The sequence below is a fragment of the Cryptomeria japonica genome, chromosome 11 (assembly GCF_030272615.1).
Source record: "Cryptomeria japonica chromosome 11, Sugi_1.0, whole genome shotgun sequence".
Taxonomy (NCBI): Eukaryota; Viridiplantae; Streptophyta; class Pinopsida; order Cupressales; family Cupressaceae; genus Cryptomeria; species Cryptomeria japonica.
In genome coordinates, this window is record NC_081415.1 from 527,228,055 (window position 1) to 527,516,412 (window position 288,358).

The 288,358-nt window shown below is 36.3% G+C and overlaps 1 protein-coding gene across 1 annotated transcript; it reads right to left on the reverse strand.

The window, feature by feature from the left end:
• Positions 1-95,666: 95,666 nt before the first annotated feature.
• On the reverse strand, positions 95,667-227,010 carry LOC131050885 (exocyst complex component SEC5B). The gene is made up of 21 exons (XM_057985178.2): positions 226,075-227,010; positions 223,349-223,506; positions 222,448-222,608; positions 202,690-202,884; positions 202,362-202,489; positions 202,090-202,248; positions 186,186-186,290; positions 181,330-181,404; positions 180,981-181,118; positions 180,625-180,816; positions 179,353-179,508; positions 160,908-161,034; positions 160,580-160,790; positions 126,906-127,021; positions 126,510-126,747; positions 105,853-105,967; positions 104,640-104,717; positions 104,478-104,534; positions 101,376-101,525; positions 96,543-96,749; positions 95,667-96,414 (listed from the first exon to the last, which is right to left on the reverse strand). Exons 1-21 carry the CDS (start codon positions 226,495-226,497, stop codon positions 95,965-95,967), a joined length of 3,639 nt encoding a protein of 1,212 aa, XP_057841161.2. The 5' UTR covers positions 226,498-227,010; the 3' UTR covers positions 95,667-95,964.
• Positions 227,011-288,358: the final 61,348 nt, after the last annotated feature.

Consider the following 288,358-nt stretch of genomic DNA (forward strand, 5'->3'; position numbering starts at 1 on the left):
ATCAAAATGAATTGCTAATTGCCAAATCTCCCAATGATGTCGACCTCCTATAGTGGTATCCTATTGTAAGTCATGTCAACCTTTGATGTTGGTACCCATAGAATCCTTCCTATCGGTGAAGATATCTGTCGGTGTTGGTGCCAGTGAAGTGTCTACCGGTGAACAACCAAACCAAAAAATGAAGCTGGAACATGTTGTCATCAATAACAACATATGAAACCAATAAAATGAGTGTCAATTGCCAACAAAATTACTAGTTGTTGTTGAAGGAATAGTATGAATCACCATACCAAGAGTCTTAGATGCATATAAAATGGTAGAACCAAAAGGAATGGGATTATAAACTAGCATTGAAGGAGGAATTATACTTGGAGCATCATGAGATTTAGGGGGTGTAATCTCTTGTGTCCCTTCAGAATAGGAAGTACTAGGAATTTCTAGTAACCCTTCCTCATCATACTCTTCTTCTTGTTCCTTTTCTAACTCTTCTCCTTCTTCTTGTTCAATCTCTTCCTCAAGCAACTCTTCTTCAACTTCATTTTGTTTTTTTAGTGTCTTGGGCTAAAGATCCCTCTTGACTCTTATCTTTAACTTTTCCAATTGTGAATTTGAAATTAGGAGCCTTTGGAGTTGTCAGATCTTGTCTATTTTTAGTTCTGAACTCAAAAGTTTTCCCAATAGGCCCTGCAGTGTCATTTTCAGATCCAGTTTGGAAAGGTTTTAAGTGAATCCCTTTCCGAGTTAACCAAACATTGGTATTTGAAAGAATGCTTTGAAACCTAGCGATTATTGAAGTATTTTCCTTTTGGGACCATTGAATAAGAGGCAAAGGTATATTTGCAACCTTATTCTTTTCATATGGAGAATCTAGGATAACTCCATCATCCTCAAGATCCTCAAGAATATTAGCAAGGTTCAAATTCTCAATTTTCTCTAGAGTAAGGTGACAATAGTCAAGTCTTCTGATATCCTCTTTTGTTCTACAATCAATCCAAACATCTTCTACCCGGTGAACATGAGTATAATTTTTATTTAGTTTTTTCTTCATACCTCTATAGTCAAAGTGTTTTATAGCCTTGAAGAACCTCATTGTCACTCTCATCATCTCTTCTTTAATGGCTCGGGCCTTGTAGATGGAATTAATTGAATATCTCCCAATGGTGAGAGAGAATTTGAAACTAGTCTTGTGCAATCTTGATTGGCGTTCATGTACCACCACTATCTGATGAGCTAGCTCCATGAGCATAATTTTGTCTATTACGTACCTAGGAATCATGAAAAGATCACCATCAAAACATCCTATCCTAAGATATGCAAAAGTAAGTAATTTTAAGAAAATGCACCTATATTGATTTACCATATTCCAAGCTTCATTTGATACTCTCTTCTTTTGAAGATCTTTATCAAACATACACATATAATGATAGAAGAAAGTTTCATTGAACCTCTTGAAATGATACACACTATTCTTGAGAGTTAACTGTGTCTCCTGTGGTAGACAACTTGAGAAAATGTTTCATTAAGGTTGTTTCATATACTAGGTATGAAGTCATATAGAACTTTAGAGTGGTAGGAACTTTAGTTAGTTGTTCACACAAAGCATTAGCTATCTGTTTACCCCAATAGATCTTCTTATTTTTTCAGATAATGTGAATGTATTGATACATCCACTTATGATAAGTATTTGAAATAGGAAGTCCCTTTACTCTACTAAGGAGAGTAATCAAATCATTAACTTTGTCAATGAAGTCACTCCAATGAATAGTCTGAGGCCATCTAGCAATAGTGGGCCTTGGAGTCTTCAACTAGTTGTCATTGATGTTCCTTTTACACTTATCTGAGTTGTTGTCATAGTATGTTAATGCTGACTGCATGTCAATATTGGCATATTGATCTATATGTGGACACTTGAAAATAGTGTCAAAGAAATCCTCATCCAATTTGATGAGTCTTCTTTCCCTCTGCATCTTTGACTGACTTTCTCACTAGATCATATCTATTATCTAATGCTAACACAAAATTAGGGTTCTTTGCTAACATGGGGAAAGAAACAACCAAATGAATGTCACTATTGATGGTTGCCTCCATTTTGTAGTATTATAGTGGCTCTTTGACTCTCTTCAATAAATCTTAAATATCTACATGTCCTATCTTTGTTTCCCTTATCTTGTTAATGTTAGATGACACAGATGAGGATGGGAAGACCGGATGAGGGTCTTGTTTCTTGAATTTCATTGCTTTCTTGCTTGGTGATGGCTTCGTCATCTGAGTGTGATTGCAACTGTAAAATTTGAAAAAGATCATCACCATACTTAAGCTCATTAGGATTCCAAAAGTCCCAATTGATAGAACAAAATGCCTTACTGAGTACAAAACTAGATTTGTGACTCTAATTTGCAAGCATGTTATCTAGTGTAAATCAGGCTTATAAGTTCGATTTACAACAAAAATTGGTGAAAAAGCTAATAAAGTGCATATTAGACTTATAAGTCTAATTTGCACTTGGGAAGGTTAAAATCATCAAATGTTGTATATTGGGCTTATAAGTCCGATATACACTATTAAAAAGAACAAAGGAAAGCAAATACTATGTTTGGTACAGGTTGGGGTTATACCCCCGACATGCACCATGGGAAGGAATCATGGTGTATGTTAGACCTATAACCCCGACATACACCATATACAAGCACTTGGGAAAAAATTTGCATAATATTAATGTTGGCAACGGTGTAAGGTCGAGCCACAACCTCCTCATTCACTGTAGGGAAGGGCTTGATGTATGGTAGAGCCATGACTCTGCCCTGCACCGTAGGGAACAAATTCAACAAAATGATGTATGTTGTGGTAATAATCATGATATTCACCGTAAACCTATGGTGTATGCCATGGTTATGACCACAACATCCACCATATACAACATGAAATGAAACTTGGTAATGTGAGTTAAAAACAATGTATGCTTGGGCTTATACCCCACCATACACTCTCTTAACTAGAAAAATAGTGTATGACGAGCTATAAGCCCGATTATACACGAAGAGCAAGAAAAATAAAATAAAATGTAGATTGAAATGAAAGGAAACAAGGGTACTTACCTAGAAAATGAGCTTCAACTCTAAATGCTTCCAATGCTACCACAACCCTTGAATTCAAACACAAAAGAGAGAAACCAAAAGAAATATAAAAAAGGAAAAGAAAGACAAATTGGTTTAAAAAACATTGTAATAAATATTCCAAGACATGCAAAATAAATGTTCATTTGGGACTCATAAGTCCGATTTGCACCATTAACTCAAAATAAATGTAATTCAAACTTATGAGTTTGAAACACACCATGCCTAACTAATAAGTGCAATGTTAGATGCTAACTCTTACTTAGCACTTAAGAAACCTAAAGATGGTGTAAAGTTAGACTTTAAGTCCAATTTTGCACCAAAATACCAAACCTTATTCTAAGTTAAATTCTCAAATTTAACTACAAGAATTTGAAAATAGGTACAAGGTATCCAAAGACTAATGAGGCAACCAAAATGCCTTGAAAAATGAACCCTTAGAGAAATGAGAATGAATTCAAACGAAAATTCATAAAAATTCATAAGGGGGCTATCTTGTTTTTACTTGAAGCAAAAACAAGGATAACACTAACAATTGGGGGTCGGGGATGGGAAAATCCTTGATCCCAAGCTTTATTTAAAGGCTTCAAACCTATCGAGGATTGGGTATCTTTACATATCTGATCTCTAATTCCTACATAATAGGAGGCACAAGGGTTGTGAATTTTTACTTCCCCAATCCCTGAAGGAACATGCACTAGGCAAGGTTGGGGATCGGACCATCCCCAATCCTAAACATGGGAATCGGGGATGGATAACCCCCAATCTTTGAAAACGACCGACAAAAGAAAAAGGGGGGTTGGGGATCATGTTATCCTCAATCCCTAAAAATAGGAATCAGGGATGGAAGATACCCTATCCACAAAGGACCAAGAGAACATAAAGTATAAGGAAAGGGAAGATGAGAAGCGAGGAAACAAGTGAGTTAGGGTTTGCACATCCCCGATCCCCAAAACGAGACCTAGAAGAATCCGAGACAAAAAAAAGAGGGAAAAAAGAGGAAATCGATAAGAAAAGAGAGAAACACAAAAGAAGACCAAAGTTCAACCCTAGGCCAAAACCCTAACAAAACAAAGAACAAAACAAAAGCCGTAGTTGAAAAACAAGCAACCAAAATGAAAAACCAACAAAGAGAACAACAAAGGAAAAACAAAAAATAGAAACAACAGAAGAAAAAAAGACCAAAAGCAAGGGCATACCTTGAAAATGACAACACAAACAAAGTGAATATTCTCAACACTACAAATCACTTAGAAAAGATAGCAAAATTTTTGCTCAAAAACTCCGAATTCTTAATTGTAAGGGAGCAAAAAGAACTGGAAACCCTAACATATAGACCCTCACTAAGGGAATTTATTGTAGATTGATGTGGGACCTAGAGGCTGTCGTCGGGAATTAGGGATCCTTGAGATAATAAATAGAGGTCTTGGGGATGAGACCATCCCCGATCCTTGAAATACCAAAAAGGGGATCGAAGCCCGAACGGGAAAGGGAAAGGGGTTCAAGCCCAAACACCAACCCCCCAAAAATAAAAAGACAAATGAGAGAAAGAAAGAAAGAAAAGACAAACAAAAAAAGGGAAGAAAAGGAAGGGGGCCACATCTCTCAAAGAGAAAGATGGGGTGTGAGTTGTGAAGGCACAACAAATAGCCTCGAACAAACACAAGATGTATTAAGCATGCTCTAAATAAATATAATTCAGACCATCATCCTTCAAAAAATGAGAACATGACACCAATCTTGGGTTACCATCTGCTATGAAAACTTGAAACTAGTTTGGATCATATTGAAACCAAGTGTGTGCATAGTGTGTTCATCTAGCCCAGGATCTTCGAAAGACAACCTAAAGAGGGCTTAAATTAGAATAACAATTTAATAGTTGATGTGAAATTTGTGGGCATAGCTCTGTTGCTAGTTGAACATCTATAGCCCCAACAAAGATACCTCTAATTCACTCATAACATTGCTCCACTGTTAGCCAACTATAGCCTTGGTGGAGATGCCAGAATCACTCCATTATATTATTTCAAGAACTTTTATTTTCTTCTTCTTCTTCTTCTTTTTTCTTTTTTCATTTTTCCCTTTTTATTTTTATTTTACAATATCAAGTTACTTTTTCTCTAAAAGTTGTAGAACTCATATCAAGTTCGCCATGGGGTTGGACTCTCAATTTGGAATTTCAACACATTTAGATAGCATTATTATGATAGGAGCCCTCCTCAAGAACATCTCTGAGAATCTGGTAGTTAAATGCATCCAATATAAGCTCAATATTGTGGAAAGGAAGACCGATCACTCATAACTAGATATCCAATTAAGTGTAAGGTAGTCAACTACTCATTCTCTGAAGGGGAAAATGATCTAGAATATTATTAAGAAGGAACAAACTTAATGCATGATATGGTTAGGAAATTTGAGGGCCTACATCGCTTGGAAGATAACCCTGAATAAACTCTCATTCCCACAAAACACACAAGACAAAAGAAGAACACACAAAATAAAGCAAAAGAAAAGGGAAAGAAAAAAACCAAAAACTATTATAGTACGAAGGGAGAATACTCCCCTAGTGAAATCAAGACCCAAATTAATGCTTAAGGAACTACCCATTGATAGGCAACATGATCATGTCCCCTTCCAAAGTACTAATCTAAAAGGAATTATCCCCTAAGATTTACCCTATTTGATATGGGCCAACCCACAAATGTTTAATCTTCATATGACACCCAGGATTTTCTTTGGACTTATCCCACATTAGAATCAAATCTGAGATTCAAAATGCTTTCACTTTATCTCTCTTATCAAACCAACACTTGACCACAACTTGGTGTTTTGCAACATGCTCTAAGGCACCGACCTTGTATTCTTTAAAGTACAATAAATTCACTAACCTAGTGCAGATGGGATCATCTCATTCAATAAACCCTTCCATAAACTTAATGATTGGTGTTTTAAGATTCATAAGAAAAATCGGTTCCAAACCACAGACTAATTTGAAAGAGGAAGTTACTAGTGAATTCTTGACTCTGACACGATCAATCCACAATGCGAATTTCAATTGAGTATATCAATCTCTAGGATTATTTTACAATAATTTCTTAATTACAAAGATCAAATTATTATTTGTGGATTTTTCCAAACCATTCCCTTGTGGGTAATAATTATAAGCAAAATTTAAATTTATCACATTTTCGAAAGCTCACTGAAGCAATTGTGTGGAGGAAAAGGAAGGTCCATTATCACATACCAGAAAAAGGGCATTCCAAACCTAGTGATAATGTATTCCTTCAATAACTTGATTACCACTTCAAAATCACAATTCTTACAAGCCAATGCTTCACTCCATCGGATACAATAATCAGTGATAGTAAGAATATACTTATGAGATACATAAGAAAGTGGGTTAATCATTCCTATGAAGTCTATCCCCCATTGGGCGAAAGGATTTACCTCATAAACTGGTTGTAGAGACATGCTTGCATTGCATTCTCTAGTGGCGCTGGTTTGGCACATGTGGCATGATCACACATGTTGATGTGTATCTTTAAAGAGTGTTGACCAATAATAGTCTGATCTTGAAATCTGGTGAGCGGTTTCTTTAGCAGAACCATGCCCAGTGACATATTTGTCATGAAAATCTTTCAAAATTTCAGCAGCTTCGTGCTTATCCAAACACCTCAAAAATAGACCCTTGTGGTTTTGTTTATAAAGCTTGGCATCTTTGATCATATAAAAACTACTTTTGATTTTTAGATCTCTTTGCTAAGGTCCTATCATCCCATCTAGATAATGATTTTGCAGGAGATAGTAAACCACATACTTATATATACCAATCATCTGTAGTAATGTCTTGGATCTTATAGTGTTGGCATACAAGTTGTTCTTCGGCTGGTTAAAGTCTTGGAAAGACCTTGTCTGTGGACCAATCCCATAGGCTGAATTTCATTGTCAAATTCTTGTAATATTGCCATAATCCACTTGCCTCTCCTCTCACTCAACTCATTTTGCATTAGCACAAACTTCACAGTTGGGTCCACTAGTACATTTGGGGCTCAATTTCGATGGCAGTTCGTCGGAATTCCGACTGCAATTCGTCGGACTACCGATGAGAAACACCATCAAAAAACTTGTAGTCAGACATTCTGATGGTGCTCAAGATCATCAGAATTCTGACATCATCAAAGACTCTTCTGACAATGACCATGACTGTGCGTAGCCGTCGGTAAAATTCGATAAGTCATCGGAATTTCGACGACTTCCTGGTAATGTTCTGATGGTGAACACAACCATCCATCTGGCGAGAATACCGTCGGATATACAACATCCTCATCATATGTTTTGTGGGGGTCTGTTGCACTTTTGACAACGTCCAATGACAACTAGGGCATATGGACCGACGAGGATGCTGTATGTGCAACGGTTCGGGCGTTAGAATAATGGGTGGGCGTTGGAATTCTGACAACCCCCACACTTCTTATTCGACGAGGATGCTGTCGGACATGCAAAATCCTCATCGGATGCTTGGTGGATGGAAATATTTGCACTTATTGACCAATACGATAATACTAAAGATTTATTATTCTGTATCAACCAACCAAACGAAAATAAAAATAACTTGACAATCTAAGCATGCGACGGTTCAGGCGTCAAATGCTTGGTGGATGGAAAGATTTGAACTGATTGACCAATATGATAATGCTAAAGATTGATTATTCTGTATCAACCAACCAAATAACAATAAAAACAATTTGAATATCTAATCTTTCCACTTGAAGACCAGCCTCAAAAAACCATGTATGATTGAAGAATTGTGTCCCATGTTAAGTTCTTCAATCCCATCAATAGCCACCCATAGGTGGCATACCATAAGCTGGCATGGGAGACATTCCCATTCCACTGATGCCTGGCTGAAAGCAACCTCCCATGTACACTCCCATGCCAGGCATTGGAGGTGCTGGCCAAGCAAGGGGAAGAAGTTGAGCATACATATTCTATAAACAAAATAGGCACATATTTATTTCTGCAGAAGATTTAAAATGTTTATTAAACAGAAACTTAAAATATTCACAAAATCATCAGAGTATATCAAGAACCTAAAGTAGGTATGGAAACACAAAGTCAATCATATTGTTCATCTAGACAAGTTCCAAAGCCACATCTGGTCTGATCAAGTCATAGCACATGAACAAGCATGAAGCAAAGCATTCTTTCTTGCCTCGCAGTTCCAAATGCAAAAGTAAGCCCCATTTCAATGCCCCAATCCAAAATGAAAATTCAAAATATACTTTAGCCTGTGAGAGAGAACAACCAACTATATGTTTTACCAAATGTATACCTATTCCACAAAATACACCAGCAATTTCTCTGCAAGTTCATGATCACCCGATTGAGAACTAGTTTCCATTGCATCCTTGTAAAGATTATCCTTTTTAGACAGTGCAACATGTTAGCACATAATTTTTCTATAATTTCCTTAAAAATGCTATTTTTCTATAATTTCCTTATTTATGCTCTTAAAAATGCTATTTTTTAATAATTTCCTTAATTATGCTCTTAAAATGCTATTTTTCAAATTAACTATGCTCTTAAAAATGCCATTTTTCTATAATTTCCTTAATTATGCTCTCAAAAATGCTATTTTTCTATAGTTTCCTTAATTGTGCTCTTAAAAATGCTATTGAAGGTGCTGGCAAAGCAAGGGGAATAAGTTGAGCATACATATTCTATAAACAAAATAGGCACATATTTATTTGAAATTTTAAAGACCTTCAGTAGAGTAGAACAAGTGCTCCTTGAGGCTCAACTAAGCAAAATGCATACCTGTTGAGCAACAAGATATTTCTCTTCTTTCCCTTGGATTTATCTTCTTGGACAACCTCTAACTTGTCTTTAACAAGCTCATCAACTTTTGTCGTGTATTCTCGAATGAACTTTGAAAAATATTTTTTTAAAATATTAGCTATTTAATTCTGCAGAAGATTTAAAATGTTTATTAAAGAGAAACTTAAAATATTTACAGAATCATCAAAGTATATCAAGAACATGAAGTAGGTATGGAAACACAAAGTCAATCATATTATTCATCCAGGCAAGTTCCAAAGCCACATCTAGTCTGATCAAGTCATATCATATGAACAAGCATGAAGCAAAGCATTCTTTCTTGCCTTGCAGTTCCAAATGCAAAAGTAAGCCCCATTTCAATGCCCCTATCCAAAATGAAAATTCAAATATACTTTAGCCTGTGAGAGAGAACAAACAACTATATGTTTTACCAATTGTATACCTATTCTAAAAAATACACCAGCAATTCCTCTGCAAGTTCACGATCACCCGATTGAGAACTAGTTTCCATTGCATCTTTGTAAAGATTGCCCTTTTTAGATAGTGCAACATGTTAGCACATAATTTTTCAAATTAATTATGCTCTTAAAAATGCTATTTTTTTTATAATTTCCTTTTATATATTGAGCACTTTTTCCATAAGAATAGTTACTGCTGGGTTTTATGTGTAGGTGCAATCTTGTAGTGACAATCTCCATCCATTTGTGACTTCTCTCCAAAGATTCAACCATCAGGTGGGCATATTGAGGGTGGCATTAAGACAAGATCAAGCACTCTGGGTTTCCTTTTGAGGTGAGGAGGCCTAACAAACGGGTTCTTGGGATTGATCAAAGTGCACAAGTAATTATCAGAAAGGGTAAAGCTCCCATGCAGAACAAAGTTTTTGTTCAGATTGTATTAAATCCATTATAAATTTTTGTATCTTAAAGGAGTTGAAAATGATTGAAATTTAACATTATCGGTATAAGTTATACTGATGAGGGAACTTAAACTAACAAAGACCAATTTTGCATCGGGATACCATATACCGATGAGAGAGCGTAGCAAGCCGGAGTTGTACTCATTAGCATAAGTTATACCGATCAAGGAGCAAAGTTGAGGAGAATTGATGCATCGACAAAAACTATACCGATATGACCCATCAACATAGTAAACACTAGCGACAATAGTGGATAATTGTCTTGCCGATAGCTGATGAGGGTATCGGTAAGACTTATACCGATAAGAGTGGTGAAAATAAGAGTCCATCGGTATAACCAAAGTGATCAGTATGTGTTACTTTGAGCCACCCCGACGCCCAAAGAAATCATCGGTGAAACATATACCGATGGAACATACTCTATTAGGAAAACTTTGATTATCGGTATGTTCATTTTAGATTACCCCGATACCCTATGAAAGAGCAGATTGATTGAGCGGAGCGAAGAAACTATCGGGAAGACTCATGGTGATGAAGCCGATTGCATCGGTATAACCAAAGCGATCAATATGTGTTACTTTGAGCCACCCCGACGCCTGAAGAAATCATCGACGAAACATATACCGATGGAACATACTTTATCAGGAAGACTTTTCTTATCAGTATGTTTCATTTTAGATTACCCCAATATCCGATGAAGGAGCAGACTTATTGAGCAGAGCGAAGACATTATCAGGAAGACTCATGGCGATGAAGCCGGTTGCATCGGTATAACCAAAGTGATAGGTATGTATTACTTTAAGCCACCCCGACGCCTGAAGAAATCATCGGTGAAACATATACCGATGGAACATACTCTATCGGGAAGACTTTAACTTAAATGAAAGAACCAATAGAGAATTTCCTCTCACCCTCTGAGAAAGCCCTATTTGATCAAAGTTATCATGCATATCTATAGATTCTCAATTCCTATCATAATCTTCCTCTTCTACATAAATTTCATTCAAAGCCTCATTAACAACAACTACATTATTGCTCTGTACTACAACCATGTATGGCTTCACAAGGCAGAGATGTCCAACGTGGATAACAAATACAACATAACAAAAGGTACTCATGAAATTTTTCCAAACCAAATAGCTGCTAAAGAGAACATCTAGAAAAACTTAATACCCAAGTGAAAGACATCTCGGTAATCCTAAAAATAGTAACATAATAAAAGAGTTGAGAGCCATACCTTACATATGATGTCAACCACTCATGTGTGGTCTACCCTAAGGGCAAGGACATTCAAGAGGTCATTAATAAGATCTGGGTGTTCTTGCAAATAAAAGTGTACAACTTTATAGTATAATTCAACATTGGCCACTTTAACTACGTCTTTAGATTGGATATGATCCCATGCCTCTGGAGAATGGTTCATGATAGTAGTGGCAACATTATCATATTCATCATCTTGAATATATAAATATGTAAGTTCCTTCCAGTGCTGCTACTCATCACAAACATGGATATGAGTTCATCAAAGCGACCCCTATTTTGATAGTAATCACTGACCTCTTCCAAGTCATCCACCTGGAACAAAGAATAAATGTTAGAACACAAAAAATATAAATTTCTCACCTTTACAGTTACACATAACATTGCAGATGAACCTTCCTAGATTATCATGAAAAAAAAACTTAAAAAACAAACCACTTACTTGTGGTGTTGTTCGTATTGGCTCTGTTGGACCCTACAATTAAGATTCAATATACATTTTTCAATAAGATTAACTGTGCAACATAATGAAATATTGAAAATTATGTTATCTTATTGAGCTTCACTTTTTTTCAAGAATAGTTTAACATTCTCTACTTAAGAGGGCCAACCACGTGAAGGTGGAAGCACATTTGGCCCCTCCCCCCCTAACATCACTCTAAATTCCCCGTTAACATCTAACATTCATTCATTCTTTCTACCATTAATAAAATATAACATTCATTCATTAATATCACACAACGTTCATTAACACATAACATTGATTAACATTGATTAACATGCAACATTCATCAATATTCATTAAAACATATCATTCATAACCATTCATTAGCACATAATTACATTCATTAACACATAAAAATCAATCATTATCAAACAAGGTAGATTACAATCATTTCTTTTTTTGTTTTTTCTTTGAAGCTATGTAAAGAATAAGTGGGGCATCGTTTTCTTCATCATTTCCCCCCTCTTTAGTTGTTCTACCCTTTGCTCGTGATCTTGATGTATGCCTAGTCCTATACTGAAGACGAGGACACTGAAGCGAAGGGGGGTCCTCTACAATAAAAAAAATGGGTTAAATTCAAAACATTTTTTATTATTGTTACAAGTATTTCATTAATTTAGAGAACATAAACGTGGTTCTCTTTACCTGATGGGGCCACATCATCTTCCACATCATTTTGTCTAGCCTCAACCTCAACATGCTAAACACCCTCTAGATCCTCTGGAGTTGAAATACTAAAGGTTACATTAATGCTGAACATCAATTGAAATTAAATTTGTTTAAAGGAATAATAGTGGTCCTCTTTACCTAATTAGGGAACATCACATTCCTGATAATGTGTACCTGGATCATGCTCCACTTGGTCACCACCGACTACATGCTCTAAAATATTAACAAAAAAGGTTACTTTAATTACTACACTAATTACAATTTAAGATGTTTAATTGTATTAATAATTACATAAATAAATTTGAATAGCAAATGAATACCTCCAATACTGGGATGCACATCTAGACTTTCATGTGCAGGTTGTGTTTCATGATTAGTAGGATGCATTCCAATGTCATGCACATTGTTATCATTGCTTGCTTATTTAAAACAAATATAGTCACTTTATGTTGGAACTCAACATCAATTAGATTATTGGTAAAGTATTCAATTTGAAATAATTTTCATTTAGCTTATTTACCTGTGTGACAGATGCACTAGAATCTTGTATTTTCCCACTCAATTCTCGTAGCCGTTCAGCCACGACTGTATAGCTTTGCTGGTAGGCAATTCTCTTGTCATCTTCTATGGGTGCTCTATTGAATTCAGAGCCTTGCATTTTTGCTTGGTATCATAAATTTTGTTTTTATTATTTGATAAAAAAAAAATGTTTGCAATTTATAAATATTTTGATGCGATATTTCATTTACTGATACTTACAATTCGTGCAACAAGTTTCATATAACCACCTGAGTCGAGTTTGTGTTGTCCATGCTTTTCTTGTCTTGCCTTGGTTGCCTTTGATGTGTCACCCAGTCTATGAAAAGTTTGAAATATGTTAGATTATATAAATATAAAGAGTAATTAGTACATAATTATATTCTTAATAGTATCCCATACCTTCTTTTGGCATTTGTTGGTGTATTTCCTTTTTTCCTTTCAATTCTCTCCTTGGCATCCAAAATCAGGTCCTTCCACTCCCTCTCTGGAATCATGGGGGGACACTCGTACTTTACGTTCTTCTCTAAATGTGTCCTGTATTAGTCCCTCACATAATTTAGATATGTGCCAACTTTTTCAAGGAGCTTGGTTTTGTCGAATGTATCATTTTCGAACAACTCAACCATACGGTTTGTGAGTTCATCTTTGAAGCTGTTTTCTTTGTCATTCCACCTTTTAAGAAAAAACAAACCTATTAGATTCATAAATAAATTAAAGCTACCTTTAATATAGTTCAAGAAATGGATAAAAGGAAAAATATTCTAGAAATGATGTGAAATAAAAATAGTGGATTAGGGTTAGTTCACCTACGATGTTCCACCTTTTACGTATGGTGGGCCCAAACATCTGCAATGCAATGTCATTAAGATTTTTATAAAAATAATCATTTCCTGCAAAAAAATCATGGGATAATTAGTCCAAAACAAGTGATTAGTAAGTAAATTACAATTACACTATATATAATAATAATTTTAAAGTACCTAAAACCTTCTGTATCTTCAAGGGAATCAATTCTTCATTGCTCATCACCAATGTGGTTTACAACGTTCCCGTACTAGCAATACGAGAAGATCCAGGAAATGATGGTATGTTATCACTAGTATTCGCCTCTGGTGCATCCTCATGTGCATCTCCTACTACAAAAAATGAATCCACTATCAAATTCCCCCAAGAAAGAACACTTCAAGAGAAATAAACACATAACAAAAGAGAGCGAAAAAGAGGGATCTACCAACAGTGGGCGGGTCAACATGACGTGCAGTAGAGGACGTCTGCATGCTGCCTGTTGCCGACATTGCAGTCAGCAATACAGATGGGGATAACTCAAATGAGGCGGCCTTTCCACAGGAACATTAACAACACCTACAGAATAATACATTAAATATATGAAAACTGCAAGAATTGTAAACAAGGATGAACCTTTATTAAGAGTTGTAAAGAAATATGAACCTTTATTAAGTGTCTGATGCTAATATTAATGATACAACAATATGAAGGAGAATAAGGAAGGTAGGTTTTGATGTAGGACAAATGTATGGAAATTTTTGACAAGAGGGCAGTGTAAGTGATAAACTAGTATAGTCCTTACAAAAGATAATCCATGAAATCTATTTATTTAGATTGCTTCAATGTGCTATCTCATGTTGTCAAACTTCACGCTATCTAATTGGTCTTTGTAATGTCCCTACTTTGAAATATAATTTAATAATAGCAAATTAAAATACAAGAGATCAGATTAGATCAAATGAGAACTTCTAATTGTTCAACTAAATACTTTATTAACAGTTTAATAAACTATTATTACAATCATATATACACACAAAACTTATTATTATTCATTCTAAAGAGAGAGCAATAGTATAGATAGGGAAAGGCCTGTGTAAATAACACTAGCATTAAAAAAGAAAGTTCACAAGTCCAAAGAAGGAGTAGTTTTAATGTATATAACATGGTCATCACCTGCACTACCTGCAATACCCTGATCATGTCCACCAGGTTGATGATGACACATGAAATTCTGTAAAAACAACATGTACATATTTTAGTTAGTGACATAAAAGAGTATAAAATATAAACCATTATTGAACTTTTGTTATAATTAAAGCTTTCATTACTTCTTACTCGCATGTTTTCTGCTGCTTGCATCAATTGATTCAACATATCTTTTATCTCATCAATCTGAGGGGTCGTGCATACCAAAGTAACAATCTCTTTATTAATTTTTGTGATAGACATTTTTATCACTTCTATAGGGTTTGTGGAAATTGCGTAGTTCTCATCGCTTAATACCGTGCTGAGGTGCTGATGTAAGGGAGGTTCCTTTCCCTTTCCTTGAACATCCATCCATGACAAGAATATTATTAAAACTATCAAAATTACTCCAAAACACTCAAGAAAATAACATAAGAATGTAACAGTTTGTTTCTATCTAATTTGTACAATTACAATGAGGTTTATCTACTTGGTAAAAGTGTCGGGACCTACATCCTTGTTTATACTATGTGACGGATCCAGGCTGCCTGTGACAAAGAAAAAATATAAACACGTTAGTGAAATGAAACCAATAGACTTATCAAAAAAACTTAATAATAAGATGGTATATTGGCTCGTCATTAATTGGAGGTTGGTTTAAATGGTATATAGTACGTACCACCCTCATGTTAGTAACTTTGTATCTATATGATTCAAATTGTAATCGATTACCAGCTCTTCCCATGCACTTATTGATTTTATCGCACATATGAATACACAATTTCCCTCGTGCGCCTCAAATATGCAATTGGGTTGCTTATTAGTTGACCCAAGTCGCATACTATTTATAAAACCTGCAATATTCCCTGTTGCTTTTGGCCTTCCATCAATGTATACAGCCACTCGTTTACTTTGATCATTATCTTTCTGTTGTATATAATTTGCTGACAGTGCATACCTACGCATATTTTTTTTATATCGCACAATCTGCATCCAATTTTTGTAATTGTAACAAGGTCCGATATACTCCATCAATTTAGCAACTTTGTTGTAACAAACCTTTATGCCGTCCATGGAAAATAGGCCCAAACCATGTAACAATGAAGGTTCTATGCGATATATCCTCTCCTTAACACAAAAATCGGTGTTTATTGGAGGAAGTTCCTTGGGTACCCATTGTTTCTGTAGATGTTTGTACCTCAAGGGCATCTCGATGTCGCCTTTGGTATCATCATCATAAGAACATGACCCCCCTTGAGCAATGAAAAATTCCATGCATTTATTGAATTTTCTTCTAATCTTTTGACCTCTAGTTGATCTCCCTAGTTTAGACCTACTACATGTCTCACTTTTGTTGACTATTCCTACATTTCCCTCACTCGAGGAAGACACATCTGACAAATACCTATTTGGTGGTACTTGCACTCCATCAAATGAGAGAGTTAGTTGGTAATGAGAGAGATATTTTGCAAATGAGGGTAATGTTGATGAAGAAGACGACCCTAAAGTTGACGTTGAGATTAAAAATTGAATAAGTCCAATTGGGGCCTCAAGTGTTGATAACTGTATTAGATTTGCTGCTAATGTCGAGGTTTGAAGAACTGAGGAAGTTTGTTTTCTTAGTAATTTTTTAAAAATAAACTATTTCTATAGGGTGTATTTACTTATACTTGTCGATCCATGAGACTCTGGAGGATCCTCGTCAAAGGGGTTCAGGTTCCTGCATATGTAATTCAATTATCTTATGTTAGATAAAAATTACATGATACATATACCAAAAATTACATAGTACACAACATGAACAATATGCAATCATCATAATCATTGTAAATTTTTTTATTCCTTATCTTTACTTTATGTAGACTGTGCATGATCCTCAACTAAAGGGTTGACGATGTCTATAGTCAATTACCTATTTACACCAAGGGTGACATCATGACACAAAATATATACATGAAATCAACACCAACAATTGAGCATCATAAGCATTACATTTGTAATTTGATAAATAATAAATACATATGTATCATGAGCATCATAAGCATCACATATGTATCATCATATATGTAACTAAGCATCATAGGCATCACATATATATCATCATAAACATGTAATCTATCACATATGTATCATAAATCACCATCCATCACATAGCTAATAGACAATACACATTCCATAAATAAACAAAAATTTCAAAAAATGTCAAATGTATCATCATAAACATGTAAACCATCACATATGTATTTTAAATCACCATCCATCACATAGCTAATAAACAATCCAAATTCCATAAATAAACACAAAGTTCAAAAAATGTCATACATTTCATTCATGTCATTGATCTTATTCTTCATCCAAATCATCATCATCATCATCATCATCATCATCATCATCATCATCATCATCATCATCATCATCATCATCGTCATCATCATCGCCATCGCCATCGCCATCGCCATCACCATCACCATCACCATCACCATCATCATCATCATCATCATCATCATCTTCTACTTCTTCGGTGTCTTCTTTTTCCATCTCATTATACTTTATCGACCTTCCTCTTAGATCATGTCTAACAACAAATGACCAACCTGGTTTATGTGGAACCTTTGAGTAAAATACCTACTCACATTGACCTGGAAGAACATAGGGCTCATCCCCAACTGGCTCAAACGACCTTGTATTAACCATTGTAAATCTATTATCATATTCAATAATAGTTATATCAGGATCATTTTTATTCAGTTGTAGCCTATACCATTTGATGACGAACAAAACTAATTTGAAGGAATTAAAGTCACACTCAAGTATATCATCCAAAATGCCATAGTATCAATTTTGAGACTCTTGAGGATGTATGTCATTTCTAGATGAAATATTGGTCACCTCAAAGACTGCAGTTATCCCAGAATCAAAAGTTTTCTTCGTGTCATCCAACTTTTTGATGCGAAATTTATGACCATTGTAACACATAGCCTTGTGGTGTTTGACCTACAATATGTCTAACATGTTAAAATTACTATATCGTGAGTTGATAAACATACGGGTGATTAATAAAATTATACGTACCTATTTATCTCTTAAACCATATGCTAAATCAATTTCCCTTTGCGTAACATTGGAATCTCCATTATGATGAGCTTCTTTAACCAATGAAGCCACACCTTCCCACGTTAATGTGCGACCAAAATGTTGACATCGTTCAATCCACACCATCATCCAATCAAGATTGTTTGCAATATACAAATGTAGCGCATCCCACTCCCAACCAACTGTACAAATAATTAATAGACGATTTACAACCGATTTATTTAGAAGATTAAGAATTAATTAACTACAATAACATCTTATAATTACCTCTCACTTTCCTCAATCTACCTTTCGCCATCAAGTACTCTCCTTCAAATTTGTTAATGGGGTTGGGATCCCAAATGCGATCTATGTGGATCTCTGCTACAAACTTAGGAAGATACTCAACAATGTACACCATAGTCTGGTATACCATATATCCCTCCGCCATACAACCCTCAGGATGTGCTCTTTGTCAAACCAAAGCCCTCCAAAATTTCAAGTGCCTCTCAACCATCCACATTGACCTAGTGTGTATAGGTCCACACAATTCAATCTCCTCAACTTGGTGTATGAGGTAGTGTTCTTGTGCATTGAAAAAAGTTGAAGGTAGACACTTTTGCATTTCACACATTAAATGAAGAATTTTTCTCTTCCAATATTTAATATCTTCTTTATGGATTTCTTTAGATGACAACCACCTAGAAGAGATTCAAGACACAAAAATATATAAACGAGACTTTACAAAATAATATACAATATATTACATAACAAGTAAAACAAATCGCAATATATTATCTATACAACAAATTGAACAAAGATCACTACTTACCTCATGTATTTTCCAAGATCATATATGACTTGCTTGACATTATTGTCAAAGTTGTCTAGGAGAGATAGAGGTAGAATGTACTGCAACAATTATCAAATGATCTTTTCATTGTTTTCTAACATAATACAATGAAAAGTACATGCGTAGTAAATGAATATTTAGTAACTACACAAAAAACATGAATTACCTTAATGAAGGTATGTCAATCATGTGTTTTCATCCCTGGCCCAAATTCACTTTTTTTTGATATGAGATTGTTTATGTTCGCAACAAATCCTGTGGGAAATCAAATTTTTTGTATGACTTCTTTTATAGCACTGCTTTGCTAGTCCGTTAATAACCAAGGAAGGGCACTTAGATTAATCTGGTCTCCATTGCTATTTGATTGAATGACATTTTTCATTGCATGATTGGATTCCTGACTACAATTTTGACAAATTTTTCTTTGTCATGCCTTCCCTCCAATATTTTCCATAATGTCTCTGTTATATTCTTTCCAATATGCATAGTATCAAACAAATGCATAATTTGTAGCTGCTCGTAGTAGGGAAACCTACTAAATTGTCTCGGATAACTTTTTATTCCCTTTGGAAGGTGGTCATTAATGCCTTGATGACCTTCATGATCATCAATTACATTATTAGTAAACAAAACACAATAGCAAAATACAAATTTCAAACATAAACCATTAGATAGAATGACATTACATTGACGATTAATTCTATTATATTCCAACTTCCATAGGCAAGGTGTCATTGTTTGTGGCTTTGATGTAGTCTCTTCTTTCCCATTGAAAAAATGTTTTTTAGTATTTCAATACTTATGATTTCTATGGAGGAAGTGCCTATACTCATCAAACACCTGCTTTCCTAAACTTTTTGAATGACAAGATTTCATCTTTGGACCACAAACTGGACATGCAAATTTTCCCTTTGTTTGAAGACCTACAAGACAATGTATAATTGGATTAAATGTGTTAATTTTTATAATTATAATTACAATGCGCAACTTGAACACTGTAACATACCACAAAAATGTGTTATCCCTAGGGCATCATCTATTGTCCATACAAGCATTGCATTGCATGGAATTGAAATTGTCTTTGTCCCATTGGTCTAGAGACATCATACATAGTGACACCATTCTATAACTCCAACAACTCATCGATAAGAGGCTTGTTGGAGTAAATAAATATTTATTATGGATATTATTACACTTTACTTAAGTTAACTTAGGATAATGCATCTCTTCTTAGTTTGGATTTGAGACACTTAGGGAAGTGTGCTCATAGGGATATAGCTTGTAGGAGAAATTCCACCTTTTGTGGTCTTATTTTGCTGTTACATTCCACATTCGGTGGGTCATCCACCTCTTGTGGAATATTATATTATTTCTCCTACCTACCCCTAGTATTTCTTACCTACCCTTGTTTTTCATTGAGCTACATGTCATGATTGTGTGCTCGTACATCCATATGGCCTTGTCTATATAAGCAGGCCTATATTCATTGTATTGGTTAATCCAGTTGATCATTTGCATATTGATGAGAATACAGTTTGTTCTTGTCATTCTTTTGTCTCTCTTTTATACTTTTCATTGTGCCCTTGATCTTGGCAAAATCTCACATGGTATCAGAGCCATTGGGGCTTCATTGATTGGTTTTTGAAGACATTTTGGAGGCTTCAATTTTTGGATTTAGGGATCTTCATTTTGTGGGAGTGTCATACAACGATTTGGACATCATGATTGAGTCCGGGAGGCCGTTTCCATAAATTTTGACTATAAAGTCGTCTATATTTGGTGAGAAATTTTATTTTGCCTATAGTTGTACGGATTTCAAAAAAAAAAATTCTGCAAAAAAAGTTAAATTTCCGTAGGAAAAATTCAAAATTTTTTTGAAAATAAAAAATTCGAAAAAGCGAAAGGGAATTTTTTGAAAAAAAGTAAAATAAAAAGAAATTCAATTTTTTGGGGGGTCCGCAGACCCCCCCGTGACCGCCATACTCTGCATGTCTCCCGACTGTATCTTCCCCGACCGCTGTGCTGTCCTCCACCACCGACACAGACCTGTAGCTACCCTCGACAGCCATGCAGTGTGACAACCACCCTCAACCATCGCGACCCACAACAACACCAACAACTTCCCTCCCGCCAGCTCCAGACACGCTCTCGCTGCTTCGGCCCCCAGCGACAGCACTGCCATTGACCCCTGCAACTGTTTCGGCCACCGATGACCCAACCACCGGCAATCGGACCCTGGCGACCACACCACCGTCGGCTGTAACCTGATCCTCCGCTCCAGCAACCATGGTCGGCCCTCCGGTCGACCTTCGGCAGCCATTTTCCGATCACCGCCTACTTGATCTTTGGCGACCACCAACAGGTCCAGTAACCTGCCATGTCAACAGATCTGCCCATTCAACACCTGACATTTTTTGCACAGTCAGTGCCCAGTCAACATTTTTTGGAAATTTTGACCCCTCTCTGTTGAGCAGTTTGGATTTTTGGGTCAACTTTGGAGGCCCATAACTTGCTCAATTTTTCTCCTTTTTGGGTGCATTTTTTTTTAATTTGGGTGCAATTTTTTTTAATTTGGGCTAATTTTTCATGCTCTTTGCATTGGTGTGGTTATTTTCTGATTTTGGTGCACAGGTTTTTCAAAAATTTTGGATTCTCTCAGCTGTACTTGTCCAATCCTCAATTTTGCAACTTCAAAGGCTTTGTTTGAGCTCATACGACCTCCTTTTCAGGTGCCATTTTTTTTGAAAGTGTATTTTTTTCATTTACTTTCATAATCTATGATCAGATTTCAGAGATTTTGAGTGGAAATTGTACTTTCGGATATTGGTCTTATTTGGCCTATTTGGTACTTGTAAATTTCTTGGATCTTAGTTTAGATCTCTTGCATTATTAGTTTGAGTCTCTTTTGGCCTTAATGAGGCAGTTGTAAAGTTGAAATCAAAAGTCCACTTCGCCATTTTTTACAAGTGGCCCATTGTACACACATTAAGTATAAAGTGCCAAATCATCATTTTATTTTTTTTGGGGGGGGGGGGTTCTTTGATTGAGTGAATTTGGGGGGGTGTCTTGTGTAATTGTGCCTCTCTTTCCTTGTGCTCTTTCATTTTTGTTGCAATGAGTCCTCATAAATTTCCACCTTTAACTCCACATAATTATGCACATGGAAAATTAAAGTATAGATCAAATTAATGGAAAAGGGTCTCACACATTACATAGATGGAATGATAGCAACACCACCTGATCCTAAGGCTGGTCATAATGCTCAGTTAGAATGACTCACTAATAATTGCATGGCTCTTGGAACTTTGCGTAAGTATGTATCAGATGACCTCATTTTTCACATTGAGAATTGTACTACAATCAAAGAGGCTTGGGATATGTTTTAGAAATTGTGTGGTCAAGTTGATGAAATCAGAGGTTATAAGATTGACAATGAGCTCACCAACTTGGATCCCAAGAGTTTTGATACAATCCAAGATTATGTCACCAAAGCAAATGAGCTAAGAGCAAAGCCTAAGGATAGCGGAATTGAAAAAAATGATGCTCATTTGATATTCAACTTGTTGGACAACCTTGCACAGGAATATGCGGCATTTGTGTCTAGCGTCCAAACTCATCGTTTGATAGTGGGGAGTTCCTATATTATGCCTTCCTTTGATGCTTTCACAGAAATGTTGATATTGGAACAATCTAAGCTGTTGAACATGGGGCTTCTCAAGTCTTCAAAGTCCAAGGCTTTGGTGGCTAATCAAGGGAGTCAAGGAAAATATTCCAACAACAAGAAGAAGCAATCTAAGTCAAAGCCACAACAAGAAAAAGGGCAATCATCCTCTCCATCACAAGGCGATTTTTCATCCTCTTCCAAGAAGGGGACTCCACCTAAGAAGGATAAACCAACTTATGCATATTGCAAGAAGTATGGTCATGATGAGCATCGATTCCACACCAAGCAAGTTGATGAGTTGACAAATCTTCTTAAGAAAAACAACATCAACTTGCCATCCGCCTACACAAAGAAGGATTCATCTCCTTCCTCTTCCTCACAGTCTAAGGGAAAAGGGCAAGCATTTGTGGCTACAACAGGTTCTTCACAGTAGTGGATACTTGACTTGGGTGCCTCTTATCACATGACTTCTACAAAGGAGCAATTTTCTTCATTGGAGCCATCTAAGGTACCTCACATTTACATAGGTGATGATACACCAGTTGAGGTTGAAGGGAAAGGTTCAGTTGACATGGATGATGGAACATTTGAGAACATTCTTTATGTTCCTAACTTGTCTACCAACCTTCTCTCTATCTACCAAATCACACACTATGGGCATGGGAAAAAGGTTGAGTTTACACCTAATTCAATTGTGGTAAAGGAACTTGATGATGATGCCTTGGTAGCAGTGGGACAAGTTAATGACAAGTCAAGGCTTTATTCATTCTCCCACTTTGTGCCAAGTTCTCCTTCTAGGGGTTTGCTTACTCATTCAAATTCAGAAAGTAAGCTATGGCATGAGCGGTTCGGTCACCTCACTACCACTATATTCAACAACTCAACACTAAAGACATGGTCACAGGTATACCTCGAGTTAGTTTTTCAGAGGGTGTATGTTCAAGTTGTTCCATGGGCAAGCATCTCGAGGAGAAGTTTGATAAGGGGAAAGCTTGGAGAGCTTTGGAAGTTCTTCAACTTGTTCACAACCATGTAGCAGGTCTATTTCTAGCACCTTCATTTAGTAAGGCCCGCTATGTACTCACCTTCATTGATGACTACTCCGGCTTCACTTGGGTCTACTTTCTTATTCATAAGAGTGAAGTATTTGATAGATTTTAGGATTTCAAGACTCATGTGGAGAAGCAATCCGGGAAAGTGGTCAAGATTCTTCACACAAATAATGGTAGGGAATATGTGAACAAAAGACTTGAGGATTTTTGTACATTTGAAGGGATTGATCTTCAACGTTCTGTTGCATACACTCTACAGTAGAACGGAGTTGCAGAGTGCAAGAATAGAACTCTCAAAGAAATGGCTAGCTGTATGATTCATGCACGTTCTCTTGATATCACCTTTTGGGCAGAGGCTATCAGTTGTGCCACACACATCTAGAATCAGGTTCCTCACAAAGATTTGCAAGGCATTACTCCTTTTGAAGCTTGGGTTGGTAGGAAGCTGATTGTGAGACATTTTAGAGTCTTTGGGTGTCCAACATGGGCTCGCATACCTCTGCAGAAATGTAAGGCATTGGAACCTCAGAGTAGGCCTTGCATATTTGCTGGATATCTAGATGGTGTTAAGGCATACAGATTGATGGATCTTGAGACACATGAGGTTTTTATTGAGAGGAGTGTTCACTTTGAGGAAATCTCTCCTAGCTTAGCCTCTCTACCTCCTCCACCTTCCTCCATTGTAGATAGTGATGCTAGTGATTTAGATGATGAGACTCCTTCAACTCCAACTTGCAGAGTTACACCTCCATAGGGTCCACTTGCAATTGAGAAGCCTCATTCTCCACCTCCACCTAGACCTCATTGGGCTCGATAGACACTTGAGTCTGCGGGTTCTCTTGTTGGGGATCCTACAGATACACGGAGGACTCGATCATAGCATTAAGACCTTCCACTTGCATTCATTGCTACTGCTTCCGATCCATAAACATTTTGGGAAGCATCAGGGGTTCCTAAGTGGGACCACACTATGGAGGAAGAGTATAGTTCCTTGATGAGGAACAACACATGGGATTTAGTCCATCTCCCTAAGGGGAGAAAGATGGTTCGATGTAAGTGGATCAATCGAACCAAGTTTGCAATGGATTGTAGTGTGGATAAGTATAAGGCTCGGTTTGTTGTGAAAGGTTTCTCTCAGGTTTCAGGTGTTGACTATACTGAGACCTTTGCGCCCATAGCCAAGATGAACTCCATTCGCTTGACACTTGCTACTGATGCAACTTATGGTTGGGCTGTACATCAGATGGATGTGAAGAGTGCTTTTCTTCATGGTGATCTTGATGAGGAGATATATATGGAGCAGCCACAAGGTTTAATCCAGGATACTTTCTTGGTTTGCAGACTAAGGAAATCTCTCTATGGCCTCAAGCAGGTCCCCAGGGCTTGGTACGCCAAGATGGATTCCTTTCTTCTCTCAGCAGGGTTCACCAGGTGTCATTCTGATCCGAATGTCTACATTTTGCGACAAGATGACTCTCACTTGATACTTTTGCTCTATGTTGATGATTTGATCATTACAGGGAGCACCACATCCATCATTAGTAGGGTCAAATCTTCTTTACATGACAGATTTGCTATGACTGACTTGGGTCTTTTGCACTACTTTCTTGGGATAGAGATTTTATAGTCACCTTCTGGGATTATACTATCATAGCCCAAGTATGATCTTGATCTACTTGCACACTTTCATATAACTGATTGTAAGCCTACATTGACTCCCTTTCTTTCAAGAGTCAAGCTTGCGGCTCAGTGTTCTTCTCCACCAGTTGATGCCACATTGTATCGTCAGCTTGTGGGTAGTCTCATCTACTTGAATCACACATGCCTTGATATTTCATTTGTGGTTGCAATGGTTTCCTGCTTCATGTAGGAACCACATGAGCTTCATTCTAAAGTCATCAAACGCATCCTTCATTACATCCAGGGTACACATCACTATGGGATTCACTATGCAATAGGAACATGACTTTGCTTGGTTGGTTACACAGACTTCGATTGGGCTGGCAATCTTGATGATCGTAAGTCTACTTCAGGTTATAGTTTTCACCTTGGTTCAGGCCCCATTTGTTGGCAGAGCAAGAAGAAGCATGCTATTTCTCTCTCTTCGATTGAGGTTGAGTATCGAGGAGTTGTTAACATAGCAACTGAGACCATTTGGCTTCAGTAGATTCTCACAGAGTTTGGGTTCACCACTCCATGACCCACAGTTCTACATTGCGACAATCAGAGTGCTATTGCAATCTCAAAGAACTTGGTCTAGCACTAACGGACCAAACACATCGAGATCCATATGCACTATATCCGAGAGCTGATTCAGGAGCAGGTCATTGATTTGCAGTATTGTCCTACAACAGAGCAGGTTGTAGACATATTCACCAAACCTTTCACCGAGAGTAAGTTCCAGCAGTTGCGAGCTCTCTTGGGGGTGAAGGATGTCTCATTAGGGGGGGTCAGCTGACTTCTCCTTCCTCTCTTATGGGGGGGACTTTTTCCTCTTTGAGATTTTGTCCTTCCTCTTTGAGAGTCTTTTGTACATTCATCTCTCTTTTGGGGGGGAGTTTTTTGCCATTTGGTTTTCTCCCTTTCTTCGTTTGTGAGAGATTGCATTGCATAGTTTTGCTTGCATTTGCATATTGTACATGGGTACCTATCATGACCTAGTAGCCGAGACCCATCTTGCATTGTTGACTTGAGTCTTCATTCCCCTAAGTTGCACTTAAGGGGGGGTGTTGGTGTAAATAAATATTCATTATGGATATTGTATGCAGGAAAAGCGGGTCGATAGAACTTGAAATGTGAAAAATGTTCCAAAAGACTTGTCCACACACACACATAGGACTTCTTGGTGCAAGCTATGGAGTAATGAAGTATTACTCAGCTTCCCAAGGTGGGTCCCATGGTTCTCTATCTCACAATTCCCTCAAACCAATGTTTTTGCTCTCAGATCACTGAGCAAAATGATTTAGGGATGGCAAATGCAAGAATGAGGGATGCTTTGATAGATTTTAGTATGAGATGCATCCTAAGCTATGCATGATCTTAAAATGCAATAAACTAGATTATAAGATGACAAGATTAGTATAAATACTATCCTAGCATACTATATTTAGTCTATGATTGAGCTAAATGATAAAGAAAATATTCTAAACATGCATATTTAGACTAATTTCTATCTAAAAGAAAGGCTAAATGATGAGCATAAAAATGATATATGAAAGCTTGAGTGTATTTGAGCATAAGTATGATACTACAAATTTGAAGGATGATTTAAAATGGAGGAATGAGAGCTTATTTATAGGAAAAACAGGGCAATGGATGGTCAGGATTGAAAGAGTTGATCAAGGGTTGAGTTTGAAAGTTGGGGGTCCATGTTTGCAATTTGCACCAATGAAATGGTGACAAGTGTCAACATAGGGTTGGGTAGAGAGAAGGGGTTGGAGGCATTAAATGCCTGAGAAGACCTTATGGTTATCTAGAGATAAGGGTTAAGCTTAAGTTAGGCTTACCCTAATGGATTAAGAGTTAATCTAAGGATAAACCCTTGTGCAAATGATTAAGAGATAATCATGGTCAAAGCATTAAAGGCTTGATGAGACCCTTGGGTTGGATGAAGGTTAAGTTAGGTAAAAAGTCTTTAACCATGTAAGAGGGTTGAATTAACCATTAATGGTTTTGGAGACTTTGGGGATATTAAGTGGTTGAAGACTTGAAGCCTTTAATGGTTATCAAAGACTTTAAGGTTTTGAGAAGTGACCTCCCCTTGCTTAGGGATGTGACAAAGTTTAGAAGATGGGTTAAGCTAATTAGAAACGATTAGAAGAGTCTAGAAGAAATTAGGAAGGGGTTTAGGAAGCAAGTGGGAAATGTAGGAGAATGCAAGTGGATGGAGGGATAATAGGATTTAATTGATTTAAATGATTTAATTCAATTTGGTTGCAATTTGGGGAAATTAAATAAATTAGATTTATTTAATTTAGGATAAACTATTTAATTAAATTTGAATTTAATTAAAAGTGGATAGGGGGGATTTAATTGAATAAAATGATTTATTCATTAAATGGTATAGTGAATTTAATTTAAATAAATTGAGTAATTTACTTAATTAAATAGAGGAATGCGGGTATTTTAATTAAATTGGATTTAATTAAATAGAGAAATGAACATAAAATATTCATTTAGGAATATGGTCATTTTTATATGTCTACAGATATTATTACACTTTACTTAAGTTAACTTAGGATAATGCATCTCTTCATAGTTTGGATTTGAGACACTTAGGGAAGTGTGCACATAGGGATATAGCTTGTAGGAATTCCACCTTTTGTGGTCTTATTTTGCTGTTACACTCCACATTCGATGGGTCATCCACCTCTCGTGAAATATTATATTATTTCTTCTACCTACCCCTAGTATTTCTTACCTACCCTTGTTTCTCATTTAGCCACATGTCATGATTGTGTGCTTGTACATCCATATGGCTTTGTCTATATAAGTAGGCCTATATTCATTGTATTGGTTAATCCAGTTGATCATTTGCATATTGACAAGAATACAATTTGTTCTTGTCATTCTTTTGTCTCTCTTTTATACTTTTCATTGTGCTCTTGATCTTGGCAAAATCTCACAAGGCTCAATATATACATTCATATCTTTAACTTGGTACTTACCTAGTTGAATGAACAAAAACATTACATAATTATTATGGCCATTTTACTGAAATATTTATAATTCAATGTAGATGACTATTAAATGATAAAATACCTAGAACAATCATCAACAAGATTATGTGCTCCCTCTTTATTGACATCCATGGAGGAATTTTATTTTTGATAACAAAAATTGGCCACACCGAGTAAACATATCTCCTCTCCAAATGGATTGACACCGTCCGCTGCAAATAAAAGCTTGAGATTACGAGGTTCTTCTTTAAAGTGTGGCCACTTTTCCTCTATGTCCATAAATGTTGAACCATCCATAGGCATTCAAATAATCTCAACTTCTATTGTGTGCATGGTAATCCATAAATTGTGCCAAGCTAATGCACCTGAATAATCGTTGCATATGTGGAATAATGGGAATATAATGAAGAACCTTGCGAGGCACCTTTTTTGTTATTTGATCTGTTCAATATCTACTAATATGACATTCAAGGCATTCTGTTGTAAATTCATGTTGTTTATGATATATAATATGATCATTGGGACAAACATCTATTGCTTGATACTTGTTAGTCAATAGATTTGCCCCTTTATTTAAATTATATTTAAATTACAATATAACTCTTGGACACCCCTTTATGAAAGGAAAAGAAATGAACCAACGATTGGGTGAACTGATTTAAGGTTCATCCTCTGCATTATAGGGTAGCTCCTCTTGAGATTTACAATGAATTTTTATGCAAAAAATTTAGAAATGAATACACTTTTCACCAGAAAGTGCAAAAGGCTTTCACATTCATTCATCAACACAAAAGAATTCTATGAAGATTGAAAAGAATATTATTGAATACCTATTTCAAATGTAGAGCTCACAGACTTCTACTTCCACACATGTTCATTCCATAAACCAAAAACAAAGTAAACTCAAAGAAGTATAAATGCTAGTCGATTCTCACTCATGCCTCACAGGACAAGGGGGATCAATACCACTTAAACAACAATGAATTTCCTTATAAGCAATGAAATCAATGAATTCAGAAACACATAAATAACTGGTAATGAAATGATACTTTTGCACATCAGCAAATATCCCAACTGAAGTTGCCAATTCTTCAAATACACAAATTTTAAGATCGCATACCATAACATTTCAGTCAAACACCAGAAATATTAGTTTTGAGAATTTCAAAGAAAAAAACCAATATGTTTCTCCAAATCACAGTTTTTCGGACCCTCACTTAAACTAACTTACTTACATAAATAGCCCCTAGGACAATAGTTTGTTACATCATAACTAAAACTTTTAACTCTAACCTAGAGTTAAAGAAAACGTTTACTTAAAAACAAATGAAACTAAATAAACAACAACCACAGATTGGCTGACATCTCATCCATTAGCTGATAAGGACTCCATCATGGCAGAGGAGGCCACTGATTTATTCTGCTTTGTCATGGAACTGTGCATGTTACGCCACTCCAGATGTGTTGCTGAGAAATTCAAGATGACTTGAAAATACGGGAGTCCAATATGTAAGATGTGTTGCTTCCAGACCTCCTTATCCATGTTTACCTGCAACACCCTAGCTTTATGTGCCTCCAAATGATGAAAAGAAACTGTGAGCATTGACTCTATTCTAGCCACCTTTGAGAAATCATCTGTAGTCAAGGACTTTGTTTCCCTGATGAATTGTATTCTTTCCTTAAAGATCTTTTCCATGTCTACAACAACTTCAATTGTTTGAGCATCTTCCTGCATGAGTTGAATGTCAATACACTTAAGAACTTTTTGCATTATGTCAATCGGATCTATCAACCCTTTAAGCAACCTTGTAGATTCCTCATGGCCTTGTTTGATGATTGAATTTTGCCACTCAACATTTTTCCATGACACATAAAGCACATTGTCATCCAAACTTTCCATGGGTTTCTCAGTTAAGAACTTCATTACGTCAAATTTCTACACATCGTTCATTTGCGCAAGTATTGCCACCCATTTAGTCCTTTCCTTTTCCTAGACGACAACTTCTAATTCTAACTCCTTACTTACGGTTACAACATCTTCATACACTTTTACCAAATTGACAATATAATCTGAACCCCAATGTATTATAAGATCAAGCCATTCATCGAACATCTTTGCCACCATTATGTTCCTCTTCTTGATCTAACATCTTTTGGTTCACTGGAGATTTGGGATAAAAGGATAGTGTCATTTGTGAGAGGGGTTGAGGACTTGGATGGTGTATGGCATTAATGTATTTAGCCATTTGGGTGATGATCTGTTTCAACTCCTTTTTATCCTTTTCATCTTTCCAAGATCTTGAAATCATCCTCTTTGTGGAGGATTCGAAGTGCTTGACATCAACCGCCCGTGAAGCAACTCCCAAATCGATTTTCTCCATAGTGAAGTCATCTTCAGTAACTTTCTCTGAATCTCTTCCTAGGATAGGTTTAGCTATTTCAGCCGTCCAATGACCTGTAGCCTTGTCTACCTCCACCATTGTTTGTGTTTTGAGTTTCTTTGACTTAGACACTTTTTTGAGGCACTTGCACACCATATCTTCCATGGGGATTGTGATTGGGACAATGTTGCGTTTCTTCCCAATGGAAGCCCCTAACCATCACGGAGTGCTTGAAGTTTCTTTGGATGGAGAAGTTGTCTGAGCACTTGAGGAATCAAAAATAGTTAGGGTGTTCATTAGATTCAGCTCACCTTCTGGTTCTTTACCTGTATCCACATCTTGTACTGGAGGTTTATTCAATTCCTGCTCATCCATTGCCACTTCAACTTCCTCACTCGGATCCAAGTCTACAACAATTTGGCTCAATGCTAGCTCTCTTCTCTTCCTTTTTCTTCTTGAACAAGTCACTTGGTCTACTCAAGAACTCAACAGGGACCTTTTTGATCTTCTGGGTTGAATTTCTTCAACAACTGGCTTTGTATCACCTGCAAAATCGACAATCTTGTTAGAGGTAGAAATAGGAAGATAAGTCACAACATGCGAACCAACTGTTAGTTCATGGGATGGCATGAATGATCCTTTTCTAAATTTCTGGTCTCTTAACCATTTTTTAGTTCTCCTTATAACATTGAAGGTACTGGCCTGAATGTTTTCATCTTCCTTTTTGTCCCAGTCAATCTCAAGAATCAGCTGTCCTTGAACGTTCTTATTAAATTCAGGATCTAAAACATCTTCCCCTGTTTCTTCCTGTACCCTAGACACATTGATGGAAATTCTCATGGTAATTACTTGTTGTAGAGTAAATCTCAACCATAACCTCTTCCTTACTTCGTACTCATCACTACAATTTTCCCAGTAATCTTCCAACTGGGGTTCATGATAGAAATGATCATCTACATTTAGATTCTCCTCAAAATATCCCCTGTTGTGAAACTTCCATCTAGCAACATAAGGCTGCAAATTCATCTTCTTAAATTCTAACTCCAAGTCCAAAGCATTAGACACAGACTTACAGTTGTAATAGCCAAGTTCAATTGGAAAAGTAACCCGAGATTCACCCTTTGTTCCTAACTTTTTATCAATATGAGCTAATTGTCTGCTCACTTAAATGAGTACATAGCTATCAAAGGCGTATCTGGGTAGCTTGAATGGTTTACCCTCAAAACCACCTACTTAAAGATAGGTAAACCTGGGAAATTGAATGAAAAAGCTGCCATATATACTAATCAATTTCATGGCTTCAACTGACATCCTTTTATTAACATCACCCTGTAATTCAAATGCAAGTCTTTCTGCAAAGACACCATTCCATCTAGTGATATGCTCTACATGTCTCTATTGTTGTAGTAAAGGATAGTAATCTTAGAATTTCATACCATCCACCCATGGTTCACTATGCAGTCCATGCCAATCTCTGGTATAGGCTAATATGTAGAATAAATAAGAAGACATGCAAAAGCTAGACATACCCACAAAATTACTTAATCCCTCATGAAGCCTTTCTGCAATCACTTGCACCTAGTCAAGATATTTTTCACCTGATAGAAGCACCTGAATATAAAAATACATCCAATCCTCCCAATAAAAGGAGTGTGAATTCCCCTTCAGCCTATTCAACAATATCACAATATCTCACACTTCTGTAATGAAGTGCTCCTTGGTAAGGGGCTTCGACAGCTATGACCCACCCTTTTGAACTTTCAAAAGCCAATTTCTTGCAGTAATGCTTATGTATATGCTTTTCTTCTTAGAGAAGAATGCGTATGAGGTCCCAATTGACCAGTCCTCATATGGCTCCTTGTGCGGGATTCGCATCGAAACCATTACTGTTTCTCTGTTAATATCAACTAACAACTCGCCACTATTGGTTCTTATGCACTCATTTTCAACATCATATCTATTCATACATGCTATTACCAAATCTGGGCATGGGGCAACAATTGGAAATGTGACAGCTTCAACCAGACCACTTCTTACTATTCTCTCCATTATTGAACCAACTTCAGGGTTTCTAGCCCTTTCTAATAAATTCCCTAGGTCAGCTTGAGATAAAGAAGTATCATCTAATTCTGGAAGTATGCTCACCAAGCATGATGTCCAACCAAGTTTCATAAGTATTGGCCTCATAATGTCTACTTATACTTTTACCAAACAATCTTAAAGCAGGATAGAATTCTATTCCAACAAACCAAAGATTTCTTCTACATTGACAAACCTTTTGAACTAAAGAAATATAGTATAGGGAAATTGTCTGAACTCACCTCTTACCACCATGAATCTGTGAAACTCTCTCAAGAAAGTGGAGCGTAAATTACCTTCGGCATCTCCAGTTTGTTCAATTATAATAACTATGAATTTTACAATTTTATTTATGAATTCACATGTCTTTTTGAGCAAACGGAAAAAAACCAAAAAAATCTACACACGCTTCATATTGATTCATTCAAACATGTGAAGTTACAGTGATATGACTGAAAACTTGACACTTTCTTAATTGCCCATCACATCTACACAAATAGTTAATGTCCTCATGATTTCTTTCCAAATTAAGAATTTTAAACTATTAGATGTTGGGAATATTCCTTTTTGCCGTGTTGCCTCCAGTATTATTACAATCTTTAGAGTCAACTTGGAGTGAAGTTTTTGAACCTTGAACCAACTCACAAGGAGTTCAATAGTTCAAGTTCATTTAGAGAGAACGACAAAAAAAATTTCAAACTAGCGGCTCGAAACAATACCGGGAACGAGCAATAACCACAACAAACAAGTGAAAGGACTTTGAACTTTGAACCGTTGAACCAAAATACAAATGGTTCAAATTTCAAGTTCAATACCGACTTAAACACATTTACGCTTGCTCGTTAAATAACATTACACGACTGCGACTCAAGCAAAAGAAACTTTTGAACCTTGAACCAAAAAGGCTCACGGGTTCAAAGTTCAAAATGCATTACAACAATGCGCTTGTTTTTAATTAAGACAAAGCCACTAAGGACATTACCTAAAGTGCGCTTTGAACCTTGAACCTTTGAACTATTTAAAGTTTCAATGACTTAGGTTCAAAATGAAGAGATACAAAGATCGAAAAGGAAGAAACACCAAAGGGAAACCCGCAAACTTGAAATTTTAATGGAAAATTGAGGGGACACTAACATCGGCTCTGAGTGGGGACTAGGACTGTAAGGGAACTAGACATGAACTTGAGGATCTCTAGTTTCGCAAACAAGCTTTTTTTCAAAAAGGACCAAAACAAAACAAAAAGAGAACATAAACAACAAACTAAACAAACCAAAACTTATGTACAAGGCTCATGAGGTACTCTCGCTTACAATTGGTATAACTTCAAATCCTACCCATTATAGGTTAGGGGAAGAACAAAACCATATTGATATGCTACTTTGAAATATTTAGGGCCTTCTACCTCCTGAATTACAAATGGTCCTTTCCATAAAGATTCAAACTTTGTTTGCGCCCCCCCTTTTGGTTCCCTTCTTTTTTCCTAAAGAAAAACCTGATCACCTAGCATGAATTTTCATGGCCTGGCTTGCCTGTCAAATATTTTCTTGACCCTCATTTGATGTTCTGTGATCCGATCAACTACCTTGTCCCTTTCTTCATCAATCCTCATCAAATGCATAATCCTTTTCTCTAGAGAATCCTGAAAAATACTCATCCTCAATGACAGTTTGTAACTTGGAAGCCGCAAGTTCTAAGGGAAGTGCCACGTGGGCACCCATGCCATAAACCAATTCAAAAGGTGACATCCCAATAGCTCTTTTTGGAGACGTACGATCTGCCCAAAGAGCTTCATATAATTTCTTATGCCAGTCTTTGAAATTTTCACTCACCAACTTCTTCATAATATTTATGAGATTTTTGTTGCTCGACTTCGCCTGACCGTTACCCTGGGGGTAATAATATGAAGAATGAGCGAGGGATATCCCATGATAATAGCAAAATAATGAAATCTCAGCAAAAGAGAAATTAGTTGCATTATCAACCACAATTTTTAGAGGAACTCCAAATCAAACTAGAATATTTTCTTTAAGAAAATTACAAACAATCTCAAAAGTCGTCTTCCGCACTGGAATGGCTTCAACCCATTTGGTGAAATAATATGTGGTTGTTAGTATGTGTGTATGTCCCACACTTGAGGTAGGTGACAAGGGACCTATAAAATCTAAACCCCACTATTTGAATGGTTCATCCACAATCATCGACTGAAGTGGTAATGCTGCAAGTTGCAGTTTACCTATGAATAATTTTCACTTTTCACATTTGGCTACCCATGCATATGCATCCTTGAACATGCCTGGCCAATAATAACAATTTCTCAAAATTTTGTAAGTAGTTACTATTGATGAAAAATGACCACCACAGGCTTCATCATGAAAGTTCTTCAATAATGACTCTTGAAGTGACTTATCTACACAACACAAAAAAGTTCCATCCAACCCCTTTTTGTACAACACATCATTAAAAATGACATATTTGGCAACCTTTAGTCTCAAGTTCCATTTTTCTCTTGGAGAAAGATGTGCAGGACAGTCCCCATAAGTTAAGTAATATACAACATCTGCAAACCAGGAATCTTGAAGCCCAACAAATAAGACCAAGGGCAACTCCTTAGTCACTTCAATCTTACTTTCAGCAATCAACTTACACAGGCCCTGTCCCCTTACTAATTTTGTTGGTTTAATATCCAAGTTAAACTCCTGAATCTTAGATACCCATGAGGCTCTATTATTCATTCCTATATCCCGTTGTGTTAAAATGCTCTTAACTACAGAGTGCAGCACATAAACAACTGCATGAGAATAAAGAATATAATATCTGAATTGTTTTACGACTTTTAGAACTATATATGCTTGTTTTTCCATTAGGGAATATTTTAATTCATGTTTCTTTAGGGGAACACTCATGAAAGATATTGGGACTTATTCATTGTCTTCATTCTTTTGCAACAAGATTCTTGACATAGTATGTTCTGAAGCATAGCAATAGATAATAAAATCCTTCTTAAAGTCTGGATTGAGCAGAACAGGTGCATGAGCAATGACCTCATTTATTGATTCAAATGATTTCTTTCCTTCTTCATTCCATTTAAATGCTTTCTTTTCACTCATCAGGTTTACAATATACCTAGTGGTTTCTGCAAAATCCAGAATGAATCTCCTCAAAAAATTTACTTGTCTAAAGAAAGATCTAATTGCATTTTTGTTTGATGGTAGACTTAACTGTTGAATTGCCTTTACCCTTTTAGGATCCACTCTTACTCCTTCTTTAGAGACAATTTGACCAAGCAATTTACCTTCTATCACCCCGAATACTGACTTCTTTAGATTTAAGGACACTCCATGTTCACGAAACCTTTGTAACACTTGCCTCAAGTCTCTTAGGTGATGCTTTCTTCTCTTTGAAAAGATGGTTAAATCATCAAGATATACAACAATTATTTTATCTTTCAAATGACCAAAGGATAGATCCATAGCCCGCTGAAAGGTTGCCCCTACATTAATCAGACCAAATGGGATTCTGTTATAAGCAAAAGTACCCTAGGGAGTGATGAAAGCAGTTTTATGTTGATCACTTTCCAAAACACTGATTTGATTATAACTAGAAAAGCCATCAAGCATAGACATCATTTCTGAACTTGAAACTATTTGCAAAATATGATCCATAGCAGGTAATGGGTAGTTATCTTTTAGACTGGCTTGATTCAGGTTTCTAAAATCTACACAAATTCTTATTTCTCCATTTTTGTTTTGGAAAGGAACAATGTTGGCTATCCATGTAGAATGGTGAATGGGGTATATAATCTTGGCCTTCAACATTTTGTCTACTTCCTGAAATATGGCTTCAGCTACTTTAGGATTCAAATTTCTAAGCTTTTGTCGAAAAGGACTTACTCCAGGCTTCAGAGGAATGTGATGTTGAAATTTTCCGTCCCTGAAGTTCTTTAAGTCATCAGAACACCAAGCAAAAACATCTTTGAATTTCAGCAGGAGATTAGTGAACCTCTCCTTCTCCACAGGCGTGCAACATTATCCTAGTTTATATATTTGGGATCATCCTCAATGCCAATGTTAATTCTTTCATATACTCCAACATCTTGATTTGTAGGAATCTGTTCATCTTTTCTTTTATTGTAAGCATCATGGCAATCAAAGAGACGTTCTAAAGAAACCAACCCTTTAGGAATCTTATTCCCTTTTAATTGCATAACCCCATCACTCAACTCCTTGGGCCATTCTGGTGAAAACTCTTTACATTTTGCATCCAACCCTTGAAAATATGTAGTAGCGAATGTTTCAACACACTGCATGAAATTGTTAATTTGTTTGTCATTTTCAAACACTTGCCAAAACTCTGAGTTATCAGGGACACTAGGCTGATATATGAATTGCACTTGATAAATATCATCAACAAAATCAGGATGAGGAATCAATAAGGAAGCTAATACGGCTAGAGAGTTTGCTTTAGAGTTTTGTTTTCTGGGAATAGCTTCAATAGAAAATGCATCAAAATCTTCAATTTCATCCCAAACTCTATTACGGTAGTGTTTTAATCTTTCATTTTTTACATTGAACAATCCTCTAACCTATTTTACAATCACTCCGCATCTCCCTTAACTCGAAGAAGCTTTACTCCCAATTTCTTTACTTCGGCTAAACCCAATAACAAGGCTTCATACTCGGTCGTATTGTTTGTGTTCTTGAATTCCAATTTAAAAGAAATAGGAATGTGAGTACCAGAAGGAGGAATAAGTACCACCCCTACACCAAAACTTGACGCCGCACAACTCCCATCAAACTCCATCAGCCATAATTTTTCTTCTGCCTTAGATTGTGACACACTTCTTGCTACTTCATTATCATATAAAATCATGTAATTTTTGAATTGGCACTCATGATACAAAATTTGAGCCTTTGGGTCATTAGAGGGAAACACGGTGAACTTAGATTTAGGTTTGGGCTCCAAAATAACTCACTGTTTTCCTATAGGAATAGTGGCTTGAGACCAATCCATCTTTATCTCACCTCCTAAGTCTTTGTATGACTTAACAACATGCCATAGCTGGAAGGAATATTAGCCATTAGAATAGTAATCTTGATTCTTTTATTCAGGTGAGAAGCAAGGGCTACTTGAGCATCTTTGATCTGTCCTAATAGAGGTATTTTTTTGGAGTCCATTGAATAACATGTGCCAAAGGTTTTTGTCAAGGATAACCCCAACGCTTTGGCTACTACAGATGGCATGATATTATCTGATGCACCTGAGTCTATAATACAGTTGTTTAACTTATGACCATTTATGAACAATGATATGTCAAAAGGATCAGGTTTTGACTTGAGGACAGACAAAGTATCATCTATTTGGAGGGTTGTTATTTCAGGGGTCATTTCATGAGCAACAGGGTAAGCTGACACATCACTTTGGGAAGACAATGTAGCATTTACTGACTGTTGTATTCCATTAGCTTGTAATACATTATTTCCCTTTACAAACTTAACAAGTCTATCCAATTATTTGGGATTTAATTTATGATACTCAGCCGGTGTAATTTGGATTCGGGAGGATTTACAAAACTCGACAATATCAAATGAACTTTCTTTTTCTACAGATTTTTCCAACTGAGGTTCTTGAGGCTTATGATCATTGTTATGAAATCTGGAAACAATTTCCTTACCTTTAAAATTCATAGCAAAGGATGAAGAGGCGCCCTGAGATTTTACGTTATGTTTATTTCTTGTGAGCACAACACATGAAGGATCCTCTAAAGTAACCAACATGTCACCTCCTCTTTCTGAATCTGTCTCATACTCTAGGAAGTGGATTTTAGAGTCACCAGGTTGCTTAAGAGATTATTCTTCACTCATTTCATTTGAAATCTCTTTTGAATTAATCAGCTGTGCATAACACACCATTTCAGGACAAGAATTTGATTGGACTTGAAAAGCACTGAGAGGGGAGGGGGTGAATCAGTGACACCAAAAATAAAACTACTTCAAACACTAACCGGTAGATGAACTTAACACAAATTTTAAATACAATGCATGTAATCCAAAATGATATACATCCACAATAAGTAAAACATCCACCATAACACAAGTGTTTGTATGTGGAAAACCCAAATAGGTAAGAACCACAGTGAGATGGAACTCACAAGTTAACTATCTACAGTAATAGATAACTGACTGGTTAAGGTTTACAAAGTGCTCTACTAGGAGCGAATCTTGTTAGAGATCCCAAAGCTTGATTAAAAGATTATACCCTGTAAAAGGTCGTACCCCCCAAAAGCAAAAGTTGTCGACCCTAGGAATTCTTGAAGTTCTAATTCTTGAGTAACCTTGGTGGAAGATTTATGAATCCAAACTAATGGATCACCTTGTTAGAGGATTTGAACAATGAAGCTTGTTAGAGCTTACCTAGTTAGGGGATTTAATTAATTCTGGCCGTAATTGTTAGAAGACAACAAGATTTGTTTGATTTGTCTGTGTAGCACAATACTTGCTTGATCAGATCCTTCTAAGCATAATCAACACTGCTTTTCAACATACTCTGCATCTTAACACTTTTTCCTTTCTTACACAACATATCACTTTCACTCATATAAAATAATTCATTGTGATGTCAATATATAGACATTTAGATTTCATGTCGGCCTCAAGAAATCATAACACAATTATCTAGGTGCAGTGTATCTGGTCAAGTGATCATAACTCATCACAAAAATACTGCCAAAAATTTTCGGTGGTGATAACTCATCATACAATCTATGATTACTGGTTGGAACACTAAATACCAGTTAGAGTTAAACCACTTGACTTTGACACTTCTGAGATAGTCTCTGCTAGATCTTCTTGTTGATGTTGAGACGTGTATAATCAGGTGGTTATCTCCATGCATACACTGGTTGTCTTTAAGTACTGGTTAGAAATAAACCTTTAGTTATCTAGTTGTAGTGTAAATAACTTTGAAGTTATACCGGTAGACAATATAAACATATGTGTGTGTATGCGTTTCATCAATGAAAACATATGATGAATTCATTACAATCATCATCAAGCCAATAATCTCCCCCTTTGGCATTGGTGGCAACACTTAGAAAATTTTACAACAATATTGCTAAGTGTGCATACAAAATAAATTTACACATACACACATGCTCCCCCTTAATAAATACATTATGCAAAATTTTCAAAAACACACATACATATTTCTACTCCCCCTTTGACAACAATGCCAAATTGAAAAAGTAATATATATATATATATATTTGTATCAAAATGTTCAACATATACAACAACAACTTTAAAATACTGAATCAAGATTCATGCATAGGCTAGTCTCATGAAAATAACTTTAAAGTTCTTCTTCAACTATGATATGGCATTTATCCATATCTCTAGCATGTTCTCAGTGTACTCAAGTGTAGACATAATCTGTGAATTGAACTCTTCCATGGAATCCAGTGAGCAGGTTTCTAGGGTAGCTAAAATAGCTTCAATATTAGTGTAGGCTCTCTGTAGGATGTCCACTTGTGTTGTAATTTGACCCTTCAATTCTTTTAGTGACCAGATTTGATTTGCTTTCTCATGATCATAATTATCCAACCTATTGTGCAAATCATCTATAGATTTGCTAAAAGAAAATATAGAGTCCTGAAGTGGGACATATGCATTGCATATCTTTTCTAGCTCTTGCTCTGTTTCTGTTCACCTTTTTGTGATATCAGAATAAAAGAATGAAACATGAGAGGTAGAAGCAAGATATTTTCTTCCTGTTTCAATAGCTTTTCCCAATAAAGCTTTATTATATGATAGAGTCAGTTTGCTGGTATCAATTTCCTTCATGATCTTCTCTCCACGCTTTTTCCTATAACTCTTTTCTACATAAGCATGGGCTAACTCTTCAAGTGATGTGAGCTAGTCAGATGCATCAGTGACTAATTTACTAAGCTTTCTAATAGGTGAAGACAATTGTCCAGTAGAAGTTTCCGGTAGCAGATTTGTCAAAATGTCTACTGCTTTCTGAATAGTTTCTTCTTCAATCTTTTTCTCCTTAAGTCTCTTTTTGTGCACTCTAGATTGCATAACATTTGCAATCTTCATCATTTTAGATGCGCTCATGTTGTCAACATTGATAGGCCCTGAGATCCCTAATGAATCATCATCATCTTCATCAGTGTGTTGAGTGACTAATGTTTTTGCTGGTTCAGAAGATGTTACCTTAACGATTGCTTTCTCTTGGTTTTTCTCCGTTTCTTGCTTAGATGACTGGGTACCAATGTTTGCATCAGGTTCCTTTTGAATATCCTATGAAATCGGTGGGGATTGGGGTTTCTTAGGTTGATCTTTTGTTGGTGGAATATCCACTCCTTGTTGAGTTGCCAATCCCTCAACTGTAGTAACCTGCAAGACAGTGATTTCAGGTGGCTCCATATTTAGTGTAGTGATGTCTCCAGATAGATCAACAGTATCCTAAACATTATCAACAACATGAATAATGGTGTCATCCTTCTTCTTGACAAGATAGACCTCATCAGCTTGTACAATCTCTTCTTCATCCATTTCAGGTTGATTAGCAATATCTTCCTCATCTTTAGAGGATTGTAGGAGCTCTTCCATCTATTTGATTTCACAGGCTATTTGATTAGTCCTAGTCTCAATAATTACCCTCTTTCCACTAAGTAGCTTCAATCTCCTTGCTTTGAAAGAAAATTGAATTTTGTACTGATCAACTAAAGCACTTATTTCATCCTTAGACAAATTGGAAAAATATTGTACAAATATCTCATCAATAATTTCTTTTTCCAATTTTATAGCTTCCTCCCATTTATTCAAAAGAATAGTATACAAATAATTTGAGATATCCTTTTCAAGATCATGTGGAAATATACTATAATGACACAAATGAGTGATTACTCGTTGAATGATTTTCTCCTTCTCATCTTTAGTGAAGGAATCATAATGTTCTTTGACATTGTCAAATCTATTCCTCCCTAATGTCTTCATTATTCTTTCAAAGTGGGTATCAGGATTGAAAGTTGAGATGTCAATAGGCACAGTTGCCTTTAGCACATTTTTCACTAACTTTTCTACTCTATCAGTAGCTTTCATATTCTTAGGTTCTTCTTCAGTGTCAGTTCCCTCAAATTCTTCTTGAAGAATTAACTTCCGATCTCTTTTCTTTGTCTCCTTTTTCATGTACACCTTAGGTTCTAGTTCCTTTTTGTTTTGGACACTCCGTGTTGTTTTAGTACTTTTCATCACCAGAGGTGCATCCTCACCTTTCTTTTTCTTACCTTTCCCACTTGTGGTAGGAGCAATACTGGTTTCAGTTTGAGTATCCTGAACTACAACAATATCCATTTTTGCCCTCTTTTTATCTTTTGGAGATGCTAGTAGGTTATTAGCATAACCAATCAGTAAGCCATAGTTCACCTTATAACTCATATCTTCCATTTCTTCTTCTCTTGGCTCAATTGCCTGCATTAAACAAAAATTAGTGGTAATTGTGAAATAATGTCCTTGGAAAATTGTTTTACCACATCCTCAGGCAATCTCATTCTCATGCTCATATTTTTTTGAAACTCATTGAAATATTTGTTCATAGTAGCAGAAAAATTATTCTTCACAACCTTGATGTTGTTCTTGATCTGAGCGGATACCGGTAGATCCTTAGACCATTCAAGATCTCTGATTCCTGGTAGGAAATTTTGAAAATAAAAAAATAGCCCGAGCAATAGCTGTCCATACTTAAACTTTAGATTGTTGTCCTTCTTGATAGATTGAAGATTTAACATTAATTGGCTCCTTATGGCCTCACATAGGTCATAATTAGCATTTTTCAGTTATCATCTTGTAAGCAGTATGCACTGCTGCTGATAGAACACTATTCAGTCTACTAGAATATGATACCTGGTAGCCTATAACCATAGCTGCCAATTTCACCGTTGGGTCCCTAATATTGTTGATAGAAAAATCTCGTTTATCAGATGTTGATCTGGTTAGAGAGTATACTGTCTCTTTTGAGATACGCCTCAGCACAGGTACTTCACCGGTTGAGTAAAAACCAGTTACAACCTGAATGGCTTCCTTGGTTATTGTGTGAGTTCTCTCTAAGTACAGGTTCTCACCATGAACCCTACTCAAGATAATTCTGATATGCTCTTCTTCAAAATATTCAAGGAAGTAAGCGACATTGTGAAAACCTTTCTCGAAAACCCTAATATACTCTGTTTGACTTTTCCCATTCTCATCACAAAGTGATTTCAACTGAGTATATATAGACAATGATCCTAGATCCTCAATTTTGCAATCAATATAACTGGACAAATCTCCCTTGATGATGACACCACTAGGAACTTGTGATAATGCATTATAAGACACAATCGTATCTTCTTTTACAGCTTCCATAGGTTCAGATGTGATAATTAATTTCCCTACTGATTTTAAAGATGATGCCATTTTAGATAAACTAGATTTCATAGCAAGAATTTCAAGAAATACCTTATTTCGCACACACTGCCTCGTTTACCAATTGAATGCCCCAAGTGCACACTAGTTCAGTCTTTTGCAACCTTCAAATCAACTCAAACACATAAATCTTAATGCAACTTCAACTAAAATCAACTAACAAACTCTTCTAGGCTCTGCAAGCACTCAAAAGTATTTTCTTGAATGCATAAGAGTAAAAATAACAAAGTAAAAAATTGCTTTTATCCTTTTTACCAACTACATTAAATGCTCACCTGTTAGGGTTACAAACCCTAATTACACTGCTCAAGGAAAAACCCATTGATAACTAAATGACAAAAAGTTATCAAAATTTCATGCTTTCAAATTCTGTTACCACATATTCACTTCAAGGAGTCCAGAGGTGGATTTACCGTTAAGCTCCCTTTATCCATATGAAAAGGCTTAATTCACCGGTGTAGGATTCTCTTCACTGGGTGAAAGAATAATTTGTTCTCCAGAAGAATCATCACTTTTCTTCTTCCAAGTTCGATTCATTTCTTCTCTTGTTTCTTCAACATTATCTTTCTGCTTTCCTTTCTCATCTTTAGAAGGGTTGACTGGTTGGTTCTTTCTGGATCTGCAAAATTTTTCCAAGTGCCTCGGTTTGTTATAGTGATAACGTGCCATACCAGATGATTTCCAAGGTCCTGCATTTCCTCTCCCGGTTCTTCTTCTGCAGTTCATAGCCACATGACCAAAGTTATTACAGATGGTGCAAATGACATTTGTTACCTTTTCCATCTCAAATGAACTAAACCGGTTGCCGTAGGGTCTTTCCCAGTTCATGTTGACCCAGTTGTCAAAATTCCTCATCCGGTTACCATTTGGTCTTGGATGCATATGCGGTACAAGATTATTTGCTCCATATTTTCACTCAACTAATCTATGTCTATACATTCCACATGTGAAGCAATGACCTTCAAATTTCTTAGACACATACCTAGCATTAGTATTGTAGCTTGAATTTCTGTTAGGTTTGTCTTAGCAAACATTTGTAGTATGACCAGGTTTATGGCAGACAAAGCAAACATGTTTAAAGACCTTCTTATTGGTAGGTTTTTTGATCTTAGGAGAAGATTTGTTCTTGAGAGTGTTGCTCTTTGTACCAGATGATTCTCCTTTCTCAGATGTGTTAAAACCAACTCCAGAGGTATCACCTTTCATCCTTTGTGATTGAATTTGTTCTTCAAGAAAGGTAGAACTCTTGTTGAACTTTTCCAGTTTCTCATTAGCTTTGGTGAGCTTCCTAGTGAGATCTTCATTATGTTTTGACAGGTTCTCTTTCAGAGATGATGCTACTTCAAGATCTAGCTATAGATTCCCTTTTTATTCTCTTTATGTAACCAAATGCTCATGCATAGTGACATTTTCCCGCTCGATCTTGGCAATCTCTTGATCTCTTTCCTTGATAAGATCTTCAACTATTCTTCTGGCTTCCAGTTCGTGTAAGACCTTCTAGCTCTCTCCTAGAATTTAGTTTCTCATCGTTTAAATTTTCAACCTCCTCGGCTAAACCATCAATATTGGCCTCATCTGAAGAACTATTATTAGATATCTCCAACAGTTGTTTAGTTAGCTCTCTCCTTTTGACTTGTGAAGCTTTCAGTTTGACCCTAAGGCTTTCAATCTCATTTCTACTAGCTTCAAGCTCTCTGGCCATCTCAAAGTAGCTCATGTCCCCCATGGTGGTTTCAGGGCTTCCTTCTAAGTGATTAGGCTTTAAAGAAGTTTGGCTCTGATACCAATTGATGGACTTGAAAAGCACTGAGAGGGGGGGTGAATCAGTGACACCAAAAATAAACTACTTCAAACACTAACCGGTAGATGAACTTAACAAAACTTTTAAACACAATGCATGTAATCCAAAATGATATATCAACATCCACAATAAGTAAAACATCCACCATAACACAAGTGTTTGTGCGTGGAAAACCCAAATAGGTAAAAACCACGACGAGATGGAACTCACAAGTTAACTATCTAGAATAATAGATAACTAACCGGTCAAGGTCTACAAAGTGCTCTGCTAGGAGTGAATCTTGTTAGAGATCCCAAATATTGATTAAAAGCTTATACCCTGTGAAAGGTAGTACCCTATTAGGAGTAACCTCGATGGAGGATTTCTGAATCCAAACTAATGGATCACCCTGTTAGAGGATTTGAACAATGAATCTTGTTAGAGATTACCCGGTTAGAGGATTTTAATTCTGTTGTAATTGTTAGAAGACAACACGATTTGTTTGATCTGTCTATGTAGTACAATACTTGCTTGATCATATCCTTCTAAACATAATCAACACTACTTTTCAACATACTCTGCATCTTAACACTTTTGCCTTTCACACACAACATATCACTTTCACTCATATAAAATAATTCATTGTGATGTCAATATATAGACATTTAGATTTCATGTCGGCCTCGAGAAATCATAACACAATTACCTAGGTGCAGTGTATCTGGTCAAGTGATCATAACTCATCACAAAAATACCGCCAAAAATTGTCGGTGATGATAACTCATCACACAATCTACAATTACCGGTTGAAACACTAAATACCGGTTAGAGTTAAATCACTTGACTTTGATGCTTCTGAGATAGTCTCCGCTCGATCTTCTTGTTGATGTTGAGATATGTATAACCAAGTGGTTATCTCCATGCATACACTAATTGTCTTCAAGTATTGGTTAGAAATAAACCTTTAGTATACCGGTTGTAGTGTAAACAACTTTGAAGTTCTACCGGTAGACAATATAAACATATGTGTGTGTATGTGTTTCATCAATGGCAACATATGATGAATTCATTACAATCATCATCAAGCCAATAGAATTGCCATCATGTTCATCTATAAGATGAAAAACACACATACTCCCTTTTGGTGGTGGAGCTTCAATCACCAATCTTTGTTGGAAAGGGGGTAATTGTAGAGATTTGTTTTCGATCCCCAAAGACTGATTTGTATTCCTTCTAGGTATATCTTGATAAGGGGATGAGTAAGATGTACTAGCTTTAGATAATTGTCTTATAAGAGTTATTACATCATTCATCAGACTCTGGATTATAGGGTCTGAAGAAGTAGAAGGTTGAGCATTGGGTATTTGTACTTCCCTCTTCCATTTCCCTGTAGTGATCAAATCATCCTCCAACTCAACCCCAAGTGTTTTGACATCACTTAGGGTTGCAACTCTTTTCCTTCGGATCAAGAAACCTATCTATGAAGGCATGAAATTTATAAAAAAAACATTTCAGATTGTCATCCAAGGGTTTCTGATTGACAGAAATTTTATGTACAATCTTATCAAATTTTGCTACAAAGTCCCTCATGGATTCCATAATCTCTTTTTTTAACTGGACTAATTGAGCCAAAAGAGAGTGTTCGTCCGCTACTACTTTGAACCTTGCCTCAGACCTTGTTTTCAAGCCCTGTCAATCTGTTATTGCACTGTTTGGTAGGTGATAGAACCAATCTGTAGTTGTTCCAATTAGTGTTTGTACAAATAGCCTCACTGCAACATCTTCATGTTGAACAACTATTATACTGCAAGCAACATTGAACACATTCAAGTGTTCATCAACCGTGGTCTTCCCATCACCACTAAATTTTGGCAAGTGAACTCTCGCTCCTTTGGGTAGGGGATTCAGATTTAAACCCAAGTTTAGTGGACCTACTGTAGCTCCCCAAGGATTGTTTGATACCATTCGAAGGATGATATTGAGAGGAGTCGGGTTGATTATATTGGGTAAAGCAATACCATCCAACGTCAGAGCTTGACAAACCGAGGATACAGGAAGTGAAGGAGATGGAGAAGTAGGTCACTTCTTGCTTGTCTCTGAGGTGAATAGGTGGCCTAAGAATCTAGGTTCCACAATTCTTGAAAAATAGAGTCAACTATCCCCTCCCACCTTTGAGACCTAGTATATCTTCTCGACTTTAGTCTGTTTATAATGAAAAACTTTGGTGGCACCCAAAAAGATTCTTAAAAATTGGCAATCCAATTCTTGATACCTTATAACTAGGCAACCAATCTTGTGATTCAACTCCCCAGTAGAGTTGCCAAAAATCTGTTGGTTAACAGATTTGCCCGTTTCTTTAAATTATATTTAAATTACAATATGAATCTTGCACACCCCTTTATGAAAGGAAAACAAATGAACCAACAGTTGGGTGAACCGATTTAAGGTTCATCCTCTGCATTAGAGAGCAACTCCTCGTGAGATTTACAATGAGTTTTTATGCTGAAAATTTAGAAATGAATACACTTTTCACCAGAAAGCGCAAAAGTCTTTCGCATTCATTCATCAACACAAAAGAATGCTACGAAGATTAAAAAGAATATTATTGAAGATCTATTTCAAATGTAGAGCTCACAGACTTCTACTTCCACACATGTTCATTCCATAAACCCAAAACAAAGTAAACTCAAAGCAGTATAAATGTTGATTGATTCTCACTCATGCCTCACAGGACAAGGGGGATCAGTACCACATAAACAAAAATGAATTTCCTTATAAGCAACGAAATCAATGAATTCAAAAAAACAAAAATAACTGGTAATGAAATGATACTTTTGCACATCAAAAAATATCCCAACTGAAGTTGCCAATTCTTCAAATACACAGATTTTAAGATTGCATACCATAACATTTCATTCAAACACCAAAAATATTAGTTTTGAGAATTTCAAAGAAAAAAACCAATCTGTTCCTCCAAAACATAGTTTTTCGGACCCTCACTTAAACTTACATAAATATCCCCCAGGCCAATAGTTTGTTACATCATAACTAAAACTTTTAACTCTAACCTAGAGTTAAAGAAACTGTTTACTAGAAAACAAATGAAACTAAATAAACAACAACTGCAAATTGGTTGACAGCTCACCCATTAGCTAATCAGGACTCCATCATGGTAGAGGAGGCTGCTAATTTATCCTACTTTGTCATGGAACTGCGCATGTTACGCCACTCCAGATGTGCTGTTGAGAAATTCAAGTAGACTTGAAAATATGAGAGTCCAATATGTAAGATGCGTTGCTTCCAAACCTCCTTATCCATGTTTACCTGCAACACCCTAGCTTTATGCGCCTCCAAATGATCAGAGAAAATTGTGAGCATTGACTCTATTCTAGCCACCTTTGAGAAATCATATGTAGTCAAGGACTTTGTTTCCCTGATGAATTGTATTCTTTCCTTAAAGATCTTCGTCATGTCTACAACAACTTCAATTGTTTGAGCATCTTCCTTCATGAGTTGAATGTCAATACACTTAAGATATTTTTGCATTGTGTCAATCAGATCTATCAACCCTTTAGGCAACCTTGTAGATTCCTCATGGCCTTGTTTGATGATTGAATTTTGCCACTCTACATTTTTCCTCGACACATAAAGCACATTGTCATCCAAACTTTCCACGGGTTTCTCAATTAAGAACTTCATTAAGCCGAATTTCTGCACATCATTCATTTGCGCAAGTACTGCCACCCATTTAGTCCTTTCCTTTTCCCAGGTGACAACTTCTAATTCTAACTCCTTACTTACGGTTACAACATCTTCATACACTTTTACCAAACTGACAATATAATTTGATCCCTGTTGTATTATGAGATCAAGCCATTCATCGAACATCTTTGCCACCATTATGTTCCTTTGGACCTGATCTAACATCTTTTTCGTTCACCGGAGATTTGGCATCAAAGGACAGTGTCATTTATGACAGGGGTTGAGGACTTGGATGGTGTATGGCATTAATGTATTCAACCATTTGGATGATGATCTATTTCAACTCCTTTTTATCCTTTTCATCTTTCCAAGATCTTGAAATCATCCTCTTTGTGGAGGATTCCAAGTGCTTGACATCAACTGCTTGTGAAGAAACTCCCAAATCAATTTTCTCCATGATGGTATGATGAAAGAGTAAGTATCTGGTAGAATACTGAGAGGGGGAGGGGGTGAATCGGCATATTGAAAAACTGAAACAGAGTTCCCAAACTCAAACTCAGTTAAACAAAGTAAACATATCTTAGTCAAGATCAATATTCATAAGAATACTTGACATCAACCGGTTTAATTGTTATGACAACTTTAACAGTAAACAACTTCAATCTTGTAAACATAAAAAATGCTTAATCATAACTCAACATATTCAACTCTCAATGCTTCTACATAACATGCCTTATCATAAATTAACCACATCAACAAATAAGATCACAGTCACAAAAGCATTCACCACTTGACGTAAATGTTTATATGTGGAAAACCCAAATAGGTAAAAACCACGGTGAGATGAGACTCACAAGGATAGTTATCTGAACTATTCTGAAGTTCATCCTGTTAGGAGCCAAGACTGTTAAAGCTTTACAATAAGTCCTGTTAAGAACTAATTCCAGTTAGGAATCACTTGGTTAAGGGATTTACAAATATGCCTTGATGAAAAGCACAATACCCTGTTAGGAGTAACCTTGCTGGAGAATTTAAGAATCCAAGCTAATGGACCACCTTGTTAGAGGATTCAATGAGTAACCAAGCTTGTTAGAGCTTACCCGGTTAAGGGATTTCACTTTTGTTGTAATTGTTAGAAAACAACAGGTTTTCTTGATCTGTCTGAGTAGCACTACATTTGCTTGATCAGATCCTTCTAAGCTTCAATCTTCCTTCACTCAAAGTGCAGATCCATTCACTAGTTAGGCAACTACACTCTCAATGGGTTTTCATCAATCTTGTCAATAACCTTTACAAACAACTTCATTGACCTTAAATAGAAATCAATTAGGTCGATAACACACCAAAAACCTAATTCTCATCATCGAGATTACAAACAAGTCGGTACAATCTTGACCGTTAGAAATCATGACAATCTCTTCTCATTCTTCAAGAAAATTCCAACCGCTCCATGATCACCGCTTCATCGAACTTTGTAACTCATCACGCATTGTGCATTAGATGCAATCCACTTTGCTCCTTCCCTAAACAAAAAACAAATGTGCCAAAACAATTTGAACATATTGTCATTCAATGATCACATGTGTCTCCATAATAACCGCTTATCAGATAATAAACCATCAAACTTGATCAGTTAGGGTTTAACAACTGATAGGGTTTACCGGTTACATTACATAGAAAGGTTTAACCCTTTACACCAGTTCAACTCACAAACTTTACATACCGCTTTACAACATCTTCCACAAATCTCTTTTTACCAGTTACTAGCCAATATCAAAAACAACAATATCAGAAATAACTGCATGAATACAATTACCGGTTCAATTGACATCAATGACAATATATCATTAATGCAATCTCTATGCAAAATACCAACAAACTCAAAATGCCAACAATCTCCCCCTTTGGCATTGATGGCAATACAAATATCAACGCCTCTGATTGCTATTGATATTGGTGAATAGGAATCCTGGTTTACATTACTAGGTATTCACCTTGCTCTGGCTGCTGGTTCACCTAATCATACACATAATTCTTCTCCTCAATCACATAATTCTTCTCCCTCTTTGACAATAATGACAGAGTGAAAGTAAAACATGTAATTCTGCTCTCACTATGCATCAACATCATTCTGCAACTTGATGCTCCCCCTGTGGAATACACCCACTTCATCAATCCATGTAAAATTATGCAAGTGGTTCAGGGACTGATGCAATCATCATCATGCTCAACTAACTTCATGAAAAGGGACAACCCCCAATTCACTTCTAAGATACTCAAAAGTGGTCTTAGGCAGAGGTTTGGTAAAGATATCTGCAAGCTGCTCCTTGGTAGAAACATGCTCCAAGATAACATCTTTACTTTCATCTTTTTCCCTCAAGAAGTGATATTTCAATTCAATGTGCTTAGTCCTTGCATGCAAAACATGATTTTAGAAATGTTTATTGCACTTGTATTATCACATAAAATCTTTATTGGTTCTGAGATTTCCATCTTCAAACCTTCCAAAATGTGCCTCATCCACATAGCTTGTGTGCAATTCATATAAGTTGCTACATACTCAACTTCAGCACTAGATTGTGAAGTGCAACTCTGCTTTTTACTACATGAAACTAGCCTCCCTTCTATAAAGAATGCTCCACTGGTAGTACTCTTCCGGTCATCAATATTTCCTTCCCAATCAACATTTGTGTATGCTTTCAAATCAAAATTTTCACCATATGGATACCATAACCCATAGTCAACAATACCTTTCAGATATAAAAAAAAATCTCTTGGTTGCCATCAGATGTGCCTCCTTTGGATTCTTCTGTGAACAACATAGTGTAATTTGCCAATCATTGACCTGTATTCCTTTTCATCTACAAAGTTAGATGCATCTTCCTTGGACAATTTACAACCTGTAACCATTGGGGTTCCAACTGGTTTACAGTCACTCATACCGATAGTCTTCAAAACCTCTTTCACATACTTTGATTGAGTAATGAAAATACCATTCTTCATCTGTTGTATCTGTAAGCCTATGAAATTTTTTCTTTCCCCTACTAATGACATCTCAAATTCATTCTTCATTTCATCTACAAAACAATTACTCATGTCATCATTACCTCCAAATACAATGTCATCTACAAATACTTCACTAACAAGTATTTCATCTCCTTCAAACTTGAGATAAATGTTGTTGTCATCACTGGTTCTAGCAAAGCCTATCTTCATCAGATGAGTATGAAGCTATTCATACCATGCTCTGGGTACCTGCTTTAATTCATACAAGGCTTTATGTAATTTGCATACCATGTCTTCCTTATCTGTCAATGCATAACCACCAGGCTACTCTATATAAACCTATTCTTCTCGTATCACATTCAATAATGCAGACTTAACATCCATCTGGTATACCTTGAACTTCTCATGAGTTGCAAATGCAAGCAATGTTCCGATACCTTCCAGTCTTGCTACTAGTGCAAAAGTTTCTCCATAATCCTCTCCTTCTTCTTGCACATATCCTTTGCATACTAATCTTGCCTTATTGCGAACTACAACACCATCTTCATTTAATTTGTTTCTTAACACCCATTTAGTACCTATAACATTCTTGTTTACCGATCGAGGTACTAGGGTCCAAGTGTTGTTCTTCTCAATTTGATCCAACTCCTCCTCCATAGCTTTCACCCAATGATCATCACCAAATGCCTCCTTAACACTTCTAGGTTCAAAGGTGGAGATCATGCAAGAGTTGTCTCTTATTCTCCTTCTGGTTAGTACACCAACATCTTTATCCCCAATTATCTATTCAGGATTGTGATTCAGTCTCACATACCTAGGAATAACATGATCATTCTCTCCAGGTTCAACTTCTTCATTATTGTCTTGTTGAACAAGTACATCGAGATTTGCTTTACCGGTTTCTGATTTAACAGTTTCAGGTTCCAAAAGCAAAATGCAAGGATCTTCATCCTTCTTCTCAGAACTAGTTCCTTCTGAAATTTCACGACATTCATCTATACAAACATCAACACTTTCAACAATTTTCTATGTCCAGTTGTTGAAGCATTTGTAGGCCTTACTCTTGGTGGAATAGCCAATAAATATGCCTTCATCACTCTTAGCTTCAAACTTGCTTATGTAATCACCTCTTTTAATAAAACATTTTCTTCCAAATATCTTAAAATAGCTAACATCAGGTGATCTCCCATACCAGTACTCATATGGGGTCTTGTCCTTACCTCTTTTCACCAGAACTCGATTCATTGTGTACATAGTTGTACTTACAACTTATTTCCAAAATGTTTTTGATAAATCTCCTTGTATCAACATAGTCCTAGCAACTTCAACCACTAACCGATTGTTTCTCTCTGCTATACCATTCTACTGTGGTGTCCTTGGTGTAGAAAGCTACCACTTGATACCATTATCATCACAATATTTAGTGAACTCTACAGAAGTGAATTCACCGCCTTGATCTGTTCTTAGACATTTTATCTTTTTGCCACTCTCTTTCTCAGCTAAGGCTCTGAATGACTTGAATTTACCGAAAGCTTCATTCTTATCCTTCAAGAATGTGACCCACATCATCCTTGAACAATCATCAGTGAAGATCATGAAGTACTTGTCACCTTGAATGCTTCTTGTTCTTATTGGTCCACATAGGTCTGTATGAACCAAATCTAACAAGTGCTCTGCTGAGAAGGACTTGCTCTTAAAAGTTTAAGAGGTCATCTTTCCTGCTTGACATTCTTTACAAAAAGCATTAACTGGTTTGTCTAGCTGAGGCAGACCTCTCACTATCTTAGACTTGCTTACTTTGACAATATTGTCAAAATTTATATGACAAATCTTTAATGCCAAAGCCAACTACCATCTATTTTTGTAATTCAACAGTTGCTAACTTTAGGATTGAGATGAAATAGATTGCCTCTAGTCTATTTCTTGGTTGCAATCAATTCACCTTTGTTGTCAAAGATTTTTCACATTCCATTTCTAAACTCCAGTGGGTATCCTCTGCCATTAAGTTGTGCCACACTTGAAAGATTGTGCTTTAGGCCTTCAACCCAATAAACATCGTCAGCACTGCTCTTCCCATTAAGAGAAATAACTCCCTTACCTTTAACCATACAGGGTGAGTCATTGCCAAATCTGACAACACCGCCATCAAATCCCTTCAGGGAAAGAAATTTTCTCCGATCACCGGTCATGTGATGTGAACAACCACTATCAATGATCCAATCATCAGAGTTATCCATTCTAGATACTAGTGCCTTCTGATATGATATTTCTTCCTTAATAGCTACAAACACAATATCTTCACTAGCATTATCAGTAATACCACCGTCAATAGCTACAAGACAATCTCTCTTGCCTTTACCGTTGTATTTCTTAAATTTGTCTCTCTTGTATTCATTTTCACCATTAGGGCAATCTGCTGCTATATGACCAATCTTGTTGCATGCAAAACATTTTAAAGGTAGCTTACCTCTATATTTACCTGTGCCTCTAGGCAGTCATTTTGACAACAATGCTTCAAGTTCCACCAAGCTGTCTTCATCTTCAGCATCTCTGCTGGATCTAGATTCATAGTTATGTCTGGTATCTCTACTTCTTCTAAAAGATGGGTTAGAGATAGAAGCTCTAAATGCAGATTCTAATTTTTATACACTACCATCATAGCCATTTAGTTCAAAAGCAGTAAGTTTTCCAATAATAGAGTCAAGAGTTACCTTTGTCTTGTCAATAGATTTCAGCTCCTGAATAGCTACAACTTGGATAGCATAGATCAGTAGCAGGGTTCTCATTACCTTACTGATTACTGTGGCATCTTCCACTTTCCCTCCTACACTCTTTATCTCACCAACTATCTCTTTAATCCTTTGTCCGTACGGCTGGATATTCACACCTTCAAACATTCTCATGTCGTCAAACTTTCCTCTTAAACTCTCCTCTTTGGCAATCTTAACATGTTCATCACCGCTATAAGTCTCTTCTAATTTCTTCCATACTTCATATGCAGTTTCAAGACCATGAACATCTACATATTCAACATCAGACAAGGAATTGATAATAGCTTCTAATGCCTGGTGATTTTCTTGTTGTTCTTTCTTCTGATCACCAGTCGGGGGTACAATAGGTGTAGTATACTTATTTTCTATATGATCCCAATACTGACTACCAAGGCTCTTAATGTAAATCTTCATTCTGTCACTCCATATTCTATAGTTATCTTTGTTGAACTTCAAACCTTCTTTCTTCATCATGATCTACACGATATTTTCCTCAAGCAGTTAGGCTTTTAGATTAAGAGGACCTGAGATGCTTTGATACCAATTGATGGTATGATGAAAGAGTAAGTATTTGGTAGAATACTGAGAGGGGGGGGGGTTGTGAATCAGTATATTGAAAAACTGAGACAAAGTTCCCAAACTCAAACTTAGTCAAACAAAGTAAACATATCTCAGTCAAGATCAATATTCATAAGAATACTTGACATCAACTGGTTTAACTGTTATGACAAATTTAACAGTTAACAACTTCAATTTGTAAACATCAACAATGCTTAATCATAACTCAACATATTCAACTCTTAATGCTTCTACATAACATGCCTTATCAGAAATTAACCACATCAACAAATAAGATCACAATCACAAAAACATTCACCACTTGACACAAATGTTTATACGTGGAAAACCCAAATAGGTAAAAACCACGATGAGATGAGAGTCACAAGGATATCTATCTAAACTCTTCTGAAGTTCACCCTGTTAGGAGCCAAGACTGTTAAAGCTTTACAATAAGTCCTGTTAAGAACTAATTCTGGTTAGGAATCACCCGGTTAAGGGATTTACAAATATGCCTTGATGAAAAGCACACTACCCTGTTAGGAGTAACCTCGCTGGAGGATTTAAGAATCCAAGCTAATGGACCACCTTGTTAGAGGATTTAATGAGTAACCAAGCTTGTTAGAGCTTACCCTGTTAAGGGATTTCACTTCTATTGTAATTGTTAGAAACCAACAGGTTTTCTTGATCTGTCTGAGCAGCACTACATTTTCTTGATCAGATCCTTCTAAGCTTCAATTTTCCTTCACTCAAAGTGCAGATCCATTCACTATTCAAGCAACTACACACTCAACGGGTTTTCATCAATCTTGCCAACAACCTTTACAAACAACTTCATCAACCTTAAATAGAAATCAATTAGGTTGATAGCACACCCAAAACCTAATTCTCATCATCGAGATTACAAACAAGTCGGTACAATCTTGACCGTTAGAAATCATGACAACCTCTTCTCATTCTTCAAAAAAATTCCAACTGCTCGATGATCACCGCTTCATTAGACTTTGTAAATCATCACACGCTGTGGATTAGATGCAATCCACTTTGCTCCTTCCCTAGACAAAAAAAAACATGTCAAAACAATTTGAACATATCCTTATTCAATTATCACACGTGTCTCCATCATTACTGCTTATCAGATAATAAACCATCAAACTTGATCAGTTAGGGTTTAACAACTGATAGGGTTTACCAGTTACATTACATAGAAAGGTTTAACCCTTTACAAAAGTTCACCGGTTCAACTCACAAACTTTACATACCAGTTTACAACATCTTCCACAAATTTCTTCTTACCAGTTACTAGCCAATATCAAAAACAACAATATCAACAATAACATGAATACCATTACCCATTCAATTGACATCAATGACAATATATCATTAATGCAATCTCTATGCAAAATACCAACAAACTCAAAATGCCACCACTCCATAGTGAAGTCATCTTCAGTAGCTTTCTCTGAATCTCTACCTGGGATAGGTTTAGCTATTTCATCCATCCAATGACTTGTAGCCTCGTTTACCTCCACCATTGTCTGTGTTTTGAGTTTATTTGACTTAGATAGTTTTTCGAGGCACTTGCTCACCATATCTTCCATGGGGATTGTGATTGGGACAACACTGCATTTCTTCCCAATGGAAGCCCCTAACCATCACGAAGTACTTGAAGTTTCTTTGGATGGAGAAGTTGTTTGAGTACTCAGAGAATCAACAATAGTTATGGTGTTCATTAGATTCAACTCACCTTCTGGTTCTTTACCTGTATCCACATCTTGTACTAGAGGGTTATTCAATTCCTGCTGATCCATTATCACTTCAACTTCCTCACTCGGATCCAGGTCTACAACAATTTGGCTCAATGCTAGCTCTCTGCTCTTCTTTTTGCTTCTTGAATGATTCACTCAGGCTACTGAAGAACTCAACAAGGACCTTTTTGATCTTCTAGGTTGAATTTCTTCAACAACTGGCTTTGTATCACTCGCAACATCAACAATCTTGTTAGAGGTAGAAATAGGAAGTTGAGTTGCAGCATGCAAACCAACTATTAGTTCATGGGAAGGCATGAATGACCATTTTCTAAATTTCTGGTCTCTTAACCATTTTTTTCAGTTCTCCTTATAATATTGAAGGTCCTGGCCTGAATATTTTCATCTTCCTTTTTGTCCCTGTCAATCTCAAGAATCGGCTGTCCTTGAACCTTCTTATTAAATTCAGGATCTAAAACATCCTCCCCTATTTCTTCCTGTACCCCAGACACATTGATGGGAATTCTCATGGTAATTACTAGTTGTAGAGTAAATCTCTACCACAACCTCTTCCTTACTTTGTACTCATCACTATAATTTTCCCAGTAATCTTCCAACTGGGGTTCATGACAGAAATGATCATCTACATTTGGATTCTCCATAGAATATCCCCTGCTGTCAAACTTCCATCGAGCAACATAAGGCTGCAAGTTCATCTTCTTAAATTCTAACTCCAAGTTCAAAGCATCAGACACTGGCTTAGAGCTATAATAGCCAAGTTCAATTGGAAAAAAGTAACCCCAGATTCACCCTTTGTTCCTAACTTTTTATCAATATGAGCCAATTGTCTGCTCACTTCAATGAGTACATAGCTATCAAAGGCATATCTGGGTTGCTTGAATGGTTCACCCTCAAAACCACCTACTCAAAGATAGGTAAACCTGGGAAATTGAATGGAAAAGCTGCCATATATACTAATTAATTCCATGGCTTCAACTAACATCCCTTTATTAACATCACCCTATAATTCAAATGCAAGTCTTCCTACAAAGTCACCATTCCATCTGGTGATATTCTCTACATATCTCTGTTGTTGTAGTAAAGGATAGTAATCATAGACTTTCATACCATCCACCCATGGTTCACTATGTAGTCTGTACCAATCTCTGGTACAGAATAATATTTAGAATAAATAAGAAGACATGTAAAAGCTAGACATACCCACAAAATTACTTAATCCCTCATGAAGCCTTTCTGCAATCACTTGCGCCTAGTCAAGATATTTTTCACCTGATAGAAGCACTTGAATATAAAAATACATCCAGTCCTCCCAATAAAAGGAGTGCAAATTCCCCTTCAACCAGTTAAACAATATCACAATATCTCGCACTTCTGTAATGAAGTTCTCCCTGGTAAGGGGCTTCGACAGCTATGAACCACCCTTTTGAACTTTCATAAGCCAATTTATTGCAATAACACTTTTGTATACACTTTTCTTCTAATAGAAGAATGCTTATGAGGTCCCAATTGACCAGTCCTCATATGACTCCTTGTGCGGGATTCCCATCGCAGCCATTACTGTTTCTCTGTTAATATCAACTAAGAACTCGCCACTATTGGTTCTTATGCACTTGTTTTCAGCATCATATCTATTCATACATGCTATTACCAAATATGGGCATGGGGAAACAATTGGAAATGTGAAAGCTTTAACCAGACCACTTCTTACTATTCTCTCCATCATTGAACCAACTTTAGGGTTTCTGGCTCTTTCTAAGAAATTCTCTAGGTCGGCTTGAGCTAAAGAAGTATCATCTAATTCTGGAAGTATGCTCACCAAGCATGATGTCTGACCAAGTTTCAGAAGTATTGGCCTTAGAATATCTACTTATACTTTTACCAAACAATCTTAAAGAAGGATAGAATTCTATTCCAACAAACCAAATATTTCTTCTACATTCAGAAACCTTCTGAACTAAAGAAATATAGTATAGGGAAATTTTCTGAACTCACCTGTCACCACCATGAATATGTGAAACCCTCTCAAGAAAGTGGAGCTGAAATTACCTTCAGCGTCTCTAATTTGTTCAGTTATAACAGCTACGACTTTTACAATTTTGTTTATGAATTCACATGTCTTTTTGAGAAAATGGGAAAAACCGAGAAAAATCTACACACACTTCATAATGATTCATTCAAACGTGTGAATTAACAGTGATATGACTGAAAACCTAAAACTTTCTTAATTGCCCATCACCTCCGCTCAAATAGTTAACGTCCTCATGATTTGTTTCCAAATTAAGAATTTTAAACTATTAGATGCTGGGAATATTCCTTTTTGTTGCGCTTCCTCCAGTATTATTAAAATCTTTAGAGTCAATTTGGAGTGAACCTTTTGAACCTTGAACCAATTCACCAAGAGTTCAATAGTTCAAGTTCATTCAGAGAGAACAAGAAAAAATTATCAAACTAGTGGCTCGAAACAATACCGGGAACGAGCAATAACCACAACAAACAAGTGAAAGGACTTTGAACTTTGAACCGTTGCACCAAAATACAAATGGTTCAAATTTCAAGTTCAATACTGACTTAAAAACATTTACGCTTTCTCGTTAAATAACATTACACAACCGCGACTCACGCAAAAGAAACTTTTGAACGTTGAACCAAAAAGGTTCACGGGTTCAAAGTTCAAAACACATTACAACAATGCACTTGCGTTTAATTAAGACAAAGCTGCTAAGGACATTACCTAAAGTGCGCTTTGAACCTTGAACCTTTGAACTGTTTAAAGGTTCAACGACTTAGGTTCAAAGCGAAGAGATACAAAGACTGAAAAGGAAGAAATACCAAAAGGCAACCCGCAAACTTGAAATTTTAATGGAAAATTGAGGGGATGCTAACAATACTCCATTCCAATATCTTTTGAAATGGAAGATAATTCTTGGTATGAGTGAGGTAGAATATTTGATGGCGGTAAAAAAAACTCACCTATCAATCTACAGACTATTAATTTGTTAATATAAAGAATATTAATGGTAAATGATTCACCCTTTATTAACTATAATGACATATACGACATACCTTAACATACGTGAGATTGTTATGTTGGATAAACCATTCATAACCTTTAAGTTCACCAACAACAATACAACGGAGAGAAGAGTTGTTTGGGAGCCTTCATAAAGGGGCTCGTATGCCTTCTCAAGTATAGGTATATCATGAACAACATCAAAGTCATCTTGATCATCATGATCAGCTACGTTAGTATGAAATGTGTCATGGATCAATGTATTTGTACCATCATCTTAAATTTTTTTTTCTGGCACATGATTTTCATCTTCCATGGGATCATTATCTTCATCTTTGATATTCACACCTTCACGTTCCTCGACTTCGAAAAACATATTCTTCGGGTTGTGTTGGTCCATATCATGTGTCCTGGGGAGCTTGACCTATATAAAAATGATCAACATAAATAAACCATGATCATTATCTCATCATGAAGTGATTTCTTATGTATATAAATTGTTAAAACGATATAATGAACAACTTACCAATGGATGATAATCATGTGCCCCTTCAATGTGACCATTCTGCCTACAATGTTTCTTAGCTATTTTGATTAGAAGTCTTCTAGTCTTTAAGCCCTTACAGATTTTGCAGGGACAATAATATTTTCCATCACCTTTTCTTTTCAAGTTTGACCACAATCTAGCAATTGTCTCCTTATTTTGTTCTTCGCTGATATTTTCTGACATGGTCTTTCTTCACACGCAAAAAAATCGGGCTATCGAAACTTCGGCGCATAACCTAACCTTCACAAACTATGCAAAAGGATATCGCAAGTACGGAAGTCTTCTTAGAACTAGTTATATAGAAGTTGAAATGCTACTTAAACTTAGACTCTCTTCAATTATGAAGACTATTTTATTTAGATAGTTTTCTTGGCTAAAAAAGAAGCTTGATTTTGGCAAGTTGATGAAAAATATTTGAGTTTTACAAAAAGAGAAACCTTTTTATTGTGTCATCTAATAGAATCCACTTAGGAATGATGAATTTATGAAGAATTCAATCAAGTCATTCATAATGTATGAAGGTTTTAATTTGAGAATTTTAAGGTTTTATCATTCATAATGTGGTTTTGAGTCAATGGCATTTAGGCTCATTCCATATTTAGCTTGCTAGGGCATAAGATTTCTTATAATTTATACAACCAATCAACATGAAACTAACTTCATATGAAAGAGAATTGAATTTACTATTAGAATCCAAAATATGAAGAAACTTGAGCAGTTACATTAAGAGTTATAATCAATTATTTTGTTGCAACCTTGTCAACAAGGGTTTTATGACAATTTTGATAAAAAACTATCAGAACTTTCTTTATAATCCATGGATGAACTTAAAACCTGTCTTGAATTAAAGATAAATATTCATTATACAACCTCAAATAGGTTATTAGGGGTCGGATTTATTCCAAATCTTATTAGGAAAAACATCTAAAGCAACAAATAATCATGACTGTAAAAAACAACAGTTAAAAGTATTGAACAAAATATCAATTTTCTCATTGAATCTTCATAAAAAATATTTTCCAATGCATACTTTATAGCAATAAACTTCCTTCCTATTTATCCAATAAAAAATTACATGGAAGTTTTACTTTCAAACTGATATACAACCCTATAACTGTCACAACCCTGCAGAATTAAGTGATAGTCAAAGGCTTTATTTGATCTAGACTTACAAGACTTTCCCCCAACTCTGTCACACACACTTAATCTGAATAAATGATGGATTTTATAGCCTCTCATGGTTCTATAACTATTCCAACTTCCCCTAAGGCCGAAACGTACAATTTGACAACATTTTATGCATTGTTGCATTACAACTTTTTAGTGACACCTTGACAACTTTTGCCTTTTGACATGAATGACCACTAAACATTACTTAGATAATTTTAAAACCTTAGAGTGGACTCAAAACAACATATTAAACCTTTATTACCCTTCCATGGGTACATTTACATTATTTGAACAATCAGGACCTGAATAGGACTATTTGACAACTTTTGACAAAATGGTTTAGTTAGCCTTACACATTGATTTCAAGCTTGACAAGCTTGTTTATTTATCATTACTCATGATGAGTATGTAGCTTATTAATATTAGTACCATTTAGTTCTCCATTTATTTAAGCAACAAGAGAGTATGGATGTCTTTAAGTATGGATGTCTAGAAGTGGAAGAGAAATGGAAGAAGTCCATTAGAACTCCACAAGTCTGCAAAGTAGAAGTTATTGAAGATTGCGAGGTTGCAGAGAAGGATGGGAGGTTGCAAGATAGACAAGGATGGGAAGAAGTTTGGATGACCTCTGAAAGTCCACAAAAGGGAAAATGGAAGAGGAGCAAAGGCTTGCAAAAATTGGGAGCAAAGAAAGACCAAAGGTTGGGATGAGAAAGGGAAGGATGAACCCTGAAAGTCTGGAACTATGCAAAATGGATGAAACGGTAACAAAAGAAAGTAAAGTTATATAATGCAAGAAAAGTTTGGAGTACTTAAAAATGCAATGATGTAGAAGAGAATGGAATATTGGGACAAAGAGACAAAAGTCTAGCTATTTGTTAAAAACCCACAAAAGGAGGAAATAAAAGCAGATGAAGAGAAGAAAAACCCAATATACTTAGCAGAGCTTTTGTTAGCACATAATTTTTCAAATTATTTATGCTATTGAGATACTATTTGCTTATTGTTTTAAACAAGTATTTTTATCATGAGAATAGTACCTGCTGAAATTTTATGTGCAGGAGTAATCCTACAACATCAATTCCCATCCATATGTGATCTGTCTCTAGTAAGTCAACCATCAGTCAAGCAATTGGGGGGTGGCACTGAGTAAAGATAAGGCTTTCACTTTGACAAATTTAGCCAAAGAGGAAAGATCTATGTGATATCTCAGAGGTTGAGCTTGTGTGAGGTTTTGTTCAGTTTATATGTAAAAAATCATAAACATGTGTATTTCATTAAGGGGACCACATTTTATAAGAAAATCAAACCATCAGTGTAGCTAAAAGGGGATAGGAGTTATCCCGATACCCGATAGACACATTGAGAGGATATACACCGACCGAGTCATTACTAAAGTATCATCAGTGTGGCTTTTGCTATCGGAACATGTGAATTGTTGTCTTGCTGATAGCCGATAAGGCTATCGGTAAAACTTACATCGATAGGAAGAGAAGCCTTAGTCATCGGTACAATTTAAAGAAATTGGGGTGTAACATTTCAAGCTATCCCGACACCTGATGGAAACAATAGAGTAGGAGATTCATTGAGGAAAAAGTAACTATTGATAGAGGTTGTTCAAGGTTATACCGATACTCGATGGAGGGCTCGGGAAGACACACACCGATAAAAAACAAAGCGACTTAAGGAATGAAATATTACCGATGGTGCCAAGGGAGTAATTTGTCAGAAAAGCATATACCAATGAGTCGTTACAGATACAATTCAAAACTGAAACCAAAGCATCCTGTATTTAATGCATGCAATTGAGTAGATTGATGGCTCACACAAGGCAAATTAAGAACCAAATGCAGGTTGCGTCTTAGTAAAAAACACACAAGGTAGGAATTATTGCTCACAATTCATCACGCATCATGGAGGCTGCAAGTTCATCAGGAAGAAAGAGGAGTGCTAAGGGCTCTGAATCCACGTCTAAAAAATCCAAAACAACGAAAGTCCCTCCTGCATGGAAACTGAATCGAGATATCATTGTGCGATTACAGTCCCCAGGCCCAAAATCAAGGAGGTCGAAACAACATTTGCCCAGAAAAGACCAGCTTGAGGACATGTTTAAAGGGGTTGGAGATGTGTGGACAAAGGTGAGAGGTTATGAACTCTTCCTATTTCATTTTTTGAAAAAGGACAAAGAAGTGCCAATTTGTAACCCGTGGATAACCAACTTAGGTAAACTAGTTGTTCAAAATGTTTTCGTAAATATCAGATTGATGGAAGTCTTGGTCAAAAATTACAATTCTGTGAAGAGATGCATTTAGTCTCCAAATGGCGAAGTGTTTATCAGATTTAGCCGTGGTACCATAGATGAATTTTTTAGCTTAGACCCTAACCCTGATGTACCCTTGTCGTTTGAAGAACTAGAGGAGGAATTTGTTAAAATGGATACTACTTATAAAGGGTGGAACTTAGCTTTCCACAAGGTTGACAAGGGTATTCTAACTGAAGAGGATGGCCCCCCATTCAATATGGACATTTTCAAATACTACTTACAGTACACCTATATGTCATGTGTACAGGTTGGAGGTATAGAGGTCCCCGATGTAGCTAATATTGGGCCACTGGTGTTAGCAGCAAATGTGCAGATGTATGAGCCAAGACCCTTTGATTATGCTACTTATCTTGTAAAAACACTACATGAAGGTTTCTTGAAACTCAGAGATAACAGGGAGCCCACTTTCAATTTTTACTCATTGTTAATACATTTGATTTGATTTTATGGAAGATTTAGGGGTATTTGGCCAATGAATTTAAAATTGAACACAGTGGACATAGTAGGTAAATAACAACCAGTACATATGTGGACATCAGTTTGGGATTCACAATATGTGAAATTAAACTACATCAAGTTTGAAGAGCTAATAGTAAAGCCATTATACCAGACGTATGGTGTCCCATGTGAAGGATCTATTTCCACTAAAGTTAAGAGATTTCTTAGACTTGTTGTTTTTGATGAAAGAGGTATTGTCAATCACAACTGGGGCGATTGGTTTGTTCACAAGGATTTTACTTGCTTCAGGATTTATGGTTTCGAAGGAACCCCATATCTATTTCCAAAACTTGTACCAGACAAAATTGCTTATCTGGAGATAGTGAGACAGTTAAGTGTTTCGAATAACAAACATTTTGAAGATATGTATAAGCAGACTTTCCTGCCTGGGACTCTTAATTTTGGGGATTTTACCATTGTATCAACAAAGGCTTATGAAGCCATTGATAGGAAACTGATTAAAGAATACAATTTGTTCAAATATGTTGCTAGGGTCAATTATGACCTTGAGGGATATATTCACAATTGCAAGAAAAGTCAAAATTTTGGAGATTATCTTCATGTTTACTTGGAAGAAGAGGACATGTTTAGAAACATGAAGGAGGAAGAGGCCCAAACGACCATTGATGAATTAAACAAGAAATTGGAAGAAAAGAAAAAGAGATTGCAATAAATGGAAACTGAAGAACAAAAGAGTGAAGGCGAGTCCGAAGAAGTTGAGGTGGTATCTAGGCATCAAATACCAGACACAATAGAAGAGCCAGACTTGCAAGAGAAAATTGTTGCCAGGATGAACATCCATAGTGATGCAAGATACGATGAGTATTCTGCCTTTGTGTTTGATGATGTTTTTATTAAGTCAAAAGAATTTAAATCCTTTTTATATAATTTCAAAGGGAGAAAACTGAGAGACTCTATCCCAAATGTAACCCCTGAAAAAGAATCAGAATTGTTGGGGAAACTAAAGGAATAAATCAGTTTAGAATTAACCACTATAACCCCTCAAAGGGGAAGACAACTTCTTAGTGAAGCGAGCATCATCATCTTTCCAAGATGGGACATGAGTGCATCATTTATTTTTGATAGCATGTTACATTCTGAGAATAAGGATTTTAAATTGGATATTCGGGGGGTAAATGATGTGTATGTCGGCTCTAGATTTGACCAGAATGAAGAGGCTTTTCTTTTATCATCTCTTTACCCTCCAAATAAGAGGCCAAAAATCATTGATGTGGATAAAGCCTTTGGTCACATGATGAAATTGAAAGTTGGTGAAGTAGATCTCATTGTTACTGTATATGGTGAAAATGGATAACAATAATAACGATATTGAAAGGCTAAATGAATTCAACCACAAAACCCTAGCCTAACAACAACAATGATCCACCATAACATATGAAGATTACCTAAGACAATGCAAATCAAATGAAATCACAAAGATTATCCCATTACATGTCCAATAGGGTTTGGATCTCCATTCTTCCTATCTCCATTGATCTTGCTTGATATATTTGCTCTCAGATTTTATATGCACAAGAGCTCAACAAAGAACGGAATGTGGTTGCAAGTAGGATCATAGTGTAGTCCAGTGAATGATTAGCCTGAGTGATTAGGTTTGATAATGAAGGAAGCATCTCCTTATATAGAAGACACTATATGAAATGGAGGGATAAGATTGAGAGGTGTAAAAGGAGGTCGACTATGATTAGAGGGTAGGTAAAAGAAATAATAAAATAATGAAAGGGGTAGGTAGTGTATGAATTAAGAGATGAATGACATGTGTCATAGGTAGAAAAGGTTAATGAATTAATTAAATAAATAAAGATTTATTTAATTAATAGAAGAAGTGGGATAATTAAATAAATAAAATATTTATTTAATTTAGGAAAAGGATAATTTAAATAAATAAATGTATTTATTTAAATGAGAAATAAGGCTAGAAGAGGATAAATGAATTAATTAAATAAATAAAGATTTATTTAATTAATAGAAGATTTAAGCTTAGATAATTAAATAAATAAAATATTTATTTAATTAGACATGACAATTTTGGGTGTCTACATTTTGCCCCTCTTTGAGACAATGCGGCTTGTCGCGTTGTTTCAAAGAAGATAATATGAACTGATACAGAGTTGCCCCAGAATGGGAATGATATGCCCCCTCGAGAGATTGGATGAAAATGTTTGCAAAGATTGCAGACAATCTCTCGATAAGAAAGAAAGGCTAGAATGGACTGATTGGATAAAGTGACAAAGTCACGGGATAAAGAAGATTGACTCGGGAAACGAAGGCTAGGGGTAGTCTATAAGATAGACCATGGGGGAAAATACATCCTCATTGTCATCTACACATCCACAAGAGCATATTGCAGAGCGAGAATAAAGCAGGAGCAGTCAGCAGCGATGGCTTTTACTCACAGATTCGACCGCGTTCGCCGATTCCAGAGGCCAGTAGAGGCAGAGAGCCAGTAAGTACCACCAAACCTCCTTGTACTTTGACGCATTTAATTTTTGTCATTAATGCATGCTAGATAGGGTCATAAATGTGCTTAGACTAGGGTCCAAAAAGTGTCAAAAAATGTCCAGGCACGTCTGCGTTGGTGCCAGGCGTGTCTACATTCGCTAGGCGCGACTGTGTTTGTGCCAGGCGCGTCTACGTCTGGACCCGCGTCTGTGTCAATTGCGGCTACGTCTGTGATATGCAGGCGTATTTGTGCCAAGAAGGCACGTCTGTGCGGCCCAGGCGCGTCTATGCAGAGCATAGGCATGTCTGTGTCAAGAAGGCGCGTCTATGAAGTCTTTGAGCGCGTTTATGTCATGTAAGCACGTTTGCATTAGAAAAGTATGAATTTGCATCTTCTAGGTCAAATCAGCAGTTCTATGATGAACATACGCTGTCGATCGGATAAGCTGCTGAGAGGATACACTCAAGCAGGTCCTTTAGGAAGACTAGGATAGATCAAGGCACTTTGTGATGAACAGTGAGTACCAAGATAGAGTACTTTGTGATGAATAAGGAGTACTAAAATATGAGCAGCACTTTGTGATGAACAGGGAGTGCAAATGTGAGCAACACTTTGTGATGAATAGTGAGTGTCACACACATAGTACTTTGTGATGAATAGGGAGTACCACTAGGATAAATAGCAACAATTTGTGATGAACAATGAGTGTCACTAGAGTAGATAGCCAGATGCATTTAAATAAAGAGTAGCATTTTGTGACAAACAGGGAATGCCACGATGACTGACATGATTGATTTGCTTGACTGCAGGAGTATTTGCCGATGCTGGAGTCACGGGAGAGATTCCCGTCAACGTAGAGGTTGCGACCTTAGTTGTCGCTCGAGGATAGAGCTGCCATCGAGGAGATGGGTTTGAGACATGTTCTGTATGTGCCTGAGTTTCGGGCAAACATGGGTTTGCTGACTGTGCTGGCTGAGAGATGGCACTCTAAGACGTGCACATTTCATTTGCCGATGGGTGAGATGACAGTCACCCTAGAGGATGTATACAGGATATTGCGGATATCGATCGATGGGGAGTTGATCCCATACGATCGAGATGGAGACCGAGAGGCCCTGAGATGGGTTGAATGCTAGATGAAAACCCTAGAGAAATGACCTAGGAAGCTCAAGAATTCTGAAACTGACTGTGTTTGTTTGCTGGACTATAACAGTTTTTTCAATTCTGGACACAGACGTGCCTGTATACTTCACAGACGCAGTTTCCTGACATAGACGCTGCTCTGTTTAACGCAGACGCGCTTCTGAGATTTTTTTGTTTGCCAAATGTAATGTTGACTGTTGGAACACAGACGCGATTCTGCCCTTTACAGACGCGGCTAGACAACACAGACACTATTATGCCCAACACAGACGCGTTTCTGCAAATTTTGTGCAATTTTTCCAATCTGTGAAGTTGTTGTGTTGTGACCAAATCTGACTGTTTGACTGTTTTTCATGACAAGAGGACACAGTGTTGATGAGGACTCAATGTTTGCAAGTGTTTAGACTCAAAATGACTCCAAGAAAAGTGTGTTGTTTGATGTAAAAATGTTTTGCATACACTTGAAGACACAAAAGACACAATGTTTTGCTGTTTGGTCTTGAATGTTTTGAATGTTTAACAGAAGTCAAGCACAATTCTTATGGCTGGCCAAGACAATAGTTGTTGATCCCACATGGGGTTTTACCCCCGAGGCTACGCTATTCAGAGCAGATACTTGGATTCTTGACCTCACTGGCTCCACCCTCGGCACTCACTTCTCGGGTCAGCCAAGCATCAGTCCCCTCGAAAACTCCCCGTGGCGAACTTTGTATCTCTACTAAGAACCGTATGTGTGTGGGCCGCTACCAGAGGTTCGACCTCCTGCCCCAACAACTAGAAGGATTTGGGCTTCTAAAACAAAAAGGTGCTAGTAAGGGCATCCGCTCGTGTGGCCATACATGCGGCACTTTCAACTCTGTAAATACAGAAGGCTCCTAGTCGGTAGGGGTTACGCCCTACAACTGATCAAATAAATTTGATCAAACGGGTTTATGGGGAGACATAGTGTCGGTATGAACTAATCAGCACACGTTATTCATAGTTTTCACCATGAATACATTTGTTTATAGTGGTTCGGATGAGGTGGGTTTTCCTCGATACCACTTGGGTCGTTCTCTTCTCACTAGTAGTCCTAATGACCACACGGGAAGACAGGCCCTCTAAAGATTAAACAAAAAGAGCCTATTGCTCAAGACACAAAAGATAATGATTCAACTTTAGTGCACCAATTGAAGTGTTTGCTATTCTATGAAAATAAGGCACACAATAAAAATCCAAAAACCCTTGCCAAGGACCTGCAACAAAGAGTTGTTAGTAGTTTGGATTGTTTCAAATGATTACCCCTTCCTGCAAGCACACAAGTTAGGTAAATTTTAAACCCAAAAAGACTTTGTGAAAATAGGGGCCTTCAACCAAACGATTTAGCCTTCAAGACAAGCTGCACCACTTTTGTTAGCTAGATCTGAAAATGTTAGCTCAAAATAAACCAGATCTGAAACCCTAAATTGCAAAATCCGAAAATTGAATCAATAAAAATCCAAAATTTTAAAACTGGTAAACACAGATGCGGTTACCCTCAACACAGACGCGCCTGGGTGACATAGACGTGGTTCTGTGGAGCACAGACGCGCCTACAGAACACAGACGTGCTTCCTGGACACAGACGTGGATAAAAACAACGCAGACGCGACTTTACAACACAGACGCGCTTTCCTGGAACCTGCAAAATAAAATATTGCCAATGTCGCAGACGCGATCCCAGATGTCGTAGACGCGCCAGAAAATCAAAAATGCGATCCGAAAGTTCGCAGACGCGCAAAATGTCGAAATGTTGCCGAAAACGTCAGATCTGCAACTTCAAACACAAAATCTACAACAAAATGTTAAATGCAAAAGGGACAAGAGTCCCACCGGGCATGCCAAAATGTATATGGTGAAAATGGATAACAATAATAACGATATTGAAAGGCTAAATGAATTCAACCACAAAACCCTAGCCTAACAACAACAATGATCCACCATAACATATGAAGATTACCTAAGACAATGCAAATCAAATGAAATCACAAAGATAATACCATCACATGTCCAATAGGGCTTGGATCTCCATTCTTCCTATCTCCATTGATCTTGCTTGATATATTTGCTCTCAGATTTTATATGCACAAGAGCTCAACAAAGAATGGAATGTGGTTGCAAGTAGGATCGTAGTGTAGTCTAGTGAATGATTAGCTTGAGTGATTAGGGTTTGATAATGAAGGAAGCATCTCCTTATATAGAAGACACTATATGAAATGGAGGGATAAGATTGAGAGGTGTAAAAGGAGGTCGGCTATGATTAGAGGGTAGGTAAAAGAAATAATAAAATAATGAAAGAGGTAGGTAGTGTATGAATTAAGAGATGAATGACATGTGTCATAGGTAGAAAAGGTTAATGAATTAATTAAATAAATAAAGATTTATTTAATTAATAGAAGAAGTGGGATAATTAAATAAATAAAATATTTATTTAATTTAGGAAAAGGATAATTTAAATAAATAAATGTATTTATTTAAATGAGAAATAAGGCTAGAAGAGGATAAATGAATTAATTAAATAAATAAAGATTTATTTAATTAATAGAAGAATTAAGCTTAGATAATTAAATAAATAAAATATTTATTTAATTAGACATGACAATTTTGGGTGTCTACAGTTACTGTTGATATGTGTATTGATATTTCAAAATTTAATAAAGCACAATTGGTCAAAGTGATCAAAGAAAGAGATTAGTACAAGGTATTATATGAAGAATTGCTAAAAAAGAGGAGGACAACCTATGCCACATTACCATGATGGGTCTCGATGGAAAAAGAAATATGAGGAAGTGCAACTGGAAAATAAAAAAATGAAAAGGCAAATGCAGAGTGTGAGGGCTGACACAACCTCTGTTTTATTTGTTAAGAGATTTGAAAAATTGTAGGGTTTCCTTGAATATTTCTGGGTTGTTTATCAAAAGAATATGGATAATGCAATATCTCACAATTGGATTTATAACAGACTAGGAACTTTGTTTTATGATAAGACAATGGCCAATATAGATGCTAAAGTCATTGAAGGAATACAAAAGCTATTGAAAAGAATGAAGACTTTGACACAGAATTGTAAAATGAATTTAATGAATGTAAGGAAATAGTACAACATGGTTTTCCATAAATTGAAGATCAGAATGGACAGATTAAGGATAAGGATAAATGGATTGTGGAGTGCCAAAGTCTTCTCAGTGCTTCCCTTAACATTGTATGGTCTGATGTACTTGACATGATAGAGACAATTGAGCAGATGGAAAACTTCATCACTTTGGAGATTGTGGTCAGAGAGATTATCTACGATGCAGATGCCTATAAATCAAAGGGATATTTGAAGCACATTCAGAAGTACGATCAGATGCTTGGAGACCAGCCATAGATATCAAAAGATGTTTAAAGATGTGACTTTGTATTTTATAGTTTTAGTTTGCTAGGGCATGTTTTAGGTAGTTAGTTTCTAGTTAGTTTTTTGTTAATTTTAGTTTAATGAAAGGGTATGCCCTTTCATTTTTCAAACCGAACCCTCATCTATATGTGGAGGATCTTTTAGGAGAGATAGATATCACAAGTTTATAGTTTTTTTTATCAAGACAATCTCTATGCATTTTCTTATGAACTCATTTTCTGGAAGTACCAAGTTGATGGAGGATATGCACTGTAATCAACTGGTTTAAGTATTTTATTTTCAATATAAAGATTCAAGTGTTTCTCATTCATGATGGTATCTATCTTTTCAATGGATTGATCAGTTCCTTGGATAAATCTATTTACATAGGTTGTTTCATTGTGCAATCTTATGTTGTTGTAATTACGATTAATTTTTAGTTTGAATATCAATTTGAAGGATTAGTTGGCAAACTTTGAATTGTCTTATTGGTCTTTCAAAGTAAAGTTAAATTTAGTAAGACTAATTGGATGCCACATTTTAATTTCAATTCATGTGGAAGCCTTTGAGATGATGGTCTTGTTTCATTAACAAGTTATCAAAACTGTCTCTAAGGTTAAACGTAGGATTTTTCATTTGAAATGATATGAAACCAATAAGGAATCAAGGCACTGGTCTTTTATTGATTTTATATATTTGAATCAAGTATTTCCAAAGAAAGTTTCATTAAGGAATCATATTTCTAATTCATACAATCACTACATTATAAACATTCAGTTACAAGCAAGTAGTTACACTTTTCAGATAATAAGATTGGGTTCAGGAACAATTGCCATCTTGAAGTCACCTAATTTCTTAAATTTACTATAGAAAAGTCTTTAACCTACAGTTTTAGGTTTTAGATATAGATTCACTTGCCTTGGTTTAGCGAAGCCTGAAGTGCAGGGGAATTTGATCTATCGATCATTCTCATCAAGAGAAGTGGCAAAACTCTTTGATTTCCAATCTGTGGTTTTGGGAACCAACAAATTCCGCGTGGGACTAACAGTTGAAACTGTATATTAGACAATTAGAATAAGTCTAGTAGTCAACAAAAAGTTAGCAACTACACAAAAAGTGAGAAAAATGACCAAAACCTTCCTGGACAGAGAAATTTTTTGGTTTTTTGCAACTTTCAACATATGATAATAGCAGGTGGAATGAAGAGGAACGACACCAAGACAGATTTGACCAAGGGAGATCTATTTAAAGATTTCTCAAATCTGTTATATATGATGGGTAAAATAAGGCTATATGCACAAGGGGGCATTCAAGCAAAATTTCCAACTGTTAGATTGAATCCCAACACACTCTACAACTGGTGCCAAATTGAACTATGGAATATTCAAATTCTTATCACCTTATTTGCTTTTAAAATATTTTTCCGTGGATTTGACAAAACTTGGAAGTTGAAGTCTATTTTGTAACACCACTTAGATAAATATGTGGACATCACTACTGCTTATGTCCTGATTCTGGTATAGTAAATAGGGTTTACTTGTTTTTAAAATTTTATACAATACTTTTAGCCTTTATCTAACATAATCGATAATTGGAAGACTTTTCAATAACTAGGAACTATAGCATTAGGAAAGTAAAGAAAAACAGATAAATGAGAACATATTGGTAGGATGACAAGCTCAAATTTATGAGACACACACTTTGAAATGAACTTCTATGCAACCAACTTTACATAATTCAAACACACAACTTGCAAGTCCACAGGAATTTACAGGCATGCGAAAATCTACAGGAATTTCACCATCTCCAATAGTTCGATAGCCTCCAAACTAGCTACTCAATCCTTCGATATCACCTGTTAGACAACCCAATTTTAAACCAAGAAAAGATAATTCATATATATGCCCTTGAAGTGATAGTCTTGTTCAAGAGCAAGTTAAAACTGAATCCTTCGATATCCTTGTTAGGCTTTAAAGATAACAAAACACTCAATTATAAATATGTTGTTGTTAATTAGGTAGTCGAGAGTTAAAGGGAGAAGGACATGTCAAACCCGATTTGCAGAGGCAGAGGCAGAGGAAGTCGAGATTTAATTTAATCCATCGCACGTGGTTTTCAAATGAACCCGCCTGTTTTTTTAAATAATTCCCGTGGTTGTCGGAATTCTGACTAACACGGGCTTTGCTGGAAAACGTCATCAACATTTCAACGTTATCGGGCATTTTTTATAAAAAAATTAAATTTGATCATAAAATGCCTTGTCCGTTGGAAACCTCCGTCGGAATTTGAGGTCAAACGTATTAGTGGTCGAGGACAATAACAAATGATTTACTTGTTAAGATATAATGTCAAAACTTCTTTATAGCCTTTGCAAGGGAAAACGACTGTTTATCAAGTTTAGGATATCTTAATTTGGCATCCTTGAAAGGAGTACTCATGAATGCAATTTGTTTTTCTCCTACATCATCACTTTTCTGGGTTAGGACTGCAGTGCAAGAGTGTTCAGAAGAAAATAAACAAATCTTAAAAAGATTAGCATAATCTGGACTTGCAAGCACATGGACACTAACTATGGCAGATTTTATCTCATCAAATGCCTTTATAGCATCCAAAGTCCATTCACTCCTTTCATCCTTCTTCAACATATCATTTAGTGGACGTACAATTTCAGCAAAACCACTTATGAACTTACACACAAAATTGATCTTCCTGAAGAAGATTTCAACTCCCTTTTTCTATTTGGAAGTATAAGATTATGAATAGCCTCAATCCATTCTAGGACAATTGCAATCCCCCTTTTGGATATGACATGACCCAGAAATTTCCCTTCAGTTACTCGAAAAATGCACTTCTTGGGGTTGAGAGATATACCAAAGTTGCGACAATGCTACAAAACCTTTCTCAGATAACTCACATGGTTAGCTCTCACCTTTGAAAATATTGTTATATCATCCATATAAATAATATTGTACTTTCCCACCAAACCAACAAAAACTATATCCATTACGCGTTGTAAGGTCGCCCCAGCATTTATAAGCCTAAACAACATCCTATGGTATGCAAAAGTTACCCATTTTATTGTGAATGTAGTTTTAAACGAACTTCTTCCTAAACCATCACCTGATTATACCTTGAGTACCTATCAAGTAAAGACATCATTTGGGACCCATTAACAATTTGCAAGACTTCATCAAATGAGAGTAGAGGATAGTGATATTTTTCTGAAGACTTATTGAGATTACGAAAGTCAACACACAACTTGATTTCTCCATTTTTCTTGCGTACAGGGACAAGATTTGCAACCTAGGTGGAGTGTCACACTGGAAAAATGATTTTGGCATTCGGGAGTTTTTGGACTTCTTTGAGAATCAGTGGTTTTATGAGGGCATTAACTAGATGTTGTCTTTGTTTGAAGGGCTTAGCCCCTAGTTTCAATGGAATAGTGTGCACTATCACTGAGGTGTCATATGTCTTAAGATCTTCATATCCCCAGGCTATCACTTCTTTGCAATATTTTAAATAATCGAGGATTCCTTGCCTCTCCTTAGTGGTGCACACTTTCTTGATCATGACCTCTTTCTTATCATGATTGGTACCTATATTATAAAAATCAACCTTGTCTCCATCAGACTGTACAGACACCTATTTCTTGTGAGATGATTCATCTTGATCAAAAATTATTTCCAAAGCAACCATCCCTTTAGGAATGAAATTAGTCTTAAGGTTGATAATACCTTCATCTGTAACGTCATATACTTCATATTCACCTTCATCAATCACTTGATTTTCAAAAACTCCATCTGACATGATAAATTGGAGTATGTGATGATCATCTTCGAATAACTAGAAATTTGTCACATTATCTGGGCTACAACGGTGGCAACTAATTCTACTAAAAACCTTTTTAACTTGGAACTACCAATTGGCCCAAGGGAGCTATTCAATATTGCTAAGGAATCAGTTGTATTATTCTTACAGTGTAGAATAGACTTAATACCAAAGGCATCGAAGTCTTATATCAACTCCCAATATCTATTCCTATATGCAACGAGGTGTTTGTCATGGAAAGTGTATTGGCTTCTAATTTGCTTGATGACTAGTTGTGAATCTCCTTCAACCACTAGGATCTTGGTCTTCTTTTGATGTGCCATCAACAAGCCATGGATGAGAGCTTCATATTCAGCCATATTGTTGGTACAAGTAAATTGCAATTTGAGGGCAACAAAGAAATATTTTCCTCTTGGGTCAATTAACTCTACTCTAGCTCCACTCCCTTGCTTGCTCTTTGAACCATAAATTTAGAGTGTCTAGATGCCTATCTCCTTATTATTTTGGGGTTTGATCTTCTTTCTGGAGCTACGTTTTGAAGCTTGACTAGCTGATTGAAAATAAGCTTCACCTGGTTGCTGCATTTCCATGTTCTCAGAATCTTTATCATCTCCAAGATCCTCAGACATAACTTCAAGTACCAATGGAAGGGTTCTCTTTCATGATCATTATCTTGGAATTCAAACTATCTCTGGCCTTGGTCAATTTGATCTTCTTTAGTCGCATTTGTCGGGGCTGACTGTTCTGGGGATCTATCTTATCCTTATAAGAAGTTGTGCTTGATTGAATATTTTCAAAAAGTGGTATGAAGGTTTCATCATCTGAAGAGGCACCATTTGTATGTAGGGGAGTGAGTTCTTGATCTGACCCAAACATATCTGAGATATATCTATATGGATCGTCATCCGATTGACCATACCAAGAACCCGATTTAGAAGATGATGAAGAGGTGAAATTGTTGGCCTCTTGGAGGATCTGGATCTAAACTCGAGCCATATAATCTTGACAAGTTGGACAAGTAAATTATGAGTGCTCATTCTTGTGAATGCGACACCTACTAGGGATCAGTAAGACAAATGGCTCTAGATCTCCCCCCAAATGTTTAATGTTTGTGACCATCTTATTGACAAACTTTGCAAAGCATTCATCATCTCGAGTGATTTCTTGTAAACCCAAAATAGAATTGCCATCTGATTCATCTTCTTGCTAGCACGTATGAATGCAAATATTTGATCCATCTTGTATACTCCTAGATCAACTTCCACAAAGTTCACTACCTCGTTTGGGGCATTATATTCAATTATCATTTCCTTTAGTTTGGGTACACCATTGATAATCTGATTATTAACGCCTCTCCATGGAACCCACAACTATTTGAAATCAGTCCAGAACCAACCTTTTAAGCTTTTAGTCTAGTCTCGACTGAGAAAAATACCATATAGTTCTGGAATATCTTCATCATGGATATCGATATAAACCTGCGTGCGAGGATCTGCCACTAACTGTACGTGAACATTCTTCAGGACACCAATCACCTTTACTTCTGACTTGTCCAAATGGATGACTACTCGATTAGCTAGGGTTGGGGTCATGCCTAATTTATGACAAATGGAATATGGCATAACATTGCAAGAGGCACCCGAATCAACCAAACAATTATGCGAATTCTTACCAAAAATCCGGACGCTTAGTAGAAATGGGGGTGTTTTTGCCACATCTTTTATCATTAACATTTGTTGTTGATTTTGTGGGTGTCAAATTAGCCACATCCTTTCATGTAGGGTTCAAAGATTGGATTAGAGAGCCTCTATGTGTTGGGATATTTTGCAACACTTCATACATCGACATATTGGATTTCACTATTTTCAACTCCTCAACTGCACTATATTTCTCAATGTTTACTGCAACGAGTCTGGTAGCAAGAGTATATGTTGACTTGGATGATAGATTCTCAGGTCCTCTAGGTGTTGCTGGGATATTACTTACATGTGGATCTACCGAAGTTGGTTGGGACCCAGGAGGAATGCCATCAGTCAATGATTTTTTCTAGCTTTTAAGATTATAATTGGTTCGATTTTGAAAAGCTTGCACCTTCGAGTACTCCAGTTCACTATCCTTTTGGAAAGGGAAGATGAAACCTTCTTCTGTTACTGTCTGCGATGGAAACATCTCACTCATATAGACATATGAGTTGAGCATCATAACATTCATGGGTTCAGAAGGTGGCTGGGATTTAGACTGCATGATTAACAAAGCTTTTTGCATTTCCCCACAGTGAGTTTCCAAATGGTCAAATGTCTCATGCAACTTGCATCTATTATTACTCAGATTAGCCTCAATAAATGCACACATATTTTTTCGTTTCTACCTGATTTGGAAGCGTCCCATTGTTTGGCCTAGTACTCCATTATCTATTTTGTCTAGGCTATCCAAAAGTTTTGTTTGTGAAGTTTTGGTTATTTTGTTTGTAACTTTGGGGGGTAAAACTTGTGGCTACACTTTGTGGAGTTGGTGGATGGTATGAGTAGGAATTTAATTTCAACTTGGTTAGCTCACTAGTGACCATTATTTGCTTTGTTTAGCTTGTTGCTGAAAGAAGGTTGTGCATGGGGGCTCATGGTTTGGATATATCAACAATGGAGTTTGGTGAACCATGGAAGATACATGCACAAGATTAAGTAATGGAGTATGATTAACAATGGCATAATTATTGGTTGGAAATGAGTTAATATGTCCTAGACCAATTAGAGATGGGATGGCACCAAATTTTCCTGCTCCTTTAGGTTTTATTTGCCGAGTGATCACCACAACCAAATCATATACTTTTTGCAAGGTATCAGTGTTAGCCTTAGGGAGCCTTCTGGTAAACAGAACAGTAAGTAGATCCAACAAATTTAAATAAACACGCATAGCTCAATCTTGCGGAATTTTGTAAGGGGACTCAAGCTATTGAAAAAGTTTGTGGAATTTATGGTTGTATACAACTATAGGCTCAGTAGGTTCTCTCTTGGCTGTGACAAATTGATGGTAAAGAACAATAGGGTTTACATAGATCTTAAATTGTCCTAAAAACTTGTTTTCTAAGTCTGGCCAAGTAGTGATAGTGGTTTGAGGCAAATTGACATACTGATTATAAGAAAACTCACCAAGAGTGTAGGGAAAGAGCCTGCATACAACATCTTGATGTTGAATTTTCTTGTGATTGCAAGCCTCTTTAAACATTTTAATATGCTCTTAAGTAGTACGCGACTCTCCATATATGTACTTCGTGTATAATTTCTTGGGATTCTTTGGCAAAACATGTAGTGGCGCATACTAGGTCAAATTGAGAGGTGAACTCTCATTGTTAGTAAATAACGCCATAGGAGGAGGTGTTGGAACAACCTTGGCTATCACAGGAAATAGAGCTAGAGGGGTTACCACTGCTAGATTGCTAACATCCTGAGAAGGATTTGGCAAGGAGGAACTCACATCTTTGGACTTCTTTATAAGAATGAACCTTTCTATGCGAACTCTCCCTTTTCGGGGGTGGATCTAAGCACTCACCAATACCTTTGTGGAGAGAGACAATATATGTTCCTAGGTTTATGTTCTATGGCTCTCCTTCTAGCGCCAGTTCCATTGACGGTGAAGTTAGCATAACCAATGACGGGAAATCCACAATGAGACTCCTCTCTTGAAAAGCACACAGAGAGTGCTCCAGGGTTCCAGAAGGCTAGGTCTTAGCCACACAGGATAGGTCAGTGGGAGCCAATATGGTGTGAACAAGGGGGCCTGCTAGTTTTATGCCTGGAAAATGCAACTATCTTTTCCCTAACATGCACAATTTTTTTTTTTTTTTGAAATTATATAAATGAAATGCATATCTAAATCAATAGTTTATGCTAACCATTCTATACTAATTGAGATTACAGAAAAACACAAAAGATGCAGAGTTTAGAAATGATTGCTTTAGCAAAATAATGAAACCTTAACGAACAATGTCATAAAATGAATACTCTAAGCATGGAAGGTAAAGCCACAAAAATAAACCATATACACATAAATCAGATCAACACAATTTATATGAACATGGTGCAATCATAAAAGGAATACACAATACCATAATAATTTTTCAGAACCCATTAAATTGCACAACTAAATTGAATGCACACATGCAATACATAATTCTTAATATGATCCCAAGAAATGTGTTGTAGCTAATTTATCCATTACTTCAATTCATTCAACGATCAACAATTCCAGCCATATAACCTGTTTGAATCCTTAAGCACAAAACCGAGATACCAAAATATGAATAAACTTCATCCACATTCAGCAAAATTTCAACAGAAAGATCATACCAAAATTGCATTAATATTTCAATAAATGTCTATGCCAAATATCCAACCCCTATTACAAACATTGAAGGGGTTTATATAGAGCTTAGAACTAAAAATATCCAAAGCCCAAACTAGGGTTTTTGGGTGAAATTAATACCTAAAATTTAATAAACCTGACTGAAAAATCATAGAAAAATAATTCTAAAATGAAGCTTAAGCTTCCTAAACTCCATCTAACACCTAAATAACTAATTTAGGGGGCCGAGTCGATGCAAAAGATGTGCCAAATCCACCATTTTGAACTGCCAAAAGGTAGCTACATTTCTACCTGCGAGAATGCACAAAGCAGTTCTACTACTGATAAATCGCCTTCCTGTGCTTTACTGGGAGTTAATTGGAGGATTCTAGGCATGGAAAAGAATGAATGAATGTCACCTTGCTTTTCAAATCTGACCCCACCAAGCTGGGAGTTTTGAGTTAGAAAACTAGAGTATGAAATTTAGCTATTTTTAGAAACTTTATTATACAAGATGAATTCAAATTTTCGAGGGAAAATGTTATTCAAAATTCTGCAAGATTGCCTGCAAATCTTCCACATTCGGGGTCTTTGTATACTTCAACTTTATTATCAGGTTCTTAACAAAAGACTAGGACCTTTTGCTGGCGTCAGCTAACTGAGGTAGCTCCGCTTGTATTGTCTCCATGCGCTTCTTTGTTGACATCATCTCTTCAATCACCTGTGGAGAATAATTGTTATACATTTTATCTTTAAAAGCTTGAATGACCTTTGTAGTAGGCTCTTGGCTCAGTTTTTCATTTGGGACTGTCCCATGCAGGTCTTCGATGAACTCTTCAATGCAAGAGAGTAAAGAATGAATGAAGCTAATATGATCAATAATTATGTCTCGAGCCTTTACATATTCTTTTATCACCATTTTTGTGGCTCTTATCCATTCTACCAATATTTCCCTATCAACATCTTCCTCCAAAATTGCCTTGTCATGTAGCAGCTTCAAGTCAATATTCTTTATTTTTTCTTAAAATTGGGAGATAATCCTCCCATTAATGAATTGAATCCTACATATTAATATCCTCCTTTCCGATCCCTTGTAATAAATCATTTGAAACTACTATTTGAGATTTGCAATTGAATGTAATCTGACAAAGCTTGGTCGATCACCCCCTCTCCTAATTTCTCAGTCTCAACTCTCCAACTAATTGTCGTAGGAATGAAAGAATAATTGATTACACATACGCCTGATAGAACTTATGTAAGGGTAGCCTGGATCCTCAAGGATGGACTAGCTAAATCAATTGGGCCAAGGAGTTGGCTGATGTACTTCTTCAATCAAGCTTTTTGTGCCTTGAACTCTTCCTCAGTTTGCTTGTCCTTATCCATCCAATGAAAAATCGTGTCTACAACTTGCCTCAAAGAATGCCTCTCCCCCTCTTTATTTAACTGGCCGAGATCTACCTCCTGGATTTGGTAGTCTTGCTCTATCATTTTCCGACTTAGGCTTGTCAGCTTTTGGCATGACAAATTGGGCCTTTTGATGCCCAGATTCATCTATTGATAGAAAGACCAATTCACATGCTCACTTCTTACTTTTAGGAGTCTTAAAATCTTTCTCCAATATGGAGAAATTTGTTTCAGTCACCTCCTTATATGTCCTCCTTTTCTGAGCCATGAAATGTGCAAGCCAAGGAGGGATGAACTAGCAGAAGCATCTGTTACCTGTAAATCATTCCCTCAATAGAAGGTACTGTGATGAGCTAGTGTCTCAATAGAGGGTACTAAGAGCATATCATATGGATTCCCCATCCATTTATTTGCCAAAATAGTATATCTTTAGCTCTTAACTCCATATTTTCCCGCTCAACCAAATGGGGATCAACATTATGGATAGGAATATCAAAAAATTATTGGCAATTGACACTCTATTGGTTGGTTTCACTATGTTGTCATTAATGGCAACATGATTTTGTGTTTCGGCTTCATGTTTTGATTCTATGGTGTACTGGCACCGACAGGACAGAGGATTTCTTTGGTCATCGACAATGCAGGCCGACATGGTATAGTAAAGGTTATCGGTATTGGAGGCTGACATCTCTTGGATCTGACATCGGAAATTTCTTTTAATGTTTATACATTCATGTTATCAGACCAAAATGTAATCTGATATTGTATATATATCTTTGTAAGCCGACATAAGGCATAAAAGTTATATAGGGTATATAGGTTAGTTTGATATATCATTGTGTTAGAGACTTAGAATGGACATGATGATGCGAATGTAATATGATGTGAAATATATCAGAGAGATCATGTATGTGAGGAAGTTATTGTAAGGGTTATTTTGATAAGAGGGTTTAGGGTTTCAAATTGGAACAGATAGAGCTTAAACCAAAACTGTATTCTTGCATAGAAGATGTTATCTTAGTAGTTCACACTTCTTTGGATTGTTGTCGGGAATTTTATGTAGTCAGTGAGGCTCCTATTGTGATTGAGTAGTGTGCTCTAGGCTGTAAGCCTTCTCGCAAGTGCAAGCCCCTCATATTTTGTAATATCTCTTCATATGGCCAGTGGATTGATATTGTGGGTCACAAATCCCACCATGGTTTTTATTCTTTGAGGTTTTCCACATATAAATCTGTGTGCTATGATTCTCATTTATGTGTTTGGCTTATTGGTTACTTTACTTCTTTCAATTCTATTTATACCTGTATACCGGTTGGTGTATGAATGTTTTAACAAGGATAAATTATACTATTTCGATATAACACTGATTCACCCCCCCTCTCAATGTTATTGGTTTCCAACAATTGGTATCAGAGCCTTGTGCCTCATAGGAAGTTTAACAACTTGAGGAAGATCTTGAAGCCAGAATCAATAAATATGGCTTTGGAGAAGCAACTTGAGATGGCACTTGAAGATTATGATGCTGAAAGGTTGAAGAACTTAAAGCTACAAGATGAATTGAATTTTGCTAAGGAATTTATTCTTGTCCTACAAGAGAGGCTATCATCTGTTCAAGCTAGGAGGAAGAAACTTTTGCAAAATCAGGATGATGAAGAGAAAAATGCACTTAAGGAGCAATGTTAGAAATTGAGTTAGGATAACGTGGTTATGAAGAATGAAATGCAAGTTATAACTATGAGGATGTCTAAGGAGATTGAGGACATAGAGAAAAATGAAGAAAATCTTGTTGTATCCCTGAAGAACAAATTTGAAGAATGTGGTAGGTTGGTTCATGAATGATATTTTGAGAACTGATTTGGTACAATCCTAGAGTAATGAGAAAGAGATTGAGAGACAAATGATAATACTAAGAGAAGATTTGACTGCTACAAATGAGTACAAAGAAAAATTCAAGATTAGCTTAGCACAACTTGATGAGTTATTGAAGAGATAGAGGCAGATTGGAGATTCCAGTGGACTTAGATTTGAGCAAGGATAGAGTTCCAGTACTGCTAATGAAGATAAAAATGATAAGGCACCGCTAAGACAATTCAATGCTTATAAATTCAATGGTAGATGTTTTGTTTGCAATAGATTTGGTCACATGGCTAGGCAATGTAGAAATAGAGCAAATTAGAACCCTAATTCTGCTCCCGGTAAATGTTCTAAATGCAATAAGTTTGGTCATAAGACAAAACATTGCAGAATGAATGTTAAATGTTATGCTTGTGGAAAATTTGGACATATGGCTAATCAGTGCAGGTCAAGCAATTTCATCGGTTTTAGCAAAGCAATTTAGAAGAACAATGTTACATGTTATGCATGTAATGAAGTTGGACATATTGCTAAGTTCTGTAGAAGCATAAATCCATCGGTTAGTAATGGAGGATCAATTAAAAAAGGAAAAGAGAAGGTTAGTGAAATCCAACAAGATCATACTCAGAGATGGGTTAGGAAGACTAAAGAACAATCATCAAATGGGAATGTCTCGGTTACTTATCCAACAGAAGAGGTCGCTCATGCACCGAAAGTGAGCTCATTTGGTAACTAAGGCAGATGCCTTAGGGGTAGGCAAAATTCATGAAGATGGTGCATATGCCCCAGGAAGAGGTTCTGGAAGATGTTCTAGATATTGGAGAGGATTATCCAGCATGGATATGTTCTAAGCGAGATCCAGTATCTTTCACCGGCAGTCATTTATGTCAATGGAAGATTAGGGTTTTTCTCGAAGGATAAAAGGTCGAATACAATTTATTGTTAATCACCTTGCATTCAGAACGATTTCAGAGTGATTCAGAGCGACTGAGTGTGATCAAAGGCAATTCAAGGCAATCAGATTTCTTCTTAAGCGATTTCCCCGATGCCTGGAAGAATTTGTTGAAGGTTTTCACTGAGAGCAATCGAAAGGTATTTATCTTTAAACAAGGAAGCGGGATCATCTTCTATTCCCGTGTTTGTTGCAAACCCAACAGTCGTAGAAGTCAAGGACTGCCCCAAGCCAATTTTCAAGCGGTATCCACATGTGGCTACCCTGGAAGACTCGGTTGGAGCATTTTCTCGCATTCCAGAGGGAGCTGTGTATGTAGAGGATATTAGGGCATATATTCATTGTCATATCAAGGACTTGGGAATTTCATAAATCAAGGGAATGTATATGAGTGAGCTAAAGGGAGAATCTGGAAAGATCAAACCGACATATAAACATATTGAAGAACTAGGGTTTATAGACATTCTGGATATTCCGGAGTTTGGGGATGAGATAATCAGATATGTACTAAGCAGAGTACATGGGGAATTCATATGGTTGAAAAGACCTTATAAAATCACCAAGGAAGCCATCTAGGCAATCACTGGTTTGCCATCGGTAGGGAAACATCCAGACAAGAAAGTTTCAAACAACTTCGTGAGGAAGATCACCGACGCTACATCTAAAAAAGGATCCATGAAAGTGAGCACTATCACTGACACAAACATCAAATTTGGTAGCATGATTATTGGATATAAGGTAACTCAGTCAAACTAACTGAATTATGTTTCGAGTTCATGCATTTTGGTTGCATACAAAATGATGAGAGATAATGTAAAGTTAGATCTATGCGATTGGATGCTTGATGAGTTGTTAATCAACTAAGGAAAGATTAAGGGTGAGAAGAAGGGTACTTTCCGGTATGGGAACTTGTTAGTCTGCTTGATGTTATATTTTCTGAATGATACACCCGGTTTTGGTAAGAGGCAATGGGCTTTTGACATTCTGGTAGGAAGACAATTGAAGCAGTCAATTGTTGCATTAGGAAGCCCGAGAGATGATAAGATATTATTTTAAGGCATTTCAAAAATCTATGAGGTCTAGGGTAAGGGTACCTGAACATATAGTAGAAAAATATTCTACTGACATATGCTTCATGGTAAAGAAGGATGAGACTCTCATGGAAGCAGTTAAGCCCCAGAAGATTTGGATTGAAGAAATGGGCTATGAGTTAGATGCACAGATTCTTGATGCATATGCAAAAATGCTAATTGATGCACCAATAGATGAGGCAAAGAAGCCCTGTGGTACTCCACAACATAAGACTCAAGAGGTTGAAATAGAGTTCAACCGGAAGAAAAGAGAGAAGCAGGAAGGAAAAGCAAGCAAATTTGTACATAAGGTCTCAAAGGACATAAAGACACTAATTGATGTTGTCCCAGAGAAAGATAGAAAGAGGAAGGATCCAGAAGTTCATATTGAACCTGTTACTGCAGAATCTGAATCAGAGGATGACACACCATTAACATTTAAGAGGGTTGTTCGGAAGAAACCGGAGGAAACAAAGGTGGAAGCAAAGAAGCAACCGGTTAGGAAGGTCACAATCAACCTACCGGCATAGAAGAAAGCACCTAAAGCTACACCTGCAACTACATCCAGTACTGCCAAGAGGAAGAAGAAGAGTGACATTGACTTAGCACTTGAAATTGGTAATGTAACTATCATACCACCTAAAACTTGTGCATAAATTGTAGATGAAATCACTAAAGATGGCATGTTGAAGAATGTTAAATTTTATTATGAAAACTTAGAGGATGATGAACAAAGAGAGGTAGACGAAGCAGTCCTATTATACTTGGATATCTATAAGAAAGCCTTAATAGAGATAGAAAATCAAATACCAGCTGAGTTATATAACATGCTAGATGCTAGAAGATTATCTGCTATGCAAGAAGATAAACACATTAAAATTCAAGAACTATTATCTATCTGTGTTACTATAGCTCCAAATGAAATGGAAAAGACACTTGAGGTGACAGACAAAAAACTTTTCAATAGCAAACATAGGATAACTAGTCTGATGCTAGGGAGAGTGAATGAAATAATAAAGGAAACTCAAAAAGCATGGATTAAATTTTTAGGAGAAAACAGAGGATTCTTTACTTCACCGGAAACCAAGACAAATACTGTAGATACCTCGGTTGAAGGAAAAGCAAAGGGGATTATGAGCACTTCACCATCAGTTCTAAAAAATATTAAGATAGTGGAAATTGAGCCACCGATAAATGCAGTTGTACAGACAAATACTGAGATACCGGTTAATACTAAGAATGAACAAGCTAACATTATACAAGATACTAATATTGAGGACAATTGTCCTCCAGATACAAATGTACAGGTTGAGGATACTGCTCCTACAGAGGAACCGACAGTTACACAGACTGCACCAAGTGGCGAAGCCATCGGTGCAAGTGAGGAAGTTATAAAGGATAAAACATCAAAGGAGAAAATAGGGGAATCCAACAGGGAACCAATTGTTGGCCCATCATTATTGTCAATTGACACTTCTTAGGTAGAAAAGAAAACCATCACAGAGATGAGTCCCACTGAATTGATGATGATGGCTACTCAAAAACTGATGAAAGAGGGATCCACAGACAAGGGGATTATAGATCAATTAATCACTATTCTACACAGATTGGTCCCAGAATGTAAGATGTAAAATGAAGCAAGCCCTTCCGACAAGCACTAGAAAGGTTTACTCAGGCTAAGAGAGATGCTTTTGATCAGGTAATTGAAACAGAGAAGGAAAAGATTGAGGAGAAGCTAATCCTAATAGAAAATTCTTTGAAACAATGTACAAATATATATAGGGTATGTTGTAATACTGAAATACTTACAACAAATGTAAATAAAACAAATTCAAGAGAAAATTGCAAGTATTGCTAACTCTTTTGATGGATTAATTTCATTGACTACATCAATTGATGGTCAAATTTTGATTTTGGAGAACCAAATTTCTGCTCTTGAAAAGGAAAGAGACAAAATAATTCGAAGAGCCAGAAGTCTGAGAGGCTTAGTGAGTCCACGATTGGATTCACTCTTTGTACACAAGAAAGAATGCATGGATATGGTGGGAAAGCCCACATTGACAGAGGTAAATGAGAAAGAGTCTTTTGCACATTTATTGAGTGGACTTGTATCTATTTCCGACACATTCAAAACTGGCTGAGATACTTATGTGGAGTTACTGGAGAAAGCTTATCCGTAAATTTTGAAGTTGGTTAAGCTCCGACAAGACATTTTTGGGGATATTCATTGTACAGTTCTTATTCTTTGACATTCTTTTTTTTGGGCATTGATGTTAAAGGGGGAGTAGTATAGATGTGAAAAAGAATAAAAGAGTTGCATACATTAGGGGGAGTTATGGACTTTTGAAGTTTGTGGAGATATGGAGTATTTTGCATATTCAGCTCAAGGGGAGCAAGGCAAGATGAAACTGGCAGATGAAACCTTGACCATTTTTTCACATGAGTGTTGCCATCAATGCCAAAGGGGGATATTGTTGGCAATTGACACTTTATTGGTTGGTTTCACTATGTTGTCATTGATGGCAACATGATTTTGTGTTGCGGCTTCATGTTTTGATTCTATGGTGTACTGGCACCGACATGATAGAGGATTTCTTTGGTCACCGACAATGCAGGCCGACATGGTATAGTAAAGGTTATCGGTATTGGAGGCCGACATATCTTGGATCCGGCATTGACAATTTGTTTTAATGTTTATAAATTCATGTTATCTGGCCGACATGTAATCTGATATTGTATATATCTTTGTAAGCTGACATAAGGCATAAAAGTTATATAGGGTATATAGGTCAGTTTGATAGATCATTTTGTTAGAGACTTAGAATGGACATGATGATGTGAATGTAATATGATGCAAAATATATCAGAGAGATCATGTATGTGAGGAAGTTATTGTAAGGGTTATTCCAGTAAAGGGGTTTAGGGTTTCAAACTAGAACAGACAGAGCTTAAATTGGAATTATATTCTGGCATAGAAGATGCTATCTTAGCAGTTCACACTTCTCCAGATTGTTGTTTGGAATTTTACATAGTTAGTGAGGCTCCTATTGTGATTGAGTAGTGTGCTCCAGGCTGTAAGCCTTCCTGCAAGTGCAGGCCCCTCATATTTTGTAATATCCCTTCATATGGCCAGTGGATTGATATTGTGGGCCACAAATCCCATCGTGGTTTTTCCTCTTTAAGGTTTTTCACGTATAAATCCGTGTGTTATGATTCGGATTTATGTGTTTGGCTTATTGGTTTCTTTACTTATTTCAATTCTGTTTATACTAGTATACCGGTTGGTGTATGAATGTTTTAATAAGGTTAAAATCTACTATTCTGGTATAACACTAATTCACCCCCCCACCTCTCAGTGTTATTGGTTTCCAAGAAAAAAATCTTCTTTTCATACAAGGGGTGCAACACATTTTCACTCCCATGAGCCTTATGTTGGTCTAAAACCCATAGATTGGCAACATCTAATGTGAGGCTCAGACTCAACCTGCAGTAATCTTTCAATTGAACCTCATGATCATCAATACAATTTGCCCAGTGATCTTCGAGACTTGGCACATGCATGAAGTGAGAACCCATTACTTTGTTGAATGTGCCAATGGGATCAAATTTATCCTTATCAATGCATAGTGGGTTCAGTGAGAACTAGAGCAACTCGGCTTCAATATTCTTTTCTACCTTCATATTTGATTAGGAGTGGGCCCCTGCTACAATTGGGAGTTGAAAACAATGCTTATGTTTACTTTTTATCAAATTATGTGCATTTTCTACCTGTCTGCATAGCTATAGAACAATTAAGCAATCACAAGGATATCTAGGCAATTTGTACGGAAGCATTGTGCACCTTGCAACCCTTATATAAGTAAATGTTTTGAATTGAGTAAAATAATTGTCAAACCATCTATTTTCTTTATTTGCCTCTGAGGATATCCTCTTGCTAAAATCTCCTTCAATAGATCTTATTACTACAAAAATGAAGAAATCTTTGACCACCCAGTGATCCTGCCTATTGCTATCCAACTGCAACTGGGGTTAATGCTGATATATAGGAGTGTTGGGAAGGGATTCCTCTCCTTAGTCCAGGATAGGTAACTTGAGCTGCTAGCAAATAGACCATGTATGAACTCATGTAGAATCGGGGATTTGTCTTCACTCACTGGAACTGCTCATCTAAGTTGTCACTGGTCATCTTTCCGTAGTCAATGCATTCCTTCCTAGCCAAAATTGTTTTGATGAAGAGCAACATCCATGGACGAAACTCTTTTTCATCAAATAATCCTCTCACTCTACAAAGGAAAGTGACGTAGTCTTTAACATTCATATGAAAATAGATTCAGTGTAATATTTTGTTCTACTCCATTTGACTAGGCTTCTTAGTTTTCTCCATCAAATTTTCATTTATTTATGTCATGAGGTCTCCTTCCTCTTGAAAGTATCGCTCCCCTCGAGTTACTGTAACATGAGCATAGGAGTCATATTTAGGGATATGGAACACATCTTCTATAACATCCAGAAAAAATATCAAGGATAACATTGTTGAGAGGGCCATAGACTCTCCTTTCATTAGGCTTATAATTGTATGCATAGACCATTATCAGGTCTAGAGATTGTACTACAACTGGAAACCCTATTGCCAGAACAAGCCCCAAACGAACCAACGAGGTAGCCCAAGTAGTTCTTCTATTTGGCTTGGCCATCCTTTGTAGGAACTCATTCAGGTCCACATGACCAATATCAGTATCTGTAATGTCCTTGTTTGATGAGTGTAATTTAGTGGATAGGAGGTAAGAATCAAACTTGTACTTCATGGCTACTACTCTTGATCCAAACATTGACAATTTTGCACCCGAAAGAGTCATATTAGAAACCCTATTGAAAACAAAACAAACATCTAAACAATTACACTAATTGATGATATGCACCTTATTAAGAAACAAAGCAAACTATGCTAAGAACATGAAAAATAATCTGCTAACAATCGTGGGTCAGGTATGGGAAAATCCCCAATCCCAAGCTTTATTTAAAGGCTTCAAACCTATTGGGGGTTGGGAAAAATCTCACTCTACAACACTACCTCTAATAACAACAATTAAATTATCTCAAAATTCAAGCAAAGAAAAAAGCATTGGGATACACTCATCTTCTTCTTCAAGTTGGGCATCTACTATAGCTAACTCAAAATCAAGTTAATACAATTAAACAATTTGAAATAAAATCACCTTCCTTTATTTTAGAAGAATATAAGCATCTTTTCATATTAATTTATTTGTTAAAATTATAGTTTGGTAAATATAACCTATGCTCATCCACATAGCAAATGCAATGGCATCCTTTGAGACATTCAAGATGAAAAAATCTTCATAGCATAATCAAATGTTTCCTTGTGCCTCCTTGTCCATCTTTTTATATTTTTTATTATAGGTTCATTTAGGATTTCTTTCCTTTACTGCAACTTTCCCCTAATCAGTCATTTCCAAGTGATCCTCAATCCTCAACTTCCCTTACTCTTACCCAGACCATTGACACTTGTCAATCTTTGAACAAGTAGTAGATGACATACTTATAACCACAATAAGATCTAAAAAACCCACTAAATTTAATACTCCCAATAAAATAGAATATTTACATAACACATCCTTCTTTGATCGCAATTGCAACTTTGATAACAAATATTAAGGAAAAATAGTGAGCAATTACAATGTAATATAATATAAAGTGTACAAAATTCAACTATCCTAAAGTAATTAGCCATCATATCCAAAAGGTAATAATGATAAACTCTTGCAACAATAAATTACAATTAGCAAACACATATGGCACTTGATGTATGTAGAGAAACCTTTCTAGAAAAAACTCAACCACTAAAGTGATATCAATCTTGTATTGATCAATAATAAATCACTATAATAATATAATCCACTTTATCTTCTTTAGTTTGATAGCATTTAGACAACATAAAATTACCTATAAATAACCCGCACAATACCTCTGCCTCATGCCTCTGACACATATACGTAGGCCTACCAAACCACCAAACAAGGTATCAAAATACCATGTTATGAATTCTCATATCCCTCTATTCATGGAGAAAATCTTTTGAGAATTGAAAACAACTCTAAGTGCCTCCTTAAGCAACTATTTACAAGGCACAAACCTTTGTATTCTAAAGTGACCTTTCATCTTCTTTTTCCTCTTTCCATGTATTCTTGTCGTAATAGTCCCAAATAATCAAAGAATAATGATTAATATTTTTGCCATTGATACACATGCACGCCCAAGATTGCCTGTTCCATTCACTAAGGATAAAATTAATTAATTTTTTGTCTCTAGATAAAATTTAAAGACAATAGACATAGGGATTTGCAAGGTAGATATCACCTAGTCTTAATAGAAGCACCTATGATGGGATGCATAAGGGGCCATTCTTTGTTGTGGCTTCAAGGAAAATTCAAATTCCTCATTCCACAAAGATGATATCTTCAATCCAAAGCAATGAGAGATGCTTTTATTTAAACTAGGCATTCAAAAAATAATTTGTGGAATCAATCACTAAGGCAACAAAGATATTTAGGGAATGCAAAAGTTTTCTTAGTTATGACACAAAATGAAGGTTTGAAACTAGTTTTATGGCTTATAAGGTTTGAATAAAATAAAAAGAGAGTATCTTGCATTTGTGAAAAAATTCTCATACAGTTAGTTTAGAAGAAATGCACCTTTGTATAGATTATATATGGTTATGTGAAAAATCTAGTAATTAATATGTAAAACTTGTGGCTAGAATTGCTAGAGCTTCCATTAGCTATAGGTCACTTGGTTATAACCTATCTAAAGCTTGCACATACATTCTTGAGGGCAAAAACTATGAAACTAATATTTGCAAGAATTTTTTGGTCATATGTCTAAGTCCATAGAAGAATTTTTTATCGAATTTACTACAAAGTAGAGCATATCAAGTTTAGGTTGATATTTGTAGGGTCTATGGGCAATATGAAGGTGCAAATGTGATTGAAGAAAATATATGGACACAAATAGACCTTTTTGTGTAAATTTATAGGGTTCTTGATTCAAATACTTCAAAATATCTCAATTATGGTGCAACGACAAGTGAGACCAAGGTTGACCTCCTTTTAGGAGCAACCACAATATGCTAAACAAATACCACTTATGACAATGAAAGAACGCTTAATCCTATTGTGGACCTTGGATACATCAAAGGTACTTTTATGCAAGGAGATAGGTACTTCATGATAGATGAACATGTTTACAATAATAGAAAGCTTGTATTATTCTCATATATCATTATTGATACATGAGTGTAGAGAATGAAGACCAAGATTGTCACAAAGTACTTGGTCCATCAAGTGAGCTTGCCCATAGGGGATTTTACTTAGGAGGGGCTAGATATACATGAAATTCAATGTAGCATTGCTTATGGGCAAGAAATTTTAGAAAGGGTGGACATGTAATATACCCTTTCATAGGGTCAACATGGGTGGGACCCATGAGCTTGTTGTATGTTTCTTTGAGGGGTAATCAATAGAGAAGTATATACTAGCAAAGAGTAGATATGTTCATTTGTCCCTTGTGTTTTGATTAGTTTTGAACTATGTCTTATATTTCAAGGGCATTTTCTAAACACAGAAGGTTGATCAGAGGTAGGAACCTCACCATTAATAGTCTTCTAATGTGAGATTTTCCATAAGGGGACGTCTTTATTGTTCACATAGTTCATGCCCTTAGAGATTTTTGATATAAATGTTCACTAGAAGTGCCTTGGGAAAAAAACTTATTCCTTTTTCTTAGGAGATTTTAGGGGATTATGGAAATAGGATCATGTCAAGCAACTTACCAATGGATTTGGGTGTGTCATCTGTTCATAATTATTTAACTTAGGTATTTCTAGTAAGTGGTTCTCAAGTTATGATTGATTTATTGATGAGATCAAGATTATTGACTATTCGGACAATTTAATGTTGTTACAATAATGTCATGTTATATGGTACTTGATTATTAAGTGATATTAGTGCCATATCAAATAAAAACACTTTATTATTTATCACTAAGGCTAGGTGCATAGGGTTTGGAGCATGCTAATAAATAAATAAAGGCAAACTGAATTTAAGGGAATCGTTCTATAATTATTTTACAATTTTTAAACTTAGAGGGGGCAACCGCATAAGTAGCACTCATCTAGTGATTCAAGACTGAAAACCAAAATCCAAAGATCAAAGGACTAAACTTTGTTTTCTTGTGGTCAATCTCATAAAAGAAAATGAAAAAAATATTAAGAACTCACAATCTATAATGTTAGGTACATTTTTCTTGACTAAGAATGCTCCAAGTTAGTTAGGAACTCATTTATTTTCACACGAGTGCCTTTTAAATATTTGGTAGCACTCTGTGCATGAGATGTTCTTTGTTAGGATCTAAAGACTCTTGGTTTGGATGCTTGTGTTCGTATCATCTCTTTCTAATTTATTTGGGTAACTTATAACCCTCCATCTTAAAATGGTATGATAAATGTATTGAGCAATGGCATCATTCGCCACTTTATACCCTAATACCTCTTTCTTTTTTAATAATAGTAAATAGTGTTAAAGAGACATAAGGAATTTGTTTGCATTAACATAAACAATAACACTTCAACATAAACTTGGTTAGATAAGTAGGTAAAAGTTTATTTTCTCTCTTTTTTTTTTTTGGAAATTTACAAAAATTCAAGAGCGATGTTTGGTAAAAAATTTAAAATTTTTTAATTTCAAAACAAAATAGTTGGATCTCTACTTTCTTCTTTTTCCATTCAAAATGATTAAGTCAATGCTTGAAATAAAATGTTCCAAATTATTATTAGAGTATATATAAAAAAACACCAAACTTATTACTACTTTCCGTAGGCAACACTATTGGATTCACTGAAGCACTTTTATTCAATTAGTTTGCACCAATCAAACTTGATTATTATTTTTGCTTTCAAAATAAACTTAGTTTTTGTAAAGTTTTTAGGAGCAAATATTTAGGAATGATTTTTTTGGGTTTTTTTTAAATTTCTATTTAAAAAAAAAGAAACATTCAGTTTAAATAGTTTATTATTATTATTTATAATATCATAAATAATATGATTTTTCTAAATAGATACATAAATTTTAATAATTCTTTTTTATCTCAAAAATAGATAATAAAACCAATTATAGGGATTTGATTCAATTTAAATTAAATAAAATGAAAAAATTAAATACAACTATTCTATTAAAACAAAAATCTAATTATTATGTGTTCTTTATAATTGTATTTTATATATCTTTTTGAAATCGTTATATTTTAATACTTTTTGAAAATCATAAATTTTTCAATTATTTTAAAATATATAAAATAATATAATAACTTTTAATCATAAATTTAAATATTTTTCGTCAAGTTATTCAAAATGTCTATTTTCACTTTGATAATTATTAATAGTCATTTAATTAAAACCAATTATAATTAATATTACATTAATATAAAAAATAAATAAATATTACATTACAAATTAATAATTAAATTTGAGATTAATTTCATTATAATTATAATTATATAAATTTTTTAAATTAAATTAGGATTATAATTTTAAGAAAAATATAAATTCACTATAAAATTTGTATTATATTATAATTATTTTATTAAAATAAGAATTATATTTAATATTACATACATATATTTAAAAAATATAATTTTAAAATAACAATGATTCAAAATTATGATAATTAAAAATTAGAACACATTTTTATTACAATTTAAAATTATAATAATTTAAAATTAGAACAAATATTTTTATTACAATACACTCACCACTACGTGGCACTTCTACAAATTTGCATTTTATGCTACCACATCATTCATCATCGTCAAATTACATATGGATTACTTTCTATTTTCTCGGTAAATTTAGTCCCATGGTTATTGTTTACTAATAGTCGAGTTAATTGTGATTCCACATGTTCAGAATAAATATTATATGTGACACATAATTTTTTTTGTTTCTTGGACCAGTTTTTGGTCTTGTAAGAGAGCTTCATTGGTTTCTTTTTCGTTTAAAAAGAGAGGATTTTCTCTTTACATGCCTCGCATCTTAGACAAGGGGTCATTCTAGCATATTAAGCTATGGTTAACAAATATTCCGTACCATTGCCACGGACAATTTACCAAGCCCATAGACTTCAAAGCAAAATTCTACTTTTTGTTTACTATACCACTGATTCTTTGATAAGAATTGCAACAATTAGTCTTATGTTGCAATGAAACCTGCTGTGAGAAACCTGCCATGCGAGAAATAAAAAATGAGTAAACAAATATCCTTCTCTACTATATTTTATTTGTTTCCATGAATTTAAGGTCATGGATAGATTGTAGTCTGAGAGTCACATCTTCCATATCATTCTGCCTACTTGATCAACTCATCACACCTTTTTACAGTACATAGTTTAAATGTAATTTTAAGTTGTTATTGGTGGACATAATATATCTTCATACAAGATAAACTTTCTTTTTGAAAGCTCACACACTGCACATCATAATTTGTAAACAGATGCACTCAGCGTACAACGTTCTAATACAGATTCTAAAGACGCATTTGAATTCCTATAGTTATGTAATACATTTGCCATCTTCCATCGAACTGATTACGTTTCCTTATATAACAAAAGCTAGTGGCATATTGAGTTTCAGATGCTATATACTCTATAATATTAACAAATGTTTTATCGGGTCAAAGGGGCCTCATTGAACGTTACAACTTTATTGATTCCTAAAAATTCAAAGTTTGATCATGATTTTGTTCCAAAAAGTTAAAAATGTTAATATACTTCTATGCTCACAGAAGTAAGTGTATCAATTTTAATACCCAAATCAGGCTTTACGGCCAAAAGGAGATCCCAACAATAGAGATAAAAGAGTAGTCTACTTCCTTCAACAAAATATGCATTACAATATACACAATTTGAAGCCATACGTTCTTGGGCTGCTCAACATTTAGGAATTAATGGGCGTTGGGAAAATTTTCAAAGAATACTAAGTCTTGGCTTTTATATGCTTTATTGTGGGGAAACACCCCTTTGGGAGTCGTCATCAGGAATCAAAATATTCATCAACTGTCAACGCATTTACATCAAATGATATATAAGGTTGAAAAGCATTTTAGAAAATGAGAGTAACAATAACTCATTGGGATCACTGATAAACTAAAATAGGAAGGGATTACAAACAGACATTTACAAACCATGGTATATGGACTCGTTTAGATAAGAAGGGAAACATACTGCTCAATGATACAAATCTTAAACCAATATACACATCTCATCTCAAATCATCGTCAATTACTCTCGCAGTTCGTCTTGAATTCCATTTCATCTCTGACTTATTTCTTGAATACCTCTCATTTAAGGGACCACGTCCTTTCACATCTAAGCTTCCAGTTTCACTCCCAACATCTGAACTAGAATATCCAGGTTGATTAAAGGTGGCACTGGGATGAATCGCTGCCAAAGGCTTACTTGACTCTGAGTCTGATAAACTAGATCCTGATAACTTCCGTCTATGACGAGAATAGCCAGAAGCTCCCATAGACTCTGCACCTTTGCTATGTGCACCAGGTGCTGCCAAAGTTTGGAATGCTTGATATGCATTCCTCCCTTTATTTGGGTATGGTTCCAACTGAACAGACACCTCTCTGAAACAAACAGTATTCATTTGAGTCCTCCTCAGTTCCAGTTGAAGGTAGTCTGCACTAATTTGGTGTGCCATTGTCTGCAGTCAATCCAAAAAATATGTATCTTAAAAAGTTTCATCATCCTTCAGAAAGACATCATTGATTATCTCCAGATACATTTATTTAGTAAATTAATCAGATTTAGCACATGCAAATAATATCTTACAATCAAATCATCTGGTGACACTTGTTGTCTTTCATCTCCTGTAATGCCATCTTCACTTCCACCACCACGTGTTGCTCGCCTATTATGACCAACATTGTCTGAAGATTCAATTACAGTTTCAGAAGCCTTTTCCAATAAGAGATCGCGCAGCGATTTCAGAGCAGCTGGTGTTAGGTAAGTGTGCAGTATGGTTTCAAAATAGTCCAACTGCAAACAACAGACATCTTAAAAAGTCAGCTTCAAACTTTGAAACTTCTGCAAATCTACCATAAGTTCATTGAAGTGGACCTTCAACACCTAGGAGTTGTTATAAAGAGCATGATAGATATGAATCAATCTAGAAAGAGGTCCTGAAAGCATTAGAGAAATCCGTAGAGTTAAAGAATAGTATCTCAAACTTTGCCAAATGCTGAACTTTCGATGCCTGTGAAAGTTTAATATGCCATACAACATGCATCTTTCAAATTATTTCCATAATACTGTATCATGAATATTTATCTATTCAGGAATGAATACCCTGACTGATCAGATCTAGTGATTTATATAGACACTAGCCACAGCAGTATATACGACCATACTGTCTCAACTCTCAACATAGCAAAGTGATTGCATATGAAAGTACTAAATTGGACAATATCGAAAAAGGATACTCCATATTTTACCAAGAATTGTTAGTAGTGGTAAGTGGAATCAAACTTCGAAACACTGCCTTAGATATGACAAATTTGAACTCCATATTGACAATAAACATTACTACATTTACCACACAAATTTGGGAAAACAAGCAACAACCAATATAAGATTGATTTTATAACTCAAAAGCAATTCATGTATAAATCAAGAAAAAGAATGTAGTACTTGATTCACAATCACAAATACTCCAAATCTTTGACCCACCACTAAGACCAAATCAAAGTCCCAAATAGAAATACAATTAAAAGAAATTGTTGGTTTCATGGGACAAGCACCGCCACTAAGCCCAAATTAAAGCCTTTGAAACCACACAGATCTTCATGTGGCAAACTATTTTTCACAATTTTATAAACCAAGCTCTTTCAAAAAATGCTTGACTTCCATACTTCTAGATTTGACTGTTGTCAAATTCTTGTTCATTTTTTTAAATTAATAATTATCTAATATTAATATAATAAAATCATTATGGCTTTCAATTATAAGATTAGTAACAGATAAGATTCTAAATCTTTAAAATTTAACCTACAGTTATAACATTTAAAGTAAACGAAAACCTAAGTAAATTTAAATCCCACAATTATTCTTCACATTAAAAAAATATTCATTAGCAAAGAGCCTAAACTCCATGTAGCTAAAATTTAACCTCTATCCCTATTTTTACATACATATTTAAGATACCTATAGTATTTTTATAAGGTTTAATTTGTATATATTTCAATAATTAAAAAAAAAATATTACAAATATATTCAAATTAGAAATAAAGATATCTAAAATTCCTAAACTTTGAATATGAAAATGATTATGATGTATACAATAGAATAAATAAAAAGCTTAAATTTGTCAATAATTTCATTTTCTTGTCATTTAAAAGCATTTTGTAAAGGAGACTCATTCATATTAATGTACAAAGAAAGAAAAATTAATATTTCGATAAATCAAGTAATTTAATAATTTAACTCATGTTTTCCCCTCACCAATACATCTTGGAACTTTACACCTAGCCGTTCATCTGTGATGGGCTTATAACTGAAATGAAAGTCTCAGTTGTAATTTAATTTGATGATTTGTCTCCGTAGAAATGAGAGTAGCAGCTTTGTATGCTCATGAATTTCAAAGGATCTCTTTGACTGTCTTCTCATCCATTGTTGATTTCAGAAGGGTTTTACACTGTGTTCCACAGCATTTTGGAGATGGGGGGCAGCAGTCCAAGGGCCATTTTTTGAGGACAGCGGGGAGCAGCAAAATATATATATATATATATATATATATGAATTTCATTCCCTCACATGCCGGAAGTTATATTTTTTTTTCAATGATTGAAAAGATGAAGCAGACATGAAAAAAAAAAGCATTTATAGGGCAAAATTTTGCTGTTATACTACTGCTGTGGGGAACGCCCGGCTGTCCCGGGGACAGCTAGGCGTCCCTGTGTGGTCGGCAGACGTTTCGGCCATTTCCTGGCAATTTTCAGACAGATTGACATCCCGCAGTCCCCGAAACGGCAGTGGGAATGGGGACACGAGTTCCAAGGGTGGGGACACATCCCCATGTAAGCCTGGTTTTACATAGTGGGGTTCTTTCAATGAGATAACTTTGAAAAATCTAGAGGATATATGGGATTTTGCACTGTGAGCCTTAATTTGCAGTAGTGTAGAGTATTTTTTGTTTGCCTAAAGATAATCATAAAATGAAAACCCTATTTGTTGCTCAAATTGGCTGGTTAAATCAATTTAAAAAGGGTAAAAAATGCACACAAAAATCTAACTCCTGTGGAAAATTTAATCTCGTTTAAATCTGATTCAAACATGTTTCAACAGGAAAAAGTTGTTCAACAGTAGTTGGATGCAATATTTTGAAAAATTGCAACATTTTCGGGGAAATATTGTCAGCAGTGGTGATTCCTGATTAATCGGGAATCGGCAGGTTAGCCGATTTTTTCCCCCAAAAAATCGAGATTTTTGAAAAAATCTTAAACTGCATTTTTACCCTGCGCGATTTTTAAGTCGTTTAAAATGGTGGAAAATAACGGAGAAAACACCACGGTTACCCTGCACGATTTACCCACACCATTTTTCAATCTGTTACAGGTAGGGCCGTGTGATTTATCCGCCCGCCCGCCCGATGCCGTAGCAGGCCCGCGTGCCCTAGGGTTTTTCTTTTGTCGCGTTTTTTATTTATTTTTCTTTTGTAAGATTAAAATTTAATAATGATAAATTTGCTTCCTTTTTCTTACTTTTACAATACAATAATATTTGAATTTAATATTTATCATGAAATTTAACATTTAGATAAATTTAATAATATTTAAATTTAATTTTTTAATAAAAATAATATTTAGATAAATTAAAACATAATTTAATTTTTAAGAAATATAACATTGTTTTATTTTAATATTAACAAATGTATTTATTTCAATTAAATTTTAAATTTATTATAAAATGATAAAATTTAACATTTACAATAAATATTAATATGTTTTCCTAAATTTGAAAAATACATTTTAATTAGTTAAAATTCAATTTTTAAATTATCAATATATAAAATTTAACAATTCAAATATTTAAATTTAATTTAATAATATAACATTGTTTTTTTTAATATTGATAAATGTAATTATTTCAATCAAATTTTAAGCTTATTAATATTTTAAATTTATTATTTTTTTAATAATATTTTTAATTTATTACAATACAATAAAATTTATATATTTTTTATACATTAAAAATCATTGTTTAATAAGTTAAATTTACTTTTAAAAAGTAATGTAGTTAATTTAAAATATTAGTATATAAAATTTTCAATTAAATTTAAGAAATATAGTTTGCTTTACTTTGATATTAACAAACATAATTATTTAAATTCAATTTTAAACTTATTAATATTTCTAATTTATTATAGTTTATTTAATTTTATTCATAATTTTGATTTAATAAAAAAATAAAAAATAACAAATATAAATATTTATATTAAAATTAAAATTCATTTCTTTTAAAAAAATCAAATTTACATAAGGCAAAATTTTTCCCATTACAATACTTAATTGAAATTTTATTGTGAGTATGACATAATTATTAATTACAATGATAAATACCTTCAAATTATTTGCAATAAATCAAAAGTAAATAATATACATAAAATAAAATAAGAATTAAATATTTTTAAGTAAAATAAAACTTAATATAGAAACTTACATACATCTATGCAAAATATGAATTGTTTTTTTTATTTTAAAATTATTTAAATAGTTTTATTTTAATTATATTATTTATTTTAGTTTTGTTCAAACCTATTTTATGATAATTTAATTTATTTCAAAATTATTTAATTTTAATTTGGAACATTATTCAAAAGCCCTTGGACATGCTGCGAGCTGCCACCCTAGATTTATGCTTTCATTTTTATTTTTTTTAATATATCTTTATGAAAAATAAAAGGTTTTTTTATTATAAACAACGAAAATCTAATTTGGAACATTATTTTTTAAAGTTTTTTTGTAAATCGGATTTTTTCAGGATGAAATCTTATACTTTTGTTTTGCCGATTAATTCCCCCAAACGATTAATGCTTCTATGGTTTGAACCATATCAGCAAAAACATTTCTGAAGAATAACTCAGCAAACCAGAAGCTTTTTTGAATTTATCTGGATTAAATAAGGGAAAAAAATGAGGATAGGATTAGGTTTTGGAAATATCAGGAAAAAAAATGCCACAGAAATAAGGAAAAAAAACAAAACCCAGAAACTAATTTTTTTGATCAAAAAATTAAATAATAGGCAAAACGACATGGAAAATAGTGAGTTGCAATTTTATCAGAATTTAATCATCTTACTGGTAAATATCTCATTTGACTGATTTTTCCAAATAATTACGACTTTTTGGGGAAAAACTTGACGTAGGGGTGAGATATGATAAATTGCAATTTTTCGAAAGCATTTCTTCTATGGTTTGAATAATAAATGAACTTTCTGAAAGTGCAATTTGGAAATTATGCTGTCATTTTAGAACATCAATAAATATTAGTATTACAAACCAAATACTGTTTAATAATCTTTAACAAAGAAAAATCCACCAAAATTTCAGTATAGATACTATGAATGATAAAGATTTGAAAAAAATAACGAGGTAACAGCAGGATTCACCTCAAGCATGAGCTGACAATAACCGTTTACATCAAGAAATTTCAATGCCTTTGTTCTGTTCTCACCAAAAACACCAAGTAGTGTGTCCATTAATCCCTCAACAAGAATACTTATGGTATTCTCGAGGAATGGTTTAGCACCAGAATGTACCTAGAATGCAAAGCATGTAAATTGGATAAGGACAAGCATTTCTTCAGAAACAAATAGAATTCATGCACTGCTAATCAGGTAAATTTAATTCAAATACGTATATTTCACCAACCGTGAATGGAGAAAACCATTAGAATCAAGAAGGATCGAACCATCCGGTTTCAAAAAGAGCTTAATCAGGATAAATATCATGAACAATTCCTACTCCCACAATTGTTCTGGAGAGATTAAAAAAACATCCCTTGGCAAACAATTCAAAATTCTCTTCTTTTCTTTTAAATGGAAGGTAATTACTAATTAGTCCACAGAAGTGTTATAAAGTTTCGCAATTATCGGTAGTTTGGGTAGTTACAACTAGTAAGCAGGAATCTTATCAACTGATCAAAAAGAAAAATACACTGCCCTATGTAAAGTTTAATCAGTCCACAGGCAGTCTTGGTGTCAAGCCAATATAGGTCAAATTGTTTTGTACGCCATAAAAGAAAGAACAAACCAAGGACAACAGTAAAGAGGTTCTGTTGCTGATTATGAAAATGAGAGAAACAAAAATTCGGGGCAGCACAGGAAACCAAAATTATTTTGAAACGATGGAAATTTAATTAAAGAAATTCATTAATTACTGATTATGAAAATGAGAGAAACGAAAATCCAGGGTAGCACAAGAAACCAAAATAATTTTGAAACGATGGAAATTTAATAAATATTGTTAGTAAAATGACAAAAATAGATTCGGCTAGGACTTGGGTAAAATTTCCACAAGTTAGAATAAAAAGAGAATGCCATCCTTCAACCCATTTATGTGTTTGTCTCTCAAGTAGATTGAGATAAGGGGCTGCCTTCTCTACTACAAAGCTCTAGTTTTCACCAATAGGCAAATTTACACACGGGAGAGGATAAGGTGTTCAACAAACACATCAACAATACGAGGGTAAAGGAGAATCTGAAAAGCTCAACAAAGAGGTCCAGTGCACCCAACAAAGGCAAATTTATATTGATCTATGCGAGTCTATAATCACATGAATAAAATCCAGTAATCCTTTAAGATGTTTCAGAGATAAAACATTGATAATGTCCCTTGATAATCACTCCACATGATATTGATGTCATGACTTCCTTTATTAAAATATTATTAATTCTGATTTTGAAACTTGAATAAAACTCACATGCAGCTTCCGGACAGTTGCCCTTTCTGAGAGGGGTTTTAGTACAAGATATGAAATTGTGTTCTCAAACCTTTATCTAAACAGCAAAACACATCACAACTTGTGGTCTTATCCTGTTCCTTTGTATTTCGGATCTTAAGTAATCAATGAAAATCAAGAGCACAAGACGTTTACTGTACACTGTATTGACAATAAACATTACTACAGTGGCCTGTGTCCAGTAATTTTTTTATACTCATAAATATTTTACAAAGATATATGCTCAGTAACAAGTGTTCAAATTTTTAAAGATAGACAATTTGAAAACAGTTGAGTCATAAATTTATCTCGTTTACAATAGACCCTGGTCAATTAAAATCACCGTTACCAGAAAACTCCACATTGGGAATGTGGACTTCATCCCTGCCCCCATACCCACAATTTCTGATGACTACATTTATATACATAAAATACATAGTTGCCAGGAGCGTGGTACCATAATTACCAGAAAACTCCACATTAGGAATGTGGCCTACATCCCTGTCCCCATAGTCACAATTTCTGATGACTACATTATATGCATATAATACATAGTTGCCAGAAGCCTGGTACTGGTAGTGGTACAGTAGACTGGTACGAGTATGCCATTTTTTGAAAAACGTAGTGGACAGGCACTTGAAGATACCAATATATTAATTTGCTAGAATTAAAAATAAAAAATATTTAATATTTAATATTAATTATTAATAATAAATAATTGATATTGAAACTTTGAAACTTCAAATATATGTCACATTCAACAAGAGGAAAACTGAAAAGATTAATTGTTTGATATTGAAGGCCAACTGTTAACAGGTTTGAAAATTTTGTAGGTTCAATACTGGTCTGTGGGGCTTCCCCAATTAGGGATTTTACATATATGAAATATTTTTGTCTCCTTTATTCTTTATTGTCAAACATTGCAATGCTGTTAGCTACGGGTCCAGTACAACAAAGATAGGCAGCTCTATCAACATATTACAGTGAGCCATGACTGTCAAAATACATGTCGAGTGTTGTGAAAATTGTCGCACAGTTCAGAGGAAGTTTTTCCCTGCATTTTCTGCAAACTAGACAGTCAATGTGACAGATTTTATGGTTTCATTTTGTCATTTTATAGATTTTTATGCTCTTTTTTAGTGGAGAATAATGTTTTAGGGTTTCTCAACTGGGAGATGGCAGGAGCCTCAGTACATCTCCTGCAACTGTAGATGTCTCTGTACCCATACCAGAGAGAAAAAATGTCCCGGTTTTGAAGATGCATCCCAGGGGCTTGGATATGCACCTCCTCGGAACTCTGATAATATAGTTGCCTTCTTATTCATTTATTTGCGTACCCTAATTTGATTGGTGTCCCTGTCCCCATCTCGATGCCCATACCTCTGCATCTCCTAGTTACTAATATTAAAATAGAAATTCCATTCAATAGCTTTTGATATATTAGAAACAAACTAAGGCAGGTCGGAGCAATCCACAGACTTCTTAATTGATTGAAGTAAGATGATATGAAGTGCATCATATTGAAATGACCATTGTGTACATAAGAACAAGCAGGGATAAATCAACATAATTGCAACTATGTAGCTATATGAGCTCTCTTTATTTTTATAGGCAACACTCTACAAAAAGTATTAAACAAGAAAAGTAAAATCAATGCATATATTGCAAAGGAAACATGTTCTATGACAACTTTTATGAATCATATAGAACAAAACTGAAGATTACAGAAATCAGTGCACGTGTAAGCCAAGTTTTAATTAATTAAGCATACCTCTGCATGGACAGCTACCAACGGATGCAGTAACTCTACAGCTGCATCACGCACACCCTGTGTACAGGGACAGGTATTTAGAAAAAGACACACAGCATTTTCAAATTAACTATTTATCCTCAAATATCTAGAATATTCAAATAAAAAACACATTGACCTTACTTTAACTGTTGGAGCCCCTCCCCATTGAACTCCATCTTCCAAAAGATATGCTGTTGCAGCTGTCCCAATTAAACTTACCTGTACAGTTAAACTACAGGGTATTAGAGTGTATGTTCTTTGCTAACAAATGTAAACTTTCTAGCAACGATATAAGAAAACAATAACTATGGCAATGACCCAACCAAATTGAAAAAAAAATAAAAAAATTGCCACGAAATTCTAGGCATATTTAGACACTCTTTAAATCAAATTCCAGATTAGATGAGATATAAATTGTCAGTTACTTGTTTTTTAAATATCATTCAGTCAAGACTCAAAGCTGTCTAATGACAAAGATTGCTCCTTTTAGAAACAGAGTGTAGCATTTTCATGAAGAAAAGAAATAAAAGGTAGCATTTTCATGCCCATGAACGGCAATAGTGCCCAAAGCTCAAAAGAAATTTCATTTGATTAACAAACTACCTCATAAAACCAAAAAGATGAGAACAAAAGGACATGTATAAACTGCATATTGAATACTGAATTTCCAAGGACAGTGATGGGGAAAAGGATTGCCATCAGGATCTAAACATGCTATTTTACAAGAAGATGATCACAAATCTGCATATAGATTTGAGTGCGGTCATTCCTATAGTTAAAAACTCAAAGGATATGTGAATGTGGCCATACCTATTATTGAAAACCTAAATAATATGTTGGAGAGAGACAAAAAGTGTCTCTTACATATCATTTAAGTTTTTAACTACAGGTATGACTGCATTCAAATCTATATGCATATTTGATCTGCTAAAAACCATGTTCTTATACTAAAAGAAGTTCGCGGGTTAAAATATTGGGTATATGAGTAATAGTGCATAAAATGAGTTGATAGTTTGGTAGATGGAAATCCAGGATCAGGTCATTTGGGACCACAATCTGGAACCTTGAAATTCGTGATTGCTGATAATAGTTACTTAAATCTTAATAATTCCTTATCTATAGGTACATGTCCAAATTGTGAAAACACTATAATGGGCCCTTTCAAGTATTTTGCTTGTCCTAATAGTGAATGGAAAAATTATGGCATCTAAGATCCAGGGAAAGGCATCGCCAAAAGGGAAAACATTGAGAAATATAATATTGCAGAGCCATATTGCTATGGCAATTTAGACTGATAGTATACAAAAGTCGTTAATGATCATACATTGGACCAAAACAAGATGAATTTGTGTACCTTGGCATAATTGTATTGACTTAGAACCTTCTCTTCCAAACCAGATAAAGAGGCAATTAGATCTACTACGTCAGCATCTAGATCCTCATTTGTTCCTGCATTAGTTCCATTCAGACTGCCACACACAATAGGATGATAGTTAGAATTTTGTATTCACCAGACACTGGATTGAATACTATGCAATGTAAAATACATTGGTGTAACTAACCATATCACCCATTGAATGATAATAGTGCCACTCATTACACAACCAGAAAAATGAAATCATGGTAACTCAGCATCCAAAATCTCACAGACAAACAACTCTACAATTATGCAATACATGATATAAAATACACTGATACAAACATAAGATTAACATCAGGAAATGTAGAAGATAAAAATATAACATAAAGTATTCCATCTAATGAGATGACAGATCATCCTAATATTGACCCGCACAAACACTTCCTTGGTCTGCTACACCAAATCTAAAGCAGCTAAAATGTCTTTTAATGGAAAGAGAGGATTTTAAGGTATAAACATTCTATCAATATCAGACAATGGAAAACTGCCCATCATAGGGTGTAAATAGGTTATCCATATCATAAAAGGAACTCAAGTCAAAAGGAAGTGCCATACATATTTACTGTTGATGTAGCATTCCTGCACACGAGAAATGTCACAACTGCTAATTGAATCTGTCTACTGTATAGATTGAGGCGAGCTACTGGAGATAAGAATGGGATAATTGACAAATACATTTCACGTAAAGTTTTGTACATTGAAGCACTAAAATAAGTCTACCAGAGTCAGTAGCCTGTTTGTTCCTAGCTTGTACATTGTTAATGTCAATGCTGAACTTTCTATAGAATCATATGCAGACTTGTTCTAGGAGTAATGTTGTAGTGGTTCATTGTGAGGGGAAGAATCTAAAATAAGTCCTTGAATGGCAGTTAGACATGTTGCATATTCTGGGGATGTATGTATAGCAGTAGAGAATTGTAAGAACCCTGCTGGTTCTAACTCTCCTGAAATGCTTTTGCTGTAGGATGTAGGGTCAAGAGACAAGAGTCATCAAAAATTTGTTCTCACCTGCGCCCATCATTTTGACAAAGAGACAAGAGTCATCAAAAATGATGATGGTGAGGCAATAAATCGTCTTGATGCAGATACGATCGAGAAGGTTTTCAGAATACCTCCCGCACCTGTTTACATGGAAATCTCCAAAGAAAGTGCAGCTGATTACTATGTGAAAAGGGAAAAAGATTGTAAGCGGCATATCAACAGGTGGATCCAAGGGCCACGAGCCTCCTTTTCAAGGTGGGCTAAGTTGTACCGCTGTGATTTCAAATGGGAGATAGGAGACACCATAACACTTCTCAGCAGGATGATGGGCCTCGAGCATTCTAATGTCTTTGAGCCATGGATGTACCAGTTCATCATGTTCATAAGGCAGTCACATCATATATCATGGGGAGAAGTCATCAGCGATGCCTTGTGCGAACAACTTGCAGCAATCCCTTCCACCATGACTTTTTACATGAACTCATATTTGGTATACTTGGCAGCATCACTTAGACACTTTCCAGGTCTTTCTACCAAGGGTGGTCGCCCATGAATTCTTGGCATTGTCTGCTATAATCAAGTGTTTCCAATCCTCGAAAACTACTGCCATGGAGCTCAAATGGGGACGGCGAGATAAGGCATCAACAACAATGTTCTGAGTCCCTTTGACATAGGAGATGTCAAAATCATAAGATTGTAACTTGCTGACCCACTTTTGTAGATGCTCATTTAGATCCCGCTGTCCAAGGAAATGCTTCAAGCTATTATGATCAATTTTGACACAAAACTTGCTGCCAACTAAGTACTGCCTGAACTTAGCCATTGCATGCATGATGGCCAACATTTACTTATCATAAATACTATAGCTCCTCTCAAGACCCCTAAGCTTCCTGCTCTCGAAATCTATAGGATGACGATCCTGCATTATCACTGCACCAATACCCTCTCCACATGCATCACAATGAAGCTCAAAAGGTTTGGTGAAATCTGGTAAAGCTAGAACTGGACATGTAGTCACATCATATATCATGGGGAGAAGTCATCAGCGATGCCTTGTGCGAACAACTTGCAGCAGTCCCTTCCACCATGACTTTTTACATGAACTCATATTTGGTATACTTGGCAGCATCACTTAGACACTTTCCAAGTCTTTCTACCAAGGGTGGTCGCTCACTTATACCAGTCTGGGAATATTACAATCAATTGCCTTTGAGACCTAACAGACTGCATTTCTGAAGAGTCCAAGATGCATTCTTCGGATATTTCATGTGTCAGTTTGACAGAACTTTGAGGAACAAAAGAGTATCAGATGAGTCATGGGAAAGGGTGTGCGAATATGGATGTTTGTTTCTACAGTTCCCCACTTTCACCTATATGAGTATTGGATGCTATGGTGGTCAGCCATATATGCTTCCAAGATACCCGACTGACAAGATCATTCTTATGGAGTTGGGAAGACAGATCATGGCTGTCCACACTTTTCAGTCTGCTAGACACAAGGTTGGAATGGGGATCTCTACCACAAATTCATTGAAAATTGGCCGATATTCCCCTGTCACATCTGTGAAAGCTAAGGCTATGGAGACTGAAATGCAGGAAATCAAGCTCAAAAGGTTTAAACCTAGAGCTACATGTGATTACAGGGGTATGAAGGAGAAGATCAAGAAATCCTTTGTGCACGTGCATCGCATTGAGGATATCTGGATAGATCTCCGCACAAAGGCCGAAGTTCTGAAGATGGATTATTGCAGGCTCACTGTTGAGCAAATTGTTGATTTGAATTTGGTGGATATCCCACAAGGGATGATTGATGGTGGGCACATACTTGATCTTGAATACATTTCGCAGAGGGTTGAGGAAGCTCCACTTCCTTTGATCCAATGGTCACACAAAGAGTGCATATCCATCCTTGAGAGATTTCAGCCTATCTTGGCTAACACCAACGCATGGCTGAAAAATTATGCTGTTAGACTTATAAAAATCAGGGTTGGAAAAGAAGATGATTCTACGGGGTCTCTTGGACGTAAGTCTGAGATTCAGGTTGACAACAAGGAAGGTGCATCATCTTCGGGCACAAGGATCAAGTTGCGAGTTAGTCAGGCAGTAGTGCTTCCTCCTGAGGAGACGACAGTTCGCGGGAAGGAAAAATTACGATTTCATGTTCAGGTGATCGATCTAGATAATCCAGAAGAAGGGTAGCAATCTGATGATGCTCCTAAGTCTCTAGTTTCAAAATCGCCTCATGAGATCATTCCCCCAGTTTCCATTGAGACGCCTCTTCCTCCTCCTGATTTGCTTGTGGATGAATCTCCTCAGAATGTCATTCCCATTTTAGCATACAAGCCACCTTTTGATCAACAACAAGAGAGTGTGTTGGAAGTTCCTAAGAATATTCCTACTTGCATCCAGTTATCAGAAATTGATACTTCCACTTCTGATTTTGAAGAGTTTATGAGGCAATCTTCATGCCCATTGGTAACTGAGCAAACCATGGTCGCTGTCCAAACAAATATTCCTCCCAGGATGACCATGGTGATTCAAACAGAAATTGCTTCTCCTTTGCCTACAGCTGCTACTGAAGGGGAGTTGATGACTTTACCTCCATGTCTCAGCTCTTTTACTCCGAAAAGGAAGAAGCAAGAAATCTCACCTGATGCCTTTGATTATCAACAACTAAAACAGTCTAGATCCAAAGTTGCTAAGAAGGCCAAGACTATCTCCAAAGTAACCGTTGACAGTAACAAGATGAAGGTAGCTGAAATTGTAGAACCTATTGCAGATAAGCCACTTGAAGAATGTCAGCTGCTGATTATAAGGTTACAAGGATAGAGTTGCGCAAACAAACACATGAGGTCATTAAACATGATACTCAGTTTTTTGTAGCTTTGCTGGTACAAAGGTGTGATGAACTTCTAGCAAAGAAAGACAAGCAAGAGGAGGATAACCGACAACTTATGGCAGCCGTTCATAAAATCACAAAACCTGCTGCTGAAGGGAGTAACTCCATAGGTTCTTCTGGTTCCCAAGAATCAAATCGTGGAGTGGAAAGGGCTGCTAAGAAGGTACAAGCACTGGATTCCTGGGTTGATCAGCTTCATGATCTATGTACACATGTGATGAAAGACATTTTTCAGATGATGTCTAAGTTGGAAACCATTGAAAAGAAACTGGATAAGACTTCTGATACATTTGGAAAGTGTTGAAGAGAGTTTGACAATCTGGTGTACCATGCCTCAACAACAGTTGAGTGTTTTACAGGAGCATGCTATCATCTCTTCCAAGGTCATGTACTTGGAATTTGAAGAGCTCCTAGAAAACAAGGCCCTTGTTTTTTAATCCCTCATTGAGGAGATCGGTGATGCAAAGAGATTCCGGGGTGAAGTTTTCCGAGATATTGTCTCACATTGTGAAAGGGCCTCTTGCAACATATTAAGTCAGGATGGAGAGTTGATTCCAGAAGAAGAAGTTCTTGCTGATTTACAGATGAGGATTCATAATGAATGGAGGAGCGAACAATTTTCGGCCACTTCAATTCAGATATTGATGAAACACCAAGCCTTTTTGCATGAAATCCAGTCTATCTTGGATAAAAACAACTTTGCGCTCCTCCGCTGTCATGACACTATTGTGAAGATCATGGTTGTTGCCAAGAACACCCATGAACCGAATCCCGAGGAACTACAAATGAGCATCCAAAAGTTTAAAGGATTTGTATCTTCACGTGCTGCAAGTTAAGTGTTTTTCAACACTTAGTTGTATTTTCCCGCTTTTGTAATCTTCAGTTGTAATTTTGTTTTGGCAAGTTACATGTAAAAGTATTTTTGTAAAAAGCAAGTTAACACATTACTTGCACTTTTGTAATTACATGTAAGGCAACTACAAGTTGTGTTCAATTAGGACTGTAGTTGGAATAAGTCTTAGTTAGTTATTGAACAAGTCTTGGTGGTTGAGAGAATCTCTCAATTTAGTTAGGATTCTCCCACCTTTTTCTTAAGGCTCCTCTTCTATAAATACTTGAGGGGTCTATTGTAATTTTTATCTTTTTGAAAGCAAGCAAAAACTTTGTCAAATTTGCAGCAAAGAAGTCTTTGAGCTTTTATGTGTAAATTGAAAGATTGAAAGGAATAGAAGAACATTACTCAAGCTTTGAGTCTTTGTGCTACATTCTTGAGTTGGCGTTCCATATTTCCTTCTTTGCAAGTGTTTCTTTGAGAGCTTAATCGAATTTGACTTGCAGTCTTTGAGCTGCAAGTATTGAAGATTAATTTAGTTAAAGTAGAAGTTCTATTGGAAAAAGTTGTAAGCCTTTGTTCTTACACTTGTTCTTAAACAGAATTTAGAAGTAGATTGTGTGGGAAATAGCTGTAAGTCTTTGAGCTTACACTACTTCTCATTGTTTTAAAGAAGAAAAGAATAAGGTATTTCAGTCTTTGAGCTGTCATAACTTGTTCTTTATAGCATTTAGTGTAGAAAAGGGTAGATAGGACTTCATATAATCAAGTCTTTGAGCTTGATATTGTCATCTCATCCCGAAGGAAGTGACGGAAGTCTTTGAGCTTTCAGGAAACTTCATTTCCTTTCTCTCATTTCATTTGAAAGTGGTTACTGTTGTTTATATTCAATTGCTATCCTTTTCTGTGAAGAGAAAAGGATATTGTCTTTCTTGAAAGAAGAAGAAAGATTGCTGTCCCATCCTATTTTATTTTCAAAGTTGTAGTTAGATAGGTGGAGCCTTCCCTTAATTAGGAGAGTTTTACTCACGTGTTGTGGTAGAAACCACAATTTTGTATATTTCCCCAAGTGTACAAAATTTTCAACCAATATGACTACACAATTATCATGAAAGATCAGTGCATTTCAAGAAGTATAACTATTGTCCTTGTGTGTTGCCCATGTATCTTCCGATAATCCAACTGATGCATCATCCTTTAGATATTCTACTTCAATCTCTTAATTTAAAAATGTGTTTTTTCTTGTTTAAATTTAAGTCAAAATGTGTTGGGCCATAGGGGATTGCTAGTCATCCTAGAGATGGTCATCCTAGAGATGGTTAGGACAAGCCTAGACATTGCCGGACATCCCATGGCAGTGTCGGGGATGGCTAGCTGTCCCTTGCACATTCAATGGCATTTTTGAAATGTTTCTTGAAATTGGCATGAAAAGGGGACTGGAGGGGGCATTTCGTAGGTGTCTTTGCATCCCTGAAACATCCTCCATGAGTCCATAGGAAATGGGGCAATATGAAATTTTGTGAAATATTCATGTAGTGAATTAGATTCCATCAAGCATGTTGGCCACATACTGCTATATCCTTTATGATGGGTCAGCCTTCTCCAATGGACTAGCACAGGGAAGCTAATGCTTCGTGGTAGGGTGGATATCACCTCGATGATGCTCTCTCTCTTCCACTTCAAGTTACAAAGAGGAAACAAAAGAGGATTTGTAATGCAAGTGTTAATGTATTTACTTATTTTGTTACCTATTGATTAAAAGAGTCGATGACTCTTATATAATGTGTAATCTTCCCTTGCAGATTTTGTGTGGTGTACTGATTGTAGAATGAATATACATAAATAATAAAAAAAATCCAGCACCTAACTCCTTTGACTTTGGATTATATTTATTTTACTGTGTGTTTTACAACTTTGACTTGAGTAACTCTTATGTTTAATTATACATTAATTTCATATTTAAGTGATTATAAGTAGTTGCTATAAAAAGTTCTTAATAAGTGGAAATGATTGTAATGACAATTTTGTTGAGTTAACATCTTTAAGTCCATATTCTTGTCTGAAAGCTAGTTGTGTTATATATATAGGAACACACAAATTCGATCAATCATCTTCAACTTACATTATTACATTTAATGGCTTTATATAGCCACTCAACCTACTAACTAATCAAAACCACCTAACAACTAGCTAGAAACTAATCTCTACTAACTAAATAGATTATTATTCAATAACCTATATTAAGCACTAATTTCTAACAATGTTGTGAATGAGAGAGGAAACTTAAATTCTCATCCTTTAGCAAGGAAAACATCATTGAAGGCGCCTATAGATTCTCATTCAATTATGGCCTCCCAACATCCTTTCTTGGAGACACCCTCTACCCAAGAAGAAATTCCCTCTCCCTCTTCCTGCAAAAGAGGCCCATTGGTTAAGGCATTTCAAAATGAAACAAGAGACATTGTAGAAAAAATTGTACACTGAATTTATGCCAATGGGGTTCCTTTCAACTTGGTGAGATCACCATATTGGCGGCAAATGGTGACAATAATCAGTAGAGCACCTTTTGGTCACACATGTCTTGGGTATAAAAAGGTGTGTACCACCTTATTGGCAAAATAATTTTTTTCATAGAAATATTAGCTAAACCAATTAGGGATTCTTGGATTCAAACAGGAGTATTTATTATTTTCGATGCATAGAGAGATTAGAAAAACCAACCTTTAATAAATATTATTGTAGTATCCACCGAAGGAGCAGTCATTTTTTAGGCGGTGGATTGTAACAGGCAAGTCATGGATGTAGAATTCATTTCTAGAATCCTCATGGTCCATAGAGATGTTGGATCTTGATAATATTGTCCAAATCATTACAAACAATACGAAAAATTGCAGGGCAACAAGAGTTTTGATTGACAAAAGGTATGGGCACATTTTTTGGACACCATGTACCAAATGCCCCCTACTTTGGTGATACAAGCAATTGGCACTCAAATCAAGTGGGTGAAAGCTATGTACACTGAGGGTTAGGAGATCCAAATGTTTGTGATAAAGCATTATATGTCACAAGGCATTTTCAATACTTCCTCGAACTTGGAATTGTAAACTTATTTTATTTTAATTTTTAAATTTAATTTATGCCACATTTACTTACTTTTTAATGTGTTATTAACTTATATTTTACACAAGATTAGGTTTTTGAGACCCGATTCACATCACACACAACTGTTTTGAGACAACTTGTGAAGGTTTCAGAGGCATAGAGTGCTATGGTCATTAGCAACCAATGGGGAATTTGGAAGCTATCAAATTTAGAGAGGGCCCAAAAGGTCAAGTCATTGATCCAAGATGGTGATTGGAGGGTTCATGTGGATTGTCTTTAGTTTCACCGATGCTATCATATGTATGATCAGGTTTGTTGATACAGATCAGCCATGATTGGGGGAAATCTATGATGGCATCAACTCCATGATAGAAAAAATAAAAGTCATAATAGCACAAATGCTATAATCTCATTATGAGATGAACCTACCAAACTCTTTCCTAATGTTATCCACCACTTCTAGATTTGAAAGGATTTTTCGAAATGTCAACTTGTACCCATTAGCAACATCACTCTCTATATGGTGCAATTCTTCATGGTAAAGAAAGTATCCTTGTACTATAATATTTGTAGTGTAATACAAATGCAAGGAGATGTAATGGTGTGCTCATCTTGTTCCAATAGTAGTGAATGATTTTTTGTACGCTTTGGAAAAATGTTTCATCAAGGTCATTCTTTATGTTTCTTCAAGACCAATACAAGGAAGATGCTCATACATGGTGGTACCTCCACTAGCAAGATTATTTGTTCCTCCAACCTCTTGCCATCAAGGTTCTATCACAAGTAAGCATTTTTTTCTTTTTTTCTTTTTTACTTTTACCATTCATAGACTTTAGTACTTACCATTCTTTTGCATTTTCTATTTTTAAGTTGTATTGACTTTCTCTCCAATTTCAATACATTTCAAGTTCTTTGGCTAAATAGAATTGGAGTACACACTCCTTTGTCCACGCAATGAAGTGTAACCAGTTGGCTGCAAAAAAAAAAAAAAAAGAACTGAAAACTTATTCTATGTCAATTCCAACTAGTGTCTCTTATCAGATAAGAAAGTTGATAACCCTTAAGTGTACCAACTTGGATGAATCTGTTGTAGAGCTTGCTAGAGTAATGCAGATGATGATGAGACTCTTACATATGATGTAACTAGTGGGAGTGGCACTCAATTTGCTTGTGGCTCAAAAGATGTTGAACCAAACGATGATTTTGATCTAGATGCTTTTGATGAGAATTGAAGGCCAAGATACAAATTTTTTATTGTATTCTTTTTGTATTTGTAATGATTTTCATTTGAATCATCCTTGACATATATGATATATGACATAAAAGTTCAAAAATAAAATTTTGAACTATCAATTGACATTTATCCTTATTACTACCATTACTCAATGATGATGTCTCATACTATCAAAGATTTAATATACAATATTATATGATATATCTGCATCAAATGTGTTGACAATTCTATATTTTATAAATTTTTTGCATGTATATACATAGTCATACCTAGCCATATCATACCCAACAAAGAAAGAAGAAAATGTCATACCAATGTATCAAAATCCTATACTTGTACCCAAACCCGTGCCATAACCAACAACTTAGTTCTTAAGTTTTAGGCAGGGCAATCAAAAGAGCTTCTTACTAATTGGTTGTATGTTTTCTAATAGAGGATTGATCTTTTAGACAATGCCCTGTAGTTCGCATAAAATGGGTATTGTTATGTTTGATATTTTTGGTTACCCAACAGTGTATTAATTAATTGTATTAAATGGGTTGTCACTCATTGGTACTTATGTGTCGGTTGGTTGACGGTTGTGTACCTCTCGAAAACTGTTGGGTTCTTTAAATATGTTGTTTACCGCCAAGGAAGGTAGTACAGTATAGTCAGATCTATTGTAATCCTTGGCTGACCATCTTTGGTCTTCTTCTCTGTAATAATTACATGTGTGAATGAAATATATATTTTACTACTATGTCTGGTATGCATTGTCAAGTACATTATTATTTCCTGTATGTAATTTATCAGTTGTAGCGATAAACAGTCCTTTAAAGTATGAAAACTATTAATGAAACTGGCATGTTGAAATAATTTTGTATTAGTATCTTTTTCTTTGATATATTTCACCTTCAATACTTTTGCCAATATGCAATCTATTTTTGCTAAGTCACGGCTAGCTGATGTATCCAGATTTGTCCTTCCCCAAGTTACCAGTTTTGCTGAAAAGTTCAATGTATTGATCAAATTTGTTTTGGGTTCCAATTCTAGGCCAAGATGGCTCAAGTACCTTGTGGATCCTTCACAAGGTCAGATTCGGGCAGATCCATAGGCCACCAATGCTAAAACATAAAAAATCTGAGAATGACAATTGAATGAAGAAACACACACACTTATATTGAGAGAGAGGAGGTGAATAAGTATAAGATCAACTTTTACTTCTTTAAACCTTCAGCAAGTACAATGAAATAATTGAAAGCACCCACACAAATAAGATTTAACAATTGAGAACACAAGATGCACACGCTATTTACATGGAAACCCTTGTAAGAGAAAACCACGGCAAAATATTGCTTAGATTGGAAACTTCTTACAATCTTCATAGGCACCAACCCACAGGAGACACCAATCCCCTGCACTGAGCACCAATCTCCAATGAGATGATTGAGGCACCAACCTCCAATGAAATGATGATTTATATGAACTTTTTATTCAACAAAATCTGCCTTTGTGTATGCTCAAAATATTCCTGGATCTGCTCCAAACATCCTCACGAATTTGCTCCAGAGTACTTTGTAAAACTGCTTGCAAACCCCTTCACAGGATTTGCACAAATGCTGCTCATAGATCTGTAATAACTTACTCTCAAACTCTGCTCTTTAATCTGCTCAGATCTGCTCTAAAGATTGGAAAGATATTTGTTAATTTCTTGCATACAAAAACCCTAAAAAGTCTCTTCTTTATACCCATTCAAACAACTTTTTAACCAAGGGTTGCATCCCCTCAAACAGGTCGGTCCATGCAGCTGTCATTTAATTTTTATTATTTTATTTACTTTACTCAAAGTGGGCACTAGCCTTAAGAAGGCTGTCCCCTTTAAAGGGGGGCAACAAAACTGAATTAAAAATTAGTTTAATTCCTCCTTAATGGAGGGCAACACCAACAAGGGGTTGTCCCTAAGTAAAAATATTATTTTGCATTTTTATTTAAATCTCCTCCAAGCATGGATGACAAACATTAAATACTTGTGCAATTTAATAATTAAATTGCCTCTTACTTGATCAACGAAACTTGATCATAGCGCCATAAGTTTGGCACAACTTCTCCAACAACTACACCACTCATTTGCCCTTTGCCATCAACGACAATACCCCAGCATTGAAAACCCAATTTCACTATAAAAGTGCATGCCTTGTCACTTCTTTTGCCTAAAGACATTCATTTTGGCCCTCATTTCACAAATAGAAAAAGACCAAAATAATATTTTGTCTTCAACTTGCCATTTTTTATGCTTGAAGGTTGCTGGATATTTCTTCAAGGACCAAGGCTTCAAATTTGTGCTATGGGAGAGAAAGAGTTACACCTACAAGATTCATGAACTCAAAGTAAGTTTATCTTGTAATTTTTTCAAATTATTCTTTCGTTAAAAATTTTTAGAATATAATTTTAAACTTTTAAAACTATTATAAGGATTATAATGTCTTTTTTTTAATATTTTTTTGTTTTTGTTTTTCTTAAGCTAATCCAGCAAAGGTTTCTAATTTTATTTTTTTTGTAACTTAATAGAATGGCAAGTAGTTCTAGTTCAGTTGACCTGATGCCAAAAGGACCATTCAAATTTGACAAAGTCATCTTTCTACCAAAATTCATGAATACTTGAGCAGCTTCTTGCAGGTGGTGTTTTTCATTGGTGTTGTAGCCTATGTGACAACGAGTCTAAGAGCTCATATATTTGAGTGAAAGCTTTCCTATTCACTATAACCATCTTAGGAATAAGCGTTTGTCTAGGGCCAAATTAGAAAAGGTTGGCAAAGGAATATATTATGGCATATATTAAAGAATAGGAAGATGTTAACATTGTCACTAACAAAGCAAAGAAGAAATCACATCCTTTATTCAAGAAAGTATTGCACAAACCTTTTAGTGGCTTTACAACATTGGTTAGCCGGCATCCTTTCATGCTACTTGTAAACGCCTAAAATTAATTAAATTAATATTAGCCTTTTCGCATACTTTGATAATTAATTAAATTAATTATGTTAGTCCTCCTCTTCTTAAAATTAATTAAATTCTATTTTAATTAATTTTATCACTATAGTCCTTATAATTAATTTATCAAAATTAATTATATTCCTTATTCTTCTAAAATCATTTAATCCCCATTATTTCTTCTAAACATCTATTAGTTAATTAATTTCAATTAACTAAGTTAATAATGTGATTCCTACAAATCACCTTTTCTAATCCTATCATCTTGTTGGTTGAAAATTTTGTACACTTGGGAAGATGTGCAAAATTGTGGTTCCGACCACAGTGTGTGAGTATAAAACTCTCCTAATATAGGGAAGGCCCCCCCTTTTCTACTAAGTACTTAAACTAATTTAATCTAATATGGGTAGGCCAGCATCTTATTCTCTTTCTTCAGAACAAACAATATTCTCTCTTATTTTAGAAAAAAAGTTACGACAACAACAGTAAATACAAAAATGAAACTTTTTTGTAGGATTTTTAGAACATAAAGGGAAGCAAAGTTTCCATGAAAGCACAAAGACTTCCGTCATTTCCCCAGGACGGGCAAATAGAAATGAAAGCACAAAGTCTTCAGCGCTTCTATTGTCCTATCAACCTTCTCAAAATGATAACAATGTACAGCACACATAAGCTCAAAGTCTGTCTATATGATGCACTTCACCTTACATGCACAAGTCTTAAAAAAAAAAGCAGCACAAAGTCTACAAGTTATCTCCTTACTTAAGCTTTCTACACTAGCTTCAAACGTAATAAGCAGCTCAAAGTCTGCAAGAGCAAGTTTGAAAACAAAACCTATAACTCTATATACAATTAGCAGCTTAAAGTCTGCAAGATTGAATTTAAACTGCTCTTGAACAATAGAACAAAAATCACAATCAATTCCAGAAAATGTCGTCACATAACAACTTGAATTGGCACAACGTCTCAACACAACTTGCCTCTTTTATTGAAAGCAATTTGATTTACATCTGAGCTCAAAGTCTTAAGAGTGCACATACAAACTGGCAGAATTTTGTTGCATGACTAAAGATATCCATTACATAGAGCACCCTCATCTATATATAGGAGAGGGGTTGAGAACAAAATGTGGGAGAAGTCTAAGTAACTGAGACTTTTTCCACAGCTAACTATGACTTATTCAAATTACAGTCCTATTGTCTTTCAACTTGTAATTTGTTTACATGCAGTTACAATTTACAAGAATGCAAGTAATCACATTACTTGCAATTACAATTTTTGAGATTACATGTAATTTGTCAAAACTAAATTATAAATGCATAATTGAAATTATTCGAAGTGTTCAAGACACGACTCTATTTACATCATCCTCTGTTTGATCTTCACACTATTATAAGACACTCTGTAATTGAAGTACTCGGGTTTGGGAATGGCATCTTGAAACAGAACAAGAACTTGCACCCTTGATAGCCTTTGTGTCCTTGGCCAGCGAACTTTAACCTTATCACATACTTGGGGTGGTACCATTTCTTTAGGAGGGAAATTCTTCTCTTCATTGTGTTCTTTTTCCATGCTTGATTCACTTTGTCACTAGATGACTTCTATTTAGAGATGACTTCATGAGGATTATTGACCCTTGGGCTACCCCATGAATTATGTTGCATCTCTTCTTCTTTTGTTCACTGATGAAGAACCCATAACATCTTATTCAAGATGAAATTGCTATAAAACAATGCCCATGCTTTGATTTGTTGGTTTGATAGATCATGTGTGCAAACAAGCCCGACAAGGGAAAGGATAAATTGATGCAAAAATAGGCTCACAAGTGAATTTCGGGTTTCAAGTCAGTCACTGCAAGTAGGAACTTTTTGTTGTCATTGCAAGTAAAGTCACTGCAAGCAAGAACTTTTTGATGTCACTACAAGTGGGAACTTTTTAAAGTCAATACAAGTTAAAGTTACTTGTAATAGTGTCTTAGAAACCTAATTACAAGTAAACTTGTTTTTATAAATTATTTGTGCACTTGCAATTGGGTTCCTAAAACCCGATTACAAGTGAAGTTTTCTTTACAAAGAAATGAAATAAAGTTACTTGCAGTCGAGATTTTGAAACCCGATTGCAAGTATGAAGGTATTTATTTTTCCCTTGCAAGTTGTGATTACTTGAAATCAGGTTTCTAAAACCCGATTGCAAGCCCTTGTTTTGCCTTTGCATTTTACTTGCAATCAAGTCTTGAAATCCCAATTGCAAGCATGGTCTTCCTTCATGATTTTTCTCATTGCCTTTCACTTGCAATCGGGGTTTCAAAACCCGATTGCAAGCCATATTGCATAAGCATTTTGAAGTGTATCCACTTGCAGTCGGGTCCTAGAGACCCAATTGCAAGCTTATATTCACCTTGCAGCCTTGTTTCATTTCACACTTGCAGATTACCTTCCAAAACCTGATTGTAAGTGTAAGTATCGAAGTTTTTCCATTTATGCCCCATCGTTTTCTCATTGCAAGCTCATCCCAGCCACTTATTTGCAGCCAATTGCAAGCTTATATCTATTGTGCAAACTCACTTGTTGTAATCAAGCCTCCAAGACCCAATTGCAAGTATAAGATTCAACATCTCTTCCCCATTTTGCACATCCCAAACATGCAAACTTGTACACTTGCAATCAGGTCTCCAAGACCCGATTACAAGTGCAAGTGTCAAGGTTTTTCCCTACATTGCATTGGTCATTTCCACCTTTTCAAGCTTGCTACTTTTTACTCGCATTCCACCTCCCAAGATCCGAAATTCCCCTTGTCTCCACATACTCTCATTCCCACATCTTTCCTTTGCAAGATCAATACTTGCAGTTGGGTCCTAAAGACCCGATTGCAAGGGGTTTTCAATGCATGTAAGGACAACAAGCACAAGCCAAGCTAGTGTTGTCATATGTTGATGACATTAAATGGAAAAAGTATGTTGTCATATGCAGAGGGAGGGTCAAGATGGCATGAACCATGAAGTAGAGAGAACTTGACAAATGAAGGAGTAATGCAGCAAAGGAATGCATTGTTAAGATGCATTCTAGCAACACTATGTGGTAAAAAGAAGTGATTTTCACTATCACAGTGGCAAATGAAGAATGTTTATTATCTTCAAGTTTAGTGGTTGATCTTCACAAGGTCGTTGTCATTACCATTCATGGACAAATGATGCAAGTTGATGTTCCCGGACAAATACCTTCACCGATCGTGAATACTTCCAGTTCCAACATCTTGTAGCAACATGAAGACCTCTTAGATAGAAGATGATGTAAATAAAGTCGTGTCTTGGACACTTAGATTAGTTTCAATTATGCATTTGTAATTTAGTTTTGACAAATTACATGTAAAGTGAAAGGTTGTAATTGCAAGTAGTCACATTACTTGCATTCTTGTAACTTGTAATCGCATGTAAACAAATTACAAGTTGGTTAGCAATAGGACTGTAATTTGAATAAGTCATAATTAGTTAGTCAGTTGTAGAAAGTGTCTCAGGTAGTTAGACTTCTCCCACTTTTTGCTCTCAGCCCCTCTCCTATATATACACAAGGGTGCTCTTTGTAATTGATATCTTTTTAGCAAGCAAGAAAACTCTACAGAAATTTACAGTCATAAAGACTTTGTGCTTCATACTTGTAAATTTGTTTTCTCAAGTAATATCAAGAAGGTTTTGAGTTTCAGACTTTGTGTTGAAACTATACTTTTATATCCATTGTGTTCGTGTCATAGTGGCATATTTCTTTGTATTTGCTTGAGATCATAGTGAGGTTGTTGAAAGGAACTTCAATCTAATTTCTTGCAGACTTTGTGCTGCAAATATTGAGGGTTGAATTAGTGTAGTTAAGTGTTAAAAGTTGAGAAGAGTTGCAAAACTTTGTGCCTATGGTTATTCCCATTTGAAATAGTTCAGAAGGTGCATCAGACTTGCAGACTTTGTGCTATTACATGTTGTTCATTGTTCTTGTTTTATTATTCTGAAAAAAAAAAAAGATAAGATAGTGGGACCTCAAGACTTTGTGCTTTGTTTCTATTTTCTTGTACTGAGGAAGTGACGAAAGACTTTGGACTTTCATAGAAACTTCACTTCCTTTTTGTTTAAGCATTCTTGTTGTTTCTTTAAGTTGTTGCATTTGTTGTTAAAACTGTTGTTTCTTTCCTAGGAAGAGAAAAAAATATCATCTTTTCTGAAGATAGAGAAAAGGATGTTGTCCCACCCAAGTTAATTACTAATAGTAGGAAATGGGGAGCTTTCCCTTAAATTAGGAGTGTTTTTAATTCACGTTGCGGCTGAAACCACAATTTTGCACATCTTCCCAAGTGTACAAAATTTTCAACCAACACATCTAGCCTAATTAATCATGTCCTAATCATACTTATCATTTTATTCAATTTATATTCCTCCACTAATTCTCTCTCCTCATGTCACATACTCCTAACTTTCCCACTTGCATCCTAATCCTTCATCAAGCCACCTAATTTGTCGTCCTAATCACTTGCACATTCTTAATCACTTTGATTAGGGATGAGTCAACTCTTTGCCATAAATGGCTTTCTTCTCTCTCCTTCCAAACCTTAAATGTACCAACTTTGCCTCTTCCAAGGAATGTCAAATCCTTGCACATTCCCATGCCTCCTCTTCTCAAGGAGTTTTTAATTCGTTTCTCCATTTATTCTCTGCACACAATCTTCTAATTTGGAATTTTTAATTCCCTTGTCCTCCCCCAAGGAATTTTATATTCCTTTTTCTCTTCCCATTGTACTTGGGGAACTCTTCCCCATATACTTGTGAGGTGTGGAGACAAGAAATGCCTTTATGGCATATCTCTTGGATCTCCCACCTTGACCTCTCAATCCTCTCCCACTTTCTTTCAATCCTAGCCCTCCATTTCAAATCAATCTTGGCCCTCCATTTTGGCCTCCTCCAATCTATAAATTGGAGTCTCCCCCCTTTTACAATCAGATCCACCTTTCATGCAATCTTATGTTGCTCATTTGAATCTTGCAATCCATCACCATACCCTCATAATGCCAAATTATTGCCTTACACAATCCATCTCATCCACATTCATCATTTGAATCCAATCCTATCTTATTGTGTAGTGGAGAGAAATCCACATATCCCCCTTCAAAAGAGCCAATCAAGTGGAGCAATTGGGCGCCTCTATTTCATCAAGCTCAATTAGAGGAAAAAGTGAATATTTAGGTATAACGGTTTTTTGTTTACTTCTTTGAATGCTTTTTAGTATTTTTATGTGATTTATGCTACTAACCATTGATCTAGATTTTCCCCTCTTCACCACCATAATCTTCCAAGAAGATACCAACTTTGTTTTCTATTAAAGGGGCCCATTGGAAGAAAGCCTTCTAGAATGACTCAAGGGAGGTTGTAGATCAAAACATTGCTTGTTGCATGTGGCAATGGGTTCCCTTTCAACCTTCTTTGATCACCACATTCCCAAGAAATAGAGACAACAATTACTAATGTGCCTACTAATTACACAAGTCTTGGGTATGAAAAGGTCCACAAGACCTTATTGGCCAAAGAAAGAGTTTCCTTAGAGGTATCATTGATAGAAACAAGGATGCATGGTACAAAATAGGAGTGTCCATCCTTTTTGATGAATGGAAGGATCGCAAAAAATAGACCACTAATTAATGTCATTGTAGTGTGATTTAAAGGGGCAATGCTTTTGAAGCTAGTTAATTGTGAGAGACAAGAGAAAAATGCAAACTTCTTCATTACCAAGATCTTCATGTAATCCACTCAAATGGTTGGCCCCAAAAACAATTGTCTAAGTCATAATGGAGGGTACATATGGACATGTTTTGGACATTATGTGGTTTTCAATCCCTCAACTTTGTGAGGCAAAAGATTGGCAAATAAATCAAGTGGTTCAAATGTTTTTGACAAATCCTCATATGTCACAAGCCATTTTTAGGTCCTCCAAGTTGGAATTGTTGAATGTAATTTTAGTTTTATATTACAATTTTTAATTTCTTGTCATCTACTTTTTAATTATTTAATTTGGTTTATTTTTTACACCATGTTAGGCTGTTGAGACTTGATCCACATCACACAATTGTCTTGAGACGACTTGTGATGATGCAAGTTTCCTTGAGCACCATGGTCATCAACACAAGAGTGTACGAAGGCAATCAAATGCAAAGATACTAGATTATGAGTGTTGCACTCATTTAAATATGGTTGAGTTTCACTCAGCCAATCATGAGTACGATTAGGTATGTTGATATCACACTAAATCCCATCAAGAAATCAAAACTATGGGAGCATGTCACACCAAGAGAAAATGCAAAACTAGTGAAACACATCCAAAGGTTAGCCAATATGAGCAAAATAATGCAAAAGTCTTTAAATTTTGAATTTATATTCAATAATTGACATGCCTATCCAACCACAGACTTTTAGTCAACAAAATTAGTTTTTAAAAGAAGATAGAAACTAATAGAATGCATGCTTTTGTTGTTTCTAAGAAACACGATATCAGAACAAATATGATTTCAAACAAAGCTATTAGAAAAAAAAATATCAAACCAGCATAGATAAACATGTGCTCATGCTATAGAGAATTTGTCCCAAATATTAGTTGATCCAGATTGGTATGCATTCTTTCAGCAATCATATAGGTCATACGTGCCTCTAAGATGTTGAAGTGTTAGCTAGATCCTTCTATTAGACGTTGGTCTACTACTATTAATGTGGTTTAAATTTAGTGTTCCATGGGGACACATCCACACACAAAAAATCCCCCCGTTTCCAGGAAAGAGACATCCCCAAGTTATGTGGACTTGGAAGGGTTCTCCCCCCCGCCATCCCATCATCGATACTCAAGACCCAAAGATGTTTTCAAGGCATCACCCTCAAGGAGGGGATGTCTTAGAACATCCCTTAGTTTGAGGATGTTTTTGGATCTTCAAGACATTTATGAGACTTCCAGGAGTCCCACAATCGTCCATGGGGTTTCTAGGTGTCCTCCATGGCAAGAAAATGAAATTTTCTATATTTTTAAAAAACCGAAAAAAGTGTTTTTGATTCGAGTGCCACAAACCCTAAACCTAAAGGTCTATGGGCTTCTCCCAAATCTTAAGCACTCACAAAACACTTCTAGATAGGCATCTAACTTCTAAGCCCCTCAACCATGCTGGGGGCTCAACCCCCAACCTTCACACTCCATTGTTAATGTTCAATGCAATCATTGCAATTTTTTTTATGTTTGGTAGTTTAAACTTTACTTAGCATGCCAAAGTTTCATTTGCAATTCTTATACTTCTTCCTTATACATCTTTTCATAACTAAATTTTCGTGTACTATATGCATTCCCACCACCTCACTGTCCTTATGCCATCCCCAAACTTAGGCCCTTGATCCCTATGTTCCCCCTGTCAAGAAACTCCATGGAACATAGTCTAAATATATGCTATCATAGACCAAAACTCAATTTATTTGTAAGGCTACAAATTTCACACTTGGATGAAGAAGGTGCTTCTCGAAAGACAGGATTCTATCATTGGATTGTAGAGAGGATTTTACTAGTCTTGGAATATTCAAGCTATTCAAATGAAAACCACAAATGGGTATAAATACTAGTTGGACTGACCAAAAATAAGATCTACCAGATATTCTGCTAAGGTAAGCTTACTTATATTGCTTTTTGAAGTAACCGTACAAAAGTTGACCCTACTTCTTAGTGAAACACTAATCATGATTGCTCCAAAGTCCAACTATCACATTCTTGAACATTCTTATCCACTGAGCTGTTTGGGACATCTTGCAGACACAATTGAGCAGATGTATGTTGGTGTTGGAAATAAGCCACACCCGGACCGATGATGGATTTGTCCAAGAGGAGCCAGTAGCTCAATGGTAGAGCACTCCAGCAGCGTATGGAAGGTCCTAGGTTCGAGTCCTAGCTGGTCCATGTCTCAACATGGTATCAGAGCCAGGTCCAGGCTAGGAGCCCCAAGCACACGAGAGGTGTGGCTTAAGGGGGGGTGTTGGTGTTGGAAATAAGCCACACCCGGACCGACGATGGATTGGTCCAAGAGGGGCCAGTAGCTCAGTGGTAGAGCACTCCAGCAGCGTATGGAAGGTCCTAGGTTCGAGTCCTAGTTGGTCCATGTCTCAACAATGTAAGCTTGGTTGCTTTAGCATTATTGGGACATTTTGCTGGTAATCCATTATCAATAAAACAATTTGTTGTGTACAAATCAGGTAAACAGTAAACACCATGATCCAGTGAACTATCAGTTTTTTCAGCTTTAATTCAGTAATCATGCTTGTAAGACAGTTTTTTGGGTTCATGCTTGCTTTTTTTTATTGGTTCTACTTTCAAGTTGCATTGACCTACTTTGGTCATTCATGGACACTAGTATATTTTCCTTCTTTCTGCAATGACTGCAAATCTTACACAACGTTTCCTTGCACAATCACTAATAAGGTCAACTGTAGAAAGAAAAAAAAATTATTTTTTCAATAATTATGTAACTGCAAACATTGAACAGATAAGAGAAAATGTATGTGGCAGTAAATGTAAAACCTTGAATCTGTCCAAATCATCTTGTATTTATTTGACAATTCAGGCAAGAGCTCATTTTTGCAGAAGCCAATATTGCTCAGAACCATCAGTAACTTTTGATGTGGGTTGGTAATTTCTATGCCTGGCTGAAGGCCAGCAAATTTATCACTGAACACCTGAGAGTACCCATTTTGTGAGGCTGTAGAATCGTTCCTGGTTTTAATTTGTGGGAGTTCAGCAGCTATTTTCTCCAGTGATCCTGATATCCATAAAGCAATTTCAGAAAGGTCAAATATTCTACATCTAAAGATGATGAATATTTAACATGACAAATCAAGATGCTTTTTAAGACAGCAAATATTGTGTACCACGGATACTGCAAAAAACAAGATTAATTTTGCTAGAAACCCAAATTACCTGTGAATTCTAGAAAGCAGTTTAAAAAGGTAAACCTCACAGAGTCCTGCATCTGCTGAACTTGCATGTCCATATCATAGGCCTCAGATGAATTTTGCTTCAGAGATTCTACCATTCTAAATGATGCAGGAAAATGGAGCAATAAATAAATACGTAGTTTTGTCATCTAAAATTATTAAGTACAGAATAAGAAAATTTCATTTTATAAAACAAAGGTAGTTATACATCAATTAGGTAGGTGAACAAATATAATGAGATCGTTTCAGTTTAAAAGATTATGTTAGGACCATTAGTCCATTACGAAGCAGTGCCTTTTGATGTTGAGAATTAATAATGAATTTTATTATGCAAAGCTTTAACACTGAACAGTATTAAGAATCGTATGCAATCCAGGCAAGACTAGAATGATGAGACAAGTGTCATTACATATAAATTCACATTGGGGTGATTAACTACTGTTAGAAAAGCATTTTGTATGACATGCATATTGGAAGAAATTATAGAACTGTACATTCTGGCTTCGGGACAGTTAATAAATAAAAATAACACCTGTACTTTCTTAATACAGTTCTAGAAAACAAAATAAATGAGTCGCTTGGTTGAGGCAGTACATAACATCGAGTAGTGAAACATTTTTAGCCCTAAATCACATGTACTATTTCTAGTCAATTGCATGCATGGCTTACTCAAAAGGTAACATGCACTAATAAAAATTAGCATCAATGATTAAAGACTCCTTTAAATATATATCTATACATGTGTGTTATACTGTAAAAAAACTGGAACACCTGCAAAGAGACAGTTGTAAGGGCAAGATGCACCTTGTCAAAAAGCTATCAAATGATCACACCTGCTTTATAGTCTATACTTTTTCAATTCCAATTGTCAATTTTTTGTATTTGATTCTTACAGGGAACATCCAAGACAATTATTTTATCATTATTAGTGGTATTGAGGTGATTTCTTGCTCAAGGAATGTTTCAAAGAAGGGAATAGCTAATTATTCCTCCAAATGTTTGCCTACTTGGAATTCCTACACAATGGTGATGTTGGTATACCAAGACCAGTTTCCTTGTCCATCTATGTACACCAGATTCCTCGCAAATGCTCTTTAACAAAACCCTCCTCATCTTCTTTCCATAAGGGGGAAACTCAACAGAGTCCTCAGCAGTAATATATGCAATATATATTGGAAATTTATTTTTGTCAGTTGGATCTTTCTTTCACAGTCTCACAGTCCCAAGATGGATTTCTCTTTAAAGTATTTGAGTTATTTATGTGAGCATTGCTCCTCCTGACCATCTTCAGCATTGTCAGTCACACAATCTTAGAATGCCCATTTGACCAACAGTATGTTATTGCCAGTTTAAGTCGGAACAAAACACCAGTTTTAAGTCAAGCAGATTGACCACCTCCTCCTTTCAAGCCTATTCCAATGTTGGAGGTGCTATGATTACTCAAACACACATTGATAGATTAAAAAAACATCATCACTATTTATGTGCTGCTGCTCCTTTTCACACACAGGCTCTTTCTTTTTCACACACAGGCTCTTTCTTTTTACACCAAGCCTCATAAAAAGCTCCAGCTCCAGAAACTTTCATTACCAGTTTTCTTTCTACTTATTTACAATTATCAACCATTTACATTAGACTATAGGTTCAGAGGGGAGCACCCTACTTGTTCCATGGATTTTCCAGCCAAGCTTCTAATCATCATCAAATTAAATATTGACACTTTAAAGTTGATCGATGAGAATATTGGGCCTTCCGTTCCTCCACTCTGAAACAGATTGGGGCGACCTTTGCTCTTATAGGGAACGGAGCTCTTGACCCAAATGATTTAAAGGCTGTATCTTTAGAAATAAAAATCAGCGTACTTTATTGAAAGAATAACAGGCCTTTTATAGGCAATTACAAGGCGGTTGTCCAAATTGGGACTAACCGTTCACATAAGTCAAACTGACTCTAAAACAAACTCTAAAAATAGAAACTCCCATTACTCACAATTCTATCACGAAGTCTCTAAAAAACTAACAACCAACTAAAGAACTCTCTAAAAATATAACTAAATGACCCTTAATAAACACACACAGCTAAAAATAACCATAAATATTCTAATATCTTTCAGGGCTTTTAGGATTTGTTGACCAAGGGTGCTACAGATGTTGTCAATGCCTTACACATATCTGCTAAGGTTTTGAAAGATTTTAAGAGCACCTTTCTTGCTCTTATTCTGAACAACCGCAAACCTTCTTCCTTGAAAGATTTGCTGCCAATTGCTTTGTGTACACAATTAATAAAATTATTTCTAAAACTATTGGCGAGAAAATTAAAGCTATTAATTCACATCAAATTTTTCACTCCCTCAGTTTGAACAAATCTATAGGTATGGTTGTCAAGTTGGACATTGCTCTTATTATAATAGGGTAAGTTGGCCTTTTGGATTTTTGAAAAGATGGTTTGCATACACTCTCAGTTCAGTTGTAGATGTTTGGTTCTTGATATCCATCTAGCTTTTTTGGCCATTCTAGAGGCACTCATCAGGAGTATCCTCTCTCCTTATTCATTTGTTATTTTGACATAAGCATTGAGACACCTCTTTCATGCTCAATGTTCAGAAGATGTCCTGTCAAGCCTTAGTTTAGTTCCTCGACTTCTACTTGTTAAGCATTTGTAATTTATGGATGATACATTATAGTTTGGGAAAGCCAGAGTTGTTGAAGCAGACGTTTTAAAAGACGTTCTAGATTGTTATAGCTCTAGCCTCTGCTTCAGGACAGTTAATCAATGAAGAAAAATCTAAGATATTTTTTTCAATGTTGGTCCTCATCTTTAGTCAAGGATTTGTGAATCATTGAGGTTTTGCTTTGTATGTCTTTCCAATAAGTACCTTGCCAATGCTTTGTTTACTAGCCTCTACAAGGCTAAGATCTAGGATAATATGATTCTTAAGATTCAAGAGGGGATTGCTTCAGTAATGTCACTTGTAGAATCACTTAAATTTTGCCTACAATCTAAGAGATGAAGATGTCCAATATTGCAAGGAACCAATAGCTTTTAAAGAATTATATCAAGTTTGTACGGATATAGTTATCTACTATGTCATCTTCGACTTATCTTAAAAACATCTCTAACTTGAATTGATTAACAATAGTCTTGATTATTGAACACTTATATATTCATAGAAGAAGGTATAATGTAATCAATGATGATGCCACCCCTTTTATAGTGGGTGAGACCAAATCTGATATGAATTCTGGAACTTTTCTCCAAGAAAGGAAGCATAATAAGAATATTGATCTGATATATCTTTGGTTATCCAAGAATAGGATCTCCTCAATGCAAAGATAACTGTGATTGATCAACAAAGATGTATATTTGTATATGAGATAATCGATCTATTCTTTATAGGAATGGATAGAACAAAATGTATGATAGCTGTTTCTGAATTGTATCCTTATAATTCTGTGTTGAGTAATTAGGGATCTGATTGTATTTCAGATCGCTCTTTCTGGATATGTGCTTTATAACCCTGCCATTTGTTTGACGCCTTTCCTGATTATTAGACTCTAAGTGTATGCATCCCTAGCCTTGCAGATGGTGGATTATATACCATCCCCTCTTGACTGTTCGAAAGCTCTTATGAGCACTTCCAGGTCTGAGTTCCAATATTCAAACAACAGAATCTTCCATATCTTTTGATGAATTCACAACTTCTCCCTTTAATATCCATCAAATGGACATGATATTAAAAGTCATATCTCTTCAATGGAATGTTCTTTTTCAACAGTCATACCTTTTCCCTTATCCTGATCTCCCTCAGTGGTTACTTCTCTTCATCTTAACCGCTTGGTAATGATTATCTTTAATTCATTTATTTACAAACTTAACTCCTTGTAATCGGCCCTTCTTCTAATTGCATCCCTCTAAGAATGGAGTGCTAATCATTTAGTAAAGAATTACTTAACTGAAATAACATTATTCTTTCCTTGATCGAGTCTTTTCCCTTAGACACGCCTGATATGATATTATTGTTGTTTCATGCTTCTAAGCAGGGAGGTCATTTCAGCTTCTTGGTTGGGCAAGTGGCTTGGTCCAGCTGGAATATCATTAAAAATTAAGCCAATATTGCAAAATATGTCTATTTTCCTACTTTCTGTTATGTCAATCCTGAAATCTGCCTTGTTAAAGACCAGTGGTATTTGTAGAGTGTTCCTGTGGCAAGTCACTAGGGAGGGGAGGAAGTTTTCGTTGCTAAGTTGGGATAAGACTGTAGGATAAAGAATCAAAGGGGTACAGGAGTTCAAAATCTTGAATTGCATAATCTAGCTTTAGGCAACAAGTTAGCTTCATGTTTCCTAGATGATTTGAATGCTTGATGGAGCTCCATTTTGAGGCACAAATATTTAAGGGTGCTCTAAGAAGATTCTCTAAGATTTCTTCACTTTGGAACTTTGTAATTGCCTTAAGTGATGTTATTAAGGCTATATTATCTTGGGATATTACTGATGGTTCTAATGCTTATTTTTATATTGGTTCTTGGATGGGATGCCCCCCTTATGTAGTACTCCTAGTCTAGATCTTGCTTCAGCTTGTCTAGAGGAATAGTGGGATGTTTAAGATATGACTACTTCGATTTTTTTTGGGTTGAAGGGACAACAACTTTGTAAGCAGAAGGCTTCTGTTGTTCTTTCCTTCTGGCAAGACCAAAAAGATTTCGTAAACTCTCACTTGAGGGATATCAAGATTCCCAAGCTTCAGAATCTTCTTTATGCAGCTGCAAGGTTCAAGATGGTTATAATCTTCTACATAATTAGCACTACCTACCTTCGTGTGATTAGTCCGTTACAGTAGCCTTGAGCAAAGATGCTATACCAAAGTGCAATGTGTCTACATGAGTTGTGAGCCTCGAAAAGGTTTTGAATTAGCAAACATGGTTAACAAGGTTTTCATAATGTTTCACAATGTGTTTTATATAAGTCACCAGACGAATATGTTTATTCTTAACTCCTTCATTGTCCCTTTGGATGCAATCTAGAAATCTTTATTGTCCTAGATGGGCCTCAATTGGGTGTTTTCTGCTTCTCTGAGATCCCAATTATGTAGTTGAATGTCATGCCCCTTGCAGCAAATACATATATCTGCAATAACCTAAATGGAATTAACGAAAGGAACAGAAGACATTACATGCATTTGGTTCAGCGATTGAATGGGCATCATTACCGTGCTAAGGAGAGAGCAATAGTAATCAAAACGTGTTACGGAAGGAAGCAGCAATTGCGATCCATTAAGATAATGGATTAGACAGCAAACAATTTGTTAAGGCAACAAATAGTTAAGAGCAGTGATTAAGAGTCAAGAGGAGATGCCACCCTTCAAAGGGAAGGTTCACCCCCAACTGATATATCCCTTCAGCATTGGAAGAAGATATAAGAAAGGAGGAAGGGGGTGATAGAGAAGAGGACCAGGGATCAACAATTAATTGAAAATCACAAATTCAGAAAGACAGCAATCAAGGCATATATAACTGTTATTGAGGAGTAATTTTATTATCAACTAAGGCAGCGATGAATGTAATTAAGGACACAGATGGATAATTAATTCAGATAAGGGAGAAAATAAAAACAATAAAGGGGCAAGCAGATTCCATTATCCATAGAAGGCAGTAGGAGATTAAATTCAGTCAGTAACAGCAGTGGTTAGGACAGCAACAGTTCCAATCAAGAGAAAGGAAAGAGGTCCAAATTACTTGTGAGATCTATGCTATGCTTTAAGCATTAGTATTACGAAATTAATCATTAGATCCGCAGGAGTTAAGAATAACAACAACTAGAATTAACAATGTCAGTTAATGACTCGGTTATCTTAGAAACTTATAACTATGTTAAGTAAACATAAATGTACGTAATATATTCATGGTATGCTTTACTCATTGTAAATATATAATACACAACTTAGAATAGTTAAGTATGTTTAGAAATACATTCTTGTAAGTAAGGGTATGAGATGTAATGAACAGGTAACGAGGGACTCGTAAGTAGGCCATTCTAGAACGACCAAAGTGGCGTCTAGGACTTTGAGGGCCCTTACATGGAGGAGTCAAGGAACCCAGTTACATTCTCTGCCTAACCCCACAAGACATGGTTAATTTGGGAGAAAAAGACTTAAAGGGTAATTCCAATCACAAGAAGAAGGATAAGGATGGAAGTGATGAAGGAGAACAGTGATAGGATACCTCACTAGGTAGACCACCTCATGATAATTGACCAATGGTCCCCATGAGGCCAAGGGGGCTCTGGCTTACTCTCCGCTCTTGGGCCTAGGGTAGAGGATCTCTTGGACACCTTAGCATTCCTCATAACTCCCACTCTCTTATGGTTGAGTTCCGATAAGGAGTTAGACATAACTATGGTTAAGTCAATGCTCCTGACTCTGGGTCTAGAGAATTTATGTTTAATTATCGTTTTTTGAAGATTTATATCATAGTTTATATACATTTCAATGGTTTCCTAACCAATTGCAGGATCTCAATCACGTATGCATCTTGTTCCATTTGTAGTTTTACATAGAAATGGTGACTTAGGGCAAGAACTAGGGTTGTTACAAAAAGGGGACATTACAATGGTATCAAAGCATGATCCTACCATCCTGCAGGATAAAGATGAGTCAATAAACTATTCTAGTCAACGAGAGGGAATCTACGTGTGTGCTCTGTGTTTGCACATATCCATGTGTATGCTTCGTGTTTGGTTCATATCTGATGTGTTGTCTACTCCATGAGTGTCTATGATTATTATAAACATACTTATTTAGGAACATTGCATTTGATGTCATAGATGTGTGTCATGCTTCTAATCCACATCTAGACATATAAGTTATTTCCTTAACATTAAGAGATATCTATGATATGATGCAAACTTTGGGACACCGAATCAAAGTGATGAGAAACAAGGATGAGGGAAACTTAAACCCCTTGCCAACTCAAGATATTGTTACGAGTCTTAGTTCAAGTAGGATAACATCAGAGTTGCACAACAGAAGCTAATTACACCATAAACTCTAAAGATTGATTTGGATTCAATGAACACTAATATTGCTTGAGGACAAGCAATCTTGGGAAGGGTGGACTGTCATGCCCCTTGTAGTGAATACATATCTGCAATAACCTAAATGAAATTAACAAAAGGAAAAGAAGACATTGCATGCATTTAGTTCAGTGATTGGGTAGGTATCATTACCGTGCTAAGGAGAGAGCAAGAGTAATCACCACGTGTTAAGGAAGGATGCAGCAATTGCGATCCATTAGGATAATGGATTAGACAACAAATAGTTAAAAGCAACGATTAAGAGTCAAGAGGAGATGCCACCCTTCACAGGAAAGGTTCACCCCCAATTGATACATCCCTTCAGCAATGGAGGAAAATATAAGAAAGGAGGACAGGGGTGTGACATCCCCATCCTCGACAACATGCCACCAGTATCAGTCTCATGGACTAAGAAGATATCTGTTATCATATGAGATATGGGCCAAAGAAGATTAAGGAGATCAATGAATGATGAAGAACAGTAAGCAAGGAGGAAGTACCTCTGTCTATATCAATAACCAACATGAAGGAAGACTAATCAAAGATAAATATAATTGTCAAGCATCAATCAATATTGACAGAGATTTAATGTCAGTTATGATCTCTAACAAGGGATGAAGTTCGAATTCGATTTTCTGAATATCGGCTAAGGCATGAACGAATATCAATGGAAGTCAGCGACTAACATAATACTAAATCATATCAATGATGATCGGATCAATATCTAAACTAATGCACACAGATCGTCAAATAATGTTAATTAATGATTACGATAATCATCCACTAATCGATATCTTATGAAGAAGAACGATATCAACTAAACAGCAATTATGTCAAATCAATGACAAGCCATCGATATGATTACCAGCATTCTGTTTTTAAAAACATCGATTGGTAAGAAGGCTAATCAATACATAATGAAAGGAGACTGTAAACTCGAAGGGTCAGAATACAGCGATTAGTAACGATCTGGTGTGATTAGCATTAAGGAAAGGAGATTCTATTAAGACATGTCTTTTGGCATCGTGACTTATCATTCCAAAAACATGATATAAAAAGTCATTCACCATCATTCCAACAGGTCATCGAATATATTTTTGTCTTGTTTCTTATTCCAGTTTGGAAGAGCTCGAGGAGAGCAAGGCCAAAGACCCAATATCATGTGCATAATTCAGTCAGTGATATATCAGAAATAGCACCATTATTGCATGAGTTTCAAGTAACAATCAGAGACAGCAAACATCTCACATCACTGTTAGTAGTTGAGGATCATTATCAGCATAGTTCCATTGCCAAATTAGACACAGCTTCGTAGCATTATTGCTATAATCATCAGGAGGAGACTTGAAGCATATATTACATCGTGACACATCAGAAAGAGCAGCACTTTCTCTGCAGGGTGGATATCACAGACTTGCATATACTCCCAAGCTATATTAGGGACAGTAGCATCTAATCCGATCATAGTTGCAGATCAGATATATATAGTATTCAAGATCATTTGCATATATCCAAGTACCATATCCGGAATAGCAGTGACATTGTTTACCATATGACAAATAATATCTAGATAAGTGGTATCAGTTAGATTTCAGAAGGACAATCATACATTAAGTGATATCATAAATTATTATTTTGCAATCAAGTGATTTCTGTTATTATTATCTTAAGCATTATTTGATTTATTGAGGAAAGCAGTCTCTTGAAATTGATTCTTATGAGTTGAATGTTCCTACTTCATAAATAATTACATAAGGGGGCATTACAAGTGGTATCAGAGCATTACATTTTGTGGTTATATTGCATTGTTCCTAAAAAGGGACATTACAAGTGCTATCAGAGCTAATAATCCTACCAGCATGTGAGAAGAACATTCCAGATGAGCAGAAGATGAAGATCAATTGAAGATTGGTACAAACTATGTCACAATACAGCAGCATTCAAGAAAAATTAAATCAATTGTTGAAAAAGCTAACACCAATATACAATAATGGAAACAAAAAAGACAATAGAAATCAATTCATTCAAACTCGAACTAAATGCATGTCTACAAACTCAAGATTAATAACACCAACATTTCCATCTAAAGAGGAATACAGAGAAAGAAATGAACCACCAATGAGGGATCTACATGAGCAAATCTGACAAGATTGGGTGAAAAGCGGATTGCATCCTGATGTCTTTAGAATATTACATGGAGCTAAGGGGGAAGTATTCTCATAAAAAACGATGAAGTCATCACTTGGAACTAAGAAGGGGAAGTAGAAAGCATGAATACTTTGAAGAACAAAGGATGAATGAATGCAAATCAAAAATGGCATCAAGAGTTTCACAAGAAGTATCATTAGAAGCATTGGAGGTTGTTACACTAACGTTTGAAAGCTTGAAAGGTATAACAGCTGCAAGTCATCCTCAAATTTTCCAAGAACAAGATCAGAATATGATCTCTATGCAATGCAAGTAGCCTAAGATACAAGAAATAATTTGCAACAGTTAGAAAGAAAAAGAAGAGATTAATTCTGCATTTGTTCCTCCCATCATAAGCAAAGTAAGTACATGGATTCATACAGATGGTGAGTTTGACCTTAGATAGTCTCAAGGGTCATGCACTGAAGATGACATTATAGAGACTAGACCTGATTCAGATCATGGGGAGTTGCTTATTGATGATGGTGTCAACCAAAGTTCTCTTTCACTCCTCAAAGGCTCGACATCCACTAACAAGTTGATAGTTGTGGATAAGGAGGACAACTTTTCTAATGACACTAAGGCAAAGGCTACACCTTGTGATGAACCCCAGCGCATTGAAAAAGATAAGCAAGGCGAGGTGACCTCAAAGGATAAGGATGAATAAATGAGACAACTCTTCTATAAAGCAATGGCAAGCAAGCAACCCAGGCAATTAATGGATAGTGTTGAGGACGTAGAAAGAACTATTCACTTATGTGAATAATGAAATGAGAAGGATAGGCATGCCAAGATGGTCGCTTCACGAGCAAATGAGAATTTGCAAAAGATCTAGCTAAGGCATGGACACCTAGATGAACAAGAGACGCATAGCTCGACCGCAAGAGATGACTCAGTTACTTCATCAATAATACCACACACTCCTAATCAAGAATCTCCATCCTCGACCTTGAGGACTTTGAAGGATGATTCACCCAATGAAGTAAGTTTAAAGGAAGATAAATTTGGAAGCAAGGTTACATATCAACTTATTAATAATCCCTTGTTTTTTTTTGTATTAAGTATCATAGAACAGCATTACAATAAAGCTCATTTTTTGCTCATTCAAGCATCCACGTTACAAACTTATTACAAATACCAGCTCCTTTCGAGCAAACTTATTACAAATACTAGCTCCTTTCGAGCACCAAACTAGAAACAACAATTGGAAGACCAAGGGTCACAACTTAGAAATCCACTTTAAACAATGTGACAAATACAACCAATGGAAGACCAAGAGTCACAACTTAGAATTCCACAAAGGTGTCCCTCATGGGAGTTGAACTTGGGTCTCCACGTTGAGAACTCAATGCTTTAACCAACTAAGCTCAACCCCTTGGACATAATCCCTTGTTTGAAATGGAAGTGGACAAAACTTATGACAACCTACTCTTTGGAGTAAATGAAGAGACTATTCTGAAATCACACAAAGGTGATGACGAAAACAAATTTTGGGATTTCGATACATCTCCAACCAAGGAAGCATTGAGACCCGTTTGGAAAGAGATAACAAACCATAACAAGGGCTACAATAAACATTCTTCCTTATCATTCCTCCTAACTTCTACTCTCTTATGGCTGAGTTCCAATAAGGAATTAGACATAACTATGATTAAGTTAATTTTCCTGACCCAAGGTATAGAGAATTTATGTTCAATTATCCTTTTTAGAAGATTTATATCATGGTTTGCATACATTTCAATGGTTTCCTAACCTATTGCAGGATTTCAATCAGGTACGCATCTTAATCCATTTGTAGTTTTACATAGAAATGGTGATTTAGGGCAAGAACTAGGGTTTTTACAAAAAGGGGACATTACATTGAATGAAGGGTTTGATATGTCTAGGTCCCCTATGGAGGACCACGCTAGCCTACATCCTTTGGGGTATTTGGTTGAAACAAAACAGTCAAGTCTTCAAGTAATTTGAAGCCCCTAGGAAACAATGTTGGGGGAACATGGTTGCTCATATCTAGGCTTACATGGTCCTTGCTTTGGTGTTGATGTCTACTTTTTATTCTCAAGATCTGGTTATCTATAAAGCCTGGGACCTTCCCCTACCTACCCACCTCTATTAATGGAGTAAGACATGAACAAGTTGGTTGTTCAAGCACTTCTTGGAGTAAATCCCCTAATGGTTTCTTCAAGCTTAATTTTGATGGGGCTTTGCAAGGTAATCCAAGTGTGGTTGGGCCTTGTAGCCATTGGGGAAGAGTCATAATCTTTTTTGGCAGCTAAAAGCTTCAAGCTGGTTATAATCTTCTATATAATTAGCACTACTTACCTTTGTGTGATTGGTGCATTATTTTTCATGATGCTTCATAATGTGTTCTATATAAGTCACCAAATGAATATATTTATCATTTAGTCCTTCATTGTCCTATTTGGATGCAATCTAGAAAGCATCATTGTCATACATGGGCCCCACTTGGGTGCTTTCTACTTCTCTAGGATCCCAGTTATGTAGTTGAACAAAGGGTTAATTTTGACTAGGCCCCCCTATGGACGACAACACTAGCCTACACTCTTTGGGATATTTGGTTGGAATTAAATAGTCACATCTCTTAAGGGATCTAAGCCCCGCTTGGGAACAATGTTGGGTGGTCATGGTTGCTCATATCTGAGCTTTCACAATCCTTACTTTGGTGTTGATGTCTACTTTGTTTCCATTTCTATATGGTTGTTTTTCTGTCTTAGTTTTGATTACTATTTTAGTTCTTGTAGTTCAATTTAGCACTTCTAATTGCTAGAGTAATTCCTAATACTTCCAGATCTCGTTGAACTCATTTGCACATTTCTAAATATCCATATAATTCTGTTCGTTTCTTTCTTGGAAAATTACAATTTATTTCTTAACTCTTCTTAGTTCATATATGTGTGTGTACGTGCACATGCATGAGTCCCTCTAACAAAACTAAAAGTCATACATTTCCTGTAAAAAAAATTTGGACCTGGTTATCAAAATGCAGAGGTGTCAAATGCTTCCCCTAGCCTACCAAATACACATATGCATAGCAGATACTAGACGTTAACATGATATGCCTGAATACAACCAAAATGAAGTTCTCAAATTCTTAATGATACTACAACAAGAGAACAAAGGCTTATTTAGTTTCCAATAGGTTAGCAAATGAATTAGATGGTGGTGGTACCTTAATAAGGGTTGTTCCACCATAGGAGGTGAAATGATGTGTGGTAGTGAACACAAGTCAAGTCCCTTTATATATTTGTGGATTTAGGGCTTACATATGATGGAGCATAGTACAATTACCAAGAAAAATGTAACGTCCCTTTTAGGGATATCCCTGATTTTGCCTCAAACAATAATATTTACTCAAAATTGATAATAGTTTTATCAAAGATGAAGAATTTATGCTAATATTCAGATCAATAAATCATAGCACAATACTCAAATTAATCAAATCATGAATTCTCTGGATGTACTTACAAATCTGCTGAATTAGGGGTTTTCGTCCCTAACTCGACAGTGACAATACCAAAGGTCTTTGTCCAAACTCGGTAAGAGCATGAGAGGGTTTTTGATCTTTCAATTCTCATGGACTTGGAAGGGATTTTGTCCTTCCTACTTGCAAGACACTACCTTGAATTCAAAACTGATAACTTTATGTATTTGCTAGAATATTGCTGATGCAATGCTTTAATGAATTATGCTTCAATGAACTTCTACTTTTATGTTTATTACTGAATGAATTGACACTTGAAATATGAATTTCTGAGTTGATTTTCTTGTGAAGTCACATAATGTTCTATTCCTAATTGATTGGTTGAATGCTTGTTTCCTTTATGAATTGATGATTTATTCAATGATTCTCTGAATGGTTCTGTTTTCTTTGTTTATTCTTATTTTGGTGTCAAAATTATTGTGCTTCTATATTCTCTTCATGTTCTGTTAAGTCATCCCTATATTCCTTTGATCAGCATTACTCCCTATTGTTGACGGTGTTTTACGCACTATGCAACACAGAATAAAATACTAAGAATTCTATCCTCTCTTGAACAAAGAGTCCCCAAATGCTAAGTTGCGTGATCAAATGGGATGACTCCAAGGTTCCAGATGTCAGGTCTTGACATGCTCTTGGATAGACTCAATTGTTTGATGTGATATTGCTGGAATCACAAGGTGGACTTAAGTTGAATGCTTGAATGCTTGGAATGTTGCTGGAACGTGGGATTTAACTTGATTTGAAAAAAAAGGAAAAAGGATAGGGTTGAGGAAGCTAATCTAACACTAGGAATGTAAGAGCAACGGACAATCTTTGGTGGAACTCAACTAAGCTTTGCTTTGGCATGTAGTGAACATCTCCACAAGGCTAGTGCAATCTTCTAAGGATAGCTTTATGATTTTCAAATCACCACCACAAGCATAAACACCATCAAGTTGATGCATATCAATAAGGAGTAATAATTGAAGTTAAGCTTGGCTGAGATGGATTCAGTTGACTACGCAAGGCACTTTACCATTGGCAAGGTGTTAGTAGTATGGATGTACGAATTTCACCATTGATCATGCACAAAATTATTCCATTCAATTAATCAACATTAAAACAAATAAGAAGTAGAGACCATGCAAATTGTTGAATCAACATATGAATTTCACCATGTCTTCAATGAAGTTTACATGCTTTCTTGCAACAATCTTTGCCTTCTCTTCCTACTCTACTCAAACTGCTATTGAACTCTTAACTATCTATTATTAACCCTTTACAAATGAAGAAGTGGAGCCTTATATAATGCTCTCACTACAATTGAGTGGTCAGGATCAAAACACAATCAATGGCAAAGATCGAAAGATAGAAACCCTAATTAGGGTTTGTTACACCCATTACAAAGCATTTAATGCTTGACTAGTGACAAAATTACATTGAGTCGGACACATGTCCTTCCTTGAATAATTAACCAATAGATGATGACAGTAGGTGCATTGAATTTTGTGCCCACATGTGGTAGTTATCTTCTTTGTAGATGAGTCAGGTACATTGAATTTGGACACCTTATCTTGAAATAATATGATTGGATAAATGATGACTGGGTGCCACCTCAACTTGTTTGATTTTTGTAACTCATCATAAGTGTGCGGATGAATGAGGCATATCTCTTGATACTCAACATTTCCAAACTCAATCAATAAAAGAGATGATAGTAGGAGATATTCCCAAATTGCATCATCTTCTAACTTTGATTAACTCTTCTGAAACTATCTCTTGTCTTGATCATTTCCGCCCTGGAGCTTCCGTCCGGCTATACTGACAATGATTCTTCGATTTCCGAAGGAAATTCAAGATTGTGAAAATTCCTTCCTTGAGTGCTTGATGTTGATCGCCACTCTTTGACTTATAGTGTTTTTCTTTTGACGCCTCCATAGTGTGACATCCTTCTCTCACATCCATCAATGTGGATGCCTTGATGTGCTTAATTGATGAATATACAACCTAAACCTTGATTTGACTCCTTGGACTTGACTGGAAGCCTTAACCTTGATAAGGTTGGTGTAATAGAAGCCTTCTTTATTCGAAACCTTGAGCCTTTCATCCTAGAAGTTGTTGAGCTCCTTTTGATATCTCCTTTGAATGTAGATCTTCATGTTGAGATCTTTAGTACCTTGAAGTGTGAATGCTGTCCATCTTCACATTGTTGTTCTCTTGTATCCACTTCCTTGAATTGCCCTGAGCTAATCCCTTGTATGTCTTGAATCACTTTCAAGTGGTGAAGCTCCACCTTTATGTGTTATGATTGCTTGCATAAAACCTGGAAAAGATAAGAAAACACTTTAAACCTTGGAAGAAAGACGAAAGCTGAAGTTAGTTATGATAGAAATTCAAAATTCAAAATCCTTGCATTCAAATCCACTTGATATCATTGACAATTGCTCCATACGAACTCTCTCTACAATCTGGAAATGAATTTTCTGATCATGAAAACATCTGATTTTAAGTCTGATTTTGTGTCTCAGGCCTGATTTATATCTGATTTCTCACTTCATGTCTTATTTTCCGTTGCTTAAAACCTGATGAATTCTCTTTGTGCCTGAATAAGATCGCTGCCCTTAGAAGATAAATTTGCTGATAATTACAGTTGATCAAATGAAATAATCAACCTATCTCTTATAGGCATCAAAAGGATACATTATTTGATCCCATTAGGCTGACTTGAATCACTAAGTTCAAATTCAAATAAAACATTTCTCCTTAAATCGTGGTAGGGCCTTTGCAAATTGTATTAATTCAAATCATATGTCAAAGCCATGTCTTGTCTTTGCTAAGGGAGGTCTCAAATCTCTATGTCGCACTTTGTCATTGCCCAAGGAGGATGCAAAACCTTATGTCGCTGATATCCTTAGCCTAAGGATATAATATCCTTAGCTCAAGGATGTCTTGAAATTCCTTAAGCCGCTAATATCCTTAGCTCAAGGATGCTTTGTCAAAAATCAGTCATTGTCAAGGAAGGTCTGCCAAGGCTAGGTTACCGATATCCTTAGTCAAGGGATGCAATATCCTTAGACAAGGAAGGAATGGAATTGCTTAAGTTGGAGATGTCCTTAGCCCAAGGATATAATATCCTTAGGCAAGGAAGGCATGGAATTGCTTAAGAGAGCGATTTCCTTAGCCCAGAGATATAATATCCTTAGGCAAGGAAGGCAATCGATCATTGCCAAGGAAGCATGTAAAACTAAATTCACTCATTGACTGGTCAAAGGAAGTCATCAATCTTCAATTCCCTAATTTCACTGGGCAAAGGAAGTTGCTTGTCTCTTAACTCGTGTTTTGAAATGGTCAAAGAAAAATCGCAAGGTTTAATTCTCTTTTGGCCAGGCAAAGGAAATGTGATCTAGCCACTGACTTGGATGACCATAGGAAATGCTGATGTCAGTGTTTGAAGTGGCATTGTTAATGCCTTTTAAAAAAAACTTTTGCTCTCTTCCTTAGTTCGTGGGGTGCAAAACATGCTACACAGTAGTGGAGGGAGTAAAGGTGAGATAGTGAAGGGATGTTGTGGCAAAGGGAAGGATGAAGAGAAGTGATAAAGAGATGCTGCGGGAAGTTAGATGAAGGATGGCGTAGGATAAGCTCTGCAATGAGATGTGGGAGGTGAGTGGTAAGGAAGGCGGTAAAAGGGTAGGCTAAGGGGAGTAGAAGGGTAAGGGGTTGCCATGGGAAAGGAAAGGTAGGTTAGGATGAGATCGGGGGTAGTGGAAGGGTATGCTAAGGGAAGAAAGGGAGGTAAAGGGTATGAGATGTGGGCTAGAGGATGCAGGAAATGGAAGTTGGGAGGTATAAGAGGTGCAAGGAAGGTAGGAAGTGGGAGTGATGGAAGGTGAAGGATAGGATGAAAGGAAAGATCGAAGGGATGAGATGTTAGGAAGTGGGAGGAAAGGAAAAATGGTGAAAGGAAAGGGAGTTGGGAAGTGGGAGGAAAGATGAAGGAAGAAGGAGGGATAAGGGATGGAAGATAGAGGATGGAGGAAGAAGGATGGGTGGAAGGTGAAGGATAGGATGAAAGGAAAGATGGAAGAGATGAGACATGGAAGATAGAGAATGGAGGAAGAAGCATGGGTGGAAGGTGAAGTGGAAGGATAGGAAGGAAAGATGGAAGGGGAGATGGAAGCATGTGCTAAGGAAAGGAAGAGGGAAGTTAAAGGAAGGGTCGATGGAGGATGGGAGATTGTTAAGTGGAAGGGATGACTGTCAAGGGAAGGAAGGTTGAGAGGAAAGAAGGTGAAGAGAAGATGGAAGGAAGTGGAAGTGGAAGGCAAGATACAAAGGTGAAGAATGTGGTGAAGGCATGGGGGGCGGAATGAAGGAAGGGGAAGGTGGCAAAGAAAAGGAAGAGAAGATGGAAGGTGAATGGAATGGTTAAGAGGATGATGGCAATGGGAGTGATCGGGCTTGAGCACCCACTGGCAGTGCTAGGAGAGGTAGGTCGGAGTCTTAGGATGGCAAAGGAAGTGTTGTCAATGCCTTAAGTCGCTGATTTGGGGGGCAAAGGAAGTGATTTCAAAATGTGAACTTTGATAACTTAATAGCTAAAAGACTCCACAACTAATCTAGAAAGCAGAAAAAAGTGGGGTTCCCCATTTGCAATGGGGCAATGTGTGAAAACGTCACAACACCTATGTTCTGTTTTCTCCATGTTATCTATATGCAGGGGAAGGCTGAAGTAGGAGGATAGATCCATGTGGAGATACTTGACTTGTTAAAGTATGTCTAGATCATTTGTTTGAGGAGACCCTCTATGCTGCAAGAATAAGCAGAGAAGAAGCTGTCAAGGAGAGATCATAGCTTACAAAATTTCTGTGTGATGAGGCTTGCGAAAGAACCACGAAAGGATAGTGATGACGACTTCATAGAAGATAAGGCACTTGTTCTAATTTGAAGAGGCCAACACTTTGAAGACAGGGAGGGATGCAGCAGAGGGTTAATAGATGCTCACTAGTTTGAGGTGCTTGTGGATCAAAGAAGCTATGCCTCATTAGGGTTATGAGACATACATGTGAGGATTGGTGTCCAATAATTCAAAGAGGGATCTGAAATCTGGAATTTCAGCATTATAACTTTACGAGGGTGATAAGACACTGTGTGTAAATGATGACCAATGATGTTGGGAACTTGGATTACAGCTAGCTGACATACATGAAGCAGCTTGAAGAACTCTTACTGATTCGAGAACTGTTTTTCAAATAACATCTTCTGCATAATGTATTTTCTATTGTTTTATCATTATGTTGTTATGTTGTAGCATTAAGAGGGGGTGTTGGAATATACACTCCAACTTAGCTGGAAGTGTTAGAATAAGTCATTAACAGAATTGTGTAATTGATATGTGTCATCATATGTTGTAGAGGTGTCCAATTTGTAGTCAATTCATTGTCAATTATCTTGAGTTTGCTATCCATTAGCTACACCTAGCTGTCATATTATTTAGCATAATTATAGGATCTTTTTCAAGTCTTTTGTAACTATAAATAAGTAATAAGTCAATGAATTAAAGATTAAGTATCAGTTTGCTGTTCTGTTCTGTTCTCTTCTTTAATCTTATTTGTAGTGGGGATGGAGATTTTGATATAGAAGACATATCTTGTAAGAAAGAAAAATGATAATGGTCTCCAACAGAAAAAGCTCTATAGCATAAAAAAGCCTCTTCTCAGATGACTTTAAGATTTCATAAAAGAAAGAGGTGGGAAAAAAATTTAGTAAACTTGATCTAGTTTATTTTGACAGTAGTCAGGAGGTTTGACTGTTCCATCGTTATTTTCCTTCAAGGCCACAGGCCCAATAGAACCTGCGATTAATCCATCAAATTTTTATAATAATTCAAAAGTTAAAAGAAAAGAGGAAAATTGGGATCAGGCCTCTAATAAATACCCTATCAACTTTCTTTCTAAGGATTTGACACTATTAGTATGAACTACGTTCTCCAATATTATTGACCCCTTGTTTTTACAATTAATGAAAATGGCAAAGCTTGGTGGATATCATTTAAAACCATAGCAGCATTAATCTTTTGGGGAAAAAATCGGCAAACCAAAAGTATAAGAAAAAATCAGGAAATAATTGGGTTTATAAAAAAACGTAAAAAAATTGTATTTCTGTAGCATAGAGATATTCAAAGCAAATAAAATAGAGAGTTCAACCCATTAATTGTAGAAAATAGATTTCCGTAGTTTATATTCATATTGCTGATTACATTGCACAAAACATACCACAACAGCATAAATAATAACTAGATAATGACAGTTGTCAAAATGTCAATTATAATATAATTTGTGACTTTATAAAAGTCAACCTATTAACTAAGTACAAAATTTGTTATTTTTCTCTGTGTATGCCTTTTATGTTATGAACATGTGCAAACTAGAATAGATGATTTTAAGAGATGGCATACTATCTAGTGTTTGAGGTTACATTTATTGATTTAGTGATATGTCAAATAGTTAATCAACAAAAGTATTATAAAATAGAAGTTGCTAGTATGGGTATGGGTACGAGATCCCACTAAGTGGGGGTTTGGGGGTGGAGACTTGTTGCGATCTTTTCACACATCGCCCCATTGCTAACGGGTACCCCCTCTTTTCTGGCCTTTTGCGTTGTTAGGTTAGGGTTTTGGCTGCTTAGTGGGCAATTTTGTGTTTCCCATGCCCGAGTCTCGGAGTTTTGATCGTGCCTAGTGCCGTTTAGGGTTTTTGAGGTTATAGGATCAAGTGCGTGAAAATTGAGATTTCTAGATGGTCCTAGTTTTGTCAGACCCCTGTTTTAAATGTTCTCATCGGTGATTTTAAGTGCTGAGGTGTTTTCAGACCTTTTGGAGTTGTTTTCTCACTCCTAGAGAATTATTCGGGTTGATTTCACACTTTATCCCGATAGATTCCCTTGTGTTACGCTCCAATTTTTGATGAATTTGCCTAAGTCCAGTTCAGTTTTATTAAGTTTCTAAGTGATTCTGAGTGGAAAAATCATCATTTTTCGGAGTAAAATCCATATTCTAAGGGTTAAAAGGTCAAAATTCCATGCTAGATGTGTTTTTCCCCTCATATTCCTAACTACCTATGGTTTTCCTCACTCAAAATCCAAACTGGACATGGTTTTCCCCACTCAAAATCCAGACTGGACATGGATTTCCCCTGAAATCCATACGTGCCTCATTTTTCCACCACTGTTAATCCATACCAGGGTCGTTTTTCCCTTGGAAGCCTTAAAATTTGACTAAGTGTCAGGATTTATCCTGACTACCCACATTTTTCCACCAGGGAGGTATGGATAGGTTGTTGATGATGTTTGCATTCATTCCACACCTAGGTCGATTTTCCACCAAGTATTTGTGACAAGTGTTTTAAGGATTTTTGTTCGGATTTTTATCCAGACTCTAGCGATTTTCCACTGAGAATGCATTTCATGATTTTGAGTCCGGATTTTCATCCAGATTAAGGTCGTTTTTCCACCAGAGGGGTATTTTTGGGTGATGACTTAATTTTAAGTGAAATTTTTCACTCCACACTCATATCGATTTTCCCCTAGCCCCATTTTGTGCACATTAGATGAATTTTGAGTCCGGATTTTCATCCAGACTGGGATCGATTTTCCCCTAAGGGGATATTTGACGATTTTTCAAGTGATTTTGTGAGGATTTTTTAATCCTTACTAGGATCGATTTCCCCCAATTGGCCCATTTTGATTTAAATTGAGATATTTTAATAAATGAGCCCCATTTTAATTGTTTTTAATAAAGACAACGATTATTTAAAAGATGTAAGCAATTAATAAATGATTTGCAATGAGCATTTAATGTTTTCAACCTTCTAGAAGCAAGTTAGTTTCACCCAAGCAAGTATAAGAGCAAGTATTTTATCCCACATTGCTTGTGTGGTGAAATTTGGTGATGAGAGTTAGTTTAAAGGAAGGAGTTCACCAATATTTTATTATTAAGTTTGTCAGGTGGATTCCATGGTGATTCTCCTTGATATCGCCAGGTTGCTTGCTGGTTTTGACCTCCATTGTTGGCAGATTGAGGTGCATTGAAGATCATTTTCAGATTTATGGAGGATGGCGCCATAGCTGGAAAAAATCGATTTTTATTTTACAAGTGTTGGAACATATTTTGGTGAATTCCCTTCACACTTGGTGGCTGCCATTATTCCTACTTGCTGTCATTTGCTTCAGATCTGAGCCTAAACGCCATTATCACAGCAAGGTGACCGCCATTGTTGGCTGTACATTCATTTTTTCAAACCTAGCTTTTTGCCCAGCCAGCTGCAACTTTGACGGTTTGCATTTGGATGCATTTTGAGATCATTTTCAGACCATTTGAGGCCTGTTACAGGTCTGCAACTTCGCCATGGCTGCTTGTCTTCAGAAAATTTATCTTTTATTAGCCATACCTATGTTCCCAAAATTGATTTGTTTCATCATCAGACTGGTTTTTATCAAGTTTGTGCATATCTTGAAGAATTGCAACATGTTTTGAGAGGTTAATTTATTAGTTGCAGGTTGTCTTCAAATTTGTGTCCTCCATTGTTGACTGCGGAAGGTGTCTTCAAACATTAATTTTGTGAAAACACAACCTTTCACACCTTTCCCTAGTCACTCTTAATCTGGTATACTCTTTTACACTATGATATGCACGAAATTTCTAAGTATAAGGAGGTGTTGATTTCATGAGGGTTTTCATACCCTGGTCTTGCCACATTTTGTGTTTAAATTGTTAAGATCTACCTAGAGTGTGGACTATTTTCCTGACTTCATGCTTTAATTTAGCCTAAAGATCATTAGGAAGTCAGGAATTCTATTAAGAATATTGTTTTTTGTCTTAAATTCTAACTTCAAGCTTCATAAAGGTGTGATGTCGAAGTTTGGATTTAAGGAAAGAAGAGAACAGCAAAAGATACTAGAGACTGGATTCTATCCAGAGTCTAAGATGTCATCCAGATGGAAGGAGATTACGGATACAAAAATGCATTTCCTGAGCTTGGACTTGATGCGACAACGGATGTTCGGAGTCAGAAATCAAATTCCTTCCCCAGCATATGTAAACATTATGAAGAGTGGTATTTTTCAAGCCGTTGGATTTCCACAGTTCATACAATGCAATGAGCTTACCCTGGAGTGTACACGATGTTATGATCCTCGCTCACGAATGATCAATAATCCTAAGGGCATTGTCATTGCCTACCTTGTTGAGGATGCGATTGCTGAGGTGTTTGGAATTCCCGTGGAGCGGATATGAAGGATGCAACTAAGGATGAATATGAAGAGCGGTACATGAAGAAGATGGATGCATTAAGAGTATAATAAACAAAGAGTGGATGATCGAGCCTAGGCTTCATCATTCCAAGGCTCCCAAGAGACTCATGTGCACAGACTTCAAAGACGAATATGGTGACTTAGTATTCCTTCTTAACAGAGTGATAGGAACGCCGCAGGGTGCAATATTCAATGGATGGATGTTCTACTTCATCCAGGATTGTCTTAGAGGGACATTGATAAATTGGTCTAGAATCATAAGTGACAATCTGGACTTTCAACTGCGGAATGTAGAGCGATCCAAATCATTCGCCATGACTTCCTACCTGGTATACCTGCTTGCACAGTTTGTTTCATATAAAGGATTGATATGCAAAGGTGAAGTCGGGAATGGGCAAGGACAATTCAGGAGTCATGAGTGCTACCCCCAATTGAATATGTATAGAATTGAAGATTATAAGAGAGTGAATGATGTATTCACAATGTACATCACGCAGATTCTGCAAGGCGGAATCCACAGAAAATTGTCCAAGGAGGCAACAGAGCTAATAGAGAAATATGGATCGTGGTATATTCAGTTTCCCACTTTCACGTACCTTAGGATTCATGGGTTTCAATCCGAACCCTACAGGCTTCCTAGGTATCCGTCCGACAGAATGATCTTGTTGGAAGTGGTGAGACAGCTTCTAGAGATTGATTTCATTCAGAGAGAGAAGCATAGGACAGGAATGACATTCCCTATTTCAATTGGGAAGACGTTGGAGGTTTGTCAGTCTGCCTAGCCGCCAGCACTGCGAATGAGGAGCTTGCATTCTATCGATTTGCAACCTTCAAGAAAAGAGAAAGATTCGATCCCGATAAGAAAGTTGGAAGGATCAGGGGAGAGAAGTTCATCCACAAGGTGGACATGGAAGATTATTGGGCCAACCTAATGGACGAGCAGGCAGTGAAGAGACGAATGTGGTCCAGAATGTCAATGGATTTCAAGAGGAAGTGTGGACTTTTCCTCATTCATGATCAGGTGTTAGATGACAGGGATCATACGCATCCACATTATGAGAATGAAATGAAGAAGGCAATCTTATTGCCTAATTGATCGGAATCAGAAGATATTGATCTGAATGTATTGATTATAGAGGTCTTGAGTTTCTCCCGTACATGGGTAGATATTCAGATGAATAAGTTAGTTGATATGGGTGTTTCCTTCACTTATGAAAAGATGAAGCCGGAAGAGTCTACTTCCAAAGATGATTAGAGGACTATCAGTGATCTTAGGATTCATGCAAACGAAGAGAGTCAAGCTCCCAAGAGAAGGAAAAACACGCCAGGAGGAGTCAAGGCCAGAGGGAAGAAGATTGAGGAGGTGAAGAAGAAGAAGAAACAAAAGACTATCATTCCTCCACCTATCATTCCTTGACCACCTCTCAGTGTCTCATCAATTAAGGAAATAGAAATAACATAACAGAATAGGGAAACCTAGCAATGTTCCAACACAATGATACTACCAGAGAATATTCAGGAGTTACATGCCACAACGACATCTGCACCACCAAATGAGAATGATGATTGGTCGGGATCCCCTACTGTCCTTTTGGAGGTTAGTTTGGGCAATAAGGTATACGATTTGACCAAGAATAATCCTGATGATGATGATGATGTTATCTTATCATTGAGAGGGCTTGATCGAGAGATGTGTCTCGATGATGATATGGAGATGGTCGCTATTCCTGATTGGCTGATGAGAAGTATGGAAAAGAGTAAGAAAATGATAGAGGTACAGCCTATTGATAACATTGATGTTCCTAATTCCACCTTGGTCAGCGAGAACATTGTGCACAGTGGAGACAAATATGATTTCCATGGCTGATATTGTTCATTGGTTGTGAAGAGATCAACTTATGAGAACGCCCAGTTGAGTTGTATGGAGATGGAGGGATTGATCCAGGACATTCAAATGAAGATCCTTGCCTCAATTGAGGAATTATTGGGTGTTGATGTTAGTGATGCTAGTGGTTTACACTTAGCCAAATTAAGAGACAAGATGAAATTTATGTATTTTTGTCAGTTGGACTCTTTGAAGAAGAGCCAGATAGATGACTTGGTCTCTTTGTTGATTCATGTTCATAGTTCGCGGAAGCTCATGCCAGATTGGGAGAACACTTTGGACGCTTGCTTGGATTCACTGGACGTGATTGATTTGCAGCAAGATACCTTGCCTAGCATTTCCATGGAGGAGTTAGATTCTATATTGGCTAGATTCTTGGAATATGCTAGGAGAGAGAGAGATGCAGGGAGGAATCTTCTAGAAGATTCCCTATTTGATGACTAGGTATCTTTTTATTGGGCCATATGTTGGTGGCGCCATTTTTTATGTAGACCCTAATTAGGGCAATTCTAGGGTTTTGTTGGCATGATCTTGGCTGTTGATCTTGGATCAATCTTGGCCATCCATTTTTGTAAGAGACTCTATATATACCTCCTTGTCTCTCATTTGTAAGGGAGAGTTTTTGTAGAATGGTTGGTATATGTTGTAGCTATTTGAATCTAAATCATTGTTCAATTGTTGGTGATTTTGCTCTTCAAATGTTGTCTTTGCATTCATGGTTCTCAATTCCTCCAAGTTAGATTAGAATTTGTTTTCATGTTTATTAGATTGAGTGAAAGATTTGTTGAATATATTTGTGTGGAATCCTTAAGCCATACCACTAGTCTCTTGCCGCTGGTAAGTGCGCCTTGTGTGGTCGACTAGAAATTTGAGTAAGCTTAACTTCAACTAATATGTGTCCCTTGACAAGCATCAACTTGGATGGTGTCAACGTTTGATGGTGATAGTCTGAAAATCCTTGAGTATACCTTAGACGATTGCACTAAGCTTGTGTCAATACCTGTTTGTGAGACCCTGCCTAGTTTGATTCCACCAGATTTGTTCATCATTTCCTACATTCCTAGGCCTAGAATAGACTTCTTGAACAACAATTCACATCCACCATTGAGTTACCCACTCGTCAAGACTTGACATGTAGAAACCTTGGAATCATTTTAGTTGATCTTATCCTTAGCATCTGAGGTGATTTTGTTCAAGTGAGGGTAAATTACCTTGGTGTTTTATTCTGAAATGTTATGTGCATAAAACACGCATCAACAAGACCTTCATGGGTTTGACCGTTTGAGAGGCAACAATGATAAGTTGCACAAGGTGTTAGATGTGAGAAAAAAACCAACGATAGAAGGGGTGCGGAAAAACGTTTCATTTCCTCGTGGGCTAGAAGTGGGCGTTCGAGGGCTATGCCCCTGAAAAAAAAATTAGAGAAAATGAGAAAAGAGAGAGTGAAGAGAGCAAAATGATCTTTGTATTGGGAGAAATTATGCTTTTAGAGGCATTTTAGAGTTTTTGGATGCCAAAAAAAAAGGTCAAAATTGGATGACAATTACCGGAATTGCCCTGGCAGCATTGGAATCAGGTCCTGATTCCTTACAGGTCCTGGTCCGAGCCTTCTCTCCTGTGGATTCCACTTGGGTTCCTCCCAAGCAGCTGGGTCCTCTGTGGGAGAAAATGTTCCATAAACCCAGTTATAAATTTTTAATTTAGAATGTTTTTCTCTATATTGTATACCTGTTTTTTTTTCAGTTCATTCATATACAGCTGCAATTTGTGTGTTGTTAAAGTCAATTTGTTTGGATCTGAGCAACATCTGCTACTCTGATATGCATCATCAGTGATGGAGTACTGCAGGGATTTTAATGCAAATGATATTTCATTACCTAATTACAGTAATACCATGGTTGTCAATTGTCTAAGACTCTAAGCATTAAAAACCTTTCAAACAAAATTTAAATGCTTTAGAGAGAGAAGTAAAGGCATTGGTAATTATGGATTTATGATTTATCATTTATCATTTATGTATGGAAAGTTACATTGTATATTTCCTATTTGTATGGATTGTATCATTGTAATAATCAATAATGGTAGTGATAGTTTATATAATTATATTTTATAATTTTGATGTTTGAACATATATATTTTTATTTTAAATATATGTTTGTGTGTGTGTGTGTGTGTGTGTGAACGGACATACCCGTACCCAACAAAAAAAATAAAATTCTAATTCCGCGATTCCGTACCCGAATCAATAACTTAGACAAAAGGGAGATGGCAGGTAAAATAATATCTAATATTACAAACTTATGAGTTCTGCTATGAATATTATCACGTAAACATCAAAAAGAATCTCATGAGTTGTTGAAACCAATCTCCATTTTCAATTTAAAATGTTCATAATGTAGCCCATATTAGGCTTTAATATGAACACTTGGAATGTTATCGTGTTTTTTGGCGAGAAGAACATTCAAGTATTTGTTGGTCAATTGAAAAATAACCATAGAACAATAACAGGGCACAAAATAGAAAACCAAGGGATCCTTCAACTGAATAACTAAATCATGAAAAAATGCAACAAAGAAACAACATTGACAAAGATGAATACCTGGAATTTTTGCCTATCGCATCGCTAAAATAGCCTCTAATTTTCGTCAATTTTCTGCTCTTCCGCAACCAAGAATGCACTGAAGATGTTGCGTGACATCATTTATAAGACATTCATGGGGTTTTTTCATTGTTTTAAGGGTTTTTTGTGGATTTTGCCACAATTTTAGGGTTGCTAATATTTTGCAATTTTTGCAGCTAATTGTGCCCACAGTTTAATCACGATTTGAATGCAACAAATTGTGGAAAATTGTTGACCGATATTTCCACAATTTTTGGGGAAAAAATCATGCCCTTGCCCGACTCACGATTAATTGTGATCAGTCACGTTTTTTTGGCGACTATTGCTTCTTTGGTATTGATCATAAACTATAGGGGTTGGCTAAAGTGCCATCTATAATAGTGCAAAATAGTATTAATTTTAAAGTTAGTGTACAATATTAATTATATACTTGTTCACATCAAAATCCATGGGGCAAGGTGTGCAAAGAGCTTGAGTCATATCAAAGCCCCAATTTAGAGCAGATTTGCCAGTTGCTTTGACACTATCTCATATGCCCCGCACGGTTTAGGATGATTAAGGCCCTTTCAAATTCAATTGATGACCACCATTGGTCCTCCCACTCCTTTATTTAGCGATTTTCAAAGGTCAAAAAGAAAACTAAGGGACAAAATAACGAACTATTTCAACGTTGATTCCACATTGACTTTGATTGCGTCTTAGATCGGCCCTATTTCTGAGCAATTTGGTAATTTCACAAGTTTTTCTAGGGTTTTGTGAATTTTTACAACGATTTTTTTCACTTTTTTTTTTCCATTTTTGGGGGTTTTTAACATGATTTTAACACAATTTAAATGCAAAAAATCATTGAAAATTGAGTCAACAATTGATCAACGATTTTTTCATGAATCAAGATTTTTTCAAAGAATAAATCGGTTGGCTTCAGGATTCGGGATTAATCTGGTATGATCGTGACTTTTTGCAGTCTATTGCTTCTTTGATTTAAACTGCAGCAGATTGGTAGCACAATGAGGTATTGTCCATAGTTACTGCTACCCTTTTGTTTTGCAATTTTTTTTAATTGCTTTTGCTGCATTTTGATAAATTATTCAGATCATATTTGATTATGTTATATTTTTAAGTTTCAACGAGAATGAGCAATGATGAACAGACGAATATGAAAATCAGCGACGTGAAGGAAATAGAAAGTGAAAGTGGGGAGGGTAAACAAGGAAGTTCATTTGGCAGTACCCTCCAACTTAAACGAATAGAACAATCAACCACATAGAGGAGATAGCAATGGAAATAAGGTTGCTGAAAGAGGAAGTCCATTTGTAAGCGTTTCCCAGTTTGATTACCCCTGAATTTAGTTAAAGATACTATTCAAACCATAAAAAGCCCTACTTATGTTTGCAAGACTTATTGAGAAAGAGAAGATAAAAGATTCAAGAGGAATGCACCATTATTGATGTCCTGTTTGCAATTTCAGCTTTTAGTTTGTGTCTTACTGTTGATGTGTTTTTTATGCACATGCGAACATAGAATAAAATACCAAGGTATCTTATCCTCTCTTGAACAAAGTTATTCGAATGTTGAAGATTTGCCTAAGGATCAATCAAAATAACTCCAAGGTTCTGGTATGTAGGGTCTCTAAGTGTGGATAAGCACAGTTGGTCTGATGTGATTATGCTGGAATCACAAGGGGACTTACATTTGAATGCCTGAATGCTTAATTAGCTGGAACTTGAGTCCTAACTACTCGCTGGGAGATAAAGAAATATCAAAAGCATAGGGTTGAGAGAATCAATTCTAGGACCTAGAATGTAAGAATATAGATGAACGACTAGGCGGAGTCCTACTGGGCTAGGTCTCACCATCAAACTGAACAATTTGACACCAGCACAATGCAATCTTCTAAGGGACGCTTTGAATATGTTCAAATCGTTACACCATCAGACACTGATCACTATTCAAGTTAATGCATGAACAATGTGCGTATAACAATTCGAGATTAAGCTCATTCAATGCCAGTTGACCACGGAGGGCGCACTTACAATCAATAGGAGGCTAGTGGTATGGACCAGGCGGATTCCACACGAGTGCATTCAACAATTTTCTCCATTCAATCTAATTATCTACCATCTAATATGAAGATTCAACAAGAAACCATGCACATAACATATTTCACCATATCTTCAATGAAAATGGAATCTTTTACAATTAAGGCAACAATTTCTTGCCTTCTCCTCCTCCTTTACTCTAATCACTATCTAAGCTTCTATTCTTCTATCCTATTCCCAAACTATTCACTATTCTAACCACTATTATCCTTTACAAATGAAGAGCCAGATCTTTATATAGAGAGCTCTTTACATTTCAATGGCTAGGATTTCAAGATGAAAACCCTAATTAGGGTTTGTGACAACAAGCTCCTTTAGCCAATGAGAAAATTACATTCAATGCATGAGAACCAATAGAAAACAGGGGTAGGTACATAGGAGTTTGTGCCTTCGTGCATAAGCGTGATACATCGAATCTGGACATGCTGATGTGAAGCCTTCTGATTGGAGGAATAGTCACTAGGATGCCACCTTGTCTTGCGTTTGTGCTTGGTCGAGGAACGTTGAGAAATATTTCTTGATACTCAATGTGATGATGATGAGAAGCTAACTTTGATTAACTCTTCTGAAACTATCTGCTTCTTCAACGTACCCTTGCACTGACCTTGGTTGATCCTCCTTTGTCCTTGATGTACTTGATGAATGGCATACCTTTCCTTGACTCTCTTGTGCTTGATGAGGCTTCTTCACGGTCAATTCATTCCTTCTTCTCTGGAAGCTCATCTCTCTTTGAAGTGCTTGTATGATCCTTCTTCTGATATCTTGTGATTTCTCTATGTGATACAATGAGGTCCTTGAGGATGGCTAGCTGCATTGCTTGCAATTGTTGATCATTCGAAGTCCTTTCAACTTAATAGCACTTTGAGTCTTCCTCCATACATTTAAGGTGTCCTTTGATGATGATGAAGCTTGAAGAGGTCGCCCCTGTCCTTGCCTAATCTCCTTCCAACTTGGTCTTGTAGATCTACAAAACAAACAAAAGATGGTGTCAAGCACATATGATATTTTCATCGTAACATGGTATTTCTCACTTCAAACCATCAACAAGAAGGCACTAGGATCAATTTCGCTCTGGACCCTTTGGAAGGACGGGACCTATAATGAAAATTCGCTCTGGACCCTTTGAGAGGACAGGACCTATAATGAAAATTCGCTCTGGACCCTTTGGAAGGATAGGACCTATAATGAAAATTCGCTCTGGACCCTTTGGAAGGACAAGACCTATAATGAAAATTTTCGCTATGGACCCTTTGAGAGGACATGACCTATAATGAAAATTCGCTATAGACCCTTTGGAAGGGTCAAGAGCGAATTTGGCATTTTGCTCAATTTTTCCTTCATAGAACTTCATCTCTCGACATTTTCCTCATCACAATCAAGTCATTTGCATTTAAAAATACATAGGAATGGGTTGGTTCAAAGGTTTGAGCAAGGTACAAGGCTTCTTGAAGAAGTTCGCTTTGGACCCTTTGGAAGGATCAGGAGCGAATTTGCTCCTTTAGGCTCAATTCACACTTCTTTTCTCATAACTTTGTCTTCGACTTGAACTTTGATCCCTTTCCTTCCATACTCAAGCCAATTTGTTCTCAATTTGGCTTAAAATGAGATCGATTCAATGTCTTAGGTGAGATAGGAGGTCCCCTTTTAAGGATTTCGCTCTAGACCCTTTGGAAGGGTCAGGAGCGAAATTTGATCCTCTAGACTCTATTCATACTCAACTTGCCTTGGACTTGGCTTTTCCACCCTTCTTCTATCACAATCAAGTCAATTCGCCCTCAAATCTTCTCAAAATGGGATTCATTCAATTGTTTGAGTGAGATAGGAGGTCCCTTGAAGGATTTCGCTCTGGACCCTTTGGAAGGGTCAGGAGCGAATTTGAGGGATTAGGCTTGGACATCAATCAAACATTCAAACTTCACCTTCACTCACGCTGCCCTGGCCTTAGAACATGCTAGCAAATCACCTTAAGGGGGCGCCTAGTTCAAAAGATAGATTAAAGACCAGCCTTAATCATTTCGCTTAGGTACCTTTGAGAGGTACAGGACCCTCTAGGAAGTTCACTCTTGTACCTTTGGAAGGGTCAGGAGTGAAATTTGCTTCTTGGCTTGTTTCAATTCATTTATAAGGCGTGGATAGATCATTCTTCCTTTAATTGAGGCTTGGAAGCAAGGGTTATAGTCCAAGTTAGGACCAAGAGAGGCTCTCAGGAGAATTTGCTCTTGTCCCTTTGGAAGGGTCAAGAGCGAATTTGAGGTTTTCACTCAAATTCCTCATTGTCCAGGATCAAGTGCTCATTTAAATTCATCTCCAAGTCATCAACACTCTTCCAATCACCATGGGGCAAGGCTTATGGTCTAAACTTAGGCATAAGAGAGAACCCTAAGAAATTCGTTCCTATACCTTGGAAGGTACATGACCCCAAGAGGAATTTGCTCTGGACCCTTTGGAAGGGTCAGGAGCGAAATTTGACAAAGTTGCTCAATTCCTCCATACTTCATCATTTAACTTGGCTTAATTTTAGTCCAAAGGCACGTATGAATCAATCTTGCCTTAGTCGAGCCCTGGAAGCATGAGTTTTGGTCTAAAGTAAGAGGCAAAATGGGATTTTAGGGAAATTTGCTCCTGTACCCTTGGAAGGGTTAGAAGCGAATTTGACAATTAAGTTCAAATTCTCGGCTCTTTGACAAATTTTCAAGTTTAGCCCTCATGGTCTATGATCAAAATTTGCTCAAATTAGTGTCGAAGGTCAAATCTAAGTTCATTTCTCCTTAGTTGATGCTTTGAAGCAGGAATTTAGCTTGATTGAAAGGCAAAAGAGAGGTCCTGACAACACTCTGACTCAAATGATTCACACCTTCATTCACATCCTCGACCAGACTCAATGCCATAGGTTTCAAAACGCAAGACTCCTAGCATGATACAATGACTTCCTCAAACTCAATCAAGACTAAACCCTAGAAACAAGTCTCAGGCCTAACCAAGGGGAGGGTTTCAAAAAGGAAATCCAAATTCACTTGCTACTCATTTTACTCACTTTAGCCCAAAGAGACCATCCTATCCCAATGAGTTCTCTAGAAACTCTCCAATGCAAAGATCTATAGCACAAAGCCTAAACAACTAAGCCAGGAAGACTAACCTAGAAAGCAAAAAAGGAGGGGTCCCCATTTGCAATGGGGCGATGTGTGAATACGTCACAACACTTAACAATTCAACAAGTGTAACCAAGTAATAGAAGCTACGGGTTCTCACAATAAAGACCTAGGCTCAAATCACCATGGGAACTCATGGACACAAGGTTGCATGGCCCATGATAATGCAGGTCCCAAAGAAAATGGGCACAAGTATAAAAACCCACACCTAGACACTGTGCCCTTGTTTGTGTTAGAAGATTGTGGGATTCAAAGAAACGCCTAGCCCATTACACATTTGAAAAATGGGAGAAGGACTCTGAAACTGACATTTCTACTCAGATGTATCATTACCCTTCTCATCTTCTTCTTGTACTTTGCCTAGGGCATGCTTCTAGAGCCAATAAGGTTAATGTTGGGAAGGACCTTCCAAAGCTGAATGCAAGGTCACATACACAATTGAAGAAACACATGATGTACAAGCACAAGAGAAGGGTGATTATACAATTGTCAAATCCATTTCTGATGGTATCACATCAAATGATTTTCAATCTTATCATCAGAATATACATGGTATGTCTTGCATGCTGCTTGTATGTGCCTCTTGGAGTCCACAAACTTGGACCATCAAACCTTGACAAAAACTTCTTGAAGGTTTTAGTTTGCTCATCGAAATGGAGACATGGATAAGAATAAGGTGCTCCATTATTAATATCAAAGATGGATGGTGCCCCTTATCAGGGTTAACATCAGAAAAAAAATTATTTTCTTAAAGCCATTACTAGTTTTGGAAAGCAAAATGATGCAGGTATCCAGTCTCAGATTGAGGGACGCTACGCTACAGGTTAAACTTTGCAATTTTGTGCAAGTAGTCACAGATGCAGCCCCTGCATTAGATAAAATCATAAATGGTGTTAATGATGAAGAAAACAAATAGGCATATCTTTTGGATGCAATGTTGCATGCAAAAGTCAAATCATGGATTTAAGGACACTATAAAAATATATTGGGTGAAAATTGAAAAAGCTAATGTCAAATTCCATAGTTGTTGAAGCTTGTGCATGATTTAACTATTTTAACGTGTATCACTCACTATATGAACATGTCTGGTTCTCATCCCAGTGGACCCAGTCCATAGGAACAGCCAACCAGACAAACTGTTCATATCAAATGGCCATACTCTCGTCTTTAACAAAATGCAGGAAGAATATTCTTTCATACCAGCCTTCTCTTTAGGTAAGGTAGCTACATGAAAATATCTGTAAGCTCAATGTTTTTTCTTTTGTGAAACAACTTTGGAACATAAATGAGCATGGAGGCAATCATATATGCATTAATTCAAATACCTGTTGATAAACCAAAACCCCACTCAAAGTTTATTTTGGCTTCAATGAGTTTCTCTGAAGAATTTATATATAAGAGACACTCTGATCAAAATGAATATAAAAAATTTTGAGGTCCTAAAAGTATTACATTGAAAATGTTATAACTGCCATTTAGAGGTGAATATAAAGAAAGCTTTGCAGGTACCCGATGTAAATAGCTATTTCTACCCATGTTTGATTTCTCATAGAAAAGATTTCATAATATACTAGCTAAGCAGATAATAATACAAATGTTATCAAACATCAATGTCTATGATAAGCTTAACATTTCAATCCGTAGTTGCACTTGTTAAAAAGATTGCATGTGATATGCAAATATAGCTTTGGTTTGGTCATGCTAGCCTCAATAATATCATTACAGAATAGTTTTGGGTTTGGTATCATAGAGTCATTCTATGAAGGCAGTATCTAAGTTCCCAAGGATTTTCAAACAAATGATACCTAATCGATTTGACCAACCAAGATCATATAAATACAATATATAAATGCTTACTCGCTAATTTGATCCATTGCAGACAGCATCATTTCATGAAATGATAGAGGCGAAGCAGATATAGCAAAAGCTGAACCATTGCGTTCAAGAACTGATACTGGCACCCAGCATTCATCATTAACAATATCAAGTGTTGTTGCTTTCATCCATGAGCAGAGCCTCAATATGAGCACCTTGGTGACTTCTGTGCGTAATGCAAAGATTGTTTGCACTGCCATTTATAGTAGGATATAGTAAGAAAAAACATTATCAACTCAATCCATTAGCACCCAAACAAACGAATTCTCTTTGCATTAACATTGGACCTCAAAGCCACAAAATCACTCACCTGCAGTAATTGGTGCACAGTCCTTCCCTTCAAAAGCAGTACATGCTTTAGATATTTCTTTAATTGCTTCTCTCATATAAGGGCGAAGAACATTAGATTCCTCAAATTCTTGGAATGTATTTTGTGCCTATAAATAAATAAAAGAGAACATTTATAAAAAATAATAGAAAATGGTTTGAATTTAAAAAACAAAAAAAAACCCATAAATATTTCATCAATATTTAGATGTTGTGAAAGATATAACCTTTAACACAGCACATACTATCTTTTAGTTTAAATGGTCTAAAAATAGTAGCAATTCATGTGTTGCAACTTAAAACAAAAAAAGTAAGCAAATAAATCAAATTGAAGAACTAAACATCACACTAGTTTACCATGTTCATAGAGCTGTGCACAAAGTATTAAACCGTTTCAAGGAAGCAACAGATGAAATAAGCACAGTAATTTGATAAAGATATATAGAAATTCCTGTTTAAATTAAGATAACCATCCCACACTAGATATGACAATTACCAAATGAAAGCACAAAGCTAATAGCATCACTCATGAAAAGACAGCATTGCTGGAATCTCATGCATATCCTTGTGTCCTACATGTCTGTGTAATTAAAGGAAAGATGGCTATTCAAAAATATGTAACTATACAATTCCACACCTGAAGGAGTCTACATTGCAAGTCCAATGATGATCCAAAAAAATAACTCATGACATATGTTGCATTAAATATAAAATAACATACTTCAACTGATATATTGAAGATAAAAGTGTTATCATGTTATCATTCTCCACTTTATGTGGTGTCTCCACCTTTAGTGGTTTTATCACATTATCACATCCGCCTTTCATGGTTGCACTTTTCCACCTTAGGTGGGTGATCCACCTTTAGTGGTCTTATCACATTCACTTTTCCACCTTAGGTGGGATATAAGGTTATCACTAGCCACTCACACAAACTGTTGTCTCAATTTTTGAATTTTCAAAAATAGACAACTCCTACAATTTTTTACTCAAAATTAGTAGTTTTCCATCTCTAAGGCACGTTTTACAAGATTTAAAACTCATTTTTGTTAATGTCAAATCATCAGTGGGTGTGTTTGTCATCGTTGTCCAAGTTTTGGTTGGTTTTTGCTTTCATTTTCCTAGCCTTTTTGTGCAATTTGGGGTTTTGAGTTCCTCTTTGCAAGTAGAAACTTTTTGCTGTCATTGCAACTAGGAAATTTTTGCTGTCACTGCAAGTAGGAACTTTTTGTTGTCATTGCAAGTAGGAACTTTTTGTTGTTGCTGCAAGTAGGATTTTTTTGTTGTCATTGCAAGTAGGAACTTTTTGCTGTCATTGCAAGTGAATGAACCTTACTTGTAATTGTTGTTATAAAGTTTGTTCTACTTGTAATCGGGTTTCTAGGACCCGATTACAAGTATGTTTTATAAAAGCAAAATGAATCGTATATTGCACTTCCAATCGGGGTTTCAAGATCCGATTGCAAGCCAGAATTGTATGAGCTTATTGATGTGCTAATTTGCAATCGGGGTTTTGAAACCCGATCGCAAGTTTGTGCCTACCTTGTAAACTTTCACACTTGCAATCGGGTTTCAAAACCCCGATTGCAAGTTGGTGCCTATCATACAAGAATGCTTACTTGCATTCAGGTCTTGAAGACCTGATTGCAAGTGTAAGTGTCAATGTTTTTCCCAAACTTGTGTTCCACAAATTCCGCATTCCAAGTTTGTTATAACCTACTTGCACTTGCAAATTACCTTCCCAAACCCGATTCCAAGCTAGTAGCTTGTTTTTCTTGACAAATTACATGAGTTTTGTTGTTCTCTATCTAAGATAGGGTTCTAGAAACCCGATTGCAAGGGGTCTCAATGCATGTAAAGATAGTAAGCAAAAGCCAGTGTTGTCATATGTTGATGACAATAGTGATGTAAATTGGAAAAAGTATGCACAAAGAGAACTTCTCCTAAAGAATCAATTTACTCCAAGCAAGAAGATGAGGTTGGAGTTCGCTAGCAAAGGACATAAGAACTATTAATGATGCAAGTTGATGTTCCTGGACAAATACCTTCACCGATCTCAAATACTTCAAGTTCCAGCATCTTGTAGCAGCATGAAGGCCTCTTAGACAGAGGATGATGCAAATAGACTCGTGTCTCAAACACTTAGATTAGTTTCAATTATGCATTTGACAAATTACATGTAAAGTGGAAAGTTGTAATTGCAAGTAGTCACATTACTTGCATTCTTGTAACTTGTAATTGCATGTAAACAAAGTATAAGTTGAAGGACAATAAGACTATAATTTGGAATAAGTCATAGTTAGTTGTGGAATAAGTCTTAGTTAGTTGGACTTCTCCCACTTTTTGCTCTCAGCCCCTCTCCTATATATATTGGAGGGTGCTCTATGTATCATCTACCTTTTTGGCAAGCAAGAAAACTCTATAGAAATTTACAGCGATAAAAACTTTGTGTTTTACACTTGCAAATTCAACTCTCAAGGAATATAAGGAGAACACTTGAGTTTTTAGACTTTGTGTTGATGCTTTGTGTTCATATATTCATCGTGTTCTTATGTCACAATGATATATTTTTCTACATATACTTGAGATTCTAGTGAGGTTGTTGGAAAGAGCTTTAATCTGATTTCTTGCAGACTTTGTGCTGCAAATATTGAGGGTTAACTTAGCATAGTTAAGTGTTCATGATAAGAAAAAGCTACAAGACTTTGTGCTTGTAACTGTTCTTGTTCATTACAGTTTAGATGTGCATTATATTGATAGACTTTGAGTTGTTGTATGTTGTACATTGTTACCATAACAATCATTTTAGAAGGTAGATAGGACAATAGAAGAGTGAAGACTTTGAGCTTTTGTTTCTACATTCTCATCCCGAGGAAGAGACGGAAGACTTTGCGCTTTCATGGAAACTTCGCTTCCTTTTGTATAAGCATCTTTGTAATTGTTGTAATTCCTTAAAAGTTTTTGTATTTGTTATTGTAAGTCAAAGTTCTTTTCTAAAAAAAGAGGAAAGAATATCATCTTTTTGAAAAAGAGAAAAGGATGTTGTCTCACCCAAGTTAAATTAGTGTTTAATTAATTTGTAATAGTTAGAAGAATTAGAAAAGGGGAAGCCTTCCCTTATAATTAGGAGAGTTTTTAACTCACATGTTGTGGCTGAAACCATAATTTTGCATGCCTTCCCAGGTGTACAAAATTTTCAACCAACACAACCCATCCATAGTTTTGAATGCAATTTTCCATTCATGTCCCTTTCTAATCCAAATCTAGTGGTATATGTTAAGTCTAATTAAATTATGTTATCAAGAGGATAGAACAGATGAAAGGTATAGTCTGGGATTTACTTCGAACTGCAGTAGTGTGAATGAAGGAAGCATAGCACTTATTAATTTATGTATTGTCCTCCTCCCCATTGGATGCATGTTATATATCTAAGTGAATGAGAGGGTACGTAGAGAAGAGATATGTCTTCCCACGTGGGAAGACACATCTCTTCCTACGTACCACTCATAATATCACCGCACATTAACAAAACAAATTATTTGCTTGGCTGATCGCGATTTATGATAAATCGTTTGATCTCAGCCCGATGACAAGAAGAGGTGTGACCGGTGGCAAACACCCTAATCTGATATTTATTTATAGTTTATTATTAACATATATACTACTATGTTAACATATAATTAATTCATGTATCGGAAATGGTACGACCGACGTTACAAGAATTAACACTCCCTCTTAACTAGGGAGGACACATTTCATGTTAGAGAAAAATCACAATTCATCCATTGATTGTGAAGGGAAGAGATATCACACCATAGTGAAATCCAGAGATATGGTTCAATAATGAATATCAAGTCTCATGATACTCACCATAACTCATAGTTATCAAGTAAGGTATGTGCATTGGCATCAAGTCACATGATGCCTACCATACTGATAATGATTCATGGCATGTCCACGAATATTATGTCCATAATATTCACCATGAAGATCTCTATGATAATTATGGTTTATTTAATGATACCAACCAACTGATATCTACCATAATGTCTCAGAGATATATACTATCATGACATGTCCACAGATATCAAGTCACATGATATCCATCAAGATAGATAAATTGATAATTGTAAAATCGTCACCTTACAATATCAATTTGCAACAAGTGTTCATTATTGAATAGTCGTCACCCTTCAATAATGTTCACAGGAGGGCCCATGAAGTCATGGAGTCACACACATGACAAATAAAAAAGTTCACACATTAAACATCTTAAATATATTAGTATATCAGAATAAATGAGACTCTATCTCAAAATTAAATAACATTTTCAACCATACCAAGTTTATCTCTAAAGTGTTCAATCTTGATCCTAGAGAGAAGCTTGGTAAGAATGTATGCAATCTAATCACCTGTACTAATATAATTCAGTCGGATCACATTCCTTTCCAACATATCTTGAACATAGTGATAAGGAATCTCAATGTGTTTAGACCTGTCATGAAATACTAGATTCATTGAAAGCTTGATGCAACTCTAATTGTCACAATAGATGATAGTAGGATTTAAAGGCTAACCAAACAGTCCAACAAGCAGTTTCCGGAGCCATATTGCTTCTCTTGCTCCCATGGAGGCCGCAATGTATTCAGCTTCTATAGAACTCTGAGCAACTGAAGATTGTTTTCTACATATCCATGAGATCATTACTGATCCTAAACTGAAGCAACATCTTGATGTGCTTTTCCTGTCAACTATGCTTCCAGCCCAATCAAAATCAGTGAATCCATGTAGGTCAAGGTCTACATGTTTATATTTCACACCAAAACCAATAGTTCCTCGAAGATATCTCAGAATATGTTTTGCAGCAACAAGATGTATTTCCCTAGGTTCACACATGAACTAACTTAGTGTATTAATAGCATAACATATATCAAGTCTTGTGTTTACTAAATACATCAAAGATTCAATAATTTGTCTATAGAGGGTAGGATCTGCAAACTCTGATTCTACAACTGATTCCTTTAACTTGTGCAGATTTGTCTCCATAGGTGTGGTCATGGATCTACAATCCATCATTCCAAATCTCTTGAGTATATCAATGGTGTATTTTCCTTGATTAAGGATTATACCATCTGCCTGCTGCCAAACTTCCAATCCAAGGAAGTAGTGAAGAATTCCTAAATCCTTCATATCAAGCTCAGAGGCTAATTCTTTCTTACATCGAGAAATACGATTATCCTCTCTTGTAGTTAGTAGATCATCAACATAAAGAATAAGAATTAATAATTCACCATTGATTACTTTGTAGTAGAGAACTGGATCTGCTTCATTCTTGGAAAACCCTAATTCCAAGAGATAGTGATCAATTCTTTCATACCATACTCTAGGGGCCTGTTTTAGTCCATATAGGGCTTTCTTTAATCTGCAGACATGTGATTCAGCCTTATGAATCACAAAAACTTCAGGTTGCTCCAAATAAACTTCTTCTTCAATCTTACCATTCAAAAAAGCAGTCTTAACATCCATTTGATGGACTTTCCATCCTTTAGATGCTGCAATAGCCAAAACTGCTCGGACAGAAGTGTATCTGGCAACAGAAGTGAATGTCTCTTCATAGTCAATACCTTCTTTCTGTGAAAAACCTCTGGCAACAAACCTTGCTTTGTGCTTCTCAATACTGCCATCTGCTGCATGTTTGATTTTGAAGAGCCATTTAGAAGATACCACAAATTTGCCTTTAGGCCTAAGCACAATATCCCAAACATCATTTTTCAGAATTGACTGATACTCTTCTGACATAGCATCTTTCCAAACTTGATGCTTGAGAGCATCTCCAACATAGGAAGGTTTTGCATCAATGGCCTCAACCATCAAGGCAGCATAACTAGAAAATAGGTTAGGTCTCTTACTTTCTCTACAAGTCCCCTTTGGAGCAGCATAATTTTCAGCTTCTTGAAGCATCTTTATAGCCCAAAGTGGTCTCTTCCTAGTTTCGGGATAATCTTCTTCTAAAGGTAAGTCTTGAACTTCATGCTCAGTGTTTTCAGTGGTCTTCCTCTGAATCTCAGGGGTGGGATCCTCATCCATGCTTGTAGGAGGATCCTGGTGTTCTAATTCATTAGAGCTTTTGGACCTCCTGAATGCTATGTCTTCTTCAAAGATGACATCTCTGCTTAGTTCAATTTGCCTTTGTCCAGGTATGTATACTCTGTAAGCCTTAGAGGCTTCACAGTACCCAACAAATACTCCTTTCTTTCCAAAAGGTTCTAATTTTGATCTCTTTTCTTTGGGAACATGAATATAGACTAGACACCCAAAGATCCGGAGATGACTTAAGTCAGGTTTGTTACCAGTAAAGGCTTCTTCAGGGGTTTAATTATCAAGAAGAGAATGAAGACATCTATTTTGAATGTACACAGCTGTCCTAGACGCTTCAGCCCAAAATGAGGTTTCTATATTTTGGTCAAACAACATAGCCCTAGCAGCTTCTACTATAGTCCTATTCTTTCTTTCAGCTACCCCATTTTGTTGTGGGTTATAAGGTACAGTTAACTCCCTCTTAATCCCAGCATTTATACAATAATCTTTCAACATATCAGAAGTGTATTCCCCCCCATTGTCTGTTCTTAAGGTTATGATTTTCTTACCTGTCATGTTTTTTGCAAGAGCTTCGAATTCCTTTAAATTCTAAGTTACCGGTTTGGGTTCGGATTCAAGTACGGATTTGGGTACGGATTCGCGGATTCGGCAAATTTTTATTTGTTCTTGGGTACGGGTACGGGTTCGTCCGTACACACACACACACACACACATATATATGTATGTATGTATGTATGTATGTTCAAACATCAAAATTATAAAATATAATTATATAATTTATAAACTATCACTACCATTATTGATTATTACAACGATACAATCCATACAAAAATGAAATATACAATGTAACTGCTGCAATGATATATTACAGCAGTTATAAACATATCAAATATTACAAAGAATAATAAAATACTACATCATTCAACCACGAAAAAAGGATCCTAAGAGCACGATAGAGATGAATAAGAATAGCATTGGGACAGAAGGATGAACATAATAAGGACATAAATAAAAGCAGATCTGCAGTATTCTAGAACAGCTTGGTGCGATAGAACAAGAGAATATATGAGCAGCCTTATGTAGAGGATAAGAACATAATTCAGAGCAGACCGATGAAGCATATTGGAAAGGATCAGAGAGACATGGGTTTACATGTTAAAAAAATATTGAAAAAGGAATGTTTTTATTGGATTTTGTGTTTTTATGACCAGTGGGCCTCGTTTTTGGGAACCCACGGGCCTAGGTTCTCTTGGGTCCGCCTGGGTTCTCCCTAGGTTCCACCCAGGTCCTGCCCAGGTGGATGGGTTCTCTGTGGGTCCTGCCATCCACCTGGGCAGGACCCGGGTGGAACCCAGGGAGAACCCGGGGAGGACCAGGACCAGGCAAGAACCAGGACCCGGACCCAACCTAAAATGCCAAGAACCTTTATCTTAGCTTAAATTTAGAAAGGATTTCTTCAGACTCTTTGTACCACAAAAAATATATCCAGGTCTTCCTAGAATAATCATCTACAAATATTACATAATATAAAAATCCTCCTAAGGAGGGTACAAACATGGGTCCACATAGATCAGAATGAACTAATTCTAATACATTTTTGGATTTACTGTTTGCTAGAATTGAAAGACCCTTTAGTATTCTTTCCCAAGGCACACCCCTTGCATGCTCCTTAAGAACTGTGACTTAGCTTGGGTAAGCCAATCACCATCTTCTCTATTTTAGGTAGGGCATGGAAATGAAGGTGCCCTAATCTTTTGTGCCAAAGTTCATTCGAATCTGGAGTCTCATGAATCAAGGCTTGAGGTGGAGTGTGCAAAGTCTATAGAGGCTCCCTTGTCTTACTCCAATGGTGTGGGCTTTCTTGATGGTGGAGTTCTTTGGCCAAGCAAGTACCTTTCCTTCCATAAAGGTTAATCTGTAACCCTTATCTTCAAGTGCAGAAACTGAGACAAGGTTTCTCTTTATACCAGGTACAAATAGAACTCCAATCAACTGTAGGGATATGCCTGACTTTAAGTTGATATTGCAGGTTCCTATTCCCATAACTAGATGATTTGAGACATCACCAATTGTCACTTCTTCATTTGAATTTTCCACAAGTGTATCTAGGTGCTCACGAAATCCAGTGATGTCTCGAGATGCTCCGCTGTCAATCACCCATGTGTTGGAATTGGAGGCGACTTGACTAGAGAGGGCTGAGTAGAAGACTAGTCTCTCGGAATCACTCCCTTTCTTGACTTCTACCATTGAAGCCTATTGCTTGATTCTGTCTGGACACTTCATTGCATAGTGCCCATATTGGTCACATCTGAAACATTGTACTTCAGAAATGTCTCTCTTCTTCTTTGAAGACCTCTTTCCATTTGAGTCGTTGTCCCTTTTTCTCTTAAAGTTCTTCTTCTTTCCTTTCTTGTGGGAATTTGAGTTTAGAACTTGAATGTCCTCATTGCCATTGTTTTGTTTTATTCCTCTTCTGACAAGCCGAGATTCCTCTTGAATGCAATCGGTTTTCAATCTACCAAACTTAGGAAATTTAGAACGAGCACTGATTCCTTGAATGAACGATTCCCATGAGGTAGGAAGTCCAATTAGGGGCATCATAGCAAGTTCTTTGTTGTCTACTAGATGTCCAATAGTGGATAGTTGATCCCTAAGCTCAATGATCCTCAAGAAATAGGATGTAATTGTCTCTCCTTTATTCATCTTTATATGGTGTAGTTGATTCTTCAAGGTGAGAGCTCTGCTAGTGTTGCTGATTTCATAAATGTCAGCTAGGGCTTTGAACATTTGAAAGGCACTCTCATATTTAGAAATAATTAGCACAATGTGGTCTCTCACTGAATCCACAATTATCTTAAGAGCCTTCTCACTATCCTTGCTCCACTAAATTTTCTCTACATCATCAGAGGGTTCAGGAATTTCACTTTTGACATGGGAGTCAATTTTATTTTCTTTCAAAACAAGCATGATCTTGAATTTCCAAGACACAAAATTTGATGCTCCATCTAGTCGATCTTCAAACCTAACTCCAGTTGCCATTAGGATTATAGGAATGTGATCTACTAAGAGCCGAGTGAATGTCTATATGATCATTACAAAATTTAATTTGATCTTCCTTAACTTAGCTCTAATACCATGTTAAGCTTAATTAAATTCTGTGATCAAGAGGCTAGAACAGATGAAAGGTATAGTTTGGGATTTACTTCGAACTGCAGTAGTGCGAATGAAGGAAACACAACACTTGTTAATTTATGTATTGTCCTCCTCCCCATTGGATGCATGTTATATATCTAAGTGAATGAGAGGGTACGTAGAGAAGAGATATGTCTTCCCATGTGGGAAGACACATCTCTTCCTACGTACCACTCATAATATCACCGCACATTAACAAAACAAATCATTTGCTTGGCTGATCACGATTTATGATAAATCGTTTGATCTCAGCCCGATGACAAGAAGAGGTGTGACCGGTGGCAAACACCCTAATCCGATATTTATTTATAGTTTATTGTTAACGTATATACTACTATGTTAACATATAATTAATTCATGTATCGGAAACGGTATGACCGATGTTACAAGAATTAACAGTATCCACTCTTTAAATTACTCTTTGTGAAGTACTTGGATCCACTGAGGCAATCCATCAACCCATCCATCCAAGGTAATGGAAATCGATGCTTTACTGTATGTTGTTGAAGGCTCATAAATCCAGCACATACACCACTCACCATCCTTTTGGGGTGCCAATACTATTGATATAGCACAAGGACTCGAGCTTTCTCTTATCTAACTCTTATCCAATAGCTCTCGAACTTGCCTTATCGCATCTTCATTCTCTACCAATGTTATTCTGTATACTGCCATGTTTAGTAGGCTTGCTCTTGGGATCAAATCCAAGCAATGTCTAATGCTTCTTTTGAGTGGTAAGCCATCTAGCAACTCTTTGATAGACTTTTTGTAAATTCTTTTAACCATAGATGGAACACTCGTCGAGTTTTTATGACTTCAACTCGCAGTTCTTTAAAAAACTCGGCTAGACTAAAAAAAGAGGCCCAAACATGTCAAAAAATTATCAAATTTTGTTTTTTCAGGTCAGTTTCATTCTCTTCATCAAAATATACACATGAAATATAACATTTAAGTATAAGTGGCATTTCAATATGTCTTTTTCCTTTCTTATACTTTATAACACCCAATGCCTTTATAAAATAAAAGTATTTTTGGCGATGCCCCTTGACCCCAACTTGGGGGCACTGCCCCCAAACCCCCGTCGAAAAATATAGGGGGAAACTACGCTGATGGAAGTAGGGAAAATTTAACCTCCTAGTCTGATTAGTCTCCATATAACAACATAATTAGCATTGAAGAAATCTTGGTATTATACATTTTAGAGTTGAAAGTTTGGAACTATGAGTATGAATGATGAAATTTCAAATATTGCGCGTTTGTAGATCTCCACCAAGATCTAGACCTATCTCTCTACCCCTCTTTTTCTCACCCTCAGACCCCGGCAAGGGGTGCTACTTTCAACCTAATTTTAATTTGCAGATGCTTGGTGGCAAAGTTGGGGTGGAAATACCCCAAATCTCAAAACATTTGCCCTTAGAATCTTATGTCAACCTTGTAGTTCATCCAGTCGTGAGCACAATTAGAGCTTGTTTGAAGCCATCGACATGAAGAAGAGGAGCAAGCTAGCCCAAAAACACCTCAATGACCTTGTCTTTGTGCAATATAATCTTCGATTGCCCGTAAGGATGGTAGAGGAAGTAGCAGGTGGTCTACTTGACTTGGATGATATAGATCCTTACATTGATTGGACATCATAGGAGCAACCTCCATTGTTTTCTGAGGATGAAAACACTAATTTGGAGAGGCAAGCTATCGAGGAGGAGGGGGGTGGATTTGGTTTCACGCTAGATGACATTGAGGAGGAAGAGGATGAGGATGAGGATGAGGAGTCATTGCCAGTGCCACAAGCAAGTGGAGACACAGCTTCATCCAAGATGGAGGATGAGCCAGCCATACCGAGCAAGGAGGCACAGTCACACCCACTGCAAACTTCTAGGACTAGACCCTCTAGTTTTACCTCTCCTCTAGTTTAGCTAGAGCTGGGAAGAGCAAGTTGTAATTGTAATTTGTAATGATGTATTTACTTTTGGTTTTACAAAAACTCTTTACTTTTTTGCTTCCAGCCATCAGCATTCCTCATGAGGATGCGATTTTGTAGACACTTTGCATTTAAATATATCTAGAATCAGCTTGTTTCTTTTGTGTTATCATTTATTGACTCATTGGATGCATCTTCTCATTAAATTTTGCAAAAAGAATGCATTTTTTATTAAAATTAAGCGTGTTTTTACGTTGCCGAGTTTTTCGTCGAGTTTTTCCGAGTTTTTCTTGAGTTTTTGCTGAGTTTTTTTCTCAAGGGCTTGGCGAGTCGAGCCAAGTCGCAAGTAGTCCAACTATGCTTTTAACAATTGCTGCACTTCCAATTGGATTTCATCTTACATGCTTGTTGTTTTAATTTCTGCAAGTTTGAGAATAAATGCAAAACAAATTCCCTCCTCTTTTCTATCATGTAAAAATTGTTTCCCCAAATTAAACATACCTTTGGACTGTTGTCCACTTCTCCTCTATCCTTTAGTGGATTCAATGCAAATTCTCTTCCATTCTTAGTAAGAATGTAGTGTTCTTTTTACCATCATAAATAGCCTTTTTGTCAGACTGCCAACGTTTACCCAACAAGATGTGATTAGCATTCATAGGCATAATATCACATTTTAATTTTTAAAATACACAAGTAAAGGAGGTGATAGGCATAAATTATGTTTGTTGGCAAATCTAATTTAAGGAGGTGGCCACCCTAGAAGCCATTTCCCTAGGAACACATGACCCTATTTAAACCAGCAGTGAGCAGCAAGAAAGTCATTCAATAAATTTTATCTTGATCCCTCATTTGAGCAGCATGTTCACGTAATCCTAGGACCAAAACCATGAGGATTGTTTGAGATACAAGGATGTAAATCCTTGGACATCTCATATGGAGACTGGGGATGAGAAACCTTAGCCTTCCAGTTGGCAGTTCCAGTTAGGAAACTGCACAGAACTTAAAGCATTCAGCATAGTTCCAAATTGATAGTTTCAGTCAGTTCAGTTGGAGGTTTCAGTGAAGTCCAGTTTGAGCAGTCAAGCTTCAGCACTTACCTAGTCCCAGCATAGCAATACGTGTCAACAAAATTTCTTAACTTTAGAACAGCATTTCAGCTCACGGTCAGCTTCAAGAACTTCCAATTCAACTTTGCAGCCCCATTTCAAAACCAAGTTCCAACAATCAGCCTCTTGTAAGACCAACAGAAAACTTGAGTTATGATTGCCCCATTTAATTGTAAGAATTGATTAAGCTATAACTACACACTGTCTCTAGACTCACAGCAAAGTTTCCATGTTGTAAGAGATGTAATATTTCCTAATGAAGTGTCATTTTAGAATTCATTGTGCTGTTTTCAGAATTTGTTTAGGTTTTCTATATTCAATTGCAAATAAAAATATTTTTATAAATTAATTAGTCATGAGAGATCTCGATACAGATCAAGAATAGTATCTTCCACAATTTGCACAACAAAATCAAAGGAAGGATGAGGGAAATAGTATGCAACAATGATAAGATCCTGAGACAAAAGCAGGACCCTCTAAAACTGCAGCCACATATATTTGGAATGTAAATCTAAATCCTACTACTATATCCTGAACCAGAATTTCATAGAGCCAAGCGACCCTACCCAAATCACAAACACCACTGAATCTGAGTCTCACACCAAAAAGTTCAGGCCCAAATAAAACTTGTGATAGAGAGAGACCTCACTTGGGGCTCTTACCGGTTTCAATAAGAAAGATGATCTCTGATCTCTCTGTGAAGCAAAAATGTTCTCAAACATACCTAGAAAAGACCATATAAACCATTACAATTCCAACAAGCACAAAAGACACCATCTCAACCAAGACCCAAGAACATTGTCATGTAGAATGATCTAGTGCATGAACACACCTGAGATAGGGAATAAAAAATAATGCCCTTGCATTCCCTGATAACAAAGTCCACCTGTGCTTTTTAGCAGCAAAAACCAAAGCACAAACGTTCCAAAGCTCCTCCACCTAAACTTGTCCAAAATCTACATCCAGGAAAAAATTTCATGCCTACAATGTTTTCTCCTTGCCCCAACAATCAACGTCAGAAGATTCATGCCTACAATCAATGTTTTATCCTTGCCCCAAGAGAGAGAGAAAGAGAGTTAATGAGAACATATCAAACAACTCCAGCTCATGCCAAACAGCTGATATCACTCCAAAACATCTGCAAACTCCCTAACAGGCTGCCATGACTTCCTCCAATGAATTCAACAAGGGCGGCAAACATTATCCAGGCCTGGTGTGACTTCCTAGGTCTCTCACGCCAACTTAACAAGGCTCTTTTCACCATGAATGACTCCTCTAATACCTGCACCTAACATCTGGGCCTGCAAACAAGTTTTCCCAAGACCCTCCTAATATCCATGGACCCTCCAAAAAATGTCATACAATGTCCCACACCTTAATTTAATTTCCACAACCCATACTCATAAACATTATGGTGTCCATTAGTTCTTTTCCAAATGAAGCGACAAAAATGAAATACTGGAATAACTTCAATCCTTTATTTTTTGCAAATTTATTATTGCCTACAATCTCAATAAATTTGCAAACTATTAACTAGTACACATGGAATCGATATCTCACTACGAATCAAAACTCTCCTACACACTCAGTTCTAATGTGAATTCTATCTTAATCCAACTCTACAATTGGCTAAAGAAGATCTTTCACTTTTGAAACCAATCTTCACCTTAGGGTTTTCATCCTAGGGTGGCTAAATCCGTTCACCTCCACAATGCCAAGAATCCATCAAATGAGTCTCCTCAACCTCCTTTTATAATCCTCAGGTAAAAATTTCCGAAAATTATATTCAAAAATCAATTTATAAATAAAAATTAATTTTGCTCCATATAAGTAACTTTATACTCCAATTAAATAATTAACATAAATTGCCTTCTAATTTTTTCTTTTTCAACAACTAACATTTAATTATTAAAAAAAAATTCACACATCTAGCTGAGGTTACCAAAAATATTAGAATGGACCTAAAATGAACTCCAACCATGCCAAAACATTCTTAAGCACACAAGAATTATAAAAATTGGTGCTTTCCATAAATAGCAAGATTATCCAAAAGTACGGAGAGATCCCAGAATGCCAAAATTGTACCCAAAAAGTACCATGGGACTCACCTTGAATTCCTAAACTCACCACCACTGTTGGAATTCCACTCTGAAAAGTCTGGCACTCTCTAAGAAAGTTGGAGTTCCCAAAGATATTGAAAAGCCTCAAAAAGGGGATATTACATTATGTATGTTGACCATGTTGTTAGACATAATTAACTTATAATATATAATGAAATATTAATATCACCTTATATCCATACTAAAACATTATGTCTAATACAATTATACAGGTTTCAAGGTACAACTTGGAAACAACCCATAGCTCATCCAGAATGTATGCACACAATACAAATGACCCTAAGTTAGGTATTTTGATGTCCTTCAACCGTTTCAGAGACAGCCAAACATTCTCAATGATGATTGAAAAAAAAATCCAAAAAAGGAACATGGGTGGACCTATCAACCATTAAAATAGTATACACGTTCATTTTCAAATCATCTGTAATGTCCCCACTTTAAAATAGAATTTAATAATAAATAATAATAATAAAATTAAAATATTAAATATTAAATTAAATATTAAAGAATATAATTAATATTTAATTGAGCCAATGAATGGTCAAAAGACATAAAATGAAGAATTGTGACTCCCTCAAATATGAGATATAAAAGGGAGAAGAGAACCTTATTTGAGGGGGGATAATTTGGGAATCAGAAGTGCAGATCTGATTGTGAAAGGTTGTGTCCCTTTCAAAGGGCAGAAATAATGAAGAGTTGCACTCTTTCAAAGGATGCTTATGGTGAAAGGGTGTGTCTCTTGCCAAAGGGCATACATGATGAAGAGGTGTGACCTCTCCCTCACATTGAGAGATATAAAGGAAAGGAATCAAAGCATCCAGGACATCACCATCAATCAGATCAGATCAGATCAGAACTGTTATTAAGTTACAGGCAGTAACATCCATGTTCCTGGTGGTCTGCATGGGGATGTGATTAACATGCATGCTTAATATATGAAGCCTGATAATGTTATTATGCACAATTTAATAGTAATATTAATATAGACTGTAATATGTATGACAGTCATACTTAATTTCGTATACATTCATAGTAGAACAAGATATTGACATATTTACAGTCCCAAGCTCTTAACCAGTTCTAATTCCTTTTTCCTGAGGAGTGGTGTGATGCTGTTAGGGTGAGGCGGAGTAAAACCATCTCATGATAGATGAGCCCCAAGGGTGAAAGAACTCATGATCCTGAAATCTGAGCTGTGGGCCCCAAGGGTGAATGGACTGAGGTTCCAGTACTCTGAGCTTAGGGAGATGGTATCATTGTGCCCTAGACAAGCAAGTCTCCCATCCGGGATTAGAAATTAGAAGGGGATTAAGATTAGGCCTGAATAAGGACGATGCCTAACTATACTATGAGCAACCCTAGTCTTAATTCGTAATTACTGTAACATGGTAGGTAGTAATGTATGTTTCCCTTTGGGAATTGACAGCCTATAAATAGGGGACTTTACAATTGGTATTAGAGTAGAATGCACCATTTGTGAAGGGGGTAGAAGAGAAAGGAGAGAAAGCATAAAGGAGCATCAACAAATGGAATCATTTGCAGCAATAGGGGGAAAAAGTGAAAGAGTGTCTGCTGTCAACATTTGTGACTACTCATTGGAGATAAATAAGGTACGATGCCATCAAAATATGAACCCTTTTTGAACCCTTTTAGTCTTTTTTAAGTTTTTTTTTGTTTGATCAAGCTCCTAAGTAGTTTTTTTTTTGTTTTCATTTTTAGTTTGATATTATTTTTATTTTTTTTGTTTTCATTTTTAGTTTGATATTATATTCAATGTGTAAAGTTAGCCTGAGCTTTTGATGTGGATGCTTAACTTCTACTTTGAGTAATATTGCTCAATTGTTGGTATTATTCATAAGTGTGAAAATCTTGAGCACAAGCTTAGAAGATTGCACATGCTTTGCGCAGTTGTCCTAAGTGTGGCGAAACAATGTGTTGTTATTAGTTTCACCTAGTCTTTACCGTCTCCTGAATTCTTAGGAATAGATTCGAATTTCTAAACCTTATCTCCTTTTTAATTTTCTTGAAATCCATGATCCAGAACTCAAACGATAAATCTCCATTGTGAATTGAACACGCCAAGCGTAAGTCCCTTTGTGTATTACCAGCATATCACAACGCCCATTGAGCTTATCCACACGTCAAGACCTAACAAAAGAAACCTTGGAATCGCTATATGATCTTCTCACAATCTTAACATAACCAGTGATTTTTCAAGAGAGGATAAAGTATCCTTGGGTATTTTATTCTAATGTTCGGTATATGATAAAACATACACCAACACGACCTCCATAGAAGGTTTCCCTAGGCCAACCACTAAGAAAGCAATGTGGTAAATTAGTTTCTATACTCCACTAATTGAATCAATAGAAATACATTAACTTCAATCCTATGATAACAGTTATCCCAATGTGCTCCAAGTGCAGGAAAGTACTCGATAACAATTCCCATATTATGTCTACAAACATACCCTTGAACTTTGCAAACTTACAGTATTACTGTCCTAATAGCTCCATGAAGAAGTCACCTTTTTGTGTAGGATCTATAAAGATAGCCGGTTGCCTTTATTCCTTACTTTTTCATTAGCTGCTGTATTTTCTGTCAACTTCCATGTATCTATATCATATATACAGTGAATTACAAATAGCAAGAATGCAGTCCCTGCTTAAACCATTGCCTAGAAATAAATCAAATATACTGCAACAGGAGATTACTATGCCACATTCAGACCTTAAGTTTGTTTTAGCTTACACTCTTCACTAAATTAACCGAACTCCTCCACTTCATGAAAAATATCATGTATTTCACAGTACTGGCAATCGCTCTTAAAGAACATATTGCCAATCGCTCTTTTACCACAAGCAAAAACTTAAAACTCTTTAAAGCACATTTAACAAATGCAATGAAAATAATCTATTAAAATTTATACTAATCTAAAGAATTCATGAAAACATCATCCATTTTATATTAAAATTCCAATCACAAAGACTAATTACCTAATTCTTTGAGAAAATTTAATTAATCACACAAATCATTGAGATTCAAATTGCGGAAACAAACACAAGTACACAAACAATTTACACCTTGAAATCTGCTTTGCATCCCTTCAAAAGATTACAAGGAATCCTTCACAACTGTCAAACTTACAGCTGTGCACAATTTTTTCACTGTACTAAGTTATTAAAATTCCATCTTGCTGCTATCATTATACTATTCAGCTAAAAATCTAATCTTCCAAAAATAGCAATCTTATATTGCAAAAAGTAAGCAAGCTAATCTCATGCAGGAAATGACTTAGAAGATAAGTCTTAATCATTGATGCTTATCTGCGCTTTATTAGACTTAATTAACTAATAAAAGATTTTCACTTTATCACCTAAGTGAATTACAAAATAGAAATAACTCGAACTACTTGCACATTTGCATTGAACTTGTGCAGAAGTTCCAAACTGAACTTAAAAAATCAACATTTTAAGCATTGATCATTCATACCAATCTATCATTCTCTCTAAATATTGCACTAATTAGAAAAAATGTAAGTGCAACATACTGTTACATACCCAGGTATGTAATTTTCTTTATCACAAAACTCCACACAACCACTAGTAGACCTTCTCAGACACCTCCAAGAATTTATTTACAGTACAGTTGATTTGACTTTATTAGAACATGTAAAGTGGATGAATTTATAGAATAAAAACTAGCCAAAGGCCATGTCTTGTGTTTACATATTGTGAATGGGTGTGATTTTTTATTTCAAACCACGACCCAAACAACAATTCATTGCTTCAAGTAAACCAAAAAGAATTTACCAATTTTAGAATGGATTTGCATTGAAAGCCTGTGATGTATACTGTATTCAAAATATTGTGATCTTTTATGTGTGGGGAGTTCATGTATCTAAGGGGCATGTTTCTTCAAAATATTGCCATTACCAAGAAGATAATTAGCAAATGAAAAGATTCCACAGTATAGAGATAAACAGGAACACACCTTGGTATCATAGACAGATATAATGTCATCTACCATTCCAACAACTTCATCCATTGAATGATTTGAATATTTTATTTCACTGGAGTTTTGTTTTCCGGTACTTCCTTTATACTTGCTTGACTCAAGAACACCATTTGTTGAGCCTACTTGAGAAACCTGAAATTAAAAATATAGGTATGCGAGCAGGTTATTCCAAGAACATCAAAGCAAATAGTAAAATATGATATAACTGAATCTATAAGTTAACTACGTTCCTTAAGTAGTAACAAAAGTTTAGTTAATGAAAATATTAAATATAATGCAAGTGCCATGACTCATTACATAAGACTCCCAAGTATGAACACCTAAAGTTTTTTCTTAAAGTATTGAACTTCCTTAAAAAACAGGATAGGCCATTGTTCGACTCCATCACCAATAAATCAAAGAGTTGATGTTTATAGTACCATGCCGCTAACATAAAGTGTTGAGCTTCCTTAGGAAATATAGGCGAGGGAGTTGTTGACTCCCTTGCCAATAAATCTAAGGAATGGTGTTTATAGTACCATACCATCGACAAATTCAAAAGCACTAAATCTGTTTGCTTATTGAACTATTTCAATTTTTGTTAAATATGATAGAGACAAATGAGCATAATGCGATGAGGCAGATATGGAGAAAGGGAACAATAACCAAAAACAGAAATTATTAGTGTCAAACTACTATAGACACAAAAACCGAATCAGACAAACAAAAACTCATTTCCTAAACCCAAGGCACATGTGTGCATATATGGGAATGTCACTTTGGCATCTGCCTGAAACCAAAATAATGCATTTTATAAGAGTAGGCCACCTTTAAATGAATGACACAACTGTTATAAATATCTGTAAATAATAGAACAAATAAAATCAAATGATCAATATTCAGATTAAAGCATTTCCTTCAAGATGTATTTCGTTTAATTTTATAGTTTCTATCTGAGAATCTCTGTTCACAGCACTTGAGAAATTAAGATGAAAGAGTTTCTCTAAACCATGATTAGGTTTAGAGAAAATTAGAATGAAATCGTTTCTCAAACCATGATAAGGTCAGAGAAAAAGCATGATGTAGCGTTAAATAAGAAATCCAATAGGGTGTGCCCTTCATATTACTGATAGATTAATAGATTTTTCCCATCAAGGAATGACATAGAAGAAAACAACTTCAAATCATTGGACTAGGCCTATTAACATTGAATGGTTGTTCTTCGTATACAGAATATAAAGATTAGTGTCACAACATAGTAATAGCTACCTTAGCAAACTTCCCACTGAATATTGAAAGTGCTAATCTCCAAAATGTTGGTACATGGTGGACAATTACAGCAGTAAGTCTGCGAATGAGCCTTCCTCGAAGAGCATCAGCCTCTTCACCTGATGATTCTCTAAGATGTGGCTCTCCTCTCATTTCATTATCCCCCAGAAGAAGGGAGTAATCTACTGAGCTCTGCAGAAGATGCACTCAAAAATAGTCACAAAACATAATAATTATAAAAAACAATAATATTGTCCTTATATTGTGTCAGGAATCCATAAAAAGGTAAATACCAGAGAGCTGAGAAATGAAAAGAGTACAGAAAATATTTTCTAGTTTGCAAACAAACAACATACACTCTTGTTTGATTCTTGCTGAATCTGCTTCCATCTTGCATCCGATTGCATGCGCTCACGAATTTGGGTGTGAAAAGCATCCATTCGAGCCTCGTGGTCAAATGTGCAGGCCTCTAAAAGACCACGAATTCTGCGATTCTGAGCAATGGAAAGAAATACTCAATACAAATACCAAAAAAAGACAAACATGAAATGAGGAATTTGATAACTAATTTACCTTCACTCCTTTTTTGTAATCTTATGCTTTTCATTGCGTATACTCCAAAGTCAAAATATTACACAGTTACTTGCATAATAATGCCTAAGAAGAAAAATAAAAGAATCCAATGCATACTTTAAAATCACTGACCTGAATATTAAGATAATGCCATATTGGATCTGACTTAGGTTCCAACTCCAGCAACAGCCTGATGGTATTCTCAAGCTAAATGGAAAGAGAGATCAGATATTATAAGCAAGCCAATCACAAGAAAACAACAAATGAAATCTTCCATTAAAAATACAGACGGGCATGCCCAAAATTAAAACAATGTTAAAATTCTTTCAATTGCATGATGCTTCAGAACAAAAGGAATTTCCAAATTAGAAAAGCAGTAGATTTCAAAGTAGTTATAACTTATTAGATTATAGCAAGGAGAACTAAAGAAAGGATTCCAACTTTTATCTATCCTCTACTTTTGTGCTTCACACAACCTGAAATAAGAAACATAGAAGAAAAATCCTTGAGTCTTTACCTTATTTAGCAAGCAATAAGCTACATTTCTGTAGTGTCATTGTGAGTTCCTATAACATAAGTGACAAAGAGGAGCTTGGGAATCTAAAATTGGAAACATGGATGTGTAAGGGGAAAAGGAGATCACTCAAAGTACTTCAATAGGGAGTATTGTGAATTGCAATTGTCCTTCCAAGTTGTTGGATAATATTTCCAAGGGTCCATTCAATAAGGCCTATTTACAATAATTTGCTACAAGATTATATTCCAGCAAAGCTCCTAATTAAGTGGGACTCGCTCGTGGAAATACTACTTTTGTAGCCTTGAAATTGTGGCACCATCACAAAAATGAACCCACATCTTTATCACATCAGTAGATTGTAAAATGTGTTCGACTCTCACTTCAACAAAGAGTTATGATAATGAAATTGTATAGTGCTGACGTAACCACATCTACTACTACCTTGACACCACCAATAGACACCTTCTAAATGTACTGCGGATGAGGTTCTCTCCTATGGCAAGGGGATTGCAGATTTATGAACAGCGATCTCTAATAAAAAATCTCATTCACATAAGAAAGTATCTTCTTAAATGATCCTAATACCTCACAAGTAAAAGAAGTTTGACAGGATGTAAGGTGTTAGGTAATTATTTGACAAGGTCTTTAAGCATGCCCACTTTTATACTCTTTTGTGGCTGCTAGCCCTTTTGTTGCTTTCTGTCTCGGGATATTATTACCGATCAAACAATATATATTATGATACAAAAGCAAAGGATACACAAAAGTTCAAGCCCATTTATAATTTATTTGATTTAAATTTTTAATATTAAATATTTATAAAAGATAAGCTATCTATTTTAAGCTGATTAATTTTGAACTTCAAAATTTTTAAATAGAAATTAAAAAACCGTAAAATCTGAAAAAGTAAAAAATAATTTGAACATCCTAGAATCTAAAAACAAAGTAAAAAACAAATATTATGATTCATATATTGATTTTTTATTTTTTAATTAATTATTGAAACCATAGCCAAAAAACAGCTATCAAAATTGACAATTTTGAAATTAAAGTTTTGTTGTGAACTTACATTAATGATTCGTAAATCCACAATTGAAGTGATTCCTCTTCCTCACACTCTCCCTCAACCATTTCCTCTTCCTCCCTCACAATGAAAATTGTACCAAGGTTCCCACTCCTTTCAATTTAGGTTTAGGGTTTCTTTAGTTACAAGTGTTTCCTTTAAAAAATTTAGACTTATTAGGTTTACCACAAGGGGTGCCCTATCATCCTTGGGATGATTGAGGGACACCTTGACAATTCCCTAGTAGCCTTGGTAATGGCATCCCCATAAGTCATTTGCAATGCAAGGCCATCCCAAGCATAGCCAACCCTATAGGTTCCACCATTGGGACAATAAGGGGACATCGACATTTCCTTCCACAATTAGGCAACAAAAACCCTTAAGAGCATATCCTCATAGAACACTACTTAATATGCATTATTGGCAATTCCACGAAATATAAATATCTAACCAAGATCTCTAATTTGAAAAAAAATAAACATAACCAAACCATGTCACCAACTAAAAATGCTCTATGCTCATCATCATAAAGCATAACTAACTCAAAACTCCAACCAACTCTATATTCCCCATCAAGCCCAAAAAATCATTGACAATATAATCTCTTAGTAATCCACTAAATCTCAATTCATCTCAAACAATAATTTCATTATTTCAGTTGTCTCTATCTTGCACAAGGGAAACGTACATGTCCCTATGTAACATGAGGAGGAGATACATCTTAGGTATGGCAATAGCTAGCCGTTAGACCTACTCAACAAATTAAAGAATACTAGAAACTAAGACCCCCTCTCTAGACACAAAATACACATGAATTCAGTCCCCTCTAAGGCAAAAGCACTAAAAAATCATGACACTTTCTTTGGACAAGATTATAAAAATCTAGGACAAGAGCATTAAACAATTGGCCCCTACATTTGGATATGAATGCTACCAAAACTTGACAAAATACATTAAAATCAATCCTATCTCAAGAATGATATCCCAACCAAGGAGGCCTCTTAGTTTGCAACATGAGTGCATCCCTAACAATGGTCAATATTGAATAAGAGTTAATGAGTATTTGTGTGTAATATATGTATTTTGCCAAAGATTCGTTGCTTATAGGGTGAGGAGCCATAAGTTTACAATAGATTGTCAACTACATCGTAATTTGTATGATGACACTTTTGAGCTCTTAAGCAAATCCTTGTCTTATGGAACTCTTAAATTACTAAATACTATTTTCCAAAAAAAAATTGATTACTACTCCATAGGAGATGTGTACCCAATAATTCTAATGTTTACTTGGGTACACACCCTTAATGTCCCTAATATCTAAGAAGTGAGAGGCACATCCTGTTAAACACACCGGAATACTAAGAATGAGGGGAGTGAATCAGTATTCAATTGAACTTAAACCCTTCAGCATCTATATCAATTCACCTTACTTAAAACAGATCAGCAATAATGGCATAGAACATTCATCACATTTGCACAAGAAGACACCAGATTTAATAAGGTGATATGTGGTTGATTGCTGGAATGGATTCAAAGGAGTCTCAATCATAGGAGGGTGAATAAGATGGCATGAATAGGGAGGGCAGGTACAAGCTTCCTGATTAGGTACACCACCTCATGAAGGATGGATGGCAAAAGGCCACATGAGGCCAAGCGGGATGGTGTATCTGCTCTTGGGCCTAGCGTGGGGATCGCTTTGGGCACCCTATCATGTCTCCTTATAAGAGCCTGTTATGGTTGAACCCCAAATAATGAATTATAGATACTATATGTACTTAACCATGAAGCACTAGGAAAGACGACTAACAATGTAGCCAAAGCTAGAGCACTACGGTGAGGACTGAAATGTCAAAATGAGAAAGGATGACAGAATTAAATCTTCAAGGTGACTTCAACTAAATCATCAATACTGTAAAAAGTGACAGATGCAGCCACTGGGAATGTAAGACGATTGTTATACAATCACAAAGAACATAAGGATGGCCCATTTGTGTCATATCTGAAGAGATGAAAATAAACCTGCTGATCATTTAGCTAACCTTTGAACTTCTTTGGATAATTTCCCTTTCTCCATTATAATTTCTTGTGTGCTCCACCACTCCCACTTTTCTCCCATCCTACGAAGTTTAATTTCAAATGATTGCTCCCTTAAAAAGTTCCTTCATAATTTCGTCCATGGCTTCTCCTTACCAAGTTGCCCTCCCTTCCTCATGAGTTGTGTTCCCCATTTTACCCCCTCTTCCTTGTGAGATGCAGCCTCCCTTTTACCACCCTCACTCCTTCGCTTCACCATTCACACACCTGGCAAATCACAAGCAGGAAACAGAAGCCATATATTTTCAGCCACTATGCATGCAGAGCAAACCTTTGAAAATTGGAAAAGGGCTCTGACTTCCTTGTAAGATGTGCTATCCCTTTTACCCCCTCCTCTCCTTCCCTTTTTCATCACACATATAGCAAATCAGGTGCAGGAAAGTGGAGTTATCTGTTTTCAATTAATATGCATGCAGAACGGGCCTTTGAAAATTGGAAAAGGGGTCTTACTAATGGAATCAATTATGAAAAGTTTTGGTCAATACTAATCTAGTCAGAGCCCCATTTTTGCAAGGTTAGAGCCTATCTCTATTCTTGACTTCGGTTAGGAGGCAGTGGATGATACAGGTTGAAACCTTGGAGCAGTTGCTGCATTTTGGGAGATTGATAAGCCCCTTTGATGAAATCTTTTGCAGATTTCTGGTTTCCATTAGCAGCATTAGGTAGCCATGCATTTAGTTCTGTTCCCCTTCTGCAAATACATACGGGGTGTATATGACCAAGAACAAACAAGTTGGAAGGAGAAATGTGGATCTTGGTTAAACCTTGGTACCTTAGAAACAGGTTCCTCAGAGCAAGTGTGAGATGTTTATCAAATCCTCAGTGACTTCATGTCTCTGGGTAGGTCAGTTTTGGGCAGACTGTGCTTCATGAGGTTGTTTCAGCCACATTGTTTCTCTCAAATGTGTAATGCCATAGCTCTACATGTGGTAGGAATTCCTCGACAATCAAAGGACTGCAGGCACTGCTTGACAGACAGGTTCTGCTATTCTAAACCATATAAGAACAGGATCATGTGAATCAAACTGATATTTTGTAATAAATATGACAGCTCTTGAACTGTTCTTTTTTTTCTTTACATTTTTCTGGTAAACTTCTGATTTAAAACATGCTTTCGCAGTTTCTTAATCATACACAGAAAATGTTTGACAACTGACAAAAAAAAACTACTATTAAAGCATTATACAGCTTAGTAGACAAACAATCATGAAACTTGAATTCAAAAAAAAAAGTCAAAGTAATTGTATACTGAACCCATAGAGAAACTGTAAATCAAATAAATGTTAACTCCACATAAAATTAAACACAACTCACATTAGACAGCTCTACTTGAGGGTCCTCCATAGACTTATAAAGTGTTGCCTTGAATTCTTGAACCACCTTTTCAACCTCTTCAAGAACTCTCTTGAGTATGCCTACCTACACATATATACAACAATAAACACGGTGTGAAAAAAAGTGTTCATAGATAGAGATTGCACATCTTTTTAAAATTATTCAACAAAAACATCTATATTTTTGAGAAAATAAAATCTTAAGAACTACTATTAGCAAAACCATTAGTATGTTTCATAAAATGCATTAAAAATTATTGTGTGAATTCACAATCCTTTTCTAAAGAATTTGAAAATACTTATATGAAATATATCTAAATTGGCTACATTTGCTTAAACTTGTAATAAGTGATATTAAATTATATGGTTTATGTTGAACACCATTATAAGAGCTTATTTTAATCTTCCAATATAATACTATCAATTCCTCAAGGTAATATGCTTGCCTCTTTCATTGACCAATATAAGACCTAAGATTAATCATCTACAATAATATTTTTAGTTTTTCATTCCTTAAAGTAAGCCCTAAGACTTTTATCCAATATATAATTGATCATGTCATTGAGAAAGCACAAAGCAGTCAGGAATTCCAGAAAGATGTGACAATCATGCTGGAATTTCAATGATTTCTAGCAAATTGGCAAAACAGTTTTTTGAGTATTTGTACCTAATGAGAATCACCTGCTTCAAATCGCTTCAAACATTTCCTCACTTAAACAAGTGCATTTGCAACTGTGAGATAAAACTAAGTTTGACTGTCAAATAAACACTGAAGAGCACAATATCACAGATTGAGGCCATCCCTTATTGTGTAACAAGTTTGTCAGCCACATAAATGCATCTTTTGTTACAAATACAATCATGTAGCATAAAGGGAAAGGATGAGTGAATCTGTCCATCCTCAAAAACATTCTTCGTTATCATGAATTTTTACATGGCACCGCCTATTTAGACTAGTTCAGAAAGAGGAAATTGCATGGCAAGATTTTGCAATTGGTACTCAGAACGCTCGCAGGTGTTAAAAATATATCCCACATCCTGCCACCCAATCTGATAAAAATCATGCATTGAGAGATCTAAAAAAGAAGTATTGTGATAATTATATGCAAACTCCAAAAAACATTTTCCAATGCACTTTAGCTGTCCTCAATCCAATCACTGACATCGCATACTTGCAGGAGATATGTCATGTCCCCATCATGTTAAAGAAATCGCAGCATTATTATCATGTCTGAATCTTGTGGCCATTGGTGGTGCATGTGGATTTTGCTTTGCATTTGAAGGTTTCACTCCAAGTTTGAGGTAGGGGTCTTCATTCCTCCTTTGACTTTCAAATTGAATCCTTTTAGTAATTTCAATAAACAATGTAGAGTGATTTGGGACCATGCTATGCCATAGATTTGGTCTCCTTGTGATTGTTTGGTTGTTTTGATTGTGGGTTTCAGACATCAATGTGAAAATGAGGTTGGCAAAATGTTGCCCAATTTCCGTGGGAATCTTTTATGGGTGTTTTAATTGTGTTTTTAAAGTCTCATGAGGTAGCTCTCAAATGGGTTGATCCCCAATTTTGGCCTCCCATACTTTATTTAGGTCGAACTTGATGCCCTAGGTAGCTTCACAAAGCAGAATATCGCAACTACTAAATTCTCACAACTGAATGTAGAATTTTGCATTTGCACGTAGAATTTCACATTTGCTTGAGGAATTTCACATTTGCTAATTGAATTTTACATTTGCTTGTAGAATGTCACATTTGCTTCCTGAATTTCACAATTGGCTGCACTAAATTGTCTTTTGGGTTTTTATCCTATTCTATGAATCCGTTGAGTTGTTCTACCTACTTGCTTGGGTGTATGGACCCAATTGGCTTGTGGTATGATGAATTGTGATGTCAAGGCATGCATCCATGAGATCCCAATTGAGATTATTCCGGGATTGGATTCTTGACTCGGAGACCTAGAGGTTGCTCCTTGAGTTATGGCTTGGATATGCATTGTGTTCGAGACCTATTGAGATGTCATTATGATGATGAGTATGTGTATCTTGTAATGCCCCTTTTTATATATCACCCTAGTTTACCCTAGATTATAATTCTTAGTTATTAAAGGAGGGTTACGAGAGGGAGTGCATTTAACTCTTAATAGTAAAACCTTGCAACAAGTGTAATGTCCCCTATTTACACACTGTCAATTCCAAGAGCAACATCTATTTTACTAGCTTTTATCACCATTAATTGAGCATAACTAACTAATTCTTTGTAATATAACTTATATACCATTAAAACCATGCCTAAACCCAAACCAATCTGACCCCGTTCCTAGAAGAGGGCTTGGCTACCTAGGGCGCTTGACACCACCTCCTAAATGTAGCCCAGATTACCGGAACTCAGTCCATTCACCCTTGGGGCCTGCAGCCCAGATTTTGGGAGGAGTCCTTTCACCCTTGGGGCTTTCTATTGAAGTGGTTTTACTCTGCCCTTCCCTAGCAGCACCCATCTCCCTTGGGGAGTAGAAGGATTTGAATAGATTTATGACCTAGGACAAAGTTATGGCAATATCACTTTGTACTGTGGATGTATATTATGACTGTCATACATATTGCAGTCTATATTAATATTACTATTAAATTCTGCATAAGAACATTATCAGGCTTCATATATTAAACATATATATTAAGCACATCCCCATGCATGCCACCAAGAACAAGGATGTTACTGCTTGTAACTTAGTAACAGTTCTAATCTGATCTGATCGATGTCACTGGATGCTTTTGTTTCCTTTCCTTTATATCTCTCAAAGTGAGGGAGAGGTCACACCTCTTTATTATGGATGCCCTTTGGCAAGAGACACACCCTTTCACCATTAGCACCCTTTGAAAGAGTGCAACTCTTCATTACTTCTGCCCTTTGAAAGGGACACAACCTTTCACAATCAGATCTGCATTTCTTATTTAAATCAGATCTGCACTTCTCATTCCCAATTATCCCCCCTTACAAATGAGTTCTCTTCTCCCTTTTATACGTCATATTAGGAGCCACAACTTATAATTTCATGCCTTTTGACCATTCATTAACTTTAATAAAATTTTAATTATATTCTTTTTATTTTAATTTATTTTTTATTTTTATATTTTGGTATTTTAATTTTATTATCATTATTTATTATTAAATTATATTTCAAAGTGGGGACATTACAACAAGTTAGGAAATAGTCTACCAATTATAACATATAAGTGATTTATTACAAACATACTAAGTAATGAACTGATACATGATAAAATGAAGGAAGTTTAACTATGTAAAACAAGAAGACTAACTATGATTCATAAATCAAAGAGAGCTAACTATGATTAATAAGGTAAAGAAAAGCTAGATAAATATAAATGTAAAGAAACATGGATCATAAGTAGAAGTATCCCAAACAAAGTGAGTTAGGAGGGATGATTCAATAGGGTGTACTCAACAACCATTCTCCCTTAACCATACTTGATAGGGTGTCCTAATTGTCGTTCTCCCTTAATCAAATCATACTTGGTATGGTGTCCTTAACGCCGTTCTCCCTCAATCAAGTCACCTTCTCCTACTCATATGAATCATCACCATCATCATAGAGAGAATGGAGATTACCTCAATAGGTTGTCCTAAGTCTAACCCTCCTAAGCCCAAAGGCAGAGCACCTTCGCCCCCCTTTGGCCTCATGTGGACTCTGCCATACATATGAGGTGGTGTGCTTAGAGGTGACCTTTAACGCTGTTCCTCCTATTGCAATCATTCTTCTTCTACCATGTCTGATAATAAACAAATCAGAATATATATATATGCAAAGCATCATATTTCATCACTTTTTCCAGAATATATAACCATAGACGACTCTAAAGTATGCTGTGTAAATGTACATACCAGTGGACTGTTAACAGACATTAGTATGCAAAGAATGCTGTAGAAATATGGTGCACAGGATCACGTACCAGAATGTCTTAATGTCTTAAACATGGATATGACAGAGAGTTCCTTACTTGCTGTGAGTTCAATCTGCCTACTTCAATATTCTTCCTTCAGGTTTTAGTGCTGATTCATTCTCTGTCCACCAACTGATTCCTTTCCTATATATCTCTCAATATGAGGGAGGGGTCACACCTCTTCATCATGTATGCCTTTGGCAAGAGACACGCCCTTTCACCATTAGCACCATTTGAAAGAGTACAACCCTTCATTATTCCTGCCCTTTGAAAGGGTTACAAGCATTTTTGGTCCATCGGTGATTCAGGAGTATGATGCAAGAACATTGGAGATCAAACAGATCATTGACGGAATTGATGAAATCCACAAGTATGAGATGACACATAATGACTTCAGCACCTTTCCGAATGTTCTTAGTTTACATTTTGGAGAGGGGCATATTGGTTGCAGTTTTCCAGCACCTCCCTCATGGGTTTTACCTCCTACTTCATCAATTGATGACTGTCCTACGATGCCGATCAGAATTTTATCAGGATGCACTTTGAGGGCAGCGGCCATGGACATGGATAGGAGAGATTGGGATTGCTATTCTGGAGTTAGTGAATAGACGAATGATGAGTTCTTACCCTCTTTGGGCTGTAGAGATACCTTGAATACCATTTTGGATTTGGTTCACAGGTTATATGGTGCTGTTCTGATCTATACCAGCAGCTTGACAGGAGTTGGTATTTGTTTTTATGCACCTATGATGGGCATCATTCATATCTACAGGAGTCCACTTGGGGCAGATTGGATTATGGATGATTCAGACGCATTGGACTTGGTTACAGGTTCAGGCATCAGCGTAGAATTGGGTACCGGGTCTCACATGGGTACTGTTGTGATTATCATTGCGCACTCTGATCAGGAGGACATGATACCCTCTGAGTTTTGCATGTTGGACTTTAGCACTGATCCAGTCACTGTTCAGGTGATGGATGATACTCATGTTGGTAATGTTGGTGCAGTCACAGAGTGGAATTCACATGACCACTCAGATAGTCCATTGGTACAGGCAGGAGTGTTTCACCTCGATTGTGTATTGAGGTGTGCTTATCAGTTTACCTTTAGCCCACATACGCAGGTTTTGACTATGTCATTGATGGCAGGGAAAGGTGAACTGAGTATGGAGCATATGGGTCCGCACTGGTATGACATATTTCCGATAACAGGCGATGAGTCCGAGTTTGACGAGTCTCATGCTTTGCTTTCACCAACAGTTGCCTGCAAAATCAAGAGAAAGAGATTTGGTTTGATTGGACTGTAGAGGTTATCAGAGTCGTGCAGTGTCAACATGGTGGACTTACTCTTTATATCAAGGACTCACAGTGTGGTTGTAATGTTATTGCCACTCCCTACTTTAGAATCTTTAGGAGGCCGTTACAGTTATTGCAGGTGGATTGGAGGGAAATTTTGGCTAGGACTTGGTTTTTGGTTGATTTGATGTTGCACTTTGTAGTTTCGATCTTTCTTGCTCACTTTTTTGAGCACTTCCAGTCATCTATGCAGACAGTTGTGGGGGATTTCTTGGGTATAGCTTAGTTACCTTCCATTTCTACTTGTGGGAGCATTAGACACTACAGTCGTCACATGATGTCAGTATACATGCCCCTAGATGGTGATTGGTTGATTGTAGTGAGTTGGGGTGGTTGGTGCTCTCGAGTTTCTTTCCGGGACACTTGGAGATTAGGTGTCAGTGAGGGAATCACGGTCTATGATCGGAATGCCATTGTCATGATGTATGATTCCACGGTTGACTCTATGGTTACCGGCTTCCAGTCAGGTACTGATTGGCATCACTTTTGGGACATTTCGTTGAGAGATGTTGAGGGCTATCCTTTGAGGTGGAGTAGGTTTCAATTCCTAACGCCCAGGATCGAGTTAGACAATGGGGTTTCAGATATGGATCACACTAAGACACTGTAATATCCCAATAATTTTTTTTTGTTTTTAGACCAATAACAATTCATCCACAACAAATAACCCATTAAGGTTAGAGGAATAAACCAAACAACTGAAAGGGAACCCTTCCACCTTTTGTTCACCGAGAGCCTAGACTGGGAGGGTGAGAGCATACGGTGTTCCAGGGATCGTTAGCAATCATAATCAAACTGAAAATTACAATGCATGGGCGGCAAGCCAGCCCCTTTTGCTTATCCAGTAGGATGGAAACCAAAGCTCTTGGCGGTAAACCGACCAAGAGAAAATTACAATAAACTGAAATTCAATCACTCTATCGCGTATTTCAGCGGGAGGACAATACATTAAGCTATCACTCTACCGCATATTTCAGCGGGAGGACCATTGAAATGAACTTATCACTCGACCACTTATTCAGCGGGAGGACTGATTACAAAACTGAATTACAAAACTTAGAAGGCGGCAAGCCAGCCTCTTCCACTTATGCAGTGGGTAATTACAAAAGAAGGCAGAAAGAAGGGGATGAGCAGTACTACTGAAACAACCTTACAATAGAGAGATGAGATGAGATGAATAATTGCAGATTTTCTACAACATGACTGTAATTTTTTGTTACACTGATCTGCAGGCTGAAAGTACAGTTTTAGCAGCCTATGGAAACATCAAAACACTCATAACTCACTCATTTTTTGCCCGAATCAACTCAAATCAATCCCAATCCCACCGTACATCAAATGCAATGACAACCAATCAAAGCCACATCCCAAACAAACCCATTTTTATTTTGCACGCATCCCAATGCAAACAGAAAAACCCACGCCTAGCCTAGGAAGTTCGATTTTGTCTAATAAAATCATTGCTCAATCAAAACAGCTAAAAACTCACACACTGTATCGCCATGGCATGGAAGGAAGAATGAGCCGGTACCCAGATGGATGGAGTCGCCTGGTTAAGAGATATGAGCAAATTTCACTTTCAGCAGTCCCGCGACCAGCAACCAGAAACAATCAAATCCAACATCAATCACTCCATAATCTGCAACTCATTAACCAATCTGCAATGGGAACACAAGGGCACGGCTAGGTACTATATTGCAAGTACGAAACTGAGACTCAACTAGGAAGCCAACTTCGAAGCTCAGATTTTCAGTAGCCAAACCGGCAGTATAACGATGCAATTTTCAAAGATATCCAAATGGGAGCCCAAGTCTCACACTTATAACTCCACACACCTCAAACCCAAATGCCATTTCCTTGAATTTCAGCGTTTTTCCTTTGCATTTCGCTCCACTACATGTGGACCCCAAGAGTGGCGCCATTCCCCACAAGTCAACTCCCACGCTAAAGCAAGGACCCACGCACTTTGGCAAAAATTAGAGATAAGTTATAAAAAAATATAATATCTTTCTCAATATTTCGATATCTCTTTAATAAACATGAATTTGCCAAGAACTTAGGAAAAATATGCATTAATCCAAATTTTAATAAATCAGTCGTCAATAATCAAATTAATTAAATATTAAACCTTAGGATAAGGAATTAATATTCAATTATTTCGCATATGGCTCTGGTACTGATTATTAACACTGCTAGGATGAAACTGAGTCAGGATGACCACCAAAACTGTTGCAGAATCAGAACCTTGTCTACTGCCAATAATAGAATTGTGCCACACTGCCACTTACTAAAAATAGTAAGTCAAGAACTAATGCTCAGAAAAGCATGATCATCGCGTCCAGAGGCAAAACATGGAGAGCTCAGTAGTATAGTAACATCAAAATGGCCATTCCCTGACCTACTAAAAATAGTAAGTCATTGTTTCATCAATGCTAGACCCTCATTCCTCATTCCACCCTAGCCTACGGGTCTCAAGAATAGGCTAATGGACCACTGAAAGAGCATCAATGAGAAGAGGACATTACAGACACCTTGGCAAGATATATTGCATGGGATAGATCTTAGTTCACTCAGATTTTTCAGTATTGGTTTTGATGATAATTCGTTGATGGGAAACCTAGAGATGACAGTGCAATCTGTGGATGAAGGTTTGTCACTTTTGATCAGAGGAACACAGTGCCAGCATAGTGGTTCCATTTCGAGTTCAATTTGGAAACCTGAATTCTCTTTGATTAGCAGCTATGTAGTTGATAGGAGTGTGAGAGCCTATGTACATTCCAGAGTCTATTCCTATGGTTTTGCAATTTGATTCTTGGGGAGAGCATGTTTTTGAGGAGGTGAATGAGTTTACACAATATGTTTTTGCTCTTCCTATTGGAGGTTTTCAAGAGGTCTTTGATTGGGGCACCTTGAAAAACAATGCTTCCACTAAATGGTGCTGCAAGTTTCTTAGGCTGATTTGGGACCCCAGGATTATTCTTAGTTTCAATGGATCAATCAGAAGATTGGGGGTTGTATTGGCATTTCTTGAGGACAAGCAATCTTTTGGTAGTGCGGACTGTAATGTCCCCAATTTTTCAGGTTTTCTGGCAAGCTTCAGTAGCTAACACTCTGGCTTCACGTCAGCTTGTTCGGATGGGTAATGTGATGTTTCCGATGAGCTCAGTTGGTTTAGGGGAGTTATACGCCACTTTCCGAAGTGATTTCTGGCTTCTGGATTGGTCTCTAAGAATATTGGAGAAGCCGTCTATTTTTAGTAAGTCGCCCAATCGGCCTCGTTTGCCATTATCCGTCATCAAGATCACTCCCGTGCGATCGGAATTTGATTTTACAATTAAAATATTTAATTCCAACCTTAGTGTTATAGCTTGTTGGAACCGGGGTGAAAAGTTTTAAATCTTGGGCGCAACAAACAATGACCTTAAGTGTCAAAATACGATTATATTTTTGAAAGGGTCATTTTTAGAGGGAAAGAGAGTTTAAATTAATAAAGTGGCTATTAAATTAAAGCACATTTACTTATAAAGTCACTTTATTTAAAAGGGCCATTTTATTCACTTAAGAGAGAAGTGATTTTAAAAAGGTAAGTTGGTAATTGGGCGCAAATGAAGTTATAAATAAGAGCATTTAATGCTGTTGGAGGTATCTTGGAAAGGGTGCTCTTGGAAATTGTGAAACTGAGTTTCTGGAGAAATCTGGAAAACTTTTGTGGCTGTTGGGGATGTAAACCCTCATTGGCGTCATCTCCTACGTTTGTGAAAGACCAAATCTGAGGGATTTACAAACTAAACTGCAGAGAATGGATTCCAATGTGATGGATTAAGCAGTTCGACGTATTCTGGAAAAAACACAGGGCGTGGTAAATTGGTAAGGAACCTTTCTTACAGCTGTTGGGATTTATTTCAATTCCATTGGTAGTTCTCAGTCCAACAGAGGAGACGCAGGGCATTAGGAAACTGAAAAGACCCGTGTGGAAGAGGATTTTCTTGGTGTCCACGCTGGTAGCCAAGTACACTTCAGTGGACGTAATTTCTTATTCTGCTGGACGTGGCCATCATTGGCTGGGCTTGATTTTGTGATTAGACTGATCGTGGTTTTCACTCAACTTACAGGCTGGGCGTAGTTTGCAACTCATCTCTACTGTTTGCACATTGTGGCTGCACGTCTTTAGCTCCTGACAGACTGCACCAGCTACCTCCTGTGCGTAGGAACCATAGACTATAATGTGTTGGGTGTAACCAAAAGGTGACTGCGGCAGCATTTAAAGATTGTTCAGAATAGACGTGGGTCTCTAGAATTGCAAATTGAGTATGAGTCAAGAAGTGCTCTGAGACAGATCAGAATGCCCACAATCACCAAACTCCAGGCTATTTCGTTATATTGCTAGGAGGGACAGCGCTGGACAACATTCTGGTTAATTTTCTGCTGGACATAGTTTGCATTGAATGCTGGGCATGATTTCTAGCAGCTGGGCGTGGTATTCACAGTTGGATGAGTTTGATTTCCTTTGTAGTGTATTGTGCCATCCCTACTCTTAGTGCATTTCTTGTTAGAGTTAAACTATTTGCATAGATCATCTTCAAGTGTCCTTGGAGGGCTTTTGTCTTCCAAGATTTTGGGAAATTTTGTGCAGCAATCCTTGCAAAATCACTCTTGCATCTAATTCCTCCTTACACCCTTCTATCCAACTAGCCACTATGAGCATGATCTCCATCCAAAAACTCCTATCGATCCTTAACTTTCTTGCCATTTGGTCACTCTTCCAACTCAACCAGCTACTATTTTGAGCAACACCTAGCAATATCTATTACTGCATGGTCCACTTCTTTTGTCTAATGCATAAAGCTTCTTTCTCCTTCCCTTACCAAGGACTCTATTGGACAAGTTTCTACCACCTTACATTTTGCGCCACTACTATTCTTAGGGAATCCTTTGCCTATCCTACACCTACTGTGTAGAATTGCCTCGAGCCTTCTAATCAGACTTCACCATATTTGATGGAAGTTCGGCCTACATTGTCTTATCCAACTTGGCAGCAAATTCTTGACAGAATCCCACATGCAACATTGTGTCTTCCTCTACGACACATTCAACAATTGTAGCATCCACTTCCCTTCTCTTCTACTTGTTCAAGTTCTTTGAAATCATCATCACTCAAGGATCAACCTCATACTCTTCCTTTGGATTCTTCAAAAAATTCAACATGTACAACTTACCAGCCCTTAACAAGATTGGAGATGTTCACTTGACATTGCCTCCCTATTGAATTGCCACAAGCTCCCCAAGAGAACTTGGTGAATTCCATGGGTATGATGCATGCTACCTCATATCCTTAGATGTGCAAATATTAAGACTCACCAAGCATTGCACCACTAAATTGTGATGTCTCCTCTATATCCAAGACACCTTACAAAGGTTTGGATGAACCATTTTCTTCGTCCTTAATTTATCAACCATCTCCAACACAAGATTATTGGTGTTATTGTTGTCAAATATTATATTGCAGCATTTGCCTCCTAATTTGCAAACTATACATAACAAACTCCTCTATTGCATCACATCTTCATCATCCTTAGGCAACTTCAACAGCACTCACCTCATCATGAGCATCTCACCATGCTTAGGTTGTTTTGCTCCCCCTATTAATCTATCCACTCCTTGTTGGTCGTGGAAACATGTGCACCAAGCTCCTTCCTTCTATGACCAATGATTATCGTTCAATGACAACCAATGGCTCAGTGACCTTGGTCCCCACCTAAAAAACAAGTGTCACAAAATTGTTAAATCCCTCTTTACATGAATGATTTCATTTTGTTTTAATGATTTATATTGCTAACATTTCAGTTGATATGAACATTAGAGAGATGAAAATATTGGTATGAATATTTACATTGATGTTGGCTGATGTGTTTTATTTAATTTGTGGAATCATGGAAGGCTAAGATTTGGCCTAACTACCTTTTGTGTCTAAGTGGATGCAGGATAACTAACAAGCTCAAAAGGGAGGATGAGCATCATCAAGGAGAGGAATGTAGACCTTGGAAGAGAACAAAATAGCCATTGAGCCTTGAGCCTAGACATAAGTTGGCCTTGAGTTAGAGTTCATTGTTTCCTTTGTCCGGATAGTTGAGTAATAACCTTTTCAATTAGATAGTCGGGTTTGGGTCTTTTCCCATAATCATCTTAATGATTTAAAAAGAGGGAATTGGAACTACAAATTATATCTTGTAATAATTGAACTATAACAAGATATTAAATAAATTCAGCCTATATATATATATATATATATAATGCATATATACATGTACATATAGTAAAGAACAACTTTTATATATATATATATATATATATATATATATATATATATATATATATATTCACATTAATAATGTTATTGAGCTGTGCACAGTTATGCATACTACGGCTATTGTAGCCGAGATAATATTAACGTTGCATAGTAACAAGTTGGGGTGGCGGTGTAGCACCACCACACCACCCTGTATATAAGACCAAGATTATGAGTTACAATGGTAGGTTGAGGCATATTTATGCATGTTTTAAAACAATTGAGAGGTGATGCTCTTGTATAAGCAATCATTACATTTCTCGTTACTGTGAAATCGCAGAGCTATCATTAAGTCCATTATTCGCATCGTAATAGCAGAGAGACGGAATAGAAGCTTCCTCTACAGCTCGACTCCGATCAAGAATCAAGCATGTACATTTGCTTTATGCTGTAATTTGCAAAGTGATTATCAGACTAAACGTCTGTTTTGTGATTCTTTCATTCATTGTTACTATATGAAAATATCAAAGGTCAAAATGAAGCTTGTATTTAATAGAATTGATCACTGTATCATTATTATAGACTTTTGGCAAAATGTCGTAGTGAGATCATTATGATTGATCACTGTATTATTATTATAATCTTTTGGCAGAATGCCGTAGTGAGATCAATCAGATCGATCACTGTTTCATTGTTATAATCTTCTAGCAGAATGTCGATGTGAGATCATTAGGATTGATCATTGTGTGTTATCATAACATCATGCTTAACTAGAACAGCATAACAGCAACCAAAGGAGACTTGATCTCTCAAAAACATTTGTAAAACTTAGAAACCCAAACAGGGTACCGTTGATAAGTAAAGAGGTTTGTTCCTTGGATTCAAATATCAAGGTTGTGTAATAATTTCAGCTGAGCCAATTGGATCTCATCATCCAGTTATAAAGAAGACAAGTAAAACAAATCTGTAATATGTATTTATAATTATCATATGGGCCAAGGAACCAGATCAGCATAGTCTCTAATATCAATTCAGTTAATATGTAATAGTAAAGATCTGAATATATGTTATCTCGTTGCTTTGTTTTACAATATCAGACAGTTGAGTCTTAGAAGACCAATAGTGATTCAATCATGATCAGCTGATAGAGAAGACTGATGTTTGACTATTTTTCCGTTAATTAATAAGCTAGAATCCTTAATGGTTAGGGAAGATCAATTGGTCAGTAACTATAGAGCAGATGGTTTGTAGTGGATTAATGTTTCCCTTGAAGGTTGTTATGGCTGTTAGTGTCTAAGGACATTGAACAGTTAGTTCTCTTGTGATCAGTTAACCAGTAAGTTGGGTTTGGGTATGAAGTACAAGTTAAGGGTGGTGAATACTGACAGCACATTAATCGTGCTTGCAATTCTTAAACGTTGGCCAAGGTGGCGCAGTGCTATGCATGTGACCCTCAGTCCATGAGAATCAGATACGCCCCTAGTCAGATGGTCATACTAGTTAGGAGGTACCTATAGTGTATGACCGACTAGTGTTGCATAGATTCTAATCACCAAGCTTAGATGGCAGCTAGTCATAGTCTTTGGTCTACACCCTCATGAAGGGTAGGGCCACTTCTAGAAGGAAGGTGTGCGAGAGACCACCAGGTCTGTGGTTGGAGATAAAGCCCTTGATGATGCTCTCCCTCTCCACAGCATTGCCAAGACTTGTAAGAGTGATTCCAACTGTATAGTACGCTTGTTCAGTAATCTTCGATGTTTTCTCTTCCTTTTGTATAAATGCTTGTTTCATGTTAATATGTATTTTAAATTAAGGAATGAAAGATATATAATGCATTTCCTTTTCCAGATGAAGTTAGTTAGTTTCAGTTATGTTGAAGAACAGTTAATTAGCTGATTCATTTTCAGCTGAAACAGATAGTTATTCCTTTCAAAAAAAATGCATATCATGTTACTTATTAAGTATTTTACTTTTTTTCTTATTGTATAAAATTAGCTTGTTACAAAAACCCTCTTCCATGACCTTCAATTCCACCTAGGTTCTTCCCTAGAAATATGCTATTACACCTCCTAGTTGTTGAATTGGGAAGGCTTTCTCCTCTTCCTCCTCAACCTTGCCAAGGCTTCGCAACATTTGATCCACCTTTTCCTCGAGCATTCTTTTATTGTCTTCCATTTGGCTTCTACCAACCCTTAACATATAACAGTATGCCTCCTTAATAGACCAGAGCCTTAGCATACTCATCTCCTATTGCTTGCCAAGCCACAAGCCATTGACATATGGAGCTACCTTTTCTTGGTTTGGATCAATTGATCTACATCATGATGTCTAAATCTAATAATCAACTTGTGGAACTCCTTTGTAATTCAATTTTGCAATTACTTTAGAAAATCCAATAGGTAGCCCCCTAGAAGAAGCTTTCCTAACCATTCTATCCAAACAAGTGATCTCCTCCTTGTCGTTCTTTGCATTCTACAACAATGTATCCTTCCACCACAATGTTGCACAGCCTTTCAACTTTGTTTGACTTTCAAAAATTATAACCCTCTATGGATATTCTTCAAACTCAAATATCTCCACCTTGGTGCTCCAATTAGTAAATTCTTTTGTATTTAGATATATAGCAAAGCACAATGATTACACTTGTGCGCTTGTCACAATTCTAGATATGGTTCTCAACAGCCACTCTCCTCTTACATAACAGTGGTTAAATTTCAAACGCTCCTCTACTTCCTCTACTTGGTATTCCTCTTAGTCAATGGGGTAATCTTGTTGGATAAACCCTCTCTAATGATTTGCCTCCATCACATCCAACCTTAAAAAGTTCAATGACTTCATCTAATCTCTGCCACAAACAATGGTGATCCCCATTTGGCCTACAATAACAACTATAATGGGCACCATTGTCAACTACAAGCCAGCAACATCTACAAAGGTGACTTCAAGTCACATTGTCAACTCTTATGCACAAAATGAACTCACACAAATCCTAGGAGATTTTTTCACCTCATGGAGCACACCCTACTCTAATACAACTTGATGCATGGCAAGGTTTGAGAATCCAATTAAGGGCTGTCATACCAAGCAGTTCAGATTAACACGCATATCTAACTGATACAAAACACGAAGATAAAGATGTTGCTTCACAAATCTTTTTTATTCTCAATTATAAAATTTATACAACATTGCACACAAGCCTACAGCTTGGCACAAGGCTGAATATAATAAACATTTGAGACTTCATAATTTGCAGAAGATGAAACATTTTCCAAAGCAAGAGATAGTTACAATGTGTTTGGAGGATGCGTACTTATACACATCAGGGACTTCATAAAAACCTATTACTATATCCAAGAAATTGGGTTGGGCACTCAATTCTAGATTTACAATTTTCCCACTTAAGGGGATCAAAACCTAGATTCTTTAAGACACACAATAGAACTGATTAAGATCCAAGGCTTCAATTTCAAGGGCCCCGCACGAAATTAGGCTCCCATAATAAAATTTCTAGGTGCAAAGAGGGTGTGTTCCCAACGAACAAGCCTCAACAAATACAATCAAAGAATCTTAAAGATAAGATCATATTAAACAAATCAAAGAAGTCCCTATTGTCCACAGGTTATAAAACATTATCAGACAGATGCCACACAGAATAGACTGTCCACTTGAGGAGAACTAAAAGAACCCTTTGTGAATAAGTGCCGCCAAAAAGCTACAACAAAACCCCAATGAGTCAATGTTGAAATATCCTAGAACTATCAAGATCACCAAGGAAAAGCACACACTCAATCTTGGAACACATAGAATGAAACCTACAAAATAGAGGAAAACGAGGAAAAGTAGAAAAGTTTAGGTTGCTGCTAATGGCATAGAGTGATTGTTAAATCATGGTGTTGTGGTTCTTGCCACAACGGTTCAAACCCCTACTGGGGTGTTATTGCTGAGTATTCATTTTGGGGATGAAGTCCCCCGTCTGTGGCATCACCAATTCATAGCTGGTCAAAAGTGTTCACCCCCCAACATTTAAATAAAAAAATGGAATATTTTAGGTTGACACAAGATTGTTGTTTGGTTGAGGATGCTCCTACATTACTTATAGCTATCAAGTTAGAGTCCAGTTTGCTTTGATAGTAGACTTGCCAAATAAATATTTTTCACAAAATTAAATATGTTCTTTGGGCCATTAGGTGAAATATGAACCAAACCCATTGCAGGCTTCTAAATGTAAATTTCAAATCTTTCATGCCTATACAGTTGATGTGTGAATCAAGAAAAGTATCCATACATGAGAAGGCAGCACGATTGACTTCGCTTTCCGATATTCTCTGACTGCCAAGTCATATTCACCCTTGTTAATATTTGCACGAATTGCACTGGGTAAATTGAACAATGTACGAAATCTTTGCAATGTCCCTTGCACAGATCTTATTTTTTCAACTTGAACCTGTTAAAAAATGAGAATTCTAATGTTAAATAATAAAACTAAAATGTTAGTATAAAACAAATATGAGGTATAGTGACTAAAGCTCTTGCCGATGAAATGCATCTTATTCTCACCTGACGTTCAAAAAGTGGCCCAAACGCACGGTTTGCAACACTTCCAACATCTTCAACAGCATATTTAAGGTGAACTGTACCTGCACCTTCTGGATCTGACTCTATCTGCTTTAATTTTAGTTGAATATCTGCAAATGGTATCCATAGCTGTTAGAATGTAGAAATGAACAGGCAAAGAACTGCTAAAAATATTATTTATCTATTTTAAACCAAAAAAATCATTTTGAATGATTCATCAAAATTCAAAAAGCTAACAGATTATTATACAAAATATTCAAGATCGATCAAAATATAAGTACCCCACTTATGATAGGTAACACCAACTTACCATCAATTGTAGTCTTGCAAGAGACAAAGCAGTCAAAGTTCTCTTTGACAAGCTGCTTTCGTTGTTGTGTCCTGTCACGTAAATCTGTTTTCAAGGCTAGTGCACCAGCTTCTAAGTCTGCTGCACTGGTATTTTGGTGTATACGAGATAAGAAATATCTTGCATCAAAATTTTCTGAATGGTACATAACCTTCTCTGCAAAGAAATTGACACAACGGCTATTCTAATCAGAAAAATAAAAATAGAAAGTTTGATCCAAAAACCTGTTTGTCACATTATTTGGCATAATAGTTTGGAAAACTCTCAATTCTGCATGGCTACCAAATTCTTTTCAACAACAAACAAGGGGAGAGCATTTAGTTATGAAATCCACAACCATTCTAGAATGGGTAATATAATCATCATAGTAAATGATTAAAACAAATCTTTAATTGAGGAGCACCAGAACACTAGCAACCATATGACTTTTAGAATTTGATTTATTAGAGCCAGGTTATACAAGCATTTTTTATTTCACTTATTTGAGATGCAAGCTAGACGCTGATGCATATTACAGCCTCATACATCAAAGAATTGGTAAGGATTCTTCTTGGCTGGCTACATTTCTCATTTGGCTTCCAAATTAGTTTAAACTGTTACATATCTTTGTATTCTATGCCAACACTGATATTAACAGCGGTATGATACTAATTTGGTGCATCATGATTATGCTATGCATCCAGAGTCATCATATTCAAGATCAATATTCCCAAACTTAAACATTGCCAAGAATTATGTCTGTGCCATGCTTGCAGTAACACTACCACAATACAACGGAAATAATTATGCCGTAATTCTAGAATCATCATGTTGGGATCTTCAAGGAACATTAAACTTGAGCATCATGATGCCAAAAAAACACCATTATAAACTACCTTTGTATTGCTAAACAGTAAATTATGTAAGGGTTCAAATAAAAAACAGTAACTTTGAACTTATCTACCCACATACAAGGGGTGAAAGTATAAAAGTGAGAGGAGGAAAAAAACTATAAAAGAAGGCCTGTTCTGTTGAATAGGAGGTATTGAATATTTCGATGGATGTTGTACACAAGTCTGTCATGAATGTGTTTGAACTTTGGGCCAAGAGCCACTTGGGTTTTTAGGCCTAAGTTGGCATCTAGAACTTTCGATCCAGAATTGGGAAGCCAACTTGTGGACAACACATTAAATTACTAAATATAATCATCTAAAGAGAATCCCATATAGCATCAATGTATGACTTGAGTTAACCTGATGACGAAAGAGTATGTACTACATGGTGGAGGTCATATGTTCAAATCCAGAGGGGTGTTAAGGTTGTATGCATTGTTGAACAATCTATAAGGTAAATGGAGAAACAATCCCCTTGTGTGGTAATTGTATAAGGGGTTTCTCATACACCAAAAAGGTGTGTCACCTAGCAATCACCTTAACAGCTATCTTCACCTTTAAAAATAAATATTCATAAAAAAATTGGAGAGGAAAATGAAAGCATTTGAGAAAAAGATAAAATCTTACTAGCAACACGACACAATCATTACCATGGGGCAGTCCTAACAAAAATTTCAAGGGATGGCTGTTGATGGTAGTGGAGTATGCAACCCATGTTTCTTATTTGCAGGCTATATAATGGTACACCCAATTCACAATCTAATGTCATTCCCAATCATTACCCAATAGAGATATACCTAAAACACTGTCAAGGTTTCCTATACATCAAAATACCTTGCCACCCAACTACAAAATGCCAACTACACTGCTTTCAAATGCTACTTAATGGTTCGCAAAGGTGCCCATGATGACAAAAAGTTCAACCTGCAACTAGAAGTCAATTACCAAGAAATACTTGAAACAAGTCTACAAAATCAAGTTTTTTTCAGTCCACAACAATATAGGACAGCGATCAATGTTGGAATGGGAGGTCAATTCAAGTAGCCAAGTGCTACCTTTATAGTAGTTGATGTTCAGCTGGAATTAATGTAAATACATAAACCACTTCTGGTGAAAATGATTATGCAACTTGCTTTGAGTTTGCAAAACTGGTGATGCTTGTACTTAATGTGGATGATTTTTTTTAGGGTATAAAAAAAAAATATTTTAAAAAGCTAAATAATCACATACACATCGAATGGATTTCCAGATAGATAGATATCAAAATTGACCATAAAAGAATAACCCACTGAGGATTCCTGCAACACCACTCAATCTTACAACCAGTGACATTATATCTATGATCCACACCAGCCTTCCTCTTGACCAACACATACAAATTATCCCAGCTGATCAGTTTAGACGAGTTGAAGAATCTGAAAGGATTTATCCTGGGCAAATCCTTCCCAATCAATAACATTACAATTACACATCTCCTCTAGACAGTCAACCACCTTATTCCACTCTCTGGGAATATGGACAAATGATATTCAGATGAATTAGTGTAAAATTTAAATACATAAACCACTTCTAGAGAAAAAGATTATGCAACTTGCTTTGAGTTTGCAAAAGCTGGTGATGCTTGTACTCAATGTGGATTATTATTTTTATAGGGTAAAAATAAAATTTGATTCAAAGAAAGCTAGTTAATTACATACACATCCAATGGATTTCCAGATAGATAGCTATTAAAAAAGGCCATAAAAGAATAACCCACTGAAGATTCCTGCAGCACCACTCAATCTTACAACCTGTAACACTAAATCTACAATCCATATCAGCCTTCCCCTGATCAACACATACAATTTATCCCAGTTGATCATTTTGGATAAGTTAAAGAATTTGATGGGGATTCATCCTGGGCCAATCCTTCCCAATCATTGACATTACAATTACCCATCTCCTCTGAGGCCCGTTTAACTAGACAGTCAGCCACCTTATTCCAATCTCTGGGAATATGGAGAAATGATATTAATTCAAAATTTATGGCCACAAGAAGAACTTTCCTAGCTATCTGAGCCAAGCTCCATGAGGATTCTTGTAAATTCCATTTATTCAACAATGGGACCAAGATCATAGAATCCATTTCACACATATTTTTCCACCTGACTTCACTAGCCTTCTCTAAATCTTTAAGAATTACCCAAGCTTCCATTTGATTATTTGTATGCAAACCCACATAAGTAGGAAAAAAAAAAGCGTAAAGAACCTTCAGTATCTCAATCAATACCACCAATCCCAGCCATACCTAGATTGTCACGAGCAGAACCATCTATGTTAATCTTAAAGAAACCACTAGGAGGAGGAGACCACTTACCAAACCTATCCACCCTCCAGGAAGGTAGCATTCTATAACCAAGTTTAGTCTAAGTAGCACCAAATGGGTCAATCTCCAAGACTTTAGCAACGCAAGCATATAAGGAAGACACATATTCATCCATACTAAACATGGCCTCAATAGTTTCCTTAAGCATACCTTTAATTTGATGCCAAACTTGCACATCTACACCCTGACATCCTTGAAAAATGAATTGGTTTCGCTCTAGCCAGATCTGCCAAAGGACGGATCAATCTCCCACGCTGTCTTGAGGAAGGATGTTGAAGCTAGAGGTTGGCCCATATTATCCCAAAATTCTGACTAGAATGTATCTAAATATCTAGATCTATTCCAAGACAAAAGGATCAATCTTCCACACTACCTTAAGGAAGGATGTTGAAGCTAGGAGTTGGCCCATATTATCCCAAAATTCTAACAAGGATATAGCTAAATATCTAGATCTATTCCAAGTATTCCACCATAAGCTCCAAATCACTGTGAAAATCAGAGATTCATTGGTAAAAATCTATCTATTATCTGAGAAAAGATTACAATATATAGGAATTATAGAATACTGTAGATATAAATGAAATCACCTACTTCTAACTACCTACAACTATAGACATCTAGTATGCCAACTAACTAATTACATTATTGACCATTAACAGTATAAAGAAATATTATTCTAACACCCTCCCTTAATGGTCAATCTATCAAAAACACCAAGTTGCCCCCTGAATTTTACAAACTTATCCGGGCTCAGAGACTTGGTGAGAATATCCGCAGCCTGATCCGCTGTTAGGACATACTGCAACTGAACTGATCCATCTTCTACCAGCTTGCAGATGTAGTGACAATGAAGCTCAACATGCTTGGTACGTTCATGGAAGACTGGATTTTTGGCCGATTTGAGCACCCCTTGGTTATCAGCATACAAGGGAGAAAGAGCTGCTTGCGGCATCTACATGTCAAAGAGCATCCTCCGGAGCCAAACTGCAGTATTCGACTTCGATCGAGGAAAGAACCACGGCATGTTGCTTCTTGCTGCTCCAAGTGACAGCACCTGTACCCAAACTAAATACGTACCCAAAAGTGGATTTTTTGTCATCCACTGATCCTGCCCAATTTGAGTCAATATAACCAATTAGCTTTGGATCATTGCACCGGCTATACAGAATGCCATAGTCTAAAGTGCCTTTCACATATCGCAACACTCGCTTCGCTGCAATCCAATGATCAGCTTTTGGGGCCATCATGAAGCAAGAGATGTAGCTGACAGCAAAACTAATGTCAGGTCTAGTGGCAATGAGGTAGATGAGACTACCTACTAGTTGCCTGAATTCAGTTTCATCTACTGCAGGTGAATCAGACATGGCTGATAACTTCAGCCCTTTCTCCATAGGTGTGGAAGCGGATTTACAATCCTGCATTCGAAACTTGTCAAGCAAACTACGGGCATACTTGAACTGTGAAATAAAGATACTGTCATCAGACTGCCACACTTCAACACTTAAGCAATAATGGAGAAGCCCAAATCTGTCATGTCAAAAGCTTGGCACAAGTTCTGTTTGATGGCTGTAACCAAATGTGTTGAATTGCAAGTAATGATCAAGTCATCCACGTAGACAACAAGAAAAAGAATATCATTACCGAAGAGTTTGACATACAGATTAGTGTCAGAGGGATTGCGCTGAAAACCATGTTCAACCAAATACTAATCAATTTTGAAGTACCAAGCACAAGGGGCTTGCTTCAAGCCATAAAGAGCATTTACCAATTTGCAAACCTGATGTCCCTTACTAGGAACCTTAAAGCCAGGAGGTTGAGTCATATAAACTTCTTGCAACTCACCGTTGAGGAATGCACTCTTAACATCCATCTGGTGAAGTTTCCATCCAAATTGAGCTGCAATGGCGAGAAGAAGACGAATTGTGCTCATCTTGGCAGTAGGAGCAAAGGTCTCCTCGTAGTCAATGCCCTCCCGCTGTGTAAATCCCCGAGCAACCACTCTGGCCTTGTACTTATCCAAAGTACCATCTGCATGATACTTGACTTTATAAACCCATTTACAGCTGATAGGTTTCTTCCCAGGAGGAAGATCAAAAAGAACCCTAGTGTGATTCTTCAGAAGACTATGGCATTCTGCCTCCATAGCCTTTTCCCACTCAGGAATGCCTTTAGCCTCGGAATATGTCTGAGGCTCATGGATGTTGTGGATGTTGGCCATAAGTGCAAAGTTGACTGTATTTTGTTGCTTTCTCTTTCAGCAAACTAATCTATCCTTAAGAAGCTCATCATCACGAAGATCTCATATTGTCTTGGCCCACTATTTAGGCCTGAGGGTAGAAGTACCAACATCTGGCATTGGAGGAACAACATCCGCTTGAGTTTCCAAAACAAAGTCATCTGGATGCGAATCCTGTGAAAAATCAGGTGGTGCTGGATCGATAGATTCCTCATCTTCAAAGTCAGAATGCTCTAAAGCCCTCCCATCATGGGAACCAAGACGAAGACGAACACCAACATTAGAAGTCTTCATAGACTGAGTAGCAGGACTAGGAGTAGTAGAAGCCATAAATGGACCAATAGTCTCATCAACCACAACATCACGACTGAAAATGAGACGATCTGTCTCCACATCAATCAACCTATAGGCCTTGTGGTTGCTACTGCAACCAGTAAACATAAGTGTTTGACTCTTTGAATCCAACTTAGCATGCTTGGCATCTAGAATCCATACATGAGTAGTAGAACTGAAGACTTTCAAATGGCCCACTTTAGGCTTGTGTCCTGACCAAGCTTCTTCAGGAGTCATCTTCTTAACGGCATGTGTAGGTGGCCGATTCAGGAGGTAGACTGCAATGTAAACTGCTTCAGCCCAGTATTTCTTAAGAACATTTCTATGTTCCATCATATAGAACGAGCCATTTCAGTAATGGTGCGATTTCTACGTTCAACAACACCATTCTGCTGAGGAGTGTATGGTGTGGAGAGTTGGCGCTTAATGCCATGTGTAGCACAAAATGTAGAGAAGTCAATGGAACAAAACTCCCCCCCATTATTTGACCTTAGAGTGACAATCTGAGAACCAGATTCTTTCTCAACTAAGGCCTTAAACTGCTGAAATGTACTGAACACATCTGATTTATTCTTGAGAAAATACACCCACATTTTCCAACTGAAATTATTAACAAATAATAAAAAGTACCTGGACCCAATAACAGATGGAGTGTTCATTGGCCCACATACATCAGCGTGAACCAATTGAAGGACCTTGGAGGCTTGCCAAGAATCACTAGAGAATGGTGTCCGATGTTGCTTCCCAGCTTGACAGGCTCCACAAACTCCATGATTTGAGTTTGGATCTCAGGTAGACCAGCAACCAAACCCTCCCAAGATAACTGAGAGAGATAGTGCACGTTTAAGTGCCCATAACGCTGATGCCAAAGTGTTCTAATTAATGTACTCCTAGCAGCCAAAGCGTGCTCCTGAGAATCGCCGAAATCAGCAACTCTATAGAAACCATGATCCTCAAGTCCCACAGCGATTGTAGTACGAGTCTCCCTAACAACAGCAATGCAGGTGGACAAACTGAAGACAACATCTAATTGAGGATAATGCCTCAAGATTTGGCTGACGGAGAGGGGATTATGTTCCATGCCTGGAACATAGTAGACATCAAGAAATATTAAATTTCTACCTCCTAAGTGAATCTGAACAGTACCCTTACCAGCAACTATGTACTCTTCTCCTCCGAAGATTACTGAATCCGAGAATGGTTCAAAATTTGAACCAATCTCGACGATGAGTAAAATGCCGCGAAGCCCCTAAATCGATATACTAGGCAGAAGAGTGTATTGGATTTGTTGTTCGCTTAGCCATAAAAGCATAGAAAGCAGATTCTTTCTACTCAGAGTGTTCTGTGACATTTGCCTTTTGTTGAGACCCTCCTTGCTTCTTTTGTTCAGAAGCCAATCGAATTCGACACTCGACCTTCATGTGACCAAACTTATGACAATAATTGCACTGAACGGTCTTCTTCTTCTTGTCCTAAGAAGAACTAGAGCCTTTCGGCTGAGAAGATTGAGCCTTCCCTTTGTTCTTAGCAAAAGATTTGGCAGAGAACGCTTGCTCAATGGAGGTGGAGCTGGTACTACTCCCAAACGGTTGTCTCCAACGATCCTGTTGTCTCCAACGATCCTATTGTAGCAGCTTGTTGCAAAGATCTGCAAATTTGAGATCAACATTGGTGCAGGTGATATTCAGCGTCTTGATGAAATGCTCATAAGATTTGGGCAAACTCTTCAGAGTGATGACGACCATGTCCTCTTCCTCCATTGTTCGGCCAATCGCCTCCAACTAATCACGAATGTTCTTAATCTTCGTCAGATGCTCCTATAAGAACACTTTTTCATCCATCATGATGGAAAAGATCATGTTCTTAAGAAAGAATGCTCTGCTCTTGTCAGAGGTTTCATGAAGATCTTTTAAATGATCACATATCTCCTTCGCAGTTTTTTTGGACGGTACCTGAGGTAGCTATTCATCGGTGACAGAGAGTTTAATAAGCATGACAGCTTCCCGGTTGCGCTCATCCCATTTGTCCTGATCTTTTCTGATAGTAGTTGGACGTGGAGACGTGCCCAGAACAACTGCATCAAGACATTGGTACTAAAAAATTGTCAACATGCGCTGCTTCCAGCTGTTGTAGTTGCAGCCGTTGAATTTCTGGCTACTTTCAAGCATAATGTTTGTCAAAGATGCCATCACGCACCCCGAGGTCAAACTAGTAAAGGCATGAATTCCAATGCACGAAAACCATCAGAAGAAAATAGAGGTTTTTTTAACAGAGTTCTACAAGTTGGATTCTAAGGCATAAACTGAAACCCTAGCACAGTTTTCAAGGCAGAAATTTTTTGAAAGACCCAAAAAAATCTAAAAGCAAACCAGAAGAGATTTCGAAAAACCCACCAATAATTTGCAATCGAAAAAAAAATCGCCAAAACCCTAGACGACCATTAAAGCTTAGAAAAATTGCAGAACGGCTTGAGACTCCATGAAATCCCAGCAAAAGAACGACTGCAGATGACATTTTCAGATGCACAATAGAAGATAATGCTACCGGAAATAAAAGACCAAAATAATAATAAAAAAACAAAACCCTTTTCACGTGACTAAAAACCCAGAAATCACAAATACAGAGGGTCGCAACGATGCGGGAGGGAATCCACAATCGCTTGCCAAAAAAAACGCAAATACAAGGGCCGCAACGACACGAGAGAAAATACACAGTCGCACGCCAAAACAAAATCACTGAAAACGCGATTTACCGGTTGCGTCAGGTGGAAAATAACCAGCGAAATAAAACACGCGACGCGATTTTTGTTTTTGTTTTTTTTTTAAATCGCAGAGAGGAGAGGTTGCAGGCGAGCAAAAAAATGGCGCTTCTAAGAGTCGCGTGGATTGTGTGAGAGCCAAATACAGGCGCGAAAAAGCACAAAATAAAGATGCAAACACAAGCCGAAGTTTTGACAGAAAACCCTAGACAGGTTTGAGAGGAAAACGGGAATAATTTCGAAAAAATTTCAGTAATACAAAATTAGGATTACAAAAAATTTCGAAAAAATTCACCTGTGTGCTCTCATACCATGTGAAAATCAAAGATTCACTGGTAAAAATCTATCTATTATCTGAGAAAATATTACAATATATATGAATTACAAAATATTGTAGATATAAATGAAATCCCCTACTTCTAACTACCTACAATAGTAGACATCTAATATGCCAACTAACTAATTGCATTATTGACCATTAACAATATAAAGAAATATTATTCTAACAATCACTATAGAGAAGGGATGTTGAAAAAATAGGTGATTAGTAGATTCTTCACTGTTGCCACAAAGGACAAAAATGTAAGTTCCCTGGAATCCTCTTTTCCTTATATTCTCCTAAGTTAGGTGATTGTTCTAATTTAGCAAGCAAAAAAACAAGTAATATTTGATCCAACTGATTTTATTCCAAATTTTCTTCCACTAAGGAAAAACACAATTCCCTCCTTCCTACTACCATAAATAATGATATCCAAGCGTAACAAAATAAACTCCTCCAATGCCAAGCCAAGATAGAATATCTGAATCCTCCAAAGAACAGCAAGAGTGATTTTTATGAATAGTAGCAAGAATATTTCTATCCTCTATAGAACATCCCCCTAGCCAGTTCTCAGAATCTTTCCAACAATAAATCAAAGATCTGCCTAGAGGAATAGAGTACTTGAAATGAACTACTTTTGACCAACCTCCCTCTATAAATACTTCACTCAAGGATTGAAGATGGGGAAAAAGAGGAGAGAATCGAAGGGTTGTTATCCCATGAATTTGTCCAGAACAAAGCACTATTACCTTTATTGATAATCCAAGAAAGCCCTCCCTTAATAAGAGAGACCCCTTTCTTAATTGTGCTCCAAATCATGAACCCTTTTCCAATCAAGTCCATTTGTGGAATATCTTTATCCTCAACTCCTCCCAAAAGCTCTTAAACCTCAAACCGCAATTATCTTATCTTTGCAATAATGAATGAAGAGATCACCTCATAACTAAGAATTCTTGCCCAAGGTTAATCTATATGTTTGCACCATCACCAATAAAATTTAGCAGCTAAGGTTTGATTCCTAAGTTCACATAACCTAATTCCAAATCTTCCATTTTTTTTGGTTTGGAAACCTAATCCCAGATCACAAGGCTCCATTTGTGGTAATCTAACCTTCCTGCCCATAAGATTTGCCTTAAACGAGCATCAAACTCCTTAAGAATTTTTTGGAGCAAACTGAATTAAAAAAGCAAAAATTTGTAAATAGGAAGGGCTTGCATGACATATTTAAGAAGAGTTAATCTCGTAGCAAAGGATTACCACCCAAATCTCCAATGGCTGACCCTTAACTAGAATCTATCCAAAACCTTCCTTTGATGAAGCTTATTGAAGATTCCCAGAGATAGGGGTATATCCAAGTAATCGACCAAAAGTTGTCTAATTTGAAAGTGAAGAATATTAGCAAATTTTGTGTCGAATAAGCTCAAGTGTGTTGAAGAAAAAATTACTAGATTTATCTTCATTGATTTGTTGACCTTAAGCTAAGAGGTATAGTATATACCTAAATCTTTTTTGAAATTGGTGGCATCTCCAACTTTAACTAATCCCATCAAAGTTGTGTCATCCACAAACTAAAGAAGAAGCACCATTAATCAACAATAGTGAATGATGTTGAGGTAACACAACTTATCACCCAATCAATTCACTTAGAGAAAAAACCAAAAGTCGATAAGATGTGCTAAAGGAATGACAGTCTTACTCTGTCATAGGCTTTGGACATATCAAGCTTAATGAACATTGCTTTCTGTTTGGAATTAGACAGAGTGGATGGCTTCAGCTGATACCATCTAAGATTTGTCAACCCTTTACAAATCCCCCTTACTCGGAAGAAATTAGGAGAGGAAAATATTTTTTTAGGCAATCAGCAATAATCTTGTAGGTTACATTACACTGCGCAATAGAGAAAAGAAACCTAAAGAATTGGCTGCTTCTCTTTTCAGGGTAAGAGCAACAAGAGTAAAATTAATGGCTTTGAGCATTTGTTTATTTTTATGTGATTTTCTAACAAAATCAAGTAGATCACTTTTAAGAATTTCCCTAAATTCTTGAAAAAAATCTTTAAGAGATCCATCAGGTCCAAATGCCTTGCCCATCTTCATATGAAAAACCATTGTCCCCAACTCTTCAATGGAAATAGGTTCTAGGAGATCTTTGTTTATACTTTCTAAAACCAAGAAGGGTATGAATTCAAGCACAAGTCTCTCCATATTAGGATCTTGAAGATTCTGTTTAGAGAATAAAAGAAGAAAAGTGCTTAATCAGTTAAACAAAAAATATCTTGAAAGGAGTTCAATTGATTTCACTAGGCAGAAATAAGAGAAGAAATAGTTTTTCCCCTCCTACATTCCTTCACTGAGTTATGAAAAAAAGAGGTATTTATATTCCTTCCTCAAGCCAATCAATACGAGATTTTTGTTACTAGAAATAGTAATGTTCCCTTTTGTGAATGCCCTAGTTTTTGCCCTAAAATTACAATTCCAAGTAAAACAAGAAATGGAATAGAGTAAGTGATATCATTTACCAACTTAAATTGTGGAACAAGACGGATACTAGTTGAGACCTTGCAAACATGTTAGGTAATCATTAAATCCATAAAAGAGATCTTCCCTACTAGAAACATTATCTTAATCAAAAGCATAGATCTCTTCTAATAGGGTTAGAAACATTAAAACAATCATAAGATATATCTAATTCATTAACGAAATTCAATAAAAGGAGACTTAGGATAAGGAGGCATGATAGGGGGCCTGAAGTGATCCTCTACCCTAGGCCCAAGCGCAGATATACCACCCCTCTTGGCCTCATGTGGCCCTTTGCCATCCATATGAGAGGGTGTACCTAGTGAGGAATCCTATAGCCGTTCCCCCTCTTCCTGCCACCCTTATTCTCCTCACTAAGATTGAGGTTCCTTAATCCAATAGTCAACCATGGTAGAGGTTTGGGGGATACTATAATAGGGTGTCTAGAACATCCTTCCCTTCTAAGCCCAGGAGCAAGGCACTCCTTGCACCCCCTTGGCCTCATGGGACTATCAGTCACCACCATGAGGTGGTGTGCTTAGAAGAGGACCTCATAAGTGTTTCCCCTCCTTGTATTCCCTTACTATCCCTGTCATGGTTGTTTGCAGCATTTTAACAAGCATGTGAGGAATACACATTATTGTCTATATTCCATATAATATAATATCATTAGATTGCATTCATATTACTCATATGTGAATTGTTATACCTAGAATTACATCATGTCGCCTACCACAAAAATTACTATTTCATACCAAAACACCGGTGCAATGCACAAGGCCCGTATGTCTGAATATGACTATCTTATATCAGATCTATTCTTGTTCGATATCAGATCTAGAATGATCATTTATATCCCTCCATTGGTGGTGGGAGGGTCATGACTCCTCCTGACGTTGCTTAACCAAACAATGGTTACTAAGTGTGAGATCACTATCACATGGAGAGGGAAAACAATCCATTATGCATATAATATTTTCCATTTCTCACGGCCTGTTGTAATGATGCGGACTGTTGCATTATTACGATTGTTGAAATCGTGAAGTCTTCAATATTGTAAGACAATTTCATACAATTGGTTGGATGTTCATATAATGTCAAATCGAGGGCATGACAAAAATCTCTTCCCAAAGCTCCCATTCAAACAATTGCTTGGACCACTTTTTCTCTTCCTGCAATAGCCCTTTTGATATTCCTTCTTCTTTAATAAGAAAAGTAATTCTATCAAACTTACCCTGTATTTGATTTTTAGTTCTAAAGACATTGCCAAAAGAAAACCTTTTCCATCTTTTGAGATTAAATTTGACAAACTGGAGCCCTTTTGAAAAAGAAGTATATAGCTAATCCAAAGCATACCTTTCCCATGATATTGAACAATTCAGCATCCCAAAGCCACATGAGTTGAAATAAAAGGAGACTTCTTAAGGGTAGAAAAAAGCGAGATGAATTTGATGGGATAGTGATCCAACACTTTCCATCCCAAAATTTCATAGCATGTAGTCCAATTGTTTCCTACCCAAAGATCTGACACAAGAAACCTATCTAATATTTCAAATATAACTTCTATCCCACACCTATTACTCCAAGTGAACAAACAATTGCTTGGCTTAACATCCACCAAATTGAGAAAGGATATATTATCTCTCCACCAAATTGAGAAAGAATATATTATCTCTCAACAAGGTAGACATGTATCGATTCCCCGTATTTTTTCATCTAGACTACTAATAGCATTGAAGTCTCCTACAAGAATCTGAGGGAAAGAAGGAACTAGAGAGAAAATATATCTAATATGGGACCAGAATATCACCTTATTTGGATGGTTAGTAGGTGCATAAGCATTTGTAAATAAGTGAGTCACTCTTGAATCAAAGCAAGATGACACCATTGAAATTGAATATCTACTTGTGTCCACCATACTAGTGTGAGCTTACTATTAAAATAATGTTGTTTCTTTAATGATCATCTTAGTTAGTTTAGCTAGTTTCTAATTTTGGCTTCTGTTTACGTTTGTTTCATGTAGAAACATCATAATGTAATTGCCTATATATGTAAACTCCATTTTCATTATTGAATATACAATTACCATTACATGGTATTAGAGTGGGTCAATAGGGTTTTTTATAGTTTGGCGAATTTTTTAATAAAATTTGAGCCTCTTACCTGGAATTTTTTTCCAGAAATTTTTTAATCACTTTTTTTTATGAAAAAGCGTCTCTTATTTTCAAGGGTTTCTTTTTTCATGCATGAAAGGGTTTCCCGCGTCCTTTTTTTGTTTAGAGCCAAAGTCTTGTTCTGCAAATTTTGTGTCTGTTTACTGGCCCACACGAAGGGATTTCTGTTCGGATCGTGTGTTCAAATTTTTTTTTTGCACATGTGATGTGTTTTCTTCTGTTCATGGGCCGCATTTTCTTGTGTGTGGGCAGCACATGTTGCAAGATATCAGCATCTTTCTTTTGCAACAGCCTCGCACATTTTTTTTGGACTCATTTTACGACGTTTTTTGCATGATTTTTTTCATTTTTTGCACGATTTTTTTCACACAAAAATCGTGGGATCTTTCCCTACAAGAGGATTTTCTAATTTTTTTTCACAAAAACTCATGCATGATGTTTCAATCTCTGGGTTTTGATCGGTTTTTCTCCTAAAAACTCATGTATGGTTTTTTCGATTCTCTCTTCATAAATCGATTCTGATTTTTTCAATTCTTTCGTTTCTGGGTTTTATAATTTTCTCCTCAAAAACATTACTATTAGGTTTTATAATATTTTCCTCAAAAAATTATTGTTAGGTTTAATAATTTTTTCTCAAAAACTTACTGATAGGTTTTATAATTTTTCCTCAAAAAATTACTGTTGGATTTTCTGATTTTTCTCCTAAAAAAATAAAGCAATTTTTCGTGGGTGATCTCAACATCACATCAAGGGTTTGGCGATTTTTTCCAAAAAAATAGTGGTTTCTTGCAGTCAGTTTATGGGTTGTAGTGCTCATCTGCAAAAGTATTTGGCAATTTTTTTAACAAAATTGTGGCTATCTTTTTGAAACAGTTCGGGTTTGGCGATTTTCTCCTCAAAATCATGGATTATTTGAGAAGTTCTTCTCAATATCTCTAGCTATAAGGAGGGACAGTTTTGTTTCCCAACATCAAGTTGGAAGGATTTTGGTTATCTTGGTCATTTCCAAAAATTTTGCAGCATCAGGAAGAGTCTCAGCAACAGACTGGCAGCCTTCTATGCATTCGTGACCAGAAGGGGGCATGCATTTGTGACCAAAAGACTTATGATTGTCTTTTGTAGGGCCAGTTAGAATGATGGCCATTAAGGGAGGTTATTAAAATAATGTAATGTTTCTTTAATGGTCATCTTAGTTAGTTCAGGTGGTTTCTAATATTGGCTTTTGTGTATGTTTGTTTCATTTAGAAACATTGGAATGTAATTGCCTATTTATGTAAACTCCGTTTTCGTTATTGAATATACAATTACCATTACACTTGCTAGGATCCCATAACCAAGCAATTCCACCAACAATGCCCTAGGCACCAATAAATTGATATTGGCCCCTTGTCCAAATCCTAAAAGAAAGACTAATCATATCTTCCACTGGAATCTTTGTCTCTCAAAGAAAGACAGTATCTAGTTTATTTTCACAAATCAAATTTTAAGTAGCTTTTTATAAAGGGATGCAACCTGAAACCCTAGCATTCCATGATATCACAATTATTTTTGAGAGACAAAATGAGTATCCAGTGTTTTGATAGCACCAAATTCTACCAATCACTCCTCTATCAATTTCACCTTTTCCCGATCTTTATTCTTCAAGTCTATGACATTTTATCATTTCCTCGTTTCTTAAATTTCTTTTGTTAGAAACCTAATAAAGTAGGAACTTTTCTTTTGCCATCTTCTTTCACCCCAAGTTCATGTAAAGGATCTATAATAGCCCACAGTTCATTTTACTCCGTTCAGCTCCTTCTACATGGATGGACTCAATTTCGACAAAGAATACTGGATGGACTCCTTCATGTTTATCTATTTGTACAATGCTCTTGATGGAAGGATCTCCCTACTTTGATAATTTGTGCTTTTCCAAGTCCAAATGTATTTTAGCAAGAATTGAAAGAGTACTTGAATCCAAAGGATTTACTTCTTGAATAGATGGAATCGTGTTGTGCTCCATGGCTTCCACCTCCTCAAAACTTTCCAAAACATCAAATTTGTTATTAAGAATTCCTCTAGACATGTCCTATTGTCGATTCACAACCTTCCCTATAGCACAAGATTTTACAAGGATAAATCCATTTGCATTAGGTTCTTCAAAATTAGTGGGGATCTTGGCTTCGCCTTTGAGTAGATTGTTTGTGATTCAAGAGAGGGTGAGGTGTTTTAGATCCCAACTTTGTACAATTTCTTTGAAGATGACCATATTCATGGCACACTCAACGTCATAAAGCCAATGCTTCATAATCAATCTGTTGAATCCAAATCACTAATTTCTAAAGAATCCAAGAGAGGATTATTCAACTTAACTTCAATCCATAGACAAGCAAAAGTTGTTGCCTTTCGATCCACAAATGGCGAGAAAATCATTTCCCAATAACCACTGTGATTGATTGAAGAATGTCCTACCTCTAGAACTTCATTGGAAGTCTAGGAAGACAAATCCAAACAAGTATCTAAGTTGGAAGTTCCTCCATTGGATCAAACCCTATGTGCCAAGGTTTGATAAATAAAGGCACCTAATTATGAAAATATGGTCCTCCCTCAAAGATCATGTTCCAATCCATCATTTTGGTAATAACCGCAAAAATATATTCATTTGCTGATAGAATTATTTCCATGTCCCCCTTTACATTCCAATTCCTTCAAGCCCAAGTTTCTCGAAATGGCAAAGAAATACATATACTCATAAAACTGCAAATTAAAGCATGCTTCAACAAGTAGAGGGCGTCATCTGCAGTAGACTCCAGATTTCAAACCCATTTGATCTTTGCTCTTCTCAAGGCAATCGTTATAACTTGAACAATTGATCATTTGTTGCTCGGATCTGGTCTCTTTTGTTACATGCAAAAGAAATTGAACAGCTTTTTCATGCCCAAAAGACAAGGGCACATCCACATTAAGAATGTGGCTTTAATAAAAAGGTTAGGGGGCCCCCCACACCCCCATTCGCCACCATGTAAGACCCTTCCTTACTAAAGACAAAAAGCAAGAAAAACAATCAAAAAATGATGAGATTCCACACAGCACAAACCTCTAGTAACCAAATCACATTTAGCAACATGCAAAAGAGGAAAAACAACCTCAATACAGCGACCAGCAGCCTCACCAAGCCACTAGTCTGACTGCAACGCCAAACACTTGCACTCTCACACCACGCCATCCACCCAAATCAAGAAAAATTGTATTTAAAAAAAGTTGTTTTCTTTTGAAAGAAATTTTTGTACTCAATGTAAATGATTGCTTCCAATCTCATGATGAAATTTTTTTATCGTTAACAAGCTTGGGTAATGTGTCAACTACCATTGAACTGTGTCACTAAATAATACAATAAGCAATGCATGAGAATGACACCAAGTGTGTTTTGAAAAATCTGCATCAATTTAAAATTATTGTTGTAAACCTAGCAAAGTGAGAACGTGTGCTAAAGAGGTAGAAAGCTTGATCACTTAAAATGCATTTTGATGTGCCCTTGTTCAAACAATTTTGTGCATTTTTTTTCATTTCTTTGTTCATATGCGATGCAAGGTAAGAGAAGCCTAACATGAACTTGTAGTAGAAATTGGCAGGACAGGAAGTTTGAGACTTGCTATACTCTAATAACTTATATTTTTGGATCCATGCAGTCTATCTTCATCAAAAATATTGCCCAAATTTTGAATCACCTTTGAACTAAATCAAAATTTCTCCAAGGTGGAATATGATTTGTGATAACACAATGTTTCTAGGATTTGTTGAATGTGATCAAGATTCTGCTACCAATTTTTTTGTATTTTAGTGTGCCATCCAAGTAAAGCATTATGAAATTGCATAGTTGACTAGAAATGTATAGAAGGTATGGTACCAGTATGGGAAGGCAAATGCACTGATTAGAATAAGTAAGTAAATGAATACAGGTAAGGCTGTATTATTTATAAATGTAGTAACCAAAACATGTGGGTACAGGGATATGATCTTTGTTAGTACAATGGAGTTTTTGAGTAACTAAGTGAAATAATTTGTGAATGTCTAATGTACCTTGATCAAACCAAATGCCATGACCAACTGTTCAACAAATCCCTCCTTGGACTTCAACACAGTTTTTGATATTTCAAATTTTCAATCAACTAGCTATGCAACCAATGCTAACCTCACTTCAAGTCAATTTTTTGGTCCAGCTGGTCATCTATTCATAGAATAAGATTATGTTCTTCACAGGGACCTAGTCCAATGCTTTGTAGCAAATAATGAAATATCACATCTTATCAAAAGCACAATAGAACTACCAAAGCTTAAGATGCTATGTCATATGTGCTCTTTGGTGTCAATCCTTGAATCTTACACTTAATTCCATCACTTTTGCAAAATATACAGCTGATACATATGGACCAGGTATAATTATTAGACAAGGTACAAAGAGATTAAAGATGTTAAGTACCATAAAATGCTTTACCCGACAGTGGTGCAGCACTCCCTATGAATTTTGAAGAAATCATTGTATCATGCTACGATTTTGTACACCGTGTTGTGATCTCTAATTTTTGCAATAGATATAACCATGTGAATTATATTCTTTCTTCTTCGGGCTTGATCATCAAGAGTACAAAATTCCTAGTTTGGCCACTCACCTACCTGCACTGTTTGTATAATCTAGGAAACTTTGGTAGTAAGGATCGCACCTCATATTCTACAGCATTGGTCTTCCAAAGAGATAATGGTGCTTTGAAGCCTTGACTTCTTCAAAAAATGCTACACCAAAAAACTTAACCTTTAAAAGGGTCAATAGCATTAAATAGGCAGCATTGTAGGTTAACATGTATATCCTTGCCAACTATGTATTGTTGAGATCGACTGTCATAAGCAGGTTCAACATGTTGACAAAATCTGCAAAAATCCCTCCTATCTATAATGAACTGTATATCCCTCCTATGCACCCACATCTATGAATAGTACGAGTTAATCTTCCTCCTTTGTTGTGAGGGAGGTACATGTGTTGCAGAGATGGTAGGACTAGGATCTACTCCAGTGATTTGGATTGTTTTTTCTAGCACAGTCAATATCGTCAATGTTGGAGGTATTGTTTCAGGCTTTCAGCTAATCCTGCTTGTCTAGCATGAGGTTCTTCTTTAAATTTTTAATTTGCTTTTACAAATGTCCCACCACTTGTCCATGTTCTTTGGTGACTTCTCATATGGAAGGATCTTCTTTGAAGGAAGTTTGGATAAATGGTTCTTACCCAATGAGACCATAAAATTATTGGACATTGAATTTGTTTTTAATAGGTGAAACCAAGCAGGTCCATCACTCAATTCAATCTACACGTGCAAATGGTAAAAGCCCATCCATTCACCTCTATGTCGCACCAAAAGGGTTTGCCTTACCTGCATGGGCATTCATTCAAATGCTTTTAGAAGAAGTTACAGCTAACTACAATTGTTTCATAATAGAATAAATCAAAAGACTATAGCCTGTATATTTTGGTTGAAGCTAAGCATCGTGTTTTACATGATTAGGAATTTAGGTGCAAATAATATTACAAGTTAAACAATAGGATGACTGCTGACTTTCTTCTTAAAAAGTGTTAAGAAGCTAACTATGTGGACACTGAAAACCTGATGGCAAATAAAGAAGGATGGAACAGTTATGTATTGTTCCACAGCACTTTGCTACAGTTTCATACTTTGAAACACTAAACTAAATTCTATGTTTTGTTTATAGATTTATAATCCTATATTTAGTTTGTAGATGCCCCCATGCACCACCTTATCACATCATACATGACATGGTCCACAGTCCCATTAACAAACTTGCTAGCCATTCACAAATATTATCGTAACGTCATCCTTACTTCCCAATCAGACATATGATAAAGGCAGAAACTTTGCATTATTAACAAATGGTTACAAATAAGTGTCTTTATCTACTGGAGCCATTCAAGTTCATTCCATAAGCATTATACACTAAATCCAAATTTTGATTTCTTGTGTGCAGATCAAGTCCTCCATTGACAGCACCCAGATAGAAACAATTGTTGTTTTTCTCTCCTACAGATAATTAACATAGGATTATGAAGGATCCCTACTTAAAATTGGAAAAAGGAAAACAGAAACAGAGGAAGATCATACCTCGTAAACTAGGATCCCGAGGAGTAGGAATCTCCTGATCTGATGGTGAAGTGGTAATGTTGTCTTTTCTCAGCTTCTCATTAGTATTCTTGGTTTTAGAAGCAGCTGGCGAGCTTTCTGCACTATCATTTACTAATGTTAAGGACTTGAGATCTATAACCCTGCATTGAAACACATGAAAAAAAAAATTAACTAGCTTAGTAATCACATCATGACTATTGCAATTAAATTAAATATAGTGAAACCATAAAGCTGTGAAACACGCATGGCTTTTATGGATTCAACCATTAACAAGAAATTCTAAATTTGCATCCTGAAGTTAATGCAATCTATCACAAAATACTGCACAATTCTCTGTCAAAGCAATCAAATTAGACGTACAGATCGATTTAACTAGATGACCCCATTTAATATGTTGCATAAACTGGTGTATTATCAACTCTAATACAATGCTATCAGAATCGAATGAGCTTTTTAAGTGCCATTGACCTGCTTTTGGTCATCTGATAACATTAATATAATTTCTCTCTTTCTATCTTTTATTCTGTTATAAAATTATAAATGTTTCTCGATCACTAGATTAGGATGTGCAGAACAGTTGTTAGTTGTTTTCTTCACTAAAATTGGCTGAGACACGCTAAATGTCAACTTTGTGTTCCATAATTATGAGATAAGAAAAGCATTATTTATTTGCTTCAAAATATCAAGAAAGAAAAACCGCAAAGAAAAGTGCTGTATTTTCAATGTAAATTAATATTGAATGCTATGCACAATCCCTAGAGTTGAAATAATTAAAACTTTCAGAGATTCTCAGTTATATCAACCAGGAGTGAATAATAATTTTAAGAAATTCATGAAAATATCCTTGCATCATAAAATTAAAAGAGAGATTCATTATTACCCAATTCCTAAAGGATCAACCAGGTCACTTCCTCCTCCACGTGTCAGAGAATCTAATGCCACCATCGGCTTCCGAGGAAGCGACACACTCTTTCTCGTTCGTGATTGTCCTGCAGGGGCTGCCCTAGCCTCCCGCATTTCTCGTACTCTACGGGCAAGCTGTTGCATAATTTAAACAAAAAAAATTGAAACTAGCATTGAAATCTATCAAAATAAGAAAGCAGAACAAGGTTATCAAAATTTCATCAAAAAAAAAATCAGCTTTTAAGAAAAAACAATATCGATGTAGCATTCAATTTTAGCAAGACAATAACCAAAAAGCAAGATAATTAAAAGATTTCAACATCTCCGTTTTTAGGAAAATCATTGAAGGTTGCATTAAAATCTACTGATAAACGATGCCAGAACAGAATCATTAAATAATTGAAAATTGCCTCCATTAAACAAATACAGTAAAGCTAGCACTGTAATTTATCAAGACAATAAGGCAGGACAATATTACTTAAAAGACTTGAATAATACACCAGATTTTAAACAAAAAATGATGAAGCTAGCAATGAAATTTATAGAGAAATGAAACTAAAATAAGGATAATAAAATTTTAAGAGTTTATAAGCCAAGAGCAATTACAGCGACCAATAAGATAAGAAATTTTGAAGAGAATGGAGCAACCACAGGGTTATTAAGGGACCTGCACAATCTTTTAGCTTTCACACAAAAAAGATAAACTCACACCAAAATTTACTCTGAAATGAAGGCCAGAAAAAGATTATAAAGAGATTAGAACAAATCTTTGGCTTTTAATAATGATAAAGCTAGAATTAAACCTTCAGAAACAAAAAGACAGAGCAATGTCATTCAAATAATTGAAGAAAAGTTGGCTTTGAAAAGCTGGCACAGAAATGTACCTACAAAAGAAAGTACCACAAAGTTATCTACTGAGATAAGAAGAACAAGATTAGTTAGAGATTCTAACAGCACATTGTCTTTAAAATGGGGTAAAAAGCCAGAATTAAATTATTTGAAGTTTTGAACACCGTTTTGGATTTTAATCAAAAAATTAAAGCTAGCTAGCAGAGAAATTTACCAAGACAAGAAGACAGTTAAGATTATTAAGAAATTTAACAATATTTCGGTTTTTGATTAAAAGTGATAAAAACTAGCACTGAAATTTACTGAGGTAGAAAAACAGACAACAATTATCAAAAGATTCAAATGGTATCCTGGATTTTTGAATTTTTTTGTAAACCTAGCACTGAAATTTACTGAGATAACAAACCAGAACAAGATTATTAAGACATTTAGAAAACTTTTCATCTTCAAACTATGATAAGAAGTTAGAACAAATAAATGTGAACAATATTTTGGCACTTAAATTTAACAATGCAACAAATCATAACAAAACAATTAAGATATTTGAAGAATATTTTTATTTTGGCTTTTATTGAGCAATGATTAAGCTAGCATTGAAAATTACAGATATAAGAAATCAGTACAAAATTATTTAGAGATTTTAACATCATCTCATCTTCAATCTGCTAAAAGAGGCCATAATTAAGAGATATGAACAATATTTCGGCACTAAATTTTACCAAGCCAGGAATCAGAACAAAAATTTGTGAAATTTGAACAACATTTGGCTTTTACTAAAAACATTGATGCCACCACTGAAATTTATGGAGATAAGAGACCAACACAAGAACATAATGAGATCAGAATAGCACCTTGTCATTAGACAGGGATAAGAAGTCGGAATAAAGACTTGATGAGTATTTTATTATTTTAAATAGTAAAATTTACAGACAAGAAAACAGAACAAGATTGTTAAGGGAGTTGAACATATTTCAATTTTTACACTGAAAAGTTTTGAGACAAGACGAAAGAAAAAATTTATTACTATTATTAGATTTGAACAATATTTCAACTTTCAATACAGAAAAATAATGTTAACACTGGTATTCAAGGAGATAAGAAACCAAATTATTGTACAGAGAACTGAACAGTACCTTGGACTTTAAAAGATAATGCTTACAATAAGAAGCCATAACAACACTATTGAGAGATTTTAACAGCTTTTGGCTTTAAAACTATTCACCTAAATATGAAAGCAGAAGAACTTTATTAGATATAGACTATAAAGGTAGCAACGCACTAACAATATAGTTAATAGATTAGAACAAAATTTCAACTTTAAAGACCAGTCACTAATACGGACAGGGATAAGAGTCCAACGAGAATATTAAGAAATTTGAACAACTCCTCAGATTCAACTTAAAAAGTGATAAACCAGCTCTGAAATTAACAGAAAGAAGAAGCTGGAGCAGGATTGTGATATAGATTTGAACAATATGAATAAGCCAATTGGACAATGTCCTGCTATTAAAGATTTAATGTTTCCACAGTCACGGGATGAGCTCAAACAGTAAATCGTGAAACTTTTATAGTAGAGACCTCTCTTAATTCCCCAGGAGACATGTCATATGTTCAATGTACAATTGTTTGAATGTTTGATTGGGTAAACTACCACATCTAATCCTATATATAACTTAACCTAATGAAGGAGGCCAGGTGCGAGTCCCGGGTGAAATTGACCGAAAAGATTACCCCTAATGCATCCCTAAGTCATGGCATCCAAGCAGGACAGCCCCAAGGAAATTTGCATAGCTAGCATCGAAATTCAACTGGACAAACAGGCAGAAGCAAATAATTACAAATTTAGAGAGATACCTCGGCTTCGTCGACGCGCTTCCAGCTATTGGGCTCATCGGCGTCCCAGGTTGCATGATCGCTGTAATTACTTCTACTACCGCTTCCTCCTCCTCCTCTCCTCCCTATGAAACGTGAGGATCCTCCTGAACCTCCTCCTCCTCCGCCCAGCGGCGCATCTTCATCCTCCGATGAAATACTCAACAGCTCCACTTCAGACTCCTCCTCCTCTTCCACGGGAGGACGTCCTTTGGGCGCTTGTTGTTGCTGTTGCTGCCGCTGCTGCTGTCTCTTGGCGGCAGGCATCGGTGGAGGGGCTAATTTCGCTGGGGGTTTCACTTGCTTCGGAATGGGGCGGTTATAATTCAAATCGCGTTCAGCCTGCTCCTTCAACGCCATCTGAAGCAGCTCCTCCTCCTCTAAGTCATCTTCCTCGCTCGACATCGCCTCGCTTTAATTTCTTCCTCCTCCGCTCTGAAGGGTTTTATTGTTTTCACTGGTTTTCTCCGGATCTGATGATTAGCCTGCGATTGAACGCAGTGGCGATCGGAGCAACCAGTCAAATGCGGATTTATTTTCCTTTTTTTCTTTCTACATACCTTGTTGCAGTAGAAAACGATAATTTTGTTTGTGTTATTGCTGACACATATTGCATGTGTACCGGTGTGAAGTGTGTTTTTTCAGTGAGGAGACGAGATTCGATCGCGAGGCCCCGGAGAGGCAAATCGGTGGAATTAGATCCAGAGCAATTTACTCTTTACCTGTTCCGAAAGCATGATTTTACTTTTCCCGAGAGAAATACTCGATTGAACATTTTTCAAAGGATATTGTGTGTGTTGGCAAGTCAAGTCAAACGTTAGAGTAATTAAAATCATTGCCGTGCTCCACGATGCTGTGTGCCCAAACAGGCCAGATGGAGTAGGGACACTTGTAAGATGAACTCGGTTAAAATCTATTCGATTAGTCTTGAGTTTGCGTTCATCTCTTATTATTTGAAGAGGGGAACAGCTGAGAGGTTCAAGTTCACTTGCCCAAGCAGGGGAGAGATGGAATGGGAACATTTATTAAGATGAATTTGGTTTAAATTCATTTTATTAGATTTGAGTTTGTGTCCATCTCTTAATATTTGAAGAGGGGAACAGCGGAAAGGTTTCTAGTTCATTTGTTCAAAGAGGCGAGATGGAGTGGGAACACTTATTAAGATGAACTTGGTATAAACCCACTCCACAAGCCTTGAGTTTGTGCCCATCTCTTAATATTTGAATAGGGGAACAACTAAGAGGTTTCTAATTCACTTGAATTTTTTGGGGGATTAATTAAATAAATGTAATTGTTGAAGTAATATTTAGTTTCACTATTGAAAAAGGTAATGTTTCTCTGATAAGGAAGATAAATGATCATTTTTTTTGTTTTTGAAATTGGACTTTCTCTTTTGGTTTAAATCTTATTAGTGTTCTTTTATCATTAGGTATTTTTAATTCTTTAACTCTTATTAGTGTACATTGTTGTGATTTAGTTTTATTTTTGTTGAGTTTGCTAAGAATTTGTTGAATTCGGGTGAGCATCTAATATTTTAAATATTTAGTTGTTTTGTTGCATTAGTCATGGCAAGGGAGTGTCTTGAAACTTCTATTAGCATGATAATTGAGTAATTAATTGTTATTTTTTATAGATTTAGGTATAATAGTTTGTAATATTGACTTTATTTACCTCTACCCCTCCCACCCCCATTCTTGTTGAACTACATGCATACCAAAAACTACTTAGTTTGTGAGATAAGTGAATTTAATGAAAATTGAATACTATATCAAATTGGATGGCAAATATGGGATCATTAATATGTAGTGACTTCACAAAGGTGAAGGAAAGAAAGAAGATAATTTTGGTTTACAAGGTGGAAGATAGTTATGTATAAGTGTTCTTGGGGCAAACAAAGTGACACGGATTCGAAAGACAAATAATTGCACCGCAAGTTATTGTTATGGACGAGACATCAATAGCATTTCCAACAGAAACAACCCCATTAGTGGAGGAAATGAATCTAGTAAGGAGCCATCTTGGGCCCTAAAATATTAATTGTCAAAGTGAATAATGATATGGTGGAAACAATAAAAGAAGAATAAGAAGGTAGGTTTAAAAGCATTGGAATACTATTTGTTTGTCTAGATAAAGATGCCTTGTCATCTAGAATTTTTAGGAGTTGGTTATGAAATATAGGAAAAATGATTGTCGACTAACACATCCATTAACCTAGAATAAATTCATTTTTCCCATACAACATTATAAAGGAATGAATGGGTGTGACTACTATCACAGAGAAGAACCAAGTTGTCGTAGATTCACCTTCTTGTTGTTGGTTGAAATGTGATTGGAATTGATTATGTGTGTGAATGAACTAGGGTTAATGATAGCAAAATGATGACTTTCAACAATAATAGTAAATTACATAACATTTTAAAAGAATACACAATAAGCCATATTTGGAATAAGATGTAGGGAAGAACTTGGATCTGCACCGAAGTGGAAAGTGTCAAACTAGTGTGTTTGGCTCCCTAGTTTGAGGTGTCTGTGAGTGACAAAAAGGAGCAAAAATGCACTCAAGAGGTCTTGTAGGTTTGCCTTCTAAATACAGGCAAAAATAGTTGAACACATGTGTTGGGCACCCTAGTCTAGGTATTTTTGTCTATTCAAAAGTTGTTGCAGCCTATGATAGTCTACTCTACAATCCTATAAACTTTTCATTGATAGATTTGAGGCTGAACACACAAAAAATAAGGAAAAATGCTTGTGTTGTATAGGGGCTTCCTTAAGTCAGAACCTATGTTGGTGTTCCCACCTCTGCGATAGTTATGATTGGCAAAATAAAGTGTGTGCCCTCGAGAGGACATAGGCAAAATAATAATGAAATGTTGAAAGAAAATGATTATACCTTAGGTATGAAACTCTCTCATGGAGATTCACATAAAGGTGGTGATGCAATGCTCTTTATGGAAATCTTGTAAATGTTAATGCAATAACATGATAACAAAACATTAAAAACATGAAATCATACATGAGTGTTGAGTGGTGTAGTCTACTACTCTATATGTTGAATACTCATATTTGAAGTGTAATGCCCTTCAAAATAGCCTAGAAAAATATAACCATCTAACTACAAATACAGATAATAATTTTCTTTTAAAACATCATTATCTAATGCAACATAAGCAACTAGAATACTCAAATGCATTAAACATCCATATACTAATATGCACATAATCAACTTTAAGCATAATCCCCATGTGAACACATTACACAAGCAGAAATAAACACAACTTGTTAAATACATTCCCTGGGGTATCTCAATGCCATTACTTAACTACCATTTACTCCCTTCAATTACCAATGAAATCAACATAAAATAAAATCCATTAAACTAAGACATTATAATATAACCAAATACCATGAACATGTTCTAATATATTTCAAATGCCATTAATCCCCAGATTCATTTTAAAGCACCAATCCAAATGTTCTTAATTCCTAATTTTCTTATGCATTGTCATTCCTACTCTACTAAAACATCTCCTATCACCATTTAGACCATTCCCATAAATAAGATTATTCATTTATATCAGCTTCGTACCAATGCATAACCATAACCAAAAGATAAGCACATAAGGGAAGTAACTTCATTAACTATTCCATCCAATAGTAATCCAAGATATCATAAATCCAAATTCTTATTACCACAAATGAGCACTATCCAAGATACACATAGATCTAACAAGGAATATAACAACACATGCTATTACAAGAATCATGATCACAACCCTTGATACATTACTTCCATTACATATGAATATGATATCCTTTTATACCACATTACATAGTTCTCAATCCATTTGTACTACTACCTCATGAATCCTATAAATGCAAATGCCACATGAATCACAATACATCAATCTACTCCAAGAATCCATAGTTGAAAAGAACCCACATCCACGCACAAGAGTATCGAATGAAGAACATCCCAATGGAAGAAGGCATCAAACCACCCGACCATGTGGAACCACGAGGAACCACCCCCCGTGCTACGAAGATGACACAAGATCCCACACACACTCTAGATCTAGGTTGACACCTAACAACCAAGGGAAACAACCATAACCAGCTTGAACGACAACCACAAGAACGATACTCCAACACATCACATGGCTAAATCAAAAGCTCAAGACATAAAACATAAGACCTCCAAAGGCACAACAACAACAACAACAACAACAAAGGCATAAGGAACTAGGATCTACATGTAGGGAAGAGTATCATCACATGCTATCACCAAAACAAATAAGGATACCCTAGGTAAGGGGAGTTGCAGCTCCCGGTTCCCGACATCCATGATACACATGTGGAATCGTCTCAACCTTTGAGGAAATCAAGGGAGTTCAGTTTATCCGGTTACCAAATCTTCCCAAACCTCATCCTAATTCCAATACTTTAGGCCATGATATGGGGTACCACAAATACATTTATTATCTTATTAAGATGAGTTACTACTACCCAGCCCACCTAAGATTAACTTATTATATTATCACTTGATTATTATTATAAACTCCCAATGAGCTATCCAAATGGTATAGACCCTGGCTCCTCACACAAGGAATCCTAACGGTATATTCCTTGTGACCTCGACAAACTCATGGCAGCCCAATCTCCCTAATCATGCTCCTAGACCTTAGGGTAACAACATATACAAATACAAGAACAAGGGCTCCCAAAGAATAACCCGGATAACCAAGGTTTCCAATCACAATGAATATCAACAATACAACACATCAATACCAATATATCAGCCATATAGGCAACATGGAATCATATAGTAATCCAAAGTCCACAAATATCAGTATATACAAAGGAGCCCAATGCAACAACAAGGTATCAAACATCTTGTTTATCACATAAGAATGTCAATAATCAATTTTACCCAATGATGCAGTCTCAGATCACCTCAAGACACACAATGAACACCAACATAGCCTCTAGACTGTCAAAACATCAATCAGAAAGCTAAGAAATGACTCAGAGAGCCGAAAACTAGCACAGAAGACCAAATAAGAATTCTAGAGCTTTTACTCACTAGAATAGCGCCTTCACTATAAGATTCAACACCTCAGTAAACAAGATTAGTGCATCCATTAGGCTCTGTAGCACATTTGACTATCAGTATAGTGCAAATGATGGACAGAGAAATGCATACAACATTTTATATAGCGCATGTATAACTCAAAACAACACTTTCAACATTTCTTGCAACACGTGCACATCCTAAAACAACACATTCAAACATTATGATAGTGCATATACACAGACTTGTAGTGCTTTTGACACAAGGGATAGCACATATGCAGAATTAGCGCATATGACTCAGGAAATGGAAAAATAAAGATTACAATCAAGTCCAGTAAATCTATAAGACTACCAGACACACTAAAATAAACTCAAATAGGAATGCAATGCTAATAATAAACCAAAGGACTAGTTGCAATATCAATAATTAATTCAGTACATGAGATCATTTCTCAAAATGCCAAAGACAAGACTCCCAACATAACGCGGTAAAATCCTTTTGCAGAGTACAACAAATAAAACTCTCTAAACATATAGACATCGAGGAAATGCATCAAGACAAGCACATCACAACTACAATGCTTCCTGAAACTACATAGCCGAAAGGGCCAAGAATAATCATGGCGGACATAGAGAACAGACTCGAAGCCATTCACGACAATAATCTAGAAACAAACATTAAAACTATAGCCCCCATATATAATGTTTATCAACTATATTTTTAATCTCACAACAATATCGATTTCCCAGCCCCGCGGGCAATCTTCCACAATCACAAAGAAAACATTATTTTCAAAATAAAATACAGAGGGATTAAAATCTCCCAACCTAGACCTAAAGTTATGGAAGGACAAATAAATCTGATGAAATGCAACAATATAACAATCAAAATCCAAGCCAAGCCAAATCCCCACAATCCAAATTCATGGAAATATTTTATCAAGCAACAGTATTCCAAAAAATCTCTCGCAGGCCAACCCCACAACAAACTCAGGAAATTTAATATATAGAAAATCATATCCAAACTATAGAATATGTCAACCAATCAAAATAATCTATTAAAATATATTTCATACCAACCCCTACCTCAATTAGAGGCAATATATATTAAAATAATATTATTTAATCTTACCAAGCTCACAACCAATAGTAAAATAGGGTAGGTAGAATAAATAATCAATTGATAACCCAAAGGGGTAAAAAAGGGAGAATAATAATATAATCAACCTGTGATAATGTCAATCTCTTTGCTCGCATAATCAGCTAATACCTAGACTTCATCAGATACTTTTTGATCAAGTATCTCAAGTCTCAATGGGTAAAATCAACTCACACACACCTAGACTACAACAGGCACTAGGTCCTCCTACAAACACAATCATGTGACAATGCCAATCTCTTTGCTCACATAATGAACTAATACCTATACTTCATTAGATACTTTTTTATCAAGTATCTCAACTCTCAATGGGTAAAATCATCTCCCACACACCTAGACTACAACAGACATTTACATCAATTTCCTAGTCTCAATAGGTACACCGAGTCTCGAAAAATGCAACAAATGATCCTAAACAGCAAACTGACATAATAAAATAAGCCAAGGCATAGTAAAATATAAAGGCCCAATTAAATAATTAAACCATAGGACCCAAATAAATAATTAAGCCACAACTATATAAATAAATAATAAATCCCAAAAGGCTCAAATAAATAAACCTTAATAAATAGCAATAATATAAAATCATTAATTAAATATAAATCCAAAAGACAAACATTAATGAATAGTAAATCCCAAATAATAATCTCTCATTAATATTAAATTTTAATGCCAACCATTAATTTAGTTTATTATTATAAACTATTTAAACCAATTAATTTATTAATAATTTAATTAACAAATAATCACAACTCCTCAAGGCAACCCAACATAGGGAATACCACATGACAACTCTAAACAACTCTAACCACAATACAGGGACTAATAGGATACCAACTTAAACCTAGAGTGTAGAATGGGATCTCATGTCACCTTCGATCAACTTTTCATTGGGATGAAGACATGCTCAGACTTGTGAAGCCAGGTGGAGTCGATGTCTGGTACCTACAAACTTGTCACCACCAATACACATACAACAACATATACAACAACATCTATCATAAAATAAATAGACAAGTGAAAGGGAATCGCAACATCATTTCATGTTCATGAATGAGTGGTATGGCATCATTCCTATCACGACCACAGTAGAAGACAACCACGACAACCAAGCACTAACATAATCATCATATCAATTATATCCATGAAGTGAGGTTAGCACATAATATGATATCATCAAATCACCATAAGCATATATAAACCTCACATATAAAATGAGTACATATAGAACATCAATTATGAGCCCATCATCATAATAATCCATAAATATCATCATCCATAAGAGACCATAATATCAACTGCAATATGATATGTCTATCATCAATCATGAAGTATTGATGTCATAGGTAAATCCATAAACATCTATCAAAAGCATCATATAATAGTCTAATCTATATCAATATAGTCCATCGATGCACAAAAAGGAAAGATGAATCAAGGAGGGGCACTACATGAAGTGCTTGCTCAACTAAATTGTTACTTATAATTTCTTAGACCTTATGAATGATATAAGATGTGCTTTATATAGGGATCAAGAGGTGTTTTTTATTAAAAAATGTTGACATAAAATGGTCAAGTACAAAAATTGAGACTAGATTTCAAATTGTGAAGTCGACACTTGCAATGGTAGCAATTTTGATAGATTTTGGCAGGACTGTAGAGTTGGGTGCCCTTGTCCCGCCAAAATAGGCTCTTCAAAATAAAAACACGAGCGTTGAGGATTGTGATATTAGATCTATTCCTAATTTTTTCATTTGATGATAGCTAAGTTGCAAAATTAACAATGAAGTTTTAGAGTAGAATAGGGCCTAGAAAGGCTTAGAATTATATATTGAATGCATAGTAAAGTAGGTGCCACATAGAGTGTGAAATTGTAAAGAGATACAATTTATGACATTACAAATTGTTAATGTTTAAGGAAAGAAAACATGAATATATGTGCCTTTTTCACAATGATTTGATAGGGTCTATTTATAGTCTTCTCTAAAAAAATCTAATATGCAAAAGAAAGTTTTGAATAAATATTTTAGAAAATAGGAAAAAATTGTGTTCAGCATTGTCTCTTGGAATCCAAAGTTTGAATCCTTTTAAAGTCCTTCTTAGGTTAATTCAAATATTGGTGGAAATTAACTATACACCCCTCCATTATGGGTCCATATTTCCCTTGAAACTCTTGGAAATGTGTTGAAAATGGAAAATACCATGTCTACCATACCTTGTATGAATGTTATAGTTTTGCTAGTTCTAAATCTTAAAAACCTCATTCCTAAAACTTTGTGCTTCAAATTGAGAACATGGTGATATAATGTGGAGTTTGAAAATTAGATGGATTAAACACATGGTTTCAATGTAAATATGATATTGATCAAAGAATATATTACCTAAAATATATGTCTCTATAATTTAAGAAAACCCCTCTATCTAAGGAAAATGTTGGAAATGTCCTATAGACAAGTGAGAAAAATAATGAAAAGGAAAAAAATGTGGATGCAGAGGAACTTGTAGGATATATTGTTGTTCGAATTAAGCCTACTACGAATAAAGTGAGACTATAAATAATGGGGATTAGAGTAGTATGGGGAATAGTGATGAAATCTTGCAACAATAATAAAACATTCTTGCTTAACTCCAAGAGAGAGATGTATGCAAACAAGTATTCAAAATTCACCATATAAAAGAATAGACAACCATACCATCAAAATGACACAAGATATACCATAGAAAAACACACTCTTTAAAAACGTCCACACTCAATGTACTATTTAATAATGAAACATTGCAATACATATATAGAGGACCTCAATGAATACTTCTAGAACATCAAGCTCCTCCAATGAATTATCCTTGTGTCCAATCAAAATGGGTAGCCATACAACCATACATCTTGTTTTGTGCTTCACATGTGCACTTATAGGAGAGATCAATCAACCATAGCCAACGAATAAAATGTTATGATAGCCAACTAGTTAACCTGAACTACTACTCATGTTATGGCTTTTATGGAGATAAAATTAAACAAAAATACAAAGTGGTATTACCCAAACCACATGCCTATACCATGACCTTACAAAACCATGTTCCCCTCATTTACTTTTTGGTACTAAATTTTCCCTTTTGGTAATATTTTTTCCTAATAAATATCTTTCGAATCTACAATTAACATCCTAAATATATAATTGATGTTAAAATCCAACTTTACAAGTGGACCCAAATAAATATTTAATGTGGCTAAATGCATCTTCAAAATACAACACAAATAAATATTTGTTTTACATAATTGAAATAATTTTTATGTATGCAAGGTGTACAATGCACCTGAAAAGAAAAAAAGACTGACTTGCAAAAAACAGAAGGATTTCACAAAATACAAATGGCAAGGATGATCAAAGGGTAACACATGGCAGTCGGGATGGCAAAAAAAGATAAATAATGGGATGTTAAGTTGGCAAAATCACCAAACAAAGTTGAGAAGACAACACTTGGAAAAATGGGGTTATCTGACCAAGGAGATACTAAAATTTGCCATTGGTGCCAATAGAATACTACTAGGTGGATTTTCTAAGGAAGGCCAGAATGAGCATATCCAATAGGACAAAGCATCTCGAGATAATCCTAGGCATAGAAGGCCCCAGAACTAGGAGGGGAGACTAGCAACAAAGAAGGGAAATTGGAGAGCTCCCCTAGACAGTCGAAGTGAGGCCTCTGTTATTTCATCAAAAATCCTTTAACTTACATGGATCACTTAGGCTCTTGTGGGCTTTTTGCAAAGTGGAGTGGATCTAGTAATCTATCCGAGAGGATCATCAACTGGTGGAAAAAAAGCTTTGGAGATCGAGTAAGCGCCAAACTGATTTCCCAAGATCTTTTCTCATTGAGTGCCTGGATAGATTTCTAAAACAAGAAATTTTGTTTGAGAAACCATTATTATTTGAGGGTTTTTATTTATTTATAACAAACCGGGAATCAAACTTTGATTCCAAAAGGCATAACATTAGGAGATTTCCACAGTGGGTTTTCTTAGCAGGCTCCCCCCCTAAATATTGGAATTTCAATGCCCTTGGCAGGATTGGGAAAGCCCTTCGATCTTTCATTGGGATAGAAGAAGAATGCTTCTTTGGAAAACTTGGAGCAGAAGTGAAAATCCTAGTTGACATGGATCAAGATCTTTGATATCTTGGTAACCTAGAAATCATTACAGAGGGGCAAATGGGTTTAGAAACTGGAAGTTGACATGAATCTAGAGCACAATACATGTGTTCTTGGGAAAGGGTTTGAAACTAGATGCCCCTCCAAAGTAGCATAGAGGGAGGAAGGTTTGTCTCCTCTTCCATTGGCAAACCCTAAAAACATAATACAAATGCCTAATATGAAGCAAACATAGGAGGTAAAAGGAAAAATCTCATTTGTGGAGAAAAGGAACAAGGACAACATTAAAAAAAGCAAAATAGTAAATAACTCTCCTCTCTGTATCAATGAACCACGATAGTTAGAGAAACTGACTAGCAATAAGGAGGTTTTGAGGCTTGGTGAGGCGAGCCTCCAAAAACAATACACACAACCAAAGATGGATTCAAGAAAGAGACAAGAAGAAGATTTGACTATCTTATTAGATGAAACTTTGGCATTGCAAAGGGATATCAATATACAATTAAGAGGGATTATCTCAAAATCCCCCCCCCCCCACCATGGTAGTAGGCATAGGATGTAGAGAGGAAAGAGAGACTTTGAATAATGGAGACAAATCTAAAGAATAACACGTGGAAGATGAGGACTTGGTTGAGAATAGAGAGCTTCAAGGGTTTGCACCAATAAATACAACTACCCTCCAAATGTCTCAAGTTCTTGAGGAAATTGGAAATGGTATGAATAAAAAAAATCATCAGCATCCAAGCTTAGGGATAATAGAACACCCTCATGCCAACATGCTTGCAAATGGGACGTGCAAGAAGAAGATAGGATTGCTTCTCTGGAGATGGAAGTGGTTTGTGATATTTTGGTTTTAATTGAGGTTCAAGAGATAGGAACATAACCTAATTAGGTGATGGAGGAGAACCACTAGATGGATAAACAAGTTGCTCTGCAAGCACTTTTCGGAGTTGATGATGTAGAGGCGGTAGTGTAGGAACTTCTTTTTGGAGGAATAATAAACATATCTACCAAGAGAGGATAGGATGAAAGGCCTAGGGATTTTTCAAATTCCCTTAAACAAAATCAAACTAGACTATGGGAAGATATCCCAGAAGAGGCATCAGAGAAAATCATTTGTGGAACTTGTTGGCAACAGGGCAACAACAATGCAGGAAAACTGAGAGTTGGGGGGGGGGGGGGTGAATCAGTTTTCAGCAAACTCAGACAAATTAACCTCAACTTTAGATTTGATCAATAACAATAATAACAAAAATAATCACCACATCAACAAAACATATAACATATGGATTTTTGATGTGGAAAACTCGATTAAGGTAAAAACCACGGTGGGAACCTGCCCACAATAAGATGATACTTTGCAATAGTATGTGTAAATATTATAATGAGGAACACACATGCATTCAGGTACACTTCCTAGAGCTCGTTGCTCAAAACAAGAAGGGCTACAACCTTGAGGAAGGCTCGCTGCCTTACAAAGATCGGACAACAATCCAGATTACATGAACCGAAAGAATAGCATCTCCAAATGTCTGATTACAGTTTTGGTTAAGCACATATACTCAAATTATACTCTTCACACTTTTGCACACTCTTTCTCACTTCTTTGAACATCTTCTTTGCTAATGAATGTTCAAGACAATATTCACACATGCAAATGCCTCTCACAAATGAATATTACATGTATTTGTACAATTCATCAACCTTAACCTTAAGGTCGGGTCAACACATAAGACCTAATTACAAAATTACATCACACGATACATAAATCCATAACCGAACTGATACAATGTCAACAAGGACATAACATAGACCCAAATCAAATCCTCAAACACACAACACCGCCAAATAATTTGCCAAGAACATCCACAACATGCTAAACCACCGAATATGTTGCATAACACAAAGAATTCCACCAGACCAATAAAATCTTCAATAATGCCCACCATGATCAACCCAAACCACCAAGACACATAGAACATGGTCAAAGAACATCAACAAGCAACATGAATTCCACTGAAATCACTGCAACACCTCAGATAACAAGATTCATCATTATCACCATCACTGGAGCTCAAGAACTCCAACTGACAAACTGAAAGATATGCTTGCGAAGTTCCAAATCATGAACGTTCCAAACACTCTCCAAAATCTACAATTCAAGATATCATCATTCTGGATAATATGGATCAAATACCACAAATCTACAACACTGAACACTAAAAAACCAGTCCACATATTGGACCTCATAAATTGATCAAATCACCACATAGCATCATGAAACTCATACTGAATCAACTAGAGATAAGTATCTCAAAACCCATTAATCCACATTAGCACATTTGCATCAAATCACCCAAACCAATTCTCTGCAATAGACCAATTCTCTGCAACACAGGAATATGTTGACATCAATGACAACAACACATTCCAACAACTCTAATATCCAACAATCTCCCCCTTTGCATTGATGGCAACATATTAATGTGAAAAATAATCAATGCAAATATAGAAATCAACAACCAACAATCTCCCCTTGAGAACATAAGGATTAGCTCCCCCTTAGACAAAGAAATAAAAAATACTTTAGGTTTTTTCACATCCTTCTCTCCCCCTTTGACATCAATACCAAAGACACATATAAATCATTACTCTCATGCATCTCTCCCTCTATATAAAGGCAATCTCTTTGCCTTAGGATAAACTCACAAATCTGAACAACTGAACCACACACTGACTACTCCCCTAGAGCAGCAATATCAACTCATCAATCTGGATAACAGAATAAGACAATGAAGTCCATAGGATCGATGCAATTCAATGCATCTAGTTCATAACAAGAGGGGAAATCACCCCTAACTTCTCTCTCAGATATACAAATGTCTCTGTAGGCAAAGGCTTAGTGAAAATATCTGCAATTTGTTCCTTTGTAGGTACATACTCCAATCTAACTTCTTTCTCATTCACCTTCTCTCTCAAGAAATGAAACTTGATTGATATATGTTTTGTCTTAGAATGCAACACCAGATTTTTAGAAATATTGATAGCACCAGAATTGTCACAATATACAATGGTAGGCTCGTTATAAACAACTCTAATATCCTTCAACATCCTTCTGCATCCAAATAACCTGGGTACAGTTGCTAGTAGTAGCAATGTATTCAACTTCTGCAGTAGATAAAGAAATAGAATCTTGCTTCTTACTTGTCCAAGCGACCAAATTCTTTCCCAAAAATAATTCTCCATTGGTAGTGCTCTTTTGGTCATCAACATCACCTGCCCAATTAGCATCAGTATAAGCATTTAAATTGAAATCATAATCTTTCGGATACCATAGACCATAATCAAATGTTCCCTTCAAGTATCTGAATATCTTCTTCACAACAATAACATGACTTTCTTTAGGATCAGCCTGAAATCTTGCAACAAGACATACATCATTCATAATGTCAGGTCTAGTCTGAGTCAAATATAGCAGTCCACCAATAATAGATCTATACAAGGTTTGGTTAGCCTTCATAGATTCATCATCTTTTATCATCTTACATCCAGTCACCATAAGAGTTCCAATAGGTTTGGAATCATCTAACCCAAACTTCTTCAACAATTCATTCACATACTTAGATTGAGATATGAAAATGCCTTTCTCAATCTGTGTAATTTGCAGTCCTAGAAAGAATTTCATCTCACCTATCATAGACATCTCAAATTCTTTTTGCATACCATTAGAAATTTCTTACTCAATTCATCATCTTCTCCAAAAATAATGTCATCAATAAAGACTTCAACAATCAAAATATTATCATTACCAATCTTGAAGTACAAATTACTATCAGCAGTACCTTTACAAAATCACAACTTCATCAAATACCTATCCAATCTAGCATACCAAACTCTAGGGGCTTGTTTAAGTCCATACAATGCTTTCTTCAATCTGCATACCATGTCTTCTTCATCTGTCAATGAAAATCCATCTGGTTGCTCAATGTAGACTTCCTCTTCCAATTCACCATTCAAAAAGGCTAACTTCACATCCATCTGATATACTTTGAATTTCTTATGAGCAACATATGCAAGAAATAGTCTAATAGCTTCAATTCTAGCTACCGAAGCAAAAGTCTCCTCAAAATCAATACCTTCCATTTGAGAATATCCCTTATATACCAGTCTTGCTTTGTTTATGACAACTTCTCCATCTTCATTCAGCTTATTCTAGAACACCCATTTAGTAGCAATTACATTCTTGTCCTTAGGTCTCAGAACAAGTTCCCAAGTTTTGTTCTTCTCAATCTAATCTAACTCTTCTTCCATAGCTTTTATCCAATTTTTATCTTCACAACATCTTTAGGCTCAATTTTAGAAATCAAACATGTCTCTTCAATATTAGTCCTTCTCCTAGTCATCACACCTTTATTTTTATCACCAATAATCTGATTCTCTGAATGATTTAGTCTTACATACCTTGGGGTCTTCTGATTATTCTGATTTTCAGTCTCTTGAACTTCTTCACCGACAACAACATCTTGAATTAATATCTCTTATGGATCACTCTACTTCATACTCTCAGTCTACACTTGCTTTGAAGTAACATCCTGATCATCAAACTCATATCTACATGCTTTGATTTGCCTCTCATGATTCTCATCAACCTTCAAATTCACAGTTTCCACTATCTTTCTCAGTCTCTTATTGTAACACTGGTAGGCTTTGCACTTAGTAGAATATCCCAAAAACATTCCTTCATCACATCTTGCATCAAATTTTCCTATATCCTCATCTCTTTTGATATAACATTTGCTTCCAAAGATTCTAAAATATCTAACTGTAGGAACATGACCAAACCATGACTCATAAGGGGTCTTACCACAATCACCTTTTATGTGCACCCGGTTGAATGTGTATAAAGAAGTGCTAACAACTTCTCTCCAATAGATATGTGAAACATTTCCTTCAATCATCATAGTTATAGCAGCATCCAAATTTGTTTCATTCTTCCTTTCAACAACTCCATTTTGCTGAGTGGTTCTTGGATAAGATAATTGTCTTCTGATTCCATGCTCTTCACAAAAGGAATTAAACTCACCAAAAGTAAATTCTCCACCTCTGCCAGACCTCAAACACTTCAACTTCAATCCTGTCTCAGTCTCCACTCTAGCTTTGAATATTTTGAATTTCTCAAGTGCTTCAGATTTCTCCCTTAGAAAAGTGACCCACGTCATTCTAGAATAGTCATCAATCGACAACATAAAGTATATGTCTCCCTACAAGATTCTCACCCTAAACAGTCCACATAAATCAGTATGCACATGATCCAATAATCCATTAGATGAATACAGTTTGCTTTTGAATAAAATTCTTGTTTTCTTTCCCAATTGACATTCTTTGCATACTCGATTAGTAGGCTTCACTATCTTAGGCAGATGTCTAATAGCTTTCATAGAACCTATCTTAATCATGCAATCATAATTAACATGACACATTCTTCTATGCCACAACCAACTCTCATCAATCTGAGCAATTAAACAACTTTTCTCACCAGTATTCAGATGAAAGATATTACCTTTAGTTTTAGTACCTAATGCAATCTCTATACCAGAGCTATTCAAGATCTTACATTTCCATTCTTGAATTGCAAATCATATCCCTTATCCACCATCTGTCCAACACTCAAAATATTATGCTTCAAACTTTCAACATATAAAACATCATCAGTATTATGCTTACCATCAAGAGAATACAACCTCTACCACAGATTACATAAGCTTTATTGTCTCCTAATCTTACTACACCACTATCATAATTCTCCATATTCACTAATTTATCTTTATCACTTGTCATATGATGTGAACAATCACTGTCAATCACCCATTCATCTTTCTCATTAATCTTAGCAGCCAAAGCTTTCTCTTCAACAATACAACTTGTAGAATCAACATATACCAGATCATCTTCCTTGATAGCAATGAACACAAATTCATCTTCAAAATTCCCTTTCTCAGACTCCTCATCTATCACAACTTCATCAACAACATAATAACACTTTTTCTGATATCTATACTTCCGGTTAGGATTATAAGGCTTATCATAATTTGACAATCTTTTAGCTGTTTCAAGACATCTAGAAGCAAAATGACCAATCTTATTGCATAAAAAACATTTCAAAGGCAACTTCCCTTCATACTTACCAACATCCTTAGGCAATCTTCAGACAATAAGTGCTTCAAGCTCTTCCAATTCTCTTTCCTGTTCTTCAATCTCTCTCATTTCTCTTTCATATCTGGATACCCTAGTTGAACTTTCTCTCGGATCATTCTTCTGCTTCCCGGATATAATAGCTTTAAATGCAATCTCAATTTTGCCATGTGATTCACCAAGTTCACTCAGATCAAAAGCAACATTCTTACCAACCAACATATCTCTTGTCATAGTTCTCATAGTCTGGATCTCATCAATAGCAACAACTTTGTGCTTATAAGAAGGAGGAAAAGATCTCAACACTTTAGCCATAATCTCATCTTCTTCAAGAACTCCACCGACACATCTGATGTTCAGCACAAGATCATTCACTTTAGTCATAAAGGATGAAATATTCTCATCTTCTCCCATTCTCAGCAACTCATATTTTCCTTTCAAGCTTTGCAATTTAGCAACTTTCACATGTTTATCTTCTTCATACAGGGTTTCTAGCTTCTCCCAAATCTCATGTGCAGTCTGCAATCTCATCACATTAGTCATCTTTGCATCACTTAGGGAACTCAACAAGGTTTCCTTAGCTCTTATATTATGTTAAGCATCCTTGATCTTAGCTGCAGTAACATGACCATTCACAGTAATAATGTATGCATTCTTTGTAATCTTCCAATAATCTTCTCTAAGGTAATTCAACTGCACTTCCATCTGGTTCTTCCATATATAGTAGTTAGTTCCATCAAATCTCAGACTCTCCTTCTTAAAAACAATAGCTACCCTCCCGAATCTCCCCAAGCAGTCAAGCTGCTTCCAGAGGATCTAGCTCTGATACCAATTGTTGGTAGAAGGACAACAACAATGAAGAAAAACTGAGAGGGGGGGTGAATCAATTTTCACCAAACTCAAACAAATTAACCTCAACTTTAGATCTGATCAATCACAGTAATAACAAAAATAACCACCACATCAATAACACATATAACATATGGATTTTTGACGTGGAAAATCTGGTTAAGGGAAAAACCACGGTGGGAGCTTACCCACAATAAGACAATACTTTGTAGTAGTATGTGTAAATATTACAATGGGGAATGCACATGCATTCAGGCACACTACCTAGAGCTCGCTGCTTAAAACAAGAAGGGCTACAACCTTGAGGAAGGCTCACTACCTTACAAAGATTGAACAACAATCCAGAATACATGAACTAAAAGAATCGCATCTTCAAATGCCTGATTATAGTTCCGGTTAAGCACACATACTCAATTTTTTCTCTTCAAACTCTTTCGCACTTCTTCACACATCTCCTTTGCTACTAAATGATCAATACAATATTTGCACATGCAAATGCCTCTCACAAATGAATATTACATGTATTTATATAATTTATCAACATTACCCTTAAGGTCGGCTCAACACATAAGACCTAATTACAAAATTACATCACATGATACATAAATCCATAACCGAACCAATATAATGTCAACAAGGACATAGCATGGACCCAAATCAAATCCTCGAACATGCAACACCACCAAATAATTTACCAAGATCATCTACAACACACTAAACCACTGAATATGTCGTATAACCTGAAGAATACCACCAGACCAATAAATATTCAATAACATGTACCACGATCAATGTAGACCACCAAAATGCATAGAACATGATCAAAGAACATCAACAAGCAACGTGAATTCCACCAAAATCACTACAACAACTCGGATAACAAGATTCATTCTTATCACCATCACCGGAGCTTAAGAAAACCAACTAACAAACTGGAAGATATGCTTGCAAAGTTCCAAATCATGAACCATCTAATCTGAGGACACGCATGAATGCCCCAAACACTCTCCAAAATCTGCAACTCAAGATATCATCATTTCAGAGCAATATGGATCAAATACCACAACTCTACAACATTGAACACTAAAAAACTAGTCCACATACCAGACCTCATAACTCGACCAAATCATCACATATCATCATAAAACTCATGCTGAATCAACTAGAGATAGGTATCTCAAAACCCATTAATCCACATCAACACATCTGCAACAGATCACCCAAACCAACTCTCTACAACAGACCAATTCTCTGCAACGCAGGAATATGTTGACATCAATGACAACAACACATTCCAACAAATCTAATATACAACATAACTTAGAGCCAAAGATGGAGAAGTTGAAGACCAGATTAAAATTGTAACTTTACTAAAAGTAGGGAAGGGAAACCTCCTTCCCTAGGGGCCATGATGATCCTTATGTGGAATGTTAGGGGCTTGAATGCTTCTAACAAGAAGTACTTGGTAAAGTGCAAAGTGTATCTTACCAAAGAAAAAATTCTACTTTTGCAGGGGACCAAACTGACCAAATAATAAATGGAACTCTTCATAAGAAAGGTGGGTTACCTGAAATTGGAAGCAGTGCAGTGAGATGGTGCTTCTAGGGGCTGGATATTATGTAGAATCCAGGATTGATATCCTTTGAAAAGGTGGTAGAGCTTGTTGGAAAATACACACTCCAATGAGACATTGTAGGTGATTGAAGGTATTGTCATTGATGGCAACACTCATGAGAAAAATTCAGAAGTGTATCCAAGAATTGAAGTCCAGTAATTGTTACCAAAAATGTGTGCTCCCCCTGAGCAGATGATCCCTAAGTTATTGGATTTTTCTCATACCACTACTCCCCCTTTGGCATCAATGACAAAGGTTGTAAAAGTGTCAATAGAGTGTAGTTTCCTATCTCAACCTTGTAACTAGTTGGTTACAATTTGAAAAAGTTCATTGAGAACTTGAATTTGGTTTTGGCAGAACTTTTTCAAATTGTAACCAACTAGTTACAAGGTTGAGACAGGAAACTATACTCTATTGACACTTTGACAACCTTTGTCATTGATGCCAAAGGGGGAGTAGTGGTATGAGAAAAATCCAACAACTTAGGGATCATTTGCTCAGGGGGAGCACACATTTTTGGTAACAATTACTGGACTTTAATTCTTGGATACACTTCTGAATTTTTCTCATGAGTGTTGCCATCAATGCCAAAGGGGGAGATTGTTGGCAAATGCACACTCCAATGAGACATTGTAGGTGATTGAAGGTTTTGTCATTGATGGCAACCTTACAATCCTATGACACCGGCAAGGCAATCCACCGACACCAGCAAAGTTAGATTCTACACCGGCAGTGAAAGGAAGCATACCGGCACAGAAGCTGACTAGAATTTTGTTGTTAATATATTTTGTTTATTATTGTAAAATCATTGTAAGCCAACTTGGCAAGTTTTAAAATGACTCTTATATAAGAGATATCATTGTAGAACATTTTGGTAAGAGATAGAGAATGTAATTAGGCGAAATAAGGCAAACCTATTATGCGAATTATAGGTTAAGGGTTTATGTAAGAAGCAGAGCAGAAATTGGCACTAGATCTGGCATAGTAGATGCTATCTTGAAGCAATACAAGACATTGGATTTGTATAATCCATTTTGTAAGTCAGTGAGACTTCCCATTTTGTAATTGAGCAGTGAGCTCTAGGCACTTGGCCTTCTTGCATGTGCAGGCCCCTCTTGTAGCAGTAATATTCTCTTATTGGCCAGTAAGTGAATATTGTGGGTCACAAATCCCATCGAGGTTTTTCCTACACCGGGTTTCCTCGTTAAAATATTGTGTTATGGTGTGCTTTTCATGTGGTTGCTTTTGTCTCTATTTATTGCATTACTTTCTGTTTACCGATACATAGTATTAATATGCTCTACATGTTTTAAGTTAAGAAAATATTTCAACCAGTTAGATACTGATTCACCCCCCCTCTCATTATCTATGGGAATCCTAACAGAGCTAAAAAATTGGTTTAGTGGAATAACCCACAACATACATACTAATTTGGCTTTATGCTCATCAATATTTATGGACCCATACCTTGGCCCTAAAAGAAACAATTGTGGAGGGAAATGGATGATTCTCAAAAAATGTTAGTGCCAACATATAATCATTGGGGGAATTCAAAGCCATCTTACACCTCCAAGATAAGTGGGGTGGAGTTCATAGAATGAACCACACAAATTGACTTTAGAGACTGGGTGGAGACAAATAGCCTATCGAAAATTGATTATGGAAATGGCTTTACATAGAATAAGAGGAGACTAGGCTTTAGCCATATTTTAGATAAGTTGGACAAATTATTCTTCTAGGGAAATCTATATACTTTTTATCTCGGATTGAATGCTTCAATCTTTCCTTGCTCAAGTTCAGATCACTATCTGATTCAGCTATTGGTAATCAAAAATAAGAAGCCCTTGAAATGTCCCTTTAAGTTTAAAAATATGTGGATGAAGGACAATAATTTATTTGACCTTATTGATAAATGGTGGAAGGAGGAACAATTCATAGGATCTAAAATATTTTGTTTTGTTGCTAAACTAAAGTCTATGAAACACAAGCTCCTCTAGTGGAACAAAGAACATTTAAAGAATATTTTTACCACAAAACTAGGTCTAGAAGAAGAGTTGGCTCAATTGCATGAGGAGATTATCCAAAATGTAATGGATTTAGTGAGATTCCTAAGAGAGAAAGATATTCTCAAATATTATGAGGACATTCTAGCTAAGTAAGAGACTTTTTGGAGGCATAAATCTAGGGAAGCATGGATGGCCAAGGGGGACAAGAAATCCAAATTCTTTCATAATGCTACAAAACAAAGAAGGGATATCAACAAGATAGTGAAACTCAAAATTGTCAATGGATCATAAATAAATAACCAAGAAGACATAGCCAAGGAGTTGGTCATATACTTCCACGATGTGCTAGACAACTAGGTGGGTTTGAATTGGAAGTCTTAGAAGGAGTTCCTAAACCATATTTCAAACTTAGTCACAAAAGCACAAAACAGTCTATTGAAGGGTAAATTTAATAAGCCCGAGATAGAGGATTCCCTTGAGAAATTTCATCTTGACAAGGCTCTAGGGCCTGATGGGTTTCCTATTGGGTTCTTTCAAAAGTGTTGACATATTCTTGGATATGAACTAGTAGAAGCACCATAATCTACTAGAAACTCTAGGAGATCTTTGAAAGAAATTAACAAGACCTTAATCACCCTAATACTAAATAAGGAGAAGGCCTGAATCTTGGAGGAGTTTAAACTAATCTCCATATGCAATGTTATATACAAGATTATGGTGAAGGCGATGACCAACAGATTAAAGAGAATTCTCTCAACCATTATTTTAGAGGAGCTAATCGACTTTGTCCTTGGAAGATCAATTCAATATGGAGTCATCATAATCCAGGAAGTGATCCACCCAGTACAACAAGAGAAATACATATCATGCTCATCAAGATGGACTTAAAGAAGGCCTATGACAAGGTGAACTGGAGATTCCTTTGGAAAACCCTTGAGGCCTTTGGTTTCTGCAAGCAATGGATCAATCAGGTCTTCTACTGCATATCGAGCCCAAGGTTCCCAGTCTTAATCAATGGATCACTTGAGGGATTCTTTGAGAAATCTAGGGGCTTGACACAATGGGACCCTCTATCCCCCTTCTTATTCATTATCATGATTGAGGCATTAGGTAGAGAAATTGAGAATTTACAAACTAATGGCCTCATCCAAGGCATTAGGGTCACCAATGCCTTTGAGACTGTCACCCACCAACAATTTGGAGATGACATCATGTTTTTTGGTGTTGGGAAAAGTAAAGAGGTTGCTTAGTTCAAGAAGATTCTTGGGCAATGCACTATTGCTTCAAGACAAGTGATTAGTCAAGAAAAATTAGAGGCATTCTTTTTCTTACTAGATCCAAGGAAGAAAACATAAATCTTAAGAACATTAGGTTTCAAGCAAAGGGAATTTCTATGCATCTATTTAGGTCTTCCGATTGATAAAGGGATCAAAACTACAAGGCTATTGGACTCATCTGGGGATAAAATGGACAAGAGACTCTCCACATGGAAAGGGAGATGGATCTCATGGACAGGTTGGATAGTTATACTCAAGGCAATAATCTCTACACTATTGATAGATTTATTGTCATGTCTTGCTCTCTCAATGGGGACAGATACTAAAATAGTCCAAAAGGTAAGGGAATAATTTCACTGCCAAGGTTTAGAGGATACGAAGAAGATTGCAATGATCTCCTGGGACAAGATCTGCAAATTGAAGGAATGTGGGGGTGTGAGATTGAGAAATAAGTTGTGGTAGAACAAGGCACTAGGTGTTAAACTAGTGTGGAGAATGTATAAGGAACCCCATTTGAAATGGGTCAAGATCCTACAAGGGAAATACCTAGACAATGATACTCTAACTGGCATATTTAGAACCTCCAATCCCCCAAAAGGGTAACATGTATGGAACTTAACACTAAGCTTTAGGGAGGTTAAAACATAGCATTCATCACGGGACATCAAGGATGGGAGACTTGCATTATTATGATAGGATTCATGGGGTGGATACCTAACCATTGGCAAGTTAATGAACAAAAATTGAATAAAGAATCTCTTCATTCATCATTGGCACATGTAGTAGTCAAAAATTATGTGGAGATCAATAATAATGATCCCTCTTTGAGATGGTCTTGGAGAGATTTTAAAATCTTTCCTTTGCCTATTGAAGACATCAATCAGCTTAAACAAATTCTCAAGGGACGTTTATTGGTTTTTAGACATGGACAAGATAATCTTATTTGGACAAGTTCTCAAAGTGGACATTATAACATAAAGGATGGCTTGAATGCAATTATCAAGAAACACAACTCAAAAGGATAGATTTACCTATCCAACTATGTTGGAACAAATTTTGTATACCTAAAGCTAGTGTTTTTGCCTAGGCAATACTACAAGGTAGGATTATAACCTTAGTAAGGTTTAGGAAGATGGGTTTCCCCTTGAGGTGTGTGCTATATGGTAAAAATGAAGAGACGAGCTGAACCATCTACTTCTTGGATGCATATTTTTCCAGGCCTACCGGAGGTGGTTATGTGCTAAGTTTGGTTGGATCTCTATCCTGCCAAATGACATCCTTATTTTATTCAAAGGATGATCCATTCTTTACAAATAAGCATTATTCAATGGACTTTGGGTATCTATCCCCTCCCTATTGTTATGGGAGATTTGAAAGAAGCACAATAGGAGGACTTTTTAGGACAAAAGAATGTGTTTGGAATCCATTTTAAATAAAGTTGAAGCATCTATTGTGGAACTTATCAACAACATAATTGCCATTCATCCTAACAAACATGGCCTATTTACATGTTGGAATAACAAAATGTGAAATCAATGGCACAAGTTTAGGATACCTCAATTCTTTGGAAATCATGGAAAATCCACCTCCATTGTCAAAGTACAAGTTAATGGAAAGTGTCACAGTTTGGTTAGTTCAAGTGCAATTTTGATGGCGCCTCCCATGGTAATCTGGGACCATCTGGAGCAGGTTGCTTGTGGCCAGATTGGCCACACCTTTCAAGGAAGACAAAAATAACATTGATGAATTGAAGCATTGATAGGGGGATTTTTCTATAAAGGGATCTAGGTATCCCCAAGATTGAAATTGAAGATGACTTTGCAATTATGGTAAATGCAGTAAGAACTTGCATCTCTATGAATTGCAACTGAATGCGTTGTTGGGAAGAATTCTCAAATTACTCAAAATTTTTGAGGAGAAGATGATAAACCATGCTTACAAAGAAGGCAAAATTGTTGCTAATGCCATGACCAACATCGCAACTAACAACATCAAGTTTGAAGCAATCGAACCTAGGGACTGAGATAACGATGGTGGTGGGTGCTTGATTTTTGATGTATTCTATACAGAGCATTAATTCAACTCATTTGGGGGCCCTGAGAGGCTTTCTTGGGAATGGGATCTCACCCTATATCTATCTTTTGGTCATCACATATATTAGTTGATCATTTTTTGCAGAGATCTTGGTCTTGTTGCTTTATTCTTGAGAGTATACGCGTTGGCTTTCAAGGTTGTTGTATATAAATGAGTTAAATGCATCTTGGTGGCCAACAATGTTGATTCGTGTGATAGTTGGATGAATTTGTTATAAATCCACCCCCTTGACATTCTCTAATTATAATTTATTATCGATAGAAATGGAGTCTCTAATACAATTGAGAATGGATAAATGGTAGATGGCCTTCTTTGATTGTATCTCAGACCACCATTTGTAGGCTATTTGTGCCAAAGATACTAACCATGGAGGCAATTTGTATGGTCCTCGAGAAAGAGTTTCTTATGAGAACCAATCAACACAGAGTGAATACATACATCTCCTCAAGGTTTTTGATATTGAACTCCTAGACCTTGGGGACCCAAAGGTGCAACCATTACTATTATTGAGGATAATCTTCAAGACAAACATCTTGATTGACAAAATTGATGTCGTGATTATTTTAGAGTGTAGAGTGGGTATCCAAGGCTCTGGGTATCCCATGGTTTGATGACATCCCTTAGATTTTTTAAACAAAGAAAGAGGTGGCAATGCAACCCTTCATCGTGGGTTTGGATGAGTGTGACTTAGAATGCCATCAATAGTGTGCACGGGTTGGATGAATTTTTGCATCATGCAATGGGTATTGATAACAAAGATTTGTCTCCATGGTTGGAATAATTTATGAAGGTGGTGAATATGGAGGCCTTTTAAGATGAAACCTGAGGTTTGATGGTTGAAAGAATGACTGGTTTTTTGTCTTTTTGGTGTCCCTGGATGACAAGGTGGTGCTAAAGATGGGCTATTTGTGCTATAGAGGGGCCTTTGTGATGATGTTCGTGTTTCACTATGTTATTATGGTTCTTTTGATATGTTAATGATTTGATGAGGATTCTTTAATAGATTCACCTAGAGCCTATATATCTGTCATTTGGTGTACTTTGGGTCGGAAAGCCCTACCTACACCATTTTCCATATCACCCTTATACAAGGTGTAGTTCGGGCCAACGAACCCAAACTACATGATTAATAAATGTCATTTGACATGGATCGAGTTTGTTGACCTAACTTACACTAGGTTTTACCTTCAAACTAATTGGTGTGGTTTAGATCCATAGACTTGAACTACACTTTATTCTTATGTGCTTTTATGTGTAGTTTGGGTCTATGGATTCGAACCACACGAGTCAAGTTCCTACCAAGTTTAAATCTAAATGATGTGGCTCAGGTCCACAGACTTGAACTACACCCAATCATATATTTTTCCATGTGTAGTTCGAGTTTGTGGATCCAAACCACATGAATTAAGATCACCAATTGTTGATCTCCCTAGGTGTGAATCGGGATCATAAATCTAATTTACACAAAGTATACACCTTTTCATCATAGGTGTAAATCGGGTTTGTGAACCCAATTTGTACTTAATCTTTTGTTTACCCTAATTTGTCTAAGGTGCAAATCAGGTCTATGAACTTAATTTACACTTGATAGTTAGAAATTTTTATAAGTATAATGAATGTACCATTGTTGAAGATATTTGAGTATTGAAGATATTTTTCTCATGATGGTGATTTCATCTAATCCTGGAGGATCTCTTTGTTCAAATTTGTTGCAGTCCATACTATCTATAGATGTCAGAGCCATCTCTAGGAAAGAAGACAATGAAGTTCAAGAAGCAAGACCCTCATCTAGTCTTTCCACCATCTACGGTGGAATCAAACATTACAAATATCAGGGATACTAAAATAGGCCACATGGACATTGATGAGTTTCTGAGGTGAGTTTAAAATCCTCCACACTACTATTTAATGGAACGTACCATCAACAATAGTATTCATTTGGTTGCAACATTTCCTATGTTCGCTCAGAATCATGAGCTCATGCTTTTAGTGGCTAATCATTTTGATCTTGTAAGTTGAAGTATGAAGGATGCAGGTGGAAAAAAGGTGATCATGTTGAATGAATATTTCTTTGATTCTTTGATCAAGTGTCCAACTATAGGACAATATATAGATATAGATATAAAATCTGTTGAAGCCTATTATGAGAAACATTCAGATAAGTGCATGAGAAAAATTAATGATAATTGGTTGAAGACTTTTAGGCCTACAACTGCTAGATGGCCCAAGACCTTCCATCAAAGTGATTTAAAGGAAGAAGTGAATGATTTGATCACTCTTCTCAATAGGAGAAAAGGGATTCCTACTTCCAATACATATTATGAATGGTTGTATTAGTACATTCATATCATCAGATAGAACAACAAGAAGATCTTCTGGGGAAAGAAAATTAGTAATGCCTTGTGTGAACAACTCACTAAATTATCTACCACTTTGAAATTTTACGTGACTTCCTAGTTGGTGTATGCTACTGCTTCTATGAGGAATTTCACAGGTTTATGTACAGATGGAATCAAGGGGCATGTTCCAATTTGGAAACATTATTCCTAGTTAACTCTTAAGGAGATTTTACATTAGTTTAGAAGAGTTAATGATGCATTCTTTGGCTATTATATGTGCATGTTTAAAAAAGGTCTTGAAAAGAATAGAGTATTTGATGAAGCTTGGGAGGTTGTCAATGAGTATGGATGTATGTTCTTGCAGTTTCCTACCTACACCTATCTAAGAATAGGATGTTATGTGATAGTTCTGATACTAATTGTTAAGTACAGATGTCAAGCTAACAAGATGAGAGGGGGGGGGGTGAATCATACAAAATTAATCTTCCATAAAAACAACAGATTCAACCTCGGTATCATATACTTCAGCAATATAACCAAAACTGCTAAACATGCAAACTTATAAGCATATAAACATCATAACACTCATAACACCAGATTTAACATGGAAACCCAAATAGGGAAAAACCATTGTGGGATTTCGAACCCACTAAGAAATATACTCTTCTAGAGTATGCTTGGTTAAAAGCAAATCCTGTTAAAGATTACAAACACATTGCTAGATGTGACCCGGTTAAGGGATTTTCCTCAGATCTGTTGGGATCTTCACCTTGTTAGAAGTGACCTTGTTAAAGGATTTCAAACACTCAATCAGAATGTCACCTTGCTAGACGGTTTTAGAAATAAGACTGTTAAGTCCACTCGGTTAAGAGATTTTCTGTCACTTTAAAAAATAACATTAATAAAAATCTATCTGCTACTTCACATCTAAAATGCTAAAGCAAATTCTTATTTGCTCAAAACAATCTAGTCATAGGACTTATCTTGTCCCTCTGTTGGGCTCTATACTCTATTAATCAAACAGGTCTTCAAGCTTCTGTGCTCGGTAATCACTATGTAGCATCCATGTGCTTACACTTGCCTGCCTTCATTGTTTATCAACAGTTCCTTATTTATAAACAATTTGCTAACCGCTTAATCTCCTTGATCACATATCCCATGCTCAATCATAGCCATCAAATCTTTAAACTTGACCGGGTTCAATGTATCCTTCGATCTGAAAACGTTTTACCTTGCCTCGAGACTTGCAGTCCTTTCTTGGAACTTGCACAAGGTTATTGCAGTTCAATCTGCACTGTAGATCTTCATGCCAATTTTCCTTTACCATAGATCCTTAACAAACTTCATACACGACATACCAATCATTTAATCAATTCTAGCTCATCAACTTCCTTCATTAAATAACGCTTTTAATCATTTAATGCATTCTGTTACAGCTCGGTTGCAACTCGGTAAATACTAAACTTCACTCGGTAGACATTCCGCCTTCATTAACCGATAGCGATAACCTTAGGGTTTACCGACTAGGTTCCTTAGGGTTTACCGACTAGGTTCTTTGCTCGGTAACATAGTATAGTATTAACCTTTCAATCAATAGCATATGTAGGATATCAAAAACAATCTAAACATCATGATCTCATCATTGTCTAACTCGGTAATAGTTGCCCATTGAATAACTTATTTCTCCCCTTATTCATCACAATCTTTCTGTGTCTTTTACCGACATCTTTATACTCATCAAATCATACTTCTTAAGATATGGCAACATCATACTGAATTAGAAAATCAATTTCTTGACATCAATGACAAAATAATAATATTAAGATAGTAAACATCCTTAATCAGTTATATCCATAATCATCAACAACCTTCTCAATATCCTTATTGAAATGCCAACAATCTCCCCTTGTCTGTTATAATGCCAACAATCTCCCCTTGTCATTTATAATGCCAACAGTTATGATGATCGGTCGTTCATGCTCCCAAGATATCATTCTGACAAGATTGTTCTAATGGATTTTTCATGACAAATGGTAGTAGTACATGAGAAACAATCAAGCTCTCGCAAAGCAGGATTGAAGTTTTCACTCTCTATTGGAAGTTACTCTATCAATTTAGTTTTCAAGGCAACAACTATTGAAGATGAAATGTGGAGAGTGACAATGAAATAATTCAAATCTAGGAGTGACTTTGACTATAGAGGGATGAAGAATAAATTAAAAAAGAGCTATACTCATATGCACATAATTGAGGATATTTGGGTAGATTGCGGGATTGGGGACGATATTAGGAAACTTTATTATTGTTACCTCACCAAAGACCAAATAATAAATCTCAATTTGGCAAATTTTCTTGATGATTTAGTTGTTCATGGTGATGCCCTAGATCCTGTGTATGATAGCAGGAAGATTGATAATACTCCTCTTCCTCTTATCCAATGGTCCCAAAAGGAGGTGGTTTCCATAAGATCCAAATTTCAAAGGATTCTTGCAAATACAAATGTTTGGCTAACACAAAAAGGAATCCAGTTGAGGCCATTTATCACAGGATTAGAGGATGATATTGTTGGGCCTGTTGGAAAAAGATCGGAGCTAATAACTAAGAAAGGTAAAGGTACTATTGCTTCATCTAAAGCTCCCAAATACAAGTTCATTGTAGGAACGAGTAAAGGAAAGGAACAAGAAAAATCTTCTACTTCTAGTGTTCAACAAGAGAAAGAATGGGAACCAGAAGAAGAAGGGGGGCATGATGATGAGCCTATTAATGTAGATCGTCTTGGGGAGGAACAACAACAAGAAGAATTTGATTAAGAGGGTTTACCAGAGGTTCCAAGGGCCATTGAACTTGAAGACATTGAGGAGCATGTTTCCCAGGAATCAAGTCTTGTATCAGTTGCTACATCTTCACAGGTTCCTATTTCTGAATCCATACCATTTGGGTCCATTATTTCATATGTGCGAGATGCTCCTAGTGTAACTTTTCCTATTGTCCCTTCTTCTACTACTAATGACGTTGTCTTGGACACTCCACAAGATAACATTGAAAATGTGTTTTTGACTTTTCCAAATTTATTTGAAGTGTCAACAACCATATTTAAGAACTTTGACAAATTTATGTCAAATATTAGGCCCTTACGTAATGTGTCAACTATAGAAAATCCATCTTCTATTATGACTTCCATCCCTCCTATTATAACTGTAAGGGGCTGCTGTCTCGGGGAGATCAGTAGGCTTCTGGGGTGATAAGTCCCTTTTGATTCTCAGCTGGTGGAAGTTGTGGTGATTGACAAATGGTTAATGCCAAGCTACAATTGTGTGAGAACTGGATGAAAAACTTATATAGGGGGAAGCAGAGTACCCCGTCGTCACGAGAGAACATTCTACAATGTGCTTTACTTTCCCAGGCGAAGGTTCATAGTGGAGAAATCCAAGGAGGACCAAAATAGCATTCCAGCGAGCAAAGGTGTTCAGAGCGATTGTAGAGTAGAGGTATGAAGTAGAACCAACATCAGAGAAGTAGTGAGACTTGGAGTCCCCATTCAGGGAGGGGGCTTGGGTCATGTATTGGGTAAGTCGTCGCAGGCTCACGAGAGAGTTAGTGGTGCACTAGGTTGAGTTATGAAGAAGACAGGGTATTTGTGGATCAGGAGTCTATGTGAGAAGCTATAGCCAGGGGTGAGGTGCAATGGTATCTGTACCGGTGTTTCAAGAGTGGACGCAGATCCAGGGACAATAACTTGTAATTGGGTGCTTGGGAAGTACTCGGGGTAGTGACCAACGACATAGTTGGAATTGTTTGTAGACCAGGTCAGGGACCATTTCTTCAGATCAATAAAGCTATCTTATTGCCCCAACATTGTGCTCATTGTGTAAGGATTCCGTTGTGCAAGTTTCTACATGTTGTGCAAGTGTGTGTGTGCAGGTTCTAGAGCTTGGGAGTGCTTACAGGTGTAGTACAAGTTCTTGGAAGTGCTTGGATCTCATAGACAAGTACCTAAAAGATCGTCGGTGTCGCATGAGTAAATCTAGCCCTATGACAGTTGGTATCAGAGCACAAGGTTTTTGATACCCCCAAGCTAGCACACTAAGAGGGTTAAGTTTTTTAGTAGTTATGGCCAAGGGTGGGGAGGTTGACAAGGAGTCAGAAGGAGAGCAGGGCTCACCCCATGCTCACGTCACTGAGAGGTCCAAGACAAAGGAAAGGCTAATTGAGGTGACCAACCGTTTGGAGTCTTTGGAAGCCGAGGTGTTGCCAAGGCGCATGGAGACTACAGAAGGATGATTGGACTTAGCTGAAGGAGATATCAAGGATCTCCAAATCCTATATGGACAAGAACAACAAGAACGAGTTAGACTCGAAGACCAGTTGAAGAAGGCTCTCCTAGAGATCGAGTTTGTCAAGAGTTATATTTCTCAAGTAGGGATTACCAAGGGAGCAAGAGTGAGACCACCTGAAAAGTATGAGGGTGATCGAGATGATAAGATCATGGATAATTTTTTCTTTGACATGGGTAGGTTCCTGAAATCCATGAGGGGATTGATGGACGAAGAAATGGTGGAGACGGCCATAGGATTCCTCATTAGAGTAGCTAAGCTTTGGTGGAGGGCCAGACTTTAGGACATGGAGGCTGGTAGGCCGGTAGTCAAGATAGACACATGGAATGAGTTGTGGGATGCACTCAAGGAGCAGTTGAAGCCAAAGAATGCAGGTTGAACCTCCTTCAAACAACTTTCAGACCTGAAGAAAACAGGGAAGATCCGAGATTACATCAAAGCTTTACGGATCCTTATGTTGGAATTTCCAAATATGGATCAAGATCTTAAGTTGTATCACTTCTTGAAAGGTCTGGCACCATGGGCTCAAAACAAGCTCCAAAAGCTAAAGGTTCTAAATGTTGAGGAGGCCATTTCAGTCATGGATCAACTGGTTGACTACAAGGATTTGCCAAAGGCATCGAGTGCTTCGGGTGGATCCAACCCACCAAGAAAAGACAAGAAGAAGTTTTGTCCCAAGGATGATGGAAAGTCTAAGGGAAAGGGAGACTCTTCTAGCAGTAAATAGAGTGGGATAGGAAAGTCCTCAAATGGTAAATGTTCCAGCAAAGGTTCGAAAGACGCTGAGTCAAATAATGACAGGAGAGGGTGTCGGTGTTTCATCTGTGGCCACTTAGAACATTGGGCGAGAGAATGTTCGCAGCGACAGAGGTTGAACTCTACACAGATGGCAACAGACCAAGATGGTCAGATTGTAGCGATGGGTGTGATCTAGCGTTTGGGTGCAATCAATGCCACCGAGCAGCCTAGGGCTATGACTGCCGAACCCAAGAACTGAAACAAGTTGTGTTACGTGGAGGCCCAAATGAGTGGGAAGTACACAGTGGCTATGGTAGATTCAGGAGCCACTCACAACTTTATCTCAACCGAGAGAGCTTGAGATCTGGGGTTGAAGGTGCAAGCTGATGTATGCTCTTTCAAGGTGGTGAATTCCCCGTTCAAAAAGATACATGGTATTGTCTGGGACATAACACTGAAAGTCGGCTCGTGGTAGGGTCGCATGTATCTGACAATGATCGAAATGGATGATTTTGAGTTGATTTTGGGTCAGGAGTTCTTGAAGATTAGCATGGTTGCGTTGATACCTCACTTAGATTCATTGGTGTTTTTAGATCCGAAGTAGACATGCTTGGTGAAGATGATAGAGAAGCGACAGTCTAGGAAGGCTCCAATGATTTCAACATTGGGAATGAAAAAGGAGGCCAAGAAGCATGGTAAGGAACCGATGTTTCTAGCAGTGCTACTTGGAGGTTGGGATGAACTTGAGGATGTGCAGGAGACACCCATTTCACCTGAAGTAGAGGAAGTCATTCTAGAGTTTGAGGACACAATGCCAGTCAAGCTACCCGCTCAACTCCCAGAGAGGAGAACTGTAGATCATAAGATTGAAATGGTACTAGGGGCGAAGCCACCAGCATAGGCTGCGTACAGGTTATCTAGTCTAGAGATGGTAGAACTGAAGAGGCAGTTGGAGGAGTTGCTTGAGGTGGGTTACATCAAGCCATCCTTTTCTCTATATGGGGCGCCCGTGTTGTTCCAGAAGAAGAAAGATGGAACATTGAGGTTATGTATTGACTTCAGGGCCCTAAACAAGTTGACCATAAAAAATAAGTATCCCCTTCCTCTCATTGCTGACTGTTTTGATCGATTGTCTGGGGCAAAGGTCTTCAACAAGCTTGATCTTAAGCAAGGCTACTATCAAGTGAGGATTACAGTGGGAGACAAGGAGAAGGTTGCATGTGTGACCAGGTATGGGTCATACGAGTTGATGGTGATGCCATTTGGGATATGCAATGCACCCGCAAAATTTTGTACACTCATGAATGATGTGTTCCAACCTCTGTTGGATAAGTCTGTGGTGGTGTGTCTAGATGATATACTAGTTTACAACAAGAACATGGAGGAGCACAAGCAACACTTGGCAGAAGTATTTCAGTTGCTTTGAGAGAACAAGCTTTTTGTCAAGAAGGAGAAATGTGCATTTGCTCAGGAAGAGGTGCACTTCTTGGGGCATATCATTGAAATAGGTTTCATTCGTCCAGATACAAAGAAACTAAGAGAAATCCGGGATTGGGAACCCTTACAGAATATTCATGAACTGAGGTCGTTTCTTGGTTTGGCGAATTACTACAGGAGGTTTGTTGAAGGGTTTTCTAGATGTGTTGTGCCCTTAACAAAACTTCTAAAGAAGGACTAAAAGTGGAAGTGGTCAGACAAGTGTCAGACGACCTTTGAGACACTCAAGGAGAGACTCACGTCGGCACTAGTGTTGGTATTGCCTGATTGCACGAGGCCATTCGAGGTTCAAACCGATGCTTCGAACTTTGCAGTCGGAGGGGTGTTGATGCAAGATGGACATCCAATGACTTATGAGTCAAGAAAGTTGCAGAATAGGGAGAGGAATTACCCTGCCCATGAGAAGGAAATGACTGGGATCGTTCATTGTCTTCAAACTTGGAGGCACTATCTCTTGGGAACTTATTTGAGGACTCAGGCGAAGCTGACTCCAAAGCAAGCCAGGTGGCAAGAGTTCTTAGAAGAGTTAGATTTTGAGATTCTCTACAACCCAGGAAAGAAGAATGTTGTAGTGGATTCTCTAAGTAGGAAGGGACAATTAGCTGCTATTGAAGGGGACTAGGAGGCACGACCCGGGGCTAGCTGAGTGAAACTATCTAGCGAGTTGCTGGAGTCTATCAAGGAGGGTTATTTGATGGATCTTCAGGCAACAGAGTTGTACAAACAAGCTAAGGAGGGTAGGACTCAGAAGTTCAACATCAAGGATGGGTTGTTGTTGTTCACCCAAGATCGAGTTTACCTTCTGAAGTGGAAGAATGTGAGGAGGGAAGTTCTCAACAAATGTCATGATAGTCTGTGGGCAAGCCATCCAGGACAAAAGAGAACCCTTGCATTGGTTGAGAGAGGCTTCTACTGGCAGAACATGAGGAAAGATGTGGATGAGTATGTCAAGAGATATCTCATATGTCAACAAGACAAGGCGGTAACAAAGCCTTCAGGAGGATTGTTGCGGCCCTTACCCGTACCAGTGAGACCGTGGGCAAGCATGAGTATGGACTTCATCACAGGGTTGTCGGAAGTGGATGGTTACAATAGTATCATGGTCATGGTTGACAGGTTCTCGAAGTATGCTATTTTTGTACCATGCAAGGCACCATGTAGAGCTGAGGACGTTGCCGACTACTTGTTCAGGAATGCTGTGAAGTATTGGGGTGTTCCGTTGAGTATCATTAGTGATAGGGATGCTCTCTTTACCAACAATTTCTGGAAGGAGATGTTCAAGCTGATTGGGACAAAGCTGCTCATGTCGATGAGTCATCACCCGGAGACAGATGGTCAGACTGAGAGGATCAATGGGATTCTGGAGGACTGTCTTAGGAACTTTGTTTGGTTGGACCAATCCAACTGGCCAAAGTTGTTGGACCCAGCGCAATTTAGCTACAACATGCAGAAGAGTGCATAGAGTCAGTATTCACCTTTTGAATTGGCTACAGGACAACATCCACTAACTCCTCATACAGTTTTGAGTGGATATGTTAGGGACTGTCCGGATGTAAAAGAAAGGTTGAAGGAGTGGCAAGATCGAGTGGATCATGCGAGGCATAACTTGGTCAAGGCCGTAGAAAGAATGAATCATTATGCAGACTCAGGGAGGAGAAATGTGGAGTTCAAAGTTGGTGACAAGGTCTTTCTCAGGATGGACCTAGTTCAGTTTAATACACCCAAGGGGTTGAGTGCATCACTTGGTCGCAGATTTGACGGATCATTCACAATCGCAGGGCGGATTGGGAAAGTTGCATACAAGCTGAAGTTGCTAGCGCATCTTAGAGTCCATAATGTTTTCCATGTCAGCCAACTCCATCTGTATCATCAGGATAAAGAGGACAAAAATAGGAACATACCAACTTGAGGACCAGCATTTGTCAAGGACAAGCCAGGATTAGACGTGGAGGAAGTGATCGCTGTAAAGGAGCGAGGATTTTGAAACAGGAAGTGGAGAGAGTTCTTAGTTCATTGGCAGGGCCAGTCCCGAGAAGAGGCAACTTGGGAGAAGGCTGAGAAATTCTAGAAATATGAAACCAAGGTTTTGGAGTTCTTGGAACGGAACTCCAGCCTCCCCTTCTAAGTGTAAACAAAGTTGGGGGCCTCTGCAACATGAGTCTGGGACTGTGTTGTCGGCGTCGAGGACGTCACCTATTTTAAGTGGGGGAGGATGTAAGGGGCTGTTGTCTCAGGGAGATCAGTAGGCTTCTAGGGTGATAAGTCCCTTTCGATTCTTAGCAGGTGGAAGTTGTGGTGATTGACAAATGGTTAATGTCAAGCTACATTTGTGTGAGAATTGGATAAAAAACTTATATAGGGGGAAGCAGAGTACCCCACCGTTCACAAGAGAACATTTCTACAGTGTGCTTTACTTTCCCAGGTGAAGGTTCATGGTGGAGAAATCCAAGGAGAACCAAAACAACATTCTAGGGAGAAAAGGTGTTCAGAGCGATTGAAGAGTAAAGGTGTGAAGTAGAAGTAGCAGCAGAGAAGCAGTGAGACTTGGAGTCCCCATTCAGGGAGGGGGCCTGGGTTGTGTACTAGGTAAGTCGTTGTGGGCTCACGAGAGAGTCAGTGGTGTGCTAGGTTGAGTTCCAAAGAAGACAGGGTCTTTGTGGATCGGGAGTCTATGTGAGAAGCTACAACCAGGGGCAAGGTGCAGTGGTATCTGTACTGATGTTTCAAGAGTGGATGCAGATCCAGGGGTGGGAACTTGTAATTGAGTGCTTGGGAAGTACTCGGGGTAGTGACCAACGACATAGTTGGAATTGTTTGTAGATCGGGCCAAGGGCCATTTCTTCAGATCAATAAAGCTATCTTATTGCCCCAACATTGTGTTCATTGTGTAAGGATTCTGCTGTGCAAGATTTTTCGGTGTTGTGCAAGTGTGTGTGTGCAGGTTCTGGAGCTTGGGAGTGCTTACAAGCGTAGTTCAAGTTCTTGGAAGTGCTTGGATCTCACAGATAAGTACCTAAAATATCATTGGTGCCGCATAGGTAAATCTAGCCCCGTGACAATAACCATTGTCATTCAAGGCCAATAAATTGCTTCTTGAACATTGGTTACAGGTACCAAAGATGACTCTAGCCTGCCACCTTGGTTGCTTTCTAACACTTCTAAGATAAAGGAGAAAGTTATTTCTCCTGATGAGTTTGATTTTGGTCAACTAGTATCTATCAAATCAAGGACCATTAGGAAAGTTAAAACTACCTCGAGGGTTAAGGTTGATAATGCTAAGAACAAATATGCATAAATGTTAAAGCCTCCTCCTGGTAAAAATATAAATGAAGTCCAAGTAGAGGACGTCGTACTAAAAGGGATTGAACTTGGGAAATAAACTCATGAAGGTACAGTAGAAGATGCTCAGTCAACTTTTGATACTCTTGTGGGAAGATATAATGAATAAAAGGTCAAGAAAGATAAGCTTAAGGCACGAGTGGAACAATTCACTACTTTGTTAGTTAAGATAACAAAATATTTAGAAGTAATCGAGTGAGCGACTTAATCAGTTGATGAGCAGTTCATAAAACAAGCTAAGTAGGTTACCTCGTGAGGTAGAGTAATGGGTGAATGGATGGACGGGATGCTTAGTTAAGGAACACACCTTTTGAGTTTTTCTTCCAAATTGTTTAACAATATGGAAAGTGTTAAATTTTAATTGCATGTGACATTGAATGCCTTCCTATAGAAAATGACTAGACACATAAAAATAATTTTGATGCTTTGTTAAATCTCAATGATTTTTCTTTAGATGATTTGGTTAAGAATGATGTAATTCCTTACAGGAAAATGTATGTTCAATACAAGGAGTTGCTAAAACATTGTATGAAAGTTCTAGAACAACTAATTGAAGATCTGGAGGAAGCCAAAGGGCTAGGTGAGAAGATAGTGAAATGAATTAATGATAAGATTGTTGAACTTCCCTACAATTTAATTGATTGGGATCACAAGTTACTACCCCTAGATCCCTCCATACAAGAATTTAGTTTATTTGTTCAGGCTAAAGTGGAGAGAGCATATTTCACTCTTTGATCAATTGAAAAATTGATATAAATCCAAGTTACCTTGGATAGTCTGGGATCTATCTTGAATAAATCCAAAGGAAACTACTCTAGCTTGGTAGAATTTATCACATGAGCTCAAGTTATCTCAAGCCATGCTGATGAGTTGGAGGTCTCAAAAGTGCAAGCCGCACTCTAGAAGTTTGAAGATTTTTTAAAGAAAAATTGAGATGATAATGTGCAAGATGAGGTTCCAGACACTTAGTCATTTTTATGCATCTTTAGTTTAGTGGCATTTTGTAGTTCCAATTGACACTTGAAGTGTCTTTTTGTATATTCAGTTTTGCATGTAGGGTTGCACAAGTCCTAAGTCAAGTCGAACTCTACTTTTGACTTAGTCATAATTAGTTTTATTTTTCCTAGTTTTTCTCTCAACCCCTCCTTTATAAATGTGAGTGTGCTCTTTGTAAATATTATCTTTTAGTATTGCAATAAAACTCTGTCGAATTGTGTAGCATTTTGAGACTTTGAGGTAATTTTGTGAAACAATTTCAAGTAAATAAAGGAATAGTTGTGCCTTGAAACTTTGTGTTGAAGAATTATTTCATGTGAATGCATTCATCTTCTATTAGTATAATCATTTGACCTTTGAGTTTACTTAAAGCATAGTATTAATGTTGTAAGTTATTTTAAAAGGGGATTGAATTTGATATCTGAAAGTCTTTGAGCTACAATATCAAGTTGATAATTTAGGAATTAGAGTCAATAGATAAGGAAGATTTTGGTAATTCTTTGAGCTTTGGATATTCGTTCTCTCACATGCTCTAAATAGTATTATATCTAAAAGTCTTGTGCTTCGATATATTATCGTCTTTTGTCATTAAAATATTTATAAGTAATTGCGATGGTCTTTGTGCTACATGAGTTTCTTAGTTGAAATCATTGCACGAGTACTACATGAGATTACTCTTTTGTGTGATTTCATGGTATTGATTATTATCGTCTCTTTTTACCTTCCTTAGTTGTAAGTCTTGTGCGAAACACCTATTCTAAAATAAGAGAATATGAAGAATATTAATCCCAAAACAAGAGGAGTTAATGATTGTAACACCCAAATTGTAATTTTGTTTTAAGTTCTTATTCAAGATCAAATAAGTAATAGGTGATAAGAAGGAAGCCTCCCCTTTGCGAGGAGAGATTTAATCTCACACACTATGGATGAAACCATAATTTTGTGGACTTCCCCAGTTTATAAAATTTTCACCCAAAAAATTTAAGAAAATTAACACAATCTTGAGCATGCTTTCCATCAATTTCGCAAGTTTTTCAATGTCATAAAAAAAAGTTACATACTAATGTTGAGCTCCCTCTTAGCTTTCTAATGATGTAATTTTTTTACATTTCAACTATGTTAAGGTTTTGGTCTTTAATTTCTTTTGGTAGTCTCTCCATTTTTGTCAATAACCTTTGTGTGATATTTTTGGTATCATTTTTTACTCATTCATCTAAATTTGAAAAAAATTACATTTTTAGGAATTTGACTATATTCTACATGCATTAAAAAATGGTTTTCAATTAGTTTCCAAAAAAATTAGGTGGGAGCACACTTAATTTTTTAATTTTTAATTTTTATGATGTAAGTTCCACTTTTAGAATTAGTTAAAAATCATATTATATTCATTAAATTATAGCAAAAAAATTGAGCATAAACTTCATGGTGTTAGCTAATGTCTTATCGAATTGAATTTTTAAATGCTAAATAAAGTTAACATTTTTGGGAGGCCACACCAAATGCTATATTATAGTTTTTTTGAGAAAAAATAAGAGCACTTTATTGGCCTCCCTATTTTAACCCCTTAATTTACAACATTTAAAAAAATCATAATTTAGAAAGTAGATTTAAAGCTACACGACTCTCGATCTTGTCGTGTCTTCAAATTTTGAGCATAATTATCTTCAATTTCACATCTAAGATCAATATTTCTTGATCCCTCATTTCCTTGTAAACACCCCTATAAAAGGGAAAAATCCTCCCCATGTATAAATTACAAAGGAGCTTGAGCTATGGGAGTTGGGATGGTAGGGTTTTAGAAGCCTTTGCTTACACTATTGGTTAAGCTAGGAAGTTATCTCCATTTATTTTAAATAAGTATGTAACTTGAAAGTTTCTTAGAAAGAATCAAGTTTCTTCTTTTCCAATAATCAAAATGGTAAAGGGAATGTTGTTATTCAACAATAAATGATCCCCTCAAATAATTAATTGTGAGCACTCAAAGTTTAATAGACTTATATAGATTACCATTTAAATGAAGGAAAAAATATTTGGTATTGCATCTATCTACTCATCTAATGATTATAAATTGTTGGTGTGAATAGGGTGTTTTACCTAACGGTTCATCACCTAGATCCTATTCACAGTAGTTACTTATTTTTACTTAGGGTACACATAAGATACTTATCACTTTATCTCTCAAATCATAAGATTAATACACATTCCATAACCTTTTGCAATTGTATGTCTCACCTTAGTCTATATAACCAAGGGGTTCCCTTTATATTTTAATTCATTAAGAGGAATCTATGATTTGCATCCTATTATTGAATGGTATTATTATCTCATACTTAATCTCTCTCAAACTTTTATTAAAGTTCCTAGATATTGATTGGTTACATCTTCACACAAATCTTTCATGCTGTAGATCATTCTATACCAACTCTTACATGGTATCAGAGCTTGCGAGACTACTTATAATTTTTATTAAGAGATCTAGATCACAAATATTAGTGGGTCTTGAGAAGTTGATTATTCTCTTCTCTTGCATATTATTATGACCTATAGAATTGAGAAAATAATAAAAATACCAAATTTGGGGGTTTCCTCTTTATAGCTTTATATTACATATTCATTTTAGAGCATGTTAGTACAAATTTTTGCTCACCATTAAGTTCAAAGTATCCAAGAAAGCTAAATTAGTATTTTCATTTGTTCAAATTGGGCATGTGAAGATAGATCTGCAAGGGTTTTAAGTTGGGAGATGGTTGTAATATCCAAAAGGTAGCTGCAATTTTTCTACCTATGAGATAAAAAATAAATAATGAACTACAAATTAGACTATTTTATTGGTTAAATCAACATTTTAACTAAGCCATGAATTGGATATACATATGGAAAAGAGGAAATAGATTTCCAAGATGATTAGTGGATAAGACTAAGCTATTGAATCCAAATAATACAAAGTGGTGATGAGTTAGATTCCTCAAAACTCACAAGAAGTGGTGAGTTAACTCTCTCTATCTAGGACACCTAACTAGGGAACTCCCTTTCTAAGTAGAGTTTCCTACAATGGTGGTAGATTCCCAACATTGAATGTTGAAAATGATGCAATCTAGTTGAATTTTTTTCCCCTTAAGAAGAAATAAAACTAAAAAATTATGTAATATTTATCTCCATTATTTAAAGGAAGATGAGGGAAGAAAGACAAAGATGCACGATGTCTCTTAATTCCACTCAAGTGTCCCCATATCAATGCTAAAATATATCACGATCAAATCAGGTGTTCCATGCCACATTGATGAAGATTAAAATCCAAGGCCTTGTGGAAACCAATGCTAAATACAGTCCACATATAAATATGGCTCCTCCAAATGTTGCTCAAATTTGTCCACACTAATTCAAAACTATGATAAATGATGACATAGAGAATAAACGAGAGGGTCTACATGATCTCCCACAATATCTAAAGAAGATAATGCAACTCTATAAGAATCAACATTAAAGAGATTATGAATATCTTCAATAGTGTCCTCCAAATCTATAATGTGTGTCTCGACAAATAAATTTTTAATATCTATCAAGAATCAACCCATAAAGTTATAACTGAAAGGCTAGTAACATCTTGTTGAAATAAATTAAATGTTGAGGATGCAGGAGTTGGAGGAGATGGAAGCTTATCACAAGTCTTGTGAACCAAGGCATGTGGAAGTACATATAGGTTCAAGTGACCCAACGTCTCCTTAAATATCTAATCTACTCTAGATGTATGAGAGTGTGCATCAATCAATGATATTGCAATATCAATTGGAGCAAAGTGTGAGAAGGCATCCAATCAAGATGCAGGATCAACTATCCCAACTACAATAAGCTATATAATCTATAAGTATTTGATGATAATATAATCATGTGTGAACTCAATAGTATTTCATACTCCACTTTATTTAATCTAATAGATTGATAGGATATTAACTAAAAGAGGCATACTTAGAAAATTTGTGAATATTCTACCTTTAATTTCAATAGACCCTCTTGCTATAACTAATACTCTAGTATCATCATCCAAAGTGATAGCATACATGTCATAAGTATCTAAGTAAGAAAATTCAACTTTTGAAGAACTCATATGGTGTTAGGCACTCAATTCAATGATCCAAGATGAAGTTGATGATGTAGCAGAAGCTAGAGCCTTCCCTTAGTTTTCTTTTTACCTTTTTCCTTTACCTTAGAAGATTCTTGAGTTGATGAGGATTCTTTGATAGATTCACCTAGAGCCTTATGTTGGGCTTCTCAAAAGGATGTAAGGGATGTTTGATCTACTTCTTCATACATTTATTCTCATGGTTACCAAGTTTATTATGATAGGAAAATATATCTTTTTCATTGTTAGGTTTCCCTTGATTTGAAGAAGTTTCCATGTTGGTTTTGGAAGTTTTTTGTTTTTATTTTTTGCGGTCTCCTCATCCTTTTGAGTGTTTTGTTTCTCCTCTTTGTTGTTTGAAGCACATTGTTTCCAATTCACAACAAAGAGGACTTGATATTTTCAAGACTTCAGTGTGTCCATCTATATTAAATTATCTTTCTCCCTAGTCAAGTATACAATGACGTTGCCTAAAGAAGGCATTTTCCACATGATTTCAAAAGCCCTTTTGGTGAAGTAAGAGGTAGTTAAAAACATAAAATAGTTAGGACCTAATTTGGAGAATATAAAAGTCCACATTTTTTTTTGTATATTCCACATTCTTTCAACTGCAACCTAATTGATTTGAGCTTAGTGAAGAAGTACTTTAGGGTGTCAAAGGAAATGGGGGTTAAACTCATGAACTCATTCTAAAACTTATGACCTTTCATTTTATCTACCTTAACAAAGAATTATTTTTAATGTATATTTTAAATGCAAGACAAACTTAATTAGATATGTTCAAGGATTCTTCATGAAAGAGAAGTTAAATAGATACACTTAGACAAAAAGATCCAAAAGTTTGAGCACACTTGTTTAACCATTTTTATTTTGCTTCTTCAATAATAGGTTTTTTCTTAGTTTTGATTCTTACCCTATAGAAACCTTTTTTTTTAGTTTACAATACTAATAATTAAAGGGTGTTAATAGTATCAAAATTTGATTAGAACCCATACTAAAAACTAAATTTTTGTAGAAATTAAAATATAGAAAAGAATAACCAGGAGGAAATTAGAAAGTGCACAAGCAAAAACAAACCCCTTGATTAAATATTAGATCCCCTTGGATTTTGACACTTTATATATTTATTTCTTAGAAAAATCCAATCAAACAAAAAAATGGCACTTTATAATTTTAGTGTAATAACATTTCCGTTGCATTAGGTATACAAAATATCAACTTTAAAAAAATGGTACTCAATTTGAGTCACGAATCAAAGGTTATAACAATTTAATTTTTTCCTATGTTGCCTAAAGTATACTTCACAACTTCAATTTTACAAAATTCTTTCAAAAAATCATTTGGGGACATATACAGAAGGGGTTGAGTTTAAACTCTCACTAGTATGAATAATACACTTTTATCCTTCATGTGACCCTACCATATGACCAAGGGATAAATATTTTGGTGGATTTCCCACTTTTCTATTATGAATAATAATGAATTTTCCATGGTTAAATTTGATAGGTGTTATAGGCTGTATTTAGCCTACACTATACAAATGCAAATAATAATGGCGGTGACTAGTTTTATTTGGACTATACTAATGGTAAGAAAAAAAAACATAACTTGTAGGGTTGGATTTATATTTCTCCTTATGAGTTGCACAAAATAGATAGTGGCCTCCATAGAAACACATGACCTCTCCAAGATTGATCATGGCTTGCATAAATAGATCCAAAAACACAAGTATTGATATGCATTCATAGATGTAAAGACACATTGTTTATACTTTCATGGCGGTCCATGGGTGAACACAAGAATCTATAAGGTTCCCTCACCCAAGGTTTAAGGACACTTGTCTTAACATGCCTTTGAAGGGGATATCTATGAATTTGAAGGGAAGATCCACACCTTTGAAGGGTATCTGAGCCTTGGTTGACACACAACACTTGACCCACAACACATAAATGTTGACCTACTGTAGTGTCATAAAATTGTGCCTCTTGCAATTTTAACCACATTTGAGGTCCTCACCTTGGTGACGATATTTCCTTCCCTAACCAAGACCTATTTCTGCATTCTCACCCCTTCACCCTTCCTCCTTCAAGACCTGTGGCTGATCTAGATCTTGTTCAGGCCCCAAAATATGGTAGGACAAGAGCGTGGTGCCCCTGTCCCCCTAGGATAGGGGCACGACGCCCTTGTCCCCACCCCTTAGGGTGGCCCTAAGTTCTGTCTGCCCAGTCTTCTATGCATAATGTGTCTTCGAGGTTTGCAATTCCTCTTTGTCGGCCTTTGGTGGTTGAAAATCAATCCATGAGGCATGTAGAAAAGGGGATTCAATTCCCTCATTTAGGGGGAAGAGGCATAAGGATAAGATACGGTATTTTCAAGGTCATCATCAAGCATTCAAGTCTTCTTCATTCATCCATTGGAGCAACATTACAACATTCATTTGCAAGCATGTGTGCGTGTTAGGGTTTTGTCATGTTACATGCCATTTTATACAATATTTGTCGTTACATTCAAGAAGCAAAGCAATCATCATCAACAAGTTGCAGATCTACAAGGTTGCAGTTTCACAACTATAACTGAAGGTTTGGGCTTCATTTGCAGATACAGAAGAACCCTTTTCATTTCATAGATTTTGTGGAGGACCATGTGCATTCCCGCCATGGTCCTAATGAATTTTCTCCAAATTTGCAGGGCAGATTCATATAAGTCTAATTAGCCTAGATCTAAAATTACAGCGTGAACCCGAACTGGTAGCTCCTGATTTCACTCATTTCCTCTCTCTTTTCCGTATAGTCAACAAGTCAACTTTCTCATTTACAAAAGAGGGTAAATCACACTTCAACCCTTGCAATCCACTTGGAATTCACATCTTAGTTTCCCTCATATTTGGATCTAGTAGATTCAAGCCCCTCATATGAATGTAAAGTTCCCTCCAAGTGAAAATCACCCTAGTGGCTTCCTTTTTCTCTCCTAGGTGGGGAGTCACTAGGATCCAATTTTCCACTTTACATTTTGGTGAACCTGACGTCTTATACATTAATTCCGATGTCCCATTATTAGATCTAATTAATTGCAATGTGAATTTCAAATTTTCATTTTCAAGTTTGATCTATTTGCAAATTTTAGAGGTTAATTGCATAAAAACCCTAATTTTTCATTTTGAGAAAATTAAGCTTGTGAGGTGTAAAATTTTAATTGCTTGTTACAAATATGATTTCGATTTAAAAATTATAATTTAAATCTGTCTCTTTATTCTGAAAATTTAGTGGTTAAATCAACCCTAATTTTTAAGATTCTTCTAAATTCGACCTTTGACTAGAAGTTTGACTGATCTAGACATCTCCAAATCGGCTAGTTTTTTGAATCCCTCATTAAAATCATAATCTCTATCATCTCTGAAAATTTTGAAAAAAGTGGATTGGAACGTTTGCACTCCCGCTACGGTCCTCGACTTTTTTTCTGAAATTTTGGGAGACGGAATTGACTGTATTTTTTTTGCTCAAATCCAGAAAATCAGCGCACTTTATCAAATTTAACACTCTCTAAGGTCAAACACAAATTCAAAATTCATCAAATTCAAACATTAAAATTAATTTTCATAGAAAGGTCCTAATTTTAGATCTGCTTTTCCAGCGAATTCAGATTTCACTTAAGAGACTTTTAATGGCAATCATAAAATTGGATTTAATTGCTCTTTCAAATATGATTACATTGCTTTTTGCATATATTTATCACGTGTTGGATAGGAGTTTCTTTCATTTCCTCTATTAATCACCTTAAAGATTTTGTAGATCCTAAACCAAAAGATCCTAATATTTGTACATCTCCTATGGTATCTTGTGTGGATGAAATGAGACCTAATGCTTTAACCAATGATCTCTCTAAAAAAGAGAAAGCATTGGAAAGTAACATGGATCCGTCTTCTTCTCATACACATACCCTTGAGCAAGGGGGGAAGTATGAAAACATCAACATTCTTACATCTTTAGATCCTCCTTATTCTCCTAAGACCTATCTTCAACATCAAAGTCTATGTAGGGAGGATGATGTCATGCATTTTATTCATGATCTTTCTCCTCGCATACAAATCACTAAAAATGAGCTTTTAGATAATGAAGATGTTCTTCCCCAATATTCCCAAAAGGATAAGCTTGATAAAGGCAAAGAGATTCTCATTTCACATGATACTCCTCCTTCATCTACAAATCCTTTTCTACCTCCTTACACATCATATTTAAAACAAATTCATGATCCTGTTCCTCCATCTAGTCAATTACAACATTCTTATAGTTGCGGCTTTCATATAATTACAAAACAAGGTTTTAAAGGACAAGGAATTGGGAAATTTTAGCATGGAATTTGTGTACCTATGAATCCTCCTACACAAACTACTACAAGAGGCCTCAAAAGTGGTATCCCTCTTTCTATGGATGAATTCCTTAGGCTACAAAAATTTCAAGATTACCTTCAAAAACAACAAATCAAGAGAGCCCGCAAGAATGCTTCTTCTTCAAAGTGTCATTTTCGTTCATTTCATCAAACCCACGACCATATTGCTGATGATTGCCATGATTTTCAAAAATCTATTCAAGATGGCATAGATAGTGGCAAAATTAGAATTGTGGATAATGAAACTTCTTCTCCTAACAAACCCTCTCCTTCATGGCAAGATGATATTTACCATCCTGACAGATTAGCTGCAAGAATCTATTGGAGGTTGAAATATGACAAGAACATTTCCTTTCCGCCTCAAAATAAAAACAAAAATCTTAAGCAAGTAAAAGGTATTGAATATTGCATTTTTCATGATTTATATTCACATTCTCTTGGAAAATGTTATGTATTTAAGAAATTTGTTCAACTACAATATGATCTTGCACACAGTTGTCTCACAACAAATCCAGCTATATTTCTTGGTAAAAACATTGTGCCTTAGCACTTCTTTTCCCTTCATATTGCTCTTCACCCTATGACATTATTAGCCCGTTTAACAGGAGCTCTTTATCATTAGTGGCAGTCTTGTTTCACTTTGACATACTTTGGGGTAACAACATGAAGTCTATTTTTCTTTTTCTTTCTATAGATTTATCTCTATCTTTGTGCATTATACATTATTAGATCTCTTTTGTTGCATAGGGTTATTCTTTTGTGAGCATATAATTGTTCTTTGGTTTTCCTCTTTGCTTGGAGAGGGGAATCTTTAATGAATATTGCACTTCTTCTCTTTCCTACATTCTCTTGGAAATCTTACCTCTTCTATGGTTTTGATTACTCGCAAGTATGATATGTCCCTTAGGAGAGAATGATCTCTTGAGAAGTGTATATTCCTTCCTTGAAAGGATTTGTTCCACTAGGATGGCATATCACTTGAATCTAATCACCATTAGAAAATATGTAATGTTTGTCCTTGTTCTCCTCACTTGGGGGGCAAGGATTTTCGCTCCTTTCCCTTTTCTTTCTTATCATTATTTCTTTTAGGGGCTGCATTTTTCATATGTGATTATCATTTCTTACAATGGTATGCTTTTATGATTAATCTCCCTTGGGGAATATATGATTCTTTTCCTCTCTTCTTTTCAAAGATTACCACTTCTTGAGACACATATTTTACATTTACTAAAGTCTTTTCTTGCATGTGTTCATGTAAGTTCGTTGCACATTTGCTTATGTTTAATCTCTCTCTAGTAGATTTTGTAAGCTCTTCTCATTGTCCCTTAGCTTGGGGGGCAATGATCCTTCTCTCTCTCTTTCTCTAGGGATCCACTTTTCCCTATTAAGTGGATGGTGGGATTTATATTACTTGATTTAATTTCTTGTGCACAATTGTTGGTTATTGGCTCAAAGGATTCTCTCTTATACAAGAAGTGTTAGTCCTTGACTATGACCTCTTTTATACTTGGTAATGTACATCTATGATAAATTCACAATTCCCTCTGGGGGATAAACATGAGTCATCCCTCATAAAGAATCCCTTTCACCTAGGAATAGGAGGAAGGATTGTATTCTTGTTCTCTCCTTTGATTTTTTTCTAGAAGATGTTATATTTGTCTAAGACAACTCCTCTTGGGGGTAGATGTCTTTTGAACAAATATCTCTTCTCCTCCAAGGATCACCTTTACACTTACAACAAGATATCTCTTTTCAACTATCTTATCCTTGCTTGAAGAGTATTCCCTCTCTTGCTTGGATTTATGACATTGTTGCATAATGGATAATTTATTTGTGATGAATGTAGGTATCCTTGTTCTTATTTCCTTAAGATATCAACATTAACCTATGTTGACATCTTAAGGGGGGCACCCACACTGCTCCTTTGTACTATACTTCTGTCATGCATTGTACAGTGAGACATTCTTGGAACCAGAGGGAAGCCTCTTAGAGTAAGATGTCGTCACTTTTCTTGTACAGAGACATTTTTGGAACCAGAGGGAAGCCTCTTAGAGCAAGATGTTGTTACTTTTTGTACAGTGGGTCATTCTCAGAACCAGAGCACAGTCCCTTAGAGGGAGATGTCTTCACTTCTTCTTTTCTCTTGTACAGTGGGTCATTCTAAAAACTAGAGCACAGTCTCTTAGAGCGAGATGATGCCACTTTTTCTTATACGGGGTGATTATTCTCGGAACCAGAGCATAGACTCCTAGAGCATGATGTCACACCTTTCTTGACACTTGTACTATACATTCTATACAGGTTGTAGAGTACTGAGGCACAAAATCCTATGAGGCCCTTCGAACCACACATGTGCATGAGGTTGAGTGGAACTAATGATCTTCTCACTCTCTCTCTTAACATGGATCACCTAGTTAGGCTCTAGGGGTGAGCTTTTCTATGTCCTTCTCTCCATGGATCACCTAGTTTTAGGGGTGAGACGTCCATGGTTTCTTTCTTCTTTGCCTTTCTTCTCATGGATCACCAAAGTGTGTATTCATGTTCTCTCTCTTCTTCCTCTCATGAACTCATAGTTTTACTATTGATGGTTCATGGATAATGTCAGCTTTTCTCTTATATGCGATCGCCCATGTTTATGTGATGGCATTGGTCTTTGTGTCCTGATTAGTTTGTTGTCTCATGTCTTGTTCTTGTCTTGTGTCTTTTTGCGCTTTGTCTTTGTTTTTGTGTGTCTTGTGCCTTTTTGTTTTGTGTTCTCTTGCGTATGTTGGCGTGAGTTGAGACCCTAAGATTGGGGGCTTTTTGCTCCTTAATATTAGTGGTGTCTTATACTCCTTGTGGTATTGCTCCACGTCCCACGTCCCTCATCTTCATCTTTCCTTTCCTTCTACTTTATCAAAAGTAGTGACGTAAGTCATACTTCCGCTAAAGTGAGGGCTAAATGTAGTGTCATAAATTGTGCCTCTTGCAATTTTAACCACATTTGAGGTCCTCACCTTGGCGACGACATCTCCTTCCCTAACCGAGACCTATTTCTGCATTCTCACCCCTTCACCCTTCCTCCTTCAAGACCTGTGGCTTCTCTAGATCCTGTCCACGCCCCAAAATGGAGAAGGACAGGGATGTGGTGCCCCTATCCCCCTAGGATAGGGGCATGGCACCCTTGTCCCCACCCCTTAGGGTGGCCCTAAGTTCGGTCTGCCCGGTCTCCTATGCATAATGTGTCTTCGAGGTTAGCAATTCCTCTTTGTTGGGCTTTGGTGGATAATTAGGGGATTAAATTCCCTCATTTTGGGGGAAGAGGCATAAGGATAAGGTAACCGATTTTCAAGGTCATCATCAAGCATTCAAACATTCAAGTCTTCTTCATTCATCCATTGAAGCAACATTACAACATTAATTTGTAAGCATGTGTGTGTGTTAGGGTTTTGTCATGTTACATGCCATTTCATACAATATTTGTCGTTATATTCAAGAAGCAAAGCAATCATCATCAACAAGTTGTAGATCTACAAGGTTGCAAGTGTGCAACTATAATTGCAGGTTTGGGCTTCATTTGCAGAGACAAAAGAACCCTTTTTGTTTCATGGATATTTTGGAGGACCATGTACATTCCTGCCATGGTCTGGATGAATTTTCTCCAAATTTGCAGGGAATATTCGTATCAGTCTAATTAGCTCAGATCCAAAATTACAACATGATCCCGAACTGGTAGCTCCTGATTTCACTCATTTCCTCTCTCTTTTCCGTATAGTCAACAAGTCAACTTTCTCATTTACAAAAGAGGGTAAATTACACTTCAACCCTTGCAATCCACTTGGAATTCACATCTTGGTTTCCTTCAGATTTGGATCTAGTGGATTCAAGTCCCTCTTTTTAACGTAAAGTTCCCTCCAAGTGAAAATCATCCTAGTGGCTTCCTTTCTCTCTCCTAGGTGGGGAGTCACTAGGATCCAATTTTCCACTTTACTCCTACTATGTATAATGCTTCCAGAAACACACCAAAAAACACACAAAAAACTAAATTTATACATAATATTCTAAAAAAAAATTAACTAAAAAAATACCAACTATGCATTCAAAAACTATTTCCACTCTAATACCATGTATAACATTGGTAACATATCTAGATAAAATGGCAATATTGGATTGGGTCACATGAGACAAACAAGTGCATTCTCTACTTGCAAGATTGAAAGTAAATAATACAATGCAAAAGAGAATACAAAATTGTATAGTCAACATTTTTATTAAGATATGAATATGATGTTTTTAAAGTAAAGAGGGAAGAAACTACTAGCATGATTAGTAGAGAAGACTAAGTAGTCAACTCCTACTAATAGAGAGTGGTTGTGAGTTAACTTCCTCAAAACTCGTGAAAGGTGGTGAGTTAACTCTCTCTAATTGACACATGTAACCAGACTTAATTCCATATGTATAACCATACACATAAATAATACACACACTAATAAATAAAACCCTACCATCATGTCCAAAAGATCCAAGAACCTAAGGATTGACTACCAAATCATCAAAATTAGGCATTTATGCCCCAAGCCCTCAAAAAATTATTTGCCCCCCTTTAGCATATAATCATTCATACAGTTGTATAGATGTCAGTGTCACTGCAATACAATTGATAAAATAAAATTCATCTTTAATTAAATTTTTAGAAAATTTAACAAAAAAATTTACATAAGCTAGTTGTACTATAGGCCTACACAATCTATAGTGCAAGTAAGGTATCACCAGCTAGCCTAACTACAACACATGGTAACCACTAGTTATTCCATTGCAACCTTCCCACCTACCACCTCCCATTGGTCAATTGCTAGGATATTGCAAAAAGTAAATTGATGAACTTATCATAAAACAAAAAAAAATTCAAAGCCACCCACGATGATTTTTTAGTAGTTATCTAACATAATTAGGCAATTTTTATACAAATACCAATTATTTTAGCCTCTCAAAGTAGCTTTTTTTTTGTGTATGTATGATGGTTTTGGGATTATAAGAATATTTTTACCAACCTAGGAATATTTTGTCACTAGGCTTGCTAATACCAATATGATGTCATTAGGCCTTTAAATTTGGCCCTCCTCTCTAATGCACTTTTAAATTTGGCAATTCAACTTCATATGCTTGTATATCAATCATCAAGGCTCCTTTTGTGAGGAATACTTTTATTTGTAAAAAAATTTTTACCATTTTTGTAGTGGTGTAGATTTTATTTCATTTTTCTCTTTTTTAACAAAAATTATAGATTATCATAGGGTTTTTTAAGTAGTCCTTATTTTTGGAACTTGCAGGGTTTTTTTCGAGCTCATACGATAACATTTTTTGGTGTGATTTTTGTAAAGTGTATAATTTTGTGTGTACTTTATAGTGGCGTAGTTACATTTGTCCCTTTCTATAAAAAAATGTACTTTATTTTTCTAGCCAAATTTGGCATTTACATACATTAAGATCAAGTTCACTTCATTTTTTTGCAAGTGACACTTATTATCACACTAAGTATAAAGTGCCACAATCACCCACTATTAGGAAAATTCTTGATTGAGTGAATTTGGGAGATAATATTGTATTTTTTTAATATATTTATTTGAAAAGAGTTATTACTAAATTAGTTAGCTTTTAGCCTATATAGGAGAGGCATATTCACGCTACACTTAAGATCACCTAGGAGACATGTCACTTTTTTGTCTCTCCTTATGTAGAGTCACCAAGTTTCTCAACACTTATCCATAGAGTCATACATGTGTTTCATTGTTAATAGGGTATTTAAAATTTCACTCCTACTCCAAAATAATTATGTCTCCTAATCTATGAAAAATTAAATGTAATTGCTATGGGAAGAGAATCCATGTACAATAGATTAATTCTTGATGAGTAAACTTGATGATTTGAAACTTCTTTATGAACTTCATAAATTGAAACTACTTTGTATTAACCGGATCCTCTCAGATTAACAATTGGTATCGGGAAATGGAGGGAACAACGAGGTTGGATCCTCTGGTTCTAAATCCACTGCACCTCAAGGACAAGCAATGGATGATGAGGATGGGGACCCACGGCTACGAGACCCTCCCCCTGACCGCAAATAGTTGAAAGATTCCCAAGAATCAAGCCCCGAGGTGGTGAAGGTTGACTCAGAAAATATCAAGGAGGGGCAAGTTTCCAAACCCTGGAGTAGTCTTTTTGCAAGGAAAGCATCTGGAAAACCGACTAGTAAATCGTCTTTCCCCTTTATGAAAGATATATCAGATAATAAAATGGGTAAACTTGCTATTGAGATTCCTGATTTAGTTATCGATCATAGCATCTCTTTAATGGCTTTTTCTCTGGTGGGGAATTTTTTTGGACCTCGACCTAATATTGAGGATGTTAGGTCTTTTATTAAGAGAAAATGGAGAATGAAAGTTCAGGTTGATGTCTCTGCCCTGCCTAGAGGCTTTTTTGTATTCTCATTCTCTTGTGGAGAAGATATGGAAGCTGCTTTAAGTGGTGGCCCCTGGATGTTTGGTAAATCTTCTTTATCTGTGAGAAAATGGTCTCCTAACATGGAACTCAATGACTCTTTCTTTGAAACTGCTCTGGTTTGGGTAAGGCTGCCAGGGTTGCCATTGGAATACTGGGTGGAGGATGTTTTCTCAGGAATCGCCAACTCCTTTGGGGAGCTTGTTGCGATAGATCCAATAATAGAAGCTCACAAGAGATTGGTTTATGCGCGTATCTGTGTCAACATTTCACAGAATATGGACCTTCCTAGCACTATTGATATAAGCTCCAAACTTGGATTATGGGAACAGTCAATAGATTTTGAATCACTCCCCTTTGTGTGATTTTCTTGCAAAAAAGCTGGTCACTGGGCTAAGGCTTGTCCCAGCAACCCTAAAAAACCTGTGATAACAAATACCCACAAACAGGTCTGGAAAGAAAAGAATAATAACAAAGAAGGTAACAAGTTAGAAGGAAAAAGTGGAAGCTCTGTCAATATATCAAAACCATCAAAAGGAGATAGAATTGACCTTCCTAAGAATCCCCCTATGAAGGAGAATAAAAGAATGAAATCAGGGAGTTTGAGATCAAAACAGTCAATACCTTTGAGGCTCTACAGACACAGGAGAAGGAGAATGAAATCAATGAAGAGACACTTGAAGATGGTGAGAGAATATCACTGACTCTCATCATGAGGTCTTTCAAGATTCTATATCAAAAAAAGATGAACAGTGCCTAGATGAATTTGAAGAACATGAAATCAAACTTGGAAGGAGCAACAAGTTTGGATCGCCTCAGGTAAATTTAAATGCATTATTCCAAAATATTGGAGTTGATACACCTACATCATCCCAGAAAAGAGGAGAACTATGGAGTAATATGCAAGATGAGACTAGAGCAGAACAAGAAGAAAACATAACAGGAAATGGAAAGAAAATAAAAACTAAGAAGGTAGGAGGCCTTAATGGGGTGAAAACCAGAACCAGGTCCAAGGCTGATTTTGGTGCTTCAAGATCCCCATTGGGACGTAAAACTATGAAATGGCATAGGGACCAAGAGAGAAAGCAAAACATAGCTGATGGGAGGCAGCGAACTATAAAGGAATCCTGCCCTTAGGCTTCTAAATGAAGGTAATATCTTGGAACATCAGAGGCCTAAATGGTCTCAATAAACATGATATATTACAGAACCTCATTCGAGATCAAAATCTGGATATTATCCTGGTATAGGAAACCAAAATGAGTAAAGAGAAAGTGGAGAAATTAAACTTCTTTAAAATTGGAGGAGTTTGCGGCAGTAGCTCGAACGGAGCATCTGGAGGGGTTGCAATTTTCCGGAACAAGAAAACCATCTCTGGAGAAATGATTGATGTAGATGGCAATATTTTATCCCTGAAAGCTAAAAGCATCTTTGATGGAAAGGAATGTGTTATTACTAATATCTATGCCCCTAACTCCAAATCTGCTAGAAGTAAATTCTGGGAGAAAATTCAGCAAAAAAGAAAATCTTTCCCTTTGAACAGCTGGGTTGTGATGGGAGATTTCAATACTCCTCTAAAAGTCATTGATAAATATGGGGGTATTCATGCTCAACCAGACAACAAATCTGACTTGATGAACTTTATTAATATCAATGCTCTCATTGATATGGATCTCAATGGGGCATCCTACACATGGTCTAACCGAAGGGATGGTGAAGATCTCATTCAGGTAAGACTTGATAGATCCCTTGTCACTAATGATTGGATTCTTTCCCATAGATGCTCCCTTTCTATTATTAATAGAATTGGTTCAGACCATTATCCCATCTCTTTTGTTGCTGAGAATTTTAAGAATAATCAGAGCTTCCCTTTTCGGTTTGAAAAGATGTGGATTTCCCACCCTAATCTTAAAAAATATATTGCTAACTGGTGGAATATTGATGTAAATGAAACTGCCATCTATAAAGTTGCCAAAAAACTTAAAAATATCAAAGTCAACATTAAGATATGGAACAAGAAGGTCTTTGGTGATATTTTTGATTCTAAGAAAAAGCTAAAGGAGGAGCTGGATCAGATCCAAAATTCAATTCAGAAAGATGGCTATAAAAAGTATTCCAAAGCCATGGAAGATGATGTTCTAGTCAAACTCCACAACATTATTTCTAGGGAAGAAATCTATTGGAGGCAGAGATCTAGGGTGATCTGGCTGGAGGCTGGGGACAGAAACACTAAATTTTTCCATATGAAATCTTTAAAACACAAGCAACGAATAGAATTTCAAAAGTTATTGTAGAGGGCAAAACTCTTCTTAATAAGGAGGAAATTAGGGATGAAGCTGTCAGGATCTTCAATCAGCTCCTCACTAGTAGCAAGGACATTGATCATACCCACCAACACAATTTGGTTAATATCATTCCTAAGATCATTAATCCTATTCAGAATAAGGCCCTATCTACTATCTCGTCTGCTGGAGAAATTAAAAAAGTTGCCTTTTCATTTCAAGGGGATAAAGCCCCGGGTCCTGATGGTTTCCCTATGTTTTTCTTCCAGGAATTCTGGCATATTGTGGGAGAAGACACGGTTAATGTGGTCAAAGAATTTTTTGGAGCTAGAAGAATCCTTAAGGAACTCAACTCCACGTTTATTGCCCTAATCCCTAAAGTTGTTGGGGCGGATTCTATGGGAAAATTTAGGCCAATAAGTCTATGTAACTCTTTCTATAAGATCATATCTAAAGTTTTGACCACTAGAATTTTGGCTGTTCTCCCCTTCATCATCTCTGAGGAGCTAAAAGGTTTTGTTCCTGGCAGGCAGATTTTGGACTCTATCATTCTTGTGCATGAGAACATTCATTCCCTCAATTCTACTAGAAAAGAAGGCTTCTTGATAAATTTGGATCTGGTGAAGGCTTATGATAGAGTGGAGTGGCATGTTCTTTTCAAAATCATGGAGGCTTTTGGATTTGATGAAAAGATAACCAAAATTATCAGAGAGCTGATCACCACTCCTTTGTTCTCTATTCCGATTAATGGATCTCCTACAAAATTCTTTAAAACATCAAGGGGGCTTAGACAAGGAGATCCTATATCTCCTCTTCTCTTCACCATTTTGGCTGAGAGCATGAGCAGATTGATTCACAATCTGAAATTGAGTAAAACCATCAAAGGTCTTCAACCTTCCTCTGCTAATGTTTTTTGCTCTCATCAACAGTTTGTTGATGATACTATCCTAATGGGATATTCTTCTGTTAGGGAAGCTGAAGCCTTCAAAACTGCTCTTAATTCCTATGCTTTGGCTACTGGTCAACAAGTCAATTGGGACAAATTGGTTATATATTTCATGAATACTCTGGTCTTAAGACAACAGAAAATTGCTAAAATTATTGGTTGCAAGGTGGACATGCTCCCTTCCACCTATCTGCGTCTTCCCTTGGGTTTAACTCCCCCAAACTCCTTTTGGAATATGATCATTGATAAATTCAACAAAAAACTTGTTGGATGGAAAGGTTCTATTTTATCTCAGGCTGGGAAATTGTAGCTCCTTCAAGCTACTCTCCAGAACCTCCCTATTTATGCCCTCAGTTTATTTGGTATCTTGACTAAATTTGCTAGAGAATTGGAAAGAATACAGAAGAGATTTTTATGGTCAGGAGTTGAAGAAAAAAAGAGGATATCCTTGGTTGCTTGGGATAAAGTTTGTAGACCAAAGATCAAAGGAGGGTTGGGGATTAAAGCTCTAAAAACCTTTAACAAAGCTCTTTTAGCTAAACAATTATGGAGAGCTTATGATACCAATAAAGATTGGAATCAAATATGGTTTGATAAATATATTCAGAATCAACCTATCCAAGGGGTCCTTGACTCTGAAGACATTCCTGTTGGATCCTTCATTTGGAATAGTATTATGAAATCCATAAAAGTGGCCAAAGTTGGAGCTGGATGGGTCCTTGGAAAAGGTGACAAAATAAGGTTTTGGGAGGACCCTTGGATGAAGAATGAAGCTCTTTATGATCAAGACAACAATCAAGTTATTAAGGAATGTAAAAGGAGGTTTGGGCTTATGGTGTGTGACTATTGGAAGGAGGACAAATGGGTGAGGCTTGATGTTATTCATTCTGGATTTTCCTTACTCCAAAAGGAGCTGTTGTCCTTTTCCCTTAACAAAGACTATGATGATGTTTTTCTCTGGAAAAGTAATCCTACAGGTGAATTTACGGCTGCTTTAGCCTACAAAAACACTTTTTCTCAGACTAGTAATCCCATTTGGAGTAAAGTTTGGAACAACATCCTGATCCCTAAAGTCAATATTTTCTTTTGGATTGCTTCTCACAATAGTATCCTTACTCTTGACAATTTGGTCCGAAGAGGTTTTAAATTCCCTAATAGATGCGAGCTATGCCAGAAAGAGGAAGAATCAGTTGATCATCTCTTTTTTCACTGCTCCTTTACCTGGGAAATTTGGAGTAAAATGTGGGAGAATTGGAAAGTTAGTTGGGTTATGAACAAGAGTATCAAGGTTATTATCTGGCAATGGAATTTCCCCACTAAATGCCAGCTTATCAAGAACCTTTGGTCCTTGACCCTCCCCATGATTTGCTGGGGCATTTGGAAAGAAAGAAATAACAGGATATTTAGGGAAGATAAGTGTAACTCTCAGGTGGTTTTTGAAAAAATCTATAGGGCCATAAAAGAGAACATCAATATTCCTCACAAGAACAATAAGCAATGGTTTATTATTGATATGAATGATATGGAAAAATATATCCTCACTGAATGGAACCTAATACATAAAGTCTGCAGATCTGACAATAAGAATAGGAGATATAATATTGTTTGGCACTTTCCTGATCATGATTGGATAAAGGTGAATTTCAATGGGGCGGCTAAGGGAAACCCTGGGAAGTCTGGTGGTGGAGGAGTTATCAGAAATGCTCAAGGAGTCTACATTGCAACTTTTGCTTCTCCTTTTGGGGTCCAAAATAATCATGTGGTTGAAGCTCTGGCCATGCTAAAATGCCTCCATCTTGCTTAGGGATTCAAATTCAAAAAAATCTGGCTCGAAGGGGACTCCTTAAACATCATCTAAGCCCTCAAAGGTACAAGCTCTGTTTCTTGGAATATTACTAACTTAGTTAAAAGTGCTAAATATTTGTTAAATAACTATGTTAGTGTTAGCATAACTCATACTCTAAGAGAAGGCAATAAGGTAGCGGACATCTTAGCTAATGAAGGGGTCAATTTAGAGAATGATGTTAAATATATTGGAGAAACTCATTGTAAAAGGGAGGTTAAAGAGCAATTATATTTTGATCGTATCAATGGGTCTAGTTAATATCATGATTATATTTTGGGGAACAAATTCCAAAGACAGATTTTGGGGGTGGATTAACTGCCAGTTAATGAGTGCTTTTTGGCATCATTTCCATGATCATATGCATGAGGAAGATTATAATCATAATTGTTGGGTTTATGTGGCCATAAACATAAGTTTCAAAACAACAAAAGAGTCTCTATTCAGTAGCTCCAGAATTTACAAGCATTTGGGGTTTCATCTGCGGACTGTGAATTATAGCTGCTAGTACTTCTACCTGGAGCTCAAAATGGGTGGTAATTTAAATAGGAACGAGCCCCCAGGATGCAAAAATTGGAAGAGTGAATGAAAAGTCTAGAGAAGACTTCACAGATATGGCTTTACTGACTATATGGAAAAGCTTCACAGAAGCAAAAATTCTGTTTCTCACGATTTTGCCAGAGGCTGGAGTAACAACAGAGTTACCCTATTTGGGGAGATATGGCAAATTGATGAGAACCTGGTTGCAGAGGTCACAGGTTTGTAGATGGAGGGCACCAAATTTTACAAGGATCGGAAGTATGCAGTTGAAGTGTTCAAAATCTTCTCGAAATCGGAGGATGAGAAGGGCCAGCTTGTGAAGAAAGACAACATTTCCTATTACATTCCCTAGCAGGTAAAGCCCTTTTGGCAAAAAGTTTTAAGGGTTTTAATGGAGTATTTAACTATTGATGGTAGATTTACAAAAAATTATAACTATCACTTTGCTATTTTGAATCACTTCCGTCATGGGGCCAAAATTTCCCTGCCTTTTTATTTAGCGTCCTCTCTGAATGAGAGTCTTGCTGACCACGCTAAAAATCCTAACTCCTACCCTATAGCCCATTAGGGGCTTATATTGCTCATTTATGAACATCTAAAGGACAAGGCTAGGGAGACCAAAGATGACCCTCTGATCATGAATGTGCATATCTCTGAGAGCGACAAAGATTCGGATTCGGATGAGGAACAACCTAACGCATCTACCCATAAAAAAAGGAAAGCTGACACAGATAATGTGGACACGGAGGTGCACTGTGATGTGGAGGAGGAAAAGGGTAAGGATTTTAAAAATGATATGGAGTATGAAAAGGATGAGAACATTGGTGAAGAGGATGAAGGGGGTAACTCTGAAAACCCTCACTCTAACCCTATGGGCTTGGACAACAGGAATGTTGCTCTGAATTCTAAGGAGGATGACAATCCTAACTTTGTGGGCATGGAACAGGGTAGGGATTTTGCAAACACCATCCTGAATACCGCCCATAACTGTGCTCTGGAGTCCTTCAACTTCCAGAAATGGGTTGTCGACAACGTTACCAGCATGCAAAGTAAACAGAGGGAGTTGGAAAACAAGATTAATAAGTTGATTAAGGACTAGGAAAAAGAATGATGAGATGGAAACTAGTGAAGCTGAAGAGGAAATCAAGATGGAGGATTGGCTGGAAAAAGATTTGATCAAAGGGGATTTGAAACACCTGGAGGATGTTATAAGAACCTTGAAAGAATAGGCTGAAGAGGATAAAGACAACATCAACTCCAGGGTCGACCATACCGAGAAGGCTCTGAAAAACTTCATGAACCATAGTCTCTAGGTCCTCAAAGTCTCATCATAGAACATGAATGCTTTGGTGGATCATCTGGAAAGGAAAAATCAGGAAAAGAATCTAGTTGTCATTGATGATATTCCAACTTCCAGCACCACCCACCAGACTCCCAGGTGCAAAACAAGGCAGAACACTACTAGGATGGAGATCAATTTGAAAGATAGCCAGCTAAGAGAGGAAAACAATGACCTGAGGGAAGCAGCCAAGGCGATGATGCTTTTGGTTCAAAATGCTAAGGAATCTATTAAAGTTTTCAAGTAATTTGTAATGCTGGGTTTGGAGCCAACTTCTTGTTGGCTTCTTGCTGTCTTTTTCTTAGCTGCTGGTTTTCATGCTGGTGTTTGCAGCTGTTTTGTTTCATCGCTTTAATGCCTATCTTTTGAATTGTAATAGGGTTTCGGGTCCCCTAAAACCTGTTTTTACTTAATCAAAAACAAAATCAATTTGTTGAATTCTTCTAAACCAAGATCAATGCATTTATTTTATGTTGACACTCAAGAATTTTCTATGGAAATATCATTAAGGGATGAGAAATGTAGTCAAATGACATGCATTGAGATCTCATTACTATTTACTATTACTTTCACTGAAAGTAGTGTTGCTACATCTAAGTCTTTTAATAGTTCAGTGCAATAGGATATTCATATCTTCCAGATATAGTTACTCACGATTAGAACTTAATGGAATCTTTAGATTTAATTTGTGAGTCTTATCTTGTAGACTCAGAGGACACTATTGAGGATATTCATCTCCTTTTTTATGTTACTTATTATGGATTTGCATCATCATCTTTAGATATCATGGGGTAACCTTTAGACCCTCTTATTATTTCTCACATGATCATTTATAATAGTTTGGATTCATCTTAGAGTCTTTTGAATAACATTTGAAGGAGGAGTCTTTGTCTTTTTATTATTCTTCTCATTTGTTTCCACAAAGTTCTAGATTGACATCTTTATCAGTTTGGCTCTTAGAATACTTGACTTGGTCCAGCATAAATATGGAGAAATATAAGTAACATTTAGAGGCTTCATACATGTTGAGATATCTTCATACCTATGTCTTTTAAGAATGGGAAGGGATATTTCATTCATAAATTTGGTTTTATCTCTTCCTAAATGGATAAATGCTATTCAATGACCATGTACCATCTTCACAATAAAGTTTGAGTATCTACCATTGATATACATTTTACATTTGGAGTTGCATTGTCTCTATTATTCTCTCTTATGAGCTCGGGTTTGTTCCTCACATGGGGTTCTGTCCACATTCTTTTTTGAGAGGATTTTGTATTTTCTCTCTTTTGTGGGAGAAGTTTTTTCCCATTGCGTTTTGTCCTTTTCTCCATTTGTGAGAGATTACAATTGTATATGGCCAGCTAACATGACCTCATAGATAGAATCTATACTTGCATATTACATTTTGTACCTTCTCACTAAGTTGCAATTAAGGGGCCGTTGGTGTGAATAGGGTGTTTTAGCTAACTAATTTATCACCTAGATTCTATTCAAACTAGTTTTTAAAGTATAATTATCATACACATAAAATATGTTATTGTGAGGATTCGGTTATTACTGAGAGGGGGGGTGAATCGGTGATAACAATAAACTGCAATCTTTCACCAATCTGAAAACACTTCTAAAAAATAGTTCATAACCAATACTTGTAATTGATCAAATAGTCTCCAAGGTAGATTTACCAAACTAATACCGGTAGCTACTTAAGTGTTCATCATTAAGCAAATATAAAAAAGACATCAAATAAATAACTCAATAATCCATCCACAACTTGAACACAACGATTTTTCACGTGGAAAACCAAATGGGAAAAACCAAGGTGGGAATTAGTACCCACAAAATATTTGCACTCTTTCGGAATGCACCCTATTAAAGGCCTAGCCCGGTTAGGAGCTTTACAATAATGCCCGGTGAAGGGATTTCAACCTCATCTCTATTAGGAGCTCTACCCTATAAGGAGTAACCTTGCTAAAGGATTTAAACCCAAATTAATGAGCCACTCGATGAAGGGATTTACAAGATCAGGCTTGTTAGAACCTACCCGGTTAAGGGATTTTACTACTGCTGCAACTATTAGGAAACAATAGATAAATGATCTGATCAATGTACTCTCTTCTTGCTAGTACAGATTTCAGCTCCAATCTTCTTCACACATGCAGACATGTCAATCGGGTTCGACACACTAAACCTTCTCAAACTTGACCTAAATACACTTTTCAACTAGGTCGGTTACATAACCCTAACAACATTCAAAATACATTGAATCTACATCATAGATCATTATAGATCATTAATCATTTACATATCATCATAGAGATCATTACAATAAATTTCAAGACAATTACAACCGTTGAATGATCATAACACATCACCACACATCGATCTGATAAGTTGTCAAACCCTTTAGCACATTCTGCTAAGCACTTCACTGCTTCCCAAGAAATTCACTCCTTGTACATGCTTAAATGCAATCTTATCATCACACATGGTTTTTGACACATTATCACTAAGTAATGAATGTGATAAGATTCACCGCCAAACCATAAAACATCACCAATCAAAGATCTTGTTACCGGTTCTCAAACCCTACACTGAATATGCAACAGTCAATTATAAACTTGACTTCCGATTCTCCAAACATGATGCGGTTCCAGTCATAGACTCATTATAATGTCATAA

Coding starts and splice junctions, on each gene's coding strand:
- LOC131050885 (XM_057985178.2), bottom strand. CDS start 226,497: ATGTCGAGCGAGGAAGATGACTTAGAGGAGGAGGAGCTGCTTCAGATG. Junction 180,817..180,980: donor AGCAAGAATCAAACAAGAGT/GTATGTTGTTTG, acceptor CATCTTCTGCAG/AGCTCAGTAGATTACTCCCT. Junction 96,415..96,542: donor TGTCACCAGATGATTTGATT/GTAAGATATTAT, acceptor GATTGACTGCAG/ACAATGGCACACCAAATTAG.